General features: G+C 40.1%; 1 protein-coding gene and 1 long non-coding RNA gene across 4 annotated transcripts; both read left to right on the forward strand.

Annotated features, from left to right (window-relative positions):
- Positions 1-506: 506 nt before the first annotated feature.
- Positions 507-2727, forward strand: LOC138433940 (uncharacterized). The gene is made up of 2 exons (XR_011254534.1): positions 507-751; positions 2382-2727. It is a non-coding gene; the product is annotated as an uncharacterized lncRNA (long non-coding RNA).
- Positions 2728-5313: 2586 nt separating this feature from the next.
- Positions 5314-144486, forward strand: ACVR1 (activin A receptor type 1). Of its 3 annotated transcripts, XM_069577498.1 has the most exons (12): positions 5387-5922; positions 16250-16306; positions 64665-64839; positions 87152-87225; positions 105896-106159; positions 108328-108539; positions 116179-116278; positions 119709-119855; positions 127699-127974; positions 132056-132253; positions 142407-142537; positions 143265-144486. In XM_069577498.1, the coding sequence occupies exons 4-12, from the start codon at positions 87159-87161 to the stop codon at positions 143397-143399; spliced, it is 1530 nt and encodes a 509-aa protein (XP_069433599.1). In that variant the 5' UTR covers positions 5387-5922; positions 16250-16306; positions 64665-64839; positions 87152-87158; the 3' UTR covers positions 143400-144486. The 3 variants fall into 3 exon arrangements, with proteins under 3 accessions (XP_069433598.1, XP_069433599.1, XP_069433597.1); XM_069577497.1 differs by lacking the exon at positions 16250-16306 and having other exon boundaries at positions 5314-5922; XM_069577496.1 differs by lacking the exons at positions 5387-5922; positions 16250-16306; positions 64665-64839 and adding an exon at positions 75805-76059.
- The last annotated feature ends 143872 nt before the right edge of the window (positions 144487-288358 follow it).

The raw sequence follows: 288358 nt of genomic DNA on the forward strand, positions 1-288358 counted from the left end.
ATTAAAGTATCTGGGTATAAATATTTGTAAGGTGTTTGATACACATCAATTATCTTCAAGAAACTGTTTTCCAGTTTACACTCTCCATAGCAACTAAATGTCCTCTATAAAGTCAATCTTACCACTAGAGAATATGCTCAATTGCTAACAAATTGTATAAAACATTTTATCTTAGTTTTATTTGCATTACCATCTCAATTTTTAGAGTGAACTTTTTCCCTAATATTCATATGTAAAATTTTATTTCACATAAAGTTTTTATCTATTATGACATCTACTCAACTTTCTATTAGAAGGTACATTTTGTTAATTTTCAAATTTTTTTATATATATTAAAGAGTTTAGATAATTTTATAATTTTTAATAATTAATTTAAAAATTTAAATGTATTAATTTAAAAAATATATTTAATTTTTTAATTTAAAATTTAATTTAAAAATATATTTAATTTTAAAATTTAATTTAAATTTAATTTAAAAATATATTTAATTTTTACTATATTAAAGAGTTGAGACTTCCTTGATGGTCCAGTGGTTAAGAGTTCGGCTGCCAGTGCCCCAGGACAACTAAGTTTGTGGGCCACAACGACTGAGCCTGGGCTCTGCAACAGGAGAAGCCACCACATGAGAAGCCCTCGCACAGCAGCTAGAGAGTAGGCCCCACTCACCAGGGAAAGCCTGCAGCAACAACGAAGACTCAGAGCAGCCAAAAAACACCAAAGAACACATCTTAACCCTTCTGAGTGTATGTTGTAAGTAGCTTAACTGCTTGGCTCCCCCGTGGTTTTATTTGGTGATTCCCTGAGACATTTTAGGGGGAAAATTTTACATAGTCAAGCCAACCAATCTTTCTTATTTTTTATTTATTATTATTATTTTTCATCCAATCTTTTTAATTTCGTCCATAGCTTTTATTTAGAAAGTCCTTTCCGGGAATTTTCTAGTGGTCTAGCAGTTAAGATTTGGTGCTTTCACTGCCGTAGGTCTGGGTTCGATCCCTGGGCGGGGATCCTACAAGCTCTGTGCTGCGGTCAAAAAAATAGTCCTATCTCCATCCAAAAGTATCTACCTATATTTGCTCTGAGTTAATTTATAATTTAAAAAGTAAGCTTTTTTATTTCTTCTGGAAATATTTTCAGGAATAGTGTGAGAGGATGCAATAACAGGATTTTGTCCAAGTGCCTCGACGCTGTTTAATGAATAATCTTTCTTTCTGCAACAGCTTGGTAGTGCCTCTTTTATCATATGGTTGGCTCATAGCCGAGCACTGCTTTGCTTGTAACCTGCTGTGTGAGGAGTGACTGGATGAACTTTCCTAAATGGGAAGTGGCTATAGCCCCCACAGCTCTTTGAATATGGTGGATGGTCAATAAAGTTTTATAAGAAATGTAGTTAATGAGTCATTCATACACCTGTCAAAGTTTAATTGGAAGATAAACAAGTATCTGTCCTGATGGGTTAAATGTTTACTGTTAGAGGAAAAGGGTGCCAGTAATGATAGGATTTTTAGTGACCCTTTCAGGTTAAGATTTCCTTTCCACCCCTTACTATTCTGATCCAGTCATTTCAATCTTTGGAACATAATACTGGTTAACTGGTTTCTTATGGGCCTCAGGATTAGGACTAAATTCCAGATCTCAGGGTCTTTGGATTTATCATTGTCCAGGAATAGTAAAGATGCAGTTTGGTCAGCATTTCTCACACTTGAGTAATGTATGGACACATTTAAGAGGACAAAAGTTCCACAGACCTTCACAGATCTTAAATAAGTTTTATAAAATTTCATTTAAATAAACTACATGAAAGGTACATAGCAAAAAATGGTAGCGGAATCATGGTTGCCTGACAGACATACGATCCAGAATATGCATATTAATTACTTTAATATGACATCAATTAAAAAAAATTATAACTAAAGCAAAAGAACAAAGTTCATTGGAGATCCCTTAAGAGTATGTGTCCCAATTCCAGTTTATCAAAACAAATTGGAGAATCACTATGCCATAAACCACATCCAGTCCTCAAACTTTGCCTTTTTTTCTAAGCTATTATGCCGATCTAGCTTTCAATGTTCAACTTAAATGTGAACAACCACCAAACTAGATGTAATCTCCATATGCTTGTAACTGTTACACAACTGTAAAATCCAAACTAAGTATGAACAAAACTGTAAAACCAATGCTTCAAATAACTTTATTTAATGAGACAGATGATATTGTCTTGCTGAACAAAAATGTCCACTCACATTGTAAACCCAGTACTATCGCCTGCTGGAAGCAGAGATTTTTGGTGGGGCCGTTCTACATGTCCAGACCAAATGAACAGACTTATTAGAATTTGTTTATTCATTTCTTCAACCATTAATCTTTATTTTTCTTCCAGAAACTTCTAGAAATTGAACTTCAGCACATCAATCCATCATGATTCTCATCAACACCAGCTCTCAAACATCCCACCAATATACTTCTAAAGAATTTGCTTCTGAAAGTTAATATAAATAACTAAGCTGATTTTTGCTTTATAGGTTTTAATAAGACATGTTCCTTCATACCATTATGAAAGGAAAACTCACTTGGAGCCAAAAAGTAATGGCTTCAAGATGAGAGAAAATCACTCAATGGAATTACATAGTTATTTTAAATGAAATCATTTCTAAAAATTTACAATTTATAGTCTGTATTACTTACACTCTGCAAAATTTTGTGTAATAAATTCCCCCAATTTTAAAGGAAAATATTGTACAGGACTCTTAGGTTGCTCAAGACTGTTTCCTAATAGTTTTTGAAAGCTGTTGACTTTTAGAAATGAACATGTTGATCTGGGCGTAAAGGAGGAGGATATGCAGAAAACAGAAGAGTTGCCAATTCACAATGCAGCAGGCAATTAATTAACAAGAGTTGTGCTCCTTGAAACATACGATGAAGGAGATCTGGAAATCTTAGACCAACAGAAGATGTATTTCCTCCAAGTTACTTTACTGGTGTGATTTTCCACCAGTTAAAACAGTGGATTAGATGTTGGAGTAAGCTATGGTTCTCAATGGACAGTGATTTCACCTCCCTGTACCCTCCCTAGACATTAGGAAATGGCAACCCACTCCAGTATTCTTGCCTGGAAAATCCCATGGAAAAAGGAGCCTGTGGGCTACAGTACCTGGGGTCTTAAAGAGTCAGACACGACTGAGTGTCTAAGCCCACACAGAGCACAAGAGACATTTTTGGTTGTCATGACTGTGGAGGGAGTCCTATTTACATCGAATGGATAGAGGTCAAGGGTGCTGTAAAACCTCTTACCCTGCACAGGACAGCACCCCACAATAATTATCTAGCCAAAGCCAAAGATGTCTATAGCACCAACACTGAGAAACCCTGGATTAAGATATCCAAGCCAAATGACTGTATCTGGACTGTACCCTTGTGTTAGTGGGGCTTGTTTGAAGGGCTGTATCCTTGTGTATCCTCTTTTTTTATAAACACACACACACACTCAATCAACTTATCTATATTACAAGGCCACAAATAATGACTCAGAATCCTCCCAGAGAGTCTCCTGGAATACAACTTAGTTTACATGAGGGTTAAGTTAGAAGGTTCTGCATTGAGCCAGCCATACAAAAAGACCACTATGAAGGAAGAGATAAAGGGAACAGTTAAGATCATAATAGGATTCATTAGTTCATTTATTGACTTATTCAGCAAACCTTGACTGAGTACTCACATGTGCCCGTCTGATAGGCATGATGATACACTGTGGACACAACCAAGCCTGGTCCCTGCCCTTATGGAGTGAGCCAACAGGGAAGCCCCTTACAGCCTACAGGATACTATAAAGAAGGTTACCTGAAGAGGTTAGTAACATGAGGACTCCCTAAACGGACCCTACTGAGAAATATTTACACAGAAGCTTGAGAAGCTCCCACATGTGTGTAATCTCATTTGAATCGTGCAACAAACCTCCTGAGACAGGTTGTACTCCCTTCATAAAGAGGGTAAAGATGTGCCCAAGGTCACAAAGGTTTTAAGTGACAGGGATGATGCTTCAGCCAAAAGACACTGACGTCCCTGCCACACTGTTCTACAGGGGAAGGTGGGTGCATACAGGCACACATGCTTGATTGACCTGGAGTTTCCTCTCCAAATCCCCACCAATCATACAGGTACAAAGCCCTTCTCCTTCTGCATCTTCTTGCTTATATTACCTGGGGATTCTTTTCTAGGGGTTTCATGTATATTTGCCTTGTGTTTCTAATTAGATTGTAAACTCCTGACCTGCAGGGACCAGATCATCCATTTTCTTTGCAACCTTCTGCAGTACTGCAGTCACCCAGTAATGCCTGCTGCATGAATGAACCTGTAGAGATAAAAATACTTTATGGTATTACCATTTATTGCTTTCTTGCTTTTATTTGGCTTTGTGATAGGACTACATTGTAAACTTCTGGAGAGCAGAGAAAATGGCTTAGTGCTTTCCTTATACTCATCAGGCACCGTGCAAAATTTGATCCTCACATGCCTTTTTGATGCTCTGGATAATATTAGCACACTGGAGTGTTTTGTGTATCTAAGGACCGGGGTTGTCAACCTCTCTGTGTCGGGGAATGTTCCTTCCTTTCCACTGTAAGCTCCCATGGCGCCTAGGACAGGGCTAGATTACCGCAGAACACCAGCGCCACCGCCCCCCCCCCCGCCCCGACGCCCCCCCCCTCCCCCGCCCCAAATGCATATTTTTATTCCTAAGGAGGCGGTCTGCGAAAATGGCAAGCTCTTGCATAACCCCAGACCTTGCGAGGAAATGAGCAAAGTGGAAGGGGATTTGAAGGCAGGTCAGAAATGGCCTGGGTGAGAATGCCGAGGCTTTTCTCTGCGCATCCAGCCTGAGTCAGCCCAGCAGGAGTCCAGCCGCGCACCGCCCGCAGTCCCGGGCCGGGAGGCAGTCGGCCCGCCCGCCCCGCGCGCCCCCCGGGAGCTGTCCAGACGGCCCCGCCCGCGCCTACCTGGGCACTCACCCCGCCGCGCGGCCTCTCCGCCTCCCACCCCGGCCGCAGGAGCCCGTCTTGGGCCTGCCCCGCCGCCTCCCCGCCTCCGAAGAGCCCCGCAGGCGGCGCGCTAGCAGCCTCCTCCGGGCGGGCCAGACAGCCAGGGGCGCGCCGGGGGCGGCTCGGCCAGGCTCGGCGGGGCTCGGCGGGCTCGCCCCCGGCCGGGCGCCTGCAGGGGGCGCGGGGACGGCCCCGCCCCGCCGTCTTCCCTCTCCCTCCCGGCTCCCTGGATCCGCGCCGGGAGGAAATGATGTGTTGCTGCCTGGTTAATCACAGCTCCAGACACTCATTGGCCGAGCGCTCCGCAGCCACTTCCTTCTCCTCCTCCTCCCGCTCCTCCCGCTCCGGCTCCGGCTCTTTGCAGCCGCCGCCGCCGCAGCCTGCCCCTCGGCGCTGGGGGAACTTTTCTACTCTCAGTGACCGTCCCCCCCGCGACTGCCCCCCGGGCCAGCCCCCATCCGGCCCGCCCCGCCCGCGGCCGTCCTCCCAGCCCGTGCCGCGGCGCCTCGGGAAGTTTATTCCGCCCGCCCTCCTCCCCTTCCTTCTCCTCCGCCTCCTCTTCACCCCGCCTCCCCTCCCTCCCCCGGCTCTTTCCCCGGGGTGGCTGCCGCTGCCGCCGCCGCCGCCGCTGCTGCTGCCAGGCTGCTCTTCGGCCAGCCGCACCGGCCCCAGGGCTGGAAGGCACCCGGCCCCCCGCACCCGCCCGCCGCCGCCGCCGCCGCCGCCGCCGCCGCCTCTCGGGCACGGCCGCCGGCCCTCAGCCCCGCGGAGTTCCGGGCTCCCTCGCCGGCTGCACCGCCCCGCCCCGCCCCGCGCCGACCTGCAGCGCCCGGCTGGCTAGCACTCCGCCTCCCCCCGGCTCAGCCCCCCGCAGCCGCCGGACAAGAGGTGAGGGCAGGTCGCCCGCCGCGCCAGCGGGAGCCCGGGGGACCGAGGGAGGGGAGAACCTAGCGGGAAAAGGGGCAGGAATTGGGGGTGGAGGGTGGGCGTCTGCGGTGCCTCCCCCTCGCTTTCATTCCTTTCTCCCCCCAAGCCGATTCACTCTCTGTGAGGGAAGCAGCCGCGGAACAAAACTGTCTTGCGGTGGGCCTGAACTGCTGGTGGGATGTGGGAGAGGGCAGATGCATGGAGTGGGGTGGTCTCGGGTTTGCAGTGTGTGTGCCTGTAGTGAACTCCTTCAGGGTGTGCGCCTCAGACTTGTAAATCGATCTGGCCGCCTGACCACGGGGCTCACCTTCCCAGCTGAGCTTGGTAGAGAGTCAAGGGATGGGCAAATCACCCCCCACCCTCAAAATATCCGTCTCTTCCAAGAGGAATTTTCTGCTGGAGAGACAGCCAATAAACTCTGCTCAACGCCCTCCCTCCCTCCCTCCGTTCTTCCTAGCTGCAGTTTCAAAAAGCTTCAAAGCCAGGAATGTGGGATTCATCTTCCGATCCCCAGAAGGCAAATGTGGTTACAGATGTTGCACGGAACTTTGCCAAGTTTAAAACCCTTCCTTCAACACTGTAACCAAAACAGTGAGGCTGGAGCCGTGGGTGCGCTGGGGAGAGAGGTGGGCCTCTACCGTGCGGGAAGCACTCACTTCCGTCGGGTTCTAGACTGTTTCAGCTCTGTCCAGTTTGTGCTAGGTAGGTCTCCCAATCTTCCCCGACCCTCCCTTTTTCCCTCTGGAGTTTTGAACGCTCCTTGCATGGGAAAGAAGCTGTAGAAGAAGCTCCTTAGGGAAGAAAACATTCCACTTAGTAGCAGAAGAAAAGTCTTGGTTAAAAAGTTGTGCTTACTGTGGCTTTGGTAGAGAGATAGGAAAGTAATACAATGGATTTGTTAATTTCATTGGGCTTGCTTTCTTTTTTGAAGTGTGTGTGATGGGAGTTAGATTGTGAGAGAAGGGACTGATCTCATCCGCATTTTGTATATTTTTGAAAAGAGGCCTGGCATTTAAACACAGACTAGCCCAGTGGTTTTCAAGAATCCTGTTCCAGAGATGCAGACTACTCTGACAGCCCAAGGAAAGTCGGTGGCAAAAAATAGACACCACCTCCCCTTTCCCCCCAAAAAATTCTTCCTGGAAAGGTGGTGGTAAGAAATTTCAAGAGATGGGCTGATCCAAGTGGCGGGCCTTAAATGGAAACACTATAGTATGTCCTGGCACTTGTCTCTGGAGGTGGGTGGCTGGCGGGGGGCCCGGGCTCTGGCAGCCAGCAGACGCTAGACTTGTGCTGACCTCAGACACTGGCCTCGCCCTCCAGTTTTACAGTATGCTTGAGTGTGAAGCATGGATCTTCCCCATTTTGCTGATGGGGACACAGGGGTCGTGCGGGAGGTTATCTTAGGCCTAGACAGGATTTGGATCACCTGGCTTCTGAGACCAAACCACTTTTTTTCCTGATTCAGTTGTTTTTGTTTTCTGTCCTGGAATTAAAAAACAGAAGTCTTTTGAGGCTGAGATGCGTAATCCTTAGGTTGATGGAATTGTGTGTTGGATAATCACATTTCTACAATCAGCCCTTGTGAAGATACTCAAAGGTAGTTAATGATGTTGCAATAAATTCTGGACAGATGAGAAAACAAGGGCCAGGATGGATTCATTCTCTTCAGTATGGGTGAGATTTACTTGAAGTGGAGAGAGTGGCTTTAGATAAAACTTGATATAGGTAGTGGTTTTACAGCTTTTGTACCCTGAACAGAGTGATCATCTGAATACGAATAAGTTTCTTGTTACCTCTGGGTAACTTAAAAGGATACCAAGGATGATGGAGGGTAAAGATGGAGGAGAATGCCGTGTTCTGGAATGTGATGAATTAACTTCAGATGTGAGGAATTTAATTCTGTTAATAGTACTGATCGTTTTTCTAAGTAGTGATTTACCAAATTTGTGCACCTGTCCGTGGAATGGAAAACAGTGACTGAATCAGTAAAGAGAGACTATGCCTGGTTTACTCTACATTGCACAGAGCTAGTCCTGTGATGATTGTAATAGGCTTCTAGGTAAGGTTGGATTGAGTAGTCCAGGCTTCTCAGCGAGGAAGGGCCAGGGCAGAAATGGATTTGAAAAATGATCCTGCTATTCAAGGTCACGAGGTGGAGATGGAATCAATGAGTGTATACTATAATTTTAGGCAAACAGGAGCTGGAACTAGGAATTGTCCTCTGTGACTGTTCTGCTGTTGGATCCCTGCCTCTTGATTTATTTTTACATGTTAGAAATTAGGGAAATATAAACTATTGGTGGTGGCAAAATCCTTTGATATGTTTTGAGTGAATTTAATGACAGATATGATTTGGGGAGGAGGGGACTGGATGTGTGCCAGACACTGTGCTCAGATCTTTACACACACTTTTTCATTATATTTTCACAACAACCATATGTTTTATTATTATTCCATTCCTTTACAATAAAGAATTGTGGCTTGGCAAAACTGAGTTGCCCTAAGCTGTAGAGCTCATCAAGGGTGGAGTAAGGATTTGAACCAGGAGTTTGTGGGATGCTAGAACCTATGTTCTCGGCTGTTTTTGCCAGTGTTTGCCAAATTTAATTCATTTCTACACTATCGTCATGAGTTTACCATAATTAAGTCTGTCTCACTTAGTCTGTTAGTATTTTTCTTTAAAGCAGCAGTTTACCTAAAAAAAAACCTTAAAGACACCGCGTTTTAAGAAGAAATAGTATATCACTGCTGTATTTGGAAAGCCAACTCACCTATAATGATTAGGAGATAATCCTAAAGATGCATTGACACTTAGATTGAAACCCATATTCTGGATAATGAATTCCTGGGTGTGTGGGGTGTGTGTGCACGTGTAGGGTGTGTGTGTGTGTGTGTGTGTGTGCTGAAGGCACCTGGGGATATGGGTGGGGTGGAGGACGTAGGTAGATGATACAGTGTTGGTTGATATTCTGGTTTTTGATTGAGTGATGGGTTCATGGGTGCTGATTTTATTTTTAGACTTTATAACCTACATACAGGATACATACTTTTTTTGTAAAAAGATTAAGAAAATTAAACACATAACTATTAACATAATGATTACTTGGGGAATATTTCCCTGCACTATATAGACTTAGCTTGGTGCCTGTGTGAAGTAGGCACACAAGAACTGTTGGCTGATTGACAAGAACCCAGGTGATAATTTTAAAGCAAGCTGATTGTTGTCATACCCAAATAAGATTGAGGTAAGCCCCTCTGCCCACCCCCCCACCCATTTTCTCCTGCTTCCTCTCTCATTTCCAGTGTTGTGACTAAAATAATAGCGGGCTGCTGTGTGGTTTCTCCTGACTGCGGTCATGGGAGAGATGGGCTGGGCTGAGGCTGGCACTTCTCAGTATCACCTTGTCTTATACATCTCGTGCTCAGGACGGGGCAAAGAATACTGTCATGAAGTGTTAAAACGCTTTCGTTTTTCTACCCGGTGGTAAGTGTGACCATTCAGACTGGGGAGTTGGTATTTAAGTTAAATCAGTGCCTGGCTAAAATGTTCACAGCCTTAAACTGGTGAGGCTGGGAAATAAAGCTGTCAAGAGATTTTAATTGGAGTCCACATAGTCTCCTGTTTTATTTTCCCAAGCAAATATTGGGCACTGTGGCTTTATTCCTGGAAATGAGGATTGAATTGGGTTTCCTGGTACAAAATGCCTTCTTTGATCTGTTGGAGTGAAAACTTGCTGTTTCTTTCTGCAGCCAACTCCAGCTCTTAGAAGAACCAAATGGAAGATTTACCTCTTTTCTTGTAGTCCTTAGCCATAGAGTGCCCTTGCTTGCCGTGGTAGTTGAAGAATCAGACGTTCTAAACCGGGATTTGTCTATTGGGAAGACCACTTACGGAAGAGCTTCCTCACGTGGGCGTGACTAGCACATCACAGCATTTGGTTCAGATAGAAGGTAGTTTTACTTGAACTTATGCTCGCAAAATTATTTAAGAGGCCCAGCAGCTTCCTTTTTGAAGTCGAAGTGAGCGTATTTCCCTCTACCCCAATACTCACACCAGCTGCACGACTGATCAGTGTTCTTGTGCTCTTATGTGTGTCTGTGGAAATCTGAGCTTGTTTATGTGTCTAAAGACTCTTCTGTGATCATGAGAGCTTTGTTTTCCAGAGCCACCACGACTCAGTTGTTTGATTTTTGGGTTTGAGTCTCTGACCAACATTCCACTTTGCCCACTGGAGTTGCTTCACTGTTTGCTCTGGGTATTTGACCTTTATTTCTGTGACTGGGAAAGTGACTTTAAATTTTAGCCTTTCCAGAGTTTGTGGAAGTTCATGCAGCAGGTGAGGTTTGTGTTTTGGAGGATGGACTAGGTCAGAGGGACCTGTTTAGCACAGATGTCCTGATGGGTTTGTAGGAGTTCAGCTCTTTCATCATAAGGCTAAGTCTTGGCTGTTTTGTCCTTTTCCACACTTTTGGGGGGAACCAAATCCTTTAGGGCTCAGAGTGGTTTCATAGCAAGCATGTGCTTCCTGGATTTTACCTTTTGACATTCTGCTAGTGTTTGGCCATCTTCAGTACTCATGCTGGGATTTGACTGATCTCTTTGGGAGCAAGGACTTGAGGTTATTCATTTCTGTATTTTTAAAATTCTAAAGAATTCAGTTTCTGTCACTAAAGACTTTTCAAATCCTCTTAATGGGCTCCTTGTGTCTTATTCATCTTTTGTGTGTCTCTTGCACCTTATATAATACCTGGCCCAGACAACACAGTCAGTAAATCATTTTTCAATTGCTAAGAGAATGAATGGATGGTTGTATATGAAGAGGGGCAAAATAACCCAGTACTCTGGACAGTCAGGGAGGTGGTCTCAAGAGATGATGATGCCAGACACAGGTCCTTAAATGTGAGTTTGGGAGCTGGGGACAAAAGACACTCTTTAGGTAGAAGGAACTGTTGTTTCTATCCATTTATTATGCATGGTATTATAACTTGTACTTAGTGATCTCAAAAGACATCTCTTCTTTTTGATATATGTTTCCTTTTTGGATTGTTTTTGAATTTCAGGGTGACACTTCTTTTGGGGGGAAGAATATCTCAACTTATTTTTCCTACCCTGCAGAGCTAGGACTCCTGAAGTACTGTGTATGTGTGGGGCGGTGGGGAGTGGGGCTGGTACTCAAACATTGGTGAATGGACTCCTTGACACTGACTTTCTCCTGTTGGGTTTGTTCTCAAACAGTTGACAGTGAAAATAGTGTGGTAGGCAGTACTCGTGTGAGAGGTGGACGGTGGATGACCTCTTGGGTAAATGGATGGAATCCAAAGTAAACTTCTCTTTCAGTAGGTTTTTAAGGGCTGCTTTGAGTGGGTATCCCACGTAGACCTTTTCCACTTAAATGCTCGATGGCAGGGTGCCTTGCTCATTTGTGAAAGCCAGATGGGCCTTGGTGGCCACCACGCAGTATTGAGACCATTGAAAATAAGACTGCTGTAGTTTTTGTTTGTTTGTTTCCTTTTTTTTTTTTTTAGGTAGTTATGGAAGAATTATTGACTGAACTAAAAAGTAACCTTGAGTTTGATGAGAAATGTGCAGAAGGGATAAAGGAAGATAGGGGCGATCTTGGACAAAGCTAAGTGTTAGATGTAGGGTGATACTTGGAGTTTGGAGAGCAGGGACTGAGAAAAACATAAGAAGTTGAGCAAAACTATTTCTTGTCTAGAGGAGCTAGGCTGAGAAGGTATCTTAAACCAAATTCTGAATCTTCACTATTGAAGATTGATGAGCGATGTTACACTCTGGGTGAAAATTGACTGCTTGCTCACTCTCCTTGAGTGATAGTTTAATGCTTATAAGCAAATATCACTAAGAGAGCTAGAGCTTTTGACCTTGTAACTTGATGTCAGGAACTTAAACAAGATAGAAATATATGGAGGGACCACTACAATATTGGAAAGTAATTCGCCTCCAATTAAAATAAATTAGTATAAAAAAATAAATACCATCGTGTCACCTTTCTCATATTTCCTAACAGAATGCTTTGTATGCGTATAGTTGCTCAATAAATGTGTTGATAATTTGCATCAATCTTAAAAACAGAAGTTACTGAATAAATTAAACAACCCGCCTAACAATAACAACAAAAAAGAAATATATGGAGGGACAATCAGTAGGAAGAAAAAGTGAAGGTGGTTTTCTAAAGTGACCTTTACCTTCCTTTCTGGGAATAGGAAAATGGTAAGGGAAAAATATGCCAAATGATAATTTTTAATACACTTTTTTGAACCTGAAGAACTGCACTATTGTGCACAGCAGGTTTCAAGAACAGACATTCTCTTATTTTATGAGTGTGGCCTAGTAAAAAATGGAAAATGTTAGTCCCCAGAGATTATATAAACACGCACGTTCTATTTCAATGTTTTAAAAACATCTTTGACTCTTGGTAACTCATTTTACATCATGACCAAGTACATACACGTGCATACACGTGCATATTAAAAATAAGCTGAATTACACATTTTACAGAACAATGTTGCAGTGCCTTCTAATTTCTAATTCAGTTTTTGTTACAGAATATTCTGGTCTCTATCTAGTAAATTGATTTCACAACTTGCTAATGCGTTCTAACCAGCAGTTTGGAAAAACCTGTTCTAGGTATTGTGAAAATCAACCGTAATTCGTTTATTGAATATTTTCTAATCTGGGTGAGAATTTTGTTTTTCTTCTTGTATGAGCCTTAGTCATTCTTACAGATGACCCACACCGCTTTGCTCCCCCATCATCTCCCCCACCCTGTTGTTCTTTTCTCTGTGTAAGGGTCTTTGATTGTTTTTCCAGATCAGGTTAAAGTGACTAATATGGGTTTTGGACCAGCTTCAAGACTGCATCATTATCTTGATCCCAACCAACATCGAAGGTGGGGCTAATTGATTTAAACTGGTGGCAGGAGCCATTTAGCTCTCTGTTTATTTAGATTATATTTGAATGGAAAGGTGACTTTTCGGTAATATGGGGACAGTAGGTAACATGCCCCAAAAGGATGAGAGAGAGGTGGAGAAGGTGACCCTGTACATTTATTGTTCAGAAATGCAACACGGGATTAATAGGGAACAGCTCTTTGCATTAAAAGATGTAAGTAAGAGCATAAATCCCATGGCAGCAGCCATCGTTGTTGTCATTGTCCTTATTGTTAACATTTCCTTGCCTTGCTGCTGCTGCCGCTTCATCTTTTTCCCCTTCTTTGTTCTTCATTTATTAAACATTTATCAAGTTCAGTAAAAAACCAAGTTGATCTCAAGGGGCACTTGAATAAGGGTTTGAAGAATTGCACATGTAACTAACTAATAGGGCAGAACTCCCAAGTATTTTGGTCACAAGATACAGAGGGATAAGGATAGACCAACTCCTTTGAGGAAGTAGCTGTTTAGCTGGCCTTGGAAAGAGGTACCATTTTGATGCTATCATTTGGAGAGGTATCTATTATGTATATGTGTAGGTTACAGAACAGGCAACATTCCCAAAGCAGGGAATGGGGCAAGTAAATATGAGGTAGCTGGGTTTTGTTTAAGAGCCTAGTTGTAAAACACAGAACTGTACATATTTTTAATCACTGGAATCAGACTCAGTGCCTTGAGGTATAGCTTCTTGGAGAGGCATTAAGACCTGAGACATTGCAAAGGAACAGCAGACTCTTGTCTTCCAGTTTGCACTAATTTCAGGGCCAAAGTGTCCTGAGTAGAATGGCCAGTGTTATTTAAATGATTATATTGCATACCCTGCCCCTCTCCCACTTTTTTTTTTTTTTGGCTAAGCAAATATGGAAATTAATGAAGTTAAAATGCTGTTTGCAATGTGACTGGAGTACCTGAAGGTCAGCGCTTTAGAAGAAAACTTAGACTGAGAGTCAAATTATGGTTTACTATGAATGCCGGGCTGGAGGTTTTAGACTTGATTTTTAGAGAGCATAAATAACATAATAGTGCCTGTGGAGGAGGCCCTGATCAGGCTCCTTATTTGCATTCTCTCATTCAAGGATCACACAACTCCATGCGGTAGTTCATCTTATTATCCTCATTCTACAGAAAGAGAAACTGAGACTTAGAGGGGTGACGGAAGAAGTCTGAGGTCCCATGTCTGAGCTTTAGTCCAGGCTATGCATCCCCACGTCGTCATGCTGTAGAGCAGAGGTTGAAAACTGAGGGTTTCTGGGCTGAATCCACCTTGCAGTTTTGTCCTGCTTGATATTGCATTCAAAACATTTTTTTCAAATGGTTGCCAACATTTAAATAGGGGGAAATTTCACACAAAAAAGTCCAAATTTCCACCTACTCCTGCGGAATTGAAAGCTCTGGCAGCAGTAGGCCTCTATTCTTGCAGGAAACCTGTGATCGTGTCTTTCTGAGGGGATGTGTGTGCTGGGTTAACCAGAGTTCTGGCTCATCCTGTTTTTCCCGCAGGTACTGAGGCCCAGCCTCAGTTGCTATTTATTGTTTATTTCTTCAGACTCCTAACCAGCCTTACTGCTGTATGCTAACTGCATTGTCCCTGTAGGCATGAGTGTGAGACCCCTGTTATATAGCCTTCTGTTGGTGATCAGTCTAGTGATGAGGGCAGCTGGCCAGAATCTAAGAAGAAATGAAAGTAGAATTAGGGTTTTGACTTCTGGCTGTGGAAGCCATAGATTAATTAAATCATTTTTGTGAAGAGAGGGAGGGATGGGTAGTGGGCAAGCATATCGAACTTTTGGAACACCAATGACTAGGAGAATGGTGTTGATCTTAAAGCAGAAGGTTAGTAAGAGGACCTGGTTTGAGATGGGGAGTGGTATTGGCATTGAGGTTCTGGTGGGACATGGATACAGAAGAGGGCTTATTTGAGTCTAGTGAGGAGTTGGAAATATGATACTGGAACCTTGGAAACAAGGACTTGAAGCTGTGGGAAACGATGGAAGTGCCTTTTGGAAATGGGAAAACATGGGCTAAGATCTGAATGATAAATGAAGAAGCTACAAACAGTTCAAAGTCTCTTATTGACTTTTTTTGGGGTCAAGTGCACCCTGTCTTGCAAATAAACCAAATATTTATCCGAACAAAGGAGTACAATAACAGTCTTCAGCTTTTGGACATGGGAACTGATGAACATCTGCTCGTAGACTCAAAGGCAGATATACTTTTTGATTAGTGACACCTTTAACTTACGTTTCTGCCTATTTTGCTAAGCCTTATTTAGCTGAAAAGAATTCAAGCAATGATTATTTCTTTTTAAATTGTATCACAGATGCCCTGAGATTGGAGGAAAAAGTCAAAAGAGAATGGTTCAGTTTGGGATTTATTCCTGCCTTTATCCAGTTCAGAATGGCATGTCCTTTTCAAATTCAGAGGAGTTTTTTCCCCTTATCTTGGCTTGTTTGTTTAGGATTCCCTCCAACTCATTGTTACTTAATCAGCTACATCCACCTCAGCTACTCTTCTTCTCCCCTGGTTCCCTTTTAATCCTTAAAAGTTCCATTGTCCTAGGACATTCTAAGCCTAGGTTGAGTGATCTTTTTCAGGTGTGGGTATTGAACATGGAAATCTTCCAGGAGAGCGTTTCTTTGGTTCTCAAAAAGATTTTTGTCTTGGATATTTCAGTCTCCATTTTGGGCCATCTTGTTCTTTATTTATTTTTTCTCAAATTGGAGTTTTATTTCTAATACACAAATAGATTTATTTCATTACATGGACATGTTAATATGAGTTCTTAAAATTTTTTTTCTGGTGTCCCACCAGAACCTCAAAAATAACGTATTTTTATTCCCTGCCAGTCCAGTGGTTAAGACTCTGTGCTTCCACTGCAACGGGCACAAGTTTGATCCTGGGTCCTGGCCCCCCGCCCGCCCCCTCCCCCCCGCCCGCCCCCTCCCCCCCGCCCGCCCGCCCCCCCCCCCCGCCCCAGTCATTTTTATTCATTATAGTATTTTATGGTTCAGTTCGGTTCAGTCGCTCAGTCGTGTCTGACTCTTTGTGACCCCATGAATCGCAGCACGCCAGGCCTCCCTGTCCTGTGTTTTAGAAACCAATTTTGTGTTATGTTACATGTGCTCATGGCAAGACTTGAAGTACGGGAAGGACATGCAGGGAAAGGTGCCTTGTTCTTCAGCCTTCTGCTTTCCCTTTCTGGAGAAAAACCATGATTAAAACTAATTGTGTATCTTTCCGATGATAGTCTCTGTGTTTACAAACGGATGTGTTTTTCTTATAAGTGTTTCATATTGTGCACATTTCAATTCTATACCTGACTTTTTTCTTTTAGCTTACCTTGGAAATGTTTTGCTACCAGTACCATCCAGTTCCCTCCTTCTTTTGAAAGGTATTTCATTGTGTGGATGTATCATAATGTATTCAGCCAGTCTTTCACTTGTTATTTTAGGTAACATTATGTGTTACAATGTTGCAGTGCCTATCTTTACATTTACTACTATATCTACATATTGATTTATATATAGATGGATATGTAGATCTGAAACCGTGTAACTCAGATCCATCTGTCTATCTCTTGTACGTGCTCTGTGTGTGTTGTGCTAAGTCGCTTCAGTCGTGTCCGATTCCCTGTGTCCCTATGGACTGTACCCCATCAGGCTCCTCTATCCATGGTATTCTCCAGGCAAGAATCCTGGAATGGATTGCCATGCCCTCCTCCAGGGGATCTTCCCCACCTGAGGATCGAACCCATGTCTGTATGTCTCCTGCTTTGACAGGTGGGTTCTTTACTTCTAGAGCCACCTGGGAAGCCCTATTTCCTGTATATCTGGGGGTCAGTATCTAGAATTGGAGTTGCTGAATTAAAGGATATTTACATTTCAATTTTCAGCATAGGTTGAAGCACAATGGCATGGTGGAAATGAGAAAGTAACCCATAAGACTCAAGCACTAGTCTGTTCTCTGGTGTAAACCACTGATGTGGTTCCCAAAAGTCACTATATCAACCTTTTTCTTTGTGGCACTTTTCTCTCCTTATCTGTCAGGAAGGGCACAGACTCAGCTATTTCTGAAGTTTAATAATTTGCTGATTCTCTTCTGTTGTCTTCTGTTTTGGCTGTTCCAGTAAATGGAGCCTGATGACTTTTTCCCCCTATATAATTTTGAGTCTGTGAAGAATCCTGGGCTTTGGGAACCTTACTAACCACAGCTTTACTTTGATTGCTTTAAAGCACTGTGTCTGGTTTGTGCTTTATGTTAAAAGCAGAGCTTACGTGGTTGGTTGTCTCTCTTTCTCTCTGAAATACGGTGAGTGATAAGTAGGCCTTTAGTGACAAAGAAACTCATATAGTCAGCTTTTTATTATTGATCAAGAATAGAGCCAATAGATTTTTAGACTTAGGAAAAAATGTTTTATTTTTGTAATAGCATTTTTAAAAAAGCAATGGGTCTATGATAGACAATCTTTAAGAAACAGAAAAATTTTATGGAACAGGCCAGAGCAGACTGCTTTAACTCTTTCGAAGTATTTTATAGTATGAAGAAAGTAAAAGAGGGGATTGTTTAAAATTTTGAGATATTTAGCTGGTATAGTTTAATAAGATGATTGGATTTCTTGGTGGTTACCAAATTAGATGTACTTAAAAATTCAAAACCAAGTAAATAAAATGTAATATAAAATTCATGTTTATTCCCTGTACTTCAGTAGTTTTTTGAAATTGGCTCCCCTAAAATTAAGCAACATGCTTGGATTATTTCACTTGAAAGACTTGGGAATTTTGGGCTGCTAATATAAATGTAATTATTCTGGAAAAGATTTTGAGCCCCTGGTTACTCATCAAAAAAAAAAAATCACTTACTAAAGCTCTTTGAGTATACAAATTTATTCAAGTCTCTTTAAAATAGTAAAAAAAAAAGAACTGAAATGTTCTACAGTAACCTATAAAGGATAGGTGTATATGCACAAAAGCTATATATGTGTGTATGCATACACACGTTATGAATAACATGGAAATTATGCATAATCACGAAATATTAGGTGAATTTCCAGGGACAGATCTCACCTTAAAAGCTACCCTCTCAAAGAGACTTTCCTTGGCTATTCCATGTAGTTTGTGCTTCCTTTTCTGTATCTTGCATGTACTACTATATATATAATATATGTATGTATACATATACATATGTATGTATGCATATATAATGCATAGCATATATATATCATGTATATATAATCAGTATATCTGTGGTTAAATACCAAGAGCAGTATCTCTGTACTTGGTGTCTGGTAACCCCTGTGTTCATGTATCCTGTCCCAAGTACAGTATATTGCTTTATCCATTGTAGGCATGAAGAAAATTTTGGAATAAACTGATTGGCCATGGAGGTTATACAAAACAACATTGAGTACAAAAAGCAGGACACTATAAAACAGTATAATTCCATACACACAAAGTATGTACAATTCCATAAATATAAAACATAGTACAGTTCAGGTTTGTAGTCTTAGACTATACGGACATAGAAAAAAGAGGCTAGTAGGAAATACACTGGACTGTTAAGAATTATTATCTCTGGGCTGTGTGGGTCGTGCATAATTTTGAAGAGGAAATTTTTAGATACAGGTGGGTAAATAATGGAAGATTTTGCACCTCGATAATATATTTTACCCTTTGCTTGTTAAAGGTGGTCACCTTACCTAAAATGATGTATTACAATACTGTGGCCTTTTATCCTCTTGAGTAAAATGTACTCCATCTCAGTAGTGTGACAGGTTTTATATCTACTTTAGAAGTAAATTATGATCTGAGAGTTGCAGTTTTAAGTAACTGGTTTTAATTTCATATCAGTTGAAGTAAAAGGGTATTGAAAGTATATTAGATCTGGTACAAGTGTCTAATTATAATTATTGACATATTTTCAAATGCTCTCTTAAGTGTGATACATTGCCCATGATTGTGACAGCTGTGACTACATTAAACCTGCTGGAATAATCTTTTCACAAAGGTTTGTTTAAACTTGGAATTGTCGAAAGGATTCTCCATAAAGTGGATGAATACACATTTAGAGGTCAGTGGTGTTTCATTTCCCATGGTGCCTAGTGATTTTAGTCTGTTAAATGTTCATCAGAAGATTATCTGGATTTTGTTTCAAGAAAATGGGAATTTTATTGTTTTGTATCCTATAACAAAATAGGCGATGATAATCCATTGTGATTTGACTCTGCAATGATAGCATAAATTCTGCTTGTTTCTCCTGCTGAAGATCCTCAACCACAAAATTCGAATCTTAAAATTTGATTCTGTTAACAACCTCATTTTTAAAAAGTGTTCCCTGGACCAAGATCATGCATCTCTTTTATTGTGTGGCCACTCCTTCCTTCTACATAGATTTGTTGACTAGCTACTTTGTGCCAGGCGCTGAGCATGTAGAGACAGACAGGCTGTTAGAGAGCTCAGCTTGGGAGAGACAGAAAAATCCTTAAGCTATAACAGTGTAGCACCAGAACGGAGCTGTAAGCATAAAGTTGGGATGTGTGGTTCTGTTTGAAAGGGCAGCACAGTCATTTTCTCAGGACAGTGATGTTCTCAAGCATCTTAAAAGATGGGCGGGAAGGCATCAGGTGGGAAAAGGGCTTTTGAGGCACAGAGGCTTGAGTGACCAGAGCCCTACTGCTTAAGTGTGGTCTTTGGATTAGCAGTTTAGTTTAGTTCAGTCGTTTCTGACTCTTTGTGACCCCATGAACTACAGCATGCCAGACTTCCCTGTCCATCACCAACTCCCGGAGCTTGCTCAGGCTCGTGTCCATCGAGTTGGTGATGCCATCCAGTGAGGCGGATTAGTAATTGTGGCATCACTTGGGAGTTAGCATCACTAAAATTGCAGTCTCAGGCCCACCCCAGTGCTACTGAATCAGAATCAGCATTGCAGCACTATCACCAGGTGATTTGAATGCTTCTAAAAATTTGTAAAACAATAGAACACAGAAAGGGATAAAAGATAGGAGACCTAGAAAAGGAGACAGACTTTTTTTTTTTTTTTAACATGGTCTGACCGAAACTTGCCGCATGTGAGATCTTAGTTCCCTGACCAGGGATCAAACCTGTGCCTCCTGCAGTGTGAATGGAGAGTCTCAATCACTGGACCTCAAGGAAGTCCCTGGGAATTTTTTTTTTTTTCTAAACAGGAGGTTGATCATGAAAGAAGTGACATCATGAGATTTATTTTTTCCCAGAATTCCCTGGAAGTACAAGTAAGGCAACATTTAACAAAAAGTTTCTTGAATCCTCAGTCATACAGTGCTCCCCAACGAAGGCTCTCATATGAGCTTGAGAAGTGCAGGCTATGTCCTTCTGTCAGACAGTGTGAGTGACTAGAATATGTTGGAAGTTTTGGGAAGCTGGCAATGAGGAAAACCGTTGACTTAATCATCTATCCTGGGATATCCCTGGGGTCTTTCCAGTTGATTCCACAGTGGAACCCTTTATGGCTACACAGCTGTTCACACCCCAGGGAGAGGGGATAGTATTTTGCTGAACACATTTTGGAAGAGACTAGCACTCATTCCCAAATTGCAGACACTGCCTATTCTGACGAGTAGGGTCACGCACTGTCCTGATTTGTCTGTGATGAAGAGCTATGCCAGGATCTTCAGTGCTAGAGCCCTGGACAAACCAGGGTGAGTTGAGCACCCTTCCTATCTGTTTACCATACCTTTGACTAACTCATTTTCTTTAAATGGTCTCAAGCCTTTTCCCTGAAATACTTGTCTCTCAGGCTTGTTCTAATAGAGTCATTCCCAAATTCATCTGCACATTGGAATTTCCAAATCTGATGCTCCACCTGCCCCCCGCCCCGCACCTCCCCCCCCCCCACCCCCAGCCCCGCCACCGCCAAGATTGTGGTTTAACTGTTCTGGGATGTACCCAGAATTTTTAAAGGTTCCTCACATTATTCTAAGGAGCATGATCATTTGTTCCAAACAACTATGCTTGTGGAAATGTGGTCTCGACGTGCACCTTGAGAATTTGCCGTGTGATAGGAGAAACAGCAACTGTTGGAAAGTGACAAAATGAAGAGCCGTGGAGCATTATGTTGGGGGGACCACCAGTCAAACATGCCCAACTTTGTGCAACACACGTGGCGCCAGAGCGAACAGCAGTCTCGTCAGGAAACGGCGGCAGATGTGGCTGGAGAGGATGGTGGTGATTTCAGGGCTGCTGAGGTGGGCGACCACTGATCTGATCCCGGTGAGGCAGGAGGAGGAGAGTCTCAGGTCACAGCAGGAGTGGATAGATTGTGAAAGCAGAGCAGAATGCGGGGCGGGGAGTGCTGGATGGGGCAGGCTCAGCTTGACTAGTCTGCCTGAGGTTCTCTGGGACATCCAGGGGGAGCTGTCAGAAGAGCCTTCATAGCTCAGGAGGAAAGGCTGATCTGGATTCCAGTGAGAGCCTTTCCAGGTCCAGGCATGAAGTTCAAGGTGGGGAAGCAACCTGCCTCGGGAGAAGGGCTGAGAGAGTGATCTGCCACAGGTCCATGGGATGTGTGCAGGGAGAGGGACCCTGAGTCTGGAAAGCGGAGGAGTGGGTGGGATGCCCAGGGGAGTGTCTTTTCCACCCACCTGGAGGAAGGGAAGGGAAGGGTGGTTCCTATGACCCAAACAGATAAGGGTTTTCCAGGGCAGTTTGTTTTGGTAATTTAGGTTAGTCCTGTTTGTGTATGCTTGTGAAATGTGAGCGAGGAAATGAGATTAGAGGGGTTGAGAGGGAGGAGACTCGCTCAGGCAAATGACTCTAGAAGTTCTAACTGCAGAAGAAGCCTGGCATAGTATGGGGCGTTAGAGAGTAAATCTGGGTTTGTTTGAGGACTAGTCATCTCTGTGGTTACTCATGGAAGTTATTTCAACAAGGAGTAACGATTACAAGGAGTATTCAGATATTCACAGGAAAATTGCCAGAGCTCTCTGGGGCCCGATAAGACTGCTTTACTTTCAAGTCATAGCCACACACCTTTTCTCCCCTTTTCTTACTGTTTGCTGGACACAACAATGCCAAATTTTGAATTTATATGTTTATAAATGTCATTTTTTTTTAATGGCAATGGTAAGGCAGCATGTGATTAAATACTCACCCATTGGGCCTATGTCGCCTTCATTTGTGGAGGGCTTTGCAGTTTACTAAAATACCACCACATCTTTTATGAGCCTTTAGATAACCTTTATACAGAAGGCATGGCCAAAATTAATATATTCTATTTTACAGGGGGAAAAAAAAAAAGGAAAATCCTGAAGTTTAAATGTGTTGAAGACTTGTCCATGATTAAAGATGGATCCAGGATGTAGTCCTGGTCTTCTGGTGCAACATTTCTTCCATTATATTTGGGGAGGGATGGGGGTGGAAAGTGTGCCCTTTTTTAAAAAAAAATTGGTTTGTAACTTCCCTGAGGATAGAGACCTTGTGTTCACTGTTGAAGTTGTTTACCGACTCTTCCATGACTCCTCCTCTCGCTGCTATGTAGGGCCCTTGGGAGGTGGTGGTGGTGGAGGACAGAAGTTCCCTTGGGCCCAAGCAGCCCACTTTCAAGGCCTTCAAATTGGTCTTAATACTACTTTTGAATGACAGAGCTCAGAAATACACCAACAGGATTGAAGGAAGGCGTCCTGGATCATACAACTTTGAACTTTTGTCTCATTACTGGACCATGTAATTATTTTGAGACCAGCCCAATAATATTGCCTGGCATGTTTTGTAAATATTTAAAACATACACAGTTTTTGTCACTGAGTTTTGACATTTCTTTTTGTAATACCAGAAGGCATCACAGTGGAAGAGGCCCAAACCTCTCTGGACTTCAGAGGGGCCTTCCTCTGTGTATGAGATACTTTGATGAGCTGAGTGGAGGGATGTGGAGATGAATCAGCCCCTGTCACAAAGCTTGCAGCTTTACTGAAAGCTGATCTTGTTTTGTAGCTCCTACAGGTCACACAGTGGACACTCAATAAATACTTGTTATTTTGAATCAAGGGAGATGTTATTTTGTGTTACGCATTCTCTATTTTATCACAATGGACCACTGTCAATTTTTTTTTTTTTTAAATTATCTTTCCCATGAGTCATTAAAGATCTAGTGTTAGGATTTGGGGAAGGGGAATGATGATGAAAGAGAGTAAAGAAACGGAATCAGCAACTTTTAGGACAAGAGAGGACAGGCTTTGAATAAGTGGTGAAAAGTTGAAAGCAAGGAGTTAGTTGCTCAGGGGAAATGGAAAGACATGGAGGCTGTTTTAAAAGAGCACATTGAGGGGAGATGAGGATGAGACAGGAGTCATTCGAATCTGATGACGTCTTCAAGGGGAAAACTGAAGGCCTTTTTTAACCTTAATTATAGCCACAGGACAAAAGCGTATTAGAGCACTTTTTTCCCCCTGCCTCTGCGAAGGGCAAGTAGCGGATAACCTCTTTAGAAAAAAAATCTGCTCTTAAGATGACGTTTTTTTAGGGTGTCATGACTTGAGGGAAAAAATATAAAAATTTGACTCCCTTGTGTGTGTTTACATTAACTTTCCAGGATACTGGTTTATTATGAAGCAAGGAACTTTTTAGTCATTGAGGAGATTTCAGTGGATGAGTTAATGTTTGGTCATCAGAAAATGTATCATTAGAGCTTGTTTCTCTTGAGAGGAGAAAAAATATGAGTCAGATGGAGCACCAAGTCATTTCTCTCACTTAATTCAGCCACTCTCCTGCTGAAGGACCATCACCTCACAAGGATAATTCAGACAGTAATGACTACTGGTGGATTTTACAGTTTATAAAGCCTTTCCCCCAAGACCACCCACAGTTCTGCTCTGATTCCTGTATTAAAAGTTGGCATTTCTGCTGAGGGAGGCTCAAGTGAGCTGTTTTTCTAGGGAGGATGCTTTAATCAATTGATAACCCGAAATTGCCATCTGCAAGTCTGAATGAGATGTTTTATTTGGTGAGGGGTCTACCAGTTGTTCATTGGCGGATATGAAGAATATTAAAAGGTAGTAAATGAACCGGTGACATTGGGGAGTGTGAAGTTTCTTTCACAGATAAACACTCTGCTGTGCGTTCTGTGTTTGCCAGCTCTGTTCATTCTCTTCCTCTCTTTGCTCTTGACCTTAGAGTGATTTCTATGTTGTGTTCCTTTTTGCTAGTGACTGAGATAATCACCAAAGCTTTGTGCAGATGTCTAACTAACTAGACATATGTCCATGGGAAATGGATGTGAAACGTCAGAAGTAAAAAATGCTTCCATTGTCTTTTACTTAAACTCTTTTATGGTCTATTTGATTCATGCTTTTATCTGTTTTTTTTTTTTTTTTTTTAGGGGGTGAATACTGACTGTGTGATATGCCTTGTACTGATATGTGTTGGTAACACAGGGACCAAAGGTGCTATTACTGGCCTCAGGAGAGAGGCCAGGTCTCAGCTTAGTAAGGGAGACACATAAGTTAGCAGTTCAAGTACAGGCTGGCAGGTGCTGTCCGTCACAGGGGCGGGCAGAAGATGCAGCGAATCCAGAGGGGGAACACCTCACCAGCTTTGGGAGGAGGAGTGTAGAGAAGGTTCTACCTCAAAGGAGGTTATTAAGTACACACTTTAGTAGAGGGGCTTGGTGGCTCAGTGGTAAAGAATCCACCCGCCAATGCAGGAAGACACCGGTTTGGTCCCTGGTGCAGGGAGAACCCACATGCCATGCAGCCACTAAGCCCATGGGCCACGACTATGGAGCCTGTTCTCTAGAGCCCAGGAACCACAACTACTGAAGCCCACATAGCCCAGAACCGGTGCTCCAGAACAAGAGAAGCCGTCACAATAAGAATCACGGCCGCCATAACTAGAGAAAAGCCTGCAACGAAGACCCAGCACAGCCACAATAAGTAAATCATTAAAAAAAAGACTAATTACCAAAGCATTAAAAAAAAAAGAATAAGCGGAACTAAGCCTAGCAATGTAGGGGCAGAAATATTCTAGAGTAGGGAACATGTAGTGAAGGTAGAAGGCATAAGGAGAGTGGTACATGCTGGAAGCAGCAGGTAATTGAGTTTAACCGTAGCTAAGGGTACATGTGGGAATTGATATGACATAAAGCTGGAGGGTGGTTGAAACCTACATTGTGTATGTGAACTGTGAACTCCCTGATGTTCAAGCTGGTTTTAGAAAAGGCAGAGGAACCAGAGATCAAATTGCCAACATCCGCTGGATCATGGAAAAAGCAAGAGAGTTCCAGAAAAACATCTATTTCTGCCTTATTGACTATGCCAAAGCCTTTGCCTGTGTGAATCACAATAAACTGGAAAATTCTGAAAGAGATGGGAATACCAGACCACCTGACCTGCCTTTTGAGAAATCTGTATGCAGATCAGGAAGCAACAGTTAGAACTGGACATGGAACAACACTGGTTCCAAATAGGAAAAGGAGTACATCAAGGCTGTATATTGTCACCCTGATTATTTAACTTCTATGCAGAGTACATCATGAGAAACGCTGGACTGGAAGAAACACAAGCTGGAATCAAGATTGCCAGGAGAAATATCAGTAACCTCAGATATGCAGATGGCACCACCCTTATGGCAGAAAATGAAGAGGAGCTAAAAAGCCTCTTGATGAAAGTGAAAGAGGAGAGTGAAAAAGTTGGCTTAAAGCTCAACATTCAGAAAATGAAGATCATGGCATCTGGTCCCTTCACTTCATGGGAAATAGATGGGGAAACAGTGTCAGACTTTTCTTGGGGGGCTCCAAAATCACTGCAGATGGTGACTGCAGCCATGAAATTAAAAGACGCTTACTCCTTGGAAGAAAAGTTATGACCAACCTAGTAGTATATTCGAAAGCAGAGACATTACTTTGCCAACTAAGATCCTTCTAGTCAAGGCTATGGTTTTTCCTGTGGTCATGTATGGATGTGAGAGTTGGACTATGAAGAAGGCTGAGTGCCAAAGAATTGATGCTTTTGAACTGTGGTGTTGGAGAAGACTCTTGAGAGTCCCTTGGACTGCAAGGAGATCCAACCAGTCCATTCTGAAGGAGATCAGCCCTGAGATTTCTTTGGAAGGAATGATGCTAAAGCTGAAACTCCAGTACTTTGGCCACCTCATGTGAAGAGTTGACTCATTGGAAAAGACTCTGATGCTGGGAGGGATTGGGGGCAGGAGGAGAAGGGGACGACCGAGGATGAGATGGCTGGATGGCATCACTGACTCGATGGACATGAGTCTGAGTGAACTCCAGGAGATGGTGATGGACAGGGAGGCCTGGTGTGCTGTGATTCATGGGTTGCAAAGAGTCAGACATGACTGAGCCACTGAAATGAACTGAACTGAACTGAAGGATTCCTTCTCTGCTGGACAATTCAGATCAGATCCTCCTTCCAAACTATGCTATTACGGAATTTTAGATAGGAAAGGATCTAATCAGATTTAGATTTTGGAGCAATCACTAGTAGCAGTTCTGAGGATGATTTTTAAAAATATTATCTGTCTATGCTATGGAGTGAATTGTTTGTATTTCCCCCAGATTCATATGCTGAAGCTCTAACTCTCATATGTGATGGCATATGAAGATGGGGTCTTTGGGGATGATGTTGTTGTTCAGTCACTAAGTTGTGTCCAACTCTTTGTGACCCCATGGACTGCAGCACATCAGGTCTCCCTGTTCCCCACTATCTCCTGGAGTTTGCCCAGGTTCATGTCCATTGAATCAGTGATGCCAACCAACCATCTCATCCTCTGCTGCCCTCTTCTCCCTTTGCCTTCAATGTTTTCCAGCATCAGGGTCTCTTCCAATGAGTTAGCTCTTTGCATCAGGTGGCCTAAGTATTGGAGCTCCAGCTGCCACATCTGTCCTTCCAATGAGTATTCAGGGTTGATTTCCCTTAAGATTCACTAGTCTGATCTCCTTGCTGTCCAAGGGACTCTCAAGAGTCTTCTCCAGCACCACAATTAGAAAGTATTAATTCTTTGGCACTGTGGCTCAGATCATGAACTCCTTATTGCCAAATTCAGACTTAAAGAAAATGGGGAAAACCACTAGACCATTCAGGTTTGACCTAAATCAATCCCTTATGATTATACACTGGAAGTGAGAAATAGATTTGAGGGGCTAGATCTGATACAGTGCCTGATGAACTATGGACAGAGGTTTGTGACATTGTACAGGAGACAGGGATCAAGACCATCCCCATGGAAAAGAAATGCAAAAAGGCAAAATGGCTGTCTGAGGAGACCTTACAAATAGCTGTGAAAAGAAAAGAAGTGAAAAGCAAAGGAGAAAAGGAAAGATAAAAGCATCAGAATGCAGAGTTCCAAAGAATAGGAAGAAGAGATAAGAAAGCCTTCCTCAGCGATCAGTGCAAAGAAATAGAGGAAAACAACAGAATGGGAAAGACTAGAGATCTCTTCAAGAAAATTAGAGATACCAAGGGAACATTTCATGCAAAGATGAGCTCGATAAAGGACAGAAATGGTATGGACCTAACAGAAGCAGAAGATATTAAGAAGAGGTGGCAAGAATACACAGAAGAACTGTACAAAAAAAGAGCTTCATGACCCAGATAATCATGATGGTGTGATCATTCACCTAGAGCCAGACATCCTGGAATGTGAAGTCAAGTGGGCCTTAGGAAGCATCACTACAGAGTTAGTGGAGGTGATGGAATTCCAGTTGAGCTATTTCAAATCCTGAAAGATGGTGCTATGAAAGTGCTTCACTCAATATGCCAGTAAATGTGGAAAACTCAGCAGTGGCCACAGGACTGGAAAAGGTCAGTTTTCATTCCAGTCCCAAAGAAAGGCAATGGCAAAGAATGCTCAAACTATTGCACAATTGTACTCATCTCACACACTAGTAAAGTAGTGCTCAAAATTCTCCAAGCCAGGTTTCAGCAGTACATGAAGAGTGAACTTCCAGATGTTCAAGCTGGTTTTAGAAAAGGCAGAGGAACCAGAGATCAAATTGTCAACATCCACTGGATTATCCAAAAAGCAAGAGAGTTCCAGGAAAACATCTATTTCTGCTTTATTGACTATGCCAAAGCTTTTGACTGTTTGGATCACAATAAACTGTGGAAGATTCTGAAAGAAATGGGAATACCAGACCACCTGACCTGCCTTTTGAGAAACCTATATGCATGTCAGGAAGCAACAGTTAGAACTGGACATGGAACAACAGACTGGTTTCAAATAGGAAAAGGAGTACGTCAAAGCTGTATATTGTCACCCTGCTTATTTAATTTCTATGCAGTGTACATCATGAGAAATGCTGGGCTTGAAGAAGCACAAACTGGAATCAAGGTTGCTGGGAGAAATATCAGTAACCTCAGATATGCAGATGACACCACCCTTATGGCAGAAAGTAAAGAGGAACTAGAAAGCCTCTTGATGAAAGTGAAAGAGTGAAAAAGTTGGCTTAAAGCTCAACATTCAGAAAACTAGATCATTGCCTCTGGTCCCATCACTTCATGGGAAATAGATGGGGAAACAGTGGAAACAGTGTCAGGCTTTATTTTTGGGGGTTCCAAAAATCACTGCAGCCATGAAATTAAAAGATGCTTACTTCTTGGGTGGAAAGTTACGACCTACCTAGATAGTATATTGAAAGCAGAGATATTACTTTGCCAACAAAGGTCTGTCTAGTCGAGGCTGTGGTTTTTCCAGTGGTCATGTATGGATGTGAGAGTTGGACTGTGAAGAAAGCTGAGCACTGAAGAAGTGATGCTTTTGAACTGTGGTGTTGGAGAAGACTCTTGAGAGTCCCTTGGATTGCAAGGAGATCCAACCTGTCCACCCTAGAGGTGATCAGTCCTGGGTGTTCATTGGGAGGAGTGATGCTAAAGCTGAAACCATAGTACTTTGGCCACCTCATGTGGAGTTGATTCATTGGAAAAGACCCTGATGCTGCGAGGGATTTCGGGGCAGGAGGAGAAGGGGACGACAGAGGATGAGATGGGTAGATGTCATCACCGACTTGATGGACATGAGTTTGAGTGAGCTCCGAGAGTTGGTAATGGACAGGGAGGCCTGGCATGCTGTGATTCATGGGGTCGCAAAGAATCAGACAGGACTGAGCGACTCAACTGAACTGGGCTGCAGTCCATGGGGTTGCAAAGATTTGGATGTGACTGAATGACTAAGCACAGCACAGCACAGCACAACCTTTTGTATAATCCAATTCTCAAATCCATGCATGACTGCTGGATGATAATTGGGGTTAAATAAGATTATGAGGGTGGGGCCTTCCTGATGGCATTAGTGCCCTTGTAAGAAGCCACATCAGAGAACTTGTCTCTTTGCCATAAGAGGACACAGAAGGAAGGAAACCATCTACAAGTAAGAAATAGAGTCCTCCTCAGGAACTGAATTGGCCAGCACCTTGATCTGGCACCTTGATCTTGGATTTTCCAGCCTCTAGAATTGTGAGAAAATAAATTACTGTTGTGTAAACCACCCAACATATGCTATTTTATTATGATGTTCTGAGCAGACTAATATGATCTATTTTATATTTGAGTAATTGTGAAACTAGAAACAGGAAGGATATTATGATAATTCAAGTAAGTAGCATTCATTTGGCTTAGTCTGTTTTGAAAAATACTTCAGTGTGGAAACTATTCATGTTGACTCAAATCTAGTTTTGAGACGTTACTGTTATAAAACATCACTTCTGTGATAAGTCTTCTGGGAGAACTTTCTTAAACATCTCAACATACTACCTTTTATTACAGAAATCCACTCATGCCTTGAATTTTTAAATTTTGTTTTAATTTTTAAAATTCTGTCTTTTGCATATTGGTACAGCCCAATTTGTTGTTGGTGGTCAGTCACTAAGTTGTGCCTGACACCTTGTGACCCCATGGACTGCAGCACCCACGCACCTCTGTCCTCCACTGTCTCCCAGAGTTTGCTCCGATTCATGTGCATTGAGTCAGTATCAGTACTTAATGCCTGAGGGTTAAGTACGTTGGACAGTCCTCCTCTGCTTCATAAAAGTTTGATACTATCATGTTTAGACTCTTTTAAAGGAATCTTTATGTTTGTATGGTTTTAGGAATTACTTGCAAGTGATAAAAATTTATTGGGAATTAATATCGTTTAGATCATGGAACTATGGCAGACTGTAATATTTGTGGTAAAGTTGGTACCTATCTGGGGTATGTTTGCAGAACTATTTAAAAGAGCATAGTTTTAAATACTTTTGTTTGTACATGTGAAGATGAGTCTTAACAATGTTATCCAGCATTTAACCCTGTGCCAGATATTTTCATGTTGAGTTTAGTCTCCTTTCCCAAGGTTTTGCTCTTTATTTTTCTCTCTGCTCTTTCTCCTCAAACTCCTCCAATTTATCCTCTTTTGTTGGCTTTTCCCCCTGAGCTTAGAAATGGGCTTAGATCTTTCCTGCTATTAAACAAAATGTTTTGAACCCTATGACTTTCATAAGCCATTTCCTGAGGAAGCATTTTAAAAAAATGAGTCTACTCATACCACTCATTTCACTGCTGCTATTCCTCCTTCAGCCTTTGGTCATCTTCTCTGAAACAGAATGCTATCTTTGCCTCTGTTCTTCAGAAGTTGCTGCCATTGGTTACATATTTCTGAAGGGATATGTATTCATTATTTCCTCAGTGGCCTCTTCTTTAGTGGTAGAGTCACAAGCTTATGAGGAGTTCTTTAGCCCGGCCACCCAGAGTCAGCGATGCTCTGAATTGTACCCTTAGAGTGAATCCCCAGGCTTCGCTGACGTTCTGCAAAGTTCGGGATGCAGATTCTACCGTGAGCTCTATCTACCTTTGGACAGCCCTGACTGTTAGAAGGTTGGGTTTTTTGGTCTACAGTATGTGCAGTGTCTGTTTGTCCTTGGTCAGAGCTGTTCTTTTTTCAGCTGTAAGGAATAGAGTGCTATATCATATTTACATGATCAGACCTGTCTCATTCATCCAGATATTCTTTTATCTGAGCAGAATCTCTCCAGGGCTTCCCAGTGGTCACTGCCATCCCACCCACCTTATTGCTCATGCTTCTGTTTGATTGAAAGTCTTTGAAAATTGGTATTTAGAACTGATTGCAATATTCTTGAGTGGATTTTTCTCTCCTTTCATGTTTCTGACTGCCATGCTTGTACATATGGAAACTGCTGTATTTCAGAGATGCACATTGTCGTACTTACTGAGTTGATTACCCATGGAACTCAATTTCTGCTGCCATGGCCTGTTTTCCTTGCACTTCTTGTCTACCGGTGTCTTTGCCTTTTATTTCCTTTACTACATGTAGGACCTTAAATTTACCTTGATTGATTTCTAGTTTGTCAGGTCTCATTCCATAGCGCTAACCCGTTGAATCTGTGGGATTCCGTTTCTATCGCTTTGGGAAGAGATGAGTTCTACTGCGCTCTTTGACTGCAGTAACTCACAGATATATCTGCTTATCTTTTTGTCCATTGTCTTTTTTTTTTTTTTTTTAAGATTTATTTTTGGCTGTGCTGGGTTTTGTGCTGCGTGTGGGCTTTCTCTAGTGGCAGCAAGCAGGGACTGCTCTTACTCGCAGTACGCTGGCTTCTCACTGTGGTGGCTTCTCTTGTTGTGGCATACAGGCTCTAGGGTGTCTGGGCTTCAGTAATTGTGGCACATGGGCCCTGTAGTTGGGGCTTTCAGGCTCTACAGCACAGGCTTAATAGTTGTGGAGCGCGGGCTTAGTTGCTCTTTGGTGTGTGGTATCTGGACCAGAGATGAAACCCATGTCCCCTGAATTGGCAGACAGATTTTTAACCACTAGCCTACCAGGGAAGCCCTGTTTTTGTTCATCTTGACCACAGATATTTCATAGGAGACTTTGTCAGATGCTCTTCTAAAATATGTTTCCTTGTGCTTCTCGTTTTGGAGTCGTATTGAAGAACGAAGTTAGGTTCATCTTGCATAACTTGCTCTTAGTATTGAGATCTCCAGGGATTATCTCTTGCTAATTGTTTGAAATCCATTGACAAATTTGCCTGGAACTTTGGTCTGTGTATGTTGACTTTGACATTTTCCCCTCATTTTAATTTTTCCAAAGCATCTACTGATCATTTAATCCTTTCTGACTTGGTTTCTGCTGACTTCCTCTACCCCATCCCCCATCCCCCACCCCCCAGTTTTGGAATTTTCTGAGATAGCTTGTTTCTCTTCTTTCAATTTCCATCCTTTAAGGTGATGGATACTTACATTGTCCAGGAGGCAGTCACTAGCCACAGTCGAAGCAGAGATTTTATTGACTCTAAGGAAACTACTGACTTCAAGTGGAAAGCCAGGGCAGGAAATGCTGACACATGGAGTAAGGTTAAGGCTGACTATTCTGGGAATCGAGAAGAGCACGCTCGGAAGAAGTATCACCATATAACCAGTTGGACTTGTATGTTGCTGTTGCCAGGTTATATGTGTATAGTATGTTCATGGCCCAACTGGTACAATGAGTCATTTTGCAAATAAACATTAATAAACTTAACTGTAGCGTATTTTTAAAATAAAACCCTATGTGTAGTGTGCCAAGAGATAATAAATTTTGGAAGCAAAATAATCCTTAAATTGGCTGTTTTGACATGTGATTCTGCATAGTGCTGCTGACCTTGGTTATTCAGATAGTGTAAAGTAATGTTTCCTGCCATTAGTCAGTGTCTGAATGTTTTCTATATGCTTCAGTTGTTGTAAATAACTACTACTAAACACTCTTAATTATTAAACAAGTTTTAAAAGATGTCAGTAGTAAATAGTGAAGAATGTTGGTAATAAAATTTTTAAAGATTTTTTTTTTAATGTGGACCATTTTTAAAGTTTTTCTTGAATTTGTTACGGTATTATTTCTGTTTTGTGTTTTGATTTGTTGACCCTGAGGCTTGTGGGATCTTAAATACCCGACGAGGGATTAAACCTGCACCCTTTGCACTAGTAGGTAAAGTCTTAACCACTGGACTGCCAGGGAAGTCCCAGAATGTTGGCAGTATTTTTTAAATGATTTGTGATTTCAAGAATTCTCAGGAATTCTTTTTTTCATTCCTACATCCCAAACATTGATGTCTATAGGGGATTTGGAAACAATAGGCCATAGTGCTTATCCCAAGAAGTATTTGTATTTATTATATGATAAATACAGAAATTGAGCTTATGTGTTTGGAAACTGTTAGGGCACTTTGATATTGCTGTAATTTAACATGTGATCTGTGGACCCAACTCACTGGACAGGGTGTTTTGTAGAATTATTCATTGATTATGGATGATAAATGTAGTTGGATGATCACTGGTCTAGGTGAGAAATAGTGAAGGCTTGAACCAGGGTTGGAGTTATGAGAAGTTGGTTAGAATCAGGATATATTTTGAAGATAGAGCCAAAGGATTTTGCTACTGAATTAGATGTCAGATTATTCTAGGTGATCTTCATCTATCAAGAATTTCATTTGTAAAATGGGGACAATTATGAGAACTACACTTAAGACTATTGTATCCATGTCAAGTGTTTCTCTGAACTTGCTAGAGCTCCTGTCTGTGCGCTGCTGCTAATATAGCTTCCTAATCCAGTCATATAATTCCCTTGACCTTCAGACTGTCAGCTGCTTACCGTGGCATATAGAAGAAATTCTAAACTGTTTAGATTGACTTCAAGATGTGTGGCATCGTCCTTAAGATTCTTTTCCATGGTTATCTTCAACCACATCCTCTTACACTCTTGACTATACTGTTCCAGTCAATCTGTTGCTGCATGGTAAACCATCTCAAATGTAGTGGTATAAAACAAAAGCCATTTTACTCTACTCACATTTTAGCAAAGCAGGGATTTGGAAAGTGCACAGCAAGGATACCTTGTCTCTGTTTCACAGTGTCTGGGAACTCAGCTGGGAATGCTTGAAGGTTGGGGGCTGGAATCATCTGGAGGCTCATTCCATCACATGTCTGGCTTGTAATGCTGGCTGTCAGCTGGAACACCTACATGTGGTCTCTCTGTATGGGCTATTTTGAGCTTCCTTAGAGCATGGCGGCTGGGTTCCAAGAGCAAGTGTTGCAGGAGATAGAAAATGGAAGCTGCTAGTTTCTTAAGACTTGGTCCTGGAAACTTTTGCTGTAGTCTGTTGGTCAAGCCATCATGGAGCCCAGATTCAAGGGCAGGGGAAGAGGGAGACATCACACATCTTTTTTTTTTTTTTTTTAGTTGAAGTATAGTTGATTTACAGTGCTGTGTCAGTTTCCAGTCTATAGCAAAGTGATTCAGTGTATATATATATATATATATATATATATATATATATATATATAAAATATAATAGCTATATATATAACAGGAATATATATATAATATAGGAATATATAAGGAATAGATATATAATAGGAATATATATAAAATATAATAGGAATATATATATATTCCTATTCAGATTCTTTTCCATTATAGGTTATTGCAAGATATTGAATATAGTTCTCTGTATTATACAGTGGGCTTCCCAGGTAGCTCAGTGGTAAAGAATCTGCCTGTCAAGCAGGAGATGCAGGAGACTTGGGTTCAGTACCTGGGTGGGGAAGGAAATGGCAACCCACTCCAGTATTCTTGCCTGGAAAATCCTGTGGACAGAGGAGCTTGGTGGGCTACAGTCCATAGGGTTGCAAAGAGTTGAACGTGACTGAGCACGCACACACTATACAGCAGGTCTTTGTTGTTTATTTATTCTATATATAGTAGTGTGTATCTGTTAACCCCAAACTTCTAATTTATCCTACCCCCACTTTCCCATTTGGTAACTGTAAGTTTGTTTTCTATGACTGTGAGTCTGTTTTATAAATAAGTTGATTTGCATCATTTTTTAGATATCACACATATGTGCTATCATATGATATTTGTCTTTTACTGACTTACTCCGCTTAGTGTGATAATTCTAGGTCCATGCTTGTTGCTGCAAATGGCATTATTTAATAGTCCGTTGTGTGTGTGAGTGCACACGTGTGTGTGCGCGTGTGTGCAAGTGTGTATGGTTATATGCTACATCTTTATCCATTCATCTGTCAGTGGACACATAGGTTGCTTCTAGTCTTGGCTATTGTAAATAATGCTGCTTTGAACATCAGGGTGCATGTATGTTTTCAAATTAGAGTTTTCTTCTTTTCTGGATATACGCCCAAGAGTAGGATTGCTGGATTGTTTGGTAACTATTTTTAACTTTTTAAGGAACCTCCACACTGTCCTCCATAGTGGCTCTACCAATTTACTGTTCCACTGACCATGTAGGAGGGCTTTCTTTTCTCTACATCCCCTCTAGCATTTATTATTTATAGACTTTTTGGTGATGGCCATTCTGACCACTGTGAGGTGTTACCTCAAGGCAGTTACGATTTGCATTTCTCTTAGGATTAGCGTAGATTCCATCTCTTAATGGCCAGAGAGCCAAAGAATTTGGGAGCCATGGTTTGAATCTGCCACGGCCAACTATTTATTTGCCAGCTTCCTGTGTATACTTTTGTGTCTAAGTACCTCTGTACATAAACAATTTGAACCCGTCCCCAGTTCAAATACCATCTCTTTCTCCATATGGTCTTTGTCATATCTCATCTGGCTAAAAGCAGTTTCTCCTTCCTTTGTGTTCCCACAACATTACTGTTTGTAATTGTATTTTTCAGTTTTTTTCTTTATCGGTAGATTATAAACTCTTTGAAGGTGAGGATTATATCTTGTTTACCTTTTCATATCTCAGAACATATGGGTTCCTTAAGTTGAAGATTCAGTATTGAATTGAGTCTCAAATTTGGGACCCTGATGGGCTGGGACTTGGCAGTGGTTAAGAAGAAAATTTTAGTGAGAATATTAAGAAAACTTTCTGTTTAATACAGATTCTTTCTTTTTTTAAAAAACAGACCTCCTGTTTATTTACCTGAATCAACCCTATTTATATATTTATTTTTGGCTGCTCCTGCAGCTTGTAAGATCTCAATTGTCCTACCAGGGCTTGAGCCAAGGCCCATGGGAACTCCTAGATTTTTTTCTAATTTTTAATACAAATTGTTTCAAAGCCTTTTCTGTGTGTGTGTGTGTGTGTGTGTGTGTGTGTGTGGTATGTGTGTGTGTGTTTTTAATTGGCTAGCTTTTGTAAAGTAAAACTTTTAAACTTTTCTTCCCTGTAGCCATAACATTAGTTGCCGTTTGATATTATCATTTTCTTCCTGTCCAGCTCAACCTCTGCTACCTGGGCCTTATTGCTTTTACAAACTGGGTTGCCATCTATTACTGGATCAATTTAATGAGTCAGACTCAACATTCCAACTAAAAGTTATAAATAAAAACTCATACGTTGCACAGATAAGTACTTCATGAAATTCTTTTTCAGTTTTATGTATGCTTGCGTGCAATGAGTTAAAATGTAGCGTATCTTTTATTACAGTTGGGGGTCAAAAATGTTTGGAAGATACTCCTATGTAAATTCTTCCTAAACGTTTGGTATTTCTAATGCATTTCTCTTGTTTCTATATTTTTAGTTATTCCTTTTGATGTCCTTTCTAAGAGCTGATCTGAAGATCCCTTCTGGGGACCATATATACACATTCTTTTATACTCAACCTTTTCTTCACCCACCCAGCCTATTTTAAAGATAAACTTCAGTGGCTCTGTGTGACAAATGTTGCTTTCGCTCTTATTTGAAGACTTTATGGTTACTTTCCTGTTCTCAAGAGAAGAGGTGGAATCTGCTTTTTCTTTTTTTCTCTTTTACATTTTTATTGAGGTATAGCACATATACAGTAAAATACATGAGTCCTAAACATACAACTCAATGCATTTTTTCATCCGTATTCATCCATATCAGTATCATACTGATAAAGATAGAAAACATTTTCATCACCCCAGAAGGAAACAGCTTATTCTTATTTTCTCGAACAAGATGGATGTGTGAGTAAATTACTAGATTCTTTCCAGGCCCATTATAGGGCATATACTGGTAATAATGTTGAGTTTTGAAGTACACAAAAGTCTAAAGCAACTCCAGGAAGTGTTAAAACAAAGGATGCTGAATATGAACTTTGGAAGAATAAAAGGGGACTAGCTTGAGTGAGCCAAGGGGAGAAGCAAGAATGAATAATTTTGGGAAGAGTTCGGGGGAAGAAAGGTTTATCTGAATTTCAGAGGAGGAGATATTCTGTGACAAGTCATGACACACTTTTAATATCTTGAAAAACATAAATTTGTCCTCTTACGGTTGTGGAGGCTCTGAGAGGACAGTCCATTTCCTTTGGCTTGCAGCTCCTTCCACAAATTCCAAGCACATCCCTTGAGTAAGTTTCCCTTGTCACGTCTTCTCTCTTCTGTTAAACCTCCCTTTGCCTTCTCCTTAAAGGACCTTTGTGATAACATTTAAAGCCTGCCTGGATAATACGGGTGCTCTCCTCATCTCAAGATCATTAATTTAATCACATCTATGAAAGTTCTTTTGTCATATAAGGTAATATTCATAGATTCTGGGGTTTAGAATGTGGATACTGGGTTTCTATTCTTCAGGAATCTTTCTTCACAAAAGCAAAGTCTGCTGGATATTTGTTTCTAGTTCAGTCTCCTTTTTACTACTAGATTAATTTTCCTAAAACACCACATTGTACAATTTATTCCCTTGCTCAGATGTCTTTGGTGACTCCCCTCTTAGCTAAAAAAATTAATATGACCTAGATAGACATTCAAGTTGCTTGTTCACCCAAATACATTTCAGGCTCCTCTCTCTGCCTCTCCCTCCCTCTACCTCCCACCTCAACTCACCTCTCCCCTCCCTGCCTCCCTCCCTCTTTCTCTCATCTCTAATGTGGCAGCATGCATTTCCTCACTGTTCATTCCAGCGTGACTCTTTCCTTGTGTGGTTTCCTCCCCCTGCCTACCTGCCTGCAGTCCCTTACCGCTCGTGCTGCAAGGCCCTCTGAGCAGCATTCTCCTCACCATCCGTATTAGATTCGTAGGGCTTCCGTAACAAATTACCACTGACTTGGTGGCTTAAACCAACAGAAATGTATTCTTTCGTGGTTGTGAGGATGAGAGTCTGAGATCAGAATGTTGAGCCCGGCCAGGCTATGGTGGGGACCCTGGCTTGCTGACCTCTTCCACCTTCTTCTGGGTGAGGGTATTATTCCTCGAGTTGCACCTGCATTATTCCAATCTCTGCCTCCGTCTTCACATGGTCTTTGCCTGTTCTCTCTGACTCCTTTGTGTATCTCTTATAAGGACACTTTTCATTGTCTTTACAGGCCACCCGGATAATCTAGGACAGTCTCATATTGAGATCTTTCATTTGATGATGCCTGAAAGACCCCTTTTCCAGATAAAGTCGCATCACGGGTTCTGGGATGTATCTTTTGGGGGTGGGGAGGGGAGCCCCTTTTAACCTACTGCAACACCTCAGCTAGCAATCATGGTTTGCTTCTTTAACCTCTTGACATCATTGGCATAACAGCATGCTTTGGAACCCCTCATCCCTGTCCTCTTGTTTTGCATGGCCAGACTATAAGCTCTTGAGGACAGGAAGGCTCTTTTGCTCTGCAACGCTGAACTCCTGGCAGAGTGCTTAAGAAACTGATAAAGATTTTTTTTTTAATGGAAAAAAGTGACATGTAAAAATCCTACCATAATGATGATCAGGATGCTGTTTTGAAAGTGATCTTTCTCCCTGCAAGCTTTTTCTTTATTTCTGGTATTCTTTTTTTGGGGGGAGCGGGATGAGGGGGTTTATTTCTCAGAAACCTTAAGTGAGTAGCTAGGAGAGAGCAGAGCTGATAGTGAAATTGCGGAGCTGAAACAGAGCAGAGAAATGCAAGGGCAAACCTTCTGGGGACAGTGGGTTTGGAGATCGGCCAGGGAAAGCTTTGAGGTTGATTGGCAGATCCGTCTCTGTTGGTTGGGTCTGCCTGGTCTCCTGGAAGTGTGGATCTCCCCTAGAGTCCTTTCCAGTGGATTTTATAAACCTAGAAGACAGTTCTTGTGGGCATCTGGATTTGATCTCCCTCAGCGCAGTGGAGGATCATGACAAGGGCAGTCCCCAACCTTTCTTTCCCTGAGGACATGACTTCATAGGATCATCTGCCCAGCAGGCTTATTTCTCCTTGGCCTTGCCCTGTAAGCACAGCTGCTTTTCATCTTAGTGGGGAGCACAGGTCTTAGGCTATTTTCCCAACTGTTTTCTTCATTTGGCTTAATTTCAAGGTTACCTGATAATATCTTTTTTTTTCTTTTTCTTTAGTCTCAGTCTTTGAATGGATGCTGGCAGTCTAACCCTGTTAAAGTCTAAGTAGCACTCTGATGTTTTTCCTTTTAAACATTTGAAGGGATGATTTTAGCCTTTTGGTTATTTTTAAGCTGGTGGTACCTTCATTTGTAGTTTTATTATACTGTGAATCCTAATATAACTGCTTGAGTCTGTGAAATGTAACCATTACTTACAGTGACAGCTTTCTATAGCAGGATTGCTCCATAAGGCGCATGTAAATCTTCTCCCATGATATCCTGGCTGGAAACGAATGCAGAGACTTTAACATAATGGGTAAGGATGGCTGATGGTGTCAGGCAAGTATAGGTTTCAATTTCATCCTTCCATGTTTCCAGCTTTGTATCATTGGAGAAGTTAATTAACTTCTCTGAGCTTCCGTTTTACGATCTGCAAAATGGACATAATTCCTATTGTATTGTTATGCATGCTGGGAGGATTAAATATGGTAATATGCATGCAGGTCTGTAGCATAGCAGTATCTGGTGCCTGATCTGTGTTCAAAAAATTGTGGCTACTGTTATTATTTACTTTGCAAGGAAAACTGGAACACTAGTGTTAAGGAATGTTTGCACGTTCCCCACAGTCAGATTCTAACAGGGTTTAGTAAACAGTCCAATGTGTGTGGAGTAATGTGGTGTTGAGTACGTCAGTCCTTGCTACTTGTATGGTATTTATTTGAAAAGTGATAGGAATAAAAACACACTTAGTGGCTGTACTTCTGAGCTGATGCTTTTTATTATGCTCGCTCTGTAAAGCTACACTTCTCATTAGTTCAAAGTTCCTCCCTCCAAACTGGGAGGATAAAGGTTAGAGTATGTCTTAATTAGTCTTAAATTTGTGTTTTTAGCCATAATTTTGTGACTGTTAGGTCTGAGGGGTTTAATCTGTATCGCTTGGTTTTTATCACAGAGATGTGATTAAATACATTGGTCTTTGTACTAGGAAACCTTGAATTCATCTGCTGCCTTGCTAGTTTCCAGACTGAAGAAAAGAAGTCACAGTAGAATGAGCCTTAGAACGTTTCCTGCCCAGAGGCGATATTTTGGATTAAACTTCCTTTCTCTAAGCGCTGACTCAGTGGACTTGAGTTTGAGCAAACTCAGGGAGATAGTGAAGGACAGGGAAGCCTGGCATGCTGCAGTCCATGGGGTTGCAAAGAGTTGGACATGACTCAGCAGCAGAACATCAACAAGCCCTTCAGTGTATCAGATAATTTTGGGGCTGGAGGGAGGATTGGGCGCTGAATGCTAGAAATTGAGTACATTGGGCTATATCTGACTTTGAATGTTGGTTTTGTTACTGGATGTTGAAGACTTTTTTTTTTAATTTAAATTTATTCATTTTTAAGAAGGATATTTGCTTTACAATATTGTGTTGATTTCTGCCGCACATCAACATGAATCAGCCATAGGTATATAAGTATCCTCTCCCTCTTGAACCTCCCTCCCACCTCCCACACAATCCCACCCCTCTAGGTTGTCACCGGGCACCAGATTTTGATTTGAGCTCCCTGCATAGTACAGCAAATTCCCACTGGCTGTCTACTGTACATACATTAGCGTGCAAGCTTCCATGCTACTCTCTCTATTCATCTCCCTCTCCCCTCCTCTTCCCCACCCTTGTCCAAAAGTCTGTTCTCGATGTCTGTGTTTCCACTGCTGCCCTACAGATGGGTTCATCAGCCCCCCTACCCCCACTTCTAGATACTATATATATATGTGTGTTAGGATACAGTATTTTTCTTTCTGACTTACTTCATTCTGTTTATTAGTCTCTAAGTTCTGGATGTTGAAGACTTTGGCCAGAGTTAATTGGCTCATGAGTTAAAGTATTCCTTATGTAGGAGCATGTGTTCATGTAATTTTCATACAGTTGAGGGAGTCTTCTCGGGTTTAGGGCCTTATAGCAGTTCTTTCGCGGTTAGATGAATGAAAGAACTTCCATGTGGAGTTTTCTGCCTGAACGTAAACTGCCCGAGGGTAAGAACTTGGTCATATTTGCTATCATACCTCCAGTGCCTAAGACCCCCACTGGCTCAGTATGTGTTAGTCAAGTCCATGAATGGCTATGGGGAGGAAAGTGATCTGGTGGGGTTCAGAATGCCCCGTGGATTCCATGCCGCTCGTTTCTGAATCAGCCTTTCCTAGGGGACAGGCAGTTGTTTGGAGGCGCTATCCCTTCATTCTGCGGGCTGTTATGTGTTGGGACATCAACTGTGTGCCAGACATGCCAGGGACTGGGAGCAAATGGCGCCAGAGACTTCAGCCAGGGTTGTCTTCAGCATCTGGTTTATCATAGTTCCTGTTTTTCAACGATGTGACAAAGGATAGTTCCCTAGAGTGACTCCACCTAAAGTACCAGGGTGATCTCCAGGCTCGAGGGACCAGATCAGTCTTCTAACCATTAAGCCTAAGTCAGTCCTGAGAATTTTGGTCTCTTTTATTATCCCTGAGAAACTGATGGATAAATGTGGCCGTTGACTTATTTACATGATTTCTCTTTCTTAATGGCCTTCTTTTGCTTCTTTCTGCTGCCCTCCCCTGGTTCCCACCCCAGGTGAGGATTCAAGTTCAGCCCTCATCTGCTTCCTGCCCCCTTAGGTAAAAGAGTGAATCATAAGGGTTTGGAGTTCCTTTGTGACTGTCACGATGAGAAGGGGTTGAGAGTGAGCTGGTCTTCTAATTCCCTTCTTCCCTCCCTCTATCACAGTTTTGAGCCTGTGTGTTCTACAGTTCTTCTAAGCACCAAACTGAGATCTTTTATGATTTTCAGCTTTGAAGTCCCCTCTTTTTTGATCTTTGGAGATCCAAACCAAGTATGGACAAGAGTAAGCAGGGTGAGAAACAGGGCTCGCCAGGGTGTCTGTAAGTTTGCATGCACGTTTCATTGTTTTGCAGTACCTGGCAGGTGGTGCTGAACTTCCTGGGGGAAAAGGCCTGCTGTCTGCTACCAACAAGGGAGCAGGAAGTGCGGTTGCTGTCAGGCGGGCAGCCAGGAGGATATTTATAGTCATAGCCAGTGGCTGTGGGCCCATCATGGTTCTGGATATGCCTCCCGCCTTAGAGTTCCTGGTGTTCTTGAGCTGAACCCTGCCCTTGTTGGCCAGACAGTGGTTAATGATAAAACAGATGGCTGCACGATGTGGTGCTCACGATGGCCTGGGTAGCTCTCAGCCTGTAGGTGCTGCGGCCGACCCAAACCCTGAGTGGCAGAGCAGGGGTCTCCCTCCCCCTTCTGGTCAGGGCTTCGATGGTTTCCCAGCCTTTCTCTGAGTTGGCTTCACTGATGCAACCACTCACAAACTGGGTTCCCCTTTCTCTGTGCTTCATGGACCACATCTTGTGGAGATTTATGACACCAAAAGAAAATGCGGATCATGATTTTAGCTTCCTCATCTCCTTGAATTCAGGTCAGATATTTAGACTTGCTTTGCAGAGGAGGCCACAATCTGGTGACACTTTGCATGTGTTCACTCGCTTTGGGGTGTAAGTACTAGAAGGGTAAAGTCAAAGTTCTCATAGGAAGTATCCCAAATGCAAAATGTTTTTCTTGGTCAGATTATAGCATGAGCTTTTTTCTTCACCAGTGGGTGTTCTTGGGGCCCTCTCTGGTGGCTCAGACGGTAAAGAATGTGTCTGCAGTGCAGGAGACCTGGGTTTCATCTCTGGGTCAGGAGGATCCCCTAGAGAAAGGAATGGTTACCCACTCCAGTATTCTTGCCTGGAGAATTCCAGGGCTTCCCTGGTGGCTCAGCAGTAAAAGAATTCTCCTGCCAATGCAGGAGACACAGGAGACATGGGTTCGATCCCTGGGTCGGAAAGATCCCCTGGAGGAGGAAATGGCAACCCACTCCAGTATTCTTGCCTGGGAAATCCCATGGACAGAGGAGCCTGGTGGGTCCATGGGGTCATGAAGAGCTGGATACGACTGAGCAACAGCAGCAGCCTGGGTGTTCTTAGGATAGAATGATGGTGGTTCATTTGTTAGTTTGCACTTGCAAGTGGCAGAAAACACAACGTGGGTTAGCCTTAGTAAAATGAGAATCTAATATCGGTCATACTGAGGAGTCTAGAGTAGGGCAAGTTTTAGATCTGTGTTGACCCAGGACTCTAGCAGTGACCCCTGGACCCTGTTGTCTCCCCTCTAATTCTTCTTCCTTTGTCAGCTCCATTCTCAGGCAGGTGCTGCCTTCCTGATAGCAAAATGACTATGGTATATTCTCTGAGGTTCAAGTATAATGGAAAAATCAAACTTTGTTTTCTAGCAGTTCCTGCAAAATCCCAAGGGTCACTCTGATTGGACCAGTGTAAGCCACGTTCCACACCTCTGGAGAATGCAGTGTGCTGATTGGCCTACTTCCCAAAATAGGAGGAGCTATAGCCCCAGCCCAGAGTCAGAGGTTGTGGCTGGAAGGCGCAAGGTGGTGTGGACAGAAACTGGGGAGGCAGACGGTTCCTACAAAATGATTCCATAAATCACCTGTTGGGGACTTTGTCATCATGGAAGAGTATTGTTTTTCCATCTCATGGATTATTGCTTAGTGGTTACCACCTTCTAAGTTCTGGGTGTATTTTCTGGGTAAGTCTGACATCCCTTTGAAGCACAGGGCCAATGATTTGCTGATGCCCCAGAAATACTCACTGCAGGTTATCAAATGACAGTAAGTCTTAATGGATCCCACACTAGGTAGCTCTGTGGTGTGACATTAGCACAGTTAGCTTTCACTGTGTGCCATTCCATCAAAGACTGTAGCCGGACAGCCAGTCTTGACATATGTTTTGTTTGTCCCTGAAAGCACATGTCCTGTTTCTCTCTGGCCGCTCAGATTCGTTTTGGGTGACGGTCTTGTCAGCTCCGGGCTGGGCAGAAGGGAGGAGGAGAGGCCGCATTTTGGCAGTGCTTCAAGCCCAGAGCAGCATCCTGCAGCCAGCACCATAAGCTGGATAATTTGTCCACAGAGGCCTATGCATTATAGAAATGAAAATTCCTTCTCTGACAGCATTCACTGCTTAGCACGCAGCAATTTGGCTGTCAGAAACAGCTGGCCCTGCAGGGTGGGACAATAGAAAGGCGAGACCAGAGAGTGGCCGGTGCTTACTCAAGTCTCCCACCGTGTGGGGATCAGGTTACTGAGACTGTCATTAACAGCAGACTGCAAGGGTCTTTAAGGCAGAGCTTCCCGCGAGCGGGAGCCTGTGGCTCAGACAGACAGTGATTTCCTCCTCTTTCTGCTGAATGGGACAAAAAGATAAATTAAAAATAAACTATTAACCTTTGCTGACGCTTGTATTTTGGCTTTCCTGAAATGTTCAGTTCCAATTGTGCCTTCCCCTTGGTGATTAGCACTTCTGGGGAAGTTAATCCCTACTAAGCTAAGTATAGTTGTTCTTGGTATGTTCTAGAAAACTTAAGAGTAGGGGTAGAGGTGTGTGATGGGTTGCTGTACATCTGCCTATTTAGGTCTGTAGCTTTTAGCTCTGCTCACGTAGAATCGATGCTGCAAGGACTGACATTGGGGAGTCCACGGGGCATTTTCGAGGACATTGGGGACCCCAGATGCACGTGGGGAGACAGGAAAGGGACGGAGGAGCTGTGGGGCTTGAACCCGCTCTGCTGAGTGAATCCGCAGGGTAGCTCGCTTTCTGCATTTTCCTGTATTGATTCCATGACTCACGGAGCATGATCTAAGCAGAAAGCACACTTAAAGGACAGAGGAGACAGCTGTTTGTTACAGGAGGACATGTTTTCTGGGTTTAATGGTGCCAGTTTTTCCCTATTAGTTTGTACACTAGAGATGTCCTAACTACTAATGTCTTGTAAAGGGTTTTTGGTTTTTATTCCATTTTTAAAAAATCATTCTTTAAAAACTTATCTTCTAAATATTATTCTTTAGAAGTTTTCAAGTGAACTTCTCTAGGAAAGCAGCAATTTTCTTCTTCGTCTTCCTTTTTTTTTTTTAAAGAGCTACATGTTGGGAATTCCCTGACAGTCCAGTGGTTAGGACTTGGCACTTTCACTGCCATGACCTGGGTTCAATTCCTGGCTGGGGAACTAAGATCCCACAGCTGCATGGCCAAAAGAAAAAAAAAAAATTTAAAAAGGCTATATGTCAAAATGGGATTTTTTTCCATACAGTCAAGGTCTGCTGCTGCTGCTAAGTCGCTTCAGTCGTGTCGAACTCTGTGCGACCCCATAGACGGCAGCCCACCAGGCTCTGCTGTCCCTGGGATTCTCCAGGCAAGAACACTGGAGTGTGTTGCCATTTCCTTCTCCAACAGTCAAGGTCTAGAGGAGGTTTAAAGCAGTGTGGTGGAAAGTACCTTGCATTTTGAAGTGAGAGGTGTTTCACTAATACTAGGTGGCTCCAGATAAGTTCGGCTGTTAGAATTCGGTTATTGTTCAGTGTGTCTGGAACTGTATTCCCCCCTGCCCCCATTTCCTTCTAAATCTGTTTCCCTTTTATATGATAGAGGCTGAAGTTCCCAGATGTTGTTTGGATTAAAGAGTGTGTGTGGGGAAGGGAAAAAAAAAAAAAGCTTTCTTAATGATAATAACAGAGTCAGACTGGCTGGTTCCGTCCTGACAGGAAAATGGAGAGATAAAAACTCCATTAATGGTGTGTGCACTGCCTCAGTGGCCAATAAAACCATGCTGCCCTCACTGGAAGCCGGTCCCAGACTGGCAGTGCTCCGTGCCAACTGCCGGAGACAGCAGCTGCAGAGAGGGGCAGAGTCAAGAGTCCGTGTTACAGGGCTGGCTTGGAGGCGGTTCTTTTGTTCCGTTCCGCCTCCCCCTCCTCCGCCTCCTTCCTCCCCTTTTGCCCACTTTCCTTGAGGAACCCTTCTTAATGCTCACTGTTCCAGAAATTGAACCACATCTGATTAAAACCTAATGGTTACTCACAGAATGAAATTGGCTGGTAGTTTCCAGGCCTATTTGTCTGCGCTAATTTGGGTTTGTGACAATAGGAACTTGTTAATTTCTATAAAATGTATCTAAGTGTTAGGATTCTTAAAGTGTGAGAGTTCTACTGAAGAACCAGGAGAAGTCACTGGTCGCAGATGTCTTGCTCTAGTTCCTCCGCCACCCTCCAAGTATCTTTGAATTTCCATGCTCAAACTTAGCAAAAAAAAAAAAAAATCTCATTCTGAAGAGTGACAAAGGCTTGGTTCAGCTCTGCTCATTCTCTGTGTGCTTTCTGAGCCCATTCTCCGAGTCAAGCCCTCTGCTCGGATCCTGGGCCAGCCAGGCTGTGAGCCGAGACCTGACTTTGGGCACTTACTGTCCCACAGCCATGTAAGCCCTGGGGTCTCCAGAGGAGGGAAGGAAAGAAGTGCAATTTGAGTGGTGTAGAAAGCAACTCCGAAGAGGTTCCAGTACCCTAGTCCTGTCTCCGTTTCCTTTGAGTTTGAAATGCAAGTTGCTTTGACTTTTTAAAAATTTATTTTGCAGCATTTGGATTTTTTTTTTTTAGCTGTGGCATGTGAACTCTTAGTTGCAGTGTGTGAGATCTAGTTCCCCAACCAGGGATTGAATCCAGGCCCTCTGCACTGGGAACACGGAGTCTTTGCCGCTGGGCCACCAGGGAAGTCCTTGCTTTGACTTTTTAATGTGTGATATGTGATGGAGAGGGAACAGATAATTTGGATATCAACTTTTGTGTTAAGTCTTATGCCACAGACTTCATATATATTAGGAAGTTGGTATCTGTAGCCTCATTTTACAGGTGAAAGAAATGTAAAGCTTGAGGAATTAGCTTCCTTAAGGCTGCTGCTGTTCCTGGGTGCAGTTTGAATGAAACAAATTGTAAAGAACCAGTGATTCATTGTCATTGCAGTGGGCATCCAGAAGAGGACCTGGGACATTCTTTATCTAGACCTGTCAGAATGAGGGAGGGTCAGGTTGTACACTGCTTTTAAATCCAGGAGAGCTCCGTGGAAGAGGCGAGACACACAGTCAGTTAGTTTTTAGCACCTTCCTTGAGCGCATGCCATGTTTCAGGCACCATGCCAGGGCCTGGGGCTCAGAGCTGAAGAAAACAGTCCTGCTGGCAGAGAGAAGCTGGCTGTCATTTCCTGGTGGGCAAAGCCAGGGCAGGACATATGTGTCCAAGCACCCTGGGGGGAAGGGAATCGTGACAAAAATACCTGCTGGTGGCTTGGCTGGGAGTGAGACTTGCCCCATTGCCCCCGATGGAAGGCTTTCAGCACAGAATGAAGATGCTGGGTAAAATGTGTAAGGGAGAGCAGTAAGTGGGGATTTTAGGTGCCGCCTGTGTTCCCCTTTCAGAAACTCCATGTGGATTGCGAGCGATCTCAAGGTTCCTGCTGGTAGATTCTCCCTCCCAGGCCACACGAAGGGGCAGTGGCAGTAGTATTTCAAGTTGCTTTTTTCTCTTGTGACTAAACGTAGCAGAGTAAGACCCACAGCAGACTATGCTCTTCAGGTGAAGCCTTCATATTAAGGCATTTTTAAAAAAAAAGTATGTGGTCTTTCTTAGTATAGTTTTTATTTGACTGGCAACTAGAGAGACCGTTCTGAGGAAATGTGATTCCTCATTGCTATTGAATGGCCTTTATTTAACACGTCACACTTGCACTGCTCTTCAGCTTAGCTTTTTCTGAATGTCAGGGCATCACTGTGTTAATTTTACACGTTTGAAGGACTTGATTGAGTTCCAGATGGGACACTTTGCTTTTCATTTTTAGATTTTACTGTATAAATGACTCTAGTGTTCTTGATAGATGTTCACATATGTATCTCTACTGATAAAGAACAGTATGTGTATTCAATTCAAGATGTCAGTTGGCTAGTTGATTGTTGGTGACTTGCTCTAGCTAGCCCTGGAGGGTGTGGAATCTATGTGCTTACGTGTTAAGTCACTTTAGTCATTTCCAACTCTCTGCGATCCCGTAGATTGTAGCCTGCCAGGCTCCTCTGTCCATGGGATTCTCCAGGCAAGAATACTGGAGTGGGTTGCCATGCCCTCCTCCAGGGGATCTTCCCGACCCAGGGACTGAACCCGAGTCTCTTATGTCTCCTGCCTTGGCAGGCGGGTTCTTCACCACCAGCGCCACCTGGGAAGCCCTGGAATCTATGTGCTTGTCATCAGTGTGAAAGTTTCCCTTTTGTCTGTGGATAGACTCTGCTGGTTGAGGGATCCTTGGACTGGCCTTTGGTTTTCAGTCCTACCTTTGCGGGGAGATAGGTTGCAGTTCCATGTGAGTTTTGCAAGTCATTTCTTATTTATTAGTTAGGTTGAGAAGTTCTGATGCCCATTAGAGCTTGTTCAGCACCACCCTCTCTTATGCACTCTATTACCTCTTCCATAGTGAGAGGAGAAAGGAATTCAAAGACAAAAAGTAACTATTTTTTAGTCCATTAGAAGGTAAGAACTATTAAGAAAGGAAGTGAGTATCATAAAAGTCAAGATTCTGGTTCTAATAATGACAGCAACATCAGTAATAGTAATGGCTTACCCTTTCATGGTGCTCATATATCAGCTTCTCTCCGAGTGCCTTGCGTGTATTCATTCATTTGGCCCTTATGATTACTACTCTGTGAAGCAGGTCCAATTCTTTTTATCTTAATTTTGCAGATGAAGGAAATGAGGCACATTAAGTTATATGCCTAAGGCACTAAAAGTTGCAGATGGCAGGGCCTGAGTTCTAACTTGGGCAGGACACGTCAACTTCTGCTCTGGGTTTTAACCACAGTGTAGGAGAAGAGAGTTAATGATGGGGGACCCCTGGGGGTGGGGTAGGGCCTCTAGTGCTGGTCATTTCCTAAAATGATAATAATTAGAGCCTTCACTAAAGGTTGTAGTTGCATGTTTTTTATATGTAACCCATATATTCATGTTATATGTATTACATGTGGAGATATATACATATACATGAATTCATAGTTATTTGAGAAATGACAGTAAATCCGTATGAGATACTTAGTTTCCTTACCATTGTTGATATTTGATGTATAATAAACATCAGAGTCGGAGAAGGCAGTGGCACCCCACTCCAGTACTCTTGCCCGGAAAATCCTATGGATGGAGGAGCCTGGTGGGCTGCAGTCCATGGAGTCGCTAAGATTGGACATGACTGAGTGACTTCACTTTCACTTTTCATTTTCATGCATGAAGGAAATGGCAACCCACTCCAGTGTTCTTGCCTGGAGAATGCCAGGGACGGGGGAGGCTGGCGGGCTGCCGTCTATGGGGTCTCACAGTCGGACACGACTGAAGCGACTTAGCAGCAGCAGCAGCAGCAGCAGCAGCAGCAGCAAACATCAGAGTTGGGAACCACTTACCTCTCTTTAGAGAGAATATATTCACATATGGAAGTTTTTATGGAAGCTTTTCCCAACCTGACAGGCCCCTATTTCCATATAATGTTTATATTTATTTGCCTTTCCCCTCCTAAATTACCTCACATATTGGATCTTGTCTTTGCCAAAGGCATTAGGAGTTGACTGCAACCTTGAAGTAGAAGTTAAAGCATTTTATGTGACTGTGTGTGTGTAGGAAAGTCATACAAAGTTATGTTTAAAATAAAATAGCTTCTCGACATGTATCTAAGCCACTCTTCATAAATCCAACATGAAAACTATGGAAGGACACCTTCTGGTTAAGTCAGTCTAAATTTGGCTATAAGTCTAAGAAACTCAGTTGAATGTGTTGTCTTAAAATAAACCTGATTGCACAGCAATGCTGATAGAACCAACAAAAATGCACCTGAGGCAACTAAAATAAATAAATAAAAGGTTATTATCGCAGAGGTCCCTCCCCCAATACTTACTGCTTTCAAAATTAGAACTAATAGAAGCTAGCCTTTTCCTTCCTGCCAATTTTAGAAACTGAGCCATTCTAACACTTATAGAACATTATCATTTCCCTCTGGAGTTTAAAAAGTATAAAAGCCAAATCAAGAGACAGATACTTATAAAGTGGACAAGGGTTTAGTGACCTGAAACTCAGTGGAATTTTCTCAGAATTGTTGACAGTGTGGATGGTGAATAGCAACAATTGCTAATTTATTTTTTCCTACTAATCTCCTATCACTTTAAAGTGCTGCTGGAGAAGACTATAGCTTATTAACCTGTTGGTCTCCTACGCAACTTGAAGTGAGAGAATTCAGTTGGCTGTGGTGTAGCCATTACCTGGGGGGAGGACAGAACAACTTATTGATCTTTTTAACTCTTCTGGAATTGTTTTTTGAGGGTAGAAACATGTGTGGCATAAAGTTAACATGTTTTTAAAATGTATATATGTGTATATGTGTATATATACAAATGTGCATATATACACACTTTATATGAAATGTTTTTCTTTAATTGTTGCTTGGCAAATGGTGCACATTTCCATGAGGAATGATGTTATTAAAACCACTATAAAGACTTTCACTGTAGAAATTCTGGCCCAGTTGGGCTTTTGGCTTGTTGATGGTAAATATAGATTAGGTGTATTAATTGTCAGGTAAGTTGTTTCTTAAGAGTTGCAGTATCACAAATGATGCAAAAGCCAAAGTTTCAGCTTGTGCTGATGTAAATTAATCACAGGTGTGGAGTCTTGAGGCTTGTGATGCAAAGGCTGCTAATATAAGAAACTTCAGGCGTGTTTTATTATATAGAATTAATCTATGTAACATGAATCCTGGTGCCAAACTATGTGTTCTGATTAATAGCAAACCAAATCAAGAGGCTATAATTCTGTTAGTGGACTGAATGCTTAATGACACTTGATGGGGTATAGAAGTATGGAAAATGTCTCTGCTTTGTGGTTGCTCATCAAATTACTTGAAGAATCCAGAGATTGAAGTATATATAGAGAAGTTGGTAATAGCACTTGCTCTGGGGTTAGCCTGATCCCCATCATCCCAGTTCACCTCACCACTACCCCAAAGCATCATTAGAACCAAAAAGGGGTTCCAGAGGAGTCTGCCCTGATTCTGGGCAGTCTGGCTTTGGTCCTGACTGCATTTGCCACTTCCTTCCTGCGTTTGCGTCTATTCTTTTATTTCTCCTTATTCCTAATATGTCATTCTTAGAGCCCGTCCCGTTTTAATTTTCTGCCAGTTACTGTCAGTCTGGGGCTTTCCTGGTGGCTCAGACAGTAAAGAATAGGCCTGCAACGCAGGAGGTCTGGGTTCAATTCCTGGGTTGGGACTATGCTCTGGAGGAGGGCATGGCAACCCACTGCAGTATTCTTGCCTGACGAATCCCCGTGGACAGAGGAGCCTGGCAGGCTATAGTCCTGGGGTCTCAAAGAGTCGGATTAAGCACACATACGCACTCTCAGTGTGAGCGTGGTGATGATTTGCAGATGCCCATTCTCTCATCTGGTAGGTAATGTCTGTTTTGTAGCTGGGGACTGGGGCTCAGGCAGTAGTGTGCCCAAGGTCCCTGAGCCTGGGAAGTGACAGACTTGGGTTCAGTTCCCAAACTGTGTGATCCCAGTGTTTCGGCTCTTTGCACAAAGTGAATCAGGAGACAGAATATGCTCATACAGTTAGCAGGCACATTACAACATATGCTCAAGGTCTAAGTTATATAGGAAAAAGCATAAGAGCTTTAAGCCTGAGTTTTAAATTAACAGTTTTTGTTGACTTGTTCTTACACTGAAACATTCACTCTTTTGTAGTATACAGTTCAGTGGCTTTTAGTAAATCCACAGAGTCGTTCAACTGTCAACACTCTCTAATATTAGAACATATTCATCATCCCCAAAGGAAACCATCAACGTATAAGACTGATTTTGAAGCTGAGATCATTGACGTAGAAGTTTAAGTTTGGGCTCCATATTATTATCTTCTGAACTAAGTGAAGGTAGAAGCCAAATTCCTGGGCCACTCCTTTAGTTGACACCAGTTTTCATTGACAGAATCCTCCAGAACAGTAAATTCGAATCTTTCGTTTGTTAAACTTATGTTCGATTTTGATAGACTAAGAAATCTCACATTCTTCTGCCCGCTTATAAGGAGAAAGCAGTAGCATTTTGAAACATTTTTCTTTTTTCATTCAGTTGTTTAACTGCAGTATAGCTGATTTGCAGTGTTGTGCCGGTCTCCACGGTACAGCAGGGTGACTCCGTTATCCACATGTATCTGTTCTTTTTTATATTCTTTTCCATTATGGTTTTTTCCCAGGATATTGAATATAGCTCCCCGTGCTGTACACTAGGATCTTGTTTATCCATTCTAAATGTAATAGTTTGCATCTACCAACCCCAGACTCCCAGTTCACCCCTCCCCTTTGGCAACCACAAGTCTATTCCGTGTCTGTAAGTCTGTTTCTATTTTATATATAGGTTTATTTGTACCATATTTTAGATTCCATGTATAAGTGATATCACATTGGTATTTGTCTTTCGGACTTACACCACTTGGTATGATAATCTCTAGTTGCATCCTTGGTGGTGTAAATGGCATTATTTCATTCTTTTTTATGTACAGATTTTCTGAGCATTTATTTATGGTTTTGAGTTTTTGAAGTATGTCTTCTATTTCCCTTATCTTGATGGAGAATCATCTGCATCTCAAGACTTCTAGGTTGCCTTCATTGCAGGGTTTTTTGAATATATTAAATGAATCAATACAGTCATGATTTGAAATGACTCATGCATTAAGCAGCTTTGTGTATAAATGTAAAGTGATACCAGGCAGTCAGTGCTAATAACCAGCAAGCTTATTCCTTGGACCTTCCTTCTCTTTTCCTTAACATTCAACTTTGGCTATGGGCTCCTTTCTTTTACAATCTTTGTGTTTATTAAGTTCATTTGAATTGTATAGTAATTTAGGCATGTATTCTTTTCTTCCCACTATGTGGTGTAAAAAGGTTGAGGTTGAAACAATGGGTCTGATGGGAAGAACCATTAAGAAGGTAGCATTGTCATGGTGAGAAGAGCTCATCGTTTTTCCCCCTCTGGCCCCCAGCACCTTGACTGAAGATGTCTGGGAGGAGACCAGTCAGTGAGAGCCTGATGGTGTGCAGTTGCTAAGTCGTGTCTGACTCTTTGCGACCCCATGAACTGCAGCACACCAGGCTTCCCTGTCCTTCACTAACTCCCAGAGTTTGCTCAAATTCATGTCCATTGAGTTGGCGATGCCATCCAACCATCTCATCCTCTGTCACCCCCTTTTCCTCCTGCCCTCAATCTTTCGCAGGATCGGGGTCTTTTCCAATGAGTCAGCTCTTTTCATCAGGTGGCCAGAGTATTGGAGCTTCAGGTTTAGTCCTTCCAGTGAATATTCAGAGTTGATTTCCTTTAGGATTAACTGGTTTGATCTTGCAGTCTAAGTGAGAGCCTCACCTAGGGAGTTATGTGGAGGCCTGGCTTCATGTACCACCTAGGGAATAATTTTCTCTGAAAGAAAATTAACATTATTCTTATAAGATGAATTATTTCCCTTCTTACATTCTATTGACATTTTAATTTCCAGTAATATTACAGTGTTAGCATATTTGAGTGTTATTCTCAAGCTATTGATACTTTTCTGTATATGTGTGATTTAGAAAAAGATTATGGTCTAAACGGTTGGAGCAGGGAATACGTCCTTGTTTTCATATGTAAGTCAGTAGGAAACTGGTTTTGTGTGTAACTTTAGTTTACATATTGTCTTTTTGCATTAAAAAAAATGCTTTAGTTCTCTCATAGTCTCTTTAACTTAGGTTCTGGGGGAGTTTTATTGCTTTGACTGAAAAGTCACGACAACACAAAACATGTATTCCAGTAAGCCTACCTCCTTTTTTCCATTAGCGTAGTTATTTCTCAATTTTTACTGTTCATATTTCCCTTAGAGAGTTCCTGTTCTTCTTTGAATCCATTATTAGGGTTCACCCATTCATCTATCAACATTTATTAAGGACCCCTTGTTTATAAGACTATCCCTGATGTTTCAGAAGTGAAAAAATGCTACTTATCTTCAAGACTCACTATGCAGTGAAATTAAAAAAAAAAAAATTGAAGTATTTTTTTTAGGTGCCGTGATAATTAAATTTGGAAACAACAGATGAGAGAGCATATATTCTTAGACAGGGTGTGGGCATGGGGGCTTCAGGGAAGACTTCCTTCAGGAGGTGATACTTGAGCCGATCCTGAAGCATAGGAATTGACAGAAGAAAGAAAAAAAAAACACCTTTCAGGTAGACAAGTGCAGAGGCAGAAGGCGAACACCATCAAGATATCCTCAGGGAGCTGTAAGGTCCCATCTGAGTACCTGTGGGGTGATGACTGGAAGGCTTTGTGGGGGTCTTGGGCCAGGCATCTGCACATGGTCAGGGAGCCAGTGTCGGCGCTGATGGTGAGTGCGTCGAGGAGGTCCCCGGTGCAAGAGCTGGAGTGCTGCTGGTGGGTGATAGTCAGGGCTGGGGCAAAGGCAGCAGTGGGTCGGAAAGCAGAACTCCTCAGTTTGGTCACCAGTGTTCATTGGTGGTTCCATTGCATGAGACTGAACAAAGATGAGCAGGTTTGGAGTGGTGGGTGAGATGGACACACTGACTTTAGTTTTGTTAATCCAGATTCCTTGACCTGGAAACTGGATGCATTCTCATGCTCCTTGAGGGACTGGTCTTGAGAGACCCTCCGGCCCCACTGTTTTTCTACTCCCTTTTGTGAGTTTTCTTACCCACTTATCCTTCAGTTGGGAAACAAATTATTGGTGAAAGTGAAAGCGCAAGTCGTTCGGTCGTGTCTGACTCTTTGCCACCCCCTGGAATTATCCAGGCCAGAATACAGGAGTGGGTAGCCTTTCCCTTCTCCAAATGATCTTCCCAACCTAGGGATCAAACCCAGGTCTCCCGCATTGCTGGCAGATTCTTTATCAGCTGAGCCACCAGGAAGCCCAAGAATACTGGAGTGGGTAGCCTGTCCCTTCTCCAGTGGATCTGCCCAACCCAGGGATAGAACCGGGATCTCCTGCATTGCAGGCAGATTCCTTACCAACTGAGCTATCAGGTAAACCCCAAAAGAAATTAAAAGCAAACCTCTGTGAGCTTAGAACTAAATTGCTAAATTAAATGAAAATTGTTATCATTTTTTAATGAGTGGATTGGTTTGGCATTTCAGTACAGGAGTAGATTAGAAAACCGACTTTAATTAAAAAGGTAGTCTTTTCTGTTAATTCTTGAGGAATCCTGTTACTAATTGTAAATGAAATACCTAAACAGAGAATCTTTGAGGTGGGAGGGAAGTTTGCAACTTACACCACCAATCTCAACTTCTGGGTAGGAAAAATGGAAGCCAGAGAGAGCACAGGTGACTTCCCAGTGGCATGTAGCCCTGGTCTAGGGGCGCGCCCAGCTCATTCACGCAGTGTTTCCTCCCATTTGCTCCCTGACCCCCTGCAAATAATCCTATTGAGATAATAGAGCAGGGCTTGAAGAAGTCTAATGTTTAAGGCTGCTCCATCAGTGGTAGACTCAAGTCCACTGGATTCTTGATTTTAAACTTATTTCAAATTAATCTCATTGTTCATCCGTCAGCAAGTGTTTGTTGACTATCTGGTATGGAAGGGATGGTATGGTACCCAGTTATTATAAAGCTGAACAATAAATAAGCTATTTTTCTCTTCAAGAAGCTTGCCTGTTAGTTATTCAGATAACTTATAACAGGTCTGGCAACTACTTCTTATAAAATGCATAGCTTATCAGACATAATTATGGACATGTAGTGCACATACAGAGCACCCGACAAGAAAACACAGCCATACAAAATCTTGTTCAATTTTAATTACTTTAAACTTTACTTGGGCTTTTTTCGTCTGTTACCTTCTCTGCACAGGGGCAAGCAGTTTCCCGCCTAGCCTTGGAAATGCCTATGTGCCCTTAGGCAAATAAAAATTAAACCAAATAATTAGAAAAAGAATGTTGATTGCCTTTATTCAGTTTATCCTTGTTGAACTTTAATTAGGAAGGATGATCTGGTGGAAATTTTGTTTAGGTTGGTAACAAATAGTTGCAAGAGGGCATTGGAAGAATGGCTTTTATTTAAAAACTTTTCATTTATTTGGCTGCACCGGGTCTTAGTGTGATGCATTGGACCTTCAGTCCTCCTCAGCAGCATGCAGGATCCTTCGTTGCTGCATGCCAGCTCTTCGTTGTGTCTTACAGGATCTAGTTCCCTGGTCAGGGATCAAACCTGGCCCCTCATCATAGGGAACATAGTCTTAGCTACTGGTCCACCAGGAAAGTCCTGGAAGAATGATTTTTTAAAGCATTAGTTCTCTGTTCATTTATTTTTGTACTACTCTTTTGTAATAGCCCCATTCAGTGTTTCTGGAAACTTCTGTAGATACAGTTCTGAAGAACTTAACCATGGAGTAGTTTTCTTATGAATAAATGTACTAGGAAAACTTACTGCCATTCTAAAATGAAGACTACTTTTATGAAATAGTGATTTTTCTAGAATTCTTTATGTGTTTCTTGTGTTAACCTGTTCCCACCAAATAAAGAGTTTGGTACATTTTGTGCTGCTTTGAATTTAAGTCTAGCTTCCTTGGTGGCTCAGATGGTAAAGAATCCGCCTGCATTGTGGGAGACCTGGCTTCGATCCCTGGGTTGGGAAGATCCCCTGGAGAAAGGCATGGTAGCTCACTCCAGTATTCTTGCCTGGAGAATCCCCATGGACAGAGGAGCCTGGTGGGCTACAGTCCATAGGGTCTCGAAGAGTCAGACACGACTGAGCGACTAAGCACGGCACAGAAACTTAGCATTTAGTGATTGAGACGTTTTCTTTATCAAGTTTATGAGCTTGAGATGGTTAGTACTTCTTGTTTCTCTGTAATTTTAAGCTTCGTTCATGCCACAAATATTTACATAAGGCCAGTGGGATGCTGAACCAGGCATTGGAGATACAGCAGGACGTTGGATATACAGAGTGCCTAACTTTCTAGAAACTCACTGTTGAAGCGTTGCTCATGCCTGTCTAGTAACATATATAGACCCAGGAATCCCAGAGTGAAGCTTTGGAGAAACAAACATCCCATTAGAAAACTAGCAAATCTGGTTCCGGCCCATGTGGGTGGTAATCCTGCAAACTCTTGTAAAAAGTGCTTTGAGATCATCCGCTGATGAAAGCCTGCATGGTGTTACATGTGAGGGTAATCATCAAGGATTACCACATCCCTGCCAGACAGCAGATAAAATACCCATCCTCCTGGAAACGGGGAGCACGGAGGATCTGCAAGGATGGGATTTACGTCTGTGAAAGCGGGACCCAACAGAGAGGTGATCTGACTACTGGTGAAACTGGTTCTGTTAGAGAGTAGTGCATTGAGGCAGTGGAAGAAATGACGAGGTCCTCCTTTCTTACCTTTGCCTGTTGTTAATTCCTCTCTACTCAAGATGCTCTGATTCTTTCCTCAGAACCTCTGAGAGACTTAAATATAGCTAGGATAGAGCTACCTTGGATTGGGCTCTTTGGATTTCTCAAAACTCAGATCTCATCCAGGAATTAACATAACCATGAAATAACGGCAGACCTATTAATTGGGTGAAGACTAGCAAGATTTGAAGAAACTAATACCTATGGTATGAAAAGGAGATAGAAAACTAAGGGGGTAAATGTGGTGAATCTGTTGAATTTCTTTATCTGCAGCCTGCAGCCTTACCAGCCTGCAGGTAGCTGGTAACATCAGCTGACCAGAAATGCTGCATTTTCTTCCCAAAATGGTTAACAAGTCACCTTTTGGTCTTGCGTGGGGAAAGAAATAAGGAAAGAAGAGGAGGGAGCAGGAAGAGAGAGCGGTCGAGTGAGTTACACGGGCTACATGTGAGTGAGGGGGTGTGTGTGTTTCTCTGTCTTTCTCTCTGTCTCTGTCGAATCTTCCTTTCCCTGAAGTCACACCTCCTATCTGCTGAGGAGTTGACGAAGGTGTTTTCTATTTTAGTCTGTAGCCTTCCCATCTGGTGTCTGGATTTCTTCTAGGCTGCCACTGGTGGGGGAATGAGTATGGGGTATTAGTTATCCATGTTTTCTCCTTTCAGGTTTTTCTTTTAGTATTTATTTTAAAATTACTAGTGTTATGAGTCATAGTGGTCAAATTTTGGCAATTTCATATGATTCAACCTATTAATTCAACCCTTGTGATTCTCAACCTTCCTCAGTATTTCCTCTTCTTACACCTGCTCCTTAAATATTAAATTTTTAATAATAGCTATCATCTCTTACCACCTACTGGATGTCCTGTGCTTCACATGTGGCAGCTCCACAAGGGAGTCCTGATGTCCATTTTGTCCCTCTGCAAGGGAGAGACTGTGGCTCAGATAGCTGGCCCAAGACTTCCCGGGTAGTGATTGGCAGGGCAGGACTCAACCCAGAACTCGTTGGTTCAAGTCTGGAGCCCTCTCGTTGCTACCGTATTCCAGTGCGTTTGTTTCCTTGAGTTTTATCATTATCCTTGTGCTTATATTTCTGGCACAAATAAGTGAGCCTTTGATTGGACAGAAAAATGGAATTTTGATGGGCCATCAAACCACTTTGGATGATGGTATTTGAGGTTATAAGTTATTAGCAGGTTATCTTCAGAAATACAGTCTGGTACTTAACTGTACTCCCTCCTGTCATGGTTTACAGTAGATACCTCTCTTCTAAGCCAACTTATAATTAAAATTCTGGAAGAGAAAGTGCTCTGATATTTGGACCTTCAATCCATCCCAGGGAAATCTTGCCTTCTTCCTGTCCCCGCCTTGGCTGATCTTCTACCTAGGCTTTGGGGTTCAGTTGCTAAGTCGTGTCCGACTCTGCGAGAGACAGACGTTAATCTTTTTCAATCGTCTCCTTAAAACATCCTGGAGACTTGGTTCATTCTCATGCCTGCCTCCTCTCCCCAAGTCTTTTGCTAGTGAGTTGGAGTCCTATTCTGAATCTAAATGTATACCTGAAGAGAATAGTGCTTTCAGGGTAGAATTCCTTCCCAAGATATCTTGAGAAATTTGTATTTTTCCAAATTACCAGAAAAAAAATCAGTTAAAAAAGGTAAATGGGAAATGTGTTGCAGTTCTCCTGTGACAATTAAAACAATCAACATAGAGACGTTACTACATCAGAGGAATCCACTGATGTCAGGTTGAAAGCTAACCTGTGGAAGTGAAGGATAAGATTGACATTTCCCAGAGCCAGGTCATGATAGCAGTGCAGAGGAGAGAATTGGTCATGATTGCTTGTAGCTGTTGCTGTGTTATAAATGTGTGCTCGTGGGCCTGTCTGCTGCTACTGATGAATCACACTTACAAATAAAATACATACAGATTTATATTCATTGCGTGTGGTGTATGAATCGTGTGAGTGGTATTCCAGGAAATACGTTTCCAAAGCAAAATAGGCCTCTAAGATGGCAGTTTCAACATGTGATTCTGTGTAGTGCTGTTGACCTTCTTCATGGATCCAAATGCAGGTTATTTCGGGGATCAACAAACCTTTCCTCCAAAGGGCCAGATAGTAAATATTTTAGGCTTTGCAAGCCATATGGACTCTGTCACAATGATCAACTCTGCTGTTTCATGTGCAAGCAGCCGCAGACTCTACGTAAAATGAACAAGTGGGGCTGTGTTCCAATAAAACTTTTGTTTACCAAAGCAGACTGTGGGCTGGATTTGGCTTGCTATTGGAATGCTCCCCAATAATGCTCACTGACATTTGCCAGCATTTGAACATTTGTTATAGGCTCTATAGCCCTTTGTAAATACTACTAAGTTTGTTTCTTATTTCTTTAACGTTTCTTTTAGGTATCTATAATAATGGGAAAAGGGTGTTTGGAAGGTCTTTTTCCTAATAGCTCATAATTTGGGGAATTCTGCGGAACTTTCTGAAAACTTCAGTTTCTCATTCCCAAATCCCAAAGCTTAATGGCTATGGAGAGTTTGGAAGTCCCTGGAGAAGGGGATTTGCTGTACCCTTGTGCTCCTCTCTACTTCTTGATTCAGTCAGCGTTTATCTTTCCTCAGCTTATGTGATTGTCCTGGTTCTGTGGGCTCTGTGGTGTCCCCAAGTGCATCAGTCATGTAGGACGTGTGACCTGCTCTTTTTCCCACTGGAGATTGGGAATCTTGGGAACTGGTTGACATCTCTTGTTGCTTTTCTTCAGAATTACTTGTAAATAATGCCTTGCCCACAATGGCAACCCACTCCAGTACTCTTGCCTGGAAAATCCCATGGACGGAGGAGCCTGGTAGGCTACAGTCCATGGGGTCGCACAGAGTCGGACACGACTGAGCGACTTAGCAGCAGCTGCCCACATATTCAAGTATCTGGAGTAGATTATTCTTCAAGGATCCTTGACATTATAATCGGTTACAGCGATGTTATTTTAGAGCCAGACAAGAGGACACTTGTAGTATCCTGGATGATTTGTGTATTGTTTTGGATTGGTATACTTTACGCTTTTCTACCATGCTCCTTTAGAACTTGTATTATTTTAAGAAGTAGTAAACAGGGAAGGGAACTAAGACTATCTACTACAAGAACTCATTTCAATACTTAGGAATAGTCAGGATACAGGTTTAACTTACTGGTAATTAACACAGATTTTGGACTCAGAAACTTGACTTGTTTTGCTACATGTTTGGAAAGTGTGATCTTGGGACAGACTCACTTCACCTTTCTAACATTGTTTTCTTATCTTTCAAATGGAACTATTAATACCTTCCTCTCCATTTTTGTGTTGTTAGGATGAAATCAGATAATGAAAGTGTGTAGTTAGCACAGCTCTAGAACTAAATGATAGCTGGCATTTTTTACTAACTTTTTAAAGCTCTTTTGGAGGGCTCTGCTTGGTCTTCATTTCAGCATGCAGGCTTTTCTCTAGTTGCGGCAGGTGGGGGCTTTTCTTTTTTTTTTTTTTTTTTGAGGGGGTGCTTTTCTGTAGTTGCAGCACTGGGGTGTCTCTTATTGCAGAACATGAGCTCTAGAGCATTTGGGCCCAGTACTTAAGATGCGAGGGCTCTCTAGTTGCAGTGTGTGGGCTTATTGCCCACAACATATGGGAACTTAGTTCTCTGACCAAAGATTGAACCTTAGCCCCCAGCATTACCACTGAACCACCAGAGACGTGCCATCAGTTCTTAAAGATGGGAGATATTAACCTTGTTTCATGGCAAAGGAAAACTTCAACAAACAGGGCTTAAGTGATTAATGTAAGATCACATTTAGTAGGTTGGAAAATTGGGTTGACTCTTTCCTAAGTCTAGGTTCTTGCTGTCATATGCTGCTTCATTTCAGTTAACAGTAATTCTGTAGTAAGATACACCATGGTTTATTTGGGTTGTGAGGCTGGGTGGATAGACAGGGAAAGTATGGGATGACGTCTTTTGTCTTTTTTTAAATTGAAATACAATTGACATATTTGTTTCAGGTGTACATTACAGTGATTCAATATTGGTGTACATTGCAAAATGATCACCACAATAAGTCTAATTAACATCTGTCACTATACAAGGGATGATGTCTTGAAAGGGCAAGGATCTGTAGTGTTTGAAAGTCACAGCTTCTAGAAGCCAAGAATATAGTTATAATTAAAAAGTTGAGAAAACTTGCCCTGATTTTTTTCTCCTGTTGCTTAGCTGCTGTATTGACTGCCAAGAACATGTCTGATTTTAAGTACCTTTTATGCTTGCTTGTTACTCAGTCCCATCATATTACAACAACTTTTAAGAAACTATGCATGTTCTTGTAAATTGGATTAAAGAAAAATGTACTACTATGTTAAGCCTGCAGTTGGAGTTAGAATGTTTTTTTGGATTTCTCCTTTTCCCCTTCCTCACGCTCACCCTCCACTTCACAGGAATGTGCCTCTAACCACTATGGGTCGGATTTTCACAAGGCACGATTAGTTGCCAATAATTAAACGTCCATAGCTAAACAAGTAAATTGGCCAAGGTTTTGGAAAAAACTCAGTTCAGTGAAAGTTTTGTGACAGGTTGTAGCACTTTGCTATATGCACATGGTGTCTGACTTAACGATGGTTAGACTTCACGATTTTGCAGTGTTAAGATGGTGCGAAAGTAATACGCATTCGGTGGAAAGTGTACTTTGAATTGTGAATTTTGATCTTTTCCTGGCCTACCAAACGATGGGAAACATGCAGCACTGTCTCATGAGGCTGGGCAGCGGCAGCTCCCAGTCAGCCACATGATCACCAGGGTGAACAGCCAACACACAGGCATGCTGTTTGTCACTTTCCGTACAGTGTTCAATAAAGTACATGAGATATTCAGCATTTCATTCTGAAATAGCTTTGTGGTGAGTGAATTTGCCTGACTGTAAGCTGATGTAAGTGTTCTGAGCAGGTTTGAGATAGGCTGGGCTCATCTACGATGTCTGGCATGCGTTTTCAGCTTGGGACATTTCAACAATGGGTTTATTAGGATGTAATCACGTAAATCAAAAGAGATCTGTATAGGTATTTATTTTATAGCACTGACTTAAATTGGTGCACATGCCTCTGTTTTGTTTGTTTTTATTTTTTAAAACGCTCTTGGGGTTTTGAACAAGACCTGTTGAGATCTGTCATGGTTGCTGTTGGCATGGAATGGATTGGTGCAGAGATGGGTCCTGAGGAGAATATTTGAAGAGTCAAGTATTTGGAATTTGCTTTCCACCTTTGCTCTCATTTTACTGACTTCTTGTTCTTTATAGTAGACCACAGTTTTGACTTCAACCTGTGGGTTATTTGAGAGCCTAATAATTTTAAGGCAAATAATAAACTATGCTTAATTTGAAGACTTGATTTTTATCTAGTAACTCTTGAGCACTAACTGTATGCTAGGTACCATGAGGAAAGGAAAGCGCAAATGAATAATATGTGATCCTTGCCTAGTTTTATTTATTTATTTTTTGAGACAAAAGCAGTTCAAGGCAGAGGATTAAGTGCTAGGTCATATAGAGTGAGTCTTGTAGAATATAAATACAGAGGAATTAGAATGGAAAGATCTGGAAAATGTGTCAATCATTAGGGAAGGCTGAAGCAAGGCAGGAGAGCCTGAACAGGGTCTTGAAGGAATTCCCTTCAGGAAAGGTGATAGGGCTGGGAAATTGGCAGGGAAATTAGAAGTACATCTGTAATTTGAAAAAAGCACTGTTTTAAAAAGAATCAGAAAAATATGCACCAGTATTTATTACATTTTCTTGCTTATCTAAAGCTCCTCCCCAGAAGTACCTATAACTTGAAGACATGGCCGGCCCTAGGAAGGGCAGAGACAAACTGGCCCATTTGAACTGGCCACCTTCTAAAATGCAGTTAGTCTTTAGCAGACGTGAATGTAACTTCTTTGGTGTGAATCTGCCAAATTTCCTTGGCCCGGGATCTTGGAAAATACCAAGGTTTCAACAGTTTGTTCTGAAACTCAAGGTTTGTGGATACTGTTTAACTGGAGTTTGTTTTTAAAGATGTCCACTCTAGAAATGGATTTTTACTCTTTAACGTCACTAAATGATTGCTGAAAATGTCAAGTTTCTGGTTGACCTTTCTACGGGGGGATATTTTCTTGTGTCTTATTTTTAGTATCTTATATTTTTTGTCCATCTTATTTTTATATTCTCAATTCTCTTTTCATTTGGATTGTGAATTTAAACTAAAGTGAGGCAAGTTTTTGAAGTTATTTGTAAAACATTTCCCTTCAATTCCAAGGTAGATGTGATTTTACTTTCAGATAATTATTGAGGAATGCTGTATTTTGGATTTGTTTTCTGCTTAAATTTATTTACCTGAAAGTGTTCTTGGCGAAGTGGTCCTTGAGATTAAAAAAAAAAATGCTGTTTTCTGAAAGGGATAAGTTTTTCACTGTTTTTTAAATGGGAAAGTTTACTTCTAATAAAAATTTCCTCTTCCTTTGGCAAATGTTGATGTTTTTGAAGTCTTCCTAAAGGAAAAGGGAGCTTGGGTGGCTTTTTTTGTTTGTTTTTGATAGTTATCTGGAGCCCCTTTCCCTTCCTCTGTGTGCTTCTAACCCCACCTTTGTTTTATGAGTCTTTGAACTAGATCTCTCTACCGCTGAAAATGGAAGTTGAAATGGACCCAAATCAGGTTATTCTGGGTGGAAGCAAGAGAAACTGATTACTCTGGTACATGGGGCATCTCTCATAGCAGCCAGAGATCTGAGAGAGACTTGCATTCTGTATTTTTAGACAGCTTGAACCTTGTTTTTCCCAGGTCCATAAAATAATTAATATATGCAAAACCATTGTTTTTGTTGGTTGGTTGGTTTTTGTAATGGCTAGAGTACGTGGTATATGGACTTTAAAGGAACTTGATTTTGAAGTTTACCAACTCAGATCCTACTGGCTTCTGTGTCATTTAGAAAAATATTTAAGATTCATGTGGACTCATGATCTCAGCCTACCATGTGTCTGTTTTGGACCCTTTTCCGCCCTTGCTGCAATGGTAAATCAGCTGTGGTTGGTGGTCCTGTTTGAAAGGCTTGTCCAGTGTGCACTTTCTTTAGCCTGCACATTCACATCTGCAGACTTTTCTTCTGAATAGCTTAACTTTTCTTCCCTCCTGCAGCACTGGGCCGCTTGTGAGCATCACGCTGCCAGCGCAAGAGCTACTGGAGAGTTCTCTTTATTCCTGGAGACTCCAGGAGTGCCTCGCCCACCGCTAGGAGTGAGTGAACGGAGCCTTGGGGAAGAGCCCACTGCTGGAAGGACCGTGGAGGAGATGCCTGGGAGCCAGCTCTAAGGTAGCCAAGCTTTTACCAGGAGCTCTCAGTGGCCTTACCAGGGTCGGCTGTAGAGCAGTTCTGACAACTCCCCTCTTTTATGACATGGGAAATTCTGAGCCATAATGATCAGTTGTTAGTTTGTATGAACCCAACATGAGAAAGTTAGGACCAAACCCAGTGGCTCTTTATCCTTGCATTGCCTTGAAGCTAGGCAGTTTTTCTCTTTTTGGTGGCGCTGCTTGGTTATCTTTCAACTTTGCCAAGTTGTTCAGATACTGCCATTTCCCTGTAGGGGAAATGTATAAAAATGTATATGTATATAAAGTGCTTCTGCCATTCTTTCATCCTACAGGACCACTACTTTTCCCCCCTCTTTCCTTCTAAGTAGACTGTGTCTTTGAGCAGTTTTAGATTCATAGGAGAATTGAGTTCTCATAGACATTCCTGTCCCCACACACGCTTACCTCTCCCAGACTCTCAGTCTCCCCAGGAGAGTGGTCCATTCATTACAATAGGGGATCCTGCGTGGACACATTATAATTACCCAGAGCCCATGGTTTCCATTACTATTTGCTCTTGTTGTTGTACATTCTATGGTTTTGGACAAATGTATAATAATATAGATTCCCCTATTATAGCCATTTTTCCTTTTAAGTAGAATTTTCCTACAGAAAAGTTTTACTGCCCTAAAAATCCTCTGTGCTCTGCCTATTAAACCCTCCACCCACCCACTCCTTGGCCACCACTGAATTTTTTAATTGTCTCCATACTTTTCTTTTTCCCAGAGCTATATTTTCATAATTTGCTTTCTTGGAGTACTTTGAAATCCATGTAAAGAAGTCTCACTCTCAAGATGAAGTGCTGTTAAGGCTGTGTTAAGCTATGGTGGTAACTCAAAAAACATCTTACATAGGGTCTGTAAGATATTTTTATGAGGAGAGGCCTGAAGTGCTCAATGTTGGTGGGTGTGCCTCTGAATTAAAAGTTGTGTTTGCCTGGATATGGTTTGCGTCTTGTACACAGAGACAGAAGCGTGAGGTTTCTGCAGCCTCCTTAGGTTCAGAATTTTGGGGCAAGATCTCTAGTAGCTGTCAAGTGTTTCCTTTTTTGAGGAACGTTCTAATTTATTATTTTCAGAAACTTTACTTTTTTATGTAAAAGTGTATTTTTATTTAATTTCAAAAAGTATAAACTTATATAAAGATAAAATTTCCTCCCTCTTTTTTTTCTGTTACCTATAGCTAATAATCTGGAACACACAGTTTTTCATATACAGACTTTTCATAGGCACACAGAGTGTGTATATTAATTAAAAACGGATGGAAGTGGCTACACATTTGGTTTTACAGCTTGTTTTTTCCTTCTACGTGATATGCTTTAGAGATTTTTCCTTTTAAGCAGGATTTTCCCTTTTAGGAAGACTCTCAATATGAGTAATGACTTCTTAGTGTTGTGTGTACGGCTGTAACATAATAACAACCAGTCGTCAAGTGAGGGGTTAGCCTGTAAATTTAAAGGGGGATGTGGGGGGGGGGTACTTTCACATTAGGGCAGAAACAAAAGCCTTGCCTGTTGACATTGGACATTTAGTCATCGAGGATATGAGTTTTTATCTTCCAAGCAGATGATGTGCAGCCTGGGGCTGTTGCCGAGGTGTCAGTTATGTCAAGTTTTCATCTCCTGGATGCCTGGAAGGAACTTTGGCACTAGGCTGTGTTAATATATTAGCAGAGTTGTTAGTTCTGGCTACCGTCCTTGGAGCATTTTGAGATGTTTTCATGCCCATTTAAGGTGGCATGTGGTTGAATGAGTTTTAAGAGGAGGTGATGAAGAATAGGAATGGAATTAAGAGACTTGACTTTATTTTGCATATATATTTATTTGAGGGAGAAGGAGGAGATGATGGTGTTAGTTAATTGCTAGCCCTGTGATTCTTAATCATGAGACAGGGTTAAAATTGCTCAGCTCAATAACTTCCTAGTGTAGTTGACAGTGAGAACCACCAGAAAAGTTTTTAGATATCAGGGGCCAGGAATGAATATTTGTATTGTTATTATTTTATAAAATACTTAGTTTTAGGAATCTAATAATCAATGTTTATAAGATTTAAAAGGTATAAAAGAGTGGAAAATAAGTCCTCTGTCTCTCAGTATTCTTCCTAGAGACAAACATTGTTACCAATTTCTGATGTATTCGTTCAGAGATTTCAGGTATATATATCAACATATAATTTAAAGATTATTGCAGTTTCTTTCTTTTTTTTTTAACCCAGGTGGTAACAACATACACCATTTTGTTCTTTTTTCATTGAAATACTGTTTCTTAGAAGTTATTAATGCTACATTCTTTCCTAATGGAAGCCTAGTCCCATTTAGAGGTGGGCTGTAATTTACTTAACCAGTACCTTATTGATGACTATATAGATCATTTCCAATTTTATTATCATTAACCAGGCTGTAGGGAATAATCTTGTACATATATCATGTTAAACATGCTTGTGAACGTATCTGTAGGATCCATTTCTAATAGTGGAATTGCTGGGTCAAAGAATTATGCAGTTTTTAATTTGGGTTGAAATTTATTGCAAAATTGCAAGTTCATAGAACTTGCAAAATTTTAGATTCCACCAGCAATGGATGAGAACCCTGCTTCCTCATACCCATGCCAGTCACAGTATAATTGTTAAACGGATAGGTTTTCTTCTTCACCAAATCAATAGGTGAAAAATGACAGTTTAATGGAGCTTTAATTTGCATTTTTCTTATTTTGATTGACACTGAGCATATTTTCATAAGTTTTAAAGACCTTTTATATTTCCTGTTCTGTTCCCTATGTGTTAATTCCTTCGTCTATTTTCTATTGGGTTATTGATCTTTTTATTATCAATTCACAGGAGCTCCTATTTTATTATCAGATCACAGGAGCTCCTATACAAGAACAAATTAGCACCCCATCCTTGTGATATTTATATTTGCTCATTTGTATAAAAATAATTATATTTATTGTTTTTATTGTTGTTGTTTTTTATTTGCTATGTTTGACTCTTTGTGACCCCATGGACTTTAGCCTGCCAGGCGCCTCTGTCCATGGGATTTCCCAGACAAGAATATTGGAGTGGGGCTTTCCAGGTGGTGCAGTGGACACAAGACACAAGAATACTGGAGTGGGTTGTCATTTCTTTCTCCAGGGGATTTTCCCAAACCAGGGATTGAACCTGTGTCTCCTGATTGGCAGGTGGATTCTTTACCATTGAGCCACCAGATTTTGTATACTTAAATATCAATTTATTTAGCAGGTATTTATTGAATCCCTCTTATGCATTAAGCACTTGTTCCAGGCATTAGGTTATACAGTAGTAAAGAAAATAGATCCCAATTCTTGCTACACGGAGCTTACATTATAGTGGAAGAGATAGTCAATAAAAAATGTTTAAAAATATTTATAGAGGGGATTCACTAGTGATCCAGTGGTTAGGACTGGACACTACCAGGGAGTGATCCCTGGTCAGGGAACTAAGATCCCGAAAGTCACGGGGCACAGGCCTGCCCTCCCCCTCCCCCCCGATATTTATAGAGATAAATATATAATCAACCTTTTTTTGGCTTCAGGATTTTGCATCATGATTGAAAGACTGTTTCCATTCTTAGAGCTAAAAACTGATTTCATGGTTCCTTGCAGTGTCATGTTGTTCTTTTTTTTAGATGTAAATCTTTGATCCACCTGGAATGTTAGGTATGAATCTAACTCAGTTTTTCTGTAGGTGCTCTATTAATTAAGATAAGGCTGAGTTGCTGTAACCAAGGAACTGAACTATGTTATGGGTCAAAGAATAGAGAAGTTGATTTTTGTCCTCACTTAACAGTTCCAGTGTGAGCAAAGGAAGTCTGCAGAACCACCCATATCCACTGGTCACTGGGAGGCAGGTTCTGTCTGTCTTGTGGCTCTGTAGTTATCGGTATGATTGTAGCTGGGTTCCTTCCGAGTGAAGGATGAAGGAGAAAGTCCAGGGCAAGTGATCACATGTCACTTCTAATTCCACTGGTGAGGACTTAGTCCTGTGATCACATCTAGTTGTTGAGGGGGGTGGGGAATGCGATCTGTTCTGGTCAGCATGTGCCCAAGAAGTGAAGAAGGAATTTTAGTGGAAAATAAGCAGTCTCTGTCACATTGACTGGTCATTGCAATTTTACTGAATAGTCCCAAATTTTTTCTTTTGATTTCTTTTGTCTTATAAATTCTTAAATACATTGTAGTTTATTTCTGGGATATCTGTTTAGTTTCATTGATCTCTCTGCCTATGCATGTAGCAGGATCATGCTGTTTTTCTTAAACTCTTGGAGCTTAATATGTTTTTTCTCTTCTGTAGGGGTAGTTCCATTTTACTGAATTTTCATATTTATTTTAAATTTCCTTTTATAGAATTTTTATATTTATCTGTGTTTGTGTGGTTTTGAAAAAATAAGGACTTTAATCATATATAGTCACCACTCTCTCCACGCTAAGAAGAAAACCTGTTAATATGATTATTGGGATTGTGCTAAATAAGTTTTGTGAGAGAAGGTCCATAGCTTTATGGTGTTAATTTTTCTTATTTGGTGATTAATACTGCACAGTGTTTGGGAAACACTGATTTGGTTTCTATAATTGTTCTATATCCTTCACCCATGAAACGTATGTAAAATTGAAGTAGGAGAGAGGAAGGACCAACATATTATAAGATATTGTTACTTTTATTTTAATACTTGATTTCTAATTATGACTTGGTAAGTGAAGCCAAGTAAGGCAATGCCAAAGAATGCTCAAACTACCGCACAATTGCGCTCATCTCACATGCTAGTAAAGTAATGCTCAAAATTCTCCAAGCCAGGCTTCAGCAATACGTGAACCGTGAACTCCCTGATGTTCAAGCTGGTTTTAGAAAAGGCAAACGAACCAGAGATCAAATTGCCAACATCCGCTGGATCATGGAAAAAGCAAGAGAGTTCCAGAAAAATATCTATTTCTGCTTTATTGACTATGCCAAAGCCTTTGCCTGTGTGGATCACGATAAACTGTGGAAAATTCTGAAAGAGCTGGGAATACCAGACCACCTGACCTGCCTCATGAGAAATCTGTATGCAGGTCAGGAAGCAACAGTTAGAACTGGACATGGAACAACAGACTGGTTCCAAATAGGAAAAGGAGTACATCATGGCTATATATTGTCACCCTGCTTATGTAACTTCTATGCAGAGTACATCATGAGAAACACTGGACTGGAAGAAGCACAAGCTGGAATCAAGATTGCCAGGAGAAATATCAATAACCTCAGATACGCAGATGACACCACCCTTATGGCAGAAAGTGAAGAGGAACTCAAAAGCCTCTTGATGAAAGTGAAAGAGGAGAGTGAAAAAGTTGGCCTAAAGCTCAACATTCAGAAAACGAAGATCATGGCATCTGGTCCTATCCCTTCATGGGAAATAGATGGGAAAACAGTGGAAACAGTGTCAGACTTTATTTTGGGGGGTTCCAAAATCACTGCAGATGGTGACTGCAGCCATGAAATTAAAAGACGCTTACTCCTTGGAAGAAAAGTTATGACCAACCTAGATAGCATATTCAAAAGCCGAGACAGTACTTTGCCGACTAAGGTCCGTCTAGTCAAGGCTATGGTTTTTCCTGTGGTCATGTATGGATGTGAGAGTTGGACTGTGAAGAAGGCTGAACGCCGAAGAATTGATGCTTTTGAACTGTGGTGTTGGAGAAGACTCTTGAGAGTCCCTTGGACCGCAAGGAGATCCAACCAGTCCATTCTGAAGGAGATCAGCCCTGGAATTTCTTTGGAAGGAATGATGCTAAAGCTGAAACTCCAGTACTTTGGCCACCTCATGCGAAGAGTTGACTCATTGGAAAAAGACTCTGATGCTGGGAGGGATTGGGGGCAGGAGGAGAAGGGGATGACAGAGGATGAGATGGCTGGATGGCATCACTGACTCGATGGACGTGAGTCTGAGTGAACTCCTGGTGTTGGTGATGGACAGGGAGGCCTGGTGTGCTGCGATTCATGGGGTCGCAAAGAGTCGGACACGACTGAGCGACTGAAGTGAAGCCTATTTCCCGAATAAAAGTTAATAAACTTGGAATGTGAAAAAACAATATTCCCACTGAAGATAGAAAGTAGTTGACATTTCAGAAGATTATTATATAAACTTGTTTGTAACACAAACCTGGACAAATTTTTGCCTATATAGATTTGATACTTGTTGTTACTGCCTCTGAGAGTGGGTGTGTGTTAGTTTGCACCTTTGTTTAAATAATACACATCCCTCTTTTGTTTTCTTCTTTTTACCTTTTTATTATATGAAGTAAGACACAGATACAGATATCACACAAAGTATACATAGCTTAGTAAATTTTTGTAAGGCGAATATGTTTTGTGACCACCATGCAAATCAACAGAATAGTAGCAGCCCCCGAGAGCTCCTTGCCGTGTCCCTTACTTGTCATCTCTCTCTCTCCAGAGGTAACCAGCTTCCTGACTTCTGTAGTAACTGCTTCATTGCCTGTCTGTGTGGTTTCATATCGAGCTTCTGTAATTTAGTCTTGCATTTCTTTTTATGTTTTCGAAGTTTCTTAAACCTTAGGTTACCCCTCTAGCCCTTTCCTTTCCTTATAGCTTATATGTTGAGAACCCAGCCATTTGACCTCTAATTTCCCACTGGCTGGGTTTAGTGATGGCATTGTGTTTGTTGAATTCAACTTGTTCTTTTTTTTTTAAGTAGGAAATGGTAGTTTAGGTTCACAGCCTGGGCATCCAACATGCTCACTGATGCTGGGTAGGTCATTGTTTCTAGGCTTCTTTAATGGGCAGAGGATAACCATGTATATTTATTATATACTGTGTATATTTATTATATATATAAAATACTCAATGAGTTCATACTGTTGCTTCCAATTCAAATTCAGTTTATATGGTTCTTATTTAACCTTTTCAGTATTATATCTCTAACTCCTTTATTCCACCCAGAAAATTTAGGTTGTCCGGAACAGCCCGGAACAATAGAATTTGAATTGGCTATAGTTACACATTTGCTGCCTTCCACAGGATGCACACAGTATTGTCAACACTGCCACAATCCTAACACTGCATCACTAGTGATGAGAACTGAAAGGCGATAACAACAGCTCCTTTTTGATGTGCTATCCCCATTCTCTTCCCAGTGTTCAGGAGGAGGAATAGGGGATATTTAAAATTGTTGAAAATTGGGCAAATTTAAACACTGATTAGCTTTTAGATGATATTTGGAGGAGAAAGACTTAGTTTTGTTGGATGAAATGTTAGTTTTATAGTCAGGTTTAGAAAAAGTCCTTATCTGTTAGAGAATTTGTGGGTGAAATTATATGACTTCTGGGATTCTTGTTAAAGTACATCAGGAATAAAATGGGCAGAATACGGAAAATGAGATTGTTTGTTTTTGGAACTGGGAGGTCAAAATAGGGTTTATTATCCTTTTTCTTTATGTAACTTGAAATGCCTGTTATAAAAAATTTTTTTTTAAATTTTAAATGCAGTGAAAAGATGAGGACATATGATAGAGAAAGAAGGTGATAAGGAAGGAATAGTTAGGGAAGGGAAATATGAGTAAAGAAAGCATCCTAAGCTGGTGGTTCGGTCTGGCTCAGTGGTGGTGAAGCTGGGTAGCATCTTGAATGAGGAGCAGGGAAGGCCAAGAGATGCGATGCCTCAAAGGAAGCCAGCATCTAGGAGGAGAGAGGCAGAAGAAGAAACTACCACCCAAGGACACTGAGCAGATCTGAACCAGAAACGTAGAGATAGCAGAGAGATGGAGCCTCCTAATCCCAGCTAGGGAAGAAGCCAGTGGGAGAAGGAGGTCATCAGCCCCGCCATGCTGCCCAGTGGGCCAGAGATGCCACCCTCAGCATCACCCGAACTGCTGTGGGTCTGGGGGATTCCTTGGCCTTATCTCAGCTCAGTCAAAGAAAAATCTTGGGGAGTGAGGCTTCTGAGTCTGAGTTTCGAGGAAGCTGCCTTTTGAATCTGAAGGATAAGGTGAAGTGTACAAAGTTAGAACCTTACCCGGAGGCGTTTGGTAATGGACTGAGTAGAGAGAGCGAGGACGTTCAGGGAGCTCTGTAGAGTGCTCTTTGTAGGGAGTTTTCTGCGAGGGGAGAAAAGGATAGATGTAAGAGGGCTTGGGACTTAGGGAGGTGGTGGCTGCTGAAATAGTTTCGCCTATAATAATGTAAGAGAGGTTTGCTTGTCACAGTGGAGGTGTGAATGGTTCCCCATGCACGAGGATGACTGAATGGCGTGGTCAGGCATGCGGTCAGGGCCCACCAGCACCAGGGAGGTTACACTTTGGCAAGATCTGGAGTTTGATGGTTCGGGGAGCTTGGAAGTGGTCATCGTGGATTAGATGTTCTATGCTTTAATATTTTGAATGACACACTGAAAGAGGAGAGATAATCAGGAGTGCTTGAGAGGTCCTTCTGCTCCTCAGGTTCTCGCTGGGTCTTTATGTCCATCCCTGAGAAGAAGGCAGGAGCAGCGCGTTTATGTTTGTCGTTGGGCCTTTGCTGTTAGTCAGTGCTCCCCCTGCTCCTCTTCACAGCCTGTTTTCTTTCTTGTTTTCCTTTTCCTCGTAATCGGGTAACACTCACGTGTAGAACATCCAAGAGGGGTTGCCTGCCACGGGGTGGTGTTCTTCACTTGTTTGCTTTGGGACTGACTGTTGGAGGGATTCCTCCATTTTCTGGATTTCCTAGTGTCTGTCTCTGAAAGTGGTGAGTGCCCTGTTCTTCCTGCTTTTCTCTGCCTCAGGGTCTTTGTTTGTCATAATAGGATTGATCCATCATTTTTACCCTATAAACTTCCTACCTCTTTGTACTTGGGGGCGTCCTCTATTTCCTGGATTTTATTTCTTCTCACTTAGTTGAGTGCATTTATTTTTACTTGCCATTAATTTCTGATTTAGGTCCATTGAGCGTTTGGGGTTGCGTGGGTGGCTTATGGTTATGCTGGTTTCCTGGTCTCTTTCCGCGTGGTCCCAGAGCCTCTCCCTGTCTCATTTCTCCTCCTCCTTGTTTTCTGTATGGTTACTTCGCTGCTAACTTGTTCATCTTGTACACTGACCCTGTGTACACAGCTCATTTTCTTTCTCATGATCGTATTTATACTTTTGATGGATATATTTAAATGAACAGCTGTGCATTTGTTGAGTCATACCACAATTATCTGATTCTGCTTTAGCTGCTCGACTGGCAAAAGCATATTTCAAGCTAAGTTGTGAGAGAATTCCATTAATCACATTCTCGCTGGGGGAGGGGAAAGGAGAATAGACCACTAAGCAAAGTCTTTTTAAAGATTAATGTTAATTAGTTGTTCCATTATTTTAGAATAGATTGATTTTGTTACTATTTAAAGTGTCACCTGAAGAAACTTTATAAAGATATAAATAACTGTAAAGGTTTAATGATATCAGTCAGGCTAAATTCTCTGGAATTGTTGATGCGAGGATAAAGTTAGTAGCTGCTCTATTTAAACAGATAAGGGGCCTTTAAAAGAGTTTCTTTCTGTAAAAACTGGTGTTCTTGACTCAGCATTTGTTGAATTCATTGGCTCAGATTTTGTTTCAAGCCTCCTGAACAGATAACATATGATACAGAAGATGTTACAACTTTCTTTTTCTTTAAATGTATTAATTGCTAATTGTAACCTCTGATTGAGTCTTTGGCTTCCATCAGCCAGATCTATTTTTCTCTTGACACTTCCTCAGGGTTCTTTCTGAAGGTTATTAATAGGCATGGAAGCATGGCTTTCCAAATAGCGTCAATAACTGTTAGAAGACAGGGGTGGGGTGGGGTAGGGTGGGGGGTGGGGGTGGGTGGAATATGTCAATTTCTGACTCGTAGGAGATGTATTTTCAAGCTCCAGAAGCTGTCTCCGAGGTCACTTGGGATGGCTCTGGGCAGATCAGCTGGTGTCTGCAATTAGAGAGCCAGGCAGTCCTGGCCAAATGGGCTAGTGTCCACCAGGGAGTCGCCTGGTATACCCAGAGTCTGCCAGCCACCTTTCCCTTTGGCTGCTGCTCTTGGATGGCACCCTTGAAAACTGAAATCCAGGTTACAAATGATACCTTTTAATTTATCTCCAATACCTGGTTGGAGCTATATTCCATAGAGGATGAGGGGCAGCCTCCTCCCCCAGTCACTTCCTTGCCAGGCTGTAAAAAAAAAAAAACAAAATCCCATAAACCTCACCTTCCTCTTCTCACCCAACCCAACGTGTAGCATTGACTAAGAAGTTAAAATTAATGTGCTTTAATTCATATTACATGCCTGGTATGTGCCAGGCACAGGGATGTATAGCCATGCGCCAGATAGAGTTCTTACTCTCATGCTGCTTGAATTTTGGTGTGTGGAATAAGGAATGGGAGAGGCAGAGTCATAATAAAAACTAATAATCTAGTATATAAGTGACAAATTGCACACACTGCTAAATGCTGTGAAGAAGCTGGCAGGACACCAAAGGGGGTGAGCGTGGGGAGGGGTGATGGGGGAATGGACTGGAGTGTGTAGGGGAGCGTGGATGAGAAGAGCTCTGGTCAGGCTGCTAGAGAAAGGGTGGTTTTCCTTATCTCCACAGAAGTATGCTCTAGTGCTTCCCATTTGACAAACAAAAAGAGATATACCTCCCTGGTGCTGACATCCTAATTTCTCCCCACCCTTCAAATTATTACAGGTTAGTCCTGTTGGCCTTAGAATTGGGACAGTTGTATCAGATGGCAGTGCCCAAGCCACCATTTGTCAGATGACTGGAGGGATAGGAAGATCTGACTTTAAGGCTAAAGGGGAAACTGCAGGCAGTTAGAAATGTGGCAGGTGCTGAGAGGGCATCTAACTGAGGGCTTGGGGGAGGAGGTAAGATGTTAGATGGACGTCACAGTGCCTCATCTAAGAGGAAGGGTGTGGGTGGGAGGCGGTGAATAAGAGGTTCCTATCTACCAGTAGGTTAAAAAACCCCAAAAACGCCCAGTTTGTAGACTGGAGAGAGAGGAGCCCTGAGCTGCCTAAGAGAATAAAACAAAGCAGCTGGGAGATGATGGGTGCTATCAGTTGAAACAAAGCAGGAGAGCCGTGGCTATTTGATACAGAGGGAATGAAGTGGAAAATGAAGGAGAGTTTCCATGCAGTCAGGCGCATTGAAATAAAACCAGGTCTGGAGATACCAGAAAGGTATGTGGTGGGTGATCAAAACATTGGTATCGGAAGCTTAGCTTAGCTATTATCTGTGTATCTGGTAGGGGTGTAGCAAAGTCAGTTCCGTCCTGTATACAATTAAAATAAACCTACTGGGGATTCTTCAGTTCTACATGGTAGCTTAACTTAAACTGCTTATTTATTTTCATTCAATTAAGCCTCATTTCCCTGCCCCTCACCCTTTCTTTCTTTCTTTTTTTTTTTTTTTTTTAATACGATTCTTTTCCTGTCCATTCCAAACCATGTCTTGGGTCCATCTGTCACAGCTGGAATGTTTGGAGTGTAACTCTTTCAGTCAAAGTGCTTTCTTTCCTGAAATCATCTGTAATTATTTCCTCTGACCACAAGATGAACTGATCCAGGGGCTGGGTTTCAGTTCTGTAGTACTTGTCCAAGAAGCTATTTGTATTCATCTATCTTGAAAGATCAAATTACATGCTAATATTCTGAAAGTAACACCCCACCAGAAACCCTCCCGCAGTACTGAAGTCTATATAAAACCAAGTGCTGGCAACTTGCACATTGCCAGTTCAGACAGAGTGTGGTGTTAAAAATATTTAACAGGTCATTTGTGAACTGGAGAAAAGACCCTGACTTAACTTATATGGTATGATGGCTTTGGTTTAGCCTTTCTTTGCATCTATAACTGACAGCCCCTCTCTCTCTCCACCCTTTCCAAAGGCCCAGGTAGTTTGGAGCAAGCTGCCCTTGGGTTCTCTCTCTGCTTGTTGAGCAGAGAAGGGACATAACTGTTGTCACATAATGGCTGATTTTTGTCCCACTTGGAGGTGGTGGTTGTAAGTATACCTTCCCTCAAAGTTTTATATCTAGAATTTATCTTACTGAGTCTAACTTTGCCCCCAAATGTGCCTGACTTACACTAATTCCGGTTTTTATTTTACCGTGTGAGTTGCAAGAGAATTGAAGAATGAGGATGGGAGGTGGGAGGTAGAAACTACTTGTATACTAGCAACATGGCTTATTTTTCCTTTCACATCAAGATCTTTTTTCTTTTTTGGGGGGGGTGGGGGAGATAATTAGAGTATATGAAATTAATTTTGAGATTAGAGAAATGGAAAGAGGGCATGCTTGAAAGGTGACCCAAATAACCACGAGTAAAGATTGTTTTCAAAGAGGAAAATCAAGATAAAGTGCACAGTGTGTTGAAAATTGGATAAAATGTTAGCGATGACAAAAACAGATTGCTAAACAATGACTGGCTGGTTTAGTGAGGGTTGTGTATGTTGGTTGATTAGGACCTGAACTCTGGTTAGGTGGGCTTTGAGTTTGACTTTGTGTCCTTGAGCAGGTTACTTCTACCTACCGATTTTTCTTGTCGGTAAAATGGAATTAATATGAATATTTATTTTAGAGCAGTGGTCCCCAGCCTTTTTGGCTCCAGGGACTGGTTTCGTGGAAGACAATTTTTCCATCCCTGGGGAGAGGGGGATGGTTTCAGGATGAATCCAGCACATTACATTTACTGTGCACTATATTTCTATCATTATTACATTAACTCTACCTCAGATCATCAGGCTTGAAACCCCCCAGTTGGGGACCCCTATTATAGAGTGTTATGGGGAGAGGTTAAACAAGATAATACATAGGGTCCCTAAGCACAGTGCTTGGCTACCTAAGTATCACTACTATTACTCTACTAATGATGTGGGAAAGCAGAATCACTCTAATTTATATTAAAGAGAAATTTTTTTTCCCTTGTCGTAGGCATAGCATAGGCCATATAAAAGATATATAACAGGACAGTCAAGATAGTCCTCACCAACAGTGAGAGAGCATCTTTACGTGGATAGTGGGAAAGTCATTCAAAATAGGAATGGATGAATGTACAACCTGTCTTTCAAGATTCTAACTTGGAGATTGTTAGAAGTTGAATTGAGAAGAGTATCAAACAAGTCCCTATTGAATGAGTAGCTGCTCAGTGAATTATGCATTGAACAAATGGACAAGCCTAATGAGTCTAGGCCACCAGGCCAGATGAATGAATATTTTGTAGGATTTTCTGATGGGAAAGAATCTCAAGGTTCCTCTTCCAGCTTCTCTTTCATCCTCTACATACAGATGACAAGTTGTATGCTGTTCGTAAGTCTAGGTGTTAGAAGTATCTTTTATAGTATCAATAATTATCAACTAGATTACTTAATATGAACCCTAAAGGTTGAATATAAAAGTGTACTATACTTTTGGTTATTCTGTGACTGACATCAAAATGCTTTGTGATTTTTGAGGGAATGTATTGCCTGTATCGGTGGTTTTATCCAGCTGTAAAACTGTGATGAGAAAAAGAAGTGCCAAACTTGGTCTCAAGCCCACACATGTTAAAAATTGAGCTAAAGACTAGCTCCTTAACTGGATATCAGTCTGATCTATAAATGGAGTCTGAAAAGTACCATGGGATTTGGAAAGCAGTTCTATTTTGCCCTGATGGTTTGTCTGTTTTTAGTAGAATATCATGGGACTGTCCTGTCTCCCATGGGAGTAGTCCTGAGACATTGTAAGAGATGATACTGATTTAAAGAAGGGATGTGAATTGACAGGAGGTCCCTATCCTTTTTCTGAGTAGCTCTTTGCCTTATGTCTGAAATATTAAGATCAGTTACCAGGGATAGAGAGCACCATCCAAGAACAGCAAGGAATTGGTATGTACTGGAGGCAAAATTTTGCACTCTGAATCCTTCAGGTAATACTCTATCACCCCCAGTAGCCTATGAGTGTTTTCAGTTACAGATTTTGGACTTAGACTATTGCAAAAGGATTTAGTTGGATTGCAGATGGGCATCAGACCCCTTCTGATCAGTTTCATGTCTCCTTTAAACACTACTTAATTGCATACATAAAATACTGTTCCTACATGAAGTAGATGTGTATAATGGCTTCCCTTGACCGCTGGACTTGTGGACATCTTTGATGTGAGAGAGTTTAAAGAGATTTTTTAACCTGTGGAACAGTAACATTTTTGTCAGGTATTGAACAACTGCTCAGCTTAAGATATTTAGTACCATCTGATTACCTGGTATGGTAGAAGAATCTATCTTTTAGGAATGAGGCACTGATTCTCAAAGCATGGTCCAGGATTCTCTGGAGTTTCTAAGACTATCTCAGGGGTGTTCCACAGTGTCTTCTTCTTCCAGTCACACAGACATATTCATGTGTGAAGCTGGATTCTTTATGTTTCAGCTGATGCCACATGTCATAACAGGTTGAATGCAGAGTCATATATGAGGATCCAGTTGCTTTCTACTAAGCCAAACATAGACATTTGTCAAAATGCATAATACCATTTTTCTCACTACAATTTTTTTTGGAGGGGGGATATATTCCTTAAAAATTAAAAAAAAATTTTAAATTAATTTTTATTGGAGTATAGTTGCTTTACAATGTTATGTTAGTTTTTGCTGTACAGCAGAGTGAATCAGCTATACATATACATAGATCCCCCTTTTTTTTGAATTTCCTTTCCATTGAGGTCACTATTAGAGCACTGAGTTCCCTGAGCTATACAGTAGATTCTCACTGGTTATCTATTTTATCCATAGTATCAGTAGTGTAGGTATATCAATCCCAATCTCCCAATTTCCTGTCTCCCTACCCTCAAAACAAACCTTTCCCCCTTTGGTATTCATACATTTGTTCTCTACATTTGTGTTTCCATTTAGTTCTTTTTTTTTTAATTTAGAAAAAAATGGGATAATATGTTGTTATTTAAAAACAAACACAGTAATTAAAACATTCTCCATTAAAAAATTTTAAAATTTCTAATAGAATAACTGTTGATAGAAATAGCCCACGTGACAAGTTCCTTAGAGTGCTCAGTAATTTTCAAGAGTATAAAGAGATTCTGAGATCAAAAATTTTTTAAATCACTGAATTAAAACATCCCTGAACTATTGATTATTGCCACTCTCTTCTCCCATTATCGGTTTCTCTTTTGGGCCAGCCCACTTCTGAAACTCCTTAGTTAAAAATACTTGAGTACAAAGGAGTTGAAAATTACTTTTAAAAGCAGTGTTTTCTTCTTAGCATATTTTAAACTTAGATCCCTGGGGCCTCAAGTTGGGACATTATCATATTGATGTTTTTCATAAATAAAATATGATCAGGAAATTTATTCCAGAACGTTCTCCTTTCTGCATTTCTTTTACCTTTTTAGTTTTGAAAGTACCCTTTTTAATAGCTAAGTTAACTGGTCAGCAGAGACAGTCCAGACACTGAAAAAGTGACCAATAAGTGATGCTGACACATTTTCCCCAAAGATTTTTGGCAGGTTTTGAGCTATCTCTCTCTAAACAGCAGATTTTGTTTGGAAGCCTGAATTTATAACTCCTTTTTTTTCCCTCCCCCGTTTTCCATTTAGGAGCCTAAATTATTGTTTCAATTTTGCTTGCACAATAATAATCAGTTAAAAGATGTTTAGGTGTGGGAACTTTTGTTGGTTTTGTGACAGGAAAAATTGCCAGTGGTGATTGTCTTTAGAATTATTTTTTAAATTGTGAAAGAATTCTTGATTTTAAAGCTTTGGACTTGTTACCTGCTGATTATTATTACCTGCACTAAATTCTAGACAATGAAGTTAACAGTTGATGCCTTAATCTTGCTTCTCCTTTGCAGGTGCTTGTGTGTTAGGAGTGTGGAGGGGGCATTGCTAATTCTTTGGAATTTAAAGTTAAACTGATTAGTTCAGGGGAAATTCAGCAAGTATTAAATGTGCACCTCCTTGGCTTTGGTAGCGATGAACAAAATAGACTATAAATTTTACTATGATGTTTATAGTCTAGTGAGGGAGGCAGATGTTCAAAAGTACACACAGGAGTATGAATATATAATTATTAATTGTGATAAGTGGTATGAATGAAATCAACAAAATGGTATGTGAGAGTATAATGAGGGAATATGAGGGTATAGGAAAGCTTCTAGAAGGCAGTGACCTTGGAGACTTGAAAGATGAGTAGGAATTTGCCAAATTGGGTCCTGAAAGATGGGCCCAATCACTGGGAGTAGCAGCAGCGTATATAGAGAGGTCCAGAGACAGGCAGGAAGCTGGCCAGTTGGTGTGCCAAGGACAGTGGAGTGGAGAAGGGCCTTGAATGTAGGGAGGTGAGTAGGGGGCTTACTTACTAGGGCTGACCATGTTTTACCCAGGTTCTGGCTGGGGGCTACCTCCCCGGCCTTCTTGGGTTTTCTCTCCTTATCACTCTTCTCTATAAGCTCTCTGTATCCTAGCCTGGTGGGTTTTTTTATTTTCATGTGAAATATGTCTTAAGTCCTCAGGGTGCACCATGCTTCCCCTGGCCACAGGGTCTGTGTAGAAACCGAGAAACTGCCTTTTTCCTTAAATGCCCTCCTGTCTCCACCAGAGTGTTCACCGCTGCAACACAAACATGTGCGCATGCACACACACAAACACACACACAAACTCTCACCCTTTTTGTAGTACCTCCTACTCAGCTTTCTAGTTCGTGTTTAGATATAATCTCCCCAGGGAAGCTCCTCCACCCTCCAGAAAAATTTCAAGTTGTTTTGTTAGCAGTTTTATTTAACTCTCTTTCGTCCTAACACTTAGTTCAGTTTTTAACTGTGCAGTCTTCTGTATGGTTATTTGAGTATGACCATAGATAGACTGTGTAAGCTCCGTAATAGTAAGGACAGTGTTTGTATATCTTTATCATTTTAAGTTTCTAATTTCTAAAACATAGCAGGTTTCCAATAGTTGTGGAAGGAAGGAGAAAAGATGGGCTGGAAATTCAAAGATAAGACTGTGATAGTTCAGTGGTTTTCAAAGGCTTTTGATGATTATATCTCATCAGTTAAAAAGCTTTTTCAGTGTGTACCCTCAATGTGTATGTTGTTTATAACTTATATAAAATAAATCTACATACCATAAAACATACATAAAGTAGAATTTTTAAAAAGATTTAAGGTGAAATATTTATGGTATTGCTAACGGTGATGACATTGTATTATTGACGAAAATCTCAAGTCACTCAGGATAATGTTTATTGTTTGTGATACTGGATGCAAATCAGTTTTTAATGTATTTTTTAATTTTGAACTTGGTGAGCTTGCTTCATGTCACATTGAACTGAATGTTAATTACTTCTCTCTAGTAAACTGATGAACCACTAGGAATAGAGATATCAGCTCCACCATTATCTTACTATTCTCTGGTACTCATTAATAACATATTTAATCTGTAGTTAATATTTTTTTGGGCTCCAAAATCACTGCAGATGGTGACTGCAGCCATGAAATTAAAAGACTCTTATTCCTGGGAAGAAAAGTTATGACCAACCTAGATAGCATATTCAAAAGCAGAGACATTACTTTGCCTACTAAAGTCCATCTAGTCAAGGCTATGGTTTTTCCTGTGGTCATGTATGGATGTGAGAGTTGGACTGTGAAGAAGGCTGAACGCCGAAGAATTGATGCTTTTGAACTGTGGTGTTGGAGAAGACTCTTGAGAGTCCCTTGGACCGCAAGGAGATCCAACCAGTCCATTCTGAAGGAGATCAGCCCTGGGATTTCTTTGGAAGAATTGATGCTAAAGCTGAAACTCCAGTACTTTGGCCACCTCATGTGAAGAGTTGACTCATTGGAAAAGACTCTGATGCTGGGAGGGATTGGGGGCAGGAGGAGAAGGGGACGACAGAGGGTGAGATGACTGGATGGCATCACTGTCTCGATGGACGTGAGTCTGAGTGAACTCCGGGAGTTGGTGATGGACAGGCGTGCTGCGATTCATGGGGTGGCAAGAGTTGGACACGACTGAGCAACTGAACTGAACTTCCTTAATGGATTTAGAACACTTGAAATTTGGAGAGGGCTCATTTCATTGTATCTGACCATAACAACCTGTGAAAGTGAAAGTCACTCAGTCTTGTCTGACTTTGCAACCCCATGGACTATACAGTCCATGGAATTCTTCAGGCCAGAATACTGGAGTGGAGTAGCCTTTCCCTTCTCCAGGGGATCATCCCAACACGGTCTCCTTCATTGCAGGTGGATTCTTTACAACCTGTGATTCCACTTAAATAAACCTTCAAACCTGACTATTCTAGAAGCAAACCATGTCCACTCTTTCACATTAGGTAACTTCCACTTCCACAAGATACCTCTTTTAGTGGATTGTCATAAAAGATGAAGTTATCACACTATTCAGTTCAGTTCAGTTCAGTCGCTCAGTCGTGTCTGACTCTTTGTGACCCCATGAATCGCAGCACGCCAGGCCTCCCTGTCCATCACCAACTCCCGGAGTTCACTCAGACTGAGGTCCATCGAGTCCGAGATGCCATCCAGCCATCTCATCCTCTGTCATCCCCTTCTTCTCCTGCCCCCAATCCCTCCCAGCATCAGAGTCTTTTCCAATGAGTCAACTCTTCGCATGAGGTGGCCAAAGTACTGGAGCTTCAGCTTCAGCATCATTCCTTCCAAAGAAATCCCAGGGCTGATCTCCTTCAGAATGGACTGGTTGGATCTCCTTGCAGTCCAAGGGACTCTCAAGAGTCTTCTCCAACACCACAGTTCAAAAGCATCAATTCTTCGGCGCTCAGCTTTCCTCACAGTCCAACTCTCACATCCATACGTGACCACAGGAAAAACCGTAACCTTGACTAGATGGACCTTAGTCGGCAAAGTAATGTCTCTGCTTTTGAATATACTATCTAGGTTGGTCATAACTTTTCTTCCAAGAAGTAAGCGTCTTTTAATTTCATGGCTGCAGTCACCATCTGCAGTGATTTTGGAGCCCCCCAAGAAAAGTCTGACACTGTTTCCACTGTTTCCCCATCTATTTCCCATGAAGGGATGGGACCAGATGCCATGATCTTCGTTTTCTGAATGTTGAGCTTTAGGCCAACTTTTTCACCCTCCTCTTTCACTTTCATCAAGAGGCTTTTGAGTTCCTCTTCACTCTCTGCCATAAGGGTGGTGTCATCTGCGTATCTGAGGTTATTGATATTTCTCCCGGCAATCTTGATTTCAGTTTGTGTTTCTTCCAGTCCAGCGTTTCTCATGATGTACTCTGAATAGAAGTTAAATAAGCAGGGTGACAATATACAGCCTTGATGTACTCCTTTTCCTATTTGGAACCAGTCTGTTGTTCCATGTCCAGTTCTAACTGTTGCTTCCTGATCTGCATACAGATTTCTCAAGAGGCAGGTCATGTGGTCTGGTATTCCCATCTCTCAGAATTATCCACAGTTTATTGTGATTCACACAGTCAAAGGCTTTGGCATAGTCAATAAAGCAGAAATAGATGTTTTTCTGGAACTCTCTTGCTTTTTCCATGATCCAGCGGATGTTGGCAATTTGATCTCTGGTTCCTCTGCCTTTTCTAAAACCAGCTTGAACATCAGGAAGTTCACGGTTCATGTATTGCTGAAGCCTGTCTTGGAGAATTTTGAGCATTACTTTACTAGCATGTGAGATGAGCGCAATTGTGCGGTAGTTTGAGCGTTCTTTGGCATTGCCTTTCTTTGGAATTGGAATGAAAACTGACTTTTTCCCGTCCTGTGGCCACTGCTGAGTTTTCCAAATTTGCTGGCATATTGAGTGCAGCACTTCCACAGCATCATCTTTCAGGATTTGAAACAGCTCAACTGGAATTCCATCACCTCCACTAGCTTTGTTCGTAGTGATGCTTTCTAAGGCCCACTTGACTTCACATTCCAGGATGTCTGGCTCTAGATTAGTGATCGTATGATCATCATTATCTGGGTCGTGAAGATCTTTTTTGTACAGTTCTTCTGTGTATTCTTGCCACCTCTTCTTAATATCTTCTGCTTCTGTTAGGTCCATACCATTTCTGTCCTTTATCGAGCCCATGTTTGCATGAAATGTTCCCTTGGAATCACTAATTTTCTTGAAGAGATCTCTAGTCTTTCCCATTCTGTTGTTTTCCTCTATTTCTTTGCATTGATCTCTGAGGAAGGCTTTCTTATCTCTTCTTGCTATTCTTTGGAACTCTGCATTCAGATGCTTATATCTTTCCTTTTTTCCTTTGCTTTTTACCTTTCTTCTTTTCACAGCTATTTGTAAGGCCTCCCCAGACAGCCATTTTGCTTTTTTGCATTTCTTTTCCATGGGGATGGTCTTGATCACTCTGTTAGATTAAATCATTTTTTAAATAGGATGCAAGTTTTAGTATATTCATTCCATAATTTAAGGCATTATTTTGTATGGCCTGTGGAAATATGTACCCCTTTGGGGGCAAGTAGGCCAGTGCTGGAGATTGATATAGACAAATGACTAATTCTGAGCAATTTTAGACCACGCTGAGAGGGGTTAAATTACCACTGATGGAGAGCTATTGCACCAGGCATTTGCCTTTTGAACTGGATCATGAATGGCAGGAGGAGGGAGTTAGGTAGGAGAGAGGTAGAGGGGAGGCTCTGGTCACCTGGAGTGGAGGGAACCAACAGAGTGCTTCTGTTCAAAGGCACAGACCTTTGTAGGGATCCCGGAGGGAGGTGAGGCATTTGTGTATTAAATAAGGGCTTGCTCTAGAAAAGATCTATGGTGAACATGGAAACAATAATAATAACAACAATGGAAACAGAAAAAAAGGGTCCCTCAAGTTTCATGTGCTTTTAAAAACATAATAAGGAAGTCCACTAAACTCTCCTTTAACCCCTTCTCTCACCTTGCTATTAGGGAAGAGAGAGTCTGAAATGCAATTATAGACAAATTGGGGTGGTAAGACAGAATCGGAGAAGGCAATGGCACCCCACTCCAGTACTCCTGCCTGGAAAATCCCATGGACGGACTGAGCAACTTCACTTTCACTTTTCACTTTCATGCATTGGAGAAGGAAATGGCAACCCACTCCAGTGTTCTTGCCTGGAGAATCCCAGGGTCGGGGGAGCCTGGTGGGCTGCAGTCTCTGGGATCGCACAGAGTCGGACACGACTGAAGCGACTTAGCAGCAGCAGCAAGACAGAATAGAGGTGTGGGGCATGAACAATCAGACTACTAACAAAAAAGTTTGATTTTAAGATGATGAGTCAGAAGGTGTCCATTCCAAACAGCTTAGATAGCAATGGGTTCTTGTTGTTTGCTTTAAAGCTGTAAGAGTAACATAGCACATGAACCTTTTCATTAAAGAACTTTACCCATTTTGTCTTAATTTTTGCCATCCAGAAGATTGCAAGTAGTTCAAGGTTTAATATTTTAAAATTATTCTTTGTAATAAAAAATTAGTATAACCAAACTCTCATCATAATTTCCAAAATTTTGCAGAAATTACTCAAATGGAAAAGTTCTCTGTTGCTGTCCTTTGACTCAGAACATTGAGCTTCTGCCCATGTAGTTTTAGGGCAGTATCAACTTAAAGTTTATATATCTTACTTTCTCTCCAATATAGTTTCATATGTTAAAATTTTATTTGATTTCTTCCTGTCTTGATTGTGTCTATGCTTTGTCAAATTTAAAGTTAATGTAAGAATACGTTGCTTTGTCATAGACGAAGTGTAAGCTATAGTTTTGTGTTTTACTTTTTTTTTTCTTTTTTAGGGCTGTATGATGATTGTAAATTGCTTTCCCTCTAATCCTTTTGAAGGAAAAGGAAAGCTCAAACATAGTAATTTGGCTTGGATTATTCAGACACTTAATCTTTAGCATCATGTTAGAACAGTCTATCCATGCTTCTCAGAATTGTTGCCAATTCTGAGTTCAGTGGAATAAGATAAAATTCAAACTTGAGTCCTTTATGAATACCCATCCTTATAAGTCCTTTAGGAATACCTAGCCTTATAACTAAGAATTTTTCATGTCCCTTTTGAGCTCTTTATAAGAGGGTAGACTCAGAGAATGTTGTCTTGGATTGGCCACCAGGAGGAGAGAAATCTGATTAACACTTTAAGATGATTTATTTAGATTAGATCCATGTAAAGGGTACATGTTTAAATTACTAAGAAGTAAGGCAACATATGTAAGAGGGATTTGTAAGAAAGGCCTTGAATGACAAGTTTAACGATGGTATGCATCATTTGCCTTCCTGCAGTTACATTTTTTTGGGGGTGCTTACTGAACTCTTTTTTATTTTTTCCCTCCACAGTTGTACAATGGTGGATGGAGTGATGATTCTTCCTGTGCTCGTGATGATTGCTTTCCCTTCCCCTAGTATGGAAGGTAAGTGGCTCACAGTTGGGTAGGATAAGTATACTGTGTAATGTTTACTGTCAACTAGCTTGTTCTTAATCCTGATTGCCTTCATTTGCATCACACAATTTTTTATAATTGTAAAATGCACAAGATATAAAATTTACCATCTTAACTATTAAGTGTATAATTCAGTACTGATAAGTACATTCACATTTCTGTCTAGCCATCACCACTCTCCGTCTGTAGGACCTTTTATCTACGTAACCTGAAATCCCATACCCACTAAGCATTAACTCCGTTTCCACCGCTCTAGCCTTGGGCAACTACTATTCTACTTTCTGTCTTTATGAATTTAACTACTGTAGGTTTCTCACATAAATAGAATCATGAAGTTTTGGTCTCTTTTGTGCCTGGCTTGTTTCACTTAGCACAATGTCCTCAAGGTTCCTCCATGGTGTAGCATGAATAAGGTTTTAAAGCTGAATAGTATTACATTGTTGGAGAAGGCAATGGCACCCCACTCCAGTACTCTTGCCTGGAAAATCCCGTGGATGGAGGAGCCTGGTAGGCTGCAGTCCATGGGGTCGCTGAGGGTTGGACACAACTGAGCAACTTCACTTTCACTTTTCACTTTCCTGCATTGGAGAAGGAAATGGCAACCCACTTCAGTGTTCTTGCCTGGAGAATCCCAGGGACAGGGGAGCCTGGTGGGCTGCCGTCTGTGGGGTCACACAGAGTTGGACATGACTGAAGCGACTCAGCAGCAGCAGCAGCTTGTTCTTAATCCTGTCAGACTTAATCCTCCTCTTACCCCTTTTTAAGACTATCTTTTTAGAGCTGTTGAAAGGAAGGTGAAGAGATTTGTCATCTACTTCCTCCTGCATGCATGCATGGCCTTCTCCATCATCAACATTCCCCCAACCGAAGTGATCCATCTGTTAGAGTGGATGAACCTACACTGGCACATCATAATCATCCCAGTTTATAGTTTATATTAGGGTTCACTCTTGGTGTGGGCATTTTATGGGTTTGGTCCAATGTAAAATGACTTATATCCATCATTAAAGTATCAGAGTATTTTACTGCTCTAAAAATCCTCTGAGCTCCACCGGTTTGTCCCTCTCCACCTCTGCAACATCTGCCCACTGCTGAGGCTTTTATTGCCTCCATAGTTTTGTCTTTTCTAGAGTGTCATGTAATTGGATTCATATACTGTATAGCCTTTTCATATTGGCTTCTTTCACCTAGTATTACGCTTTTATGTTTCCTCCATATGTGTTCATGGCTTAATAGTTCATTTCTTTTTAGCACTGAGTAATGTTTCATTGTCTGAATGTACCATAGTTTATTTATCCCTTCAACTATTGAAGGTCATCTTGATTGCTTCCAAGTTTCGGCAGTTATGAATAAGCTTCTGTAAACATCTGGGTACTGGATTTTGTGTGGGTATAAGTTTTCAACTCCTTAAACAACAAGGATTGTGAGTGCTGGATTGTATGTTAGAATATGTCTAGTTTTGTTAGAAACTGCTAAGCTGTCTTCCAAAGTGGCTGTTCCATTTTGCATTCCCACTAGCAATGTGTGGGAGTTCCTACTGTTCCACATTCTTACCAGCCTGTGGTAGTAACAGTGTTCTAGATTTTGGCCATTGCTGTAGGTATGTGGTAGTGTCTCACTCTTTTAATTTACATTTCCCTGGTGGTGTATGAAGTATGCAAAAAAGCACCTCTTTTCATGTGCTTATTTGCCATCTGTATATTTTTATTTAAGTGTCTCTAAGGTCTTTGGCCCATTTTCCAATTGGGTTGTTTGTTTTCTTATTGTTTAATTTTTAGAGTTCTTTGTATATTTTGGATAACAGTCCTTTATCAGATATGTCTTTGGTATATGTTTTCTCCCAGTCTGTGGTTTGTCTTGTCATTCTTTTGACATTATCTTTCACAGGGCAGAAGTTTTTAATTTTAATGGAGTCCAGCTTATTAATTGTTTCTTTCATGGATAATACTTCTAAAAAGTTATTGCTTTACTCAGTGAGGTCATCTAGATTTTCTGCATTATTATAGGAGTTTATAATGTTTGTATGTTACAGTTAGGTCTGTGATCTATTAATATTAATTGAATAATTTTATGAGGGGGGTATAAGTTACAGAACTTATAGATTTTTGGGGGCATGTGAACACCCCCTTTTTATAATATATATTTGATAATGTCCCTTGATTTTCTTAAAATGTAATTCTTATACACACCATGCCTTTCTTATAAATGTAAGTTTTAAAAATTTAATATAATTCCTTGTCTGAAATAGAAAATTCTCTTAAAATAATATGTAATTAACTAGGTCATATAATTAAAATGGCATTTATAGACAAATGTGATATAGTTGGGCATGAGTATACTATAAGATATAATGAAGTAACAAATGTTTGTATAAGAATACAAACATTGATGTACACACATATATATTAATCTTTGATGTCTTAGAAAACAGAAAATGTATTGGTATGTTTTCTGTTTTCTAAGACATCAAAGATTAATATATATGTGTGTGTATATAAATGTTTGTATTCTTATTGGTACTAGTGAATTTATTATATTGGTGATTTAATTAGCACAAGTGATCTTGCCTGCAGTGATTGAATTTTCTGAATTGGTGAACAAATTTTGGTAGAATCAAAACAGGGCCTATTTGTCCCTTGATTGACACAGTGACTATTTCATATACATTAAGACAGTATACTATTTTTATGTATGAAAGTGTTAGGTATTAAGTTCAATTAATTATACAAAGAGTTTTCATGTGAACGAGTGCTTCGTGGAACAGTGAGAGCCTAAAGGGGCACCGGTAACTTCGTTGTGTGAGGTCATCCGGGCAAAATGCTTTGGCATCTGCAGGCTTTACTCCTTCTATCTTCTCTTCTCCCCATTTGTAAAAAGCTACTTAAGGATGATACTGCCCATGCAGAGTCCACAAAAGAGATAATCAAGAGAAAGAGAAAATAAGAGCTGCCTAGAATTCCCTGCACTTACATGTAATTGCTTTTAGCGTGTTGGTATAAATCTTTCTAGATATATAAACGAACTATATTTTATTGTGCATTAAGCAGTTTGGACTTTATTTTTAAAGGGTTGCTCCGTGAAGAGTGGTGCTTATGGTGTGAATCTCAGCTTTGTTGTGATCAGATGGGCCAGTAAGACTAATGTGTCTGTTACAGGCTCTTGGGGGTATAGTGATTGGCTTTATACATTTGGTAAGTTTCCAAGGAGGCACATAATACAACAAGTTAGTGTAGCCAACACTGTGGAAAAACAGTACTTGATATACTAGAAGTCTATTTTGTTATATGTTAGGTTATAATATTTGATCTGTTCCTGCTTCCTTCCCATATACAGTGACATATATTATAGATCTGCATTGTCCTGTCTGGGAGCTGCCATACGTAGCTATTGAGCACTCTCATTGCAGCTAATACAAATTGAGATGTGCTGTTAAGTATAAAGACACACTGGGTTTTGAAGACAGTAAAAATGTGAATTTTATCTGTTCCTTTTTACAACTATGAAAATTTACAGTTACATAAAGTAGTTCCTACTATGTGTCTATTGGAAAGCACTATTGTCAACCAATTTAGCTATCGAAAGTCTGTATCCCACTCTAAGCAGTGTTGTTTGACACAGTCCAATAATATTGCAGTCATTTAAATTGGCACCAAAAAGATTTGAAATAAGGATCCTGCATGGAAGTTTAAAGGAGTAGAAGATATATTAACTAGAAGATAGGTTGAATGGTCTTAGGTTGAAGGAATGAGGAATAAGAAGAAACGGACTGGGAACATTTGATGGCTTAACCGTAGTTCTCAGCTGAGGAGTTTATTTTATCCCCCAGAGGACACTTGATAATGTCTAAGGACAAAAGGCAAGTTGCTCAGATTTTCCCCTTTTTTTGTGGCTATACAATATGATCATAGTAAAACAAAAAAGTAAAGACCATTGTGAAGTGAAATCCCTCCAAATTCCACGTGCTTCTCTAGATACACAGTATCATGGAGCAGTCCTTCAAGTTTCACGCACTGTCCTGGTTGGACTCATGGTGTAGGCACAATAGAAAAAAAAGAGAGTGGAAAAGAAACTGAGGTAGAAATGTAGTATGAATAGAGAAGTGGAGAAGGAATGGGGGAAAAGGAAGTGAAAAGGGCCGTTATGAAAAACTATTAGCAATTCAGCCATTGGTTTTTTTTTCCTGCTTTAAGCTCTTGAGCTGCCCAAAGAATCAAGCAAATGACCTCTTAATGCCACAGGGAAGATCTGTAATGAAATGTGTTAGTCTGGCTGAAACGGAAATGGATGCCACTAAGGTTTTGCTATTGAATATAACACCACCACTAGGATGTTTATAAGTATGGAAAAAACACATCATCCTTTAGTTACAATAGCTTCTTTTTTTAAAACAAAACAAAACAAAACAAAACACAATATCCAGTTATAACCTAGAATGCGCTAATCATATTAGTCTTGTCTTCCTTCTATGACTCAACTCCTTGTTAACTATCAACAGCATATTCTATGAAAAGATTCTTTGTTTTTGCATGTTTACTAGAAAAATTTTTTAAAACACCACTGAGAACCTTAATTGTAATGCAGTCTGATATACTCAACATTAGTCATAAAGTAAACGTTAAGTACAAAATACTTAACTGAAAGAGGTAAATAATAGGGAAGAGAACTAAAAGCTTTATATGAGCCTCGTAGATTGTCTCGTGCAGGGTTTTAGATGAACAAGGAAATGAACCCATGTTTGATGTTTGTATTAGAGTAGCTATGGCACCATATTGACTGGGTTCAGTGGAGCTAGTTGGCATTCTTGGTGCATAAATAAAATCATAGAGATTTTGTTCTAATATATGTTGTTGGGTATTGTACTCCTCTTAGTCTATTAAAAACAAACAGAAAAAACAAAGGTTCTTTCCTTTTGTCTACCAAAATACTCCCAAATGTCTCTTAAACATTGATAGATATAGTGATAACATTTTAAATAACAGGTCCCAAACAGTGATTTTGGCAAAGTTTGACTTGGTCCCCAGTTCGATCCCTGGGTCAGAAAGATCCTTTGGAGGAAGGCGTGGCAACCCACTCTAGTATTCTTGCCTGGAGAATCCCATGGACAGAGGGGCTTGGTGCGCTGCAGTCCGTGGGGTCACAAAGAGCCGGACACAAGAAAAGCTGCTTAGCACTCACCCATACTTTGAGGAGTAGTGTTCAAGAGTTTGTCATCATCAGTCTTCTTCAGAATTTTGCATTTTTTTGTACCCTAAATTAGCTACATCCACTGACATTGTATCCGGCACATAGTGGAACCAGTTCAATCCAGTCTATATGACAGGCTGACTTGAGAGCTCATAATAGTGAATGATGAGTTCCTTTTACCTGGGTTTGTGTTTTTTATTTCTCTCTCATACTAGTATTCATTTTTCACATTCATTATATATACAACTCCAGCTGCAGGAAGAGTTTTATTTGCTCTCATGGAGAAGAGCACTTGAGTCCTAATTACCCGTATATCCTTCCTTTTCCTTCCCATTAATAAGACTAATCATGCTCTAATACTGCTGTCATGCCACCCGGGGGAAGGCCATTTTTGTCCCAGAAACTCCTTGTTTGGTTTTACCTTTGTCCCCATGAGCTTCTGCAGGGATGAGCATGACACAAATAACTTAGAGTGGAATACCATACTGCTTCTTCAAAAATATTTCAAAGCTAAGATGACCCACATTTTATTACATTTGCAAGCCATAGTTAGATTTTATTACAGCAAGTTTTGTTGCCATAAGAGATTCTGGCCTGTCCTGGAGAAGATTGCTAAGTACTAAATTATTTTCGGGGTTGACTTGATTTTAGTATTTCCAAAGCCATCACTACTCAGACTTTCCAGCCCAATTACCCAGTGAGAGAAGGAAGGAGATCACTTCAATAGACTTTTTGTTAGGGTCAACAAAGGTGCCCCTCTTTGCCACTGGGGGTGAAGAATAGAATAAGCCTTTCTTTGAATTTCTCATTATTGAGAGTGCAGGAAGTTCGTGAAGGGGTGAATGAATGTAAGAGAAATGTCTCCGTATTAAATTTGTTGCTCTCATTTCTCATTACTATAATTTATTCCTTTTGTTCAGAATAAAATATTTTTTTTTTTTTTTTTTTTGTTAACACATCATCGTATGAGTGATTTGCTGGGAAGAGAGATGAGATGCACTGAGCTGTTAGTCATGAGGACCTTAAATGTAAATATCACATGAAGCTGTGCACGTTCAAGATACCGCTTCTTTACTGTCGCATTTTCTCACCTACCAGAGTGAGTGTAGTATTGACGCAAGGTGAGCTGTGACAAAGCTTCCTTTCAGCTTTTCCTTCCTGGGGAATGTTTGTTTCAGCTGTATGTAGTTAAACTAAAGCCACATCCATTTTTTTTTTTCCTTCTAGTGAACATTATAAAATGCTCATATTCAATGCATTTATTTGAAAGAAGTTAGTGGTAGGGTGTGGAACGGACTTGAAAATTCAATCAGAGTCAAATATTGAACAGATGGGAAAGCAAATCCAAGGCCCTAGCTCATTAAATGGTTTCCTGTGGTCAACAGTGAGTGGGCAGTGCAACAGTTTCCACACTTCTCTCTTACAGAGATCGGTCTCAAGGGGGAAGAGCATGGATGCCATCTCCTCCTTATGGAAAAACTGGGGAAGCAGGAGATAGGTAGGCATGTCATGTGTGCTATGTCTTGCTTTTGAAAAGTAAACACCAAGGAAAATAAAACACATTAAAAAATTAATTTGTAAGGGGAAAGGGCATAGGAGAGGGATAAATTAGGAGTCTGGGATTAGCAGATACAAACTACTATATATAAAATTAGATAAACAAGGTCTTACTGTATAGCACAGGGAATTATTATATTCAGTGTCCTGTAATAAACCATAGTGGAAAAGAATATGAGGAAGCATATATATGTATGTATAACTCAATCACTTTGCTGGGTACCAGAAACCACACTTCAGTTAAAAATTTAAAATGAAAAAAAATTAATTTGTAACTCTCCAAATACTGCTGAGAACCTCCTTCTGCCATCTAGCATGACCTCAGGCAACTTCCCCTGATAATGGTTATATGCAGTAGTCATTATTCAGAACTCTTGTCGATTCCAAGATAGTGTAAGGCACAGGGCGGGGCAACCTTCAAGACCTTCCCTGACTCAGAGGAAGAAACACTTTAGAGTTGGACCCAGTGCACCTGCATTTAGAAATATCATGGAGTGGGGCTCACACACATCTGAAATGAAAGTTTCCTGAAACAGCTATCACTCCATGCTTAATGTACTCCTGTTTCTTCTCTTTTTTATTCTATTTAGTTTTATTTCATTTAGACAGAACTCTCTTGAACTGCTAAATCGATTTGCCTACCCAGAATGGGTCATAACCCACAGTTTAAGAAAGACAGCTCCCCTCTGCTCCCAAGAGCTCATATTGCTCGGAAGTCCTTGCTGCCCTCAGGTGAAAACTCTGACAGCTAACCCAGACAGTCTCCAACACTGTTGCTCCAGACCTTTTATTATTATTATTATTTTACAACTTTATGTAGCCTGCCATTCGCTCTCTGCAAGCCAGCGATTTGACAGGAAGAGGGAAGTTTACATTTGTGCCTTCTCAGCCGTGGTGGTAACACTGGAACAGCTGCTGCCTGATGCTAATCAGCTGAATCTGAGCTCTGCAGAGCTGGGTGTTTCCTAGATCCTCCACAATGCTGCATCTAATTCTTTGTTATAGGTTAGAGTGGAGCAGGGACTTTCTGAGGATATGTATATTTGCGGGATAAAGGAGGTGGTGAAATACACCTTAAAGCAAAAACAAAAACCCCTACCTATATTTTTTTTTATTCAAATGGTGACTTGGAGCAGGGAGTAGCCTCTTTTATTTATTACTTGCTGAATTTGTTTATTTTCTGAATTCTGATATTTACACCAAGCCAATACAAAATCCTCCCCTCCAAATAATAATAGTAAATCAGACCCATTCAGGAAAGTTGTGAAAAATAGAGAAAGCAAAACAAATAGTCCAGTTTAAACTTTGACTCCCGTGAAATATATAATGCTGTAGAATGCCATGTAGAGTTAAACACTCATGTCTTCTGTTCATCTTTCACATCATTTCCTATTTCATGAGCTTCAAACAGGCAGTTTTGCTAAGGTTTAGGGTAATTTTTGGTAATTAAACGGTATTGCTAGTCAGAGTGCCTTCTGAAAGAAGACTCTTGGCCTGCATAGGAATCAAGCCTTTCTCAGAAGAGCATCAAACACTGTCATGAGACACCTTCATCCTTTTTACTGTGTTTCTGAATGTGGGTTATCTTACCTGTTAAGCGCCATTATCTGCAGTGCCATGTGGGACAGTAACAGGGAGGTGGTGAGGGGTCATCTGTGCAAAGTGAGCCCTAGGGTGAGAGAGGTTGGGACTTGGCGGTGGTCTTTGTTTTCTCTCTAGTGTCTGAGACAGTGCCTGGCACGTAGTTGGTGCTCAGTGAATATTTGACAAATGTATAATTATCATAATATAGAAAAGATAATATTATAAGCGACCAAGGAACTGATCTGGATTGGGGACAGGACAGGAAAGCATATCCTTTCAAAGAATTTATTCCAAGTTTGGAAAAAGAGAACCAGTCTTAACATTCTTTTAGCTGATGGATTAGCATGAGGCCAAGGATCCGTACTGGTGATGTCAACATACCTGGAAACGGGTTCCTGCTGTCAAAGAGTCAAAGTCTAGTCAGAGGAGACACAGGTTGCAGCACCATACTGGGGTGTCAGCAGGAAGAGTCTACATAGCACATGGGGCTGGGACTGGGGACAGCGGTCCAGGGAGGCTGGGTTTGGAAGGATGGACAGGCATTAGACCAGCAAAGGAAGAACTGAGGAGGACTTTTAAACAGGGGAAGGGCCAAGTCCAGAGAAGTGGGTGGTTGGGAGACACGGCCTAGGGGGTCCAGCAGGGCAGAGCAGCCTGAAGAAGGCATTCGGGTTGGGAGTTGAGGCCCTAAGTAGCCTGGCAGGGCCTTGTGCATAAAGTGTTTGTTTTGGATCTTGAGGGCACTGAGAGCTATTGAAGGATTGTTGTTTAGTTGCTACGCCGTGTCTGACTCTTTTGCAGTCCTATTGAACTATAGCCCAGCAGGCTCCTCTGTCCATGGGATTCTCCAGGCAAGAATACTGGAGTTGCCATTTCCTTCTCTAGGGGATCTCCCCGACCCAGGGATGGAAACCGTGTCTCCTGTATTGGCAGGTGTATTCTTTGCTGCAGAGCCACCTGGGAAGCCCACTGAAAGATTAATTAGGTGCAGTTTGTGTGTTTTGAAGGAATTGCGTGGTAGAAGTGGACCACAGGCTCCATACAGCAAGATGAGAGGTGAAGGGACAGGGAACAGCTAGTCCTCCTGCAGGGTTTGGGCAGACAGGCCCACGTGCTGCCTTTTCAAAGGCATCCCAACTATAGCAACTCGATTGTGGCCAACAAAACAAAAACAAAACCAAAACAAACCCCTTAGTTCCAAGAGAAGACCTTTGTGGTAGGCAGCGCACAAATTCTAACAACAGCAGCAAACGACAATAATCTAACAATAATTCCACCGCTACTTTTATTATGGAAACAGAAGGCTGAGCTGCTGACTTTTCTAGCAACTTTTGTGAGATATTTAAATCCCTCTCTAGCTGGCCCTTTGTTCCTGTGTTGCCATGGAGTGTCAGTAAGCCCAGCTCAGAATAACCCGGGCAGGGACATAAGAGGTGCAGCTTGCTTGCTGGCTGGCTGGCATGGTGGCTGGCCAGGTTACACTGTTTTCATTGCTCCCGTCTTGGGAGGAGGACCGGGCTGCTGGTTGCCCTGGCAGCTGTGAAAGGTGTATGTCTTGGCTGCCCAGAGTTGGAAGGGCAACCAAAACTTGCCTGCCTACTGAGCATGTGCGGCTCGTGATTGAGCTGATAGCAGCTGAAAATAGCCCACTGCGCACCTGTCCCTTGTACACCAGCCCCGGGCCAACTGCCATTTAGGACAGCGTGGGCTCCCCTGCTGGCTAAGGTGAAGGGCTGAGTGGATCTCAATGGTTCTTAGGAAGATCTTGGGAACTTTGGCCCTGGCTTAAAAGGAAACAAAAAAGGAGCAGGCTCTTCTGAGCGGTTCTACTGGGCACTATTGTGGCTAGTGAGTGGCCACCGTGACTGCGTATGGATGGTATGTGCTGAAGATGCCACACACTTCTCCTTGCTCAGCCAAACGGGGTCTGACAAATGGAGAGGTCTGTTTCCTCTTGGAGGGAAAGGCTTTCCTAAAAAAGCCCTGGACAGCAGCCATCATGGTGTGCTAACAGTTTGAGAAAGCGGGAGGCATTGAGTTAAACTCTTTTGCTTGATTTTTTACCTGCTCATTAATCCCCCGTGACTGTCAGTGGATCACTTCTACAGGGTGTCTCTTTGCTAGGTTATTCTTTCTCAGCAGTCCAAATGTGGGCACAGAATGTCATCCCAGCATGTTAGGAGCTGTCTGTTTCCCTTTGGGACTCTTTCCACTTCCTTCTGGGCTTTCATCTCTGCTGCGGGCTTGCCATCGTTGGGCAGGCTTGGCACGCCGGTGTGGATAGAAGCAGGCTCTGAAAGGAAAAACTTCTCAAGTGACTGGCAGTAATAAAGCTACTATTTAAAAGTGCCCCTTCTTAGAGACGAGGGTTATCTTTAGGCTGTTGGTGCTCTGCAGAAACCCTGGCCTGTTGCTCTTGCCTTGGTTTGTGTTTAGATATTCTTGCTCCCCAGCCAGTGGCCTCACGACACATCTCGGATTTAGCTGCCTTTCTCCTGCCAAGGTCCAAGATTATCATGGAAGTTGGGAATGGCGTGCTGTGCTGCAGAGCTGGGGAGGGGGGTGGTGAAGGGGTGTGGAATGTGTGTTTGAAAAACCAGTTCTGGTTCACAGCACTCTGAAGAAAGGCTTTCTGTTTCCACCTAGAGTGTAGGCACCTGGGACCTTTCTGTGGGCTTGGGAATAAGAAACAATAAACTGAAAATGACCCACACTCAGCTTTTTTCATGGTGACTTGTAGGATCTTCAGTCTATGATGAGGAAGCCAGTTTTAAGTGTGTTGAATTTAGGAGTTCATGAATTCTTGTGGACTGTATTCATTTTTAGACTTGGGCTAATAAAGATAGGCAAAGCAAAGATCACATTATAGTACAGATGCACAAAGCTTGTAGTCATGGGATTTCTTCTTTCTTTGACCTTCCCTGGAGCTGTGAACCTACAGGACCTTGGGACGTGATTGGAAAATTGGGGGACAGGAAAGCAGCAATGTCAGAGGTTTGGGCTATGCCCCAGTTTTTTCCCCTTGGGTATTTTGATCTCTTTGGCTTCATTTGGGCTGGAAAGAAGAGAGTCTAGAAAATATCTCATCTCTGCTTTTCTCTGCGATGGGATAGGGTAGGGAGCTTGAGAGGAGGAATTTAGCTAGATTTAACTACTTCTAGATGTTTTTGCCTTGAGCTCTGGGTGTCACAATACCTAGAGGCTGGCAGTCTAAGACTGTTGTTAACAAACTGGAGCGCTGCCCATCTTTTGAAGGGTTTATCTCTGATTTGAAAGCTTCCGGAAAGGGAGTGGGGGTGTGGTGGCGGCTGGCTGATGGTAAGCAGAGATTGGCGACCTTGGAGGCTCTGTCCCTGATTCCCAGAGAAGAAGGTCATGGGCTCTGGAGGGGAACAGAAGTAGGAGCTCTGTTGGCCCTTCTTTGCTGTCTGGTCTCATGCAGTATATTTTCAGTATAGAACCTGTGTAGGAAACCCTCGCTGGAGCAGCCATGCACTCCCCAGATATCCTAAGGGGTGGTGGAGACAGCCCAAATGAGTCAGGAACATCTCTTCCCACGTTGTGAGCAGAGCTTCAAGCCTGTTATGCTATGGGTGATACCGCGTCACCGACTCTCCTGAATCTAAACAGGAAATGACTTCTCTGAAGTGTTTATAATTCCCCAGTGCATTTTCCCCCTCCTTCAGCCTGTGGTCCTCTCTGTTACTCTCCCAACAACTGGAGCTTCACTTAGATGAAAGAGTTGTCAATAATACATGGGACAAAGTAGGGGTATATTGTCTTGGAAAGAATTCCTCGGTAGGTACTTTCCATTAGGCCTGGTAATCATTTGTTTATATGAAGGGCCAATTCAAGAAGTTTGGAAACAAAGTGAAGAAAGATTAAATAATGACCCCTGTATTCCTCCCCTATGAAGGAGTTGCTTCACAGACATGGCACACATGTTAAAGCTAAGTCTTTGCTGTGTTCATAAAATCATAAAAATCACGGAAGAGACAGACCAGTATTGTCTTAGGTCAATACCCCACAATGCTCTTTAACTTGTTAGTCATTTAAACACAGACTGAGTTTTTGGCTTGGAAATAAAAGGTGTGGCTGCTGCAATAGACTTCATTTACAGGGATTATTTCAGAGACAAGGAGTCAGCCCAGACACAAAATAAACAGATGGAACTCTTCCCCCACCGCCACCCCCCCAGCTTCAGCAGTTCAAATGCAGGGTGCCTTAGGAATCCTTATCACCTTCAGCAGAGCAAGAAGGGGAAAATGATGTAATTCACTCTTCCTCACTCCCTGCTGAAAATGCCATTATTTTCACTGATAGGAGAAAAATGGTAGCAGAGACCAGGCGCATCCTTTCCCTGCTGAGCAGGCAAGTCCTGCAAGACCTCTCTAAGCTGGCTGGAGCCAGGGCACTCGTGTTTTGATCATTCTGATCACCATGGTATCAAAGAGGCTGGAAGGACCTCCCATTAAAGCCCTGCTCTTCTACTGATATTAAATAATTCCTTGTTTTCAGAACTCTTGCATTTTACTTCTTTCTTCCAACACACACAAACAAGCAAACAGAAAACCTACCATACCACAAAAAGTACCGATTTTCCACACTTGTAAGCCCGAGTAGGTGAGCAGCTGTGACGCTGTGGCGAGCGCCTGCAGGGAGAAGGGGTTTGCACAGACACGCTGGCTCAGTGACTAAGCCTTGCCTGAAGATCTCTGCTGACATTTAAAGACTTTATAGGCTCAGTCTGCTCTGAAAACCAGCATCATGTCTCTTCCCACCTCTAAATCCTGTCTGTGAAGAGAAAATGCATTCTGGAGCTAAACGTTCATCAGGCGTGTCCTCCCGCCAGGGCCTGAGGCAGTTGTGGGGAGCCTGACAGCGAGCTGAGTGGGCTCAGCTCCTCCCCTCATGGGGCGCACAGTCTGGAGGGGAGACTTGGAAGTGGGACAGCCATGCAGACACGTGTGTGTGAGTGTAGATAGGGGCTCCTGCTTTACACTTGGGGGTGTGAACAAAGGCTCCTCTGAGGAGAATGAGGTGAGATCTGAAGGGAAGACAGGCACAGACTTGAGGGGGGGGCTATCCTCAAGAGGGAACCCCAGCATCCCATGGTGGGGAATTCCATACCTAGCAGACCTGGGCTCCTGAAGCAGGAGGAACCCTTCCCAGAACCAAGGGGATCAGAGGTGAGGCTGGAAAAGTGGAGAGCAGGTCAGCCAGGGCAGGGTGACCATGGTGTCTCCCCCCGTTTTTGAGGGATACAGGGTCGCAGCTTGTGGGATCTTAGTTCCCTGACCAAGGATTGAACCTGGGCCCCAGCAGTGGGAGCACCGAGTCCTAACTGCTGGGAATTCCTTGTGTATCTCCCTTTTGAGGGTCATGGAGTCAGGCTTATAGATCTGAAATGGAGGCACCATTAGCTCAGTGAGGGAACCCTGGAGAAAGGGCACATTTAGAGTGGAGGCATCGTGAGTTCAAAATTGTGAAAACCCTACTATTATTTTTTATTGTTGTTATTCTAATTTATATGTGATCCTATTCAATTGCCCCTATTCCTATTTTCTTTTTGGCTTGTAAAACTTTACCAAATATCAATTTCTCTGTTCAGGTTAAAAAAAAAAATGATTTGGGTTCCCTAAGTGGATGTTTTATAATGAGAGCATTTAGGCACCTGGGTGTCTTTTATTTCCAAGCATATAGCCTGCTTTCTTGCCAGACCATCAAATGCCCTTCACTAGGCAGTCTGGACAGACCTTTGTGTTTCTGTCTCAGGAGCAGGCTTGCTGGCAGTGATACCTGGCATTGCAAAATCCTTCCGTAAGCCTTTGTTTAATGCCAGAGATCTCAAATGCTGAAGATTCTGGAAAGGTGCCATACTGCACTCTCGGATTAGGAGCTGATGGAAGGCCTCCCGTATCTATGAGCCTAATAGAAGCTGTCATTTCAAATGAATGAACTGTTTATACTGTTGGAAGAAGTCCATGGATGTTTGGGGCTCCTTTTTTAGCCTATAAAGTCCTGAGATATTGGACAATAGTCTAGTAGACAGCAGTCTAATCATTACAGTGTTGTTTGTGCCACTCTGAGGTGAGTTTGTAAGAAATTCAGCTGTTCCTTTTGCAGATTCCTGGGATCACAGTTAAGGCTGGTTGACTCGGAGCATTTTCTCATTTGTCTTCTATGTCAAAGACTTCAGTGGGAAACGTGGGGTTTTGTGCACCATAAGGAATGATCATCAACCGAAATGCCTTAGAGCATTCTGGAGTGCATGACTGGGCAGGTGGGCAGGAGAACATGGAAATCCCTTCATAGTGTGCATAGGTTGCTCAAGTCCCGCTTAAGACATGAATGTGGGTCCTCTTGCTCTGAGGCACAAGATCATCCCAGACTGTGGACAGTCTCAGAAAATCCAGGATGCTCTTTGCTCTGCCTCTTCCTCTGCCAGTCCTGGATTAGGCTGTGAGAGTAGGTGTGTCCAGATGGTGAGCTGGGTGTTGCCCAGAACAAGGAGAATCTTTTAAAAGATTCGGCCTTGGTGAACCCCTGGGATCCCCAGTCTGAGCCTGTGGTTGCAGAGCCAGCCCCGGATCCTTCCAGGTGGCGCCGAGGACTCCCTGCTGCTCCCAGCCAGACGTGGGCTGCCAGTGTGTTCACACAGGCCTGGTTCTGGGGCTCCAGAGGGCACAGGGTGCCAGCCATAACACTGAGTAATGCTGGGAGTTGCCTTTAGAACAAACAGTGTGGGTGAGCTCTGCACAGAGGGAATACCTCTGGCTTGACGTTTCAATTACTGAATTATTTAAATGAGCGTCAATTAGGTAGAGTAGACTGACTGCCTTCTGCCAGGGCACTTCCTGGTTATTTGCACAGGCAAGTGTAAAATGCTTCATATCAGATGTGGTGCTTCCTGGCTGGACTGTTGAAAATCAGTCACAGAAGGTGATTATCCTTCCTCGGTGCTCCCTGATGTGTAGTGTATTTATATCTCAGTCTGAGAGATTAGAGGTCCACAGACCCTTGTCTGTGGCCCTAAAAAGGGCTTTGTGATAATTCTCACACTTCCCCACCCCACCAGCCTACTCCAAATAAGATATCCCAGGCCTACACATGTTACGGTTATTCCTAAATTTTAACAAGATGAAAACAGTGAGTCATAGGCATTTGGGGGCCTGCTGTGTTTCTTAGAATTGTGAATATTAAGATCTGAAAATGGTACTACCTTGCTTTTAACCTGCTTTGTTGAATTAGTGATCCTGGCTCAGAAAATCCTCTTGGGGTCTCTTAGGTTGATCTACCCTGTTGGATAAATTGCCAAAGTGGCGTTTAACTAATGTTTGGGTCTGGTGTAGATGTGTGTGGGGGTGCATGGGGTCATTCTTATATTCTTGTGAATTTAAAGTCTTTATATTTGGCTGTATAAGAAAACCTGATTCACTAAGGGCTCTGCCAATCAGTTATATGGGAATTCACAAATTAAGAAAAGTAAATGTTGGTGAAAAGCAAAATAGGAAGCAGAGTTGGTGGAGTTTTTATACTTTCCCATTTGCTAACTGCTGAACTGAACTCATGGTCCCATATCAGAGACTGAGTTAATTATTACATAGAGTTAAGAGTTGTCTTCCTTCTTTTTTCCTTTTTTCTGATTGTGGCAGGGAAGATCTGAAAACCTTGGTTTTTAACTTAGAGTATAACCCCACAGGATAAAATCTGATTAAGATCTGTACCCAGTTATGCCTGGATACACTGCAGGGTTGGGTCTAGTGGGCTGAATCTTGCTAAAGATGGTATGTACTTGAGGCTGCTCACTTCTGGCAATATTCTCTAGGTCACAGTTTAAACATCTGTCAGACCATCCCCATGTCCTTTGAAAAGCCAGACCTTGGCAAGGCAGGAGACATCTTGTGCCTGTGCGCCTAAAGTTTGGGCTCTGACTTTAAGAACTGAGTTCACTCTGAAGGCACATTAGAGAAATTATTGTCATTACTTTATTTCTTTTAATTGACTTTTAAAAAATTTTATTAGAACCACCAAGTGCAATTAATTCTTTGGTACCCTGAACCATCTGTTTCCATAGAATCAGTGATGAGTGAGCCCTCTATGGCCTGGGGTGGTCGTGGTTGTTCCTGGCAGACCGTACATGTAGCAAGTGAATGATTCGTCCTCCTCTATTCATTATCAGTCTGTGGCCAGCTCCTCTCCTGTCTTATTTTCATTTTACCCCTTCAAGCCCTCTTCTCCAACCCAGCATCAACAGATACAACCTCTTTAATGTGTTCAGTAAGTATTTCTGGATATCCATGACCTTTAAAAATTATTTAGGGTCTTAAAATACACATTTGTGTTTCACATTTACATAAATTACGTTACTCAACAGCGTTTCAACATACACTTTTAAATTCTCAGCTCTGATCGCAAATCAGTATGACACCACTAACTCTGCGCCTCACCCCGCCCATCCATTTCCCTCCAGAGAGCCATCACCTGTTGGGCAGCATAGTTGGCAGCTCTCAGCACAGCTTTGTGCCATCCGAGAGTGGCAAGCATGTCTAGACTCCCTAGAAATATTATCTTTCAACTTGCTTTTGGCAAGAGTAAACTTTTTGCTGGATTATGTCAACAGATATATATGTTTCTCATCCTCATAGAAATAGATTGGTGCTGGAATTTCTCTTGGATTTCTCTAGGCGAGGAAAAATAAAAGACTACCCCTCGGCTCGTTAGCGTTATTGCTCATTAAAAATGTCTGAGGGCTCTTGCTCCTTGGGGGTGAGTCTGGTGACATACATACACTGTCAGCGGCTATTTTGGATTTTCTGCTTTCGGGCATGTCTCTGCTCTTGGATGAGCCCCTTGTGGTTTTCAAAAGACCTAGCAAGGCAATTATAAATAGAAAGCTTGTGTCTGTGTGTCTGTATGCGCTTACTCCGTGGGACGAGGCACCCACATTACAGTGGGCAGTGAACTATTTTTCACTGCTTTGAAGAGGGAAGAAGAAAGATGAAGAACGCTTCTCTCTTTTTGAGATAACCCACACCTCCACACATACCCACACAAATCTGTGTAAATGAACTTGACATTTTCAAAGACCTTACCTTAAGGTCTCCTCTTGAAAGCACAGCCATCTGACCTGTTATTTTAAGAAGGAAGCCATTCTCTCACTGACCTGCTGCCACAGAGAGTTCAGGGACTAGAAGGCAGCCTATGTGTGCTGCAGACCTTCAGGGGGTTTTGAAAGGCGACACCCCTTTATATGAACATTGCTTTGGTCAAAGTGGCCTCAGCAGACTAATCAGGGGCCTCCAGGAATTGGCTGTTTATACGCTGTCTTCACTTTCCTTCTCCACTAGTGGAAACGGTTGGTACCAGCAAGTCTGAACTAATTATTCTAACACAGGAAAGAAAAGAGTGATTTGAAAGATGAAACTGCAAATGAGTGTTTTCAGAAAGAGACAATTAGGAGGTTTGGTGAGGTATGCTTCACTGATGATCTGTCTTGTGCCTTGGACCAACCTGTGTAGGCTTTTCCTTTAGCCCCACTTGTTACTTTACTGTTCAAACACTGTTCTGTTCCCTTTGTCTTTTTGTGCCTCCATCCTCAATAATTAGTGCCAATTTTTTCTTCTGCCAGGTGAAAATGTTTTAGCAGTGATGAATTCCCATAGTAATTAATGTAAAAACTTAAGTGTTCCCCTACGGAAAAATTAATCTAGACATCTAAGCGAAACTATCGATAATATGGATATGTAATTATAGACCGTGCACCTTTGTGAACTCTTCTGTACTGTTGTGTTTCTGAAGCAGACAGGTGATGGCAGGAACATCAGCTGCCCTTGTGTGAGTAGTTGACGGGGTTTTGTATGCAGCTCGCGGGAGCTGGTATTAGCAGATGCCATGTATCTGGGAGCCTCTTCTACAAAAAATAAAAGTAATGAGCATTATGTTCTGGTAAAAACATTCTGATTCAAGAACTGGGGTATGAGAGCCCACCAGACCAAAGATATCTTGAAAGCCACAATGGAAGAAGTCCATTTTCAGAAGCCTGTAACAGATGATAACCGTTCTTTAGCCTGGTAGGATCTACAAGCACACCCAGCTTATAGAAACACACTCATATCTTGAGAGGTGATTATTATTTGGTGGTTGGTCAGATGAGAGCTATAAGATCATGACCAGTGGTGATGCTTCACCTGACTTTTGGTTCGGTTAATGTGTTTGTATTGGTCTTGGAGAGACTGCATGATTCTCCCAGTGGGGTTACAACCCACACAGTGATTTTTGTTTGTTTGTCTTCCTTTCTCTCCCCACTTTGCAGATGAGAAGCCCAAGGTAAACCCCAAACTTTACATGTGTGTGTGTGAAGGCCTCTCCTGTGGGAGTGAGGACCACTGTGAAGGCCAGCAGTGCTTTTCCTCGCTGAGCATAAATGATGGCTTCCACGTCTACCAGAAAGGCTGCTTCCAGGTCTACGAGCAGGGGAAGATGACCTGTAAGACCCCGCCGTCACCTGGCCAGGCTGTGGAGTGCTGCCAAGGGGACTGGTGTAACAGGAACATCACGGCCCAGCTGCCTACTAAAGGTTCCCATGGACTTTTCTGTTTCTAGGTGAAGGGTTTTAGTTAGTCTTATCCTGGTTCTTTGTGGGTTAAAGATGTAAGTAGCCACAAGGCTTTCCTCCTAGTCTTTGAACAATGGGTGACAACGAAGTTAGGTCCAGTGAGGAAGAGAAAGGCATGGCCTTTTGGAATTTATAAGGAGGATGGGCGTACTGGGGAAAGTGAGCACAGTGATATCTACTGTGGGGACGATTTGGCAGACCAGATGTCATGAGAGGGTGAGTAGCTCCTGATACCTTTTTCTGAAAGGGGCTATGAGATCATAATTTCTAAAACAGTTGTGCTTATTAGGGACTTGTCTCTATGTGGAGCATGTAGAGAGGGAAATGGAACATAAGGCTCTGGTATATGAGAGGACTACTTTTCCTTCTTAAGAGGAAGGAGACAAAGCCATTCTCCTGTATCAGACGCCCAGTGACCTGTCACTGCAGCCTGAGGCTGGGTGAGATTTCACCTCAACCTTATAGTTTATGTGGGACTGTGTCCATATTATAGTCAATATGGACTTCAGTCCTCTTCCGAAACTGCTTCCCCATAAAATGAGCCCTAAACTGCATCTCAAAGTCCCTACAAATATTAATGTACCTTAATCTGTAGATACAGCCCAAGCCAAATTTACTTTCTTAATATATAGTACATTTTTAACAGGTGTCCTTAATCAATCTTACACTCACACAAAAAAGAAACAAACTATAGGAGAGGTTATGAGGAGCATCCAAGGCCAGAAATGCTAACTAGCAAGAGAGAGAGAAAAATGAAGGAAAAAAAAAAAAGAAAAGAAACAAAAAACTGATATAAGATCATGTTGCATAATTCATAATTTTTAAAGTTATGGTGAGGACCTTAAGGTCTATAGAAAGGTTAAAGTCTGATAAGCAAATAGGATTGAATAATAAAATAGATTTTGTATTAAATGGTTAAAACTAAAAAGGGTACTTGATGGAATAAACTTTTAAACTTTGTGAGTTAAGCTGTGATTAATAGAGTGGATGGACCATGAAAAATGTCTGCATTCACATAAAAATCATGTCTACAGTATGAAAAGTTTCTCATCTGCAGAAGACTCTGCCAGATTAGAGTTGTAATACAAAATTTATTTACTGAAGGAATTTCTAATTTAATTAGGGAGGCATGATGTTTATAATTTAATGTTGTACATAATTAGTTTTATACTTTATCTTACAAATGACATGTACCTTGGAGTATTATGTGCCAAGTTGTTGATTAATTTGGATTTGGAAAGTTTAGAGAAATTTATAAAGGAAATTCAGCTTGAGATTGGATGACTGAAGGGGCCAGGAACATGGAAAGAATATGACCTTCATGGGGAAGAACAGGGGCTTGGTTGTGTAATGTCTTAGGAAGGGGTCTGAAATTCAGAGGTGATAATAGCTTTGGGATCTTTTAATTATGACCTTCACTATCCAACTAAGAAGCTTTGACTTAACTCAGTAGACAAGATGAAAGCCTCTGTGACACGTGAGTTAAGTTTAGGTGAATGAATGCATAAATGTTTGAATGGGTAAAGTGATAATGTCGGAGCCAGAGTCAGTGTGTGATTAGGTGCGTGCGTGAATCAAAGAGTGAATGTTTTAAGTGAGTGAATTAATGTTGAATACTTGAGTTAAAGAAAGTTGAATGAATAGGTTCCTAGGCATAAATCATGATGTAAAAATAGCAATGAGAATACAGCAATAGATATCCAAGATAACACTGAAGAGAAGGCCCACAGATTGGATAATTTGGTCTTAACTCAGATAGCACTTTCTCATAGGAATATTGCAGCATAATATCTGTCTGTAAGGGCTTGATGATAAAACATCCTTACAGATCAAATCTTAACAAGGATAGTATCAGATTTATATAGTACTTTATATTTTACAGACACTTTTCACACAGATGCATTAAGTTGGTTCTCAGTGGAATTTTTTCAAAATCCTATTGTGTCTAAGTGAATAATGGTTAAATGACTGGGCTGTTGGCCAGGTATTATGAAGTATTTTCGTTTTCGCACTTTGCGACTTATAAAACTATGTGGTCGGGATCGGGAGCTACTTGTTAGGTATTGGTTATGCTAAATATTAAAAACAGTGATCCTATAGCCAATTACCCTTCTCTCCCCCATCTCCAGGGAAGTCTTTTCCTGGAACACAGAATTTCCACTTGGAGGTTGGCCTCATCATTTTGTCTGTAGTGTTCGCAGTATGCCTTCTAGCCTGCCTATTGGGAGTCGCTCTCCGAAAATTTAAAAGGCGCAATCAAGAACGCCTCAACCCCAGAGATGTGGAATATGGCACCATTGAAGGGCTCATCACCACCAACGTTGGAGACAGCACTTTAGCAGTGAGTCTGGGCTCCAGGGGACCCCTAGCATGACAGAGATGGCTGAAGATGCTTTGTTACTTCAAGTATGAAATGCTAAGAAGTTACTGGTGACTGGACCAAGTGCACTCATACTACTGGTGTCTTATTTCTAAGCAAGTATATGCTGGCTCGCTTATGTGAGTTTAGTCTCCTCTACGTGAGAACATTGTAGACAGACGTTTACATTAAATGAGTGAGTGGATTTATTTTAGTTGAATCTTGGTAGTTATTTTTCTTTTGGGAGTAAAGGGACAGGGACAGACAATGGTCACCTATAATTTTGATGGTGAGAGGGCAGAGTTGGAGTTTATGGTACTCAGTTACTCTATTTTTAGCAATAATAGGGCTTTTAGGAAAAAAAGGCACCCTTTGCCTAATATTAAAAATCACTTTCCTGTCTAGATTATTTTAACACCCTGTAATTTAAGACTTTAAAACCTGACATCCAAAAAAGCAGCTATTACATTTTTTGTGCTCCTGTGCTGCCCCCTTGTGGAGGGCACTCATTTGGTTAAGCCAGTGCTGTCGAATAGAAATACGTGTGGCATGTGTTATTTAAAATTTTCTAGTTGTTGTTGCTGTTCAGTTGCTAAGTTGTGTCCGACTTGTTGCGACCCCATGGACTGTAGCATGTCAGGCTTCCCCGTCCTTCACCATCTCCCAAGGTTTGCTCAAACTCCTGTCCATTGAGTTGGTGATGCCATCCAACCATCTCATCCTCTGTTGCCCCCTTCTCCTCCTGCCCTCAATCTTCCAGCATGAGGGTCTTTTCCAGTGAATTGGCTCTTGGCCTCAGATGGCCACAGTATTGGAGCTTCAGCATTGGACCTTCCAATGAATATTCAGGGTTGATTTCCTTCAGGATGGACTGGTTTGATCTCATTGCTGTCTTTAAAAAAGTTAAAAAAAACAAAAACAACCCACATATGGTATTAATTTTAAGAATATATTTAACATGACTTAGGTAACATAATAATCATTTCAGTATATAATCATAAAGAATTATTAATGAGATACTTTGCATCCTTTTTATTTAAAATAAACTTTCAAAATCTGTTGTTCATTTGACATGTACAGCACATATCATTCAGGTCAGCCACATTTCTCTGGCTCACTGTCAGCCTTCAGCTTGCACAGAGTTAGAAAACACTGTATTTGTATGTTTTAAAGTTACTCTTTTTGTGCAGTTTAAAATGATGAAATCACATTAAGAAGCGACTGTCTTTTTTCACTTTTTGAAATTGTTTGCTACTGCTAAGTCACTTCAGTCGTGTCCAACTCTTTGCGACCACATAGACAGCAGCCCACCAGGCTCCTCTGTCCCTGGGATTCTCCAGGCAAGAATAATGGAGTGGGTTGCCATTTCCTTCTCCAATACATGAAAGTGAAAAGTGAAAGTGAAGTCGCTCAATCATGCCCGATTCTTAGCGACCCCATGGACTGCAGCCTACCAGGCTCCTCCATCCATGGGATTTTCCAGGCAAGAGTACTGGAGTGGGGTGCCATTGTCTTCTCCATTGAAATTGTTTGTCAAGTGTTAATTTTAAAGCATCTTCAAGCTTTAAGTTGCAAAACAAAAGCAAAAACAATACCCAGCTGTGGATGTGACTGGTGATAGAAGCAAGGTCCAATGCTATAAAGAGCAATATTGCATAGGAACCTGGAATGTCGGGTCCATGAATCAAGGCAAATTGGAAGTGGTCAAACAAGAGATGGTAAGAGTGAACATCGACATTCTAGGAATCAGCAAACTAAAATGGACTGGAATGGGTAAATTTAACTCAGATGACCATTATATCTACTACTGCAGGCAGGAATCCCTCAGAAGAAATATGAGTAGCCATTGTGGTCAACAAAAGAGTCCAAAATGCAGTACTTGGATGCAATCTCAAAAACGACAGAATGATCTCTGTTCGTTTCCAAGGCAAACCATTCAATATCACAGTAATCCAAGTCTATGCCCCACCAGTAATGCTGAAGAAGCTGAAGTTGAACAGTACTATGAAGACCTACAAGACCTTCTAGAACTAACATCCCAAAAAAGATGTCCTTTTCATTATAGGGGACTCGAATGCAAAAGTAGGAAGTCAAGAAACACCTGGAATAACAGGTAAATTTGGCCTTGGAATACAGAATGAAGCAGGGCAAAGACTAATAGCATTTTGCCAAGAAAATACACTGGTCATAGCAAACACCCTCTTCCAATAACACAAGAGAAGACTCTACACATGGACATCACCAGATGGTCAACACCGAAATCAGACTGATTATATTCTTTGCAGCCAAAGATGAAGCTCTATACAGTCAACAAAAACAAGACCAGAAACTGACTGTGGCTCAGATCATGAACTCCTTATTGCCAAATTCAGACTTAAAATTGAAGAAAGTAGAGAAAACCACTAGACCATTCAGGTATGACCTAAATCAAATCCCTTATGATTATACAGTGGAAGTGAGAAATAGATCTAAGGGACTAGATCTGATAGATAGAGTGCCTGATGAACTATGCATGGAGGTTCGTGACATTGTACAGGAGACAGGAATCAAGACCATCCCCATGGAAAAGAAATGCAAAAAAGCAAAATGGCTGTCTGGGGAGGCCTTACAGATAGCCGTGAGAGAAGAGAAGCGAAAAGCAAAGGAGAAAAGGAAAGATATAAGCACCCGAATGCAGAGTTCCAAAGAATAGCAAGAAGAGATGAGAAAGCCTTCTTCAGCAATCATTGCAAAGAAATAGAGGAAAACAACAGAATGGGAAAGACTACAGATCTCTTCAAGAAAATTAGCGATACCAAGGGAACATTTCATGCAAAGATGGGCTCGATAAAGGACAGAAATGGTAGGGACCTAACAGAAGCAGAAGATATTAAGAAGAGGTGGCAAGAATACACAGAAGAACTGTACAAAAAAGATCTTCACGACCCAGATAATCATGATGGCGTGATCACTCACCTAGACCTAGATATCCTGGAATGTGAGGTCAAGTGGGCCTTAGAAAGCATCACTATGAACAAAGCTAGTGGAGGTGATGGAATTCCAGTTGAGCTGTTTCAAATCCTGAAAGATGATGCTGTGAAAGTGCTACACTCAATATGCCAGCAAATGTGGAAAACTCAGCAGTGGCCACAGGACTGGAAAAGGTCAGTTTTCATTCTAACCCCAAAGAAAGGCAATGCCAAAGAATGCTCAAAGTACCACACAGTTGCACTCATCTCACATGCTAGTAAAGTAATGCTCAAAATTCTCCAAGCCAGGCTTCAGCAATATGTGAACCGTGAACTTCCAGATGTTCAAGCTGGTTTTAGAAAAGGCAGAGGAACCGGAGGTCAAATTGCCAACATCTGCTGGATCATCAAAAAAGCAAGAGAGTTCCAGAAAAATGTCTATTTCTGCTTTATTGACTATGCCAAAGCCTTTGACTGTGTGGATCACAATAAACTGTGGAAAATTCTGAAAGAGATGGGAATACCAGACCACCTGACCTGCCTCTTGAGAAATCTGTATGCAGGTCAGGAAGCAACAGTTAGAACTGGACATGGAACAACAGACTGGTTCCAAATAGGAAAAGGAGTACGTCAAGGCTGTATATTGTCAACCTGCTTATTTAACTTATATGCAGAATACATCCTGAGAAACGTTGGGCTGGAAGAAGCCCACGCTGGAATCAAACTGCCGGGAGAAGTATCAATAACCTCAGATATGCAGATGGCACCACCCTTATGGCAGAAAGTGAAGAGGAACTAAAAAGCCTCTTGATGAAAGTGAAAGTGGGGAGTGAAAAAGTTGGCTTAAAGCTGAACATTAAGAAAATGAAGATCATGGCATCTGGTTCCATCACTTCATGGGAAATAGATGGGGAAACAGTGGACACAGTGTCAGACTTTATTTTTCTGGGCTCCAAAATCACTGCAGATGGTGATTGCAGCCATGAAATTAAAAGACATTTACTCCTTGGAAGAAAAGTTATGACCAACCTAGATAGCATATTGAAAAGCAGAGACATTATTTTGCCAACAAAGGTCCGTCTAGTCAAGGCTGTGGTTTTTCCTGTGGTCATGTATGGATGTGAGAGTTGGTCTGTGAAGAAAGCTGAGTGCCGAACAATTGATGCTTTTGAACTATGGCGTTGGAGAAGACTCGAGAGTCCCTTGGACTGCAAGGATATCCAACCAGTCCGTTCTGAAGGAGATAAGCCCTGAGATTTCTTTGGAAGGAATGATGCTAAAGCTGAAATTCCAGTACTTTGGCCACCTCATGCGAAGTGTTGACTGACTGGAAAGGACTCTGATGCTGGGAGGGCTTGGGGGCAGGAGGCGAAGGGGACGACAGAGGATGAGATGGCTGGATGGCATCACTGACTCGATGGACGTGAGTCTGAGTGAACTCTGGGAGTTGGTGATGAACAGGGAGGCCTGGCGTGCTGCGATTCATGGTGTCACAAAGAGTTGGACACGACTGAGTGACTGAACTGAACTGAAGCTTTAAGTGAGAATGAGAACCACATGTTATGAGTAGGTTACCTCAAGTGCCGAAGGGAAAAGTAGTAACGTTCTACAGGGGTACTATGCGGAGTCAGATGGTCCCTTTTAAAAAGGCAAAGATCTGTGAATATTAGAAAGATGTTAAAAGTCATGCTGATACCAAATCGATGCTCTCCTTGTCATTGACTGATGAATTGAAAGATGGTCAGGGTGGCAGCTTTTAATGTGATTTGGTGGTATTTAATGCCATGACTGTGCATTGCCTAAACCTGTCTTGAATTAAGTCTTGTTCTGCTAGATAACAAAGCTAAAAGTGACTGGGAGTTCTGCAGTTAAGCGTTTTGGCTGAAGAAGACTTGCTGTTACCAGTCTTGGGAGCTCAGGTGCTACACCTGGATGACTGCCCTTAGCCAGCTGTGCAGACATTTGATGGTGGATGATACACGCTGGGAACTAGCCTATCCTACTGCCCTCTCCATCGCTGGACCGCAGTCAAATTTTGTATGAAAACAAGGGGGAAGAAACCTTGTTTAGCTTTCTTTCCCCTACCTATTTAAATTATGCTACATCAAACTGGGAAGAGAGGGGATAAGGACATTTCATTCACAAAGTAGAAAACCAGTCTTTCTTTAGAAGTATACTTAGAAGTTTATTTCGCATTTTAAGGCAGACTAAATGAGTTCTTTGAGTTAGTAGCCAGGAAGATACAAGGTTGAATCCTGACAAAACTTTAGCAAAAGTATGAGATCGAGTAGTCAGAATTTTGTTTCTTAGAATTGCCAATGTAACTAATTACATGGGGCACTGCTGGGAACCTCTAGACTAAATTACTATCTAAATGGCTTCTATAATTCTGAAAGCAGAATGGTAGCATATGCTAAGATAGTCTTCTCCATTCAGCCATGTTCAGCTCAGTTCAATTCCTCAGTCGTGTCCAACTCTTTGTGACACCATGAACTGCAGCACTCCAGGCCTCCCTGTTCATCACCAACTCCCAGAGTTCACTCAGACTCAAGTGCATTGAGTCAGTGATGCCATCCAGCCATCTCATCCTCTGTTGTCCCTTTTTCCTCCTGCCCCCAATCCCTCCCAGCATCAGAGTCTTTTCCAGTGAGTCAGCTCTTCACATGAGGTGGCCAAAGTACTGGAATTTCAGCTTTAGCATCATTCCTTCTAAAGAACACTCAGGGCTGATCTCCTTTAGAATGGACTGGTTGGATCTCCTTGCAGTCCATGGGACTCTCAAGAGTCTTCTCCAACACCACAGTTCAAAAGCATCAATTCTTCGGTGCTCAGCTTTCTTCACACGTTTAAGGACAGTATATCACGATATGACTTAGTAAATAACACTGTTTGAAGCAAGTCATCATTATTGGTTTACAGACTTGCTTATTTAAGTGATATTCTCATTTACATGACTCAGCAATGTGTACCTTACTAAACAGCTCCCCTGCACTGGAAAAGAAGCCTTGGCATCCAAGAGTTGAAGTAATGTTTGTTAGTCTTTGGTTGATATTTCTCCCCCCCTCCTCTCCTGAAGTCTATGAACTAGGTTTAGAACCAGGACTGCACATTATTTAAAAAAAACACACAGTTTAATTTTCAAAACTATTCTCTCAAAAAAATGGATGAATAAAGAGAAAAGTGAACAGCAAAAGAGATAGTTAGGGAGATGTGAAACTACTTCCATCTACGTTCAGTTTCTTGCTGATTATCTATTTTGTGGCTTTTAAGAATTCTAAATTTCTTTCTTTGGATGTTCAGATTTTGTTAATTTTGCTGATCAACAGTATTTCAGAGTGGTGCTCAGATTAAGTAAAACACGATGAAATCTGAACAAAGAAATGTATTCCTTCAGCAGGCCAGCTACAATGTTTGGGAAAGGAGGAGCTTTGGGGAGTGTTAGCTCAACATTGCTGTAACATTACCACAATCACCATAGGCGCAGTATTGTTTATTATAGAAAATCCATTCCTGATTCAAAAAGGCATCTGCTTCTTGGCTTGCACTGAGGGTAAGAATGGAAAACTTATGAATGAACTAATTGGGAATCTTTTTTGCAGTGTGTTCATTTTTAAAAGTAGATTTGAAGTGAAGTGAAGTGAAAGTCGCTCAGTCGTGTCCGACTCTTTGCGACTCCATGGACTATACAGCCCATGGAATTCTCCAGGCCAGAATACTGGACTGGTAGCCTTTCCCTTCTCCAGGGGATCTTCCCAACCCAGGGACTGAACCCAGGGTCTCCCACATTATGGGCAGATTCTTTACCAGATGAGCCACAAGGGAAGCCCAGAAGTAGATTTGGGGTATGGTTTTATGTTTTAATGGAAGTTATATTTCTTTTTCTCGCCGCTTTGTGGGTAATTGACATCAAGAATGACATATGGTATATGAAATCATGTGTGAGAAAGTTTTGAAAATTGTAAAGCACTATAGAATCTAAAGAATCTTTCATCAGTTAAAAAAAATTTTACGAGTAGACAACGATTTTTTAAAAAAGGAAATGACATAAAGGTATTAATTTCGTGACTCTTGTTCCTTGCCTACCTTAAAGGTAACCTGCATCCTGGACACTCTCTCTGCTTGAGTGTACCACTTTGAGGATGCACACGGCCACTGCATTAGAGTTGTTTGTTCCTCATTCCTAATTTGTTTGTTGCTTATTAGAGTTCCTTAGCTGGCATGTCAATTAATGTACATCCCTTGATAGATACCATGAGCAGGGCAGAATAGGGTCAACTGTGCTCAGCCTTTGGACTCGAAAACCTTTTATTTTTGCTCCACTTTCTGTCTACTGCTTTCCTTTGGGCTCAGCCCTGTATTTTGGGCTTTTTAATTTACATCTTTGACTTGGTCCACTCATTTTCTTTCTTCAGCTATTCTGTTCTAAAACTCTGGGTATAAGAAAGGACTACTCAGGAAGATCCCTCAGGGAAACCAATCCCATATTAGGGAAGGGGCTAGCTTCAGGTTTTCCTAAGGAATAAGATCAGTCCTTCATCCACTGGTGCTTTCCATGCACACGCATGGGTCACGTTTCCAGGATTGCAACCTTCATGCAAGTTACACCCAGATGCACGCTCTGACCCGGAAGCAGTTCCTCAATCCTTTCTCTTTCTCCTTGTTTTGAACTACAGGATTTATTGGATCATTCGTGTACATCGGGAAGCGGCTCTGGTCTTCCTTTTCTGGTACAGAGAACAGTGGCCCGTCAGATCACACTGCTGGAGTGTGTTGGTAATTCTCTTTTCCCTTTCTTTGTGGGTTCTGTGCAGGGTTCGCTGTGGTTCTAGAAGTACATGGACCTTGGAAAATCTGCTGCTTCTTGTCTCTTGCTTGTTAAATGTAAGGAGGTGTGAGATAGCCCTGTGGAGTAGCTATGCTTCTACTCTGTGACTTGTGTTGGAGCACTTGAACTTGGTAAAGTTCTTTTCAAAGGAGTCTGCCACTAGTTAGTATAGACAAGACTTAGTCAAAGGCTTTCAGTTTTAAGTAAACCCTTCACGATATTGGGACTACTTGAAAATGAACTAATATGGCTGTTCCTGACCAAAGATTGGCATTGGTGAATCTGAGGTAAGTTGGTTTTTGGACAATAATCTTGATTATTGCAAGTTTTTACTTTCTCATTCTTCCCCCTTAAAAAAAAATGAAATAAATTTGCCAAAGCTACCCTTATAACTCCTTTATTTAAAGGAGCTATGTGCATTTCTCTGTGGCCTTTTACATTTTTTTTTCCTGTATCAGAATATATTTGTGTACAGATGTAATCATAGTGTGTATGTAATGTGTCCCTGTTTTTAGTTTTAAGCTCATACACATTTTCATGTATCTGTACACATCACAGGTATCTGAGTGATCGAGTAATTGTCTATTGAGTAATAACTTTAACAGTACTTGAAAAAAAATGGCACATATTGCTTCTTTTGAGTGAGCAGAATAAACTTCCAGGAATTGGGGCTCCTGGGTCAGATTTTTAACTTTTTATGCCTTGTCTTATATATTGCTGAATTGTCCTCTTAGAAGATGGTGCAGCATGCTTTTTTTTTTAAGTCCTGATTTTTTGGATATTTGGAAGTCACATGACAGTTTTCATTAATTTCTCCTTTAGATGGCGTGCAGGGATGGCCACAGTAGCAGTAACGGATTAGAACCATCTTCACACTCTCCTCCTCGTTCTCCCAGTTTGAGAGGCGTGAGCTGGCTTTGCAGCTCCTGCCATCTCATTGTTTTGCTTTCGGGAGGTGACTGGCCATCCTCGGTGGCTTCACCCTTGGCTGCTACCCTCCGACTTTTCTTCCTGGTTTCACGGAAGCCAGGACATCCCCAAATACAGCAGGGGAAGGCAGGTGGGCAGAGGTAGTCAAAACAGTGACTGCCACCTGCAGGAACACAGGCTGCTGGCAGGAGCCTGAGGCCTGCTCTGTAGGTCTGTGGCTACTGTGATTGTGTCTGAACTCCCACTTCATGCTTCTCCACGGTGGACTGTGAGTAGGGAAAATACTAACAAAAGTGGAAAAGCTCCCAGCATGCTCACTGCTTACAACCAAGGTGGTTGTCTTATACCAGCTAACATCCTATTTGATTATGAACAAGGGTGACTGGATTGGGTTCAGAGGGCAGAGAAGGGGGACATGACCCCCAACCCTGCTGTCGCATGGTACTCACCATTCATGCAATAGCAGCCCTCAGAGGTGGACCCCAGAGTCCAGAGGACAAGATGATATTGCATCTTTAAAAATGCATAGTTTGTGGTTGTATCGACACTCTTCAGCATTTTTTAAAATGGTTCAAATTCATCATTTAACTGCCTTAATGCTAAAGAGCCATGCATTTCAGTAGCTTCTAGTGTTCATGTAGTACAGCCTTGGATAAAAATATATGTCATGAACTGTTTAGATAGTATCTTACCATTTTTGGTTCAAAAATACAGGGAATTAATTGGACTAGATCAGTTGATACAGGTGGTGATCAATGAACCTCTAAATTTCAGGTGTTAAAGTATCCTCTTTTGGGTCTCCATGGCGAGGGCTTTGAGGCAGCTCGGCTTCCGTTTTCAGGAACTTATGCATAAGGTTGCATTTGCAAAAAGCATTTGACAACTTAAAAGCCTTTGAAAAGCACTGAAGTAGGTTTGTTTCAGTTCTGTCTACTTACGCTGACATCTGTCTCTGTTTCCTTTATAGAAAGGATTTGAGGCAACCATATAGTAATGTCCACAATGCTCTGGGGTATTTTTCTCTCCTTCCTAATGAGAATATGAGGACAAAGGGCTAATAAAGATACAGAATGGAACCAAAGGCAGGAGAAGATTAGTGTTCCATTTTGTAGCAGTCCATGCTATAGATCTTAGTCTTCATCTTAAACTACAAATGCTGGACGATTGCCATGACTTTATTCAAGTTAACCCAGTACGATTTTTATGACTTGACAGTGGCCCACAGAGCTTCGGGACATAATCTTCTGGACAGACATGCTTTCCTTCTCCATGTTTGGGTTTGCGGCGGCTTGGTTTTGCAGGAAAGAGCTGTTTCCCTGTACATGCATATATTCCTGTGTATGGTCATTACCAGCCGAGATTACCATCAGCCACTTGCCTTGGTGGAAGGCCCCATTGCTCTGCAGGTCGGATCTCCTGCTGTAGTGTTCTAGGTTCCGCGCCTGTCTTCACCTTTGATTATACCCCGTGATGATCCCCACTGTCTCATGGTAATTCCCGCCTCCACCTAACCTCCCTGATCATCTGCCTGTAATTAAGGAGGCGAGCGGAAGCAGGAGCATGTTGTTGACAAGCTGCCAGCTGTGCCGGGACTGTCCTCCATGGATCAGATCACAGCTAGTCACCGTGCTTTGAAAATGTCTTCTCCAAATGGCCTTTTCGGTGTCGCCCACTTGTGGCCTCACAGGGACTGTCTCACAAGGGAACACCCATAACCAGTGTCAGAAATCAGGACTGTTCTGGGATTACTAAGACTTTGCAGATCCTCTTTGGAAATATATCCTCTGCCAAGAAACCCTTTACGGACGGCAGCGGCTGCCCGTCTATTTCCTACATCAGTATTGCTCTGTTTGTGTGTGCGTGTGTTAATCCTTCAGAGCACACATCTCAAACTTCATAGTCTCCTTTGTGAAAAATATAAAGGCCTATGTAAATTCACCAATTTGGATTCTTAGAAAATGCCTGTGTTGATCCATTATGAAGGGGAGGAATCACATAAGCTATTCAATTTAGCCACATCATGTTTCTTGGTTTTCATCAACACTGAAGTCTAATAATCTATACCATTTCCTGAGTCTTACTAACTTTCATGTGCTTTTACAAACCATATGCGTTTCATACCTTTTAAGAGAGGGATGTAAATGTAAACTCTGTAGCTAGCAGCTCATTGTACGAATGCAGGTTCTGAGAGTGTTTAATGTGATATCACAATAGGCTGGGAGGGGCAGTTTCCACCTTGCTTTCGGATGTCTTTACAAGCAAGAGGTAGTGGTATTTATCCGGTTGGTCATAACATCTTACAGAAAAACCCAAATGAACTTTCTGGCCAACCCAATATATTCCCTAGTGGCATTTTTCCAAGGGAGGGGTTGAGCGTGGCGGGCACAGTGTAAATGGTAACCTGTCCTGTCCTCCTGCCCGGTGTCACCTCTGCGCTGCTTTCCACAGGGAAGGGCAGGTATGGCGAGGTGTGGAGGGGCAGCTGGCAAGGGGAGAACGTCGCTGTGAAGATCTTTTCCTCCCGGGATGAGAAGTCGTGGTTTAGGGAAACAGAATTGTACAACACTGTGATGCTGAGGCATGAAAATATCTTAGGTAAGTACACAATTCCCTCATCAATTTTTTTCTAGAAAGAAATAACTGCCTGCCTTTGCCCTCTCTGATTGGGTGTGTGTGAATGTGCAAGTCTCTCCTGAATGGTGACATAGGGACCGTCAGCATTTATATACACTGTTGAATTTTCCTTTCACACCAATCTCTTGTTTAAATCTGCAGAGAAGCTAAGTTTGAAGATTCTCTGGATGATGAAAAGGAAATTGTTATTGCTAAGTCTTCCTCTGCAGGTTGTTATTTAAATAACAAAAATTTGCCCCATATTGTTCACTTCAAGGCTTCCTCCGTAGTTCTGCTTACCCCACCCTTTTTGAATATTTATTACTTGAATCAAGCTAAGAAAGATCTTTGGACGATTTCCTAGAGATTCATAGCTCCCAGGGACATCATAATTAAATGCACATTCCTTCAAACAAGGCATTGCTTTTTAAAGCCCAGATTTAGAGAGGGATTTAGCATACATTTTAATTTGGAAACTAAAGCTTGGAAACATTTGTGAAATATGTGGAGAGCTGATTGAAATACTGCTATGGAAGTATAAAGGGTTAGAATATTTCTTGAGTCCGTCGACTTCTTTTTGAGGAGTTTCTCTAAATGTGTTTATACTAATACCTGTGCGAGGAGTGCTGCCTGGAGTGCTTCTTTAATAGTGGATGTAAAGTATCTATAGAATCTGACTCTTTATTATAGGATAGTATGGGCTACTTCATGGCTGTTGGGTTGGGTGTGGCTTATAGCAAGGCCGCTGCCAGAATGCACTTCTGTTCCAGCACTGCCAGTGTAATGTTTGCCAGTGTGATAATGAAGCCCGAGTCAGTCCAGTCCAGTCCAGTCGCTCAGGCGTGTCCGACTCTTTGCGACCCCATGAATCGCAGCACGCCAGGCCTCCCTGTCCATCACCAACTCCCGGAGTTCACGCAGACTCACGTTCATCGACTCTGTGATGCCATCCAGCCATCTCATCCTCGGTCATCCCCTTCTCCTCCTGCCCCCAATCCCTCCCAGCATCACAGTCTTTTCCAATGGGTCAACTCTTCGCATGAGATGGCCAAAGTACTGGAGCTTCAGCTTTAGCATCATTCCTTCCAAAGAAATCCCAGGGCTGATCTCCTTCTGAATGGACTGGTTGGATCTCCTTGCAGTCCAAGGGACTCTCAAGAGTCTTCTCCAACACCACAGTTCAAAAGCATCAATTCTTCGGCGCTCAGCCTTCTTCACAGTCCAACTCTCACATCCATACATGACCACAGGAAAAACCATAGCCTTGACTAGACAGACCTTAGTCGGCCAAGTACTGTCTCTGCTTTTGAATATGCTATCTAGGTTGGTCATAACTTTCCTTCCAAGGAGTAAGCGTCTTTTAATTTCATGGCTGCAGTCACCATCTGCAGTGATTTTGGAGCCCCAAAAAATAAAGCCTGATACTGTTTCCACTGTTTCCCCATCTATTTCCCATGAAGTGATGGGACTGAATGCCATGATCTTCGTTTTCTGAATGTTGAGCTTTAAGCCAACTTTTTTGCTTTCCTCTTTCACTTTCATCAAGAGGCTTTTTAGTTCCTCTTCACTTTCTGCCATGAGGGTGGTGTCATCCGCCTATCTGAGGTTATTGGTATTTCTCCCGGAAATCTTGATTCCAGCTTGTGCTTCTTCCAGTCCAGCGTTTCTCATGATGTACTCTGCATAGAAGTTAAATAAGCAGGGTGACAGTATACAGCCTTGATGTACTCCTTTTCCTATTTGGAACCAGTCTGTTGTTCCATGTCCAGTTCTAACTGTTGCTTCCTGACCTGCATACAGATTTCTCAAGAGGCAGGTCAGGTGGTCTGGTATTCCCATCTCTTTCAGAATTTTCCACAGCTTATTGTGATCCACACAGGCAAAGGCTTTGGCATAGTCAATAAAGCAGAAATAGATGTTTTTCTGGAACTGAGTCAAGTTGTCTGCAAATCATGGTGTGAAAGTTGTTCGATGCTTGACTCTTACCAGTTTGATGGTGTGTTTCGTCTCAGAACCGTCTGTTTCTGGTGTCCTTTTCTCCTCTTCCCCTCCCCGCTGGGCCCCGGGCCTCACCTAGTTCTCCTCGCTTGTGCTGCTGCTGTTGGTCTTGCCTTTCCAGTCCATCTTGTGATACTAAGTTATCTTCCACTGGGAAGCTGAGATGCTTCTGCTCAAGATGTCTTTGACTCTCATACTGCTTGCAACATCTGTGACGTCTGAGCCCGGCATTCCAGGTGCTCCGTTCTGAGGTCTCAAGGGGTCCCTGCTGCTTCCTCTATACACGTGCCCACACGCAGCCACTTCCGGTGTTTGCTATTCCTAGGTATCATCCATGCATTTGTCGTGTGGCTGCTGCTCACCCACTATCCCCATACCCCTGCTCCAGCCACCCCTTCTTGCGTCGAAACTTCTCAGTTCCTTCCAGACTCTCCCAAGGGAGCTTACCTGTACTCTTCTGCCCTCCTGTACTTTGTACCTCCACTAGATAACCCTTATCATACACTGCCTTATATCGTAGTTTGTGTGTGTGTAACAACAGTAACGATTAGTTACCGTGCAGTAAGCACTGCTGCATGTCATGTCCATTTTCTCATTAATCCTCACCTTGACTGTAGAAGGGTAGATACTCCTGTTTTCCTGGTTGTAACTGATAAGGTTTTTGTTTTAACACCCAGTCCCAGGGACAGTTCCCTGCACGTGGTAGGTGCTCAGTAAATATTGATTAAATTGGATTTAATCACTCTGGGAATTTGAAAGCCACCTTTGCAATACAATTCATGGGAAAGAAGTTAGGTTCCCTCAGTGTGATCACAGAAGGCAAAACATCGTCTACTTCTTGTTACCCAATGATCCTCGGAAATTCTGAATTAATGAGTTCTGGTACCCTCGTCATAATTACAGCTACATGGATTAATTTTACTGTGTAGTCAGTCCCTTTAGTTGAGAAGGCACATAGAAAATGTACCAACTTTTTCAGCTGAACTTCTTCTTTAGCAGCTTTTTGGATGTAGAGGCTTGGAGGTTTTCTGTGATCATTTTCTTTTCTATCAGAAGAGCATATTGTTTTGAATATGAGATCATGATTTCCCCCACCCCTGAGTACTGCCAACTCTAGCCCCCAAGAAATACATAATTGTACACACACATACACACACAGTTCTGGGCCCTCACTGTTTATCTCCCTAAAGCAATCACCTCTTTCTTCTGCTTTGTCTGGTGTAGAAGTCAGCAGGTAAGTGAATGATGGGAGGCTGTGTTATGGTGTTTGGAACAGTGTCTGGGAGTTTGGGAAGCTGGTTTCTACTCACATAATTAGAGGCCCACCGTGTGACTCTGGGCCAGAGTTGTATGTTTCTGAGCATCCTTTTCCTCATCACTAAAACCAGGGAGATTGAGTTAATGTAAGAAATTCAGTCCAAAACTTTTTTTTTGGCCAAGCTACACAGCCTCTGGGATGTTCACCGTCCAGGGATTGAACCCTGTCTGGTAGTGAAAACACTGTGTCCTAATAAACCACTGGATCACCAGGGAATTCCTGTCATCTTACATTCTTTTTTAAAAAATTATGGTACACATGATATCACTTACATGTTAAATCTAAAATATGACATGAATTTATCTCTAAAACACAAACAGACTCACAGATGTAGAGAACAGACTTGTGGCAGCGGGGAGTGGAGGATGGTGGAGGGAAGTATTGGGAGTTTGGGACTAGCAGATGCAAACTTAAATATGGAATGGGTAAACATCAAGGTCCTACTGTACAGCATAGGGAACTATATTCAATATCCTGTGATAAACAGTAATGGGGAAGAATATGAAAAAGAATGTGTATATGCATATAACTGAATCACTGTGCCATACAGCAGAAATTAACATGACACTGTACATCAACTATCCTTCAAGAAAATAAATTTTTAAAAGAGATTATAGCACTAAGAAAATTACGGTACAGTATCCATTAAGTTGACTATTTTAATCATGTAAGTGAGATGTAAGTACATTCATATTGTGCGGCCATTACACTCTCCATCTGTAGAAGTATCTCATACTCTTAAAAGGTACTGATTCACCATTTAATGTCAGAACTTTTCTAGACCAACTGGAAGGAAACTACCTAAAAGATGCTAAATTACAAAATTTGGGGTTGTAATTGAACCCGGAGCTATTTTGAACTATGAGTAACCAATTGTACTTGAACACTTACTGTGTGGTAGGCATCTTACAAAGCATTTTACCTGTACTAATTCTTTTATTCTCACAGTAACCCTTTTAAGTATAGGACGGTGCTATTCATATCTTAGAAACAGGGAAACCAAGGTGGTGATTTTCTTTATATTTAATATAATCTTTAAAAATTTTTTCTTTTGAATTTTTAATTGGAGAATAATTGCTTTACGATGTTGTATTGGTCTCTTCTGTACAACAGTGTCAATCAGCCATAAGTAGACATATGTCCCCTCCCTGTTGAGCCTCTCTCCCAGCCCCCAAGACGGTGATTTTATGTGACAGGTGGGCTCACCCAGCTCAGGATGGTGAGCCATGTGAATGCCTAGTAGTGCTGTCCTGGAGCCTAACACTCTCAAACCCTATGCTCCACGGCATGCTGACCTCACTCCTCCACGGTCAGAGCTGCCTGGCGCCTGGTTCCCACAAGAGCTGCCACTCAAGAGGCTCACAAGGGTACTGCTTACCTCACTTAAGAGTTGGGTTTTATTTTCTTGAGCCTGGGAAGATGACTTTGGCTGTTCTGAAAGAGGCTTTTGCCCTAATCACTTTCTCTCTGTGTTATGAACACATCAAATGGTCGGGCCAGACTTCCAACTTATGGGCACCTGTTCAGTCTCCACTAACAGTAGAGGGCTTTGACTCAAACTGCAAATGCCCCATAAAATTGCTCTAGCATGTTGAAGCAAATGTAGTTACAAATTCACACTTGAGTGGTAAACAGCTTTTAAAAATCCTACTTATTTGAAAGTCAGTTTTCTTGAAGGTCTAAAGCATAATTAAGGGCCAGGAAAAATCCCTTTCTGAGAACCTGGGGACTTAGAGAAGGTGAGAGAATGAATCTTATTTACTTATTTATTTAATTAATCACTCAATCAATCAGATGCTGTTCTCCCTTGGCCAGAGGAATCAATAAAGACTACACAAATTTATCACAGTGATTTAATTTCTTTTGAGTGATGCTTCTATAGTTTGGGATACTCATTTTTGAGAAAGTCATTAAAGATGGATATCATGTGGTATAAAATGATTAAGCAGAAACATTTAAAAATTGAAGTATAGTTGATTTACAATGTTGCATTAATTTCTGCTATACAGCAAAGTGATCTATTTATACACACACACACACACACACACATTATTTTATGTGTTCTTTTTCTGTTATGGTTTAATCTCAGGATATTGAATATAGTTCCGTGTGCTATATGATAGTGTATTCCCTGATGGCTCAGTGGGTAAAGAATCTGCCAGCAATGCAAGAGACACAGTTAGATGCTGGTTAGATCCCAGAGTCAGGAAGATCCCCTGAAGGAGGAAATGGCAACCCACTCCAGTATTCTTGCCTGGCGAATCCCATGGATCAAGGAGCCTGGTAGGCTACAGTCCATGGAGTCACAAAGACTCAGACACAACTGGACGACTAAGCACCAGCGCAGCTATATAATAGGACCTTGTTGTAGCAGAAATCTTTTCTACATCTAAGTGCACAGTTTGATTTACGTTGTGGTCAGCTAAGGGTTCCAAGAGCATCAGCTATGGGGACACAAAGGCTGGAGAACTGAAGAGTGAGAGACTGAGGCTGGCTGTGGGGCCCACCTTAGAGGAAGCGGGAGAGAGACGAAGATCCAAGGTGCAAAGTGTTACTCAGTTCACTTCACAGATGCCCCATGGGTACAGATGTCAGGATTGTCTTTCTCTGAGTAGAAGCCAGCCTGTCTGAAGCCAGGATGAATTGGTAGGGAAGAGAATGGGTTCTAGAGCCAGACTGCTGGCTGGCTTACTGACGTTGATGTCAATGACCTTAACGTCACTGGCCTTAATGTCAGTAACATCACTGACCTTAGTGTCAGTGACTTTAATGTTAGTGATGTAATCCATCCCGTTCATGTGGTTGGTTGTTGGAGGATTGTACGTGAGGTGTTTAAACCTGTCTCTGGCACACTGCTAGTTCTCACTAATTAGTAACAGCTTCTGTTGATGATGATCAAATTAGGTACTTTTCTCTGTTCCCAGCACTTTCTTATGCAAGGTATGGTGCATCAGGGCAGCTAGCATCAAATTTGGAGTTAGCAACTTAATAGCTGTGTGATCCTTGGCACCTCCCAGCAGCAACTCAATTATTTGTAAAATGAGTATAATGTTATTTATCCAACTGGTCTATTGAGAAAAATCCCAATTTGTGAAAATATTATAAAAATCAAAATTTCTCAAAGTGTTCCCAATTTTATATAAAGTACTTCATCTAAAGTAAAGCATTTTAAGTGTTTTCCTTTTCTTTCATTCTTTCTCAAGTCATTTAATTCTTCAAGTCTTATCTTTTTTTATTTTTATTTTTTTTCTTTTTTTTAAAAAAAAAATCCCCTTATATTTCTAAGTTCTAAATTTCACTCTCCATCAAGTGTGTTCATAAGGCATAGATCTATAATGTTATATCTGTCTTTTTTTTTAATCCCCTTATATTTCTAAGTTCTAAATTTCACTCTCCATCAAGTGTGTTCATAAGGCATAGATCTATGTTAGGAAAGCATCTCTGTAGCAGAAAAGACAGGTACACTATTTCACAGGTTAAGAAGCGCCTCTGACTTCAAGTTCCTTCAGTGTGCTGAAAAGTTCCCTCAGAATGTCTAGAAAAGTTTCTTCTTTCCTCTGTATCTACATCTTTCACTATCTCATTTCTTTAACATTTTATTGAAGTATAGTTGACTTACAGTGTCATATTAATTTCTGCTTTACACACAGTGGCTCGGTTATACATATAAATTGTCATATTCTTTTCTTGTATGGTTTATCACAGGATGAGTCTCTCACTTCTTTTTGAGACCACTTCAGTAGTCACTTCTTGATGGAAGCCTCCTGTAACATCTAGTCTGAGTTATTATGATTCCCTGCTCTGGGCCCCTGTTGTCCTTTGCACATATTAGTATACAGTAAGGCTGTTTTCACATTATACTGTAAATTTTCCTTTTCAAATCTGTGTTTTCTAGCCTACAAATAACCATCATCTTGATTGCCCTGTGTGACTGACGAAGAGGATGCTTGTTATATTTGATAGATTCCTTTTTAAATTTAATGAATCAATCAGCTATTTAATATAAACTCACCCCTTGATTTTACAACAGAGACAATCCAAAGAGCCTAAATGAGTTGTCGAATATTACACAGCAGATCACAGGCAGATCGAGACTGGAACACAGGTGTCTAGGTTCTAGGTTTTGTGTTCTCTGGGTGGACGATGAATGATCTGTGCTTGGAATGCCAGCATGATGAAGGGTTTGACACTATTACTGTGGTTAAGAACAAAGACATTATTCCTATCTGAATCTTAATGCAATGTAAAATATTTTTAAAAGGTAAAAAAAAAATTTAAGGATTATTTACAATGGAAGTGAATATGAAAATTTCCTATTCATTAGCAGTGCCTTTCGAATGCATTAAGTACATTCTGTTTCTCTGCTGATGCCTCTGTAAACCTTCTTTCATGGTAGTTGATGAGTTTAATTATTTTTGTCATGGGTGCTCTCTACTATATGGGTCACTGTTTCTGTGTACTAAAGCTGTAATGTGGAATTCTCACTTGTCTGTTAATTTTTGTCTCCAGGTTTCATTGCTTCAGACATGACATCAAGACACTCCAGTACACAGCTGTGGTTAATCACACATTATCATGAAATGGGATCGCTGTACGACTACCTTCAGCTTACTACTCTGGATACAGTGAGCTGCCTGAGAATAGTTCTGTCTATAGCTAGTGGTCTCGCACATTTGCACATAGAGATCTTTGGGACCCAAGGGAAACCAGCCATTGCTCACCGAGATTTAAAAAGCAAAAACATCCTGGTTAAGAAGAATGGACAGTGTTGCATAGCAGATTTGGGTAAATTTTTTAAAGTATTTTTTAATTTACTGTTTTTTAACTTTTGTCATGTTCCCTTTTAGCTGGGTTGCATCTTTTTCTCTCCTAACACTGTTAAGAAAAATTTCAGGAATGCAAATTGAAATGGCTTCATGGTGAACACCTGTATATTTACCACCTAGATTCTCCCATGAACATTTTACTGTTATCACTTATCCAGCCTCCTATTTATCAGTACACCTCAGTCTTTGTACATTTCAGAGTAAACTACAGACAAAAGAGCCCTTCTTTCCAGTGGCTTCAGCATACACAACACTGTATCATCACTGGAAGTTTTTGTTTACTTTTTTCTTTTCAGGTAAAATTTATACTTCACATTAATTGCACAGATCTTAACTCTTCAGAGTTTTGACAGATGCTGTAACGTCCAAATCCCTGTTAAGATACAGACCTTCCTATTACCTTAGAAAGTCATTTTGGGCTGGTTCAGTTCGTTCCTGCCCCAACCCAACCTGAGAGGCAACCACTACTGGTGCTTTCTGATTTCACAAGCCTTTACAGAAAGTAGGTACACCGTTAAATAATATGGAATGAGTTTATCTTTAAAATGGTATCTAAAGTTGTTCTTCTATAACCAACGCAAAATTATATAAATCAAAGAGGCGGGGGGAAATCCCCAAACCGATTTACCATTTGCTCTGCTGAGATATCTCATTCTTAGGTGGTAGAGTGATTCTTAACGTAGCTTTAATTGCATTATAAATAAGGTTATTTTCATTTACAGTGGCATTCTATATAAAACCTACTTAGCCTAGACCCCTAGAATATTGGCTGAATGATAGGCTAATGATAACTGAATTTAATATTGGGTCTTCATTGCAGTGAACTACTGGGGATGCCCACTCTACTTGGATTAAAAATGTTTATCTTATTTTCATATCATTGTAGGTCTTTTAGGGACGCTAATAAAGGTTTAGGCAGTATGAGCTCTAATTATATAAATGTTAAAATTGTTTGTTATTAAACACAATATTTGACATATCAGAAAATTTTATTTATCTTGAATCCCTTTAAAGTCCTTGTGTTCGTGTTGAGAAATTATTTTACAGTGTTTTCCAAGTGTGAGAAGGCATGCCACTAACATTCTTGTTGTGGCAAGCTGTGGTGCAGAAGACTGTTACGACTATGCCAGGAGTTATGAAGCTAAGGTGATTTGCGTTTCCCAGTTATTGACCCAGTGTTTTTGTGCAGGTCCTTTCCTCTGTTTACCTGCCCTAACTGCTGACCTGCTTATACTCCGTGCAAGAGTGGGGGAGCTTAGCAAGGGGGATTTCAGTGTTTGATGCTGTGCCTGTACTTCTCTGTTGTTGGAAACTTTTATAATAGTGTGTTCATGTATTAATTTATGTTACTGAAAGTCAGTTATACCTCACACGATTCTTGTGTAAGATTCAGAAATTTTATAAATGCTTTGCAAATAATCATTTAAATGGTAGATACTGTTATAGTCCAGAGGCCAAGGGAAGATGGGCAGACTGAGGCAGCTGTTGGTTTTGGTTTATGGGACTTGGGAGAGATTTGCAGCAAAGTCAACTGATTATTTAATTACATTTATTTTGGCCTACAGCCCTCCACTTGGATTCATGGTGTCAAACACAACTTTGTATTTTAAGGGGTGTTCAGGGAAGTAGATCAGTAGTACAGGAGATAGTTCCTATGCGACCACAATTTATATTAGCTTTTTACTTTATACCTAGAAATTAAGTCACAATTATGTTGTTATTAATATTGCAAAACTACCAGTATTTTAGCAAAAATACCAGTATTTTCCTAACTTTTGATTATAAAAAAATTCAAACATAAAGACTGAAAAAATAGTTTGATGATCATTCATATCCACAACACCTAGATTCAACAGTTATTAAAATTTTGCCAAATATATGTGGCTGAATATATATATTTGCAAATTCATTAGAAGATAAACTGTAGACATCACAATTCTTTACTCCTAAATGCTTCAAAATGAACCCCTTAGAAATACTTCTCTTGCATAATCGTACTTTATCACACCTAAAAGTTACTGATTATTCTTTAATATCATTTACTGTATCCATTTTCAAGTTTTTCCAGGTTTTTTGAAATAGGAATTGAGGCACATTTCATTTGGTTGGTTTGTCTCTTTAGTTAGTGTAATTACTGATTATTGGAAAACAAATTACCTCTAAAACTTAGCAGCTTAGAAGAACACAAATTTATTATCTTACCCAGTCAAGTCAGCAGTCTCAGAACAACTCAAGTCTATGGTTCTGGCTCCTGATCTTAGAGGGGTAACAGTCAAGCTGAACAACTAGGGTCTATATTTCTAGCTCATGATCTTAGAGGGGTAACAGTCAAGCTCAACTCAAGTCTGTGGTTCTGGCTCAGGGTCTTAGAGGGGTAACAGTCATGCCGTCAGTCAGGACTGCAGGCATCTGAAGGCTTGCTTGGGGCTGGAGGAACCTCCAGGATGGCTCACTCACATGACATGCTCGACTCCTTATCATATGGTCCTGTTCACTGGGCTGCTGGAGTGTCCTCCAACACTATGAATGACCCCAGAGAGCAAACAGGGAAACATATGCCTTCTATGTCCTAATCTTGAAAATAACACACACTTTTCTGCCATGTTGTCTTTGATGGTCCAGCCCATGCTGAAGGCATAAGGAATTGAGTTTCCCCTCTTTAAGGGAGAAGTTTCAAAACACTCATGGGTATGTTTTTAAACCACCACAGCTAGCATCTCCATGCCTATTTAAACTGCACTTGTTTTGTATTCTGTTATCTTCACTGTTTGGTTCTGGAAATGGTGGAGGGGCATATATGATTTGGGAAATGTTCATAGTAGCTATGGAATCTTAGGATTGATTATAAAATTAAGGGAAAGAGGAACCAGTTGCTGGTGTCTCTGGTAATTATTAAGGCTGAGATGACATGCATGCTATCTCCCGGCTTTATATGGAGTCGTCATCCCACCCATTCAGAGCCACGGACTGGGGGGAGAAGCATCCTCCACAGATGACCTGAGGGATCCCCACGGGGATACAAAGGTTTACACAGCCTGCTAACTCCACTCTGGCAATTTTCATTATTCTCAGTGTCAGAGAAAAGATCATCTTCAGTTGGTCTGCCTATGCATCAAAAATTCCATTCTCAAATAAACCAAGCATGTATCTGTCCCTTGGTCTGTGAGGAATGTGGGTCTCTTTAGTTGGCTGGTGAATTATGAAATGAGTCATGGCTTAAGAAAGTGCTTCAAAACCATTTAACATGAGAGCTGTGCTTTGAATCTGGGGTCAGCTTATTGTTCTCTGTACATGTGGCTGTTGAGAAAAAAGCCTGTGGGTTTGGCCCAGGTTACTGTTCAGATAGAGCTTTCCAGGTGGCTCAGTAGTAAAGAACCCACCCGTCAATTCAGGAGACGTGGGTTCGATCCCTGGGTTGGGAAGATCCCCTGGAGAAGGAAATGGCAACCCACTCCAGTACTCTTGCCTGGAGAATCCCATGGGCAGAGGATCCTGGCAAGGTACAGTCCATGGGGTCGTAAAGAGTCGACATGAATGAGCGACTGAACAAGAACAACTGTTCAGATGAGTGGTCCTTTTTTAGGGACAGAGCAGGGCCCGGAGCAGTCGCCTCTTTATGTAGTGATAAGTTACCTCAAAGTCCCTTCTTCAAATGGTTTGAAGTTTGTTTGGAGACCAGTGGGAGCTGTGCTGGAGCTGAGAGCTTCTTTTGAGGCTCCCATTTAACAAGTGAGTCTGTTTTCTTGTGGATTTTGAACACCGGCTTCATATTGGTTTGGTGTATTATTTACTCAAACCTTTTTGTCTTTGAGGTTCCTATATTAATTTAATACACCCAGGATGTTTCTGGCATCAGCCCTATTTCCTGCTCTCAACCCAAGTCATCACAACAGCACTCCAGGGATGACTAGGGGTGGTGGGGGGTGGGAAATGTGGCAGTTACCTTGGATGCCACAAGAGGGCGCCGTTGACCGGGTTGGGTTGGAAACCTTCAGCAACCCTCTGTGAGAAAGGGTTGACACTTGTCTCCTTCCTTTTAGGCCTGGCAGTCATGCATTCCCAGAGCACCAATCAGCTCGATGTGGGGAACAACCCCCGTGTGGGCACCAAACGCTACATGGCCCCCGAAGTTCTCGATGAAACTATCCAGGTGGATTGTTTCGATTCTTACAAGAGAGTCGACATTTGGGCCTTTGGACTTGTCTTGTGGGAGGTGGCCAGGCGGATGGTGAGCAACGGTAGGTAACTGATCTCATATAATGTTGTCCTTGTCTGAGTCCTCTTGATCCTGCTACCTTTAAAAGGGCAGAGGAATAGTTAAGTCCACATTGTTCCATGAATCATATCTGTGAAGCTGTCAGCATTTATATTTGATTTATGGCTGGTCAGTGCAAGGTGCATAAGGGCAGTCTGTTTTAACTGCATAAAAGGAGATGGTGGTAGATAAAGTATTTCTGCAAAAGACTTTGTATTCCTTGATTGTTGGTATTTTTCCTTCAGTCCGTACTTTCCTTCTTTCCTCCATCCTCATAATTCTCTCTTTCTCCCATCCTTCCTCCTCCTCTGCTGTTTTCCCAAGTGACGTTTATCATGAGGAGAATGCTCAAGTAAATCTAAGGGTGAATCTTGCTATTTTAGATACGTTTCCTTCTCAAGTTTGGATTATTGAGAAGAGACACAGATTGCACACTAGGAATTCACTCCTTTGTAAGAAGCAGGCTGTACTTGCTGAGTAAGTGAAGTTTACATTCAGGAAGCTCTGAATAGGAGGCTCATCCTGGTCCTCGTATAAGGAAGTTTCATGAAATGGTGGTGTTGCCTTATCTGCTAGGGAAGCACATATTTGTCGATAATTCTTAACCTATATTCCCTACCATAACCTTTCACCTCCATCTTTCTTATCAGCCAAACACACCAAAAATGCACTGTTGAACTTTAGGTTTACTGCATTCTGGAGGCAATACCTATTCTCAGTCAAGTACAACATGTGTCTCATCTACCCACAAAGTGGTATCAGAGCAGCATCTCTCAAATCCACTAAATTGACCTCTTCACACCTTCACAAATGGAAGTCTTACTTCACAGAGGACACATCTGGAAATTGTTCTTGGAAAGCAGAAGAAAATGCTATATGTTTAAACTGATACTCATTTTCAGGAGATGCTCTGCCTTCCTGGAACCCACTAGGATCCTAGATTTAAAGTGTTAGAGAATGCGTGGAGTCGCTAACACAAGCTCCATCTCACCTTCCACTGATACTTTCTTACAATGATTGGAATTCTTGGGGCAACCACAAGTTTTGAGAATAACACAGCCAGAGAATAGGAGGTTCTGTGAGAGAAGTGGAATTGGGGTAACATAGGTTTAGTGTGTAATAATTTAAATTGGCAAGCCTTTGGGGTAGCGTTCCCTCCTCCGCCCCACCCCCAAGCAGAGTTTAACAAACTCTCTAAGGGTATCAAAGCCCTTGTTTCACATTAAACATAAACACACAAATATTGTAACCTGACAGTTCTTTTAAAGTTTTTTTTTTTTTTTTTTGGATGGAGTCATGAACATTTTCTTGGTAATTGTTTCTCAATTGCTGGGAGCTACTGACTTGCGTTTTGTGCCATTCAAGCGCCTTGAGAATTGTTTGCAACAGAGTGAGTGTTTTGCTGATTTATAAAGTTCTGTCTGAACTTTGCCTGAAATTGCACAGCAACTTCATTTCTCCCATGCCCCTCCCTAATAATTCTTGAGCGGCTTAGAACTGAAAATCAAATTATAATTAGTTTATCTTAAACACGTTAGAAAAGGATTGGTGTCATAATAAACCGTGTGATGGGAAACTTGCCCCAGATGAAGAGGAAGTTAATGTTCCAAGGCCAGGATGGTAGCAATCCAGCTGTGGGTGCTGGAGCTGTGCCAGGCCAGCCTGTGGATGAAAGCCGAACTTGGCAGAAACTCGGGACTTGGGCTTTGTAAGAACTCGTGTTGCAAATTCGTTCCCTGTGTCACAGGCTTAAACCCAAATGGCTTTTGAAGATCAGCTGTGATTAATAGGAGTCAGTTGGAAATTAGAGTCATTGGTTTAAAATGTAGCTCAACAAATAGTTTTCTCAGTCTATCTTCTAACATTTCTGAAAATCGTGAAGGGTAGAGGGAGAGAGACTATTTTGGATGTTTTCTGATTTACTGATCTCCTACTTACATCATGGTTTAGATTGTTCTCTGTTTCCTAAAATTTTGTGGGTTGAGCTCCTGTTCTGTGGTTTGATTTTTAGGGGGCGGTAAGTCTCATTTTAAATCAGCCACTGTCCCTTGACAATGACTAATTTGGTATTTTCCTCTTTTCTCGAGTTTCCCTTCTCCCATGAATATGTACATGCACAAAGACAGAAATTAGTTTATCCAAACTCAAACTTGCGAGTGTTCAAGGCTGCTTGCAGATAATCTATTCATATTGAGTAGTAGTATTATCCCCAAACAGAAAAATGAGTAGGATTTGCCTTTGCCTTCCAATGTTCGTGTTTCTTTTGCCGCCTTCTTTGTGCAAGCATGTATATATTATATATTTTACTTAGTTGTAATTCTATAATTCTTAGATATAATTTGTATCTTCTTCATTTGTGGTTTTTTAGTGTTAATCTGTTTTCATTTTTGGTCATATTAATGGTCAGTTCATGAATTTAACTGTTTCCATATTGTTAGATATCCTGTCTCCTCCATGTGGGCCAATAGTAGATGTCTTTGTTCATATAACTTTTTCATTTAGGGAATTATTCTTAATTTGAAACAAAGTAGACCTATTAGGTCAAAGAATATGGATGTTTTTATGGCTTGACACATATTGCCAAATTGCTTTCCATAAGAGTTGTTCTAATTTACAATATCCCGCTCACCCCAGGGTGTGATGTACCTATTTCACTTTCTTACTAGCTTTAAGAACTGACATTAAAAGGATATATATTTTTGAAATTATTGCATATTAAATGTACCTCATTTAAATATATGAATATCTTATCGTAGGAAGGTCATTATCATTATGTGTCCTTTGAGTTCCTGAGTCTATTGTAAAAATTGATGACCAGATAGTTCTCTTGGAGCAATACGATCCTCAAGTGAACCATGAGTATAAAAATGTTGCATTTTATATTTTCATGGGAACTTTACATTTCTTTGCTACTAATAATAAACTTCATGCTGTGTCTGTACAGGAAATGAGAGTTCAGTCCATTTTCGCATCTGAAATTATCTCAGTAGTATCTTTTGGAATTTACTGTTTGTGTTTAGTTTGATACTGAATTTGGAATTGGTCAGAAGGAAAACCATTTTCTCACCATTTCTGGGTGAACTTTCTATGTGGATCTAAGGCAGGGTTTTGCTTGGATCACTAGTGCTTAAGCTGCAAAGTGTGCAGTAGGATCACCTAGAAACACAGACTACTGAACGCCCTTCCCCCGCCCACCCAGCCGAGTCTCTGATTAATAGGTCTGGGGCTGGACCCAGGATTTTGTTTTCTAACAGGGCCCCAGGTGATGCTGTGCTGTAGTCAGCGACTGTACTCTTGAGATCCCAGGTAAAACTGGAACATATTCTATCAGTCTTAATCAGGCCAGGAAATAAAGACTGTCCCTAGGATGCTGATAGAGCCTGTGTAAGCAGGATTTCTTGGTTTGTGTTCTGATAAGTGAAACTTGCTCTCTTTTCCAAGCCGAAGAAGGGTCCCTTTCTCCTTTCAGTCTTGTAGCTAGGGCGTGGCCTTTCTTTCTGGAGTTTTGCTACTTCTCGGGCAGTACTCTTCCTTTCTTCCTTTAATATACAGTTATGCCGACACACTACTTTCTCGTTACCTGGATTCAGTGTGACATGGAGACAGAATGTGACATGTGGACACCACAGGTAAGTGGGTGCATCACAGCTCTTCACTTGTGCCATTTAGCTTTGGGGCTAAAATGGGGATCAAAATACCTCTAGTAGCCCCAGCCAGGCATCCTGCAGCCGTCCCTTCTTGGGATCAGCAGTCCTTTCTCTGAAGCCTCAGCTTTCAGTGTTTAGAACCCTGTATGTAGAAACAACAGAGCTGTGTTGCTCTAATACTGTGGTCATCTTCTGCTTTTGGCTTTAAAAACTGAAACGATCTTCATTGTCCCTCCTTCGGCACACCTTTGACTGTAGCCTCTATCCCAGCAGCATGAGCCTCTGTTATACCCCTCGCGTGTCTCCTCTTCCCTGCCCACAGGAGGGTTCTGCAGACACGCTTTTGTTGCCCTGTGACTGGCTTTACTTTGTGATGGAATCCAGTGTGTCAAAAAGCATTTGTATCTTCTTGAAAATACCCTGCTGGCCAAGCTACATCTCTTAATGGGATGTGGACTAGGAAATACTTGTTAGAATAAGCTTGTGTTTGGCACACATACTTTGGAAAACCACTTCTGTGAGCCCTTGGGCTTGCCAAGGAGCCATGTGTGCATCCAGTTCCTAAGCACAATGGGCTTGTGTACAGAAACCATGACTCGATTTTCGTCAGCAACTTAACATCCAGCGTGTTTCATGATTTTATTTCACTACTTCAGTGTCTATTAAGGCTTGAACAAAGGGGAGAAACAGAGAACTTTTTAAGTATTCAAGTGATTTCTTTCAGGTTTGTCTGAGGCTTTAAGTGTGGGTTTGGAGCAGGAATATGGAGGTGGAGTAGGAAGGAAGGATTTTTTTCCTTGATTCCTGGAATTTTATGGCCTTGAGTTAAAGGTCTAGACCAGAGGAGGGCAGTCAGTTGACCTCACGACAGAATAACGAGAGGCGAGCAGAACTTTACTGGGTGAAATTTGCTGCTTACCAGTCTCTCTTCCTCGACACACCTTTCAGAGCAGCCCTCCACCAAGGCACACCTCTGTGATGCCAACCTTCTAACAGCCCTGGCATCAAGTGAATGATGCATTCCTCTTGTAAGGCCTCCACAGCCAGCAAATGCTTGGATCTCTAGTGGAGCATCTCCCTCTAGGTTGAGGTATGTGAGATGTAAGGTGTCTGGTCATAGCTTAACTCAGAACATAGCTGCACATCTCTCTTAGGCCCTTTGACATCTCCTCTGACAGCTGTAACGTTAATCAGTATTTTTAGTATGGCTCGACGGGGCAGCCTTCTCTGAACCATTTGCTGTGGCGCTATTTCTTTGCTGGGAATCCCAGTAGCGGAAATGACTTTTTTATAGATTTCAGATGATGCACTTAGTCTTGACTTTGATGTACATGGTTCCGCAGGCCCATGAACTGGAGTTGGGGTGGTGGGGTGAGGTCATCGCTGCCAGACGTGTACTTTACTTAGCAGAGAACAGAGCTGTCCTTCCAATTGTGCTCCTGTTTCAGGAAGGGCACCTCCCTTGGGGAGAAAGACGGCTTCCCAGCAGGTGCGCCCTGTTGGCTTACAGGTGTGACTCTGAAATCTCTGGCAGTGAGGCAGGGTCAAGGGGGACTGGGACTGGAGCCCCTCGGCTGTCACCGCCTTGGCTGTGAGAGTGCCATCCATTTGCCTGTCCCTCGTGTTTTATGTGGGCCATGGCGTGAAAACTGTTTGAATCCCTCCTGTGAGGCGTGTTAAGCAAAGTAACACAAGTAGATTTTTTTTAAGACAAGTAACATTTTTCATTTATTTTTTAAAACATATTTGTTTGGCTGAGCTGCCTCTTAGCTGTGGCATGTGAGATCTAGTTTCTGACCAGGGATTGAACCCTGGCCCCTTGCATTGGGAGCACAGAGTCTTGGCCACTGGACCACCAGGCAAAATAGATACATGTTTTGAATCTTGTTCCTACCATGAAAAAATGCGTCTCTGCAAACAGTGCTTCCCAAGATTCTTTCATCCATGTACCACCTTTATGATCTTTTTCCTATCCAAGTGCCACTTGGACCATTATTTTCTTAATTGTTTTGAAATTTTTCAAACATTTCTTTTTAAAAGGAAATGAATGTTACTGCCAGAAGTGGGAAAGCCAGTATCCCATGGCATTAAATGGAAGATAATGTTAAAAATGCATATACAGTTATTTAATTAAGATGAAAAAACATTTTGTCTGTGAACTGTTTTCTTACAGGTCATCCCTGAAGGAAACACTGTATTAACGTAGAGATTTCTCAGCAGCCAACCATAAAGCACTCTGATTCAATATAAAATGGCTTTAGTTGTAATGGTCTGATTTCTGAAGGGTTTTATAATTCCTGTAGGCATTAACTGTTAATGGTAGCACTCTGTATGTATGTAGGTGCTGGGGATTCTGCTTCCCTCACCTGTCACTCGGATGTGTCCACCCAAGTTGTGAGGCAGTGGGGAGAGTGAGCCCACTGTTGTGATGAGATGTACGCACTGTCCCATTTGGGGCTTGTTGGGAAGAGATATAGAATAGAAACAGTGAAATGGATTCTGGTTTGTCATTAATTAGCAGTGTGCTTAGACAAGTACATTTTCCCTGAGTGGTCCTCAGTTTCTTCTGAAGGAAAAGAAGGCTGTGATCTACCTGACTATAACATTGCATGGATGTATTATTTTTTTCTTTTAATTATTGGATATTGGAGTATAATTGCTGTACAGCACTGTGTTAGCTGCTGCTATACCGTGAAGTGAGCCAGCCATATGCATACATATATCCTCTCTGCCCCTCTCCCACTCCCCATCCCACCTCTCTAGGACACCACAGAACACTGCCCTCAGCTCCCTGTGCCATCCAGCAGCTCCATGCACGCATCTTTGCCTCACCTTCATATTGTTCAGATTATAGCTAAATCTACAAACCCTTTTCTGCAATTGAAAAAATCCCCCAAACTTCGAAAGCCAAATGGTTTGAGTATGGAGGATCACAAGGAAGGCCCTGTTTCTGGATACTTGCATTTTCAGAAAGACCTCTCTGGTGTTTGATGTGGTTTGAAGCCCTGTCCAGGGCATTCTTGAGATTGTGACGTGTCCTTTACAGGTGTTAGAACTAAGGCCTGGCAATAAAGGCTTCTACTTAGAACCATGCAGTGAATTAATGCCAGGGATATTGTTGGTATATTTGCCCCAGAAAAAAATATCACTTAGACATATGTCCAGGAATAAAACTAATTGCGTAAATCAGATACACATGTCCAAAGTTGTGGGGGAAGAGGTTATGGATAATTTCTCTGATTCTTTCCATGGCTCTTGAAGTTTCCCCCCGCCCCAGGGTGAAAAAGCAAGGCCTGGCAGGCTTTGTCCCTCCTTGACCACCTTGAGGAGCTCCTCTCCGGCTGTGCTCCTGGATCCTTTGTTGCTGTACCACTCCTTTGGCACTTGAAGTACTTTGTATTTTTAGTCCCTTTTGCTGAGTGCACGCTGTTCTCTTCGCTGGCTCACGATTTGGCAGTTGCTTATTGGGTGCTACTGTAAAAGGACTGGAAGTCCACTTGTTTTCTGGCAGAAGAGGAATAGTTGTAAGTACTTTCTGCCTCGACATGAGTCACTTCACAGCCTAACCTTGACCTCTCACCCTCCCCACCACATGTGTATCCATATCAGCCAAGGGAACGTCCCTGCCCCTCTCCAACATGGAAGGATCATTGGAAACCCCTTGTCTTTGTTCCATATCCCCTCCTGTGCTCCGCCGGCCTGGAGTGCCCCCCCTCCTTGGTGTGTTCTTGTCCCATAGTCTTTCTCGACAGCTCATCTCTCGGTTCCCTCAAGTCCTGGCTCCCAGAAAGTTTATGTTTCCATGGCACCAGGTTTATGTCTCGTACTTACACCACACAAGTGGTGTGGTTTAATTCTCTAAAACGCCCCGAGCAGCGTGTCCCCCACCTCTTCTCCCTACTCCTAGTTTGTATTTTTTTCATATTTTCTTTTCCCATTATTTTCATCACCAACATCTCATCTTTATTTGTATATCCTTAGACAGTCCAACCAGTCCATCCTAAAAGAGATCAGTCCTGGGATTTCTTTGGAAGGAATGATGCTACAGCTGAAACTCCAGTACTTTGGCCACCTCATGCGAAGAGTAGACTCATTGGAAAAGACTGTGATGCTGGGAGGGATTGGGGGCAGGAGGAGAAGGGGACGACAGAGGATGAGATGGCTGGATGACATCACTGACTCAATGGACATGAATCTGAGTGAACTCTGGGAGTTGGTGATGGACAGGGAGGCCTGGCGTGCTGCGATTCATGGGGTCGCAAAGCGTCGGACATGACTGAGCGACTGAACTGAACTGAAGTGCAAAGGACAGCCTCTGGATCACACAGTTTAAGGGATTAAAGTGGTTTTTGAGCCAATTTGGAAACTAGCAAGTAAAACTTAGAACATCTATTCTTGCCTTTCAAGATATATAAAGGGGTAAAATACAATTATTTTTAACAAGATTTCCATTATCTAAGCAAAAAAAGAGAGGGGCTTGTCCTCATCTTCCACTTGAGTTCCTTGGAAACTGAGAGCATGTCTTATACTTTTATCATCCTCAGTGTTTAGTATGATGTGCCAAACATGGTTGGTATGTAATATACTTTGAAATAATTGCTTTCCTTGACCAGAGGGAGTTCCAGATGATGGTGGAGTTTAATTCCAGACTTATTTTATTCTGGGGAAGCATGATCAACATTAGATGGAGAGAGTCAACCATTTGTCAATGGTTGACAAGAGGTGTGACTAAGTCCCAGACATAATGAATTAAATGATCTCTTTAAACTTGATTCCTTTTATTAAAAATGGCAGTTAAAATTAACTATAAACCCAAAAGAAAACTTCATCTTTGTATAGTGAAATTTACTGTTGAGTATTCCCAAATTCTGTTTAAAAAATCTAACTGTACTTTTGTATTTACATAAAAATTCAACTTCATAGTTGCATAACCCTTCCCAAGCTGGCTAGGCAAATTACTCCCAAATGGCTATCACGCTAGATTTTTAAAGAATGATAAAGCAGGCACAATCCTACTGTTTCTTACAAATTCATGTGGCCCTTATAAAGGTATAAATTATCTTGCAGGTCTGTGTTCAGCTCTATTGTCTGTGATGTCTCCTAGTAATACGTGTATTGAAAATAATTAAAATATTGTTTGAATGCTTCCTAGGGGCTTGACAAGAGTAGTAGTAGGTAGGGCCTCTGAGATGAAGTATCTTAAGTCGTCTTTTGAAAGCAGTGATTTATGCCCAGTCTGAACTGTTTATGTTTGCCAGGAATGGTGTTAATCCACTGACTAGTACACGTTACAAACACAGTCAAGCAATGTAAGTTGGATTTTAAAATATCAATTATTTTAAAATGTAATTTAGACTACATTCCATTTTAAAAATAAATCTATTAAGTTTAACATAACTATAGTATTTAACAGATGTTCCTTATCATGACTAATCTTTTCCATAAACGGTTTTTATTTATATGGGATCTGTTAGAATAGCTTCTTACTGTTAATTTCTTTGACAAATGAAAAGGAGATTGCAAAACAGTTATCTTCCCGTCTGTGCCAATAATCGGTCTGGTAGGTATTTAGGAAGAGAAGTCAGGAGGAAGAGGGCAGTAAACCAGGGAATCCACTAGCCGCATTGTTGAGGCCTTTGATGATGGAAGAGAAGTAATAGATTTCCTGGGTTTTATTTCTATAAAGAAAAGAATCCATTTTCTCATTCCAAATTATTTAAATTTTTCTGTTTGTGGAACTACTTTTCTTTGCAAAGAGTAAGGAACTGATGTAATTTTGCTGGGGAAAAAGATTTCCAAGGCATTGAAAACCATGCCAGAGCAGGAATTAGCTACTTTCGTAATTGCCTGGGAGTGAGGAAGAGTTCGTTCTTTTTGTCATTCTTCTCCTTTCCGATGACTGTCCTCCACATTTTGTTCTGTGTCTTTGATCGAAGAGGAAATGATAGAGCCATCAAACAGACAGCTGTGAGTGACAGAGGCCACTTAGAACATACTGGATGAAGGAGGAAACTGCATTTCATACTACATTATTTGCATCCTCCAAAGGGGATGGCTTATTTCACAGCAGTGACTTTTTCCCTAATAACAGAAAGGGGTGTTTTGCTGATGGTTTTGGATTATTTGCCTCTAGCTTTAGTTCATGGACTGCATTTCATTTCAGTTTATGGTTTGAAGTTACTAGATTCATGTACCTTCTTTAGGTATCTTGACCTTATTTAATCAAAGAGTTTCTCTTTAAGTAGTGGTCATATTTTCTTCTAAACAGTTTTTGCCCCTAAGTTCTCTGCAGGGCTTCCTTCCTTTGCTTTGTTTTCTGCGTATTTTTTCAAGACCTATCTGTAGCTTTTAGGATCATCTTGAAGTTTGAGGAAGGTGATCAGTACTTTTTTCTTTTTTTTCTGCATTGTATCCTGTGATGCCCATCAGTAACACCCTGGAAACCTCTATTCTTTTGCTAACCAACACAATTCTTGTCCATGTATGAAGGTATTGTGGAGGATTACAAGCCACCATTCTATGATGTGGTTCCCAATGACCCAAGTTTTGAAGATATGAGGAAGGTAGTCTGTGTGGATCAACAGAGGCCTAACATACCCAACAGATGGTTCTCAGACCCGGTAAGAGTACTATGCTTGCTTCATTTCAGAGCTATACTGTCTATACATTTGTATACAACTCTATACACACCAGAGTTTCAGCTGGTAGAGTGATATGGTCTGTTGCTTTCTCTTCCTATTTTATGTAAAAGGGCTTTAGACCTAGTTGAACAGGTTCACAAAGTGGTCTCATTCTTGAAAGAGCCACATGTATAAATCTTGATAACAAATGACAACATTCACAAGATTTTTTGCCCTTGACCAGCTCCAGGAATTGGGAGAGTCATTACTATGCCACTAGCCCTAGGGCTGCAGTTTCACCTGTAAACCAAGAGACTTGAATTAATGCTTTTAAATTCTTTTCTGTCTCTGCATATCTGAAATTCCAAACATAGGCTGTTTAATGCTGACAATCCTTAATTGCTGTTAAGTAGTAAGTAGCAAATCTTAAGACATTGAGAAATGACCCTATTCGCATATTTCAGTTTTAGCTCTGAGTTAGTACTATGGCTTTTAATACCCATAAAACCATCAAGGGGTCCAGACTGGCATATGTAATTGACTTGATAAAGTCAGATGGTAGCATTAAGACACTCAAGAGTGGCTTCTTTACCAGTGGCCAAGGCTTTGATGATTGTGTAAGGAGGATGGTAATAACATCACAAGACTTGCAGAGCCCTGCAAAATGGTTGAAATAACATCTGCCCAGCTACTTATTCACTGTGGTGTTGGTTCTTTCTCTCCTCAGACATTAACCTCCCTGGCCAAGCTGATGAAAGAATGCTGGTATCAAAATCCATCTGCCAGACTCACAGCCCTGCGTATCAAAAAGACTTTGACCAAAATTGATAATTCCCTAGACAAATTGAAAACTGACTGTTGACATTTTCATGGTGTCAAGAAGGAAGATCTGACATTATTGTTGTTGTCCAGCTGGGACCTATTGCTGGCCTGACTGGTTATCAGAACAGAATCCATCTGTCTCCCTCCCCAAATGGCTGCTGTGACAAGGCAGACATCTTACCCGGCTGTGTGCTGGGGAAGACACCAAAACCACCCTAACCTCGCTCAATGACTGTGACCTGGGCATTTCACAAACTGTTCACACTGCAGAGACTTAACGTTGGACAGACAATGTTGCAAAGGTAGGGAACTGGAGGAACACAGAGAAATCCTAAAAGAGATCTGGGCATTAAGACAGTGGCTTTGCATATCTTCACAGGTCTCCTAGACACTCCCCACGGGAAACTCAAGGAGGTGGTGAATTTTTAATCAGCAATATTGCCTGTGCTTCTCTTCTTTATTGCACTAGGAATTCTTTGCATTCCTTACTTGCACTGTTACTCTTAATTTTAAAGACCCAACTTGCCAAAATGTTGGCTGTGTACTCCACTGGTCTGTCTTTGGATAATAGGAATTCAATTTGGCAAAACAAAATGTAATGTCAGACTTTGCTGCATTTTACACATGTGCTGATGTTTACAATGACGCTGAACATTAGGAATTGTTTATACACAACTTTGCAAATTATTTATTACTTGTGCAGGTAGCAGTTTTTACAAAACTGCTGCATGCATATGTTAAAGCTTATTTTTATGTGGTCTTATGATTTTATTACCAAAATGTTTTTAACACTATACTCTGAAATGGACATTTTCTTTTATTATCTGTTAAATTCACATTTTAAGTGCTTCACATTTATATGTGTGTAGACTGTAACTTTTTTTCAGTTCATATGCAGAACGTATTTAGCCATTACCCACGTGACACCACCGAATATATTACTGATTTAGAAGCAAAGATTTCAGTAGAATTTTAGTCCTGAACGCTGTGGGGAAAATGCATTTTCTTCGGAATTATCCATTATGTGCATTTAAACTCTGCCAGAAAAAAATAACTATTTTGTTTTAATCTACTTTTTGTATTTAGTAGTTATTTGTATAAATTAAATAAAATGTTTTCAAGTCAAAGTGAATTTTGTTCAACATAAAAAAAGATCTACATATTATAAGGCATTTTCTTATGGAAACAGAAGCACAAAACTAATTTGTAAGTCAAATTTGCATTTAAAGTCTATTAACTAACTTTAAGGTTCTAAGGAGGATGCCCTCCATCTTAAATTTGGTACCAGAAAATTTAAACTTGGTGGGGTGGAGGGGCTGCAATTTTATTTTTTTCTTAGGTTTGTTACCCCCACTACAAAGCTGGGGAAACTGTCTGACCTGCCTCCTTAGAAAGAGACTTGTGAATGTAAGTGGAAAGAAGGTCAAAGCATTTTGTTTAGTGTAAAGATCCTGTGTGAGGGAAAGCAGTCTTTGGCATCTTAACCTGCCTTTGCTGCTTGGGGAGAGTTGATTGTTGGCTTATTAAACTTGTGTTCAATGGGGTTTAAAATGTAGGATTTACAGTAACTCAAGAGTAGAGGTGTTAAAATTCTGGAATGTTCACCAGAGGTAAGTTAATAACTTCATTAGTAAGCATTTATGTGGAGAGCATATATTAAGGTCACATTTAACTTAAAAAATTGTGGTAAAACATATAACCGATTTTACCATCATAACCATTTTTATGTATACAGTTCAGTGGTATTAAGTCTATTTACATTGTTATGCTGCTACTGCCACCATCCAGCCACAGAACCCTCTCCATCCTGCAGAACTGAAACTGTTAAATGATAGCTCTCCATTTCTCACTCTTTTCAATTCTTGGCACCCATCATTCTATTTTCTTTAGTTTGGCTACTCTAAGTACCTCATAGGAATGGAATCACACAGTATTTGTCCTTTTGTGAGACTGGCTTATTTAGCATAATGTCAAGGTTCATCTTTGTTACAGCATACATTAGAATTTCCTTCTGTTTTATAGTTGATAATGTCCCACTGTATATATATACAATGTTTATCCATTTATCTTTTGAGGGACATTTCAGTTGCTGCTACTGCTGCTGCTAAGTCACTTCAGTCGTGTCTGACTCTGTGCGACCCATAGACAGCAGCCCACTAGGCTCCTCTGTCCCTGGGATTCTCCAGGCAAGAACACTGGAATGGGTTGCCATTTCCTTCTCCAGTGCATAAAAGGGAAAAGTGAAAGTGAAGTCGCTCAGTCGTGTTCAACTCTTTGCGACCCCATAGACTGCAGCCTACGAGGCTCCTCCATCCATGGGATTTTCCAGGCAAGAGTACTAGAGTGGGTGGCCATTGCCTTCTCTGACACTTCAGTTGCCTCCTCCTTTTGTCTATTGTGAGTAATACTGCCATGAACTTGGGTGTATAAATATCTCTTTGAGTCCTCCCCCTTTCAATTATTTTGGCTGTATATTCACCAAAAGTGGAGTGGAATTGTATTTAACATTTGAAGTATTATATACATATATAAAATTGTACAGCTTGATGCATTTTTATAAATTTATACACTGATTGCACCCATGGAAACAGCACCTAGATCAAGAAGTAGAACACCAGCTTCTAGAGGAATGTCAGGATCGTGGCAGCATGAGTTCTTTTCTCTCTGGTGTCACATCCATAACTGAACCAAAGTGCCTCTGCACATTATATACCAGGACAGCAGGGATTACTGCGTATCTCTGCACCTCAAAATAGAACTTAAGAAGGGCTGTGGGTCCCAGGGAGACAGTAAGCCTGCCTCACTTCTACTTGCTGTGATCAGGAAAAGGAAAACTTGAAGAGTATAGAAATGAGTGTCGGACACTCATGGGAGAGAATTTGTAGAGGTTCAGCCAACCTGATGGGAGGTTCCAGGACACTGTTAGAGCTGGACAGAGGTGAGTTTAAAGGCAGAGGAGAGAGGGGACTCCACTGAGGCACCTGATTTGCCCAGGATGACACTGCAGTCCTCTACACTTGGGTCAGCTTTGGTGGCTACCTCTTTGCCAGTAGAGGTGGAAAGCCCAAATGTGAGTGACAGACTGCCTGGCTGCTAGAGACACTTATTTGTCTCCAGCAGCTCGTAGATTTCTGAGGGGGGATTTCTGTGACTGGGAGGAAGGAGAGGAGATGGAAGGAAGCAAACAAGAATGCCAAAGAACACCAAAATAATGTGTTTCCTGCCATCTGCTTTGGGCTTTCAGCTAGCAGTCCACTCACAGATCTCTGGGAGTATTCCACTCGTGGATCTCCCTGTCAGGTCATGGGCATCCCCAAAGCCCCAGGCAGCTAAGCCCACAGCTCCTGGCTCTTTCTGTGCTCCTGAATGCAGCCTTGAAAACTAACCCTGGCAAGGAAAAACCAGAAACGTGAGCTACAGTGTCATCTTCTGGAACACAAAAGGTTTTTAGATGCCAGCCTGTTGATGTGCAACAGCCAAAGAAAACAAATCCTTCACTAAGAAAAGTGTCTGCTATTTCAAAAGCAAAAGCAGAGGTGCATAACCTCAAACACTATGAAAAATCAAGGAAATATGGTACCACAAAAAGAATGTTAGTTCTCCAGTAACTGAACTCAAAGGCATGGAATATTGTGATCTGATTTTTTAAAAAAGCAAAATAGCTATTATGAAGAAATTCAACAAGCTATAAGAACACTCAGAAAGGAAATTCAGTGAACTTAGGAGAAGGAAATGGCAACCCACTCCAGTATTCTTGCCTAGAGAATCCTGTGGAGAGAGAAGCCTGGTGGGCTGCTGTCCATAGGGTCACACAGAGTCGGACACGACTGAAGCGACTCAGCATGCATGCTTGCATTGGAGAAGGAAATGGCAACCCACTCCGGTATTCTTGCCTGGAGAATCTCAGGGACAGAGGAGCCTGCTGGGCTGCCATCTATGGGGTCACACAGAGTCGGACACAACTGAAGCGACTTAGCAGCAGCAGCAGGAATAAATTTAATGATTATAGGTTCTTTATCAAAGAGACTGAAATTTTAAAAAGAACCAAATTCTGGAGCAGAAGTCAATGAATGAGATGAGGAATGCATTAGTGAGCAAAAATAACAGATCTGATGAAGAAATAAATGACTTGAGTGGTAGGAGTTTAGAAATGATTCATTTAAAAAACAGAACTAAGGTTTATAAAAAGTAAAGAAACTCAGAGTTATCAGAAAAGCAAGTACTAGATAACTGTATCAGAAGGAGAGAGAAGGGGGTAGAGTTTATTTAAAGAAATAATCAGAGAACTTCCCAACTCTGAGGAAGGAATTGGACATACAGATCCTAATAGAACAGCCTATTATCCCAATGCAGACAGACTGTCTCCAAGACCCAGTCTAATAAAAACTGTCAAAAATCAACAGACATGTGGACATGGTTGGGGATAGTGGGGTAGGCGATGAGCTGGGAGATTAAGGCTGACACGTACATACCATGTGTAAAATGGCTAGTGGGAAACCTGCTATAACGCACTGGAAGCCTGTTTGCTGCTCTGTGATGATCTAGATGAGCGGGTGGGAGGGAGGTCCATGAGGGAGGGGATATAGGTATATATACAGCTGATTTACTTCATTGTACAGCAGAAATGAATACAACACTGTAAAGCAACACTCCAATAAAAGATCAATGATGAAGACGCAACTAGGGAGAAATTCAAGTAACCTACAAAGTAATCCCCGAATAAGCTATCAGTGGATTTCTCTGCATAAACTCTATATGCCAAAAGAGAGAAGGACATATTCAAAGTGTTGAAGGATAAAAACTCAACCAAAATTAAACAACAAACCTATCTTCAGGAGAAGTAAAGACTTTCCTAAATGAGGACTGAAAGAGTTCACCAACAGACTTGCCTGCAAGAAATTCTTAAAGAGTTTAAGCTAAAATGAAACCATGCCAGTGATAGAAAAACATATGGAAGTTCATAATACTCTGATAAAGGTGAAAATTAGAAAACTTTTAACTTTACATTAGAATGGTTTGTTAATCACTTAATGATAGTATAAAGTTTAATTGGAAAAAACTCAAGAGTAACTACTATAGCTTGCTAATTTATGGCATAAAAAGGTTAACTGTGATGTCAAAACTATAAGAGGAGGATTAAAGAGGGGAACCTTTATAGGTGAACAAAGATAAGTTCCTATCAGAATAAAAAGGGCTGTTTCATCTATAAGATCTTAGTTTCTGGTTAACCAAGAAGCAAAAGTCTATTATAGAGTCATAAAACATGGGGAAAGAAAAAGAGACTGAGCAAATTACAGGGAAAACCACCAATTTGCTAAGGTATGCAGAGGGGGAAAAAAAAACAAGGGAGCTGGTAAACCACCAGAAGTAAATGATAAATTCTTGCATAATCACTAAATGTAAATGGACTGAAATCACAGGTTAAAGGCAGGCAGTAGCTTGAATGGATTAAAAAAAAAAAAAAAAAGCCAGCTCTATGCTGCCTAAGGAGACTCATCGGCCCTAAAGACACACAAAGGTTAAAAGTAAAGGTTTGGAAGAGGACAGTTCATGTAAATGGGCCTCCAATTCCATCAGGTCTTCATTAATAATCTTGTGTTGCACGAATTCAACAAAGTCATCCTTACAGATCTAGCTTGAGGTTCTTGCTAAGGCTCACTGAGTTGCTGAAGACCTCTCTGGATTCCTCCTCTTAACATGTATTCGCAGGTTTGAAAGTTTGCAACTCGAATCTTCGTTTGTAGAGAAGCATAAGAGACTACTATGAGCTACTACAGGCCAGTAAAATGAACAGTGTAGATGAAATGGACAAGTTTTTAACTTAGAAAGGTAGTCTTTGAAGACTGAACCAAGAAAAAATTAGAAAATATGAACAGACGAAATACAAGTACTGAAACTTGCTGTGTGATTAAAAAATTCCCAACAAAATTCCAGGACCAGATGGCTTCACAGACAAATTCTTCAAACATTTACAGAAAAGTTAACATCTATCCTTCTGAAACTATTCCAAAATTTTGCAGAGGAAGGAACACTTCCAGACTCATTCTATTAGGCCATCGTCACCCTGATACTAAAACCAGATGAAGATACCACAGAGAAAAGAAAATTACAGGTCAATATCACTGATGAGTATAGACACAAAAATCTTCACCAAAGTACTAGCAAAGTGAATCCAACTATACATTAAAAAGCCTCTTCATGAATCACAGCCTTGCCAGGGCAAGGGGAACTGTGTAACTCAATGAAGCCGTGAGCCATGCCATGCTGATCCACCCAAGATGGACAGGTCACAGTGAAGAGTTCTGACAAAACATGGTTCACTGGAGGAGGAAATGGCAGATCACTCCAGTATTCTTGTCAAGAGAATCCCATGAACAGTATGGAAAAGAACAAAGATATGACATCAGAAGATGAGCCCCTCTCTGTCAGAAGGTGTCCAATATGCTACAATGGAGAGAATTACTAACATTAATAACTCCATAAAGAATGAAGCAGCTACACCAAAGTGGAAATAGCACTCAGCTGTGGATATGTCTGGTGGTAAAAGTAAAGTCTGATGCCCTAAAGAATAATATTGCATAGAAAACTGGAATCTTAGGTCCATGAATCAAGATAAATGAAGTCAAGTGGGCCTCAGGAAGCATTATTATGAACAAAGTTAGTGGAGGTGAAGGAATTCCAGCAGAGTTATTTAAAATCCTAAAAGATGCTACCAAAGTGCTTCACTCAGTGTGTCAGCAAATCTGGAAAACTCAGCAGTGGCCACAGGACTGGAAAAGGTCAGTTTTCATTCCAATCCCAAAGAAGGGCAATGCCAAAGAATGTTCAAACTACTGCACAACTATATTCATTTCACATGTTAGCAAGGTCATGCTCAAAATCTTTGAAGCTAGGCTTCAGCAGTACATGAACTGAGAATTTCCAGAGGTACAAGCTGGATTTAGAAAAGGCAGAGGAACCAGAGATCAAATTGCCAATATTCGTTGGCTCATGGAGAAAGAAAGGGAATTCCAGAAAAACATCTGCTTCGAACATCTGCTTCATTGACTCTGCTAAAGCCTTTGACTATGTGGATCACAGCAAACTGGAAAGTTCTTAAAGAGATGGGAATACCAGATCACCTTACTTGTCTCCTGAGAAACCTGTATGCAGGTCAAGAAGCAACACTTAGAACTGGACATGGAAGAACAGACTGGCTCAAAATTGGGAAAGGAGTATGACAAACCTATATACTGTCCCATTGCTTATTTAATTTATATGCAGGGTACATGTGAAATGCCAAGCTGGAGGAATTGTAAGCTGAAATCAAGATTTCTGGGAGCAATAGCAACAACCTCAGATATACAGATGATACCACTTTAGTGGAAGAAAGTGAAGATGAACTAAAGATCTCTTGATGAGGGTGAAAGAGGAACGTGAACAGGCTGGATTAAAACTCAAGAAAACCAAGATCATGGCATCTGATCCCATCACTTTAAGGCAAATAGAAGGAGAAAAATAGAAGCAGTGACAGGTTTTATCTTCTGGCTCCAAAATCATTGGAGACAGTGACTGCAGCCATGAAATTAAGATACTTGCTGCCTGGAACAAAACCCATGATAAATCTAGACAGCGTATTAAAAAAGCAAAGACACATCATTTTGCTGACAAATGTCCATATAGTCAAAGCTGTGGTTTTTCCAGTAGTCATGTACAGATGCAAGAGTTGGATCATAAAAATGGCTAAGTGCCTAAGAATTCATGCTTTTGAATTGTGGTGCTGGAGAAGACTCTTGAGACTCTCCTGGAATGCAAGATCAAACCAGTCAATCCTAAAGGAAATCAACCCTGAATATTAATTAGGAGGACTGATGATGAAGCTGCAACTCCAATACTTTGGCCACCTGATGTGAAGAGCTGACTCACTGGAAAATATCCTGATGCTAGGAAAGACTGAGGGCAAAAGGAGGAGGAGGAGGCAGAGTATGAATTTGAGCAAACTTTGGGAAATAGTGGAGGACAGTGGAGCCATGTATACTGCAATCCATGGGGTTGCAAAGAGTCGGACATGACCTAGCAACTGAACAACGGCAACATACATTAAAAGAATCATACACCATGACCAAGTGAGATTTATCCCAGGTATGCAAAGATTTTTCAATATCCAAAAATCAGCGTGATACACGATATGAAAAACTGAAAAATAAAAACTAAATGATCATCTCAGTAGAGAAAAAGATTTTGATAAAATTTAACATCCACTGGGGGGAAAAAAACTCTCCAAAAAGTGGGCATATAGGGGCATATATATATTTTATATATAATAAGAGCCATATATGACAAACCCACAGCTACCATCATACTCAACAATGAAAAGCTGAAAGTTTTTTTCTAAGATCAGGAACAAGACAAGGATGTTCACTCACACCACTTTTCTTCAACATAGCTTTGGAAGTCAGCAATCAGAAAAGAAAAAGAAATAAAAGGAATCCAAGTTGGAAAAGAAGTAACACTATCATTGTTTACTGATGACATGATTCATAGAAAATCTTAAAGATGCCACCGGAAAACTAATAGAGCTGATCGATGAATCTGGTAAAGTTGCAGAATACAAAATTAATACACAGAAATCTCTTGCATTGCTATACACTAACCATGTAAGATCAGACAGGGAAGTTAAGGAAACAGTGTCATTTACCACTGCATCAAAAAGAATAAAATACCAAGGAATAAACCTACCTAAGGAGACCAATAACCTTAACCTGTGTTCCAAAAACTACAAGACACTGATGTAAGAAATCAAACATTATATAAGCAAATGTAAAGATACACCATGATTTGGGATTTGATGAATCAGTCTTATCAAAATGACTAGACTACACAGTGCAATCTACAGATTCAGTGCAATCCCTATCAAACTACCAATGGCATTTTTCACAGAACTAGAACAAAATTTTTAAAAATTTGTATATAAACCCAAACGCAATCTTGAGATACGAAACAAAAAACAGATCTGGTGGAATCAGGCACTTTTGAGTTTGTACTATACTATAAAGCTAAAGCAATCAAAACTCTTCTGGTACTGGCACAGAAACAGAAATATACATCAATGGGACAGAATAGAGAGCTCAGTAATAAGCCTACCTACCTGTAGTCAATTAATCTACTACAAAGGAGGCAAGACTATATAACAGAAGACAGTCTTTTCAGTAAGTCACACTGGAAAACTGGACAGCAGCTTGTAAAAAATGAAATCAGAACATTCTCTAACATCATGAACAAAAATCAACTCAACAGATTAAAGACCTAAATGTAAAACCAGATAACGCAGAACTCCTAGAGGAAAACACATGCAGGACACACTTTGACATAAATTGCAGAAATATTTTTTTTTGGATTTGTCTCCTAGAGTAATGGAAATAAAAACAAAAATAAGTAAATGGGATCTAACTAGACTTAAAATCTTTTGTACAACAACAGAAACCAAAAAATCAAACTACAGCCTATGGAATGGGAGGAAATATATGCAAACGACAAAAGGGATTAATCTCCAAAATACATAAACAGCTCACACAGCTCAATTAAAGAAAAACCATTCAAAAAACGGACAGAAGCGCTAAATGTACACTTCTCAAAATATGGCATACGGAAGGCAAAAAAGCACATGAAAAAAATGCTTATCACTAATTATTAGAGAAATGCAAACCAAAACTACAATGAGGTATCACTTTACACCAGTTAGAATGACCATCATCAAAAAAACCTACAAACAGATTTGTAGATTTCTACACACCCTGGAGAGCATGTGGAGCAAAGGGAATTCTCCACTGTTGAAAATGTAAACTGGCATAGCCACTATGGAGAACAGTACAGAGGTTCCTTAAGAAACTAAAAGGTTACCATATGATCTTGCAATCCCACTCCTGTGCACATATCCAGAGAAAATCATAAATCAAAAAGATATATATACTTTCCAGGTGGCACTAGTGGTAAAGAACTAGCCTGCCAGTGCAGGAGATGTTAAAGTCTCAGGTCTGATCCTTGGATCAGGAAGATCCCCTGGGGAAGGGAATGGCAACCCACTCCAGTATTCTTGCCTGGAGAATTCCATGGACCGAGGAGCCTGGCAGGCTACAGTCAATGAGGTAGCAAAGAGTCGCACGTGACTGAGTGACAAAGCACAGCAGAGCATATGTAAATGTATATATGTGTGTATACATATATTTACCTGAATCACTTTCCCATGCAACTGAAACTAACACAACATTGTAAATCAACTATATTTCAAAAAACTTTTAATTTAAAAATACATTAAGCAAGTATAGATCTAAATGGATAAAGAGACAACAATATAATAAAGGGGATTTCAGTATCCCACTGTTAAGAATGGATATGCCATCCAGACAGAAAACAAGGAAACATTTGAATTGAACCACACTTTAGAACAAAAGGACCTAACATATTATAGAACATTCCATCGAACTGCAGCAGAATACACATTCTTCACAAATGCACATAAAACAATTTCCAGAATAGATCATATAATAGGGCACAAGACAAATTTTAACAAATTTAAGAAGGTCTAAATCAAAGCAACTATCTTTTCTAATTATGGCTAGTATAAAAGTAGAACATGGAAAGGCTGGAAAATATACATATGTGAACTAGACAAAACATTTCTGAACAACCAATGGGTCAAGAAGAGACCAAAGGGGCAAAAATCATCTCAAAACAAATGAGGAAGTAAGAACAACATATCAAAGCTCACAGGATATAGCAAAAGTGGTTCGGAAAAGAATTTACAGTGGAAAAATGCATATACTACAAAATTATGAAGATTCTAATAACCAAAATTTACACCACAAGGGAATAAAAAAGCAGAACAAATTAACCCCAAAGTTAGCAGAAGGAAGGAAATAGGATCAGAACAGAAACAAATCAGAGACCAAAATATCAATAGAAAATATCATCAAAATTAAGAGCCAATTCTTCCAAAAGATAAACAAAATAGACATGCTTCTAAACTAGATTAAGGAAAAAAAAAACAACCCTCAAAATTAGCAATGAAAAGAGGAGACATTACAACTGATACCAGAAATAAATAGGGTAATAAAAGACCATTATGAATAATTATGTGCTGACATGTTAAACTAGAAGAAATGAATAAATTTCTAGAAACACACAACCTACCAAGACTGAATCGGGAAGAAATAGAACATCTAAACAAGACAAGTAAAGAGACTGAATTTTAAAAACCTCACAACGGGGAAAACCCCAGGACGTGATGGTTTCACCAGTGAATTCTACCAAACATATTAAAAAAAATTAAGACCCATTCTCCTCGAACCTCCAAAAAAGTGAGAAAGATGGAACACTCCCACATTTATAGTACAAGGCCAGCATTACCCTGATATTAAAGCCAGATAAGGATACCACAAGAAAATATTCCTGATATATATAAATGCAAAATTCTCCACAAACTATTAGCAAACTGAATTCAAGAATACATTAAAAAGGTTTATATACAATGACCAAGTAGGATTTATCCCTGGGTTTTCCATATACAAATCAATGAATATAACACATCACATTAATTAATGAAAGATAAAAATCACATGATCATCTCAATATACACAGAAAAGGCATTTTACAGAATACAACAGCCTTCCAAGATAAAAATACTTAAAAGAAGGGATATAGAAGGAATATACCTCAACTTAATAAAGATGCTATTCAACAAACCCATAGCTAAATCATACTCAATGGTGAAAGGCTTCCCTCTTAAGATCAGGGATACAAGAAAGCTTACGCTCACCACTTTAATTCCATACAACACTGGAAGTCCTAACTAGAGCAATCGGGTAAGACAAATGACACACAAACTGGAAAGGAATAAGTAGAATTGTTGCTATTTGCATATGCTATCCAATTTTATACATAAAAAATCCCAATGACTCAATGAAAAATCTGTTGGAACTAACCAAAAATTTTATTAAAGTTGCAGGACACAAAATCAACATACAGAAATCAATTGCTTTTCTATACAGTAATGATGGAATGTCTGAAAAATAAATTATTTCATTCACATTGGCACCAAAATCAATACTTAAAAAATTTAACTAAGGAAGTGAAAGATATATATAATAAAATTACAAGACTTTGCTGAAAGAAATCAAGGACACAAAGACATCCTTTGTTCATGGATTGGAAGAATAATGTTTAAGGTGTCCATACTTCTCAAAGCCATTTATAGATTTAAAGCAAAGCCCATCAAAATACCAATGGCATTCTTCACAGAAATAGAAAAAGAAATCCTAAAATTTGTATGAAACCTCAGAAAACTTTAAATAGCCAAAGCAATACTGAAGATAAAGAACAAAAGTAGAGGTATCATACTTCCTAATTTCAAACTACTACAAAGCTATCATCATAAAAACACTATGGTATTGACACAAAAATAGACAGAGACCAATGGAATAGAACAGAGATCCCAGAATTAAATCCCTGGATATATGGTCAATTTAACCTGACAAAGGAAGCAAGAAACCCAATGGGGAAAGGATATCTCTTTAACAAATGGTGTTGGGAAAAGTGGATAAAAACATGCAGAACAATGAAAGTGGACCCATCTCTTAATACCACTCACAAAAATTAACTTGAAATGGATCAAGCATTTGACCTGATACTATAAAACTCCTAGAAAAAAATGTAGGAAGAATTTTCTCGACACTGGTCTTAGCAATGATTTTTTTAATATAACACCAAAAAACACAAATGATAAAATGCAAAAATCAACAAAAGGGACCACATCAAACTTAAAAGCATCTGCGCAGCAAAAGAAACAATTAACAAAACGAAAAGGCAATCAAGAGAATGGGGAGAAAATTTTTGCAAACCATGTATTAGACAAATTAATATCTAAACTATATAAAAAGCTCATAAAACTCAGTAACAAAGTAAAATCCAATTAAGAATGTGAACAGCTAGGGCTTCCTTGGTGGTCCAGTCATTAAGAATCTGTCCTGCAATGCAGGGGACACCAGTTTGATCCCTAATCCAGGAAGATCGCATATGCCATGGACCAACTAAGCCTTTGTACCACAACTATTGAGCCTGTGGTCTACAGCCTGAAAGCCACAACTACTGAACCCATGTGCTGCAACTACTGAAGCCCACACACGCTAGAGCCTGTGCTCCACAACAGGAGAAGCCAAGAAGCCTGTGCACCACAACTAGAGAATAGTCTCCACTCCCTGCCACTAGAGAAAGCCCACACGCAGCAAGGCAGACCCAGCACAGCCGAAAATAACTCAGTAATTTTTAATAATGTGAAGAACTAAATAGACAAGTTTTCCAAAGAATACACCCAAATGGCCAATAGGTACATGAAAAATGTTCAATATCACTCATCAGGGAAATAAAAATCAAAACTGCAACCAGTTATCACCTCACACTCATTATAATGCTATCAACAATAAAAGAAGAAATAAGTGCTAGTGATGATATGGCAGACAGGGAACCACTGCACACTGTTGGTGAGAATGCAGATTTGTTCAACCACGAAAGAAAACAATATGGAGATTCCTGAAAAAAATTAAAATAACATCTACTGGGGGATATCAAACCAGTCAATCCTAAAGGAAATCAACCCTGAATATTCACTGGCAGGACTGATGCTGAAGTTCCAATCCTTTGGCCACCTTAAGTGAAGAGCTGACTCATTGAAAAAGACTCTGATGCTGGGAAAGAATGAAGGCAGGAGGAGAAGGGGACAACAGAGGACGAGATAGTTGAAAGGCATCACAGACTCAATGGACATGAATTTGAGCAAACTCCAGGAGATGGTGAAGGACAGGGAAGCCTTCCATGTTGCAGTCCTCTGGATCGCAGAGAGTCAGACACGACTTAGCAATGAAAAAACAACAAATCATGGTGGCAGAGTAGGAGAATGTGGAACTCACCTCCTCCCACAAATACATGAAAAACACATCTACATGTGGAATAATTCTCACAGAGCACTAACTGCATAGTGGCAAAAGAATTCCCGTAAAACCTAAGCTACAAGAACGATCTCTATATACTGGGTAAAACAGGAAAAAATGGTATCAGGTTGGCTGGCACCTATAGCCTTTGAGGGGATCTATAAGAAAAGGACCCCTATGGGTGTACCCTTGCCTTGAGAAATGAGCAGGCTGAGCTGTAATCTGGGCATCCCAGGCCTGGTGTCCTTCCCAGAGGTGAGACACCATCTCTGCTGTAAAATCTGCTGAGACAGAAGGACTGGAGAGGCCAAAACCCAACTTGTGGGTAGTGCACACTTGTTGGCTTGCTAACAGTCAAGGCAGAGAACAGCCTTGCATTGGCAACTGCAGTCTCACCACACTTTCCAATCCAAGGGGGTAAACACCCCAACCCTGCTCACTCCACACTATAGACTAACACAAGATCTGGGCAAAGGTTTAATCCAGCTATGCAGAGACAGAGTGGAGCCCTGGGGTGTGACCTAAGTGGAGCTGCAGAGCCCACTGTCAGCACAGATGACCAACCTAGATAGCATATTGAAAAGCAGAGACATTACCTTGCCAACAAAGGTCCGTCTAGTCAAGGCTATGGTTTTTCCAGTAGTCACCTATGGATGTGAGAGTTGGACTGTGAAGAAAGCTGAGCACCGAAGAACTGATGCTTTTGAACTGTGGTGTTGGAGAAGACTCTTGAGAGTCCCTTGGACTGCAAGGAGATCCAACCAGTCCATTCTGAAGGAGATCAGCCCTGGGATTTCTTTGGAAGGAATGATGCTGAAGCTGGTGGCCCTCCAGTACTTTGGCCACCTCATGCGAAGAGCTGACTCATTGGAAAAGACTCTGATGCTGGAGGGGGATTGGAGGCGGGAAGAGAAGGGGACAACAGAGGATGAGATGGCTGGATGGCATCACTGACTCGATGGACGTGAGTCTGAGTGAACTCCAGGAGTTGGTGATGGACAGGGAGGCCAGGTGTGCTGCGATTCATGGGGTCGCAAAGAGTCGGACACGACTGAGCGACTGAGCTGAACTGAACTGAGGTTGCAGTGGACATTGATGGCACACACAGTGGGCAGCTCCACAAGAGCATGCAACAACTGAGTCCTGGATCTTGGTAGACAAGCCCTTAGCAGGAATACACAGTGGCTTGTTTCCCATGAGAAAGCCCAACTCTGCCCTCTCCACATCACAGTTTAGCATTAACTCTGGGGCAGAGAGATTCTAGGAGAAGTCAGCCATAGAGGCAGCCCATATCTCAGGCAGCACCACCACCCCAACAATTCCTGCAGCCACAATGCTCCAACTGTCAACCACAGACTACCTCATACCATAGTCCTGCACTAGATCTAGGACAAATACAACAGAGAAAGACATGCAATCATGGCCTGCTTCTGAGTGGAACTCTGTACACCAATATGGGCAGTGTATAGGTCCCTCTGTGACTGGACAGACCTCACCCGCTTCAGGAATCACCTCCTTTTTAAGTAGGGCACACACTCAAAAGCAATAGAGCCTGACTGAACCTGGAGTCTCAGTGCTTCTACTCCCAACAATTAGAGAACAAACCCTACTCCCAACAGATTGGTGATGGCAACGGAGCAAAGAAGAAGCCCCACTTCAAATCCTACACAGGCTCTAGATACTACCACATCAACCACACCACCTATAAAGGGGATAATGGCCAGCACACTCTAGGAAAGACATGACTGGCATCTGTGTTGAAATTAGCCCTTGCACCAAAAATATTGGACATACACAGTTTACACAGGGACACTGTCATGTAAAAACTTCTCTTTAAGATCACAGTAGATAACCTTCTCCTAAATTCATAGAGACAGAGAAGGTTAATTAAAATGAAAAACCAGAGGGATTATTTCCAATTAAAAGAACAAGGAAACCTCCTGAAAGATTAATGAAATACACCTCCCAAGTCTGCTAGACCCTAAATTCAAAAAGGAGATAATAAAAATGCTAAAGGAATTAAGAAAGATTACTGTTAAAAATGCAGATCACTGTAACAAGGAACTGGAAACTATAAAGAAGAATCAACTGAAAGAGGTAACTCAATTGCCATGATAAAACCAATGAATAGCAGACTAAATGACACAGAATTGAGAATAATCCAATTAGAACAGCTGACAGAAAGACAAATGGAAAAAGGAAAACAACATATGAGATCTATGAGACAACATAACACCTATGCATAATAGAAGTTTCAGGAGAAGAGATTGTGAAGAAGATTGAAAATGTATCTGAAGAAATTATGGCTGAAAACGTCTCAAGCCTCAAGAAAGAAACAGATATCCAGGTACAAGAAGTACAGAGAGTCCCAAACAAGATGAATCCAAACAGACACACACCAAGACATATCATAATTAAGATGGCAAAAGTTAAGAGTAAATTCTAAAGGCAGCAAGAGAAAAAGAGTCAGTTACAAGGGAACCCCCATCAAGCTATCAGTTGATCTCTCTACAGAAACCCTGCAGGTCAGAAGGGAGTGGCATAATATATTCAAAGTACTAAAAGGGAAAAATATACAACCTGATACTCTACCCAGTGAGATAATCATTTAGAATAGAATGGACAATGAATAATTTTTCAGACAAGTTAACTAAAAGAATTTAGTGATGCTAAACCTATCCTAAAAGAAATATTGAAGGGTATCTAAATAGAAAAGCAGCAAGATCATAGAAAATAAAAAATCACAATAGGAAAGGCAACTATATAAATGGATTGAAGATCACTTAAACAAGCAGGACACAGATTAAAAGTAACCAAAAAATTATAAAAGTTATTATAACTAAAATAAACAGTAAAAGGATAAGCAAGAAGATGTAAAACAGGACATCAAAATTCACAAAATGTGAGAGAAGAGAGTATAAAAATGTAGATCTAGAATGTGTTTGAATTTGAATGACTCACTTTGAAGCAGATGTAGTCATGGGTCAACATACTTGATTTCCATGGCAACCATAAATCAAAAAGCAACAACAGATTCACAGAAACCAAAAAGAAAGGAACTCAAGCATTATACAAAAGAAAGTCATCAAACTGCAAAAGGAAAACCAAAAATAAAAAAGAACTACAAAAACAACTGGAAAATAAAGTTTAAAATGGCAATACATACTTATCAAAAATTACTTTAAATGTCAGTGAACTAAATGCTCTGATCAAAAGATGCAGATTGGCAGACTGGATTAAAAACGCAAGAATTTGGTATATATTGCCTACAAGAGACTTACTTCAGAGTACCAGACACAGAGACTGAAGGGAAGTGATGCAAAAAAGGTAATTCACACAAGTAGCAATGACAAGAAAACAGGAGGAGCAATACTCATATCAGACAGAACAGACTTTGGAACAAAGGCCACAAAGAAAAACAAAGAAGAGCATTATATATAAACAGATCAGTACAAGAAAAGGATATTAAACTCATTAACATATATGCACCCAATACTGGAGAACCTAAATATATAAAACAAAGACTACACCAAGTATAAAGGGAGAAACTGACAATAACACAATAATAGTAGGGGATTTTAATACTCCACTGACATTAGTGTATAGATTATCTAGACAAGAGTGTCAATAAGACAACAAAAGTCCTAAGTGACACGACAGACTAGTCAGACTTAATATCTACAGGAACAAAACAAAAACAGACTACATCTTCTTTTCAAGAAAAGAAATGTTTTCTAGGATAGACCACACACTAGGTCACAAAATAAGCCTCAACTAATTAAATAGTATGAAATTAGAAAATAAAAATGAAAAGAAAAATGGGAAAAGAACAAACACATTGGCATTAAACAATATGCTACTGAAAACCAAAGGGTAAACAGTGAAGTCAAACAAGAAATCAGAAAATATCTTGAGATGAACAAAAATGGAAATACAACCTTACTAAATCTGTGCAATGTATCAAAATAATTTTAAGAGGGAAGTTCATAAGCAATACAAGCCTTCCCCAAGAAACAAGAAAAATCTCAAACAACTGAAACTACCACCTAAAATAATTAGAAGAACCAAAAATAAAAAACCCCACAAAGACAGCAGAAGGAAGAAAATACAGAGAGGAAATGAAAGAGATAAAAAGTGATAGGAAAAAAAAACAATAAAAACCAAGAGTTGGCTTTTTCAAAATATAAACAAACCTAACAAACTTTTAACCAGGCTCACCAAGAAGAAAAGAGAGGACCCAAATAAGAAATGAAAGAGGAGAAATAACAACTGATACCATGAGATACAAAAAAAACATAAGAGAGTACTATGAATAGTTATACACCAACAAATTGGATGGCCTAGAAGAAATGAACAAGTTTACAGAAACATACAGCCTGCCAAAACTGAGCAAGAAGAAATAGATAACTTGAACATAATAATCACTAGAAGTGAAATAGAATTTGTAATAATAAAGCTCCATGAAAACAGTCCAGAACCAGTGGCTTCACTGGGGAATTTTTTTTTTCACTCATCATTTCATTTATTCTTTTATTTTTTAATATAAATTTATTTTAATTGGAGGTTAATTACTTTACAATATTGTATTTGTTTTGCCATACATCAACATGAATCCACCACAGGTATACATGTGTTCCCCATCTTGAACCCCCATCCCTCCCTGTACCATCCCTCTGGGTCATCCCAGTGCACCAGCCCCAAGCATCCAGTATCATGCATTGAACCTGGACTGATGATTCGTTTCATATATGATATTATACATGTTTCAATGCCATTCTCCCAAATCATCCCACCCTCTCCCTCTCCCACAGAGTCCAAAAGACTGTTCGATACAAAGGGAGAAAAAACAAATCAATAAAATTAGAAATGAAAATGAAGAGATCAGAACAGACAACACAGAAATACAAAGGATCATAAGAGACTACTATCAGCAATTATGCCAATAAAATGGACAAAATGGAAGAAATGGACAAATTCTTAGAAAAGTACAACTTTCCAAAACTGAACCAGGAAGAAATAGAAAATCTTAACAGACCCATCACAAGCACGGAAATTGAAACTGTAATCAGAAATCTTCCAGCAAACAAAAGTCCAGGTCCAGACAGCTTCACAGCTGAATTCTACCAAAAATTTAGAGAAGAGCTAACACCTAACCTACTCAAACTCTTCCAGAAAATTGCAGAGGAATGTAAACTTCCAAACTCATTCTATGAGGCCACCATCACCCTAATACCAAAACCTGACAAAGATGCCACAAAAAAAGAAAACTACAGGCCAATATCACTGATGAACATAGATGCAGAAACCCTTAACAAAATTCTAGCAATCAGAATCCAACAACACATTAAAAAGATCATACACCATGACCAAGTGAGCTTTATCCCAGGATGCAAGGATTCTTGCATCAATCAATGTAATATACCACATTAACAAATTGAAAAATAAAAGCCATATGATTATCTCAATAGATGCAGAGAAGGCCTTTGACAAAATTCAACATCCATTTATGACAAAAACTCTCCAGAAAGCAGGAACAGAAGAAACATACTGCTGGATCATGGAAAAAGCAAGAGAGTTCCAGAAAAACATCTATTTCTGCTTTATTGACTATGCCAAAGCCTTTGACTGTGTGGATCACAATAAACTGTGGAAAATTCTCAAAGAGATGGGAATACCAGACCACCTGACCTGTCTTTTGAGAAATCTGTATGCAGGTCAGGAAGCAACAGTTAGAACTGGACATGGAACAACAGACTGGTTCCAAATAGGAAAAGGAGTACGTCAAGGCTGTATATTGTCACCCTGCTTATTTTACTTATATGCAGAGAACATCATGAGAAACGCTGGGCTGGAGGAAGCACAAGCTGGAATCAAGACTGCCGGGAGAAGTATCAATAACCTCAGATATGCAGATAACACCACCCTCATGGCAGAGAGAGAAGAACTAAAAAGCCTCCTGATGAAAGTGAAAGTGGAGAGTGAAAAAGTTGGCTTAAAGCTCAACATTCAGAAAACGAAGATCATGGCATCTGGTCCCATCACTTCATGGGAAATAGATGGGAAAACAGTGGAAACAGTGTCAGACTTTATTTTTCTGGGCTCCAAAATCACTGCAGATGGTGACTGCAGCCATGAAATTAAAAGACGCTTACTCCTTGGAAGAAAAGTTATGACCAACCTGGAGAGCATATTCAAAAGCAGAGACATTACTTTGCCGACTAAGGTCCGTCTAGTTAAGGCTATGGTTTTTCCTGTGGTCATGTATGGATGTGAGAGTTGGACTGTGAAGAAAGCTGAGCGCTGAAGAATTGATGCTTTTTTGAAGTGTGGTGTTGGGGAAGACTCTTGAGAGTCCCTTGGACTGCAAGGAGATCCAACCAGTCCATTCTGAAGGAGATCAGCCCTGGGATTTCTTTGGAGGGAATGATGCTGAAGCTGAAACTCCAGTGCTTTGGCCACCTCATGTGAAGAGTTGACTCATTGGAAAAGACTCTGATGCTGGGAGGGATTGGGGGTAGGAGGAGAAGGGGACAACCGAGGATGAGATGGCTGGATGGCATCACTGACTCGATGGACGTGAGTCTGAATGAACTCTGGGAGTTGGTGATGGACAGGGAGGCCTGGTGTGCTGCAATTCATGGGGTTGCAAAGAGTCAGACACGACTGAGTGACTGAACAGAAGTGAACTGACCTCAACATAATAAAAGCTCTATATGACAAACCCACAGCAAACATTATCCTCAATGGTGAAAAATTGAAAGCATTTCCCCTAAAGTCAGGAATAAGACAAGGGTGCCTACTTTCACCACTACTATTCAACATAGTTTTAGAAGTTTTGGCCCCAGCAATCAGAGCAGAAAAAGAAATAAAAGGAATCCAAATTGGAAAAGAAGAAGTAAAACTCTGCAGATGACATGATCCTCTACATAGAAAACCCTAAAGATTCTACCAGAAAATTAGTAGAGCTAATCAATGAATATAGTAAAGTTGCAGGATACAAAATCAACACACAGAAATCCCCTGCATTCCTATACACTAATAATGAGAAAATAGAGAAATGAAGGAAAACAATTCCATTCACCATTGCAACGAAAAGAATAAAATACGTAGGAATATATCTACCTAAAGAAACTAAAGACCTATATATAGAAAACTATAAAACACTGATGAAAGAAATCAAAGAGGACAGTAATAGATGGAGAAATACACCATGTTCATGGATTGGAAGAATCAATATAGTGAAAATGAGTATACTACCCAAAGCAATCTCTAGATTCCATGCAATCCCTATCAAGCTACCAATGGTATTTTTCACTGGGGAATTTTAACAAACAAACAGGAAGAACTTATACCACTGAAGAGCAGGAAACACTCCCAAAGTCATTCTATGAAGCATTCATCACCCTGATAACTAAACCAAATGAAGTCGTTACCAAACAACAAAATTACAGGTTAATCTCTCTGATGAGTATAGATGCAAGAATATTAAATAAAATAGTAGCAAACTGAAGCTAACAATGCATAAAAAGAATCATACCTCAGGATTAAATCAAATTCATTCCACAGTCCTAAGGATGGTTCAACATACTCAATGTGATGCACCATATTAACAAAAGGAAAGGCAAAAGCCACATAATCATTTCAATAGACACAGAAAAGGTACTGGGCAAACTTCAACATTCACTCATGATAAAAACTCTCACCAAGTGGGTCTACAGAAAACATATCTCAGCATAATAAAAACCATTTATAACAAACCCACAGCCAACATAATACTCAACAGTGAAAATCTGAAAGCCTTAAATTCAACAACCATCCAAGGAGGCTCACTCTCACCATGTCTATTTAAGATAGTATGGGAAGTCCTAGCCACAGTAATCAGATAAGAAAAAATTTTAAATGTCCAAGTTGGGAGGGAAAATTTAAACATGTCACTATTTGAAGATGGCATGGTACTTTACATAGAGAACCCTAAAGTCTCCACACAAAATCTATTCACTCTAATGAATGAATTCAGCATAGTTGTAACATATAACATTAATTACAGAAATCTGTTACATTTCTTTACATTAATAATGAAATATCAGAAAGTACAAAAACTACCCAGTTTAAAATTACACCAAAAAATAAAATACCCATGAATAAAAACCAAGGAGATTAAAGATCTATATACTGAAAACTATAAAACATTGATAAAAAAAATTTAAGATGATTCAAAGAAGGGAAAGATAGCCCACACTCTTGGACTGGAAGAATTTTGTTAAAATGGCCATACTAATCAAAGCATTCTACAGATTTAATGTAATTCCTATGAAAATATCCTTGACCTTTTTTTGTTTTTCACAGAACTAGAAAAAATAATCTTAAAATTTATATGGAACCACAAAAATCCCAAAACTGCCAAAGTAATCCTGAGGAAAAAGAACAAAAGTGGAAGCATAACCTTCCAGAATTCAGAGAAATAAACCCACGCACCTATGGTCATTTAAATTACAACAATGCATGCAAGAACAAAATGGAGAAAAGACAGTCACTTCAACAAGTGGTGTTGCAAATGCTGCTACATTTAAATCAATGAGATTAGAAAACTCCCTTACATTAAATACAAAGATAAACTAAAATGGTTTAAAGACATAAATGTAAGACATGACACCACAAAACTCCTATAAGAGAATATAGGCAAAACATTCTTGGACAAAAATCATAGCAGCATTTTCTTAGATAAATCTAAGATAAAGAATAAAAGCAAAAATAAACAAATGGGATCTAATCAAACTTAAAAGTTTTTATACAGGAAAGAAAACCATGAACAAAACAAAAAACAACCTACCTAATGGAAGAAAATCTTTGCAACTGATGCAACTGACGAGGATTTAATATACAAAATATAGGAAGAACTCACAACTCAGTTCAGTTCAGGTGCTCAGCCATGTCCGATTCTTTGTGACCCCATGAACCGCAGCACGCCAGGCCTCCCTGTTCATCACCAACTCCCGGAATCCACCCAAACCCATGTGCATTGAGTCGGTGATGCCATGCAACCGTCTCATCCTGTCGTCCCCTTCTCCTCCTGCCCTCAAATCTTTTCCAGCATCAGGGTCTTTTCAAATGAGTCAGCTCTTTGCATCAGGTGGCCAAAGTATTGGAGTTTCAGCTTCAAAATCAGTCCTGCCAATGAACACCCAGGACTGATCTCCTTTAGGAGGGACTGGTTGGATCTCCTTGCAGTCCAAGGGACTCTCAAACTCTCAAGAGTCTTCTCCAACACCACAGTTCAAAAGCATAGATTCTTTAGTGCTCAGCTTTCTTTTATAGTCCAACTCTCACATCCATACATGACCACTGGAAAAACCATAGCCTTGACTAGATGGACCTTTGTTGACAAAGTAATGTCTCTGCTTTTCAATATGCTATCTAGGTTGGTCATAACTTTCCTTCCAAGGAGTAAGCGTCTTTTAATTTCATGGCTTCAGTCACCATCTGCAGTGATTTTGGAGCCCCCCAAAATAAAGTCTGACACTGTTTCCATTGTTTCCCCATCTATTTGCCACGGAGTGATGGGACTAGATGCCATGATCTTAGTTTTCTGAATGTTGAGCTTTAAGCCAACATTTTCACTCTCCATTTTCACTTTCATCAAGAGGCTTTTTAGTTCTTCTCTTTCTGCCATAAGGGTGGGGTCACCTACATATCTGAGGTTATTGGTATTTCTCCCAGCAATCTTGACTCCAGCTTGTGCTTCCTCCAGCCCAGCGTTTCTCATGATGTACTCTGCATATAAGTAAAATAAGCAGGGTGACAATATACAGCCTTGACATACTCTTTTTCCTGTTTGGAACCAGTCTGTTGTTCCATGTCCAGTTCTAACTATTGCTTCCTGACCTGCATACAGATTTCTCAAAAGACAGGTCAGGTGGTCTGGTATTCCCATCTCTTTGAGAATTTTCCACAGTTTATTGTGATCCACACAGTCAAAGGCTTTGGCATAGTCAATAAAGCAGAAATAGATGTTTTTCTGGAACGCTCTTGCTTTTTCGATGATCCAGCAGATGTTGGCAATTGATCTCTTGTTCCTCTGCCTTTTCTAAAGCCAGCTTGACCATCTGGAAATCCATAGTTCACATATCACATAACTAAGTGTCTAAGAAAATCAATGATCCTAATAAAGAAATGGGAGAAGACCCCAACAGACATTTTTCCAAAGATATACAGATGGCTAAAGGTATGTGAAAAGATGTTTAATATCGCTGATTTTAGAGAAATGCAAGTCAAAACCACAATGAGGTATCACCTCACACTGGCCAGAATTGCTATCATCCAAAGTCTACCAATAAATGGAGAAGTTGTGAAGAAAAGGGAACCCTGTACACTGTTGCTGGAAAGGTACATTTATGTCACCACCAGGGAAACCAGTATGGAGGTTCCTTGAAAAACTAAAAACAGAGTTACCATATGATCCAGCAATCCCACTCCTAGGCATATATCTGGAAAAGATGAAAACTCTATTCAAAAAGAGACATGCACCCTAATATTCATAGTGGCACTATTTAAAATAGCAAAGATAAGGAAACAACCTGATGCCTATCCACAGATAAATGGATAAAGAAATTGTGGTAAACAACTGAAATTATCTAGTCATAAAAAAAAAGAGTGTATTATTTCCATTTCTAGCAATGTGGGTGGATCTAGAGAATATTATACTTAGTGAAGTATATTAGATGAAAAAGACAAATACTATATGATATCACTTATATGTGGAATTTAAAAATAATGGAAATAAGTCTATATAAAAAACAGAAATAGACTCTCAGAGGAAACAAAGTTATGGTTATCAAAGGGGAGAGTGAAGAAGGGTCAAATTAAAAGTCTGGGATTAACATTTTCAAACTGCTATATATAAAATAGACAAGTAACAAGGATTTGTTGTATAGCACAGGGAAATATATTCAGTACCTTATAATACCTGCAATGGTATATAATCTGAATAAAACCTGTAACTGACACAATATTATAAATCAACTATACTTCAATAAGAAAGAAAATTGCTGGTGATTCTAACTTTAAAAAAGATAACACAAATTCCACAAGGATTTCAAAGAGACATACATATTTCCATGTTTATTGCAGCATTATTCACAATAGCCAAGATACAGAAGCAACTTAAGTGCCTATCAACAGATGAATGGATAAAAAAGTAGTATATATATATATATATAACGGAATATCACTTAGCCATAAAAAAGGAGGACATCTTGTCACTTGAGACCCATGGATGGGCCTTGATCACATTATATCAATACTAAGTATAATATCACTTAATGTGGAATCTAAAAAAGCCAAACTAGCAAAAACAGAGAGTAAAATGTGATTACTAGGTGATGGGAGTGGGGAGATAGGACAGAAGTTTAAAGATACAAACTTACAAGTAGTAAATAAGTCCTAGAACTCTAATGCATAGAATAGAAGATATAGACAATGATATTATAATCAACAAACTTCCTAAAAGATTAGAGCTTAATTCCAACCACTAGAAAAGATAATAATTAGGTAGTGTGATAGTGGTGCTAATTACCACAACAACAGCAATTATAATATGTAAATATAACAAATTAACATCATATACATTAAATTTATGCAACATTAGATGTCAAATATATTGTAATTTTTTTAAAAAAGCAGAACATTACTAGCACTTGTAGAAGTCTCCTTTTTGCTCTTGTCTCACTTCTAGCCCCAAGAATTGGAACTATCCTAACAACATATATAATATTCACTTATTATTAAGCATGGCATAAAACCACACAGTATGGATGGTAGCAGGTAGGTACACAGGTGTGGAATCACTGGATTATAAGGTTTGGTATATGTTCCCATTTTCCAAAAGGGATTATTTAATTTATATTCCAACCATGTAGGACAGCTCTCATTGTTCTTTATCTTCAACAAAACTTGAGTTTCTTTTTCATTTTAGTCATCCTGGTAGGTATATATGTTTCAGCTGGTAAGTATACATATTTTAGCTAAACAAGGAAACAAAAAGGATATAGTGAGTAAAGTATACTGTTTAAATATCTCCTGCCATTCTCCTTAGTGATTACAGAATTTATATGAGAATAAGTTCTAAGAAGTAAATATACAGATTTTAGTTTCCATGTGCTGGTTGAATGTGAGCCTAGCATTTAGTGATACACATTTATACAACATGGCCTTTCAGCAATCTAATGATTTCCTTAGGTACTCACCCACTGAACACGTTGTTCTAAGTCTGGAGGATAATCTGTGCAGATGGATAGTTCTATGTGGGTCTCAAAATGGCATATTTCTAAGCAGTTTAGACCACAGCTGACCTCTCCCTTATTTGCTGACTTTAGGACCCAACCTCATTTAAGATATATGTATTTGAAGGAGCTAGAAAATGGGTGAGCTAAGAAGATGACAAAACATTCTAGCCCCTACAAAGAGCCGGGTGTATGTAGAATCATACTATCCTGGTATCCAGCATGCAAAGTGAGGACAGAGTAATGCGGGTGTTGGGACTAGACCTCTCGACTCCAAGACCTTGAAGTGCAACCTTACTTAGGCCACACATCAGTCCTCAGAGTTAACCTTTTTTACCTTTATTGCACTGGATCACATCCTCTGAGTTGCAGATCATGACTGAAAGCTCTAGGGTGAGTGAGGACCTGTTTAGTTCGCTCAGTTCTTTAAAGCAACCCCCTTGTTTTCTAACGTAATGGAGACATCCTATTCAAAACACCTGTAAGACAGGCAGGTTCTCATGAACCTTTGTAGACACTGTACCAGACATGAAGCAATTGTTTCCCAACTGAAAACCCTCCCTTATATATGCTACTTTGTTATGCTTGGGCTAGGAGAGCACACCATTTGGGAAGGGGAGGGGGTGCATTAGAGGGAGATGGGCCTGCAAGAAGAGAAAGGAGAGAAGACTTTCTTCTTGTGGCCTCCTTTCTATTCTCTCAGCATCCCCTCAGCCTCCCTTCTTAATTCCAGCACTGGCAGTGCCTTCTGGTAGCAGGAAGTGGATCCAATGCAGTTCTTCTAGTATTTGCTGAAGTAGCTTTCTTGTGTCTCCCACCTCCAGACACCAGGATCTTCTGACAAGTGTACAATTCTCAGAGGGCAGAGCCCAGCTGCACAGAGCCCCGTCTCTAAACTCACAGCATCAGCACCAGCCCCTCAAACCGTCTTTTTCAAGATCCAAGTGTCAGCTCTGTGGTCCTCTTCTTTAAACCTCTAATTTCTAATAATTCCACCCTCTCTTCTTTATTGTTTAACCCTTAGGTGTATAGCTGCTTCTCATAATTTCCTCCTCTACCATACTTTAAACTGTTATTTGGTCTTTTTAGTTATTCATTTAATAATTATACCTACTTAACTCTTCTCTTTACTAAAACCCTCCCCAAATCTGGTGTGGCCTCTGTCCCCTGACTAAACTTGACTGATAGATCATTATCCCATTATGTCTTTCCTGATAGTTTTCAAGGTAGAATAGATGTTACACCCCCAAAATTACAGATCAGAAAACCAAGGCAGTAGCAAAGGGTGACATTTCACCTAATTAGCAGAACTAAAATTGGATACCTAAGCTTTTAGGCCACAGCTCTTTTCAGTACCCTGTGCCTTCTCCTTGACTATTTCCACCCTCCCCCCTACACACACCCTGGTTTATGTATCACCCTAAGAGAAGAACTAAGAAAAGGAAGATCATTTGGTCCAGTGTTTGTTGTTTCATTTCTTACTGTGTTTGATCAAGTGACACATATCCTGGACTAATCTTTCTTTTTCCAGGATATTATATTCTCAAGGGAAGAGCTAGTCTTCCAATCTCCCCCTCCACCCCTACTCCTAAATAAATTATGATTTCTCCACTTAAAAAGGAATACCCTGAAGGATTCTATCAATTATTAGAGGTCTGTATTATCTCTGAGCACTTTGTTCGCAAGCTTCTTTCTCCAAAGCTTCCTGCCTCACATTCTCTGTCAGGGACCTAAGGCACTGTTTTTCAAAACCTAATTAATTCACATATTTCAGGAGGTATCCTGCGATGCAAGACCTATTCTCTGAGTTCATTGCTGCATTGAATTTTGATAGTTTCCACCAGCTGAATCACCCTAAGTGGCTTTTATGCTTGCCATACAATCTTTTATCCCCAAATCTGATGCCACCAAAATAACGTCCATAGCTCTTCAACTTCACTGTTAAAGTAACTCATTTATTTATTAATGAATAAATAAATGCATTTATTTAAGGAAGGTCTGCTAAATCTCTCCAGAGAGGAGCTTCTCCCTCCTGTCCTTTCTCTCACACTGATGACCTTTAGTGTTTGTTTTGGTTATAGCCCTTTCTTCATCCTGCCTGATATTATATATTTTTGTGCTATAGACGTTACCCACTAGATGGTTATTATAATTTCAATAATAATGTTTATTGAATGTTCACTACCTGCCAGGCACTGTACTCACTGTTTTGCAGGTACTCCTCATAGCAAGAGTAGCAGGCAGGCACTATTACTATTTTTATTTGACAGAAACTGAGGCTCAAGGTGATTTTGATGGTGTCCAGTCTATAGCCCAAAAGCAGAGAGCTGAGATTTGAACCTGGACACACTGATTCTGGCACCTGTGCTCTTAATATATATACTATGTACTGCTGCCTGTCAAAAGAATTATTCATCTTTCTGCTTTTTTTGCATGAAAATGATGGCACTGACTTCCTTTTCAATAGAATATGTATGCTAAATTGCTTTACTATGAGTATGTGGTTGGCTTTTTTTCCCAACAAATGATCTTCTTACACAGTTTCGACATTTTTAGATGTGAATATAGGACACAAATGTACTTGCCAGATAGGAACTCAGTTGTTGAAAAAATGCCTAGAAAAACTCAGATTATACAAAAATATTTAACTATTATCTTTGAGTGGTGCTACTCTGGGCTTTCTTCATATTTGCTCTATTTTCCATCTTTCTAAATGAAAAACATTACAGAATGTTGAAATGTCAATTTTGTGCTGATTTCAGAAGTCAGGTCAGTCTGCTACTTACCAAGAGACTTACTTAGTGAGTGACTTATCAGTGAATTTGTAACTTTTTCTAAATTATATACATCATCACTGTTTAAAAAGATTAGTAGCTCTACACCATCCACCAAGATGGTGACATGAAACATTCCTGACTTTGCTCCTCCCGCAACCAAGAATAATAACTAACAACTCTTCATAGACAAAATATCACTGAGAGAATCCTAGAACATAGGGGTGAGGCTGACAAGCCCCTGCAACACAGAGACTAAAACAGATTACATTAGAAGGGCAAGAGGAGTGGCTTGTGCTAACGGTATCACCCAACCCCCCAGCTGGCACAGAGGTGTCCACACAGAGAGGATCTCCCCTAAGCCTACAGTTCCAGCAGGGGGAAAAGAAAGCCCAAGATGGTTATTCAGTCCCCCCAGTGTTATGGGTTGCTTTTGGGGAGCCTCCAATCTGGTTTCACCCCATGGAAACTGCAGGAGAATCTGCAGGGCTCGACCACTGGGAATCTGTTTATGATAGAGAAAGGGAAGGAGCTTGCAACAACCAGCAGCTGGACTCTGGCAGACTCTACCTGAAGCACCCTTCTTAGTAGTCCCAAGCAGAGGCTTTTCTTCTTCTTCAGAACCAAATCAGTGGTGCAGCCAGACCAGGGTACTGGATGAGATGCAAGTCTGTCAGATTTGGGTCCTCAAACAAAGACTTGCTGGCCCTTGAACATGGTCTGTCCCCACCCAGGCAGGGGAGCTGAGTCATAGCCTAGCCTACTCCTGAATATAGCTCCCGACACTGTCTGACCAGAAAGACTGCCAAGAACACCTGGAAGCTATGTAGCTCAGCAGTATTTGAGCAGAAAGTACAGCAGGCAGAACTGAGAGGCTTCAAAGCCAAGACAGTGCCCCCATTTGGCCAGGGAGCTTGGGGCACGGATCAGCCTGAGTCAAGACCACGAAGAACCTCACTAGCTTTGGAGCTGGTTCTCCCATTGTGCCCAGGCAGTTAAATGATTCATAGCCCGGTCCATTGTTGAATGCATCCTCCAGTCTGTCCAATCAGGAAGCCTAACTAGACCACACAGAAAACTGCAAAGCTCATCTAACAGCCTTATTTATAGTGGTACTTGTTCATAGAGCAAAGTTTGTGGCTTTTCTCATCAGCAAAGAATGGCTGACAAGAAAATCATCATACTTGGGATTCTTCAGGATTCAACACATACTCTTGCCTGATTTATGTCCCCTAAACAAGCTATGCAGGCCCTGTGACAAATCCTGATGCTCCATCAATGCAGAGAAGTCAATTCATACCCCAATTACTGCTGAGGATAGTCTAGGAAGCCAGATCTATGACCCAGGCAATGATGGAGCCCATCCTGAAGTCTTCGCTTGGGAAGGGAACAAAGCCAGCAGTCCTATCCAACTGTTCTCAGCTAGTGGCAACCCTCACTCTTGACCTCAGAGCCTAAGTGGTGACCTCACCCAAAACAAAACCCTGATAGTGAGCCCTAGGACATTACCAGCAGTCATGTCCAGAAACCCATATTGAGCTGTAGTGAAGAACCATCTCTGACAAAGTGAACCTGTAAAGCCTAGAAGTGGAGACTACTCAAATGCACAGACAACAACATAAGGAATACAGAATCATGGAAAATCAGGTTCACGTGACACCAAAGAAGCTAATAAAGCTCTACTGCTGCTGCTGCTGCTAAGTTGCTTCAGTTGTGTCTGACTCTGTGTGATCCCAAAGATGGCAGCCCACCAGGCTCCCCTATCCCTGGGATTCTCCAGGCAAAAACACTGGAGTGGGTTGCCATTTCCTTCTCTAACGCATGAAAGTGAAAGCTCTGTTAACTGACCCTAAAGAAATGGAGATATATGAACTGTCAGGCAAAAAGTTCAGAATAATCCTTTTAAAGTAGTGAGGTACAGGAATACAGAGACAATTAAAGAAAATTAAAAACACAGTGCATTACCAAAATAAGAAGTTCAAAGAATAGAAATTATTAAAACAAACCAACCTCAGAGATGAAAAATACAGTGACTAAACTGAAGAACCCAATAGAGAGCTTTAGAAGAAGCCTTAACCATGCGAAAGAACTAGTGACCTAGAACACAGGACATTTGAAATTATAAGAGAAGAAAAAAGAACAAAAATGAAGAAGCCTACAAGATTTATAGGACACAATCAAAAGAAATAATGTCCACATTAAGAAAGTTCCAGAAAAAGAAAAGAGAAAGGGACAGAAAGTGTATTTAAAGCAATAATGACTGAAAACTTCCCAAGCCTAGGGAGAGAAACAGACATCCAGATTCATAAGGCCCAAAGAATCCCAAACAGGTTGAACCTGAATAGAGCCCACCAAGATACATTATAGTTAAACTGTCAAAAATCAAAGACAAAAAAATGGAAAAGCAGAAAGAGGAAAAAGAAGTTATATAAGTGAACCTCCATAAGACTGTCAGCAGACTTCCTCAAAAGAAACTCTTCAGGCCAGAAGAGAATGTTATGACTTATTTAAAAATATTGAAATAATGAAAAATCAACCACCAATTACCAGTATTAAAATTCAACCAATGACTTAAAAACTCCCAGCAGACAAAAGACCAGGACCAGACAGCTTTACAAGTGAATTCCACCAAATATTTAGTGACATTAACAACTATCATTCTCAAACTATTACAAAAAATTTCAGATAAAGTAACATTTCAAACTCATTCTGTGAGCCTAGTGTTACCCTCATACCAAAATCAAACATATCACAAAACATTACAGGCCAATATCCCCAATAAAAATAGAAGCAAAAATCCTGAACAAGATATTAGCAAATCAAATCCAACAATACATTGAAAGGATTAGGATCAAGTGGCCTCTATCCCAGGGAGGCAAGGATTTTTTTTTTTAGTATTTGCAGATCAGTGCTGACACACCACACTCACCAATTGAAGAATAAAAACCATATGATCATCTTAATACATGCAGAAAAGGCTCTTGACAAAATTCAACATCCTGAATCAGTTTTAATGAGGTGGATGAAACTGGAGCTGATTATACAGAGTGAAGTAAGCCAGAAAGAAAAACACCAATACAGTATTATACTAATGCATATATATGGAATTTAGAAAGATGGTAACGATAACCCTGTATGCGAGACAGCAGAAGAGACGCAGATGTATAGAACAGTCTTTTGGACTCTGTGGGAGAGGGAGAGGGAGGGATGATTTGGGAGAATGGCATTGAAACATGTATAATATCATATATGAAATGAATTGCCAGTCCAGGTTTGATGCATGATACTGAATGCTAAAAAAAAAAAAAAGTAAAAAAAAATTCTCTAGAAAAACGGGCAGAGGGAACATTCTCAACATAATGAAGCTCACATAAAGCAAACTCACAGGTAACATCATACTCAATGGTGAAAAGCTGAAAGCATTTCCTCTAGGATTAGGAATAAGACAAGGATGCCCAATATAGCCATTTTTATTCAATATAGTACTGAAAGTCCTAGCTGCAGCTATCAGAGTAGAAAAAGAAATAAAAGGAATTCAAAGAAATAAAACTGTCACTGTTTGCAGATGAAATACTATACATTGAAAATCCTAAAGATGCTACAGAAGACTAGAACTCACCAATGAATTTGTTATGGTTGCAGGATACAAATTGAATATACAGAAATCTGTTTCATTTCTATTCTCTAACAGTGAAATATGAGACTGAGAAATTAAGGAAAATAACCCCAATTACCATCACATCAATATATATATTCACACACACACACCCTCTAGGAATAAGTCTACCAAAGGAGGTAAATAACTGGTACTTAGAAAACTGTAAGATAAAAGAAACTGAACATGGCAAAAACAGATAAAAAAACATTCTGTGTTCTTTGCTTGGAAGAATTAATACTAATATGACCATGCTACCCAAGACAATCTACAGATTCAGGGCAACCCATATCAAAATACCAATGGCACTTTTCACAAAATTAGAAAAAAATAGTTCTAAAATTTTATGGAAACACAAAAGACTTCATATACAAACAATGTTGAGAAAGAATAACAGAGCTGGAAAAATCATGATCCCTGACTTCTGACTAGACTACAAAGCTATGGTAATCAAAAGAGTATGGTATTGGCACAAAAACAGACACACTGATCAATGGAACAGAACAGGGAGCCCCAAAATAAACTTACATGCTTATGATCAATTAAACTGTGACAGAGGAGGCAAGAATATACAATATTCTTCAGAGACAGTCTCTTCAACAAGTGGTGCTAGGAAAACTGGAAGCTACAGGCAAAAAAAAAAAAATGACTTGGACAGCTACATGCATGAGAATGTGTCTAGATCCTTATCTTACACTATACACAAAAATTAACTCAAAATGGATTAAAGTTCTGAATGAAAGACCAGAAACTATAAAACTCCAGAAGAAAACAGAGGCAGTAAGCTCCCAGACATAGGTCTTGACACTGATTTTTTTGGATCTGACTCCAAAAGCAAAAGGAAATAAAACAAAAATAAACAAGTGGAATTATATCAATCTATACAGCTTATGCACAGTAAAGGAAACCACTAACAAACTGTAAAGACAATGGATTGAATGTGAGAAAATATCTGCAAACCATGTATCTAATAAGAGGCTGAAATCCAAAATGTGTAAAGAACTCACAGAGCTAATAGCTAAAAAACCAACTGAGTGAAAAATGGGCAGAGAACCCAAATAGACATTTTTCCAAAGAAGTCATACAGAGGACCAAACGACACATGAAAAGATGCTCAATATCACTAGTCATTAGGAAAATAAAATAAAAACCACAATGAAATAATCTTACATTTTTCAGAATGGCTATCATCAAAAAGACAAGAGATAAGCATTGGTTAAGGATGTGGAGAAAAGAGAACCCTTGTTGACTAATGGTGGTAAGGTAAACTGCTATAGCCACTATGGAGAAGACAATGGAGATTCCTCAAAAAAGGAAAAACAGAAGTACCATACAACTCGGCAATCTCATTTCAGGGTATTTATCTGAAGAAAATGAAAACCCTAATTTGAAAATGCATCTGCCATGCCACATTCATTGCAGTATTATTTATAATATGCTAAAATAATTACATTGTAAGTCATTCATTGACCAATGAATGTATAGAGATGTGATTACACACCTTCTTTCACACACACAGGAATTCTTTTCAGCCATAAAAAAAGAATGGAATCTTGCCATTTGTGACAACATGGATAGACCTTGAAGGCATTATGCTAGGTGAAATAAGTCAGAGGAATACAAATACGATATGATCTCACTTATATGTGGAATCTTAAAAAAAAAAAAGAAAGAAATAAAAAGCTCAGACTCATATGTACACAAAAAAGCACTGGTGTTTGCCACAGTCAGTGGGTGGGCAAAATAAGTGAAAAGGGTCAAAAAGTACAAATTTCCAGTTATAAGATAAACAAGTTCTGAGGACGTAGGTACAATGCGGTAACTATAGTTAATAATACTGTATCATATATTTGGAAGTTGTTAGCAAGTAGATCCTAAAAGCTTTCAAAAAAAAAAACAAACTATAAATAAGTATAGTAATAGATGTTGACTACACTTACTTGTGCTTATCACATCCCAGTATGCACAGATGTGGAATCATTTTGTTGTATATCTAAAATATTTTGTATCAATTATATCTCAATAAAAACATAATGGCCAGTTGGCTTCATGTTCTGTATGAGTGTTTCCCAGCCTCTTCCTCTCCTTTATTTTCTTCTGGGTTTGTATAAGAATTGGGAAAAAGAACTCATCTAGACAATTCCTAGTTACCCAAAGAAACCTAGCAGGTAAAAGTTTACAATTTTAAAATAATAATGGAAACCTACTATATATTGGGATGGCCAAAAAGTCTGTTTGGATTTTTTCCAACATATTACAGAAAAGCCTGAACAAACTTTTGGCCAATTAAATACTTAAGTAGTTATCATTTCCAGTGCTTCCCCCACCCCCATCATGTAGAGCCAAACAAGAATACACAAAAAAACTATACAAAAAAGGTCTTATGACCCAGATAACCATGATGGTGTGGTCACTCACCTAGAGTAAGACATCAGAATGTGAAGTCAACTGGGCCTTAGGAAGCATTACTATGAACAAAACTAGTGGAGGTGATGGAATTTCAGCGGAGCTATTTCAAATCCTAAGAGATGATATGCCATGGCCACAGGACTGGAAAAGGTCAGTTTTCATTCCAATCCCTAAAAAGAGCAATGCCAAAGAATGTTCAAACTACCACACAATTGTGCTCATTTCACATGCTAGGAAGGTAATGCTCAAAATCTTTTAAGCTAGGCTTCAAAAGTACATCAAGAACTTCTAGATATACAAGCTGGGTTTAGAAAAGGCAGAGGAACCAGAGATCAAATTGCCAACATTCGTTAGATCATAGAGAAAGCAAGAGAATTCCAGAAAAACATAGTAGATGCTTCACTGACTATGCTAAAGTCTTTCACTGTGTGGATCACAACAAACTGTGGAAAATTCTAAAAAGAGATGGGATACCAGACCATCTTACCTGTATCCTGAGAAACCTCTTGTATGCAGTTCAAGAAACAACTGTTAGAACCAGACATGGAATAACAGACTGGTTCAAAATTGCGAAAGGAGTACAAGATGTATATTGTCACCCTGCTTATTTGACTTCTATGCAGAGTATATATCATGCGAAATACTGGGCTGGAGAAATCAAGCTGGAATCAAGATTGCCATGAGAAATATCAACAGCCTCAGATATGCAAATGATACCAACCTTAGGACAGAAAGTGAAGAAGAATTAAAGAGCATCTTGATGAAAGTGAAAGAGGAGAGTGAAAACGCTGGCTTAAAACTCAATATTAAAAAAAATTAAGATCATGGCATCCAGTCCCATCACTTCATGGCAAATGGAGAAAAAAAAAAAAAGCCGTTACAGGTTTTATTTTCTTGGGCTTCAAAATAACTGCAGATGGTAACTGCAGCCATGAAATTAAAAGATGCTTTCTCCTTGGAAGGAAAGCTATGACAAACCTAGACAGCATATTAAAAAGCAGAGACAACATTTTGCCGACAAAGGTTCGTCTAGTCAAAGCTATGGTTCTTCCAGTAGTCATGTTTGGATATGAGAGTTGCACCATAAAAAAAGGGTGAGTGCTGAAGTGCACCATAAAAAAAGGGTGAGCGCTTTTGAACAGTGGTGCTTGAGAAGACTCTTGAGAGTTCCTTGGACTGCAAAATCAAACCAGTCCATCCTAAAGGAAATCAACTCTCAATATTCATGGGAAGGACTGATGCTGAAGCTGAAGCTCTGATACTTTGGCCACCTGATTTGAAGAGCTGACTCACTGGAAAAGAACCTGATGCTGGGAAAGTTTGAAGGCAGAAGAAAAGGGCAACAGAGGATGAGATGGTTGGATGGCATCAGACTGAATGGACATAAACTTGAGTAGACTCCGCGAGACAGTTGGGGACACAGGAGACTGGTGTACTGCGGTCTATGTGGTCAAAGAATCTGACACGACTTAGTGACCAAACAACAACAAAGAGCCAGAGTTTCATCTGGTATTATTTTCCTTCTGTCCATAACATTGTTTCCTTTCTTTACCAGTTTTTAGTGTGGCTCTGCTAATGATGAATTCTCTCAGCTTTTCTATATCTGAAACAGTATTTTATCTTCAGTTGAAAGAAGTTTTCACCAAGTATATAATTCTCAGTTGACATTTTTCTTGTTCCTTTATCTTGTCTGCATTTTTTCCTATGAGAAATCTGATGCCATCCTAATCTTTTTTTCTGTCTAGAATAATGTGTCTTTTTTTTAAGCCTTCTGGTTGGCTTTAAGATTATGTTTTATCATTGCTTTTCAGCATTTGATCATGATGCACCTTGGTGTACTTTTGTCTTTGTTCTTGGAGCTTATTGAGTTTCTTGACTCTGTGAACTTATTATTTTCACCAAATTTGGATATTTTTCATTACTTCAGTTTTTTTGTTTTTGTTTTTTAGTTTCCCACGCTCTTTTTTAGAGACTTCAATTATACACATATTAGGCCACTTAAAGTCCCGAAGTTCATTGATGCTCTGTTTATTTTTTATAATTCTCTTTTCATTCTATATTTTTGAGGGTTTCTATTACTTCATATTCAGTAATCTTTTCTTCTGTAATGCCCAATATGCTCTTAACCCCATTTAACTTTTCATCTTACATGCAGATTTTTTACCTGTAAAATTTCAGTTCAAATGAGTATTTTGTTTTTAAACAAAAATCTTCCATGTCTCAAAGTTCTGTCCATATGGAACACACTTAAAATAACTGCTCAATATCCCTGTCTGCTAATTCAAAAATGTGTCAATCCTGGGTAGTTTCAATTCACTGATTTTTCTTCTCATAACAGGTCTTATTTTCTGGCTTCTTTAGAATTCTGGTAATTTCTTATTGGATGCCACACTGAATTTCACCTTACTGGATGCCATATATTTTTGTATTCTGTAAAGTATTTCTAAACTTTGTTCTAGGATGCAGTTGTTACTTGGAAACACAGGTCCTTTTGGTTCCTGGGAGCTTTTCAGGTGACTCAGTAGTAAAGAATCCACCTGCAATGTAGGAGATGTGGGTTTGATCCATGGGTCAAGAAGATCCCCTGAAGAAGGATATGATAACCTACTCTAGTATTCTTGCGCAGGAAATCCCATGGATAGAAGAACCTAGCAAGCTATAGTCCAGGGGGTTGCAAACAGTCAGACACGAATGAGCAACTAAACAACAACAACAAAATTTGTTAGGTGGGCCTGGAGCTATGCTCTGTCTGAGAATCATTATTTATTCCTCAATATTGAGGCAAGCCTCTTACATGTACGTTACCAAATACCCTATGAATTACCATTTTTCAATCTTAAAAATAGACCTTATTTCTGGTCCTGTGTGAAGACCAACAGCAGTTGCCTCTCTTCCTTTCAGGATGTTCTTTTTCCAGCTTTGGGTAATGTCATCACACACATGCACTGATCAGTACCCAGCTGAATAATCTTCATATAATATAGGCCTTTGCTTCCAGAAGAGCTCATCTGAAATCTTTATACTCTGCCATTTGCCACATGCATTTTCTCTAGTGCTTAGTGATTTTTAGATTGAGTTGATACCTTAAGCAGTGGTTCAACATGCAGTCTCTAGATCAATGATATCACTATCAACTGGTGACTTACTTGAAATGAAAATTACTAGGTTGCATCTAAGACATAAAGAATTGGAAACTTAGATGGGGAGAAATTTTGTGGAGCCAGGAGTCTGGGTTTCAACAAGCCCTCCATACAATTCTGATGGGTGCTAAATTGAGAACCAGTGCCTGAGAACTCACAGTTTGAGTAAAGAGGGAAGGAATCTTAGGTAACATTTCAAGTACCATTGAATCCTCTTAATTATGCAGCTGCCAATCTCACTTGCACACAAATTGACCCCAATCATGCAAAAAGTTGAAGATGACAGGGGTTGTTATTCAAGATGAAGAGAATATGAGAAGCAGGCTTTCAAGGGAAATGAACTAAGGGACTGTGCTCAGGGACCATGTCCCCAGGTTTTGGGATTCCTCAGTCCCTAATCCCAAGGCTGGTAAACAAGCTATTGGCTTCAGAGGGGAAGTTGGCAGCTCCAAAAAAGGGGGAGAGGAGTTCATGCCATAGGGCATTGTACACTGGACAAGAGTTGCAACAATGTTGGGTAAAAGCACTTATCTTGAAAAAATTGGCCTTCAACAGCAGTCGGCCAGTTTCCCAGGCAGGCAAGATTTGTTTGTCCAAAAGGCTTTACTGTGTCTCTCTTGGCCACAGGATGGCCCTGCCTCTCCTCTCTGCCAGTCAAAAATGGGACAAGAAAGACAGAGAAGAGACAAAAGTTGCTGTTCTGTTTCTATAGTGGTTTGCTTCCTCTTTGCCAAACAGTAAATTTATTCATATTTTACAAAATAGGTTCTTCTTGAATATACCCTAATTTGAAAGTGAAAGATTGGTGGCCTGAGAAACATCTTAGATAGTATGAAAGACCTGGATGACTTTGCTAATTGCTGGACACTATATACAGTTGACTCATCTGCCCCAAAGCTGTGAGTATTCAGGAATTGTACCACATATTCTTTGCCCATAGAACTGTTGAGTCTGCAGCTGGGGCCCCTTTACCCTCATCTCTGTGCTCAGGCCTGCCATTCCCAAGGTTCTGATATTAATCTAGTTTCAAATTTTCTCACTTGTTTATATGCTCTTCTCAACAACCATTTACTAGCGATTTACTAAAAGCCAAGTTTGTAGCAGGTGATAGGCAACATCAAAACAGAAGTGATTTTAAAGAATATAGCCATGCAAAAATGCAAAGGGTACTCTTAGGGTAATAGGAATTCTGGGCCAGGAGTTCTTTATTACTCCAAGGTCTACATAGTGGTTTTTGTCTGCATACAGTCACTGAGGTCTGTGTATGTCCCCTGTAACCAACTGTTAGTCTCCTATGCTCACACTCCCTCACCTCTGCCAAGTTCCTCATTTAGAGCCTATATATAATTAAAATCACTAGCACCTATAAACCATTTAATACATGCAAACATCCTCTAAGGGCTTAACATTATCTAATACATCACCTCAATTTTTACAGTAACTTAATAAGAGGCTATTAAGCTATTATTATCCCAATTTACAGATGAAAAAATTGAGGTATGGAAAATTTAGGTAATAATCCTCATTCCTGCCTTGCAATAACAATCTCATCTAGGTTTTGGAGCTGTGTCCTGAATGCAGATTCCCATGCCTGGGTTAGTATCTGCTGCTGAAATTACTCTGCCAGTGCCTACCTAGAGGAATATTCATTGCAAACAAGAACTTGTTTCTTACCTGGGTCTTAGTGTGCACCTTATTGTATTTTGGGCTGTTTGTTTTCTTGATTATCTTTCTAAACTGTGAGCTATCTGATAGCTGGGATCACTTGGCACATACTTGATATCTATTTACCTCCCTCTGCAGTAGATGCTGAACAGATGTGTCTTAAATGCTGCTGGACCTTCCAGTAATACCTGCCTCACCTGGCAGCTTTAGCTAATCTAGGGTTCTTACATTTAAGATTACTTAGGTAGGCTGAGGGGAGTGTATGAGGGAGTAATGATGAACGAGGAATTCTGAAAAGCAGCCAATCCAAGGAGGCAGCTTTTAGTCATTTCCAACTGACTGGTGCTCTACAAAAATGATGATCCCATGCTGCCAGTTTTCCAGTTTTTCAAAAAAGTCAGAACTATGGGTTGTTATATAAAATTTGCCAAACCAAGAAAATCTAAAGTCCAAATTTTGTATACGCATTCTACTTTTTAAAAAGAACTTATAGTTCCTTTTTAGATGATTTGTTTAACATGTAGAGACACAGATATACATCAGTTCAGTTCAGTCGCTCAGTCGTGTCCGATTCTTTGCGACCCCATGAATCACAGCACGCCACGCCTCCCTGTCCATCACCAACTCCCTGAGTTCACTCAGACTCACGTCCATCGAGTCAGTGATGCCATCCAGCCATCTCATCCTCTGTCGTCCCCTTCTCCTCCTGCCCCCAATCCCTCCCAGCATCAGAGTCTTTTCCAATGAGTCAACTCTTCACATGAGGTGGCCAAAGTACTGGAGTTTCAGCTTTAGCATCATTCCTTCCAAAGAAATCCCAGGGCTGATCTCCTTGCAGTCCAAGGGACTCTCAAGAGCCTTCTCCAACACCACAGTTCAAAAGCATCAATTCTTTGGCACTCAGCCTTCTTCACAGTCCAACTCTCACATCCATACATGACCACAGGAAAAACCATAGCCTTGACTAGATGGACCTTAGTTGGCAGAGTAATGTCTCTGCTTTTTAATACGCTACCTAGGTTGGTCATAACTTTTCTTCCAAGGAGTAAGCATCTTTTAATTTCATGGCTACAATCACCAACTGCAGTGATTTTGGAGCCCAAAAAACTAAAGTCTGACACTGTTTCCACTGTTTCCCCATCTATTTCCCATGAAGTGATGGGACCAGACGCCACAATCATTTTCTGAATGTTGAGTTTTAAGCCAACTATTTCACTCTCTACTTTCACTTTCATCAAGAGGCTTTTTAGTTCCTCTTCACTTTCTGCCATAAGGGTGGTGTCATCTGCATATCTGAGGTTATTGATATTTCTCCCGGCAATCTTGATGCCAGCTTGTGTTTCTTCTAGTCCAGCGTTTCTCATGATGTACTCTGCATAGAAGTTACATAAGCAAGGTGACAATATACAGCCTTGATGTACTCCTTTTCCTATTTGGAACCAGTCTGTTGTTCCATGTCCAGTTCTAACTATTGCTTCCTGACCTGCATACAGATTTCTCAAGAGGCAGGTCAGGTGGTCTGGTATTCCCATTTCTTTCAGAATTTTCCACAGTTGATTGTGACCCACACAGTCAAAGGCTTTGGCATAGTCAATAAAGCAGAAATAGATGTTTTTCTGGAACTCTCTTGCTTTTTCAATGATCCAGCGGATGTTGGCAATTTGATCTGTGGTTTCTCGGCCTTTTCTAAAACCAGCTTGAACATCTGGAAGTTCACCTTTCACGTATTGCTGAAGCCTGGCTTGGAGAATTTTGAGTACTACTTTACTAGCGTGTGAGATGAGTACAATTGTGCAGTAGTTTGAGCATTCTTTGCCATTGCCTTTCTTTGGGATTGGAATGGAAACTGACCTTTTCTAGTCCTGTGGCCACTGCTGACTTTTCCAAATTTGCTGGCACATTGAGTGCAGCATTTTCACAGCATCATCTTTCAGGATTTAAAATAGCTCCACTGGAATTCCATCACCTCCACTAGCTTTGTTCGTAGTGATGCTTTCTAAGGCCCACTTGACCTCAGATTCCAGGATGTCTGGCTCTAGATGAGTGATCACACCATCATGATTATCTGGGTCGTGAAGATCTTTTTTGTACAGGTACACATATGGGCACTCAAATAAATGGTAGTTTATGATAATATCCACTAACACAGCCAGATCAAAAGAATCAATCATGAGGCCAATAGAAGTAAAGATTTCAAAAGGAGAGAGAAAAGAGATCGAGACCAATGAAAACAGCTCTGGGATAAAGGCGAAAGTGTGACGATCTTATTTTTGCTAGCTCAAATAGAGCATTCACTAAATCTCTTCTCTCACTAATGTGACAGTTCATAGGACTGACAGCTAGGGAGTTGTCATGCCTTGCTATTGTGGTGTCAAAGTTATAGGGACCCAACTTCATCTGTTCTGGAGTTTGGAGAGATGTTTTTTGGGGTTGCTTATTTCTTGCTCTGTGGAAGTGTTTTCTAGAAACTCCTCTCACCTACAGTCATATCTGCAATCTTTATTGTTTCCTCCGGGAAAGGCCCACAACACACAAATCTGAAAGGATAATTTTCACAAAAAGATGATTTTGAAATACCATTTATATGGAATGTGTTGGAAATTTCCTTTTTTTTTTTTGAATGTGTTGAAAATTTCTTAAAAATATGATACCATCACCATGAAATGGAGAATCATTTGCTAATTTTTATGAATGTTTCTTCAACACTTTATTATGCACCATGTATGGTTATAAGCAGCTTCCACTGAGCAATGGTAGGTAACAGGAAATAAAAGCTGCCACATTTATCTTTTTTCAGAGATGTACAACTGGTTGGGAAGAAGATGGAGCCAGCTGTAGGGGAGTATGTTCAAAGCACTTGCAAAATGAGAATGAGGAAAGGAGAGAAATCAGAAGAAAACATGCATTCTGACTTTTGACTGAGAATCTCTTTGCCAATTTCTGCTCACACATGAAGGCTTATTCTTTGCACTTTGCAATCTGTAATATTGCAAAACAAAGTCAGATTTTTCCCTCTTATTTTAATACTCAGTAAGGCCTAGGCTGAATTAGCTTTTGTTACTTGCTACAATCATGTAATATGACCTCTAAATAACATCATTCTCAAGCATATTCCTAACTGTGATTATTATATGAAAGATCAGATTAGATGTTGACATATGTGAAAATTAAGAATAACTAAATAAAAATCAGGTGGCATAACTAAGATAGTAATATAGTTCATTCTTCATCTCATTCTCCCTCACAAGAACAAGAAGCAACTATCCATGGGCAAGACACCACTGAAAAAACTCTAGAACATGAGGGTGAGGTTGAAGCACCCCCTACACCACAGAGACTAAGACCCATCACGTTAGAAGGTAAGAAAAATGACTACACACTGCATTGCTCCTCCCAAGACAGCGCAGCACAACAATGAAAGGTCTCCCATTCAGTTTCTCCAGTGGGAAGGGAGAACCTGGAGTGGACATCCAGCTTCCCTAGCATCATTTTTGGAATCCTCATGCCAGCCTCATCCCACAGAAATTACAGGGAAATTTGCTTGTGGACTTGACCACTGTGAATCTGATTGTAATGGAGAAGGGAGTAGGAGCTTGCAACAGTTACTGATAGCATTTGGATCTTGGCAGACTATGTTCCTGCCTATAGTGCACAAGCAGTAATACCAATAAGCAGCTCTGCTCAATGGCAGAATGAAGTCAGTTTGACCAGGAAATGTGGTGGGGTGCAGGTCTGCCGGATTTGAGTCCTTAATGAAGAGTCACGGCAGCCCTGGACACTGGTTTGCCTCTTCCCAGGCGGGGGAGCTGAGTCACAGGCTGACTCACTGCTGAATATAGCTACTGGCCACATCCAACCAGAAAGGCTGGCCAAAATACCTGGAAAGTGTTTAGCCTAGCATAGCTAGAGTAGAGAGTAGAGCTGATTGCCCACAGAGCAAAGCCATTGGCCAGGGAACTTGGGGAATAGTTTGATTTGAATCAAGACCACAAATAAGAGCCTTGCCAAGCTTGGAGTTGGTTCCCCTACTCCACCCAGGCAGGGGAGCTAATTTATAACACTTTTTGCTGTTGAGTATAGCTCTTGGTCACTTCCAACTAGAAAGATGATCAAGAACACTTGGAAAGCTGCTTAAAGTTGGCTCACCTAGTTCACCTAGGCAGGGAGCTAATCTCTAGTGCCATCCTCTGTTAAATATAGCTACCAGACCTGCCTGACCATAAAGACACAGTCCTACTTACAATGGCACTCACTTGAACAGACAGCACAGCCCATGACTTTCCCTATTAAAAAAAAAAAGAAAAAAGGACCCCATATGGTCAGGAAATTCAGTGCATAGTTTGCTTTATTTGGGTCCCCAAAGAACAAGCCATGTGGGCCCCGGAGTCAGTTCTGCTGCACAGTCAGGTCAAAGAAGCTAATTCATAGCTCTGGCTACTATGAGTACAGTATTGTCCCTACCATCTAGGAAGCTAGACCAAAGAACCCTGGCAGCTATGGACCCCATCCTACACTGGAATCAAGCCAGCAGTCCTGCTTACCTTTTCTAAGCAAGTGGCAACTCCTCCAAAATTGGAGTATGGACAGTGACCACACCCAACAACAACGATAGCAAGCCTCAACTGCCCAAGGATGTTATCCGCTAACCTTCTGCAGTACAAATTGAGCTGACTGGTGAAAACTGTCTCGACTAAAGCAAACCCATAAAGTCTAGAAGAAGATACTACTTATTCAAATGTACAGACACCAATATAAGAAATAAATCATGAAAGATAATAAATATGATACCATAGAAAATTAATAAAACTTCAATAACTGTCCTTAAAGAAATGGACACCAGTGAAATGTCAAAAAGAGAATTCAGAAAATCCTCCTAAATTTAGTGAACTACAGTTTCCTGTGGTCATGTATGGATGTGAGAGTTGGACTGTGAAGAAGGCTGAGTGCCAAAGAATTGATGCTTTTGAACTGTAGTGTTGGAGAAGACTCTTGAGAGTCCCTTGGACTGCAAGGAGATCCAACCAATCCATTCTGAAGGAGATCAACCCTGGGATTTCTTTGGAAGGAATGATGGAGCTGAAGCTCCAGTACTTTGGCCACCTCATACGAAGAGTTGACTCACTGGAAAAGACTCTGATGCTGGGGGGGATTGGAAGCAGGAGGAGAAGGGGACAACAGAGGATGAGATGGCTGGATGGCATCATGGACTCGATGGACATGAATCTGAGTGAACTCCGGGAGATGGTGATGGACAGGGAGGCATGGCGTGCTGTGACTCATGGGGTCACAAAGAGTTGGACACGACTGAGCAACTGAACTGAACTGGGAAACACAAAAAGACAACAAAATAAAATTAGGAAATAATACATGAACAAAATGAGAGATTCAAGAAAGAAGTAAAAGTCATGAAAAACTCTAGAAATTCTAGGCCTAAAAAATACAATAAGTGAACTAAAGAGATCAATAGAGAGCTTTAAAAACAACCTTGACCACAGAGAAAGCCTTTAGTGATCTAGAAGACAGGATATTTGAAATTATGCAGTCAGAAGAGTAAAAATAAAAAAGTGAAGAGTGAAGAAAGCCTATGTGATTTATGGGATGTAATTTAAAAACTAATATCCACATTACAGAAATTCAAGAAGGACAAAGAAAGGGAACAAAAGTCTATTTAAAGCAATAATGACTGAAAATTATCCCCCGCTGGGAGAGAAATGGACATCCAGATTCATGAGACCCCCAAAGACTCCAAATGGGTTGAACCTGAGTAAAGCTACACTAAAATACATTATAATCAAGCTGACAAAAGTCAAAGGCAAAGAATTTTAAGAGCCACGAGAAATAGAAGTTACATATAAATAATCTCCCATAAAAAATCAGTAGATGTCCTAATAGAAACATTTCAAGCAAGGATAGAACTGTATAATATATCCAAATTATTGAAAGGAAAAAATTTCAAGAATACCCATACATGGCAAGTAAACAAGAATTCCATACATGGCAAAGCTGTCCTTCAGAAATGAAGACAGACTTTCCCAAACAAAAGCTCAGGGAGTTTATCATAACTGCACCCATATCACAAAATATGCTAAAGTCCTTTGAGTGGAGATAAAAGGACACTAATTATCATCATAAAAACATAAGAAGGTAGCATAAAACTCACTGGTAATGGTAAATATATAGGAACATTTCAAATCTGTAAAATGATAATGATTATGTGTAACTCAAACTTTAGTTAAAAAATTAAACAGTCTTGGTACAAATAACCTTAACTACAATAGCCTATTATTGAATATAATACATAGAAATATACAAACTATAACATAATAACCTGAAGTGTGAGGGAATAAATAAAGTATGAGAGTTAGGAATTTTATTCAAGTTAAGTTGTTATCAGTTTGAAACAGGGGTTATCAATTTTAAGGTATTTTACGTAAGCCTAACAGTTTGCACAAGGGGAAAAATTCTGTAGTTATTTACACAAAAGAACATGATAAAAAAGGCAAAGCATATTGATACCAAAATAGAAAGAAACATCAAAACAACAAAAGACAGCAGAATAAGAAACAGGAGCAAGGGACCTACAAAATAGTCAGAAAACAATGAACAAAATGGCAGTAGTAAGTCCTTATCCAACAGTAAGTAAACATAAATAGATTACTTTAAACATAAATTCTCCAGTCAAGAGAGATGGAATGACTGGATATAAAAAACAAGATACAACAAAATGCTGTCTGAAAGAGACTCACTTTAGCCTTAAAGACACAAAAAGAATGAAAGAATGGAAAAAGATGTTTTGAGTAAATGCTAACACTTCTTCCCTCTATGACCCAATCCCTGACAAAAAAAGAAAGCAGAGTTAGGTACACTTAGACAAACTTTAAAATAAAAACAGTAAGAAGAGAAAAAGTTAATTATATAATGATATAGGGGTAAATCCATCAAGAAGCTAACAATGATAAATGCTTCTGTGCCCACCATCGGAGCTCCCATATACAAATGCAAAAATAACAAAGTTAAAAAAGAGAAATAAACAGCAATACAATAGCACTTGGAGAACTTAATACCACATTTTTGACAATGAGTAGAGCAAATGTCATACAGATAGAGACTGAACAGAGAAACAGCAGATTTTAAGTACATTATAGCTCAGATGAATCTAACAGACATACAAAACATTCTACCTGGTAACATTCTTCTCAAGCACACAAGAACATTTTCTAGGATAAACCACATGACAGGCCACAAAACAAATCTTAGCAAATTCAAGACGATTAAAAATCATACCAAGTACTGTCTTGGCTGTAATGGTTTGAAACTAAAAGTAACAGAAGAAAAACTGGAAAATTCACGTATGTATGGATATTGACAGTGTACTGAACACTCCAAGAATTAAAGAAGAAATTAAAAGGGAAACAAAAAGTATGGAGACAAAAATGGAAACACAAAACACCAAAACTTATGGGATACAGCAAAGCAGTCTAAGAGGGAAGTTCACAGCAATATATGCCTAGAAACAAAATCTCAAATAATTATGCTTCAAGGAACTCAGAAAAGGGAAAACAAACTGAGCCTAAAGTTAACAGAAGAAAGGAAATGACGATTGTAGCAGATATAAAGGAAATAAAGAATAGGAAAATAGAAAAGACTGATAAAATTAAGGGTTGCTTCTATGAAAAATTGGCAAGCTATATTAATGAAGGAATAAACGACAAAACCCAACAAATTATAAATCAGTAAGGGGATAGTATAACTACCAGGCTCCTCCATCCATGGGATTTTCCAGGTAATAGTACTGGAATGGATTGCCATTTCCTTCTCCAGGACATCTTCCTGACCCAGGGATTGAACCTGGGTCTCCCACATTGGAAACAGATGCTTTACCATCTGAGCCACCAAGGAAGTCCAGTAACTACCACCACAGAAATACAAAGGATTTTAAGGAGCTAGTATGAACAACTATATCCAAACACTCCACAGTGCAAAGTCACATCACCTGTGTCTGACTCTTTGTGATCCCTGCAGGCTCCTCTGTCCATGGGATTCTCCAGGCAAGAATACTGGAGTGGGTTGCCATTTCCTTCTCCAATCCAAACACTCTAGACAACCTAGAAAAAGATGGAAAAATCCTTATAAATATACAACCAACCAATACTTAATCAGGAAAAAACAGAAAACTAGAAAAAGATCAATTACTAGTAAGGGGACTGAATCAGTAATAAAAAGTCTCCCAAGGAAAAAAGCTTAGAGCTAGATGGCTTCACTGGTGAATTTTACCAAACATTTAGAAAATAATTAAAATTAATCATTTTCAAACTCTTCCCCCCACCCCTCCCAAAAAACCCATGACAACAAAGAGGAGGGGTCATTCTTAAACCCATTTAGAAAGGCCAGCATTACACTGATATCAAATCCAGAAACTGACACCACAAGGAAAGACAGTATAAGCCAATAATACTGGTAACTACAGATGCATGAATTCTCAAAAACTACTATTAAACCAAATTCAGTACGATGTTAAAAAGATAACTCAGCATGAAATGAAAGATCACATGAGATTTATCCCTGTGATGTAAGAATGGTTCAACATACCCAAATCAGTCGATAAGATACATCACATTAATGGAATGAAAAAAAATCACATGATCATCTCAATAGGTGCAGTAAAAGCATTTGACGAATTTCATTTGACAAAAGCCCTTAACAAACTGGGTACAGAAGAAATGTATCAGCTCAACCTGATAAAAATCATATGTGATTAAGCCCACAACTAACATCAAACTCAATGGTAAAAGGCTGAAAGATTCTCCTTTAAGATCAGAAACAAGTGTGCCCACTCTCACTACTCCTATTCAACATAGTACTGTTTGTTTTAGCCACAGCAATCAAGCAAATAAATAATTCAAATCCATCAGAATTGGAAAGGAAGAAATAAAATGATTTCTATTTGAAGATGACATAACTTTATATATAGAAAATCCTGGAAGGGGATCAGTGGAGTAAGAGGAGGTAGAACTCACCATTCTCAACGAACACATCAAAAATACATCTATATGTGGAACAATTCTCATGAAAAGCTAACTGGAAACTGGCAGAACGCCTAAATGATCAAAGCTGAGGGAAAGATCCCACCTAACCAGGTAGGATGGGAGAAAAAGCATTAGGTTAGGACCTGAACCATGGAAGGGGTCTGAGAGAAAAAGACAGACTGCATGAGTGGGCTCTCATCCAGCGGAGTATGCCACAGACTGGGTATCCCAGTCCCAAGGCCTTGGACAGGAAAAACAAGCCCTCTTGGCTGCTAAGAGAAGTGTTGAGACAGGTGCAAAGGCTGGAGAAGCCTAGACTCAGCTCAAGAGGAGTGTGTGGGTATTGGGTTGCCAACAGGGCAGAGAGACCGTTGTGCTCCTGGCTGCTGCCTCAGTGTACTGGGAGTACAAGCTGGGCAAACTTCCTGGCCCAGCTCACTCCACACAGTGGCCTGTCATGGGATCTAAGGCAGCAAGGTACTGGGAAAAGACCTGACCTATTAAAGAGACAATAGCCATTGCTGACGCTAACTCAACTAGCACCACAGAGGTAGCACAGACCTCTGGAAGCAATGCAGCCACAGCAGTCTTCGTGACCAACATGTCACAATCCCCACTCCCAGGCCGAAGAACACCCTGACCCCATCTCCCATGCCTCGGTTGTAGCACTGGGTCTAGGGCTGCCAGGGCCTGGGAGAAGACTTGATATAGGGACACAGGAGCAGACCAGGGGACTAAGATGTTGTCTGGGTAGACTGATGGTGGCCAACATTAGCAGTTGCCCAGGAGGCATCATGAAAGCAGTGCTGACCTCTGATGGCAGCATGGCTCTGTGTGTATGTGTGTGTGTTCAGTCGTTAAAACTGTGTATGACCCTTTGTGACGCCATTGACAGCAGCATGCCAATGTTCCCTGTTCTTCACAGTCTCCCAAAATTTGCTAAAATTCATGTCCGTTGAGTCAGCAATGCTATCTAACCAACTCATTCCACCACCCTCTTCTCTTTCTGACTTCAATTTTTCCCAGCATCAGGGTCTTTTATCTGATGAGTCAGCTCTTTGCATCAGGTGGCCAAAGAATGGACCTTCACCTTCACCATCAGTCCTTCCAACAAATATTCAGGGCTGATCTCCTTCAGAATTGACTGGTTTGATCCTGCAGTCCAAGGGACTCTCAAGAGTCTTCTCCAGGACCACAATTTGAAAGCATCAATTCTTCTGTGCTCACCCTTCCTTAAGGTTCAACTCTCTCATCTATACAGGACTACTGGAAAAACCATAGATGTGCTGATACAGATCTTTGTCAGCAAAATGATGTCTCTGCTTTTTAATATGCTGTCTAGGTTTGTCATAGCTTTCCTTCCAAGGAGCAAGTATCTTTTAATTTCATGGCTGCACTCACCATCCACAGTGATTTTGGAGCTCAAGAAAAGAAAACCTATCACTGTTTCCACTTTTCCCCTTCTATTTGCCACAAAGTGATGGGATCAGATGCCATGATCTCAGTTTTTTGAGTGCTGAGTTTTAAGCTAGCTTTTTCACCCTCATCAAGAGGCTCTTTAGTTCCTCTTCACTTTCTGCCATTACAGGGGTATTATCTGCTTATCTGAACTTGTTATTTCTCCAGGCACTCTTTCAGCTTGTGATTCATTCAGCCTGGCATTTGGCATGATGGTACTCCTCATATGAGTAACATAAACATGGTGACAATATTCAGCCTTGACATACTTCTTTCCCAATGTGGAACCAGTCTGGTGTTCCATATAAGGTTCTAACTATTGCTCCTTGACCTGCACACAGGTTTCTCAGGAGACAGGTAAGGTGGTCTGGTATTCTCATCTCTTTAACAATTTCCCACAGTTTGTTGAGATCCACACAGTAAAAGGTTTTCAAGTAATCAGTGAAACAGAAAGTAGATGTTTTTCTGGAATTCTCTTGCTTTCTCTATGATCCAGCGAATGTTGCCAATTTGATCTGTTGTCTCTCTGCCTTTTCTAAACCAAGCTTCTATGTCTGGAAGTTCTTGGTTCACATACTGCTGAAGCCTAGCTTGAACGATTCTGGGAATAACTTTACTAGTATGCTAAATGAGTGCAACTGTCTGGTAGTTCAGACATTCTTTGGCACTGTCCTTTTTTGGGACTGGAATGAAAACTGACCTTTTCCAGCCCTGTGGCCACTGCTGTTTTCCAAATTTGCTAGTGTGTTGAGTGCAGCACTTTAAACAGGATCATCTTTCAGGATCTGAAATAGCTCAGCTGGAATTCCATTGCCTCTGCTAGCTTTGTTCATAATGATGCTTCCTAAGGCCCATTTGATTTCACACTCCAGGATGTCTGGTTCTAGGTGACTGACCACACCATCTTGGTTTCGAGTCATTAAGACCTTTTTTGTATAGGTCTGTGTTATTCTTGCCACCTCTTAATATCTTCTGCTTCTGTTAGTTCCTTGACATTTCTGTCCTTTATTGTGCCCATCTCTGCATGAAATGTTCCCTTGATACCTCTGATTTTCTTGAAGAAATCTCTAGTCTTTCCAATTCTATTGCTTTCCTCTATTTCTTTGCATTGTTCATTAAAGAAGACTTTTTTATTTATTGCTATCCTCTGGAACTCTGCATTCAGTTGGGAATGATATTTCCCATTCTCTCTTGCTTTTTCACTTCTCTTCTTTCCTCAGCTATTTTTGTAAAGCCTCCTCAGACAACCACTTTGCCTTCTTGCAATCCTTTTCTTTGGGGATGGTTTTGGTCACTTCCTCTAGTACAATGTTATGAACCTCTGTCCACAGTTCTTCAGGCACTGTATACCAGATCTAATCCCTTGAATCTATTAATCACCTCCACTGTATAATAGTAATGGATTTGATTTAGGTCATACCTGAATGGCCTAGTGGTTTCCCCTACTTTCTTCAATTTAAGCCTGAATTTTAAAGTAAGGAGTTCATGATCTGAGCCCATGGCCAGCTCTGGGTCTTGTTCTTGCTGACTGTATAAAGCTTCTCCATCTTCAGCTGCAAAGAACATAATGAATTTGATTTTGGTATTGACCATCTGGTGATGTCCATGTGTACAGTCATTTCTTGAGTTGTTGGAAAAGGGTGTTTGTATGACTAGCATGTTCTTTTGACAAAACTCTGTTAGCCTTTCCCCTGCTTCATTTTGTACTCCAAGGCCAAACTTGCCTGTTACTCAGGGTATCTATTAGCCTCCTAGTTTGCATTCCAATCCCCTATGATGAAAAGGGTACCTGTTTTTTTTCCATGTTAGCTTTAGAAGGTCTTGTAGATCTTCACAGAACCAGTCAACTTCAGCTTCTTGGGCATCAGTGGTTGGGGCATGGACTGGGATTACTGTGATGTTGAAAGGTATGCCTTGGAAACGAACTGAGACCATTCTGTCATTTTTGAGACTGCACCCAAGTAGTGCATTTCAAACTCTTTTGTTGACTATGAGGGCTACTCCATTTTTTTCTAAGGGATTCTTCCCCACAGTAGCAGATATAATGGTTGTCTGAATTAAATTCTCCCATTCCCGTCCATTTTAGTTTATTCCTAAGATGTCAGTGCTCACTGACAGAACATGGTCCACTGGAGGAAAGAATGGCAAACCACTCCAGTATTGTTGCCACAAGAACCCCATGAACATGAATAGTATGAAAAAGCTAAAAGATATGACACCAGAAGATCAGACCCCCAGGTCAGAAGGTGTCCAATATCCTACTGGGGAAGAGCAGAAAGTGAAGTGAAAGTTGTTCAGTCATGTCAGATTCTTTGCGACCCCACGGACTATACAGGACTATTCTCCAGGGCAGAATACTGGAGTGGATAGCCTTTCCCTTCTCCAGGGGATCTTCCCAACCCAGGGATTGAACCCAGGTCTCCCGCATTTCAGGTGGATTCTTTACCAGCTGAGCCACCAGGGAAGCCCAAGAATACTGGAGTGGGTAGCCTATCCCTTCTCCAGGACATCTCCCTGAGCCAGGACTTGAACCAAGGGAAAGTGTGGAGTTGGAGGGCAATCACTAATAGCTTCAGAAAGAATGAGGCAGCTGGGCAAAAGCAGAAATGACACCAGTGGTGGATGTGTCTGGTGGTGAAAGTAAACTGCGATGCTGTAAAGAAGAATACTGCACAGGAACCTGCAATGTCAGATCCATGAATCAAGGTAAGCTGGAGGTGGTCAAGCATGGCCCCTTAAACTCCCACAAACCAACACACCACAGTTTCCATTCCCAGTTGAGTTAATGCTATGGCCCCATTCACTCCACACCACAGCTTGATGCTGGATCAGGAGCAAATAAGTCCTGGGAAAATATCTGATCTAGGGATGCAGAGGAGGTTCAAGGTCTAGGGGTTCAGGTGTGGCGAATGCAGCTAGTATTGGCATTTTTTTTCAAGAGCACCCCAGAAGCAGTCCAGACCTCTAATAGCTGTGCTGCTGCTTCAGTTCCTGCAACAAGACCTGAATCCCAGTCCCAGTCAAGCAAATGCTCTGGCCCTGCCCACTCCAAGCCACAACTCTGCACTAGATTTGGGACAACCACAATAAGAGGAAAAACAGAAACTTGGACTGCATCTGAGGCAAGCCACATATGCCTTCACAGGCAGTGCATCAAACCTCTGTGAGAGCATGGGCATCATTTACTTTAGCACTCCCTTCCTTTGGGCCAAAGATCCAAGGGCAGGGAGAAAGAATAACACACACTTAAAGAAGAGAGCCAGATTAAACTCAGGGCTTCCCCTTCAGTAACTGGGGAGTAGACATCATTTCTGATAGTGTGACTACAGCCATGAAGCAGAAGGGAAGTCTTATCCCCACACACTGCATAAATTTTAGTTCCTCCAAAACCAACCAAAACCCCTATCTCTACACAGAGATGCTCCCACATAAAAACACTTTTCAGACTTTGATGAATTACTGTTTCACCTAAATTCATAGAGACAGAGAGAGTTAAGTAAAACAAATGGCAGAGAAACTTACTCACAGTAGAAAGGATAAGAGAAAGCCCCTGAAAAAAGAAAAAGTAAAACAGGTAGTCTACCAGACACTGAGTTTAAAAAGTTGGTAATAAAAATGCTAACTGAATTAAGAAATAGTATCAGTATAAATGTAGATCATTTAACAAGGAACTAGAATCTATAAAGATGACCTAATCAAAAATATATATTTCAATTTCTGAGAAAAAAATCATTCCAGAAGCAATTGATAGTCAATCCAATGATACAGAACAAAGTGTAAGTGATCTGGAAGATAGAAAAATGAAAATCACCCAACTAGAATCTATAAAGATGACCTAATCAAAAATATATATTTCAATTTCTGAGAAAAAAATCATTCCAGAAGCAACTGATAGTCAATTCAATGATACAGAACAAAGTGTAAGTGATCTGGAAGATAGAAAAATGAAAATCACCCAATTAGAACAACAGATAGAAAAACAAATTAATAAAATAAACACAACATATGAGATCTACTATAAAACATGCCAACCTACATATAATAGGACTCCAGAAGAAAAGGAAGGCAAATGAAAATGTATTTATTTGAAGGATACTGGCTGAAAACTTCCCAAACCTAAAGAAGAAAATAGACACCCAGGTGCAGGAAGCAGAGAATATCCTAAAAAAAGATGAACCCAAGCAGAACCACAGAAAGAGAATTATAATTAAAATGGCAAATGTGAAAGATAAATAGAGGATTCTAAAGGCAACAAGAGAAAGAGTCAGTTATAAGGGAATCCCCATAAGGCTATCAGCATTTCTCTGCAGATATTTTTGCATGTCAGAAGGAAGTGGTATGATATTATCAAAATTCCATTCACCATTGCAACGAAAAGAATAAAATACTTAGGAATATATCTATTTAAAGAAACAAAAGATCTATATATAGAAAACTATAAAACACTGGTGAAAGAAATCAAAGGGGACACTAATAGAAAAATAAACCGTGTTCATGGATTAGAAGAATCAATACAGTGAAAATGAGTATACTACCCAAGCAATCTATAGATTCAATGCAATCCCTATCAAGCTATCAATGGTATTTTTCAGAGAGCTAGAACAAATAATATCACAATTTGTATGGAAAAAAAAAAACCAACCTTGAATAGCCAAAGCAATCTTGAAAAAGAAGAATGGAACTGGAGGAATCAACCTGCCTAACTTCAGGCTCTACTACAAAGCCACAGTTATCAAGACAGTATGGTACTGGCACAAGGACAGGAATATAGATCAATGGAACAAAATAGAAAGCCCAGAGATAAATCCAAGCACCCATGGACACCTTATCTTTGACAAAGGAGGCAAGAATATACAATGGAGAAAGGACAATCTCTTTAACAAGTGGCTCTGGGAAAACTGGTCAACTACTTGTAAAAGAATGAAACTAGAACACTTTCTAACACCATACATAAAAATAAACTCAAAATGGATTAAAGATCTAAAACGTAAGACCATAAACTATAAAACTCCTAGAGGAGAACATAGGCAAAACACTCTCCAACATAAATCACAGCAGGATCCTCTATGACCCACCTCCCAGAATACTGGAAATAACAGCAAAAATAAACAAATGGGACCTAATTAAAATTAAAAGCTTCTGCACAACAAAGGAAACTCTAAGAAAGGTGAAAAGACAGCCTTCTGAATGGGAGAAAATAATAGCAAATGAAGCAACTGACAAACAACTAATCTCAAAAACATATAAGCAACTCCTGCAGCTCAATTCCAGAAAAAAAAAAAAGACCCAATCAAAAAATGGGCCAAAGAACTAAACAGACAATTCTCCATAGAAGACATACAGATGGCTAACAAATACATGAAAAGATGCTCAACATCACTCATTACCAGAGAAATGCAAATCAAAATCACAATGAGGTACCATTTCACACCAGTCAGAATGGCTGCAATCCAGAAGTCTACAAGCAATCAATGCTGGAGAGGGTGTGGAGAAAAGGGAACCCTCTTACACTGTTGGTGGGAATGCAAACTAGTTCAGCCACTATGGAGAACAGTGTGGACATTCCTTAAAAAAACTGGAAATAGAACTGCCATACGACCCAGCAATCCTACTGCTGGGCATACTCACCGAGGAAACCAGAATTGAAAGGTTTTGATTTGCATTTCTCTGATAATGAGTGATGTTGAGCATCTTTTCATGTGTTTGTTGGCCATCTGTGTCTAAGGACATGCCTAGTAGCAGCTGTGGGGTCAGGAAACCTTTAGGCAACCTGTGTGCCATCTTGGAATCTTTTCTCCAGCTTATGAGTGCCAACACCTGACCCCAACCAAAACCCTTATGTAAGCATCAGTGCTAGGACCTCAGGCCAAAAAAATGGACAGGGACATGCCCCCACCCATCAGCACACACACATAAAAGCAATTAAGGAATATACAGAACAATTAGATGTAAAATATGATATCAAAAACAATAATCATGAGAGGAGGCAAGTAACAATGCAGGATTTTTTAAATGCTTTGATATTAAGATATTAGCAACTTCAAATAATCAGACAGCTAGCTAGATATGTAGAAACCTCATGGTAATCACAAAACAGAAACCTCTAATAGTTATACACACAAAAGTGAAAAATCCAAACAAAATGCTAAAGATAATCAACAAATCACAAGAGAACAAAAGTAGAAGGGGAAAAGAAGACCTATAAAAACAACCTCCAAACAATTAACAAAATAGCACTAAGAACATATTGACAATTACCTTAAATGGAAATTGATTAAATGCTCCAACCAAAATACATAAAGTGGCTAAAACAATAAAAACAATATCTATATATATGTTGCATACAAGAGACTCGGTTCAGATATAGAAATTCACATGGCCTGGAAGTGAGGGGATGGAAAAAGGTATGTAAATGTAAATCAGAAGAAAGCTGGGGCACCAATACTTATATCAGACAAAACAGACTTCAAAATAAAGACTGTTTTAAGAGACAAAAAGGATACTACATAATGATCAAGGGATCAATCCAAGAAGAAAATATAACAATTGCAAATATATGTGCACCCAACATAGGTGGACATAGATATATAAAGCAAAGACTAATGAACATAAAAGGAGAAACCAACAACAAAATATAGCTATTATATCAATGAACAGATCATCCAGACCGAAAATCAATAAGGAAACAATGGCCTTAAATGAAATATTAGATCAAATATAAACAGAACATTCCATCAGAAAGCAACAGGACACATTCTTTTCAAATGCCGGTATAACATTCTTCAGGGTATATCATATGCTACACCATCAAGTGACCTTGATGACCTTGATGGTGTAGCATGTGGTAGATCTTGATAAATTTAAGAAAACTGAAATCATATCAAGCATCTTTTCTGACCACATTTTGAGACTAGAAATCAACAACAAGAGAAAAACTACAAAAAACCCACTAGCACCTGGAAGCTAAACAATATGCTTCTAAACAACCAATGAGTCACTGAAGAAAGAGAGAAAAAGAAAAAATAAAAAAAGAGGGGCAAATGCAACAACAAAAAACCTCAATGATCCAAAATCAATGGGACTCAGCAAAACCACTTCTAAGAGGAAGTTTATGACACAAGCTTACTTTAGGAAGCAAAAGAAATCTCAAATCACCTAACCTTACAAACAAAATCCAGTGTTAGTAGAAGGAAAGAAATCATACAGATCAGAGCATTAATAAAACTAGAGATTAAAATTAGAAAATAAAAGATCAGTGAAACTAAAAGCTGGTTCTTTGAAAACAGTTAATAAACTTTTATCTAGACTTGTCAAGAAAAAAAGGGAGAGTGCTCAAATCAATAAAATCTAAAATGAGAACTTATATACAATAGCAGAGAAATACAAGATCATAATAGACTACTACAAACAACTATATGCCAATAAAGTGGACAATATAGAAAATATATACAAATTCTTAGAAAGTTATAATCTCCTAGGACTGAACCAAGAAATATGAACACCGATTACCAGTAATGAAACTGAATCAGTAATAAAAACTTCCAAAAAACAAGTCCAGGCCCTTATGGCTTCACAGGTGAATGATACAAAACATTTGGAGAAGAGTTTAACACCTATCTTTCTCAAACTGTCCCCAAAATGCGGAAGAAGTCCTTTTGAACACATTCTATGAGGCTGATATCACCCTAATTCCAAAACCAAAGATATCACACACACAAAGAAGAAATTTATAGTTCATCTATTGATGAACATAAGATACAAAAATCCTTAACAAAATAATAGCAAATAAAGCCAACATATTAAAAGGATCATACACCATGATCAAGTGGCACTTATCCCAGGAATGCAAGGATTTTTTAATATCCACAGACCAGTGTGATACACCACATTAACAAATCAAAGAATAAATAAATAAATGAATCTCAGTACATGCAGAACAAGTTTTTGACAAAATTTGACATCCATTTATGGTACAAACTCTCCAGGAAATGGGTATAGAAGAAATATACCCCAACATAATGGTCATGTATAACAAATTCACAGGTAACATCATACTCAACGGTAAATAGCTGAAAGCATTTCCTCTAAGATCAGAAACAAGATAAGGATGTACACTCTCACCACTTTTATTCAACATAGATTTAAAGGTCCCAGCTATAAACAATCAGAAAAGAAAAAGAAATAAAATTCATCCAAATTAGAAAGAAAGAAAAGTAAAATTGTTGCTGTTTTCAGATGACATGATACTACACATAGAAAATCCTAAAGATGCCCCAGGAACACTACTAGAGCTCACCAGTCAATCTGGCAAAGCTGCAGGACAGAAAATTAACATACAGAAATCCATTGCATTTCTATACACTAACAATAAACTATCAGCAAGACCATTTACAATCACATCAACAAGAATAAAACCCAAGGAATAAATCCTACTTACGGAGACAAATGACCTGTACTTGGAAAACTTTAAGACACCAATTAAAGAAACTGAAGATGACACAAACAGAAAGTATGGACTGAAAAAGTTGATGTTGTTAATAAAATTAGTACATTCCCTCAGATCATTTAAAAAAATAAAATCAAGGTGGTTAGAACTAAAAGTAAAACATGAAATTATAAAACTCGTGAAAGAACATAGGCAAAACACTTTTTGACATAATTCATAGCAACACCTTCTCAGATCTGTCTTTTAAAACATAAAAATTAAAGGCAACTATAAACAAATGGGACATAATTAAATTTAAAAGCTTTTTCACAACAAAGGAGGCCATCAAAAAAAAAATTAACCTACTGAGAGAAAATATTTGCAAACGGTGTGACTAACAAGGGGTTAATATTCAAAATATACAGTTGATGTAACTGAGTATCAAAAAATAACAATCCAATCAAAAAATGGGCAGAAGACCTGAATAGATGTGTTTTTTTTTTTCAAAGATGACCCACTGATGATGGCCAAGAGGAGCATGAAAAGATGCTGAACATCACTAATTATTAGATAAGTAGAAATCAAAACCACAATGACATCACTTGTCACAATGGCTATTATGAAAAAGTTTACAAATAAATGCTGGACAAGGCATGGAGAAAAGGAATCTCTCATTGACCGTTGGTGGAAATGTAAATTGGTGCAGCACCTATGGGAAACAGCATGGAGGTTCCTTAAAATAAAAGCAGAGTTACCATGCAACCCAGCCATTCCAACTGAGATCAGTTCAGTTCAGTTCAGTCGCTCAGTAGTGTCCAACTCTTTGCGACCCCATGAATTGCAGCACGCCAGGCCTCTCTGTCCATCACAAACTCCCAGAGTTCACTATCTGCAAAAAATAACAAACACACTAATTTGTAAAGATCCACGCACCACAAAGTTCACAGCAGCACTATGTAAAATAGCCAAGACTTGGAAGAAATCAAAGTACCCATCAACAAATGACTGGATTAAGAAGATGTAGTATATATACACAAGGGAATATTACTCAACCACAATAAATGAAATACTGCCATTTGCTGCAATGTGAATGGACCCAGAGAATATTATGCTTACTGAAATAAACCAAAGAAAGACAAACTATACAAATATCATATACTATTAATTATATGTGGAATCTAAGAAATAATACAAGTAAATGTATATGCAAACAGAAACAGATTCACAAACAAAGAAAACAAATTCTGGTTGCCAAAGTGTAGAAGAAAGTAGGGAAGGACATTGTGGTAATGGGATTAACAGAAAAGAAAAAAACTTTTATATATGAAATAGCTTTAAAAAAGGATTTACTGTATAGCACAGGGAACTATGCCCATTACTGTACAAAAACCTGTAATGGAATATAATCTGCAAAAATACTGAATCACTACGCTGTACACCTGAAACTAATACAACATTGCAAAGCAAGAATACTTCAAATAATTGCTATAATTTTAATGACCACACCATAAAAGCTGTTAGAGCTACTTCACGAATTCAGTAAAGATGTAGGATACAAAATTAACATACAAAAAGCCATGTTTCTAAATACTAACAAATAACCTCAAATTAAAAAAAATCTCTTACTATTGTGTCAAAATAATAAAACAGAATTCAAGAAAGGAGGTGAATGATCTTTACAGAGAAAATTACAAGACATTTATGAAAGTAATTGAAGACTAAAATTAATGGAAAAGTATTTTGTGTTTATTGATTAGATACTTAAAAATATTAACTCTCCCATAGTACTGAAAGTGAACTATAGATTCAGTGCAATCTCTGTCAATAGTCCAATGGCAGTTTTTACATAAATAGAAAAAAAATTAATCCTAAAACTTATATGAAACTATACTTTGATTTGTGAAAGCAATCATGAGAAAGAAGTAAGAAGCACTACATTTCTTGATTTTAAGCTATATTACAAAGCTATAGTAATCAAACAGTAAGGTAGAAAAAAAGCCACTAGATAAATAGACCAAGGTAGCAGAATTAAGACCCAGAAACAAACCCATGTGTATATCATCAACTAATATTTCACAAGGTGGCCAAGAATACTTAATGGAAACAAGACAGTTTTTTCAATACATGATGTTGGGGAAATTGGACATTCACATGTAAAAGAATGAAACTAGATCCTTATTTTACACCACTCAGAAAAATTAAGTCAAAATGAATTAACAACTTGAATGTAAGACTTGAAATCATAAAACTTCTAATAAAAGACAATCTAGGTGGTAAGCTTTCTAATAATGGATTTGCTGATGATTTATGGATGTTATTTCAAAACAAACACAACAAAAGCAAAAATAAACAAATGGGACTACATCAAACTAAAAAGGCTTTGCATGAAAAGAAAAAAAAGCAGAAGTAAAAAGGCAGACTACTGAATGAAAAAAAAAATAGTTGCAAGTAATTTATCTGGTAAGAGGTTAATACTCAAAACTATACATAAAGAACTTATACAACTCAAAAGCAAAAACAAACAAAAAATCCCAACAATCTGAGTAAAAAATGAGCAGAGGATCTGAATAGACATTTTTCCAAAGAGGACATAAAAATGGCTTGACAGGCACATGAAAATATGTTCAATATCACTGAACAGGAAAATGCAAATAAAAACCACAATGAGATATCATCTCACACCTGTCAGAATGGCTATATCAAAAAACAACAAGTGTTGGCAAGGATATGGAGAAAAGGGGATCCTCGTGAACTTTTGATAGGAATGTTAACTGGTATAACCATTATAAGAGTACGAAGTTGCCTCAAAAAAATTCAAAATAAACTACCATATGATCTAGCAATTCAACCTCTGTGCATTTATCTGAAGAAAATAAAAACTAAATTGAAAAGATATCTGCACCTGCATTTTCACTGCAGCATTATTTATAATAGCCAAAATATGGACACAATGTAAGTGTCCACTGAACAATGAATGAATAAGTAAGATGTGATACACATACATGCACACAGAGAATGACTATTCAGCCATAAAATGAATGAAACTTTGACACTTGTGACAACATGAATAGACTTCGAGGGAATTACGCCAAGTGAAATTAGCAAAACAGGGAAAAGCAAATACAGTATGATCGCATTTAGATGTGGGCTCTAAAAAATCACCACCATTTCCACCATGACCACTACCCATGAAAAGGAGATCAGATTTACGGTGGAAGGAGGGAAAACTGAACAAAGGTAGTAAAATACTAGAAACTTCAAGTTATAAGATGCATAAAGTACTAGGAACGTAACATACAACCCTACTGATTATAGTTAACATCACTATAGGTATATCAGAAAGTTGGTAAGAAAGCAGATTCCAAGAGTTCTCATCACAAGGAAGACAATTTTCTTTCTGTATCTGTATGAGATGATGGATGTTTACTAAACTTAGGGTTGCAATCTTTTCACAGTGTATGTAAGTTTAATCATTGTGCTGTACACTTCAAATCTGCACAATGCTGTAAGGGTCATTATTTATCAACAAAACTAGAAAACACATACAGAAAGATCTCATCCTTAGAAAAAGGAACTTCACTTTGATATAAAAGCACATAGCTTAATATAAGATTTGCAAAGCTGTACATGAGGTGCACTACAGTGACACTATAGCTACATCTGTTTATATATTTAATACAACTTGTGAACATAAGAAAAAGAATAGTAGTAATTATAGATACCAGAATAAAAAACTTAAGTTTGCTTTCAAATCTATATCGTTTCACAAAAAGCAGAAATTAATACATTTAAAGTCTATTGTCAATGGAATACTTAAGATTGTAAACAGTAGGGTTTTTAAGTTGAAGTTACTCTTTTTGATTTAGGTCTTAAGCCAAACCCATTATCAAAAATTGGAAGATGTTATATTGTTTATTTCTCCTTTGAGGTAGGCTGATAGCCCCCCAGCTATCAGTTCGGTTGCTCAGTCATGTCCGACTCTTTGTGACCCCATGGATTGCAGCACACCAGATTTCCCTGACCATCACCAACTCCCAGAGCTTGCTCAAACTCATGTCCATCGAGTCAGTGATCCCATCCAACCATCTCATCCTCTGTCATCCCCTTCTCCTCCTGCCTTCAATCTTTCCCAGCATCAGGGTCTTTTTCAACGAGTCAGTTGGCCAAAGTATTGGAGTTTCAGCTTCAGCATCAGTCCTTCCAATGAATATTCAGGACAGATTTCCTTTAGGATGGACTGATTTGATCTCCTTGCTGTTCAAGGGACTCTCAAGAGTCTTCTCCAACACCACAATTCAAAAGCATCAATTCTTCGGCACTCAGCTTTCTTTATGGTCCAACTCTCACATCCATACATGACTACTGGAAAAACCATAGCTTTGACTAGATGGATCTTTGTTGGTAATGTCTCTGCTTTTTAATATGCTGTCTAGGTTTTCCATAGCTTTTCTTCCAAGGACTAAGCATCTTTTAATTTCAGGCTGCAGTCACCATCTGCAGTGATTTTGGAGTCAAAAAAATAAAGTCTGCCACTGTTCCACTGTTTCCCCATCTATTTGCCATGAAGTGATGGGACTAGATGCCATGATCTTCATTTTCTGAATGTTGAGTTTTAAGCCAACTTTTTCACTCTCCTCTTTCACCTTCACTAAGAGGCTCTTTAGTTCCTCTTTGCTTTCCACCATAAGGGTGGTGTCATCTGCATATCTGAGGTTATTGATATTTCTCCCGGAAATCTTGATTCCAGCTTGTGCTTCACCCAGCCCAGCATTTTGCATGATGTACTCTGCATATAAGTTAAATAAGCAAGGTGACAATATACAGCCTTGATGTACTCCTTTCTTAACTTGAAACTATTCCAGTGTTCCATGTCTAGTTCTAACTGCTGCTTCCTGACCTGCATACACATTTCTCAGGAAGCAAGTAGGCCAGTCTGGTATTCCCATTTCTTTAATAATTTTCCCCAGTTTGTTGTGATCCACCCAGTCAAAGGCTTTGGCATAGTCAATGACGCAGAAGTAGGTGTTTTTCTGGAATTCTCTTTGCTTTTTCTATGATCCAACGGATGTTGGCAAATTGATCTCTGGTTCCTCTGCCTTTTCTAAATCCAGTTTGAACATCTGGAATCTCAGTTCACGCACCGTTGAGGCCTAGCTTGGAGAATTTTCAGCACTGCTTTGCTAGGATGTGAGATGAGTGAAATTGTGCAGTAGTTTGAACATTCTTTGGCATTGCCTTTCTTTGTGATCAGAATGAAAACTGGCCTTTTCCAGTCCTGTGGCCACTGCTGAGTTTTCCATATTTGCTGGTATATAGAGCGCAGCACTTTCACAGCATCATCTTTTAGGATTTGAAATAGCTCAGCTGAAATTGCCTCACCTCCACCAACTATGTTTGTAGTGATGCTTCCTAAGGCCCACTTGACTTTGCACTCCAGGACGTCTGGCTCTAAGTGAGCAATCACACCACTGTGGTTATCTGGGTCATTAACATATTTTTTGTATATTTCTTCTGTGAATTCTTGCCACCTTTTCTTAATATCTTCTGCTTCTGTTAGGTCCATACTGTTTCTTTCCTTTATTGTACCCATCTTTGCATGGAATGTTCCCTTGGTATCTCTAATTTTCTTGAAGAGATCTCTGATCTTTCCCATTCTTTTGCTTTCCTCTATTTCTTTGCACTGATCACTTGGGAAGGCTTTCTTATTTCTCCTTGCTATTCTTTGCAACTTAGCATTCAGATGGATATATTTTTTCTTTTCTCCTTTGCCTTTCACTTCCCCTCTTTTCTCAGCTATTATAAAGCCTCTTCAGACAAACATTTTGCTTTTTTGCATTTCTTCTTTTTTGGGTTGGTTTTGATCACTGCCTCCTGTACAATGTTACAAACCTCCGTCCACAGTTCTTCAGGCACTCTATCAGATCTAATCCCTTGAATCTATTTGTCACTTCCACTAGATATTCATAAGGGATTTGATTTAGGTCATACCTGAATGGTCTAGTGGTTTTCCCTACTTTCTTCAATTTAATTCTGAATTTGGCAATAAGGAATTCATGATCTGAGTCATAGTCAGCTATCGGTCTTGTTTTTGCTGACCGTATAGAGCTTCTCCACCTTCGGCTACAAAGAATAAAATGAATCTGATTTTGGTATTTGACCATCTGGTGATGTCCACGTGTACAGTTGTCTCTTGTGTTGCTGGAAGAGGGTGTTTGCTATGAACAGTGAGTTATCTTTGCAAGATTCTGTTAGCCTTTGCTCTGCTTCATTTTGTACTCCAAGGCCAAACTTGCATGTTACTCCAGGTATCCCTTGACTTCCTACTTTTGCATTCCAGTCCCCTATGATGAAAAGGACATCTTTTTTTTCAGTGTTAGTTCTAAAAGTTTTTGTAGGTCATCATAGAACCATTTAACTTCACCTTCTTCAGCATTAGTGGTTCATGCGGAGACTTGGATAACTGTGATATTGAGAGGCTTGCCTTGGAAACAAATGGAGACCATTATTTCGTTTCTGAGATTGCACCCAAGTACTGCATTCAGACTCTTTTGTTGACTATGAGGGCTACTGCATATCTTCTAAGGGATCCTTGCCCACAATAGTAGATATAATGGTTCAGTTCAGTCGCTCAGTCATGTCCGACTCTTTGCGACCCCATGAATTGCAGCACGCCAGGCCACCCTGTCCATCACCAACTCCCAGAGTACACTCAAACTCACGTCCATTGAATCGGTGATGCCATCCAGCCATCTCATCCTCTGTCGTCCCCTTCTCCTCCTGCCCCCAATGCCTCCTAGCATCAGAGTCTTTTCCAATGAGTCAGCTCTTCGCAGCGGCGGCCAAAGTGCTGGAGTTTCGTCTTAGCATCATTCCTTCCAAAGAACACCCAGGACTGATCTCCTTAGAATGGACTGGTTGAATCTTCTTGCAGTCCAAGGGACTGTCAAGAGTCTTCTCCAATACCACAGTTCAAAAGCATCAATTCTTCGGCGCTCCAACTCGCACATCCATACATGACCACAGGGAAAACCATAGCCTTGACTAGACAGACCTTTGTTGGCAAAGTAATATCTCTGCTTTTGAATATGCTATCTAGGTTGGTCATAACTTTCCTTCCAAGGAGTAAGCGTCTTTTAATTTCATGGCTGCAGTCACCATCTGCAGTGATTTTGGAGCTCCAAAAAATAAAGTCTGACACTGTTTCCCCATCTATTTCCCATGAAGTGATGGGACCAGATGCCACGATCTTCGTTTTCTGAATGTTGAGCTTTAAGTTAACTTTTACACTCTCCTCTTTCACTTTCATCAAAAGGCTTTTTAGTTCCTCTTCACTTTCTGCCATAAGGGTGGTGTCATCTGCATATCTGAGGTTATTGATATTTCTCCCAGAAATCTTGATTCCAGCCTGTGCTTCTTCCAGCCCAGCATTTCTCATGATGTACTCTGGATATATGTTAAATAAGCAGGGTGACAATATACAGCTATGATGTACTCCTTTTCCTATTTGGAACCAGTCTGTTGTTCCATGTCCAGTTCTAACTGTTGCTTCCTGACCTGCATATAGGTTTCTCAAGAGGCAGATCAGGTGGTCTGGTATTCCCATCCCTTTCAATATGCTACTGGAGATCAGTGGAGAAATAACTCCAGAAAGAATGAAGGGATGGAGCCAAAGCAAAAACAATACCCAGCTGTGGATTATGACTGGTGAGAGAAGCAAGGTCTGATGCTGTAAAGAGCAATATTGCATAGGAACCTGGAATGTTAGGTCCGTGAATCAAGGCAAATTGGAGGTGGTCAAACAGGAGATGGCAAGAGTGAATGTCAACATTCAAGAATCAGCGAACTAAAATGGACTAGAATGGGTGAATTTAACTGAGATGACCATTATATCTACTACTGCGGGCAGGAATCCCTTAGAAGATATGGAGTAGCCATCATGGTCAACAAGAGAGTCCAAAATGCAGTATTTGGATGCAGTCTCAAAAACGACAGAATGATCTCTGTTCATTTCTAAGGCAAACCATTCAATATCACAGTTATCCAAGTCTATGCCCCAACCAGTAACGCTGAAGAAGCTGATGTTGAATGGTTCTATGAAGATCTACAAGACCTTTTAGAACTAATACCCTAAAAAATGTCCTTTTCATTATAGGGGACTGGAATGCAAAAGTAGGAAGTCAAGAAACACCTCGAGTAACAGGCAAATCTGGCCTTGGAATACCAAATGAAGCAGGGCAAAGGCTGAAAGAGTTTTGCCAAGAGAACGCACTGGTCATAGCAAACACCCTCTTCCAACAAGAGAAGACTCTACACATGCACATCACCAGATGGTCAACACCGAAATCAGATTGATTATATTCTTTGCAGCCAAAGATGGGGAAACTCTATACAGTCAGCAAAAACAAGACTGGGAGCTGACTGTGGCTCAGATCATGAACTCCTTATTGCCAATTTCAGACTTAAATTGAAGAAAGTAGGGAAAATCACTAGACCATTCAGGTATGATCTAAATCAAATCCCTTATGATTATACAGTGGAAGTCAGAAATAGATTTAAGGGACTAGATCTGATAGATAGAGTGCCTGATGAACGATGCACGGAGGTTCGTGACATTGTACAGGAGACAGGGATCAAGACCATCTCCATGGAAAAGAAATGCAAAAAAGCAAAATGGCTGTCTGGGGAGGCCTTACAAATAGCTGTGAAAAGAAGAGAAGTGAAAAGCAAAGGAGAAAAGGAAAGATATAAGCATCTGAATGCAGAGTTCCAAAGAATAGCAAGAAGAGATAAGAAAGCCTTCCTCAGTGATCAATGCAAAAATAGAGGAAAAGAACAGAATGGGAAAGACTAGAGATCTCTTCAAGAAAATTAGAGATACCAAGGGAACATTTCAGGCAAAGATGGGCTCGATAGAGGACAGAAATGGTAGGGACCTAACAGAAGCAGAAGATATTAAGAAGAGATGGCAAGAATACACAGAAGAACTGTTCAAAAAAGATCTTCACGACCCAGATAATCACGATGGTGTGATCACTCACCTAGAGCCAGACATCCTGGAATATGGAGTCAAGTGGGCCTTAGAAAGCATCACTATGAACAACGCTAGTGGAGGTGATGGAATTCCAGTTGAGCTATTTCAATTCCTGGAAGATGATGCTGTGAAAGTGCTGCACTTAATATGTCAGCAAATTTGGAAAACTCAGCAGTGGCCACAGGACTGGAAAAGCTCAGTTTTCATTCCAATCCCAAAGAATGCTCAAACTACCACAAAATTGCACTCATCTCACACGCTAGTAAAGTAATGCTCAAAATTCTCCAAGCCAGCCTTCAGCAATACGTGAACCGTGAACTTCCTGATGTTCAAGCTGGTTTTAGAAAAGGCAGAGGAACCAGAGATCAAATTGCCAACATCCACTGGCTCATGGAAAAAGTAAGAGAGTTCCAGAAAAACATCTATTTCTGCTTTATTGACTATGCCAAAGCCTTGACTCTGTGGATATAATGGTTATCTGATTTAAATTTGCCCATTCTGGTCCCTTTAGTTCACGGATTGCTAAAACGTCAATGTTTACACTTGCCATATCCTGTTTGACCATTTCCAATTTACCCTGATTCATGGACTGCCAGAGTCCAGCTCCAGCAGCCAGGGATTCAACCTGAAGGGATGAGCGGGGTTCACAAGAAACTGAGGCAGCCTCTCAGTTTTTTTTTTGGACTGCCTGTTTATTTCAAGCTTATGAATCTCTTTTATACTTTTGCAAAAGCATTAGGTTAGAGGTTTGATATTTTTAGTTCACACTGACCCAGATATATTTTTCTCTAAAAATCATTGTTGCCCCTCAAAAGGAGTTCCTTCCTCAGTGCTTCTCTTATCTACTTTTCTCATGTGTCCTTGTGAATACACTGTAATTCTGTTAATGTCTGGGCTGCATACCACATTCCTCAGTTTATTTCTTATCTCTCTAAGTCCTGTTTGCCCCTAGTATCCTAAGCTCACTATTTCTTAGAAAGGGCTCTAGCTAATAATATCTCTAAAGTCCCTAATTTCTATAAGCTATAGTAGAATATTGTAACATTACAGCAATCCTTAAATCTTTAGCTTCTAACTATTTTAATTATTCCTAAGCCCTAAATTCAGCAAACTCCTTTATAAACACTTTTCTCACAAATGGGCTTCAGATAGCAATCCCTCCCATGGCCTTAAGCTGTGGCCTGGGTGCTCGTCCTGGAACAGTCTTTTGCAAAAGTCCTCGAACAAATGTCAGTGATTAACTTTATGAATTATTCTTTGAGCACAGCTGCAGAAGGCTTTATGTCTTCTGCTCCTCTCAAAAACAATAAGCACCTTAATATTCTCTTCAGTCAACTCAGCCGAGGAAAAGAAAACACAAGTCAGAATCACAAAGCCTAACTCCTCCATTCTGGTCCATGCCTACGGAACAAAGGGAGGGGGTTTAGGGCCGTGCCTCCATTTTGTCAGTAATGCCTAACGAGGCTCCCGACAATGGATCTAACATTCCAGGTTTCTATGGAGTATTGTTCTTTACAGCATTGGACTTTACTTCCATCATCAGTCATATCCATAGGTGGGCACTGGTTTTGCTTTGGTTCAGCCTCTTCATTCTTTCTGGAGCTATTTCTACACTCTTCTCCAGTAGCATATTAGGTGCCTACTGACTTGGGGAATTCATCTTTTAGTGTCATATCTTTTTGCCTTTTCATACTATTTATGGGGTATGAGCCCCCAACTATATCCTCATCCTAATCCCCAGAACTGTGAATATTTCCCTGGTAAAGAATCCACCTGCCAATGTAGGAGTCGTGGGTTTGATCCCTGGTTCGGGAAAATCCCCTAGAGAAGAAAATGAAAACCCACTGTAGTATTCTTGCCTGTGAAATCCAATGGAGAGAGAAGCCTGGTGGTCTACAGTCCAAGAGGTTGCAAAAGAGTCAGACATGATTTAGAGACTAAACAACAACAAAGGGGAATAAAGGGTACATCTGGAATTAAGGTCACTATTCAGCTGATTTTAAGAAAAGAATATTATCCAGAATTATTTGGGAGGGACCAATGTAATCACAAAGGTTCTTAAAAATGGAAGAGGAATCCAGGAAGAGGGTAGTTAGAGGGAGATATGATTATGGAAAACAGGCATGACAAATGCAATATTGCTGGCTTTGAGGTTAAAGGAAGGGGCTGTTAGCAGCTTTAAGAGCTCAGGAAATAAACCTTCCTTTAGAGCTTTCAGGAAGGAATGTAACCCCATCAACAATTATTGTTGCCCAGTGAGACATGTGTGGGCTTCTGACTTATTAAACTGTAAGATAATAAATTGCCATTTTTAAGCCAGTATGTTTATGGTAACTTGTTATGGCAGCAAGTAGGAAACTAACACACCTTAAACAATTCTATAAATTTAAACTTTTAATTTCTATAATTTAAATTTGTTTCTAAATGTTGAGATTCACTTAAACATAATACAGGCTTCCACTTCTGACCATGAAAGAGTAACAAAAGTACAGAACTGCCCTCCTAACATAAGTAATTAGAAAATGGAATAAAATATATGTCAAGTTTTCTGTTGTGAAGTTGCTAAGTTCTGTCCAACTTTTTGCGATCCCATCAGTTCAGTCCGCCAGTCGTGGCCAACTCTGCAACCCCATGGACTGCAGCATGCCAGGCTTCCCTGTCCATCACCAACTCCTGGAGCTTAATCAAACTTATGTCCATCGAGTCAGTGATGCCATATAACCATCTCATCCTCTGTCGTCCCCTTCTCCTCCTGCCTTCAATCTTTCCCAGCATCAGGGTCTTTGCCAATGAGTCAGTTCTTTGCATCAGATGGCCGAAGTATTTCAGCTTCAGCTTCAGCATCAGTCCTTCCAAGGAATACTGAGGATTAACTTCCTTTAGCATTGACTGGTTTGACTTCCCTTCAGTCCAAGGGACTCTTTAAGAGTCTTCTCCAGCACCACAGTTAGAAGGCATCAGTTCTTCAGTGCTAAACAGATGCTAAACACTATTAATGACTAAAGAAGTGCCAATCAAAACTGCAATGAGCAATTACTTCACACTGGTCACAATGGCCATCATCAACAAGTCTATAAACAATACATATTGGAGAGGGTATGGAGAAAAGAGAACCTTCCTATACTGTTGGTAGGAATATAAATTGATACAGCCAATAGGGCAGACTAAAAATAGAGCCACGTATGATCCAGCACTACCCTTCTTGAGAATATACACAGAGAAAATCACACCTTAAAAAAATACATGAACCCCAATGTTCAAGGCAGCAGTATTTACAATAGCCAATACATGCAAGTGACCTAAATGTCCATTGACAAAATAATGGATAATATGTGGTACATACATAAAATAGAATATTCCTCAGCCATAAAAAAGAATGAAATAATGCCATTTGCAGCAACATAGATGGGCCTAGAGATTATCATACCAAGTGAGGTAAACCAAAGACAAATACCATGTGATACCATTTATGTGTGAAATCTAAAGAAAATGATACAAATGAACTTATTTACAAAACATAAACAGACTTGCTTAAAAAACAAACTTATGGTTACCAAAGGGGAAAGGTAAGGGGGAAGGGACAAATTAGGAGGTTGTGATTAATATATACACACTTCTATATATAAAGCAGATAATCAACAAGAACCTACTGTATAGCAAGGGGAACTCTGCTCAATATTCCATAATAACCTAGAAAAAGAATCTGAAAAATAGATATATGTATAACTAAATCACTTTGTTGTATATTTGAAACTATCAATGTTGTACGTCAAATATTCTCCAATATAAAATTTTAAAAAATTCATGAGGCCTAATAGGCCTAATATGTTTGGATGATCTGTCCATTGATGTAAGTGGGTATTAAAATTCACTAGTTCCCTGGTGGCTCAGATGGTAAAGCGTCTGCCCACAATACGGGAGACCCGGGTTCGATCCCTGGGCTGGGAAGATCTCCTGGAGAAGGAAATGGCCACCCACTCCAGTATTCCTGCCTGGATAATCCCAGGGACGGAGGAGCCTGGTAGGCTACAGTCCATGGGGTCACAAAGCGTCGAACACGACAGAGACTTCATTTCACTTCATCATCAATTTCTCCCGTTATGTTTGTTATCCTATGTATTTAGGTACTCTATTAGGTACATTTATAATTGTTATTTCTTTTTGGATTAATCCTTTTGTAATGTCCTTTGTCTCTTTTAAGCCTTTATTTTAGAGTCTATTTTATATGATAAAATATTACTTCTCCAGGTTTCTTTTCATTTCTAGTTACATGGAATACCCTTTTTCATCCCCCTCAAGTTCAGTTTGTGTGTTTCTTTAGATCTGAAGTGTATCTGTTTGCTGTAGACAGCATATGAGTCTTGTTTTTGTATTCAGTCAGCCACTGTCTATTTTTCATTGGAGGATAACTGCATTACAATATTGGTTTCTGATTCATATCAACATGAATCAGCCATAGCTAAACATATGTTCCTTCCTTTTCAAACCTCCCTCCCACCTCCCATCCCCCACTCTATCACGTTGTCACAGAGCTCTGGTTTGAGCTCCCTGAATCATACAGCAAATTCCTACTATCTGTTTTACATATGCCAGTATGTGTTTCCACATCACTCTTTGAATTCGTTCCACACTCTCCTTCCCCCACTGTGTCCACAAGTCTGTTTTCTACGTCTGCTTCTCTACTGCTGCCCTGCAAACAAGTTCATCCATACCATCTTTCTAGATTCCATATGTATGCATCAATATATGGCATTTGTTTTTCTCTTTCTGGCTTACCTCACTCTGCATGATAGGCTTTAGGTTCATCCACCTCATTAGAATGGACTCAAATGCGTTCCTTTTCATGGCTGAGTAATATTCCATTGTATCTATGTACCACAGCTTCTTTATCCATTCATCTGTTGATGGACATCTAGGTTGCTTCCATATCCTAGCTATTGTAAACAGTGCTGTGATGGACATTGGGGTACATGTGTTTTTTTCAATTTTCATCTTCTAAGGCGATGGCACCCCACTCCAGTACTCTTGCCTGGAAAATCCCATGGGCAGAGGAGCCTGGTAGGCTGCAGTCCATGGGATCGTGAAGAGTCAGACATGACTGAGCGACTTCACTTTCACTTTTCACTTTCATGCATTGGAGAAGGAAATGGCAACCCACTCCAGTGTTCTTTTTGGGGAGCCTGGTGGGCTGCTGTCTATGGGGTCACACAGAGTCAGACATGACTGAAGTGACTTAGCAGCAGCAGCAGCAGAGTATATACCCAGTAGTGGGACTGTTGAGTCATATGGTATTAATAGTTTTATTGCTAGTTTTTAAAGAAATCTCCATATTGTTCTTCACAGTGGCTGTATCAACTTACACTCCCACCAAGAGCACAAGAGGGTTACCTTTTCTCCACCACCTCTCCAGCATTTATTGTTTGTAGAGTTTTTTGATGATGGTCTTTCTGACCAGTGTGAGGTGATACCTCGTTGTAGTTTTGATTTGCATTTCTCTAATAATGAGTAATGCTGAATGTACTGTTATGTGTTTATTAGCATCCTGTATGTCTTCTTTGGAGAAATGTCTGTTCAGGTCCTCTGCCCACTTTTTGTTTAGGTTGTTTATTTTTCTGGTATTGAGGGGCATGAGCTGCTTGTGTATTCTGGAGATTAGTCCTTTGACAGTTGTTTCATTTGCTATTATTTTCTTCCCTTCTGAGGATTGTATTTTCACCTTGTTTATAGCTTTCTTTGCTGTGCAAAAGCTGTTAAGTTTAATTGGATCCCACTTGTTTGTTTATTTTTTTATTGCCATTACTCTAGAAGGTGGAACAAGACAGAAAGCCCAGAGATAAACCCAGGCACCTATGGGCACCTTATCTTTGACAAAGGAGGCAAAAATATACAATAGAGAAAAGATAGTCTCTTCAATAAATGGTGCTGGGAAAACTGAACAGCTACATGCAAAAAATGAAATCAGAAAACTTCCAAACACCATACACAAAGATAAACTCACTGTCTTTTGATGGGAGTGTTTAGTTATTACATTTAGAATAGTTATTGATAGGTGGGTACTCACTGACATTTTCTTAAATGTTTTCAGAGTTATTATTGGTTTTTCTTTTTAAAATAGATTTTCCCCCTGTTTAGGTGTTTTCCCTTGTGATTTGATGACAAGCTTTAGTGTTATGTTTGACTCCTTTCTCTTTTTTGTGTATCTATTATAGGTTTTTGGTTTGAGATTACCAGATTTACATATAGCAACATGTACATTATTATTTTAAGCTGATAATCTCTTAAATTCTAATGCATTCTAAAATCCTTGTGTTTTACTCCTTCCTCTATGTTTACTGTTTTTGACATGATATTTTACATCTTTGTTTTGTGCATCCATGAGCTACTTGTTGTTGATACAGATTATTTTACTAGCCTTGTCTTTTAACATTCCTGCTAGTATTATAAATGGTTGATCTACTACCTACTTGGAGAAGGAAATGGCAACCCATTCCAGTATTTTTGCTTGGAAAGTCCCATGGACGGAGGATCCTGGTAGGCTACAGTCCATGGGGTTGCAAAGAGTCAGACACGACTGAGTGACTTCACTTCTTCATTTCACTGCCTGCTAGTATTACAAATGGTTGATCTACTGCCTTCTATGTATACCTGCCATTACCAATGAAGTTTTCTTTCATAATTTTCATATTTCTTGTGTTTTGTTTTTTTCCACTTAGAGAATTTCTTTTAACATTTCTTATAGATCCAGTTTAATGCTGCTTAACTCTCTTAGCTTCTGCCTGTCTGTAGAATTCTTTATCTCGTCTTCAAATCTGAAGGAAAGCCTTGCCAGGTAGAGTGTTCTTGGTTATGTTTACTAATAACACCACTAATCTCTGGCCTACAGTTTCTGCTGAAAAGTTAGCTTACAGTCTTGTGGGCACTCCCTTATATGTAATCAGTTGCTCTTCCCTTGCGCTTTCAAGATTCTTTCTTTAATTTTTGCCACTTTAATTACAATGTATCTTATTGTGGATCTCTTTGGGTTTAATCTTGTTTGGGACTCTGTGCTTCTTGGACCTTCATGTCTGTTTCCTTTCCTAGGTCATTAGGGAAGTTTTCCCGTTATTATTGCTTCAAGTAAGTTTACTGTCCCTTTCTCTTTACCTTCTACGTCCTGGATCAGTATAATGTGAAAGGTAATATGCTTGAGGTTTTCCCAGAGGTCTCAAACTGACTCTTTTTTTTTTTTTTTTCCTGTTCAGTTTCAGTGATTTCCACTACTGTCTTTCAGACTGCTGATTCACTCCTTTTCATCACCTATTCTGCTGATTCCTTGTAGTGTATTATTTCAGGTGTCATACTTTTCAGCTATATGTGATCATTTATATTTTCTAATTCTTTGTTAAATTTTTGTGTTCCTTCTTCTTGAGTTCTTCGAAAACATTAATAAAATTAAAAAGCAATGTTTCAAGAAAGAGATAGAAAAGCACAAGTTATCAGTAGAAAAACCATAAAAGGAAAAACAGTAAAAGAAGATACCCTATATACATCAAAAGGATAACAAGAAAATATTACAGACAAAGTTATGCCAATGAATTTGATGACTAAGGTGGGTGAAATGAACAAATTCTTGGAAAAACATATTATGAAGACTGCTTCAAGAAGAAATATAAAAACTAAACAACTTTGTATCAGTTAAATAAGCTGAAAGTACATTTAAAAACTTTGTTATGAAGAAAATCTGGGCACAGATGTTATCACTGGTAAATTTTATCAAGCATTTAAGGAAGAAATACCATGCTTTTTCAAACTGTTTCAAAATAAATATTGTTCATCTATTTTTTGATGCCAACATTATCATGTTACCATAATCAAAGACATTATAAATAAACTATAAACCAGTATTTCTCACAGAGATAGATCAAAATACTTGTGGTAACAGAAACTGGTTTGAACAACATATTTTAAATCAAGCTACATATAAAAAGTGGAGTATGTTACAAGAATGTAAGTTTGGTTTATCACTGGCATCCAAGTTGGGGAAAAGATAATCTTTATTTATAGATAGTATATATAGAAAAACTTAAAAAGACTCAAAAAAAAAATAACAAAAAGCCGAAACCCACAAAACTGTTCTACCTAATCAATGAATTCACTAAAGCTGCAGGATTCAAATAAACATATATAAATGTTAGTTGCTTTTCTATACGCTAACAATAAGCTACAAGAAACTGAAATAATCCCATTTATAATTGTATCCAAAAAATAAAATATGTAGAACAAATTTCACCATGGAAGTGCAAGACCTATATACTGATAACTATAAGAAAGTGATGAATAAATTTGATAAGTGGAATATTTATTCTGTGCTCATAGATTTTAACAATAATACTTCTCCCACTGTGCATACTACTGTGCATACTACATGAAACCATTTATATTTTATCAATCTATCAAAATTCCAATGGCATTTCTCACAGAAATAGAACACACAACTCTTAAATTTATGTGGGACCATAAAAGATCCTGAATAGACAAATCACTATTTAGAAAGAAGAACAAAGCTGGAAGCATCACAATTCCAAATTTCAAGATACATTACCAAGCTATCGTAATTGAAATAGTATGGTATTGGTATGAAAACGAACACCAGTGGAACAGAGAGCTCAAAAATAAACCCTTGCATATATGGTCAATTAATGTACAACAAAGAAGCTAAGAATATACCATGAGGAGAGGATAGATTTTTCAATAAATGATTCTTGGGAAACTGGACAACTACATGCAGAAAATAAATCTAGGCCTTTATCTTACACCATACATGCAAAGTCATTAAATGGATTAAAGACTTGAATGTAACACACAAAACCATGAAACTCCTAGAAGATACCACTATATCAAATATCTTCCATATGGCAAAGGAAACCATCCACAAAATGAAAATGCAATCTATGAAACAGAAGAAAATATTTTCAAATCTGAAAAGGGGTTAATAGCTCAAATATATAAAGAACTCACGACTTAATGGCAAAGGAACAATCTGAGTAAATAAAAAAGACAGATCTCAATAAACATTTTTCCAGAGATGATATATGAATGGTTAACTGTACATGAAAAGGTGCTCAAGATCAGAGAAATGCAAATTAAAACAATGATAATTCATCTCACTTATCAGGATGGGTATCATCAAAAAGATAATAAACAAATGTTGGTGAAGATGTGATAAAGGAACACTTGTGCACTGTTTGTGGAAATGTAAAGTGGTGTAGCCACTATCAAACTCTGTATAGAGGTTTCTTAAAAAGTAAAGAAACCTGGATCATATGATCCAGAAAATCCACATCTGGTTAAACATAGGAAGGAAACAAAAGCACTGTCCCAGAAGATATCCGCATCCCCCTGTTCACTGCAGCATTACTTACAATAGCCAAGGTATGACAACAAGCCTATTAACAGATGAAAGGGTAAAGAATGTGTGGCATGTATATGTACAATGGAGTACTATTCAGTCATTAAAGAGGCAATCCTGCCATTTTCAACCACGTGAATGGTGCTCAAGGGCATTGTGATTAAGTTAAACAAGTCAGACAAAGGAAGGCAAGTATCATATGATCTTATATACGGAATTAAAAAAACCCAAAATCATAGAGACAGGTATCAGATTTCTGGTCATTAGAGGTGGGAAAATCAGATGAAAGCAGTCAAAAGGTACAAACTTTCAGTTATAAGATTAGTAAGTTCTGGGGCTACAATCAACATGGCAGAGTAAGAGGACATGGAGCTCAGTTCAGTTCAGTTACTCAGTTGTGTCCGACTCTTTGCAACCCCATGAACTGCAGCATGCCAGGCCTCCCTGTCCATCACCAACTCCCAGAGCCTACCCAAACACATGTCCATTGAGTCGGTGATACCTTGCAACCATCTCATCCTCTGTCGTCCCCTTCTCCTCCCCTCAATCTTTCCCAGCATCAGGGTCTTTTCAAATGAGTCAGCTCTTCACATCAGGTGACCAAAGTATTGGAGTTTCAGCTTCAACATCAGTCCTTCCAATGAACATTCAGGACTGATCTCCTTTAGAATGAACTGGTTGGATTGCCTTGTAGTCCAAGGGACTCTCAAGAGTCTTCTCCAACACCACAGTTCAAAAGCATCAGTTCTTCAGCACTCCTCACAAAAACAAATAAAAATACATCTACATATGGAAAAATCCTTATGGAAAACGAAATTGGCAAAAGAGATCCCATACAACCAAAGCTGTAAGAAAGTTCTGCATAGAAACAGGTAGCCAGAAAAACGTAGGGCATCAGGTTAGAGCCTATTTCCCAGGAGTAATCTGTAGGAAGAGAAGGTCCTCATGATACCTTCTCATGTGCCTGTTGGCCACCTACACTTTCCCTTTGGAGAGTTGTTTATTCAATTCTTCTCCCCATTTTCAATTGGGTTGTTTGATTTTTTTGATGCAGAGTTTTATGAGCTGTTCATATATGTTGGATAATAATCCCTTATCAGTCAAGTCATTTGCAAATATTTTTTTCCATTCAGGAGGATATGGTATGATGTCACTTACATGCAAAATCTAAACAATATAAACTAATGAATATAACAACAACAAAAAGGTATCCTTTCCCTGGAAAGTGAGCAGACTGAGCCACAATCTGGGCATCACAGTTCTGGGGTCCTGTTTGGAGGAGACAAGCCTCCTAATTTGCCAAGAAACTCACTGAGACAGATAGAACAAGCTTCTGGTTGCTGGGGGGGAAGGATTGGGGAAAGGTATAGTTAGGGAGTTTGGGATGGACATGTACGCTCTGCTATATTTAAAATGGATAACCAACAAGGACCAACTATAAGCATATGGAACTCTGCTCAGTGTTACGTGGTGTTATGAGTCAGCCTGGATGGGAGGGGATTTTGGAGAAGAATGGACACGTATATGTATGGCTGAGTCTCTTCACTATTCACTTGAAACGATCACAACATTGTTAATCAGATATACCCCAATACAAAGTTGTTTTGTTTTAATAGCGTGGTATTGGCACAAAAACAGTTATATAGATCAAAAGAACAATATACAGCCCAGAAATAAACCCACATACCTACAGTCAATTAATATATGACAAAAGAGGCAAAAATATACAATGCAAAAAGACAGTCTATTCAACAAGTTGAGCTGGGAAAACAGGGCAGTTACATGTAAATCAATGAAGTTAGGATACTCCCTCACACCATATACAAAATAAAAACATAAGACATATATAAGATATATATAAAGACATAAATATAAGACATGATAGCCTAAAATTCCTAGAAGAGAACATAAACAAACCATTCTGACATAATTCACAGCAGTATTTTCTTAGTTTCCAAGTCATGATAAATACAAGCAAAAATAAACAAATGTGACCTAATCAGACTTAAAAGATTTTGCACAACAAAGTAAAGCATCAACAAAATGAAAAGACAACTTATTGAATGGGAGAAAATATCTGCAAATGATGTAACTGACAAGGGATTAATCTCAAAAATATACAAATAGGTCATACAACTCAAATCCAAAAAATAAACCATCCAGTCAAAAGGTGGACAGAAGACCTAAACAAACATTTTTTTTCATATAACACCTGCAGATGGCCAACAGGGACATGAAAAGATGTTCAGCATCACTAGTTATTAGAGAAATGCCAATCAAAACCATAATGAGTTATCACCTGATACCTGTCAGAATGGCTAATCAAAAAGTCTATAAACAGTAAGTGCTGGAGAGGGCATAGAGGAAAGGGAACCTTCATACACTACTGGGAACGTAAATTGGTACAGTCACTATAAAAAACATTATGGAGGTCCCTTAAAAAGACTAAAAATAAAGCTACTGCATGATCCAGCAATCCTACTTCTGGGTACATATCCAGGAAAAATTTAAAATTCTAATTTGGAAAGATGAACCCCAATGTTCATAGCATCTCTATGTACAATAGCTAAGACATGGGAAAAAAACCAAGTGTCGAGACAATTTGCTTCACACACACACACACACACACACACACACACACGCTGGAATAATACTCAGCCATGAAAAAGAATAAACTATTTTCATTTGTAGAAACATGAAGGGACTGAGAAAGTATCATACAAAGCAAAGTAAGTCAGACAGGAAAGCAAATACTGTATGATATTACTCACATGTGGTATATAAAAATACAAATGAATCTATATAAACAGCAGTAGACATACAGACATTAAAAAAAAATCTATGATTACCAAAGGGAAGACAGAGGGGTGGAGGGACAAATTAGGAGCATGGGATTAACAGACACAAACTACTATACATAAAATAGCTAAGCAACAAGGATTTACTAATACAGTACAAGGACTTATATTCAGTATCTTGTATACATCTATAATGGAGTATAATCAGAAAACAAGCGGTGGGGATATAATGCGCAGTATGAGCTTCCCAGGCAGTGCTAGTGGTAAAGAATCTGCCTGCCAATGCAGGAGATGCGAGAAACAAGAGTCTGATTCTTGAGCTGGGAAGATCCCCTGGAGTAGGAAATGGTGACTGACTCTAGTATTCTTGACTAAAAATCCCATGGACAGAGGAGCCTGGCAGGCTACAGTCCATGGGGCTGCAGAGTCAGACATGACCAAGTGTATACACAATCACCCACAATGTGCAGCCTGGTGATTAGTTACGTACAGAACTGTAATTTGAAAGTTTCTAGGAAAGTAGATCTTAAAAGTTCTCACCACAAACACAAAATATATATATATATAAAAATGTGAGATGATGGATGTTAACTAAATTGTGGTAATCATTCCACAATCTGTACATATCAAATTATTATTTTGCATACCTTAAATATGACATTTCATTTCAATTATATTTTAATAAAACTTGGAGGGGGAGATAAAAAGGTTGAATCCAACAACATATATTCTGAATCCAGCAATTTACAAAAATTAAGTTGCATTTCAAGAAATCAAGTTTGATTTATCATTGAAGAATCAATGTATTTCACTATATTAAAAGAGGAATAAAAGACCATAGGATAATTTCAGTACATACGAAAAATGTATTTGACATTCATGCAGACGTCATGCATGATTAAAAAAACTTTCAGGGGCAGGGAATAGAAGGGAACTTCCTCAACCGGATCAATGGCATCCATAAAGAGCCTACATTTAACATCATATTCAATGATGAAATACTAAGTTGTTTTGCCCATATGACTGGAAACCAGACCAAAACATACCTTTTTATCTCTTATATTTAACACTGCATTAAGTGGTCCCACTCAGGAAATAAGGAAAGAACAAAAGGCACAGAGATTAGAAGACAAGTATACTTGTAAACACCATGGATCACAGATTTATCATGGTGAAGAACTCGTGTAACTCAATGAAGGTATGAGCCATGCCATGCAAGGCCACCCAAGATGGACAGGTCATTAGAGAAGTGAAGAGAAAGCGAAAGTCACTCAGTTGTGTCTGACTCTTTGCTATAAAGTCCATGGAATTCTCCAGGCCAGAATACTGGAGTGGGTAGCCATTCCCTTCTCCAGGGGATCTTCCCAACCCAGGGATCGAACCCAGGTCTCCTGCATTGCAGGCTGATTCTTTACCGGCTGTGCCACAAGGGAAGCCCCATTAGAGAAGAGTTACTGCAAAACGTGATCCCCTGAAGGAAATGGCAACTCACTCAAGTATATTTGCCTCAAGAACCTCATGAACAGCATGAAAAGGCAAAATGGTATGACTCTGGAAGATAAGCCCCCCAGGTTGGAAGGTGTCTGATATGCTACTGGGGAAGAGTGGAGAGCAATTACTAATAGCTCCAGAAAGAATGATGTGGCTGGGTAAAAGTGGAAAAAATGCTCAACTGTGGGATGTGTCTAGTGGTGAAAGTAAAGTCAGATGTTGTAAAGAACAATATTGCATAGGAACCTGGAATGTTAGGTCCATGAATCAAGGTGAATTGGACATGGGCGATTCAGAAGACACCAGGAGATGGCAAGAGTGAATATCAACATTTTAGAAATCAATGAACTGGATTGATGGATGGGTATAAAATGGATGGGTATGGGAGAATTCAATTCAGATGACTATTATATCTACTACTACGGGCAAGAAGAATATAATCAATCTGATTTCGGTGTTTACCATCTGGTGATGTCCATGTGTAGAGTCTTCTCTTGTGTTGTTGGAAGAGGATGTTTGCTATGACCAGTTCATTTTCTTGGCAAAACTCTATTAGTCTTTGCCCTGCTTCATTCCACATTCCAAGGGCAAATTTGCCTGTTAATCCAGGTGTTTCTTGACTTCCTACTTTGGCATTCCAGTCCCCTATAATGAAAAGGACATCTTTTTTGGGTGTTAGTTCTAAAAGGTCTTGTAGGTCTTCATAGAACTATTCAACTTCAGCTTCTTCAGCGTTACTGGTTGGGGCATTGACTTGGATAACTGTGATATTGAATGGTTTGCCTTGGAAATGAACAGAGATCATCCTGTTGTTTTAGAGATTGCATCCAAGTACTGCATTTCAGACTCTTTTGTTGACCATGATGGCTACTCCGTTTCTTTTGAGGGATTCCTGCCCACAGTAGTAGATATAATGGTCATCTGAGTTAAATTCACCCATTCAAGTCCATTTTAGTTTGCTGATTCCTAGAATGTCGACGTTCACCCTTGCCATCTCTTGTTTGACCACTTCCAATTTGCCTTGATTCATGGACCTGACATTCCAGGTTCCTATGCAATATTGCTCTTTACAGCATCAGACCTAGCTTCTATCACCAGTCACATCCACAGCTGGGTACTGTTTTTGCTTTAGCTCCATCCCTTCATTCTTTCTGGAGTTATTTCTCCACTGATCTCCAGTATCATGTCGGGCACCTACTGACCTGGGGAGTTCCTCTTTCAGTATCCTATCATTTTGCCTTTTCATACTAGATGGAGAAGCTCTATACAGTCAACAAAAACAAGACCAGGAGCTGACTGTGGCTCAGATCATGAACTCCTTATTATCAAATTCAGATTCAAATTGAAGAAAGTAGGGAAAACCACTAGACCATTCAGGTATGACCTAAATCAAATCCTTTATGATTATACAGTGGAAGTGAGAAATAGACTTAAGGGACTAGATCTGATAGATAGAGTGCCTGATGAACTATGCACAGAGGTTCGTGACACTGTACAGGAGACAGGGATCAAGACCATCCCCATGGAAAAGAAATGCAAAAAAGGCAAAATGGCTGTCTGGGGAGGCCTTACAAATAGCTGTGAAAAGAAGAGAAGTGAAAAGCAAAGGAGAAAAGGAAAGATATAACCATCTGAATGCAAAGTTCCAAAGAATAGCTAGTGGAAATAAGAAAGCCTTCTTCAGTGATAAGAAAGCCTTTCTTCAGATAAGAAAGATATAGAGGAAAACAACAGAATGGGAAAGACTAGAGATCTCTTCAAGAAAATTAGAGATATCAAGGGAACATTTCATGCAAAGATGGGCTCGATAAAGGACAGAAATGGTATGGACCTAACAGAAGCAGAAGATATTAAGAAGAGGTGGCAAGAATACACAGAAGAACTGTACAAAAAAGAGCTTCATGACCCAGATAATCATGATGGTGTGATCACTAATCTAGAGCCAGACATCTTGGAATGTGAAGTCAAGTGGGCCTTAGAAAGCATCACTACGAACAAAGCTAGTGGAGGTGATGGAATTCCAGTTGAGCTATTTCAATTCCTGGAAGATTATGCTGTGAAAGTGCTGTACTCAATATGCCAGCAAATTTGGAAAACTCAGCAGTGGCCACAGGACTGGAAAAGGTCAGTTTTCATTCCAATTCCAAAGAAAGGCAATGCTAAAGAATGCTCAAACTACTCCACAGTTGCATTCATCTCACATGCTAGTAAAGTAATGCTCAAAATTCTCCAAGCCAGGCTTCAGCAATACGTGAACCGAGAACTTCCTGATGTTCAAGCTGGTTTTAGAAAAGGCAAACGAACCAGAGATCAAATGCCAACATCCGCTGGATCATGGAAAAAGCACGAGAGTTCCAGAAAAACATCTATTTCTGCTTTATTGACTATGCCAAAGCCTTTGACTGTGTGGATCACAATCAACTGTGGAAAATTCTGAAAGAGACGGGAATACCAGACCACCTGACCTGCCTCTTGAGAAATCTGTATGCAGATCAGGAAGCAACAGTTAGAACTGGACATGGAACAACAGACTGGTTTCAAATAAGAAAAGGAGTACGTCAAGGCTGTATATTGTCACCCTGCTTATTTAACTTCTATGCAGAGTACATCATGAGAAATGCTGGGCTGGAAGAAACACAAGCTGGAATCAAGATTGCTGGGAGAAATATTAATAACCTCAGATAGGCAGATGACACCACCCTTATGGCAGAAAGTGAAGAGGAACTAAAAAGCCTCTTGATTAAAGTGAAAGTGGAGAGTGAAAAAGTTGGCTTAAAGCTCAACATTTAGAAAACGAAGATCATGGCATCCAGTCCCATCACTTCATGGGAAACAGATGGGGAAACAGTGGAAATAGTGGCAGATTTTATTTTTTGGGCTCCAAACTCACTGCAGATGGTGACTCCAGCCATGAAATTAAAAGACGCTTACTCCTTGGAAGAAAAGTTATGACCAACCTAGATAACATATTCAAAATCAGAGACATTACTTTGCCGACTAAGGTTGGTCTAGTCAAGGCTATGGTTTTTCCAGTGGTCATGTATGGATGTGAGAGGCGGACCATGAAGAAGGCAGAGCGCTGAAGAACTGATGCTTTTGAACTGTGGTGTTGGAGAAGACTCTTGAGAGTCCCTTGGACTACAAGGAGATCCAACCAGTCCATTCTGAAGGAGATCAGCCCTGGGATTTCTTTGGAAGGAATGATGCTAAAGCTGAAACTCCAGTACTTTGGCCACCTCATGCGAAGAGTTGACTCATTGGAAAAGACTCTGATGCTGGGAGGGATTGGGGGCAGGAGGAGAAGGGGACGACAGAGGATAGGATGGCTGGATGGCATCACGGACTTGATGGACGTGAGTCTGAGTGAACTCTGGGAGATGGTGATGGACAGGGAACCTGGCGTGCTGCGATTCATGGGGTTGCAAAGAGTTTGACACGACTGAGCGACTGAACTGAACTGATGGGCAAGAATCCCTTGGAAGAAAATAAGTAGCCTTTGTAGTAAACAAGAGTCTGAAATGCAGTACCGGGGAGCAATCCCCAAAACAACAGAATCATTTCAGTTCATTTCCAAGGCAAACCATTCAACATCACAGTAATCCAAGTCTATGCCCCAACTAACGATACTGACAAAGATGAAGTTGACTGATATTCCGAAGACTTACAAGACTTTTTAGAATTAACACCCCAAAACAATGTCCTTTCCATCATAGGAGACTGGAGTGCAAAGGTAGAAAGTCAAGAGATGCCTGGAATAACAGGTAAGTTTAGTCTTGGAGTAGAAAATGAAGTGAGATGAAGGCTAACAAACTTTTGTCAAGAGAATACACTGGTCACAGCAAACACCCTCTTCCAATAACCCAAGACAACTCTAGATATGGGCATCAGTAGATGGTCAATATGGAAATAAGACTGATTATGTTCTTTGTGGCAAAGATGGAAAAGCTCTATACAGTCAGCAAAAACGAGACTGGGAGCAGACTGTGACTCAGATCATGAGCACCTTATTGCAAAATTCAGGCTTAAATTGAAGAGAGTAGGGAAAATTACTAGGTCATTTGATGTAAATCAAATTTCTTATGATTATACAGTGGAGACGAGTATAGATTTAAGGGATTAGATTTGGTAGACAGAGTGCCTGAAGAACTATGAATGGAAGTTTGTAACACTGTACAGGAGGCAGTGACGACCAAAACCATCCCTAAATGATATAATGCAAGAAGGCAAAGTAATTGTCTAAGGAGGCTTTACAAATAGCTGAGAAAAGAAGAGAAGTGAAAGGGAAGGGAAAAGGGGAAGATATACCCAGCTGAATACAGAGTTCCAGAGAACAGCAAGAAGAGATTTTAAAAAAAGCCTTCTTTTTTCCTTGTCTTTTTATTTATTTTTTATATGTGAATGATGCAAAGAAATAGAGGAAAACAAAAGAATGAGAAAGACTAGAATCTCTTCAAGAAAACTGGAGATATCAAGGGATCATTTCATGCAAGGAAGGGCATGACAAAGAGCAGAAATGGTAAGGACCTAACTAACAGAAGCAGAAGAGATTAAGAAGAGGTGGCAAGAACACAAGAGGCAAAGGAGAAAAGGAAAGATATACCCATTTGAACGCAGAGTTCCAAAGAGTAGCAAAGAGAGATAAGAAAGCCTTCCTAAGTGATCAATGCAAAGAAATAGAGGAAAACAAAAGAACAGAAAAGATTAGAGATATCTTCAAGAAAATTAGAGATACCAAGGGAACATTTCATGCAAAGATGAGTTCAATAAAGGACAGAAATGGTACAGACCTAACAGAAGTAGAAAATATTAAGAAAAAGTGGCAAGAATACATAGAAGAACTATACAAAAAATATCTTAATGACCCAGATAACCATAATGGTGTGATCACTCACTTAGAGCCAGACATCCTGGACTACAAAGTCAAGTGGGCCTGAGGAAGCATCACTTTAGGAGAAGGCAATGGCACCCCACTCCAGTACTCTTGCCTGGAAAATCCCATGGACGGAGGAGCCTGGAAGGCTGCAGTCCATGGGGTCGCTAAGAGTCAGACATGACTGAGCGACTTCACTTTCACTTTTCACTTTCATGCCTTGGAGAAGGAAATGGCAACCCACTCCAGTGTTCTTGCCTGGAGAATCCCAGGGATGGGGTTGCACAGAGTCGGACACGACTGAAGCAACTTAGCAGCAGCAGCAGCAGGACTTAAAAAGTTACATAATTTGCATAATTTGTAATCTTCATCCTGGAGGTCAGACCTCTGAAACAGATTTCCCTGGGCTGATGCTGGCAGGATCACAGTTGTTCTGGAGGTTCTGGGGGAGGACTGTTGTCATTTTTCCATTGTTCAGCTTTTAGACACTACATTCCTTGGTTTGTGGTTGGACAACTTTGACCTCTGCTTCTCTGGTCACAGCTCCTCTGACTCCTGCCTGCCTCTTTTCTCTTTCAGGAGCCTTGTGACCTCATTGGGCACACCTGGATACTCTTGTGTCTCAAAATCCTTACTTAATTCCATCTGTAAAGTCCCTTTGGCCATGTAAGATTACATAGTCACAGGTTTTGGGGATTAGGACACAGCCATCTTGGGGGAGGGGCACTACACTTTCTACCACAGCATGTGATTAAATGATGGACAGAAGGCTGAAGGGGAAGGCTGGAATGAGGACAAGAACATCTTTCCAATTTGCCTCGTTTTTAGTAGTTACCTAAGAGTACATGGCTGTGACTAGGCAAAGAACAGTTTCATGCCTTAAATCAGACTAATTCTGAATATTTTTATATCTCAAGTGAAAACAAATCTGTATAGAATTTTTCAAATCACCACTACAAAGAGAGAAGCCTGATTATTTTGATTATTTGTTTTTGTGGTCTGGTAAATGGCAAATTTCATCAGGTGTTTTTTTTTTTTTTTTGTCTAGCTTCTAACTATAAATTGAATGGAGCACAAAGCAGCATTTCCCAAACTTTAATGCATTTTCAAATCTGGTTTAAAAACATGAAAAGTACAACTTGAAATTCTGCTTTCCAAAATGCTCTCAGGTGATGTGGTGCTGCTTATCTGAGGATTACATTTTGAAAAAGGCAAGGACTGAGATTTCTGTCAAAAATCTTCCTAAATGTATAAAGAATGTGGAGTGAATACTTTGAGGGGGAAATCAGTCATCAGCTCATGAAGAATATAGTAAGGGGTGTACGTGTGTGTGTGTGTGTGTAGATGAAATAATGTTAACTAGTTATACTATTTAATTCAGAGGAAGAGCTTAATATTCACGCATTTTCTTATGACCTAGGGTCAAGAAACATCGCCACCTGTAAGTCTATCTGGTCTGAGTTAGAAAACTGGGAAGCTTTTATTCCTCTAGTGACCATTTGAGGTAAGCTGTTCAATCTTCCCCAACCTGCCTGACAGTTAAGGCCGTGGAGCCAGCAACGCACCAGCACTGATGCACAGGAACAAGTGACTGTGAAACATTCAGTGATTCTGTGAGCTGGCTGCTAGTCCATTGGCAGCCTGAGAGTTTGTTCTAGTGAGCCCTGGTGGAAGTGTTGTTCAGTCGCTAAGTCACGTCTGACTCTCTTTGCGACTCCATGCACTACAGCCTGACAGGCTTTTCTGTCCATGGGATTTCCCTGGAGCGGGTTGCCATTTCCTCCTCCAGGAGATCTTCCTGACCCAGGGATCGAGGCTGTGTCTCCTGCACTGTAGGTGGATTCTTTACTGCTAACCCACAAGGGAAGCCACGGTGGGAGTATTTATACCATGGAAATCGGTTAAGTGCTGCGGGGTCGCAAAGAGTCGGACACGACTGAGTGACTGAACTGAACTGAACAAACAGTGCTGGTCTGCATTCCCGCTTTCCCTTAGGGAGTTGGTTTATCAGCACAGCACTGCCACAAACCCACGATTTAATTTGTATATTTTAGCAACTGACGGGTGGTATGCTAGGTCTAGATTCAGCCTTTCTCCCTAACCTACCTGCAGGTGTGTGCTGTCAGTGGCTCCCTCCTCTGTAAACACAACTTTATGCATGTCCACAGTTTCACATGGCCTCCTCTAAGCCTGGATTTCTCCTAGTTTCCCAGAGCTGAGTTGCTGTGTGGGCTATAAGTGAATTTCTCAGAAGTAATTTAACATACTTAGAATCACAAACTCTACCTGAATTTTTAGACTGCTATTGTGAGATGCTCCAAGGGCATCTTAGAACACGTCATTTATCTAAAAATCACTCCTTTTAGAAAGTTGGGCCAGCCGTGATATTTATTCTGTCACTAAAGGTCTAATCTGAAGAGGAAGCGCTGATAGGAAGCATGCAAAAATGAAGCCTGGTAGGTGTGTGTGGGAAAAGGGGGCCCTAGGGTGCAGCTGGAACAGATGAGAATAGAGATCCAAAGATGTGGTATTTGTCTGTGTCAGTGGAGGGATTGTGAATAGGGATTAACAGCAGGGAACAGGGTAGAGAGAAGAAAAGAAACAAAGATGACAGTTTTCCAGGAGCCCCCAAATTAGTTGGTTAAGTCTCAAAGCTCGTGTATTATTATTATGGACCAATTAGTTGGGCACTAGGCAGTTTACAAAGTGATTTTATAAAAATTTGATGGGAGCAGTATCCCTATTTACTGATGAAGAAAAAAATGTTAAGTCACAGAACTGGTATGAGGCTAAGCTCAGACAAGGGATGGGCAAACTACAGTCTTTAGGCCAAAAATGGCCCACTGTCTTTTTTTTTTTTTAAATGAAGTTTCATTGGAACGTAGCCCTTCCCAACTCTATAGTCTTGCCTGGGGTTCCTTCTGCTCTATAACAGCAGTTGATTAGTTATGACAGAGAAGTCTTGACAGGAACTGCACAGCATACAGAACCAAAAAGAAAAGCCACACTATCTGGCCCTTCACAGAGAAAAATCTGCTGACTCCACCTTTAGGTTCCAGGATCCCACTATGACAGCTGAGTGAATTTGATTTGTGTCAGTAGTGTATCACTTTAATGCACTGAAGAAGGAAATGGCAACCCACTGCAGCGTTCTTGCCTGGAGAATCCCAGGGACGGAGGACCCTGGTAGGTTGCCGTCTATGGGGTCACACAGAGTCAGACACGATTGAAGTGACTTGGCAGCAGCAGCAGCAGCAGTGTATAGGACCACAAACATGACACAATTTTAGGAGTATTACAGACCTCTGGTGCAAAAACAATACCAAAGCAACACCACAGTAATAGCTAAAATTTCTACTATTCGTTAATCACTTCTGAGAATTAACGCATGGAAAGCTTTATTTAAAATGTTATCTAGGGGAAAAGTAATAACTTAAGTATTATTTTTAACATGCTATGAAATAAACCTGATTTATTTCTTAACCAATAGGCAGGTATGTCCTAAGTGGACAGGCCATGAGATGTACAGTTTCAGTGAGACAGGGGGTGTCATCTAAAGCAATGTGGTGAGAGATTTGAGATGAAAACCAAGAGAAAGCATGCTCCTTTTAGGCCCAACAATCAGTGCTATAAAAATATAAGTTAAGAATGGCCTTAGACCATTGTAGGGTTACAGAAATACTCTGTTTGACCTGGTTGATGGTTACATGGGTATGCATATATGTTAAAAAAAAAAAGCCAAACATTAAGCTGCATACTTAGAGTTGTACATTTTGCTATGTTAATTAAACCTCAATTTTCTTTTTTAAAGAATAAAATTAAGCGAAGATTTGAGAGAAGATTGCCATTGGTGGTCCAAGAAAGCTTTTGGTGGGTTAAGAAAACATTTAGATTATATTTTCTTTATTGAGAAAATAAGCAAACTTCATCATTTGTGATACACCAGATGCCCCCACTCAGGTTTCACATCTGATTAACTAGGATGCCTAAAGTTACAAAAGTCTAAAAAATAATCACACCTGATATAATCTTTTTCTCATTTCCACTGTATAATTGTTAGGGATTCAACTTAGGTCATACCTGAATGGTCTAGTGGTTTTCCCTACTTTCTTCAATTTAAGCCTGAATTTGGCAATAAGGAGTTCATGATCTGAGCCACAGTCAGCTCCTGGTCTTGTTTTTGTTGACTGTATAGAGCTTCTCCATCTTTGGCTGCAAAAAATATAACCAATCTGATTTCGGTGTTGACCATATGGTGATGTCCATGTGTAGAGTCTTCTCTTGTATTGTTGGAAGAGGGTGTTTGCTATGACCAGTGCATTCTCTCGGCAAAACTCTATTAGCCTTTGCCCTGCTTCATTCTGTACTCCATGGCCAATTCTACCTGTTACTCCAGGTGTTTCTTGACTTCTACTTTTGCATTCCAGTCCCCTATAATGAAAATGACATCTTTTTTGGGTGTTAATTCTAGAAGGTCTTGTAGGTCTTCACAGAACCATTCAACTTCAGCTTCTTTAGCATTACTGGCCTGGGCATAGACTTGGATTACCGTGATATTGAATGGTTTGCCTTGGAGATGAACAGAGATCATTCTGTCATTTTTGAAGCAACAGTTAGAACTGGACATGGAACAACAGACTGGTTCCAAATAGGAAAAGGAGTATGTTAAGGCTGTATATGGCCAGTGTGCTTATTTAACTTATATGCAGAGTACATCATGAGAAACACTGGGCTGGATGAAGCTCAAGCTAGAATCAAGATTGCTGGGAGAAATATCAATAACCTCAGATATGCAGATGACACCACCCTTATGGCAGAAAGTGAAAAAGAACTAAAGAGCCTCTTGATGAAAGTGAAAGAGGAAAGTGAAAAAGTTGGTTTAAAGCTCAACATTCAGAAAACTAAGATCATGGCATCTGGTCCTATAACTTCATGGCAAATAGATGGGGAAATAGTGAAAACAGTGGCTGACTTTATTTTTGGGGGCTCCATAATCACTGCAGATGGTGACTGCAGCCATGAAATTAAAAGACGCTTACTCCTTGGAAGAAAAGTTATGAACAACCTAGATAGCATATTAAAAAGCAGAGACATTACTTTGCCAACAAAGGTCCATCTAGTCAAGGCTATGGTTTTTCCAGCGGTCATGTATGGATGTGAGAGTTGGACTATAAAGAAAGCTGAGCACTGAAGAATCAATGCTTTTGAACTGTGGTGTTGGAGAAGACTCTTGAGAGTCCCTTGGACTGCAAGGAGATACAACCAGTCCATCCTAAAGGAAGTCAGTCCTGAATGTTCATTGGAAGGACTAATGTTGAAGCTTAAACTCCAGTACTTTGGCCACCTGATGCAAAGAGCTGACTCATGTGAAAAGACCCTGATGCTTGGAAAGATTGAAGGCAGGAAGAGAAGGGGAAAACAGAGGATGAGATATGGTTGGATGGCATCACTGATTCAATGGACAGGAGTTTGGGTAGGCTCCGGGAGTTGGTGATGGACAGGGAGGCCTGGCGTGCTGCAGTCCATGGGGTTGCAAAGAGTCAGACACAACTTAGCGACTGAACTGAACTGAACTGATACAATAAAGTCTGAATAAATATATTAATATAGCTTAGTTGTCTTCATAAAAAATAATATTAGCTAACATTTAATGAGTTATGTGCCAAGGAATATGGAATTTATCATGCATTAATTCATTTAATCCTCACAATAACCCTGATATAGATACTATTATTATTCCATATTATACATAAAGCAATTGAGGCAGTATACTGTGAACACTGTAAACATTGACATTTTAGCAATCAGTGAACATTGACATCTTAGTAATCAGTGAACTAAAATGGCTGGGGATGGACAAATTTAATTCAGATGACCATTATATGGGCAAGAGGGTGTCACAGGTGGTGCTAGTGGTAAAGAACTCACCTGCCAATGCAGAAGACTTAAGAGACTTTGGTTCAATCCCTGGGTTGGGGAGATACCTTGGAGAAGGGTATGGCAACCCACTCAAGTATTCTTGCCTGGAGAATCCCATGGACAGAAGAGCCTGGAGGCCATGGGGTGTCCATAGTGTCGTGACATGTCCATAGGGTCACAAGGAGTCAGACATGACTGAAGCAACTTAGCACACACTGTGGGCAAGAATCCCTTACAAAAATAGTCATGACTATGAGAAAAGCCTCATAGTCAACAAGAGAATCTGAAATGCAGTACTTGGGTAAAATCTCAAAAACGATGGAATGATCTTGGTTTGTTTTCACGGCAAACCATTCAACATCACAGTAATCCAAGTCTATGCCCCAAACACTGATGATGAAGAAGCTGAAGTTGACCACTTCTAGGAAGATTTATAAGACCTTCTAGAACACCAAAAACAATGTCCTTTTCATCACAGGGGATTCGAATCCAAAAGTAGGAAGTTAAGAGATATGCAGAGTAACAGGCAAATTTGGCCTTAGAGTACAAAATGAAGCAGGGCAGGGCTAACAGAATTTTCCCAAGAGAACACACTGGTCATAGAAAACACCTTTTTCCAAGAACAGAAGAGACAACTCTACACATGGACATCATCAAATGGTCAATACCAAAATCAGACTGACTATGTTCTTTGCAGCTGAAGATGGAGAAGCTCTATACAGTCAGCAAAAAATAAGACCTGGAGCTGACTATGGCTCAGATCATGAGTTCCTTACTGCACAATTCAGGCTTAAATTAAAGAAAGTAGGGAAAGCCACTAGGTCATTCAGGTATGACCTAAATAAAGTCCCTTATGATTATACAGTGGAGGTGATGAATAGATTGAAGGAATTAGAATTGATAGTGTGCCTGAAGAACTATGGACAGAGGTTTATAACACCGTACAGGAGGCAGTGACTGAAACCATCCCCAAGAAAAAGAAATGCAATAAGGCAAAATAGTTGTCTGAGGAAGCTTTATAAATAGTTGAGGAAAAAAGAGAAGCAAAAAGCAAGGGAGGAAGGCAAAGACATACCTAACTGATTGCAGAGTTCCAGAGAACAGCAAGGAGAGATTTAAAAAAATAGGGCTTCTTAAGTGAAAAATGCAAAGGAAGAGAAGAAAACAACAGAATGAGAAAAACTAGAGATCTCTTTAAGAAAACTGGAGCTATCAAGGGAACATTTACTGCAAGGATGGGCATGATAAAGGACAGAAACAGTAAGGACCTAACAGAAGCAGATTAAGAAAAGGTCACAATAATACACAGAACTATACAAAAAAGGCTAAATGACTGGGATAACCACAACGGTGTGGTCACCCATCTAGACATCCTGGAGTGTGTTGTTAAGTGGGCCTTAAGAAGCATTACTACCAACAAAGCTAGTAAAGCTGATGGGATTCCAGCTGAGTTATTTGAAATCCTAAATGATGATGTTGTTAAAGGGCTGCACTCAATATGTCAGCAAATTTGGAAAACTCAGCAGTGGCCATAGAACTGGAAAAGGTCAGTTTTCATTCCAATTCCAAAGAAAGTCAGTGCCAAAGAATGCTCAAACTACCTCACAACTGCACTTGTTTCATGTGCTAGTAGGGTATGCTCAAAACCCTTCAAGCTAGGCTTAAGCAGTATGTGTACTGAGAACTTCCAGATGTACAAGCTGGCTTTAGAAAAGGCAGAGTGACCAGGTATCAAATTGCCAACATTCACTGGATCATAAAGAAAGCAAGGGAATTCCAGAAAAACATCTACTTCTGCTTCAGGGACTGTACTTCTGCTTCACAGCTTTTGACTGTGTGGATCACAACAAACTAGGGAAAATTCTTAAAGAGATGGGAATACCAGACCACTTTACCAGCCTCCTGAGAAATCTGTATGCAGGTCAAGAAGCAACAGGTAGAACCTTACATGGTACAACTAACTAACTGACAAGGTTGTATATTATCACTATGTTTATTTAACTTCCATGCAGAGTACATCATGTGAAATGCTGGGCTGGATGAGTTACAAGCCGGAGTCAAGATTGCCAAGAGAAATATCAACAACCTCAGATATGTAGATGACACCACTCTAATGGCAGAAAGTTAAGAGGAATAAAAGAGTCTCTTCATGAGGGTGAAAGAGCAGAGTAAAGAAGCTGGCTTAAGACTCAACATTCAAAAAACTAAGATCATGGCATCTGATCCCATCACTTCATGGCAAATGAAAGGGGTAAAAGTAGAAGCAGTGACAGATTTTTCTCTTGAGCTCCAGAATCACTGTGGATGGTGACTGCAGCTATGAAATTAGAAGATGACTGCTTCTTCAGAGGAAAGGTATGACAAACATAGTTAGCATATTAAAAAGCAAAGACATCACTTTGCCAATGAAGGTCTATCTAGTCAAAGGAATGATTTTTCCAGTAGTCATGTATGAATGTGAGAACTGGATCAAAAAAAGAAAAAGGGCTGAGCACCAAGGAATTGATGCTTTCAAACTGTGGTGCTGAAGAAGACTCTTGAGAGTCCCTTGGCTTGCAAGGAGATCAAATTGGTCACTCCTAAAGGAACTCAACCCTGAATATCTGCTTACAGGATTGATGCTGAAGATAAAGCTCCAATACTTAGGCCACCTGAGAAGAGCCAGCTCATTGGAAAAGACTCTGATGTTGGGGAAGATTGAAGGCAAAAGGAGATTGATGTGGCAGAAGCTGAGATGGTTAGATAGCATCACCAAGTCAATAGACATGAACTTGTACAATCTCCACGACACAGCGGTGGACAGGGAAGCCTGGTATGCTGCGGTCCATGGGGTCACAAAGAGTTGGCTACAACTTGGTGACTGAACAACAACAAAACCATCTAAGATATACTCAACATATGCAGACAGGCTCCAGAATCGCACTTTTTATCACTTAGCTATACAGTCTCTCAACAAAGATGGCCATTTCCTGTAGAATCCAAATTTATTTGAGAACTATAAGATCATCTTTTTTTATTGAGAAACATGGGTTTGCTTCTACCACCTCCAGGTCTTCATTTGGTCTCTGGATTATACTCAGTAAATATGCAATAAATAATGCAGAAATTAAAGTACATGCAGGATATGACGCCAAAGCACAAGCAACAAATGCAAAATGACAAGTGGGCCTACATTAAAAAGCCTTCATAATTAAATAATCCACAGCATGAAAAGGTAACCAATGGAATGGGAGAAAATACATGCAAACCATATATTTCATAGTTGATATTCAAGATCCACAAGGAAGTCCTGCAACTCAATGGTGAGAAACCAATAAAACAAAAAGCGCAATCAAAAAATAGGCAAAAAACCTCAACAGACATTTCTCCAAAGAAGATGTATTAATAGCCAACAGAGCTATGAAAAGATTCTCAGCATCACTAATCCAGAGGGAAAGGAACATCAAAACCAAAATGAGATGCCACCTCACACCAACTGGGATGGCCATTACAAATAAAAAAGAGAAGGGTTGGTGACGATGTGGAAAAATGTAAACTCTGTACATTGTGGTAGGAAGGCAAACTGGTGAAGCCACTTTGGAAAACAGTATGGAGGTTTCTCAAGAAATTAAAAATATAACTACCATGTGATCCAGCAATCTCATTTTTTGAGTACATATTCAAAAGAATTGAAATCAGGACCATATATATATTCCCATGTTTATTGTCCCAGTATTCACGAATAGCCAAGTTATGAAAACATATTAAAAGGTCATTAATGGATGAATTGATAAAGGAAATGTGGTATATACATAAAATAGTGTTTCAGTTCAGTTCAGTTGCTCAGTCGTGTCCGACTCTTTGCAACCCCATGGACTGTAGCACGCCAGGCCTCCCTGTCCATCACCAACTCCTGGAGTTTACTCAAAGTCACGTCCATTGAGTTGGTGATGCCATTCAATCATCTCATGCTCTGTCATCCCCTTCTCCTCTTGCCCCCAATCCCTCCCAGCATCAGGGTCTTTCCAAATGAGTCAGCTCTTTGCATCAACATTCAGGACTGATTTCCTTTAGGATGGACTGGATGGATCTCCTTGCAGTCCAAGGGACTCTCAAGAGTCTTCTCCAACACCACAGTTCAAAAGCATTGATTCTTCACTGCTCAGCTTTCTTTATAGTACAACTCTCACATCCATACATGACTACTGGAAAAATCATAGCTTTGACTAGACGGACCTTTGTTGGCAACATAATATCTCTGCTTTTGAATATGCTGTCTAGGTTGGTCATAACTTATCTTCCAAAGAGTACGTGTCATTTTATTTCGTGGCTGCAGTCACCATCTGCAGTGATTTTGGAGCCCAAAAAATTAGTCTGACACTGTTTCTCCTTCTATTTGCCATGAAGCAATGGGACCAGATGCCATGATCTTTGTTTTCTGAATGTTGAGCTTTAAGTCAACTTTTTCACTCTCTTTCACTTTCATCAAGAGGCTCTTTAGTTCTTTTTCACTTTCTGCCATAAGGGTGGTGTTATCTGCATATCTGAGGTTATTGATATTTCTCCCAGCAATCTTGATTCCAGCTTGGGCTTCATCCAGCCCAGTGTTTCTCATGATGTACTCTGCATAGAAGTTACATAAGCAGGGTGACAATATACAGCCTTGACGTACTCCTTTGCCTATTTGGAACCAGTCTGTTGTTCCATGTCCAGTTCTAACTGTTGCTTCCTGATCTGCATACAGATTTCTCTTGATGCAGGTCATGTGGTCTGGTATTCCCATCTCTTTCAGAATTTTCCACAGTTTATTGTGATCCACATAGCCAAAGGCTTTGGCATAGTCAATAAAGCAGAAATAGATATTTTTCCGGAACTCTTGTGCTTTTTTGATGATCCAGTGGATGTCGGCAATTTGATGTCTTGTTCCTCTGCCTTTTCTAAACTAGCTTGAATGTCTGGAAGTTCACAGTTCACGTATTGTTGAAGCTTGGCTTGAAGATTTTTGAGCATTACTTTACTAGCGTGTAAGATGAGTGCAATTGTGCAGTAGTTTGAGCATTCTTTGGCATTGCCTTCCTTTGCAATTGGAATGAAAACTGACCTTTTCCAGTCCTGTGGCCACTGCTGAGTTTTCCAAATATGCTGGCATATTGAGTGAAGCACTTTCACAGCATCATCTTTCAGGATTTGAAACAGCTCAACTGGAATTCCATCGCCTCCACTAGCTTTGTTCGTAATGATGCTTCCTAAGGCCCACTTGACTTCACATTCCAGGATGTCTGGCTCTAGGTGAGTGATCACACCATTGTGGTCATCTGGGTCGTGAAGATCTTTTTTGTACAGTTCTGCTGTGTATTCTTGCCACCTCTTCTTAATATCTTCTGCTTCTGTTAGGTCCAGACCATTTCTGTCCTTTATCGAGCCCATCTTTGCATGAAATGTTCCCTTGGTATCTCTCATTTCCTTGAAGAGATCTCTAGCCTTTCCCATTCTATAGTTTTCCTCTATTTCTTTGCACTCATCACTGAGGAAGGCTTTTTTAAATCTCCCCTTGCTATTCTCTGGAACTTTTGCATTCAAATGAATATATCTTTCATTTTCTCCTTTGTTTTTTGCTTCTCTTCTTTTCACAGCTATTTGTTAAGGCCTCTTCAGACAGCCATTTTGGTTTTTTTTGCATTTTTTTCCCCTTGAGGATGGTCTTGCTCCCTGTCTGCTGTGCAATGTCACGAACCTCTGTCCACAGTCCATCAGGCACTCTATCTATCAGATCTAGTCCCTTAAATCTATTTTCATGTCACTGTATAATCATTAGGGATTTGATTTAGGTCATACCTGAATGGTTTATTGGTTTTACCTACTTTCTTTAAGTCTGAATTTGGCAATAAGGATCATTCAACCTTAAAAAAGAGACAGCTGTGCTATATGCAACAACATGGGTAAACCTGAAGGACATTATACCAAGTGAAATACACCAGTCACTGCAAAACAAATTTCACGTGACTCCATTTATATGGGGTATCTAAAAATAGTTTAATTCATAGAAACAGTGTGGACTGGTGTTTGCCACCATCTGGGCATAGGGGAGGGGGAAAAGGAAGAGCTACAGAAAATGTATAAAGTGTTAGATAAGCCAAATGAGTAAATCCTAAGGTTCTGTTGTACAACACTGTGCTTATAATTAACAATACTGTATTGTATACTTAATGTCTTAAGAGGGTAGACTCATATTGTGCTCTTACTACAATAAAAATAGAGGAACTGTCACCACATAATATATAATTAGATTGTTCCATTTACTCAGTTTTATAGCTCTTCCTTTGATGTTCCAACACTCTACTAAACTATAATAAATAGGTACACTCTTTTTTTTTTAATCCAAGTCTTCCTTTGTTTAGTTCCCTGTCATACCTTATCTATAAAGGAGCTCAAACTTTTCAGAATTTTAAAAATAAAACACACAGGTGTATCCGGGGAATTTATGGAGCAAACACATTCAGTCATCCCTTAAAAGCCTATCTCAAATGTTACCTCCTTTGTGAAGTCATCCCCAAATCTTAAGGCAGGATGAATCTTCCTCTCTCTTCTTCCAGCTCTGTGGCTGTTGCCATATGTTACATTTTAACTCCACATGGAGAGGAAGTGTATCATAACCAGTCCTAAATTCCAGAGCCCAGCAGATCTGGAATGCAGTGGAAGCTCAATAAACATTCGATTGCGATTGCTGAATGAAGGAAAACACTTTTAGAGGTGCTTGGAAACTTTGTATTATTTCGTATACAAAGTAGTATCCTTAAGCTGATTGAGTGGCAACTGAAACTTACAAGTACACTGAGATTAGGCAAGGCTGATTACTAATTAACAGTCTGCTCTAATAGTCCTTGCATTTGTTTGGTTACTAATAAGCACAAATTTTTTCCCAAGAAACTCACAAGTGATTTTTGAAGTCATTGACATAATTTTTTGAATGTATTTATCCATGGATTCCCCCAAGACCTGCCTCCAGCTAACAATCTTAAAGAATCCACCAATGCGTTTCTCAGTCTAATTCCTACAGTATTTGACAGATCAAAGCATTTTATAACTCCGATTTCTTGTTCCATGCATCAGTCTTAAGTATTTGTGTTTAGGTTTGAGTTCTGAACATCTCCTTAGACCATTCTACCAAATGTCCTTGAAAGAACTATTAGGCTTATATATCTTCTATCATACCCAGAAGATCTCTTCTGAACTAATTACAGCTCTCCTCCCTGCAGCTTCTGAACACTTTTCAACACAGTGCTCAAGATAGTCACTACCACACAACCAGATGAGGTCTAGGCAATATCTCTGATGCCTAGGTTTTTTCTACCCATACCACTGGTCTATGTTCCAAGCCATGTTTTCCCAATCACTGTGCCCCTCTCTCTCTTTCATATGTACTGGAACCACCTAAAAAGCCTGAATCTGAAAAGCTGCAATAGTTATTAAGGTTTTAATTGTCCTGAGGCCTTGAAGTTTTCCCTACCCTTTCAACTTCTGGAGGTCTTAAGGCCTCGGTCTTTTGCCTGGGACATTTTCATTCCTCTGTTTTCCTTCTGACATGAAACAGAATTCAGAAGATTTAGTTCTTCCTCTTAGGATACCAAGGTCTTACCAATAGGTAAGGACTTTAAGTACAAACAAATACAATTCTCTATGCTAGGTGTGAAGACTCCTAGGAAACATGAACAAAAGTACCTAAAAAGAATCACCCTCCTCATTGTCACATTATTATTGTGAGTTCCAGATTTACTGATGGTCATGATAGGAGCTGAGTCCCCAGGAAGTTACATTCTCAACAGTGGGGTCTTCAATGACGGAAAATACCTAAAAGTTGGGATAACTCATAAATGTGTAATGCCCTGCAACTGCAACACTCCATTCTTTTCAGTTCAGTCTCTCAGTCGTGTCCGACTCTCTGCGACTCCGTGAATCACAGCACGCCAGGCCTCCCTGTCCATCACCAACTCCCGGAGTTCACTCAAACTCACATCCATCGAGTCGGTGATGCCATCCAGCCATCTCATCCTCTGTCGTCCCCTTCTCCCCCTGCCCCCAATCCCTCCCAGTATCAGAGTTTTTTTCAATGAGTCAACTCTTCGCATGAGGTGGGCAAAGTACTGGAGTTTCAGCTTTAGCATCATTCCTTCCAAAGAACACCCAGGGCTGATCTCCTTTAGAATGGACTGGTTGGATATCCTTGCAGTCCAAGGGACTCACAAGAGTCTTCTCCAACACCACAGTTCAAAAGCATCAATTCTTCAGTGCTCAGCTTTCTTCACAGTCCAACTCTCACATCCATACATGACCACTGGTAAAACCATAGCCTTGACTAGACGAACCTTTGTTGGCAAAGTAATGTCTCTACTTCTGAATATGCTATCTAGGTTGGTCATAACTTTCCTTCCAAGGAATAAGCGTCTTTTAATTTCATGGCTGCAGTCACCATCTGCAGTGATTTTGGAGCCCCCCAAAATAAAGTCTGACACTGTTTCCCCTATCTATTTCCCATGAAGTGATGGGACCAGATGCCATGATCATTTTCTGAATGTTGAGCTTCAAGCCAATTTTTTCACTCTCCACTTTCATCTTCATCAAGAGGCTTTTTAGTTCCTCTTCACTTTCTGCCATAAGGGTGGTGTCATCTGCATATCTGAGGTTATTGATATTTCTCCCAGCAATCTTGATTCCAGCTTGCGCTTCTTCCAGTCCAGTGTTTCTCATGATGTACTCTGCATATAAGTTAAATAAGCAGGGTGACAATATACAGCCTTGACGTCCTCCTTTTCCTATTTGGAACCAGTCTGTTCCATGTCCAGTTCTAACTGTTGTTTCCTGACCTGCATATAGGTTTCTCAAGAGACAGGTCAGGTGGTCTGGTATTCCCAGCTCTTTCAGAATTTTCCACAGTTTATTGTGATCCATACAGTCAAAGGCTTTGGCATAGTCAATATAGCAGAAATAGATGTTTTTTCTGGAACTCTCTTGCTTTTTTGATGATCCAGTGGATTTTGGCAATTTGATCTCTGGTTCCTCTGCCTTTTCTAAAACCAGCTTGAACATCAGGAAGTTCATTGTTCACGTATTGCTGAAGCCTGGCTTGGAGAATTTTGAGCATTACTTTACTAGCGTGTGAGATACCTATGTCTAAAGTCAGTGGTGAATTTTACTGTATACAACGTGAAACTCTAGGAAAAGCCATGTTTAACTGCTGAATGGTATAAATTAAGCTAAAATGAGTAATTTGGGGTCTGTAACAACACTTTTCACTCTCCCTTCCTAGCTCTCCTCTTCCCTGAGAAACTGCTCTGTCCTGGGTGACTAAGAGTATCAGATTGGCCTGGTAAGGCACCAGACTCAAACTCTTCTTTTCCGATGTGATTAATACTCAATTAATCATCCTCTGTCCTTCATGACTGGTCCATTAAAGCAGGCCAGCAGAGTTCCTCTCATGGCACTTCCTAAATATAGGGGCTAAGAAGGAAGATTCTCTGATATGGAAAGTCCTTCCAGTCACTTAGGACTCCAGTTGATGCTCATAATTTCAACCATATGGAGAAACCCACCAAAAAAGACAAGCCAACATAAAGCAAAACCAAGAAGGAAATTCCTGATGATACTACCTGGAGCATCAAGTTGTTATCATACCTGATCCATTCTATAGTTGACCTTGTCAATTACATTGGTCAGTAGAATTTTATTTTTGGCTTGAAGTAGCTTTCAATGAGGGGCTTCCTTGGTGGCTCAGATGGTAAAGAATCTACCCACAGTGTGGGAGATCCAGGTTCTATCCCTGGGTCGGGAAGATCCCCTGGAGAGGGGAATGACTGCCCCCTCCAGTATTCTTGCCTGGAGAAGCCAACGGACAGAGGAGCCTTGTGGGCTTCAGTCCATGGGGTTGCAAAGAGTCAGATACAACTGAGTGATTAACACTTTCAGTTTTACAATGTGTTTCTGTTACTAGAAGAAACTTGATTACTATTATACACATATTGAAATATATATTATTATACATGAAATATCTTGAAATTTGGGAAACCCAAGTTATACCCTAAACTATACTCATGGGAGCTGCTACTATATTCCAACTTGCTACATCTATATGACTCCCCTGAGTTCCTACCACCCAAGACTTAAGGATCAACTAAGAAGCAAAAGAACCATCTTGATGAATTCCTTCTCTGGTTAGGTAGAGTCATCTGCCTCTTGAAGGAAGTCTTCCTACCTTCTTTCCATGCTCAGTCCCTCAGCTGTGTCTGATTCTTTGCAGCCTCATGGACTGTAGCCTGCTAGGCTCCTCGGTCCATGGAATTTTCCAGGCAAGAATACTGGAGCAGGTTGCTATTTCCTACTCCAGGAGATCTTCCTGACCCAGGGACCAAACCTGTGTCTCCTGCATTGGCAGGCAGATTCTTTACCACTGAGCCACCTGGGAAGCCCACCTCCATTATATTATGTCTAAAGCCTTTAACATCCCTATCACAAACACAGCATGCACTCTTGTACTTTATACTTAACCAGCAAAAGTTTGTGTATTAAATGTCCTGCTCTCAGTCTTCTGCCCCATTTGGATTCCTGAGCACTGGCAGCCTGTCATATACCCTTCAGGTCAAAGATTTTAAGAGTTTTCTCAATGGGATTTGACCAGCCAAGAATTAAAGTCTTTGAGATGATGTTGAAAGCTATATTTTACCCATGCACAGAGAGCTTTCAGGCAGCTTTTCAGAGTTCCACTCTTAATTAGCAAACACCTGGAAAGCAACACTAATACAAACATGGAGATCAAAACTAACAAAGATAAACATAGAGGAAGCAAAAATTTATTTTTATGAAGAAGAAAACCCAGAAAACAACATATGAGCTATAGTTAATATTTCAGAGAATTCAGAAACAAATGCTGCAAGCACTGAATAGCATCCGGTATGTGTGTGTGTGTATGTATATACATAAATACATATATTCAGAAACAACAATAAATTTGTCAATTTAGATGTGAGTGGAAACGAAGAAATACAAAGAATCGGAAGGTGGGGCTGAGAAAAGTCTCTCCAAAAATCAGGCAATACAATATAGTATGGAAATAATGGAGAAAACATAAGATTTCAGGAAAAATTCAGAAAAATCCAAATTCTACTTAGCAGGTGTTGTAGAAAAGGAAAATGAGACAGAATCATCAAAAAGTAATTTGGTACATTTTTCATAAACTCAGCATCACTTTCTAGACTAAAAGGGCTCATGAAAACCCCAGCATGATGGAAGCAAAAAGTCCCACAATGTATCAGCTACCTCTTATGTAGAACATCAGATCCTCCTGGTCTCTTCTTTCAGTCACTGCTATGGCAACCAGATCTGGTCACATATGTCTCACTTCAAGCCAGTACTGCATGCCTCTTGACTCCTGCCCTGAGGCTTTTCTGTTGGCACTAAAGAGTGGGAAGATGTCCCAGAATCCTATTTGAAACTCATACAAGCTTAACTTTTTCTTATCTGGAAAACCAACACTAAAACATACAAAGATGCATCATCATGAAATTTTAGAACACTAGGGATTAAAAAAAAAACAAACCCTAAAAGCTTCTGGAGGGAAAATGATCACATAGAGATCAAATATCACAACAATACTAGAAAGCTAGAAGAAAACAAAACTTTCCAAGTTCTGAGGGGAAAAATTTTCATATAACTAGAGGCAGAAAAGGCATTTGATAAAATTTAACACCGATTTATTTAGAAATTCTTAACAAACAAGGAAATGAGAAAACAATCAAATAAAAAATATTTATAAAAATATAACCTGCAGAACTATTGATCAAATATTCAGGTAAAATAAAGGCATACAACTTCACAAAAACCAAACAAATAACAGAACAATTTCTCAGGTAGTTAGCAGAGAATTTGATCCACCAAAAATGAGATGGTAAACCAAGAAGAAAACACGGGATACAGGAAACAGGGAATTTAAATCAATAAATAGGTCAAGGTAATCTCTAGGATTATGGTAAAGGGAGATATCAGGGAAAATGTTCTAGGACCTGAGTGACAAGACCAAATAAAAGCAGGTCAAAAGGCATTAGGCTCTAGAGACTTCATCTTCTTCAATAAGATAAAACTAGAATAACTTGAGTGTTTAAACATAATAAATGATAAATACGTAACTGGAGGAGGTTTTGGTGATTAAAAAAACAAGACAGTTATCAACTACAGCAACCCACTCCAATATTCTTGCTGGATAATCCCATGGACATAGGAGCCTGGAGGGCTACAGTCCATAGGGTTGAAAATGACTGGAGCAACTTACCACCACCACCAGGGAAACAAAAATGTGTCCAATAAATAAAAATAATCACAGTATATGGTCCAGCTATAAAAATAACCACAAACCAACATAGTGTAAACACTGAATATTTACTCAACCAAAATTATGGTATAATGGTTGTTGGGAAGATGGAGTGATGCGAAAGTTTCATGTATGGAGTAAAGCTGAAGAATATGATAAAGAGCCACATCTCTGTATTCCACAGTAGAAATTCAGTGTTTAAAAACAAGTCTCAAGAAATAGCAACATAAAACAAAATGGAAGTAAACATGAAAACAACAGAAAGATTTGGAAGTGATTGCCTTTGGGAAGCAGTATTGGGGTTAAGGACAGGGGACTGCAACTGCTTTGTTTCGCTTTATAAAAAACATTGGAAAATGGACTCTAATCTCTGTGCTGGTATAACCTTGAATACAAATGAAAATTTGGACTTCTGCTTTAAGCCATTAGGAAAAAACAAAGTTTGGACCTACTGTCAGGCCACAGTAAACTAGAAACTTAAGCAAACTATACGAACAACAGGTAGCGCAAGACTTTGATAGCTGATTTACGGGAACTTTAACGAAGGCGAACCCTATGAGTCCTAGCAGTTCTTCCTGGAGGAAATTTCCCAAACTTAGTGCAGAAAGAGGGAACCCAAAGGACTCTTGCAATCTCACTTAGATAGAGGAGAAAATTTAGATTCAAGGAGTCTGAGGGAGCTAGAGTATGTGGAGAAGAGTAATGGAGAGAGAAATATTCACTCAGTTCAGTTCAGTCGCTCAGTCGTGTCCGACTCTTTGCGACCCCATGAATCGCAGCATGCCAGGCCTCCCTGTCCATTACCAACTCCCGGAGTTCACTCAGACTCACATCCATCGAGTCAGTGATACCATCCAGCCATCTCACCCTCTGTCGTCCCCTTCTCCTCCTGCCCCCAATCCCTCCCAGCATCAGAGTCTTTTCCAATGAGTCAACTCTTCGCATGAGGTGGCCAAAGTACTGGAGTTTCAGCTTTAGCATCATTCCTTCCAAAGAAATCCCAGGGCTGATCTCCTTCAGAATGGACTGGTTGGATCTCCTTGAAGTCCAAGGGACTCTCAAGAGCCTTCTCCAACACCACAGTTCAAAAGCATCAATTCTTCAGCGCTCTGCCTTCCTCACAGTCCAACTCTCACATCCATACATGACCACTGGAAAAACCATAGCCTTGACTAGACAGACCTTAGTCGGCCAAGTAATGTCTCTGCTTTTGAATATGCTATCTAGGTTGGTCATAACTTTTCTTACAAGGAGTAAGCGTCTTTTAATTTCATGGCTGTAGTCAACATCTGTAGTGATTTTGGAGCCCCCCAAAATAAAATCTGACACTGTTTCCACTGTTTCCCCATCTATTTCCCATGAAGTGATGGGACCAGATGCCATGATCTTCGTTTTCTGAATGTTGAGCTTTAAGCCAACTTTTTCACTCTCCTCTTTCACTTTCATCAAGAGGCTTTTGGTCCCCTTTATAATTTGGCTAAATATTAATCTGCACATTCATAAGGTGAAATTCTATAAGTATGTAAAGGACAACTTCTAAGGAGAACAACTGCCAGAGAGTTGTAAGCAGAACACCCCCAGAGTTCACATATCACTGCAAATATTCTGAGTTCACAATCAGGCAGGGTAAAAAGTCCCTATGAAATAGAAAAAGCATTCAATGGAGACCACAGAAGAATCAACTTCATGTTGTCTTAACTAGCCGTAAAGTTATAAAGTCTACTCTAGATGTGTCTTATTGAAGTCTTAAAAAAAAAAAAACTTTGAAAGAATCAAATTTATCTGCCAATAAACCAAATGATTAACAGAACAAAGCTCGACAAACACTCTTTGAAGGACTACAGCGAAATTCAGCTCTCAACATAAAATTTACAATGTTCAGAATCCAATAAAAAATCACTACACATGTATAAAAAAGAGAAAATATAACCAACCAAGAGGAAAATCAGTCTATAGTAGCAAATCTAGAAACTGCACAGAGATGTGGAATCAGGAGACAGAAATTTCAAGACAATTTATGATTATTATGCTTTAGAATTCAGAGGAAGGGAATTCCCTGGTGGTCCAGTGGTGAGAACTCACACTTTCATTGCTAAGGGTGTGGGTCTGATCCCTGGTCAGGGAACTAAGATCCTGCAAGTCATGCAGCCAGAAAGAAAGGAAAGAAGAAGGGAGGGAGGGAAGAAAGGAAGAAAAAGGAACAGTGAATCAGAGGAAAATGAATACAAAGAGGATGGAAATAGAAGATATAAAAAGGAAAACTAAAAAAGAACTTCAGCATATGAAAACTGCAACATCTAAACATCTATAACATCTCCCTTGCTGGAGATAATTAACAGCAGATTAGGAACCGGAAAAAAATATGGTGGACTTAAAGTACAATATTTATTCTCAAAAATGAAGCATAAAGAGGAAGAAGACAATAGCAGCAGTAACAACATAACTTATCTCCTCTCTTCTCTCTTTTGTGGCATAACTGTTAAATACTTTTCATTATAAACCTCTAAATATATTGTTTTCATTATTACTTTAAACAGTAACACCACCACCATCAAGGGTCCAACAAGACATACATGTGACTGGAATACCAAGAAGAGTGAAAAAAGAGGGTGAGTGGGGGTAGGTGGAAAGACATGTAAGCATATAATGCCAAAAATTTTTCCAAATTTGAAGAAGACTATAAACTTTCTTCAAACCTTCTGGGTTTGAAGCAAAAGTAAGCAGAAAGAAGGAGATAAATAAAGGTAAGAGTAGAAATCAATGAACTAGAAAACAAACAACAAAAACCATCAATGAAATGAAAACCTTGTATTTTGAAAAAAAAATCAATAAAATTGATTTTGTAGGTAAGCTGAACAAATAAAAGGAGAGCAGATACAACTTAACAATATCAGAAATGAAAGGGGATTTTACTAAAGATTCTTTTAAGTGAATAGTAAGGGAATATCAGAACAAATTTATGCCAACAGATTTGACAAACTAGAGGAAATTTAAAAAATTCCCTGAAAAGCACAAATCACCAAAGCCAACTCAAGGGAAAACAAACAACAACAACAACAACAACAACTTCGAATAGCCTTATGTCAAAACAATATAATTTAAAACCTCTCCAAACAGAAAATATAAAATTGAATCCAGCAATACATCTATGGGCTAGTATACCATGACAAGTGGCATGGCTGCACAAACTCATTTCAGAAATGCATAATTTTTTAAACATGAATTGATAGAAATCATCTTAATAGAATAAAAAATATATAATCATATCAATAGCTGTAAAGACAAGTATTTGACAAATCCGAATACCCATTCACAATAAAAATTCAGCAATCTAGGACTAGAAGCTTTTAAGCCAAATGAAAGGCATTTACAAACAACCTACAAGTAACTTAATGGGAAGAGACTGAATAAGACAGGATTATCACTCATACCAATTCTCTTCAATTGTTGTACTATAGGTTCTAGCCAGTGCAAAAAACAAAAATAAATAAAAGCATACATATTAGAAAAGAAAAAGTAAAGCTGTCTTTATTTACAGATGATATTATTAGCCACATACATGTATAAAGAAATCCACATAAAAAATCTTCTATAAGTAGTAAGTAAATTTAGCAAGATCTCAGTATCAAAGAATATTAATACCTAAAATAAGTTATTTCTTTACTCTAGTAGCAAACAATTAGGACGTGAAATTCTAAAAATATAAACATTTAAAATAACATCTAAAACATTTAGGAGTAAATTTTTCAAGAGACACTCAAGATGTCTACACTAAAAAGTAAATTATCTTACTAAGAAAATTAATAAGATCTAAAAAAAGAGTTACATCATACTGAGACAGGAAGACAATATTTTTAAGATGCCAGTTTGCCCTAAATAGATTCAATGAAATTCCAATGAAAATCAGAGCAGGCATTTTTTGTAGAAACTGACAAGCAGATTCTAAAACTCGTGTGGAAATGCAAAGGACCTAAAGTAGCCAAAAGACTATATTGGGACAAGAAAAACAAAGTTTGAGGGCATATATACATCTTATTTTAAGACTATCAAAAAGTCACAATAATCAAGAGAATTTGTTGCTGACATCAGGACAGACATACAGATAATGGAACAGAAATAGATTCTACTTATATATACACACACACACATATATATACACAGTCATACAATTTTGGACAAAGATGCCAAACAATTCAATGGAGGAAAAGAAGACTTTTCAACAGATGGTACTAGAACTGGGTATCAATATGGAAAAAAAATGAGACTTGTACCTTATATCATGTTAAAAAAAGAAAAAAAGAGTAACTTGAAATGGACTATCAGACTAACTGAGAAACCTACAATGTGAAACCTATGCCACTTCTAGGGTAAAATATGTGAGAGAGTCTTTGCAACCTTGGAGTAGTCAAAAGATTTTATAAATAGGACACAAAGAGCATTTTAAAACAAAAAATAAATGGGCCTTCATCAAAATTTAAAACTTTTCTGCAAAATGATCTAAAGGAAAATAAGACAAGGCAAAAATTGGGAGAAAATATTTATATTACATAATCTGAGAAATAATTTACATTGAAAATACATGCCCAAAACTATACAACTCAGTAATAAGAAAAAAACAATTAAAACTTGGCAAAAATATTTTAACAGACCAATCACAAAAAACACACAAAAGGCCATTAAAGCGTGAAATGTTATTAGTCATCAAGGAAATGCAGATTAAATCACAATGAGATACTTTTACCTCATATCTATTAGCATAGTTAAAAAAGACTGAGAATGCCAAGTGCTGGAGATAATGTGGGGCGACTGAAACATGCATACGTTTTTAGGTGGAATGCAACATGACACTGGCATTGTCTTATAAAGTTAAATATACACTTAACTTACAATTCAGCAGTTCTGCTGGAAAAGAAATGGTGACTTATATCCACACAAAGACTTGTACATAAGTGTTCATGGCAGATTTATTCATGGTAGCCAACACTTGGAAAGAGCCAAATGCCCAACATCTGATAAATGCAGAAACATTGCAATGCATTCACAAATAGACTACTGCATAGCAATGTAAATGAACAAACTATGGTGCACACACAACATGGATAATCCCAGAAACATTATGTTGAGAAAAAAAAATGCCAGACAAAAAAGTATGTACTGTACCTGTTGTGATGATGGAAACGTTCTGTATCTTCATTGTGATGGTGGATCCACATGTGCATACACTTTTCAAAACTCATCACCTGAACAGTTACAATGTATGCATTTTGTGTAAAATGACCTCAACAACACTGATTAAAGACTAAATTAAAATTAAAAGGGGATGACAAGTGAAGAGACAGAAAACAAAAAGGAAAACGAATATATGAGACAACAGCAGAAAAGACTGGGTTAAGAAAAGGGAGAGAGAAAAGTAAATTGAAGAAAACAGAAGGGTAAAATAGAGGGGGTTTCAAATGAACTCAAAACATTCACTACTAGGGACTTGACCCTTTACTGTTTCCCTTAATCCTTAATCCCTTAAACATTGCATGTTAAGGATAATTACCTTCATTTACCTAATTTCCATTTGATATGGAAACTGAAACCCTGAGAGTTCAAATGTTTTTCCATATTTTTACATTTTGTCATCACTCGCAAATTCTTTCTACCATATGTCACTAACACCCTCGGCAAGTCGATTTTCATTGGGTGTGTTCTCCAGATGCTGAGATGGAGTTTACAAACATAAATGGAGTATTTATCAGAGACCAACCTCTGTGTGAGGCAAGAGGAAGATAGGAGGGAGAGGAAGATAGGATGCGCAGAGGGAGAAGTCAAACAATGCAGGCCCAACAAAGCCTCTGCCAACACTGGAGGACAGTGAAGAGTATATGGATCCCCAGAGTCTCCCACGTGGCATCTGCTGCCATGCAGGTCTCTGGGCAGAGTCTTTTCCTAGAGATCACCCACTTTTCACTGATGTGATTCCAAGACAAGAAATAATAACAACAAAAACAGTAGTGAATATGTTTTATGTGCCAGGCATGGTCCAAAGCATGTTTTAACTCACTTAAAACTCACAACAATCCTCCCAGCTACACACTTTTAATCTCCACTTGATGTCTAAAAACTGAGGCAGAGAGATTTAGTATCTTGCCTAAGGCTACACAGCAAAAAGTGGAGATGCGAGGACAGGGCTCCACAGTCTGCCTTCAGACTACGCTCTCCCAGTATCAAAAAGACACTGAGCCCTTTTCGGTGACATACTCTAGGTATACTTAATCAAGTGCTACCTGGAGTTTCATAGGTACTCAAAGAAAAGCCACTCGCCAATATCCTTAGATTGCTCTCCCACATGAAACAAAAACCTTATAATTAAATACATCTTTTGCCTCTGGCAATTGGTTCTGACCCACTTGGCCTTGAAGCCAACATTTTTCCACATAGGAGCCTCCTAAGAAAGGCTTTCAATTATGAGGGGAAAGTTTTAGCTAAAGCAAAGAACCACCTTGAAGAAAAATGGAGTGAATTTACATTTAATTTGAAATGAAGGAGTTTTGGGTGCTAATACTCTGCCTCCACCAGGCCCAGATTGGTCTGTAATACAATCTGACTGTTGAATACTTAAAAATAGAGATAATTGAACACCCCACGCTGTGATGTGGGGCCTTGAAACTCAGTGCTGAGTTCAGTGGTGGGAGTGCTGATTTGCATTAACTTAGTCATGCCCACCTCATCAACTTAGGTAACTGATGTTTAGGTCTCTAGAGTTTCCTAGTAACCTAAGTGTTCCTAGGAACACACTAGACCAGAAATCAGATTCAGATTTTAATCCTAAGTTCTGCATTTAAGTAGTTCTGTAACCTTAGACAACTCAGTCGGCTTTTTTAGGTTTCAGTTCCTTTATCCAGAGACTCGGGGGCTTATATTGAATAAGGTCCTTTATTGTTAATTCTGCTATTCTCAGAGATCAAACAGGGAATGTAAAGATGACTTAAGTATAGGAGCTAAAAGGCTTTAATTGGAAAACTGTCCTTTCATAAAATGTTTATCTGGGGCTTGCTTCATATCTACAGGAGCACAGTCCCTTCCTTTATCCCACAATAAGCCTCTTAAAGCAAAGTGTGTTCTCAACATTCTTATGTTGAGATAAATGAGGTAACAGACAAACCCTATAAAGGAGTCAACATACTCCCAAGAAGCAGCGTAACTTATGGGAAGAGTCAGGACTGGTAGAGAATTCTAGCACAGCTCTTCCATAACTCAACTCAGGTCCTCATTGTTAGACAGCTTCATGATAACTGTGTCCTCACAGTAGAAAGGATCAGAGAACAAAAGAAAAGAGGACAAAAAGAACTCCAAGGGAATGCATTTTTCCTATAAAATGATTTGAGCTCAAGAACAAAGAAAGCAGAGTTTGCTTCAATGAGTGTGTAGGATGTATTCTGAATTCACTAGATTTCATTCACCTAAACAGAAGGCAAGTATTGAATATGGCTACCTTTAAATCCACAGAAAATCAAAGGGACAGAAGGGGAAACTGGACAGGGCCTTTTATAGGCCAGCTTCTCCATTTTACTATTAGGGAAACTGATGGTCAGAGAAAGAAAGTGACTTGTCCAGATTTACACAGAAAATTACCTACAGAATTATTACCAGGACCTGAATCTGCATTCATTTGTTTATTCAATGAATATTTATTGGTCAACAGATGGGAAAGACCCTATCCTACTCTCGTGGAAAGGCAATCAAACAATAAATAGAGGATTAGAACTGTGACAAGTGCCCCAAAGGTACACAGTGCTATGAGAACATAGAATCTGGCCTTCCCACAGATACAAGAACTCTTCTTTGACGTTTAAGCATGCAAAGAGGGACGAAGGGAAAGTATATTTCTGACAGACACAATAGTATGAGTAAGAGGTCCTGGTGCAGAAGGGAACATGGCATGTTTCAGAAGTTAAAAGCTAGAGCATGGAGAAGGAGAGGCGTGACAGCAAGAGAGAAGACTAGCGGCGGACTTTGAAGGTAGACCATGAAACTATGAAGGTTATATTCATTTATTCATTTCTTTCTTCATTCATTCTTACATCACTGATTTAGTCATTCAACCATTTTTTTTGAACTCCAATGAGAAACAAGCATTGTTCTGATCATCGAAGTTTGAATGATGAACGTAAGATCTCTGCCAGCATGGGGATTACATAGGGAGGGAGCTAAAGATAATAAAGAAATAAAATGTATGTGTCAAGCAGTGATAGGTACCATGAGAATTAATTTAGAAGGGAAAGGGGAAAAAATAACAGTGGTGCAAAGTCCTATTTTATTATACAAAGGGTGACAAAGGAAGATTTTGTGTGTGTATTATGATAAATGTTTAGCAAAAGATAGAAGGAAGGGTGAAAAACACTTAGCTATAAGAAGAAAAAGTGTTCTAAGAAGAGGAAACAGCTCAGGCAAAGGTCCTGAGATGGGAATGTACTTGAAATACTTAAAACAGCAGAGAAGCCAGTGTTCCTGGAACAGCCAGCAAAGGAAATGGTGAGGATTTTAGAAGAGATCTTAGAGGGAGCATGTAATGGGGTCTTGGAGCTGTAGTACAGTCCTTGACTTTGACTCTAAATGGAATGGGAAGTCCTTGGAGCATTCTGAGCACAAGGCTAATATGACATGACTTATGTTTTAGAAAGATCACCTTGGCGGCTCTGTGGACACAGACTGTAAGACGGCAAGGGTAAAAGCAGAGTTGGGAATCTAGACTAATAACCCAGGTAAACCCAGTGGTGGTTCTGATGACGGCGGCAGCAGGTGTGGTGAGGAGAAGTCAGATCCTTGGTGTGTTTCAGATAGAGCCTACTACGTGATACACGGAAAATAGGATGACGAGTGCTGGAGAAAGAAAAGGAGTTTTAAGTATTTTTAGTATGTTTTAAGTATTTTAAGTACATTCCTATCTCAGGACCTTTGCCTGAGCTATTTCCTCTTCTTAGACCACTTTTTCTTCTTATAGCTAAGTGTTTTTCACCCTTCCTTCTATCTTTTGCTAAACATTTATCATAACACACACTAAAAACACTGTTATTTTTTCCCCTTTCCCCAAGGGCCTGACCTGAACCACAGGCTGAATGGAGGTGCCATTCACTGAATAAGGAAGGCCACCAGAAACTTTAAGTTGGGGAGGGGAGGCAGCATGATCACATGTGTATCCAAAGGATCATTCAGGTTGCAATATGGAGAATGGGTTGGAAATGGACAAGGGTGAATCTGAGGTGCTTAGTTAGGAGGATAAATAGGTAGGCCAAAGGAGAGAGTCATTAGTGGACCATCCGTGAAAAAAATTTTCCCCCATTTTAACTGCTTTATTTAGTAGTTATAGATGTACATTAATGAATACTAGAAAAAATAAAACACGTCAACCTTGTAACTTGGAAAATTGCTTAGGAACAGGCAAATACGGTATCTTAAATTTGATCTAAGAAATAGATTAAATAATGGAATAGTTGGCACTTGGAAATGGAAAAATTGTGATGGTGTTATCTAGATACAAAAGTTTGAAACAAATACACTATATTACACTGCCTGTTTGGTAAGCCTCATCGGTTAAGTGAGATTTTTTTTCTTTCAGTGAGTCATACTTTGGGGTATACACTGAGCACATAAGCTAAATTATCCCACACTGTCTTGGGAAATTTCCTTTACTTGAACTGCAGCCATGTTTATTCGGGGTGACTCAGCCACCTGGGTATGGTAAATGGGACCAGGCAGAAACCAATCAGACGCTCTCTTCTGGAATTCAGATTTATGATAATGACAACAAGCTCATTTCTGTGAATAGATTGAATGAGAATCTGCAAACCTAGGAGCTGGGGGTGGTTGTTGTCTATTCTGTGGTCTGGAGAGGCAAAGGAAGCTAGCTGCAAAGAAAAATAAGAAGGAAACAGATGCGCAGAGAGATGCTAAGACAGAAGGGACTGAAAGATTTTCAGTATCTTGTTTGTCTTCTCCTGAAGCCCAGTAGCCTTTCTGCACTGGATGTCTGAAACATTCTGTTATAGTGATAATAAATACAACTTTTAAATTTAGCTCATTTTTCATACTTGCTACCAAAGTGTTATACCTAACAGATATTTCCATAATTAAGAAGCTGAGGGTAGAAACTTTGTCTTTAGAATAAAGTACCACCAAGGGAACTCCTGGAGTTCCTATATCCAAACTCGTCACTCCAATAAAAAGAAAGTTTCAAGTTGCCCAATTCAGTGATAGAGGATTCACATGGCTTTGAACTAGTTACAGAAGCAGTAAAAAAAAAAAAAAATGAGTCTAATAGAAGTAAGCCAACACTGGTTGAGAGAAAAATTAAGATGCCACTGCACTGCTATCTAGGAAGAGGAAAGAATGAGAGAACCTCAGAAAGAAATCAGTGATGAAGTTTCAAAGAAATTATTTTAAAAGAGAAATTTATTAAAATGTTTAAACATTCAAATGTATCAGAAAACTTCACATAAAAATCATTGTTTGAATTCCCACACTGTATGAGAGTAAGGGAAATCATGCAATAGGATGAGATGGTTAGATAGCATCACCAACTCAATGGACATGAACTTGAGCAAACTCCAGGAAATAATGGACGACAGGGAAGCCTGGAGTGCTGCAGTCCATGGGGTCGCAAGGAATCCGACAAGGCTTAACAACTGAACAACAACAAAGGGAAATCATATCAAATTGAGAAGTCTATTCCCGGAGGAAGCGATGTTTTAATATTTCTGCTTACCAAATGTTCTAAATCATGGTACACCAGATTCCCTCACTTCATCCCTAACACCACCTTATCCTCCTGCCATGACTTTTTCTCTTCTCCACCCAAATCTCAAAAACTGTGCTGCTGACAGAGATACTACAGAGCTGACCAGAATATAAGAAACTGCATCTAGAGAGAAGATCAAGATGGTGGAGTAGGTGCAGCTCTCACCTCCCCTACAAGCACATAAAAGTTACATCTACATATGGAATGATTCTCACTGAAAATATTAACTGAAAATTGGCAGAAAAGCTCCTCTACACCACAGCTGTAAGACAGGTCCGTGTGGAATCCGGTAGGAAGGGAAGGGATCAGTTAGGGACCTGTGCCCCTGGGTGGGGACTCAGAGGAAAAGGGAAATTACACAGGTGGAGAGCCTCCCTGAGCACTGAACCTGAGCTCTTGGGCACCTGGTCCTGGGGACTGACACAGGAAACAGAAGCCACGTTGGCTGGTAGGAAGGTCAATGGGACTAACAGGGGGCTGTAGGAAGCCTGGGCTCTACTCCTGAGAGCACACTTGCTGGCTCCTGAAGCAGGGCAGGGAAGGTAAATTGAAAACTGCCGAGGAGGCTGGCCAGTTTCCTCGGACTGCCCTGGTGTGCAACCAACTCAGATCTGCAAAAGCTCCTGCCTCACGTGTTTCACAACGGGAAAGCTCAGCTGTGAGACCAAGAGGCAGTTCAAACCCAAAGCCACATCTGACTAGGGCAGAGGCAGCCTTTACTGGGGCTCACACAGGTGGCACCTCAGAAGCATCCCTGATCTATGGCCAGACTGCCACAGCTTGCCTTCCAACCTTACCCCAAGAGCCCATGCAGGCCTTGACTGCCCAGCGAAGTGCAGCTCCAAACCAGGGCAGGGGTGGCAGAGACTGAAGGCAGAGTTCAGCTGTGAGAGACAAGAGGCTCGGACTCAAAGCAGCGTCTAAGCAAGGCAGGGGAAGCCTTTACTGGTGCTTCCACAGGCAGCCATTAGACCCAGTCTGGGACTCTGACCCCAGCCGGACCACCACAGTCTGCATCCTAACCCATGCTGAACACCCACACTGGCCTCTCTTGCTTGGGGGTGATGGTGGCGGTGCTGGAAGAGGGGAGAATGCAAGTTTAAAGGAAACTGAGCCACCTCGGACCTGACCCTCCTGGCTTCTGCCCCAGGAAACTGGGACCCAATCCCACCCTCGATAGGGCAATGTGTAACAACGCACCTGCCGAGTCAAGTCGCCCCGAAAATGGATGAAGCTGGAGCCTGCGGCCCATACCTGCCAATGCTGGCAGTCGAGAGAGCGGAACAGGGTCGAGGGCGCAGCGTGACGACGCTGCGGTGGCCTCACGCGGCGTCCTTGTGCTGCAGCTGCGTGCGTGCATCGTCCCCGTGCGTGCCCCTCCCACCGCCGCCACTGCGGCAGGAAAGCCTCACGGCTGTGCGGAGACTCGCGGGTAGGAGCGAGCAGCAGGGAGCCGCGAAGCCTAGGGTGTAGAATCGGGTGGAGTGGCCACAGGTGCGGCTCTTGGTGGTAGTAGCAAATAAATAATGAAAAAATGTGGAAATTTCAATATAAAATTTGGATTGTAAACTTCTCTTGGAAAACAGAATACTGAAACTCTGGGCCCTTATTCTCAAATGATATTAATTGACTGGATCTGAGTGTAAGCTGCCAGATTTGGGTGGAGCACTGTTCCTCCAGTCTGCAAGGCACAGGGGTCCCATTTTGGCTTGCTTCGCTCCTCTCTGTACCTGCCTGTTTCCTCTAGGCACCTGAGTTTACAAGCCCCTGACCATAAGCCTGGAGCCAGGTGGTGAGGATGTAAATATACGATAAAATGAGGCAGCTGCTAGTTTTTCCCAAGTACCTAATCCTGGGCTGGTTCAGTGATGCTGCGTCTTCCAATTCTTAAGTAAAGTTGGAAATAAAATACATCTGTGAACCACCACGCTGAGCCTGAGGGATTGCCCTTCTTCCCTGAACTGTAGGACACAAGGCTGCATCAGAAAGCCCCTGATATTCTAGTTGCCCTTCCTTGGCTCCACTTCCAGAAATGCTGGCGCAGAAGTCAAATTGTGGTTTTCCAAGGGCAAATTTAGTTTAGTTGAATTCAACAGGCACATTTACCAAGCATTCACTCTAAACAGGGCTCTTAGCTCAGCGCCATGAAAAGGGTAGATGGGACAAGATCATACGTCAACTTTAATGAGCTGTCAATCAACCACATCTTTGACACTACTGACAAATAAGCAGGTCAGTTCCCTTGCTCTTTTATCCCAGTATTACTTTTTCCTTATGGAGCCCACTCCCCCAGATTCCAGTGTTCTCTGTTACTCAGGTACGTCCTTCTAATTCTTCACTACTATTTCTATTTCTATTATTACTACTTTTACAGCTACTACCACTCCTATTATTATTATACTAGTGGCAGTATCTACACTACAAGTACCCCTACAACAAGTATTGCTACCCCTGCAACAGCTGTTTCCATCATATTATATATCGTCTTTGTATTAATCACTGTATATGGACAATTTCTAACGTTCACACAATTGTGAAAGACAATTGCTATTTTACCCATTTTACAAATGGCCCAATTAAGTTAACCAGCTTTCTTGAGGTCATGCACAACTAATGTTACTTTGTGATTTATAATAAGATATATATATTTGATATTCATCCCCGTTCCTGATACAATACTCCTAAAATCTTTAGAATTTCCTGTGATGAGAGCAATAAAAGTGGCTTTTGTTATGTGGATGAATGACTTTTGGAAAGCACCTGGGGATGGGGCAGGTTGCCAGTGGAGTAAACTGTGTGGTTAGAAGGTTAGAAATTTCAGTCCCCTTTCCCATGCCCACTGGAGAAGGAAGTGGCAACCCACTCCAGTACCCTTGCCTGGAAAATCCCATGGACAGAGGAGCATGGTATGCTACAGTCTACAGGGTCACAAAGAATCGGACACAACTTCGCGACTTTGCTTTCCTTTCCCCATACCCATACATGTTCTGTCACCTCAAAGGAGAGAGGGGCTGGAGATTGAGTTCAATCACCAATGTAAGTAATTTAATCAACCATGCCTATGTAATGAAGTGTCCATAAAACCCCAAAAGCACAGGTTTGGAGAGCTTCTGAATTGGAGAAGATGCAGACCCAGAGAGAGCACAGAATTTCCACCCACTTTCCTTGTATCTTGTCTTCCACATGGTTGTCTTGATGTGTATCTTTTTATAATAAGCCAAAATCTAGTGAGTAAAGTGTTTGCAAGGAGATCCAACAAGTCTATTCTAAAGGAGATTGGTCCTGGGTGTTCTTTGGAAGGAATGATGCTAAAGCTGAAACTCCAGTACTTTGGCCACCTCATGCGAAGAGTTGACTCATTGGAAAAGACTCTGATGCTGAGAGGGATTGGGGGCAGGAGGAGAAGGGGACGACCGAGGATGAGATGGCTAGATGGCATCACCGACTTGATGGATGTGAGTCTGAGTGAACTCTGGGTGTTGGTGATGGACAGGGAGGCCTGGCGTGCTGTAATTCATGGGGTCGTAAAGAGTTGGATATGACTGAGCGACTGAACTGAAAGTGTTTATCTGAGTACTGTGAGCCACTGTAGAATCAAACCCAAGGAAAGGGTCATTAGAACCACCAATCCACAGGCAGTGGGTCAGAAGTACAGATGACAACCTGGATTTAGAATTGGCATTTCAAGATGGGGGATGGATGGTGGCAGTCTTGTGGGACTGAGCCCTTAACTTGTGGGATTTGATGCTATCATCTCCAGTAGACAATGTTGGAATTGAGTTGAATTGTAGGGCACTCAGCTGGTGTCTGAGAATTGCTTGGTGATTGAAGAAAAAACCCCACACATCTGAATGTAATTGATAAATGCATACTATTGTTAGTAATTAGCAAAAATGGGACTAAAATACAAGTCTGTTTGAGACTGCTGTGTCTGAGTGTCAGGACTGATCTTTACAAAGTGGTAGCTCTCTCTCAGTCAGGACTGAGACTCTGGAAACTTAGAATATTCTCCTAACGCATGGGTGTATTAAAATTACTTCAATAACTTTGAAAGCCAGACCCCACTCTCCTTGCTATAATGCAGCCAGGAGATTGTTTTAAGACACAAATCTGGTCACCACTTACCCTAAATATTTAACAGCTTCTCGTTACTTCTGTATACACACCTGTCTCCTTCATATGGGTTATAAGTAGAATGACCCTAAGTTCCACGTTCCTGGAATAGTCTGTTTTAGCCTGTTATTTCAGCATAATTACTAACGAGCCCTTCTTTCACTCACAGATGTGTTCTGGTTGGCTAATAGATTTTAAGTTCATCCTATTTATAAGACTTTTCATTGTTTGGGTTTTGCATACCTCACTAGTCTTACCTCTCATTTTCTAGTTAAATTTTTTGTCTCAGTCTGACTAAATGTCTTTCCAGTCTCCTGACACATTTTTTCTTTTGCTTCCAGACTATTGCCCACACTTCTCTTCTTCTGGGCCACTTCTCATCTTCTTTCACCCCTGCTCATTCTTCAGGTTGCAGCTTAGTTCAGTTACATGTCTGTCTTGCCATCACTTGAAGAACCAGTATTCTTGGCCTCATGGTTCTTAGCACATTGGAGCTCAATTATGTATATACGTGTCTGAAGCTACCACTATACTGAAAACTCTATGGTGGGGAACATGTCTGTTTTGCTCACGTTTTCCCCAGGAGTTACAGCTATCCCAGTTACAAAATAGACGCTTAGTAAATATTTGATGAGTAAATGAGTGAATTTGGGTATATGAGAATGCCTACAAGAGTATCAGCACATCTGGGCTCTTAAGTATGGAATGGCAGTTTACAGCAAAACAGCAAAACAAAGGGCAGGACCATCTGTGTCACTGTGAGGTGAGGTCCAGTGGACCTCAGTGCCCATCAGGAATGTCTTTTCTCTTTCTGCCTTCCAAAAAAAATTTTAAGTGTCATTTCATCTGTATCAAGAAAGACTGGTGGTTGAAGCCTGAGCTCACAAGATGTTGACTTGCCTTGTTCCTTTCCCACACCTAGGTCCCATACTACACTAGGGAAAACACAGTGAGCGCAAGGAAGTTTTAGGTACGATTGTGAAATTATAGGTGGGTAGCTTTTCTTTCACATCCACTTCTCAGGTCCTATCCATTTAGGGCATTGGGCTAGGTTTCTGAAAGGAATTCTAAATTTTCTATTGCGCATATGTGTGTGCTCAGTTGTGTCCGACTCTTTTCAACCTCATGGACTGTAGCCCCCCAGGCTCTTCTGTCCGATTATCCAGGCAAGAATACTGGAATGGGTTGCCATTTCCTCTTTCAGGATCTTCCTGTGAGGATATTCAAACCCAGACTTTTGCTCCCTGATTGCTCTCTTGGTTGCATCCTGAACACATTTTTCTTTTCCTTGATTAGGTATGAGTAGAGCAGGGGTCTGGAAACCATGGCCAATGGGTCAAATCTGGTTTGCTGCCTGTTTTTTTTTGTAAATAAAGCTTTATTGGAACAGTTATGCCTATTTACCATTTCCTGTGGCTCAGATGGTAAAGAGTCTGCCTGCAATACAGGAGACCTGGGTTTAGTCTCTGGGTCGGGAAGATCCCTTGGAGGAGGGCATGGCAACCCACTCCAGTGTTCTTGCCTAGAGAATCCCATGGACAGAGAATCCTGGTGGGCTACAGTCGATGGAGTCATATAGAATCATTCACTTGCATTCTGTCTATGGGTATTTTCTTGCTGTCTGTCAGACTTGAAAGGTTCCTGTGAAAATCTTGTAGCCCACAAAAGTTAAAATATTTATAATTTGAACTTTAACAATAAAAGCTTGCTGACCCCTGATCCTGTGCCCCAATCTGGGAGACCTTAGAAAGAATCTAGAAGCTTGCTACTCCAAGTGTGGTCTGTGAATCAGAGACAATTGCATCATAAAACTTATTACAAATATAGACATCTTGGACCCAACCCCAGACCTATTGAATCAGAAACTGTATGTTAACTAGGTTTCCAGGTGATTCATGTGTACATCAAGGTTGGAGAGCACTGATCTAGATGCCTCTGGAGACTGAGGAGACCCCTCAAAGAACTCACTCTTGAGAAGACATTGCCTCTAAGATGTGCAGAAAGTTTAGATGGTGGTTGAACATTTATGTGTTTCAGAAATATCATTATGCGAACATGCCATACTTCAGAACCTCAAGGAAGGGGTTTCCCTGGTGGTCCATTGGTTGAGAATCCACCTGCTAGTGTAGGGGACATGGGTTTGATCTTCGCTTCTGGAAGATTCCATATGCCTTGGAGCAACTAAGCCTGTGGGACACAATTTTTGAGACTGTGCTCTAAAGCCGAGGAGCTACAACTACTGAACCCATTCTTTGCAACTGCTGAAGTCTGTGCACCCTAGATCTGGTGCTCCACAGCTAGAGAACCCACCACAATGAGAAGCCCACACTGCAACTAGAGAGTAGGCCAGACTGGAACAACTAGAGGAAAGGCCCCATACAGCCAAAGGCCCAGAACAGCCAAAAATAAATAGATGAATAAATCTTAAAAAAAAAGAACCTCAAAGATAAAAACCTCACCAATGGAATCTTAGAACTATGAAAACTGACAAGGTGACTATTTGGGGGCCAGAGAAACTGTAAGTACTCCTAAAATTACATATTGCTGCTGCAGCTGCTGCTAAGTCATTTCAGTCGTGTCCGACTCTGTGCAACCCCATAGACGGCAGCCCACCAGGCTCCTCTGTCCCTGGGATTCTCCAGGCAAGAACACTGGAGTGGGGTGCCATTTCCTTCTCCAAAGTTACATATTAGGCAGCCACATACTTTGAAGGAGGCAAAAACCTGAGTATTTTTAAATCCAAAAGGAGCTCTGGGGGATCAGTGGTGCTGGTCAGAAGCAGTTGTTCTTTTATTACATTCCTTGGTGCTCCATTTTATTGCAATGACAAAAATACCCACTCCATGTCCATCTCACTGGTTCTGATTTCTTTTTCCCCTGTATCTGTAGTTGGTACTAATAACTGTGGGGGAGAGGCAGAGAATTTTTTTTTTAAGTTATTTGCTATCCATAATGTGTTTTGGTGGCTCTAAAATGAAAAAAACAAAACAAAACAAAACAGTCACATCAAGAAAAGCTATTTTTCTATTGCTGTTTAGACATAGCACTGGGGACAATTCCTGGAAGCCTGCAAGAATCATATTAAGCCATAAGACAGCATGACAGAGCCTGTTCCAACAAAAGGAATAGGTTGTCTTCCATTAAACAATGCTTTATATGAAAACCAGTGAGAGCTGTAGAATATTCTGCAAGTTACTTAGAGGCAAGTAATTGAATGTCTCCAATAGCACATGGTGTTCCTCTTTAAAGCAGTTGTGTTTTCCCTCCCCAAACAATCCAAAATAAAATCTGGAGTCATGGACACAGAGTGCTTTTCTGTTATGGTAAACGAGGGGTTCTAGACCAGGAAACTGAATAAATCTCCTCCTCAGCTTCCTCACTGTAATATTTTGTCACAGCGAGGAACACACAAGAAGTTGGTTTGATTTGCCTGCTTGTTTTTGTTGCTGTTTTGCCCAAGGTTTTTATTTCACTAACCTTGGGTTCAGATCTTTTTGTCAAAGAGAAAAGAACACAAATTTTTTTAGCTCATTAATTCTGACAAACTACATTTTGTTTATTTTGGAATCTGAGAAGAATAGTCCTGCTGCTGCTGGCTGCTGCTAAGTCACTTCAGTCGTGTCCAACTCTGTGCGACCTCATAGACGGCAGCCCACCAGGCTCCCCCGTCCCTGGGATTCTCCAGGCATAATCAGTCTCAATTCAGCATTGTAGCAGGGGACAGGGTTGGTTTAGAAACTATGGTTTTAATGTCATCTATTCCTACCCTACCCATTTCAATAGTTAGGACTTAATAAATTAGATTTTGGATATCATTTTCTGCATCTCACTTACCATTTCCCTGATGCAGATTCAAATGAGTCAGTTAAAATAAAAATTTTGTCTAGAAAAAAAAAAAAAGAGAGAGAGGAAAACAAGAGATTTGTATACTCCAAAATGGATCTTCAGGTCCTTGTAATAGGATGCTGATTGTGTAGATTCACTGAAGCAGGCTCTTAGCTGGGCAGGGTTGAGGATGCTGGTCCAACTGAGTTTACAGTTCTAAATGTCAGTTGTACTCCAGTACCCTTGAATGACTCAGTGCCCCAAAGCTTAAGGAGCATACAAATGGATTTAAGATTCTGGACTACAGCAAGTTTTTCTCATCAAATCCTTTGCTGTTATAAATTCAGCCTCCATGTTTATAAAATAAAGATTACCTAAAAATATTCCACATGTCAAGGGATTTCGTCCACCACCTCTTCTTGAGGTAGGCTGTTCTGATCCAAACAAACTCTTGGAGTAAGTGGAATTCATGCATTTCCTTGCTTATTAATTGATTTTAAAAGTTTCAAAGATTCTAGTTCAACAAATGGTACTACACCTCACTAGGTCCTGCATGAGCACATGTGTTTTCCATTACTCCTTACAAATGCCTTGTAAATTAAATCTATTTACTCCATTTACTGATGAGGAAACACTCTCAGAAGATGAGTAATCTAGCCACTACACCATGCTCTATTGGGTTATGAGTGGATTAAAATATCCTCCTTTATTAATTCATTGTCAACAAGTAGTGATTAAGGTAACTAACATACAATGCGCTAGGAACTGTATTCAGTGTCTGCAATACAAGGTCTTTGCTCTCAGGGGACCTATACCAAATGGGGAGAGATGGATTTCATTTTTCAACAAATTTGAGTTGTTTTTGTTGTTTTAACTCTCTTTTGTTGCTTTTACCTGGCTTTAAGAGTGTACGTGTGTTATGGCCTGCGCTGAGTAGGACCTTGTCCAGTTGGCTTAGGCGGAGCCTTTGCCCTGAATGTTTATACTTCCTGACAGATACACTAGATATGGAGATGACTGCACAGCTGTAAGGCAATGGCAAACATGCTCATTAACCACAACAGCTAATTGAAGAATCTCAAATTTTGAAAAACAACATTCATTCAATAAGTAAAAATAAACTTTGAGTACCCAAAATAGAAGTCACTGAGTCTATTTACTAAAGCTCACATACTTTATTTGCAGGAAAACAATTCAGGCCCTTGCTTTCAACCAATTTACTCTTATCTCACACAGAATTTTAACACAATTGGGTGTCTGCCTGCAGCTTACAGTGAATTTAAAAAGAAATGGTGTTTATCCTTGCTCATTGGATGAACAAAAGAAGAGATTAGATTTCCACAAAAAACTTATTAATAATTTTGCTGAAGGCTGATTCTATCTACTGGAACTGGGAGATAGTGCAGAAAATGTGTTTGAAAGAGTTTAAAACAAACACATTTGATTTGCCTTTCCCATGAAGAGCATGATCGAATTTGTCTATTTTCAAAACCATCATATCTTTCATTGGAAGTAACTGTATCCTTTCAGAGAAGGCAATGGCACCCTACTCCGGTACTCTTGCCTGGAAAATCCCATGGACGGGTAGGCTGCAGTCTATGGGGTCGCTAAGAGTTGGACACGACTGAGCGACTTCATTTTCACTTTCCACTTTCATGCATTGGAGAAGGAAATGGCAACCCACTCCAGTATTCTTGCTTGGAGAATCCCAGGAATGGGGGAGCCTGGTGGGCTGCCATCTATGAGGTCGCACAGATTCAGACACGACTGAAGTGACTAGCAGCAGCAGCAGCAGCAGCAACTGTATCCTTTACCCTTTTGTTCCATTCCCTCTCATTTCTTATTGGTTGGTGTGCATGGCTCTCATAATGTTGATAATAGCCCCAGTCAATCATTAACTAGAGAGTTTCTGCAAATCTAATGAGAGTGACTTTTAATCTTAAACCCTCACAGTTTCCCAGGGACATGGGCTTGAGGTGGAAAACACCAAGTTAGAGTTCACTATCTTTTGGCAAAATAGTACTTCCTGGAGGCTTGCCTTTGTTGCTTCATGTTGTCAGTCACTAACTAGGCTTTTCCAGGGAACAGCTACTCTAGTAATAAAGGAGGCCCTACAAAGCAGAAGGGAAACAGACGGGCACGCTAAATTCAAGGACAAAATTGCTAGCCATCTAGGCAAAAGGATTATGGATCTTGGTTTAGGAACTTCATTCCCAGGTGATACACAGGTTACTTTGTTGACTTGTGAAGAGTCTTTATTATTATTATTATTATTATTATTATGAGTATGTGATTAAATATTTCTCACAATATAGTATCTGATGGTGGCTCTGTTCTGGAGAGAGAAAAAGAGGAAGTGAAAAAGGTACCAGGAAGACTTCATTTTGATGATTTGAAGAATTACAATATAACCTAAGGGAAAAAGGATCTTTGAATCTGAAGGTGAGAAATCAACTACAAATTCTTGATTTTCTTTGAATAATATAGGAAAGGGATATGTAGTGTTCTTGTCACTTTTAAGAATTACTTAGATGGACACAGAGTAATGTAGAATTTTGACCAAGGGTATCAGAGTAAGACAAAATGGGGAGAAATACAATGCAGATCACTTGACTCATGTTTACATGTGCTACAGACTAGTCTCATGTTCTTATAACTCATTTTGGTAAGATTCCCATTTTATAACCAAATGACTGGGAAACATCTGTCTTTGAGTCAGGATGGTGAGAAAAACATGTATGAGGGATATCACTAGATAAGACTAAAGTGGAAGTGAAAGATGCCTAGTCCTGTCTGGCTTTTTGCGACCCCATGGACTATACAGTTCATGGAATTCTCCAGGCCAGAATACTGGAGTGGGTAGCCTTTCCCTTCTCCAGGGGATCTTTCCAACCCAGGGATTGAACCCAGGTCTCCCACATTGCAGGCAGATTCTTTACCAGCTGAGCCACAAGGGAAGCCCAGATAAGAGTAAGGCAAGGAATAATACATGCAATATCACTCTCAAAGAATATCTATGTCTAGTGAAAAAATTTATTGGACTCTTTTTCAGTGTTTCTCCTTGAACTCAGATATTTAAGTTTCATTAATTTTGTATTTAAAACAATTAACAGAATCAGGGATTTATTTATCTAATGATTAAGTGTCTAAGGTACTGCTGCTGCTGCTAAGCCGCTTTAGTCTTGTCCGACTCTTGTGACCCCATAGACGGCAGCCCACCAGGCTCCCCCATCCCTGGGATTCTCCAGGCAAGAACGCTGGAGTGGATTTCCATTTCCTTCTCCAGTGCATGAAAGTGAAAAGTGAAAGTGAAGTCGCTCAGTCGTGTCTGACTCTTCGTGACCCCATGGACTGCAGCCTACCAGGCTCCTCCATCCATGGGATTTTCCAGGCAAGAGCACTGGAGCGGGGTGCCAGTGCCTTCTCCGGTCTCAGGCACAAGTGGCCTTAAAAATGATAAACATAGATGAGACTTAAATTGCAAATTTTCTGAACTGTAATTCTCTTTGGCCACTGTATATAATCACATTTTATATTTTCTAGAATTTTATAGTTTGTAGGTGATCCAAATATTTTTACCTTGCCATTTTCTTTCATAATGCTCAGTTCATAAAATCATAGTCATCACCACCACCGTCATCATCATCTTCATCGTTGTCATCATTATTATTGAGAATATATTAAGCTCTTGACACATATTAACTCCTTGGTAACTCCCAAAAACCCATTGAAGTAGATATTATTGTCTTGATTTTTCTGAAGAGGAAACTAAGGCACAAAAAGTTAGTTATTGGCCCAAATTTATACAACTAGTATATATCATTGAGGATAGTCTTTTGAACATTAGTCTGTATTGCTTTAGGCCTAGTGAGACTTTGAGGAAATTTTAATTTTAGCCCTTTATTTTGCAAAATGAGAAGCTAAGGACCACTGTGTATTGACTTTCCTCTGGCCAATTCTTGGCAGAGCTTTGATTAGAACTCACATTTCCTGATTTCCAGTATAGTGATCTTTTCAATACTACAATTTGCTCTTATCTCCTAGATAGTACAATCTTTACCAGACTATCCATTTCATAGGGGGGGAAATGTAGAAATTAAAACACTTTGCTCTTCCATAAATAAAATGTTTGGTAGGAATGGAGAGAGCCTATTGTTAAAATACGATTCTGGGAATACTTTTACATTCATTGCTACCTGTGAAGCTCTGTTAACCACCTTCAGCATTTTAGGGAAGTTATTTTATCACTAATGTGTATATCATGAAGGGTTGTAAATCCAGTGTTCTCATTCTCTGTAATATCATTGACAAATAAGCCACATTGAATTATATTGTAAGAACTTGTAGTATATGATACATTTCTCATACCTAAAACAATGAAATTAAATAATCACATTGCTAGAATAAGGTTGAACAATACTTGAATAAGTGTGAATAGGACTTGATTTGGCTTCTTCGGTCCTTGGAGGACTCCATACCCATTCAGGACTAGTTCTATAGGCATATGCAAGATAAGTGAGTTCTTTTCAAAATGCAAAACTCATTGTTCGTTAATATCTGTTAAATACAACTGAAGATTCAAGTACATTAAAGAACATGTGGAAACACTTTCTGTCCATTAACAGCTGGCATTCCAAAAAATCTGATAGTGAAGGAACGCTAGTATTTTGGGGTACTCAATTGTATTTAATTGTGAAACCAAAGAACATGTTTCTTCTTATAAACTCTGCTAATTACAGAGCAGAATTTCTGTATGAAATCAAATTAATTTTAATCCTTCTTTGTGGTGAGGAATTTAGATTATGAAGTACCCAAAGGACTTCATTATAAAGCAGCTTCACTTATAAGCAGGGCAGCAATCTACCTATTTTGCTTTTGAGCATGATTCAAACTTATGGGTAAAATATTCTCTTGGGGTAAAGCAGATGCCTTGAGAGGCTGCATTAATAACTATTTGCAGTAACTCTTTATGATTCATGAGCTAAGTGGAGTTATTTTCCTATGGCTCACCAGACCATCTGTAAATTGGCCTGACACAGAGCTTCAAAGAATAAATACATAGTAAAAAATTCAGAGTTAGAATTGAGGCTGTTTTCTTAACTTAATATGAAATCCCAGTTGTTGTTTTTCACCTAATCAAGTGGTTTTTCTTTGCACTGATGTCTAAATGTTGACTAATTTCAGGTCTAATTTCAGAATACAAACTTTAACATTTGGTAAGCAAGTAAGTATTTCTCATTTATTTTACATACATTTCCTAAGGTTTGAGTATATTGCATATATTTAGTAAAAAAAAAAATGCATGTCACTTTAAAATTGCCTAAAAATAAAAAATTAACACTAAAAAGAAAATATGCATGTCTGGGAGACCCAGAGAAAAATAATAAAGTAATAATAAAATAATAATATATATTCTAAAATAATAAGATATTTAACCACAAGGTCACTGACTTCTCTATTTTCCAAACATAAATAAGGTCTCAATGACTTTAATTATATGGATAATTATTTAGTTATCTACATATAAGAGTGTATATATTTATAATAAATGAACCATGACCTTGTACAATTCAAACAACACAGAGGTGAATAAAACACGAGAGTGATTACCTACCTCTAGCCTGTTTTTCAGATATCCACAGAATATAAAATTCAGGCCCTCTTTTCACAGACATGCTTAGGTATGTCCATATATACATACCTATATAGACTTTGTTTTATAATCCCTGGAACTTATTGAATGGTAACATGTTTTTTAGTCTTAAAAGTGAATGACCATGTATAAGGATTAGTTTAATTTTAATAGCAGTTTTATCATTCCATGTATTGCCTTCTAAAAAATAATTTCTTTGTTGATAGATATTGAGGTTGCCTTCAACTTTTTTCTATAAATAAGGCTTCCTGTTGAAGATATCCTTGTATATTTCCCAATAATATTTATCATTACAATTTTAATAAGTAAAAATTTCTACTTAATTGAAAATTTAAAAGGTACAAACGAGTATATGATGAAAAATCAATCTCTCTCCTATTCCTATTTTCCAGTTGCTCTCTTTCCTTCCTTTTCTTGTGAATCCTTCAGAGATTTTCTGTATGTATGTGTGTGTGTACAAAATTTCCCCATATATGCTGTCATTACCTATGCACTCCTTGATACCTTAGTTTTGAACTTCATAATAGATTGGTTTGTTTCAGCTACTTATTTCATTTTATTGTCTCTAAGTATTCCCTTGTATGGATTAGTGATATTTCTTTGTCTTATTAAATATTAAGCAGTCCCTTATTAAGTTGTTTCCTATCTTTGCTATTACAATAAAGTGAGTACTTTATATGCACACCATTTTCACATTTCTGTAGCATCATGTTTAAATGGAGAATTGTTGAATCAAAGAGTATGAGCAATTTTATGTTGAAAAATTTTAAATTGAAAGCTTCCTTTATAGACAGGTTGTATCAATATACTTTTCAACTGACAGTGTGTAAGAAATATATATTTTCATAATTCATTTTGCAAAATTGTATTTTCCCCTCAACTCTGTCCAACTTAGTTTTTCTCTTTCTGGCCAAACTGGTAGATGAAAATGTAACTCCACTATGATTTTGCTTCCTGTTTTTAACAAGTATCAGTGAGGCTAAATAATAATTCATATATTTAATAACCCTTGTATTATTTTTTCTATTAATTTCTATAAATTAATCATCTATTAGTGGTGTTGGTTGCAAATTCCTACCCTCCTCCACAAAGATGTCATTTTGGTCACAAAGTGGCTTTTGGTCACTTTTGCAATGAGGAAAGTTTTTATTTTTAGATAGTAGAATTTATCACTTATCTTTAGTGGTTCTGAGTTTTGTTTGATAATTAGAAAGTTGTTTAAAAAAATCATGATCTTTTTAGCACTTCTATGGATTAATATTTTTCCACGTTTAGGTCTTATGTCCATCTGGAAACCCATATCAAGTTTTGAATTTACTCATAGTAATTTAGCGCTTGACTTACATGACACAAAACCCTACTTAACTAGATTCCAGGACCTCACCCTTAGTGTCCTTAAGTCATTTTCTGGTTACTCCCAAAGGGGTCTTTCATAACCCATCTGATATGAGGCAGGATAATTTCTTGGCTATAATTATAGCTTCTGAATTTTGATTTGAAATCTACTTCTGCTGTTTACTAGCTGTGGCAGTGTGAGAAGCTGCTGAAGGTCATAGCAATAATAAGGCCTACATGACAAGGTTACTAAAAAAATTAGATGAGGCGATACGTGTCATTCTGATTCACCTAACTGGCAATATGTGGCATGATTATTATCATCACTGTTAATGTGATTATTAATAATTAATAACAGCATTATTATTTCTATTGTTATTAATTTGTCAGTTTGCTGCATAGAGTCCCAATTGAAATAGATTCCTCTGCTGATCTAGAGAGAGCCTGAATGATGCTAAATATACATATAATGGGAATGTCATTGTCTAAGTTACAGTCTATAGACATGCCACACTCCCAGAGCCATGTGATTTTAGAGCTGGATTATACAGAAAAGTAGGTTCCGTATTGTTCACTGCACATTATCATAGGGCCCCTGAAGAGCCTGGCATGCCCACCAAGCTTTTAAGAATGCTGTAGACTCATTTTCATCTAATTATGAGCTTCAAGTCCAGGCTGGTAGGCTGGTGAGTAACTGGTATAGAAAATAGGGCTTCCCAGATGGCACTTCTCGTAAAGAACTCACTTGCCAATGCAGGAAACATAAGAGATGCAGGTTCAATCTCTGGGTGGGGAAGATCCCGAAGAGGAGGGCATGGCAACCCACTCCAGTATTCTTGCCTGGAGAATCCCATGGACAGAGAAGCCTGGTGGGCTACAGTCCATAGGGTCTCAAAGTGTCAGACATGACTGAAGCAACTTGGCATGCATGCATGCAGATCCATGTTCATCTAATTATGAGCTTCAAGTCCAGGCCAGTAGGTCTGGTGAATAACTAAAATAGAGAAGAAGGCTATATTTATAACTCTGAAAAAGATAAAACTTTCCTGAATAAATTCAGGAAATTTAATAATTTATAATTATTAATTTAAAATTAATGATTTATAATTACTGAATAAACTCAGTAATTATAAAGGAAAGCATCAAATGGTTTTAATATTTAAAAGTTTGGAATTTCCATGCAATAGATGTCAAAAGCAAAGTCAAAAGACAACTGCCAACCTTACAAAAAATTTTTGCAGTGTATGTACATAAAATGATATCAGCCTTAATATCTAAAGATTTCATGTCAATTAATAAGAAAAAACAACCTAATAGAAATTTGAGAAATTGCATATGGTTAATAAACACATGGAAAATATTCAAATGCAAATTCAAACTGAGATATATTTTTGTCCTTAGATAGACATTTAACATATTTGTGATAGCCGGGAACACAGTTTGGGAGTACCTAAAAAATTATACATTCACTCTGAACTGGAAAATGCCACTTCGAGACATCTTTTCTACACACGTGTGCGCTAAGATATACGATTAAGAGAATTAATTGCCACATCATGAAGAAAATATACAAAGATACTAAATATCCATCAATAGAAGAATGGTTGATATGGAATGCTGTGTAGTGGTTAACAGATCATGTGGTGAATTCCGACAAGGAAATGTTTCACAAACATGCCATTATATGAAAGCGCAAGTTGCAGAACAAGATGTGTAGTGTGATTACAGAGTGATAAGGAATCTTCCGGACAGAAGTGTATATCGTGTTTATGACTACACTGAAGAGTGTCTGTAAAAGTTGTACCGTGGGTTGGCCAAAATGTTCGTTCCATTTTCTCTGTAAGCTCTTACAGTGAAATTGTTACAGAAGAAAGCTAAATGAGTGTTTTGGCCAACTCAATAGTTTAGAGTGCTTCTGATAAGGAAAGTGGGATCCTTTGAGGGAAGGAAGGTAGCAGGTAGGAGAGAGAATATGGGGGATTTTCACTTTGTGTCCTCTGTATCTCTTTGTTGTTTAAAGATTGATGACTGTGTATCAAGTACTTGTGTATCTAAAACACGAAAATACAATGGTTGTCCTTACACAGTACCGCTTGCTGCAAAGTTGGATGGAATGTGTGTGCCTGCTAAATCACTTCAGTCGTGTCATACTCTTTGCAACTCAATGGACTGTGGCCTGTCAGGCTCCTCTGTCCATGGGATTCTCCAGACAAGAATACTGGAGTGGGTTGCTATGGCCTCCTCCAGGGGAATCTTCCCGACCCAGGGATTGAACCTGTATCTCTTATATCTCCTGCATTGGCAGACAGGTTCTTCACCACTAGCTCTGCCTGGGAAGCCCCTAATGAATAGTTACTTCTAAAATCTCACCTAAGATAATTTACATTTTCAGAATACAGTTGGAAAACCATTCATGAGGTCACAAATAATCAGGGCGTGTAACAGGATTGTTAAAATAAACCACTGAATTTAGACTGGCTTCACCGCAGTACGTGTTTTAAGATAATGCCGAGGTCTTCATTAGAACTGGTGCCAGGTTATAAGGAGATGATTTTGCTGACAAACTGCATCCAACCACATCATACTAAAGTCTTCACTGCAGCAAGTAGTGTCACATTCTGGAATTGGCTTCTTTCTCTGCTGCAATCCTACTGAACTTTTGCTCTTTAACATATAAGAGAAACAAGGGCAGAATGAAACTTCCCTGGTATCATTAAAATTGTGAAACTGAATTACAGTTGTTTGGCAAAGCTATTGCACAAGAACATCGTTAATCTTTCTTGAAATTTCATGACAAAGGGCTCGGTGCCCTAATATTCATGAATTTTTTGCTTCTAAGAACGGCCTTTTAGGTCTGTCATCTGTTTTCCTGCTTTTTGACACAAAGAATCAAAAAATATTTCACTTTCCTCTTGTCTGTAAACACTATTTGCATTAGCAAAGCAAGAGTGAAAATACAATGGTAAACAGAGTGATGTTCACCACAGTAGCAGAGAGATACCAGGGAATGAAGAAGACTATGACAAAACGGTCAGTGCGTGCTCCATCCCGAGGCAGCATTGTTTAGTTCCAGCTGGTTGTTATCATTCTGGAAGACCAGTGTTGCAGATTTTCTAATTTTTCAGGAGAAAAAAAATTCTGAGTTTATGTGATTCTTAAATATTGGGAAATATAAAATATATATGCAAAATGTAATATATAAAAATCACTTAGCCAGCCCTGTAAAACATACAGAAGCCAAATTTAGCTTGTGGATCACTTTGCAACTTTGGTTTATGTCACTCTTGTCCCGAATGCTCTGCAACATTGGTCCCCAAACATGGCACTGCAAAAGGATGATCTGTGAAAACTATTAAAAATTCAGATTATGAGGCCCCACTCAGTGTACTAAATTTGTAACTATATTTTTAACAAGTTCCTCTATTGACTGTATACAGCCAGCCCAACAAGAGCTTCTGGATAGCTCCTTTTCAAGTACAAATTGAAATGGAAGATGAAATCCATCTTGAATGCAAATTGCAATCCATTAATGGTAGTTTCCTGGCTCATTAATTTGAGGAGGACCATCTATGTCCAGGTATAGTGGGAAGATCAATGACTGTCAATGATGTCTACGTTGGGAATAGACAGGGAGAAAGGCAGTACATGTGCTGTTTCTTTGCTAACCGTGACCGATTGGTTAGGATCTACACTTTTTAAAATAGCATGTAAATAATTCCATGATGTGGCCATACCTTCTTCTCTAGTCTCATCATCCACTATATCCTGCCTCATATGTGGAGCTCCAGTATCAAGAAAGTATGTGTTGCTTCCCAAATGTGTCATTCTATTGCACTGCTCTGTGACTTTGCCCCTGCACTTTCCATTTCTCCCTCCCTCCCTTTATAGCCGGCTCCACTCCCTCGCTGTAGCTCAGCATGGACATCCTCTTTCAGAGGAAGATTTTTCTCACTTCTTCTCCCTCCCCCTTCATTTCAGGATGAATTAAGTGCTTCCTAAAAATATCTCCATCATGGAATTTGATTCATATTATTAAAATATGAATTGCCATTTCCTCCCCAAAGCTTCAAGCCCCAACTTGAAGCTTTCCCATCTTGAATATTTTATTAATATATGTATAAATATATAATGTACTATTAATTACATAACTAAACTGCATTTGCAGTACTGAACTGATGTTTATTAAATTGAACTTTGCCATTTTTACAATGGATAACCTTGTATTATGTATATATTTGTAGTGGAGACTTATCTTTCTTGCTGAATTATACCTTGAATGTTGAACCATGGAAGGGCCTTAGAAATTATTTTATTGATTTATTTCTCTTGTAATTATATCCAAGAGGAAAGTGAGGTTAGGAGAGGCAGGAAGACTATCTGTGTAGTTGAGCTAAGCTTCTGGAATCACACTGTCAGGGTTCAGCTCCTGGCTTTACCACTTCCTAGCCATGTGAACTAAGCTGTAAATTCTAAGCTTCAGTTTTCTGATGAGAGGATGAGGAAATAATATTAAGTCTCTCAGAGGGATAATATGTTGTTTTAATGAGAAAACCCCTTTTTCATGCTTGGTAAAATTCCTAACATGTTGTGAAGACTAATTAACTATTGGTTTACTCCTAAAATACATAGTAGTTAGTGGAAGAACCAGAAAGAGAGCCCTTTTTCTGACTTTTATTCCAGCTACCTTAACAAGTTTAATTGATCCTTTTCTATGGCAGACTAGTTTCCTAGTTTTGGCACTGGCCTTGCCCTCTAAACACCTAATACTTAGTAAGAGGGTTGAGCAATGAGAGCTTTTTGTTGGAGCCTTTAAAAGGAAGTGCAACGTAAAGAGAAAAAATTCTTAAGCAAAAACAAAACAAAATGAGAACAATGATAAAAATTTGGATGAGATGAACAGACAAATTCTTTCCCTCACATGGAATATTTTATGTAAAGCATTTGTATAAGCCACTGAGTACCTTTCAAGTCAAGTTTGCTTCCAGTGGTTTAAAAAAGTCAACCAAGGTGAATTGAAGGGAGACATGTCTGGCTGTGTCCTCTCAATGATAACATGCTTGTAAAATGGCTAGCATTTGTAAATCCACGCTGAAATCATAACAATTATTTGAGCCATATCATTGTGAATAGTGTGAATCAATTATTCTTTTAAACATTGTAGCACTGCATAATGTTGAAGTTCTTGTTTTTCTTCAGGATTCTCACTAATCTGAAGAAACCAAAGAATATCTTACCATTGAAGTGGGGCAACCAATTGCTGATCAACTCAGCTTCATATATAATGTTCTGTTCAATAAAACATCCTGCATCCCTTTCATGCCTTGCCTACATTATCCTCTAAAAAGCTTCAAGGCATTACTTAATGTCAGCCATGCTGACTGGAAATTGATTAGTTTGATCAAATATAAAATTAATCAGTTTTTAATAGATATTTTAATAGATGTTATTAAAATTAATGTTTTAATAGTTATCATCAAATATGCTCAAATAATTCTAACTATGAAAGTGACAGAAATTATTCTGTTTCTGTTGAAAATAATAATGCTTAAATATAGATTTAGATTAGTATATGGTAGGAACCTAAATCCTTTTGAAAAAAGGGTATATGTAGTCTAGGCAGAGTTAAGGCTGGCGTGGAATACTTGGTTCTTTATGACAACGTGATCTATCAGGCCAGTGCTTAGACTACCCACCTCCAGTTTTTTTGTTAGTGAGTAAGAATTGTGTCATATGCCTGTGTGTGTGTGCTAGTTGCACAGTTGTGTCCAGTTCTTTGTGACTCTGTGGAATGTAGCCAGCTGCCAAGCTTCTCTGTCGATGGGGTTCTCCAGGCAAGAATACTGGAGTAGATTGCCATTTCCTTCTCCAGGGCATCTTCCCACCCAGGGATTGAACCTGGGTCTCCTGCACTGCAGGCAGATTCTGTACCATCTGAGCCACCAGGGAAGGCCCACTAGACAAAGGGGAGTGACTTAGACCAGCGGTAATTGATTCCACAGGGTTGGACACATTGCAACCAACAAACCAGATGGAAGAGCATAACAAGCGACGGAGCAGTAACCAAAGGTGTGTGCTGTGTCACCTTTAGAAATCAATTTGAAGAATAGATTCCAGTGCTAGGATGTTATCTCACACCAAGATGGCATTCCTAAGGATCGGACATTCATGTCCATAACAGCTCGGAGGATAAAGGTGTGCAAAAGTAACTATTGTGAATTTAGCTGTGGTAATAAGATATATACTGTTTAAAAACTACTCTGGTATCTATGCAAATGTGATATATATTGAGGGAAACTTCTATTATTTCATGCCAGCAAACTGGTACTAGTTAATAAAGAGATTTCAGTTAATAAATAGAACTAGTGTTACACCAGGAAGTTCAGTAAACACTAGTTGTTCCCAAACCTGGCTGTGAATCTGAATCACATGGACTTTAGAAATTCGAAGAGGCTGTTGGATAGATGAAGAGGCATTCGTAAGAAAAGTGGGATGGTCCAAGGTATTTGTAATTTGAACAATAAAAAAAAGCCTTGAGATACTTTATGACCTATAGAGTAACACCATATAAAATAAAGACACCTGCCCTGAGCACATTGGTATTCTTAAAGGGTGAATCAAGCGTACTCAGGTGTGAATAGAAACCTTCATTTAAAAAAAAAGTGGGACAAATCCGCTTGTGTTTGCCTCTATCCAGTGGTTCTTAACTTTCTTGATTCAAGGGCCTCATTGAGAATCTGAACAAGGTTATGGAAGGCTTCCCAGAGAGATGCACATTTGCATATTCACACAATGCTTTGACTATTAATACTCCCTTCTCTAATGTTCTTGGTCTTATTAGAGGAATTGAAGCGGCATAACTAATAACTAACAACAGATACAATTGATCAAGTCCTTACCAGTTTTCCAGGTTCTACGTAGACCTACTGAATTAGAAGCTTCAGGGGCTCAAAAGTATATAATTTCATAAAGTTCCTTTGTGGTTTCTGATGAATTTAATTGGATCCCTCTTGATAAGTCAGAGAAACAAGGGACAAAGAAGTTAAAAATCCAAACTTTACATTCAGTAAGCGAGGTTAGGTCATTTAAACTCTGTGAGCCTTAGTCCATTTCACCTATAAAATGGGGAGGGTAGCAGTCCTCACAAGAGTGTGATGAAAATAAAATAGGATAATGTATGACAGCACAAGAGCATGCCTCTTGCATAGAGTAAGCATTATATGCATCTTTTATTTATTGTATGTACTTATAAGGGGCCCAGTATGTTCACAGTGAGGATATTGTCCTAGTATTAATTTCTTGAGATAAGAAATTGACAATTTAATTTTTAAATTAAATTGGTAATAGCAAATTCTTACACTAAAGCAAAAATAAAACAGCAAATGCAAGAGCTGGAGATGGCTTTTCTTTGTGTCACATGATGCACAAACACATGACCAAGGCAGAGCTTCAGAAAACAAAGCTCACAGACCTCCAGATCCACAGGTCTCATCTTTAACCATAATTTTGCAAGGCTTTTGGAAGGTTTCCAATTTCTAAAGCATTAAAATTTTCATGTCAGTATAGTGAATTCTTGCTTGTGTGAAAGGAGACCAATTGTTCAGAAGGGTTCAGAACTGGAAAAAGGATAAAGTAAATCATGTTTTCTGTCTAGCAACAAGAAAAACAAATCTCTGAGCATAAGGCAATAAACACTGAAGAAGAGTTAAGATTTAAAGATGTACCCTGATTGGTCAACAAAAAACCAACATTCTTATTGAAAATGTTAGCTTTGCTGCTGCTGGTAAATCGCTTCAGTTGTGTCCGACTCTGTGCGACCCCATAGACGGTAGCCCACCAGGCTCCCCCGTCCCTGGGATTCTCCAGGCAAGAACACTGGAGTGGGTTGCCATTTCCTTCTCCAATGCAGAAGTGAAAAGTAAAAGTGAAGTCGCTCAGTTGTATCCGACTCTTAGCAACTCCATAGACTGCAGCCTACCAGGCTCCTCTGCCCATGGGATTTTCCAGGCAAGAGTACTGGAGTGGGTTGCCATTGCCTTCTCCAAAATGTTAGCTTTAAAAAGGATAAAAATGGGTGGGGTTTGGGGTAGGCCAAAAAAAGACAGTAGAGGCATTGGGTGAAATAACCATGGAAATAGAAAAGGAGTGAGCAGCCTAAAACAGGGAAGCAATGACTACTGCTTGCCTGTTGAAAGAGATTTTAAGGTATTTTTCATAACTCAGTAACTTATTTGGGAGATTTTCTATCATTTCTTATGTTAATGTGTCTTTGAATCATCCAAAGATCTAAGAAGTGGGTCAGGCAAGTTAAGGTCAATGATGGTGTGTCCAGAAATAGATCACTAAAAGAGCTTAGTATGATTTAGTGACCCATGATGCTTACTCCTTGGAAGGAAAGTTATGACCAACCTAAATAGCATATTCAAAAGCAGAGACATTACTTTGCCAACAAATGTCCGTCTAGTCAAGGCTATGGTTTTTCCAGTGGTCATGTGTGGATGTGAGAGTTGGACTGTGAAGAAAGCTGAGCGCTGAAGAATTGATGCTTTTGAACTGTGGTGTTGGAGAAGACTCTTGAGAGTCCCTTGGACTGCAAGGAGATCCAACCAGTCCGTTCTAAAGGAGATCAGTCCTGGTTGTTCTTTGGAAGGAATGATGCTAAAGCTGAAACTCCAGTACTTTGGCCACCTCATGCAAAGAGTTGACTCATTGGAAAAGACCCTGATGCTGGGAGGGATTGGGGGCAGGAGGAGAAGGGGATGACAGAGGATGAGATGGCTGGATGGCATCACCGACTCAATGGACGTGAGTTTGAGTGAACTTTGGGAGTTGGTGGTGGATGGGGAGGCCTGGCGTGCTGTGATTCATGGGGTCACAAAGAGTCAGACATGACTGAGTGACTAAACTGAACTGACTCTATGAATTTAAGATTATTATGGACCCCATTTTATAGATCAGAAAACTGAGGCTTATGTATCTTAAATAGCTTGCTTGAAGCACTACAGCTAGCCAGTGGCAGAACCTGGAATTAAACTGAAATATGTCTGATGGCAGTGCATACAATCTTAAGTACTCCTTTATAGTACCTCTAAATTTTTATAGAATTTTTTTTATAGGCACTTAAGATCCCAGATATTATAACCTGGATTCTAAAAGACTAAAGGACTAGTGAACCTTCTGAATTTATATGCTACATTGTGTGTGTTTGTGGTGCAATATGTGTCTTTCTGGAGATCCATAATTTAAGCAGATTCCCATAGGATACCTCATCTAAGACAGTAAGGAGTCAGTCATCTATATCTGTCAGATTTTAGCTGTGGATTAAGTTAGGCCATCACATAGCCACATGGACCATCTTCCCTCTACTTCTGTCACTGCATAGAATTGCTGTCATTGAATTTTTTTTTGGAATAATGTCCTAGTCTTGAAGAATACTGCCAGAAATAGCTATATAAAATCTACTACTACTAATGCATTTACTTTAGAATATTTTAAAATATATCTTTCAGTGTCTTCTAAACAAAACCCCAAGGAATAAATTACTTTTAGAAGAGAGAATTTACCTTCCTTATGTATCACAAAGAAAATAATGATGCATCCCTTTACTCAAAAGCCAAAATGTCAGGCTCATACCTACAATCCAGCTTTAGTACCTCTGGAGGTATCTTTGGCCTACATACTTGCATTTTACCTCACCCTAGTTATACTCATCTGCTTTGTGTATTTTTCCTTGTTTTTTTTGTGTGTGTGTATATGTATAAACAAATATTTATATGTCTCATTCCATGAATTTTTGGGGGGTGGGGAGAAGGAAGGCTTTATTATTTGTAGCAAGGAAGGTGAACACAAGGCATCTTTCAGAAAGCAGTGTCTGAATTCCATAAATTCTTCTAAAGGCATCTAAATTCTTTATAGAACACAGAGGACTATAAATTTAAAATTTAACTTTTCTTCCTTTCTTTTCTGTTACTTCATGCTTAAAGAAAAGTAAGAAGAAAGTGAAGTCACTCAGTCGTGTCTGACTCTTTGCGACCATGTGCACTGTAGCCTACCAGGTTCCTCCATCCACGGAATTTTCCAGGCAAGAGTACTGGAGTGGTTTGCCATTTATCTTCCTGACCCAGGGATCGAACCTGGGTCTCCCACATTGCAGGCAGATGCTTTACCCTCTGAGCCACCAGGGAAACCCCAAAGAAACCAGAAAGTTTAAAGAAAGGCAGAGCTTTAAGACCTTGAAAATATTTGTTCTTAATTCCTTAACCCTCAAAGATCATTTCAAGGAAATGATCCCCAGACAGGGCAGTATAGTCGATTAAAATAATATAAAAGCCTTCAAGGACAAATGTTTTTCTTACTGATTAACTTAGAGGACTATATCTTGCTTCCCTCCTGCCCCACAAATATTTTCTCAGGCAACATGGATTTCTTTCATTCATGGTTGGATTTTCTGAGAAGCAGCTGTACTGTAGCTATTTTGTGTTGTGAATCTAACAAAAACCACATGGTGTAAACCCAGATTTGAAGGGGCAAAGTTCTCTCTCGGATGTGTATACTTGAGTATCTGAAGGTGAAGTTTAGCTAATCAAAAGATCAACATATCAGCATAGGAGTTAGCTAGTATGCTGGTATTTATGCATAGAGTCAACGTTTTCTCAGGAAAGAACTTTGGATTTTTTTAACGAGTTACAGTAAGTAATTGGTTAAGAGTCTAAATGTTGGTATCATAGAGCATGATTCTTGAAAACATTTTAAGTCAGATTGGACCAATTAGGAACTCTACTGGGAGACTGTAAAAAGTCAGGAAAAACCATAAGACAGCTTCAGTGGATGTCTGAAAAAAAATGTATATAGAAAATCTTATCCATAGCCATGGTTTTAATTACCTCCTGTATATCAAGAGAACTCTCAGATTTGTGCTTCTTGCCAAGATCAGTCTTACAAACCCTATACTTACATATATCACTACCAGCTCCGCAGCTCTAATGAATGTCTCACCATTTTGAACTCAGTATTTGAAATGGAATTCATATACTTCCAACTTGACTGTTTTTTTCTGAAGTGTAGTTGATTTACAATATTGTGTTAATTTCAGGTGAAGACAAAGTGATTCAATTATATATATATATGCTTTTTCAGATTCTTTTGCCTAATAGGTTATTACAAAATATTGAGTATAGTCTCTGCGCTATACAATAGATCCTTATGGGCTGTCTACTTTATATACAGTAGTGTGTATATGCTAATCCCAACCTGACTCTCTTCGGTGTTTCCTCTCTGAGTGGAATGGCCCACCCAGGGCAGGCATCAGAGCCCCAAGGGATACTTTGAATCATTCTTCCCTTTCCTGTCTCCCACTCCTCTTTCAACAAACTGCTCTTTTTTCTATTTCCTTTGCCAAAATTGGTTGCTGCCAAAAGTCTTTTTTCATCGAAATGACTGAGAAATCCTCTAGCTAGTGACCTAGATTTCACTCTTGCCTAGGCACAGCCCATTCTCCACGTTAGAAGCTGGAGTGATAGTTTAACATTTCAGTCTGATCATGTCATTGCCTTTATTGAAAAATTTCAGTGACTTCCTATTACTTTAAAAATCAGGATACAAATCCTTAATGTGGCTAAAAGGTACCCATGTGATCAGACTCATCTCTAGCACTCATATTCTTCTAAAACCAAGTGCCTACTTGCCTTGAGTCTTTCATGCACATGTACACACACATACGTGCACATGCATTCGAGCAAGCACTCAACCTCTGACTAATTTGTATTCTACTTTCAAGTTCTGCTCAACACACTTCCTAACAGAAACTTTCCCTGCTACTTCTGACAGATTCACCCCGTTGTAATTTTTATAGTACCCTATATTTGCCCTTTCTAATACTTATCACACTTTAATTAATTATGTAACTACTTTTTAAGATCTTTTCCTTTTGTTTGACATAAATTTCAAAAAAGTAGTTGACATTTCTTTTTTTTTTTTTCACGCTATATACCAGTGTCTGAAACAGTGCTTTGTATAAAATCGGTATTGGGTGAATTAAGAAAGAATTGATGAACCACTTGTGTAAGTTAGGGCAAAACACCATTCTAAATAGTTATATGATTTTTACCTTGAAGAAATTATTGTACTTTAATATTGCTGTTTCTATTTCCTTTGCAGATAAATCAATTTTAAACAAAATTTTTAGAAGAGGATGGGCATTTCCATGTACTGAATGCTTACAGTGTAGAAGGGCTTTAGATCATCAAGTGATACTAATTCTAGGGTAATTCTCACAATTGCCAGTGAGAATTCATGAGACAGGAATGGAGACCCTGAGGATAAGAGGACCATAGTTACAGAGTTATCAAATGACAGAGATGGCAATAATTCAAAGGTCTCAACAAGTAAGTTCACATTTTGGAAACAATAGGACCAAATTTATCTTCTGACTATGGATAATATCTTTTATGTTGTATGCATTCAATAAATATTTATGAACAATTATGCCAACTTATTTAGATTTTTATTAAAAAAAAGATGCTGAGATCTAGGTCTGTTTGACTCAATTGTCAAGAAACCATTTGCATCACATTATGGTCACTCCATTTATGGAATGAATGAAGAAAGGCTCTTGGCAGTAGTGCTTTGACATGCACACTGAAGATGTATTAATTTTTCATAAAACTTTAAAGTAAAACTTTAGGGCTTTGTGGGAGCCATCTTAATTAAATCAAGATAAAACATAGCAAGTTTTCCATCTGTTTCTATGCCATGTGCTATCAGATACTTTGACCTTTGAGATTTATGAAAGAGTATGAAAAATCCTGTTCTCTATTTCATTTATCTTCCCTTGTGGCTCAGCTGGTAACGAATCTGCCTGCAATAGGGAAGATCTGGGTTTGATCTGGGTTAGGAAGATCCCCTGGAGAAGGCAAAGGCTACCCACTCCAGTATTCTGGCCTGGAGAATTCCATGACTGTATAGTCCATGGGGTCACAAAGAGCTGGACAAGAGCTACTTTCACTTTCACTTTAAGGACATAAAAACTTGCTAATATGTCTTCCCAGACCTGGAGGAAACAGATGACAACTGGTTGTCCACTTCACTGCCTCCCTCTGGGCTTGGTCTCTTAAGAGATCAATGCTTCAGGGTAATGGGACAGGCCATACTCTTCAGCAAAACTCATATTTGATGCTTTTGATTTCAAACCTATTAGTCATCTACGGATACATCTGGTGCTGTACTGAATTGGGTCCCTTACTACTCTGTGTGTGCACCTAAGTGTGTGTCTCTTTTGGTGCTTTGGATTCTGATATGGTTCTTCTGTGAAGTGGTAAGGCCACATCTGTGTAGCTGTGGGGAAAGAAAGAGGGTCTCACTTTAAAAAGTTGGATAGTCCTGGAGTTGATGATGTGGTGAAGAGGAGCATTCTCAGAGAAGAAGGAACATTTAGAAGGTGGGGTTTAGAAAGGCAAGCGGAAATGTCTGTTGCTCTCTGGGGTCAGCCTGCCCCTAAAGTGGACTCTGTGGGACAGGCCACAGGGAAATCAATCTGGAGCTGGGGTTGGAAATGCCTCTCTAGGAGACCACAAGATACAACATGGACAACCAATGTTTTATTAACTGTGTTGCCTGGTTGTATCCTCCTTTCTGGTTTGGTTTCCCTTTTTATTATATCAGAGCTTAAAGTGGAGTTTGATTCTCTCTTGCATCCCTGGATCAACTTTAGTACTAGGAATTTAGAGAACAATCATGTTCCGCATTAAGCTGGTTTATTACAGGTGAACATTTTCTTCTATTTAGGTCCCCGTGTCCCCACTCTCTGGGCCCATGTGGTGGTAGCAGAGTGGTTTATTAAGTTGTTTATCCATCTACCTCTTCACCAAAGGACAATATTCTCTCTATTGAAACCTTGGAAGATATTAGACTTGAGTTATTGAGCAAGATTCTGGACTCTTTATTTATTTTAAAATTTTGTTTATTTATTTTAATTAATTTATTTTTTAATTGAAGGATATCTTTAGAGTCTTTTTCTAGTGTCTCCAAAAGCCCTCAGATTTTCCCCATAATCATTGCTGTTTTCTGAAAGTCATGTAAGAAAAAAAGTTTATTTCTTAAAAAAAAAAAACCCATGAAGGCACGATATACAAATATTCAGCTATTATACTAGAATGATAGAATTTTGTTCATTCTGAAATATTTATTGACCAATAACAGTAATGATGCTAAAGCTGAAACTCCAGTACTTTGGCCACCTCATGCAAAGAGTTGACTCATTGGAAAAGGCTCTGATGCTGGGAGGGTTGGGGGCAGGAGGAAAAGGGGATGACAGAGGATGAGATGGCTGGATGGCATCAGTGACTCAATGGATGTGAGTTTGAGTGAACTCCAGGAGTTGGTGATGGACAGGGAGAACTGGCATGCTGTGATTCATGGGGTCACAAAGAGTCGGACATGACTGAGTGACTGAACTGAACAGTACAATTTCTGAACCTTTCTTGTTTGAATGGGAAGAATGGGTGGGAGATTAGGAGCCCTTCGTAGAGGACAGGGCAAAAGGGTAGGGAATAAGAGAGGCTAGAAATATCAAAGACAAGCTGGGCCTCCTTGGCCTCTTTTCTTGAAGTGAGGCTACTTTACCTTCAACTGGATATGAGTACTTTTGCAAGAGTGGGAAGTGATAAACTATAAG

Source organism: Ovis canadensis, chromosome 2, assembly GCF_042477335.2.
Source record: "Ovis canadensis isolate MfBH-ARS-UI-01 breed Bighorn chromosome 2, ARS-UI_OviCan_v2, whole genome shotgun sequence".
NCBI classification, from domain to species: Eukaryota; Metazoa; Chordata; class Mammalia; order Artiodactyla; family Bovidae; genus Ovis; species Ovis canadensis.

What these genes read in the sequence shown, in the direction of transcription:
- ACVR1 (XM_069577496.1), top strand. Translation starts at nt 75,983, where the DNA reads ATGAAGTGGAAAATGAAGGAGAGTTTCCATGCAGTCAGGCGCATTGAA. An exon ending in GGTCTGGAGATACCAGAAAG is followed by an intron (nt 76,060 to 87,151) that starts GTATGTGGTGGG and finishes TTCCCTCCACAG; the next exon opens with TTGTACAATGGTGGATGGAG. An exon ending in GGCCCAGCTGCCTACTAAAG is followed by an intron (nt 106,160 to 108,327) that starts GTTCCCATGGAC and finishes CCCCATCTCCAG; the next exon opens with GGAAGTCTTTTCCTGGAACA.